Source organism: Pseudopipra pipra, chromosome 15, assembly GCF_036250125.1.
Source record: "Pseudopipra pipra isolate bDixPip1 chromosome 15, bDixPip1.hap1, whole genome shotgun sequence".
NCBI classification, from domain to species: Eukaryota; Metazoa; Chordata; class Aves; order Passeriformes; family Pipridae; genus Pseudopipra; species Pseudopipra pipra.
In genome coordinates this window covers 4140779-4429136 of record NC_087563.1, presented here as the reverse complement: position 1 = coordinate 4429136, position 288358 = coordinate 4140779, and the positions used below count along the sequence as shown (strand labels likewise).

The 288358-nt window shown below is 40.0% G+C and overlaps 4 protein-coding genes across 18 annotated transcripts; 3 read left to right on the top strand and 1 right to left on the bottom strand.

The window, feature by feature from the left end:
- The first annotated feature begins 52304 nt into the window (after positions 1-52304).
- Positions 52305-73009, top strand: SPDL1 (spindle apparatus coiled-coil protein 1). 14 transcript variants are annotated; one of them, XM_064671577.1, is made up of 14 exons: positions 52312-52382; positions 52925-53038; positions 54182-54229; positions 55899-56082; positions 58125-58301; positions 58613-58807; positions 59076-59225; positions 59829-59927; positions 60712-60822; positions 63292-63432; positions 64890-64999; positions 65607-65794; positions 66940-67285; positions 67391-67507. In XM_064671577.1, the coding sequence occupies exons 4-14, from the start codon at positions 55924-55926 to the stop codon at positions 67488-67490; spliced, it is 1776 nt and encodes a 591-aa protein (XP_064527647.1). In that variant the 5' UTR covers positions 52312-52382; positions 52925-53038; positions 54182-54229; positions 55899-55923; the 3' UTR covers positions 67491-67507. The 14 variants fall into 14 exon arrangements, with proteins under 14 accessions (XP_064527642.1, XP_064527635.1, XP_064527641.1 ...); XM_064671576.1 differs by lacking the exon at positions 67391-67507 and adding an exon at positions 72183-73009 and having other exon boundaries at positions 52314-52382; XM_064671572.1 differs by having other exon boundaries at positions 52305-52373; positions 52925-53017; positions 66940-67507.
- Positions 73010-76856: 3847 nt separating this feature from the next.
- On the top strand, positions 76857-241109 carry DOCK2 (dedicator of cytokinesis 2). The gene is made up of 52 exons (XM_064671560.1): positions 76857-77095; positions 84592-84675; positions 87424-87464; positions 89590-89645; positions 89794-89890; positions 90992-91140; positions 93081-93216; positions 95382-95536; positions 96154-96235; positions 96719-96854; positions 97518-97593; positions 98553-98629; positions 98998-99123; positions 99978-100102; positions 102654-102752; positions 104154-104226; positions 104304-104407; positions 106610-106793; positions 106889-106986; positions 108295-108384; positions 108631-108731; positions 111246-111380; positions 115183-115291; positions 121397-121467; positions 122097-122203; positions 136450-136598; positions 142712-142804; positions 179817-179915; positions 181004-181098; positions 197046-197124; positions 201411-201511; positions 201610-201668; positions 203817-203965; positions 209661-209746; positions 214565-214721; positions 215815-215855; positions 217208-217298; positions 218365-218484; positions 220159-220248; positions 221472-221576; positions 222950-223091; positions 224784-224865; positions 227089-227173; positions 228687-228773; positions 229079-229255; positions 229772-229855; positions 232294-232431; positions 233437-233564; positions 235195-235375; positions 237092-237212; positions 238197-238339; positions 240326-241109. The coding sequence occupies exons 1-52, from the start codon at positions 77059-77061 to the stop codon at positions 240398-240400; spliced, it is 5505 nt and encodes a 1834-aa protein (XP_064527630.1). The 5' UTR covers positions 76857-77058; the 3' UTR covers positions 240401-241109.
- INSYN2B (inhibitory synaptic factor family member 2B) lies at positions 148665-178821 on the bottom strand. Of its 2 annotated transcripts, XM_064671562.1 has the most exons (5): positions 178721-178811; positions 178521-178598; positions 157096-159267; positions 153932-154006; positions 148665-150533 (listed from the first exon to the last, which is right to left on the bottom strand). In XM_064671562.1, exons 3-5 carry the CDS (start codon positions 158460-158462, stop codon positions 150347-150349), a joined length of 1629 nt encoding a protein of 542 aa, XP_064527632.1. In that variant the 5' UTR covers positions 158463-159267; positions 178521-178598; positions 178721-178811; the 3' UTR covers positions 148665-150346. The 2 variants fall into 2 exon arrangements, with proteins under 2 accessions (XP_064527632.1, XP_064527633.1); XM_064671563.1 differs by having other exon boundaries at positions 150430-150528; positions 178521-178821.
- Positions 241110-252556: 11447 nt separating the features above from the next.
- Positions 252557-256198, top strand: FOXI1 (forkhead box I1). Its single transcript, XM_064671559.1, has 2 exons — positions 252557-253245; positions 254272-256198. Exons 1-2 carry the CDS (start codon positions 252672-252674, stop codon positions 254823-254825), a joined length of 1128 nt encoding a protein of 375 aa, XP_064527629.1. The 5' UTR covers positions 252557-252671; the 3' UTR covers positions 254826-256198.
- Positions 256199-288358: the final 32160 nt, after the last annotated feature.

The following is a 288358-nucleotide window of genomic DNA, read 5'->3' as shown; positions in this document are numbered from 1 at the left end:
TTGAAAGCAAAACTATGTTTCCTTTAACAAACCTGCAAATATCTGGAAACAAAAGAACAAATTTAGACAACAAAGCTTCTCTTTCTGGTGGCTGCTGTTAAAATGCACCTTGTCATGGGGAAATAAAGAATCACACTCAGGCTTGTAGGAACACCCAACCTCAGAATACATAGCCCAAGTGCATTTTGGGGTCAGAAGCTCCTAATTATGTTCCATAAAAGCAATTCTGAGTGACTAAGCCACACTTCTCTCACTTCAAACTAATGGAGTGTATAAAAGTACAGAACAGGAGGAAAGAAATGACAGAGGGAAATAAAGCCAGGAATAAAAATCTCCCAGCCCAGCAAAGGCTTTTCACAGCTGGCACTGCAAGGGATGACAGTCATTGGTTCACTAGTCCAAATTCAACTAATCCACTGATTCACAAGTGTTGTGATCCAGCTTCAAATCCTGCAGTACCAGGGGATACAAAGGGATACCAGGGATACCTTTCAAATCCTGTGCCAGGATCCTGCCCTTGAAACACCTTTCTGAGAACTCCAACAGGTAGTGCATCTGTCGTGTCTAACAGGCCTGATTTCAAACATATTTTAATTTTATGACATCATTCACTGTCACTTAAGAAATAAGAGAGAAATCCTGAAATTAAATAACTTCATGTGAACTACCTCAGGATTCCATCATCTAACTCCTTTTCTATCATCTTCTCTTCAAGAGGGGCTGAACCATTTTATGATTCACCCTCCACAATCCTCCTCACAAACAGAACACAAATGACCAAAAAAGGCTTATGCAATTAACCTTTTACTTCTCTACATTATTACTGAAAAAATTGTCACTGAATGCCAAAATACCAATTCAACCTACAATGACTCTAAAACCTGACTTAATAGACAGGATGATTCCCAACCTTGAGGAATGCTTTAGAACTATATATATATATATATTATATGTACCTACACCATTAAAAGAAGTCTAAGGCTATTGTAGATTACTCTCTCATTAGGAATTCAAAAAAGTTACTTTATTGCACCTTTTCTTCAAAATTGCTTTTACTGGACCTTGTGCCTTTCTTTATTGTCTGTCACATATCATCATATGCCTTTAAGAACAAGGAAAAGCAAAATTACATCACAGATGGAATTCTTTCCCAAGATGTTGTGCAGAAAACATATTTGTCCTTTGCCAGAACATCACCCTCACAATTAAGGGCTGAGACAGGAAATTATCTTAGTAAAGGCCATGTTTCTGTTTCCACATATCTTCAAAAATAAAAATTGAGATTTTTGTCTAGTAAAATAAAAGGTAAGTTAGTAGAGCTCAGAATGTTAGAATTAGTAGCTGCTGGTTCCTTTAAATGCAATACATACACAGGAGAACACCACAAAATGAAGTGACTCAAACAAAAAACCCAAAATCAGATCTATGCAAAAGGACAATCATGGAATTAAGGCAGTTTGTATAGACTTACTGGACACTTGACCAAGATCATATTTCCAAGCCATAATTTTATAATAAAGAAACATTTCCCCCATTTCTTTTATGCTGAAGAGAAAAAAAATACTTTTTTAATCAGCTTTATGCAGATTGAGAGTAACTTCATATACTTGTGTGCTTTGGAGTGGGTTTTGTGTAAGCCAAGTAATCCAGTGATTTCTGGATTCACTCTACAGTCATCTGGTCTGCTGAAAATCAGAGACAAAACCTGGACTGAGGGTAATCTTGATACCATGGAATCATTTGAGCATTAAATGATTCTTATAAAAAAAACCCAAAAAACCAAACAAAACCAAACCCACAAAAACCAAACAACAACAACAAAATTGTTTATCTTATGCTGGTCAATCAACTCTTGAATTTTAAGTTTCAATACAACTGCCAAATGTCTGGCAACAGCCTTTTTCCCCCACAACCACTGTCAAGCTCAAATATTTACAGCTTCCAATCGTTATTTCCACTGCCATTGTTAATGTGATTTTTAATTCCTCTTCTCTCTCATTTCCCCTTGGCCAGTGGCAGTTTTGGTCCCACTTTGCAGGATCCCTGTCTCCCACCCCATCCCCAACTGCTTTGTGTTTCAGGGAACACAGCTCACCCCTGCCAAACAGCCAAACTGGGACACAACACAGCTCCAGGATTAGGGTTGTTTGTGCCACAACAGCTTTACCTTTATTCTGCACCAGGTGGTGAGTACAAAATACCAGCTGGTCCACTTGGGCTTGGTATTTAACTCTCTGAAGTAGATGGAACAGGAGACTGCAATCAATACAAGCATTAAACAGTTGAGGGTTTGAGGGAACAATAGTTAGCTTTTCTTCTGGGGAGAAAATCCAAAATGTATGACCACAGAAGGGAAGCAATAGAGTTATTCTATTACTAGATATTAAGATGAACTAAGAAAGTGGGAAGTTGCTGTTGGAAGCCTGGATTCCTGCTCACTCTTGACCAGTTTATGATGCAGATTTTTCCTTCATTTGATTACCACACAACAGCTTCTTGTGCCAAAACGTAAGTAGTAATTTCAGGAATTAGGATAGAATTTGTCTTTTGTAAACAGGCAACCTGGACCAGGTTCAAGTGCATCAAGTACAATTTTATCTGGTTGGTGGGAATTTTTCTAACAAGCTAATTACTGAAGTAGCATTTCTAGAACCCCAACCAGCCAGGAGACAGATTTAGCAAATGCCAAACAAAGGCTTGGGAGCTTCAGTTGGAAATTCAAACTGTTCACTTTTCCATTTCACACAAACGTAAGATTTTTTTTTTTTTTTTGACCCAGAATTTTGGATTTGAGATTCTGTCAATGTAATTAAGCAGAATAAACAGGCAGGGGGAAAGGCCAACTCGTAGAGCAGAAGACAGTGTTGGTTTGGGTTTGGTTTTTTGTAATCAGAACACAACCACAGCTGGAATATAGTGAACCATCTTGACTACAGTCATGATTGACATCACTGGTTACTCACACCTTAAGTCTACTCCTTAGGACATAAATAATTTCTGCCCAAGTGTAAAAGGCCAAGAACTCTGGCTGTTAATTTTCCATGTTATGGTATCGACTTCCATTATTAAAGCTCAATATTATCTCTAAGTTATCCCTCCCATGTCACTTTTCCAGTGTTCAGCTAACATCAGCTCCTAAAATATGTGCAAAATACATACTAATTTCAAAATCATGCTTTAGGCTAGACACATTCAAATTCCCCTCCAATCTGGTTGCTATTATGGCAGTGGCTTTCTCTAAAGAATGCTTTCAGGCAGCCAGCTTGAGCTGTTATGATCACAAGCTTTTCTGCAGAGCCTGGCATCAGATTTTAACACCAACACATTGTTGTGGTGTCAAATTTGCCATGTCCACATAAAGGCAAATGTCCATGTCCACATAAAGGAGAATGTGCCTTCTGCAGGCATGTGCCTTTTGAGACAGAACTCAAAATAAACAGCCAGGTTTCCCTTCTATCCATTCACCTTTATCTTCACTCACATTCCAAGGTCCTTCCTTCATTTTAGGACATTCCCAGCAATGCCAGAGCATCTCTGCCTGTCACTCACCAATTAGTTGCTCAATCTATCTCCTGTAGCTGGGTCCCCCAGTGCTGTCACTGCCAGCACCCCCCTCATAAGCTGTGTATTTAAAGCCATTGGCAAGGAAGAGATTCACCTCAGGTAGTCAGGGGCTCACATGCAGTTTTCCTGAGCTGATATTTATTTCCTGGCTGGAACAAGCTGGTCTTTAATTCTGGGTTGCTGCCAATGCATTCTTTCATCCTCTGCGTGTCTGTGATTTGATTGATTTTATAAAAAAGTGTTATTGAAGGCTGGACTGAGTGGGGGGAAAAAAGGCTTTTGAAAACTCAGATGAAAGGCATACAGTTTATACTATTTTAGAGAGATGTGTGATGATCATAATACCCTGGTCTACTTCATGCTTTTCATTAGAAAATATTGAATATCTCAAAAAAAACCCCAAACCAACCAAATATTGGTGTACCAAAGTTACACACAGAGAAACAGGTAGAATGGAATGCTCAGAGCAAAGGGCTTCTCATGCACATTCAACCCTCCACACAGGAACCAAAACTAAAATTTCTTTTTAAAAATCATGAAGTTACCACATGTTACCGCCCCAAATAGTATTCTTTCATATCTGAACATCATTTCCCTGAGCTACTCAGCATGGTGCAGTTGGGAGTTATTTCTATCTGACCTCCAGAACAGGCCCTAAGTGTCGTAACATCTGGCTCATGGTCACAGCTCTGCATTGTCACTGCAATGGAGAGGGGGAAGTTACTGAAAATAGTGACTCACAATAGAACCAAGAGCCACAGGGGATTTTCAACACCAAAAAGGGTTGTAGCTCTGAACTAATCTGCAGTTTTTTCAACAGCTTCATGTCAGGCACCCGGAGATGCTGATGGACTCCAAGAGACAAGCGAGGTTGAATTCAGTGTAATTAGAGTTGGAACTTTCAGCCCTGAAAGTACCTTCTCTGCCTTATTCTTGGCTGCTGCACAACTAAATACCAAGTAGTTCATTATTCTCTGACTGAAGGGGCTGTTTGCCAAGATAAACAAAGCCATGAAAAACTCAGAAACAGAGGAAAACTGAGCAATATATTCTGTACATACACAAATATTAAAGAGGAATCATCTAGACAGCAAGTGCAAGAGACATCGTGGCTAAACTCAGGACTCACAGTTGTCTTTTTACTGTTCTGACCATCATTTCCCAAAGAAAGGACCAGAATAATCCTCCCCTTCTATCTGGGAAACTGTTCAAAGATAATTTATAATCAATATTTGGGAACATTCTTCAATCATCTTATTAAGTGCCTCGAAAAACCTTCACAGGAAGAGAACTTTAATTGTGCAAAATAAACTTCTGAAATCGCTCATCCAAATTAAAATCCCTGTAATTCTAGTGCATATATTTTTGTCAACCCTAAATTTTTTGGGGTTATAATCAAGAGATAGATTTGTTCTTCCTGTTGAAGTTAATTACACCAAGGATCCTTTAAAATTTTCAAGTGCTCTGGCAATAACTCCAAGGAATCCCAAAGAATGTTTTTAAAGAGCAGCACAGTCACAAAATGCAGACTAAGAAAAATCTAACCATGATGAAATATGTTAAGCTGTGTACTTTGGGTATTACTTGTGTATACAGACACAGAAATACCCGGATTTTGTAGTAGGGCCTCCTGACCCATTCCATGGAATTATTGCCAAAACCTCTCTTAAGTGTTCTGGATCTGCTTAATGCAAATATTTTGGTTGTAATTATTGATTACTTGCCTTTTTGGTTTTTTGTTTGGTTGTTTGGGTTTTTTTTCAGATCTTGGAGACATTTTCCTTAAGCTTCTTCAGAATTAAGAACTCTAACATCTGTAAGCCTACTTTTATTCAGACTGCAAATACTTTCAAGAAAATTAGTTTTTAAAAGTTTTGGGGGGGAGTTGTAGCTTTTTGTGGGGGGTTTTTTTGGTGCTAGTTTTTTGCTTTATTTTTTAACTATTAAAGTTGTATTTTACTCTGTTAAAGTTCCATTATCTTTCATTACCAGCTCAGTGTTCATCTGTCAAATTAAATGCACTGCTACAAATTGCTGTTCAGATAATGAACACCTAAAGCTTTTCTTGAACAATATATTCAAAGTTCACTGCATCTAAATTACCTGCTTGGTGACTATGTCGACCTGGAAAATTTTAGGCTCAAACTCCTGAATCCCTGTGTGTGCCCATTATTTATTTTTACACTCCAAAAGAATAAATCTTGAACCATTACTCATCCTAAAGTGCTTTCCAAAATTGGATAACAATCATTTAATGGTGCTACTGAATTGCAGAGAAAACTATCACCCCATTAAATAAACCAACCAATAGAAGTCTGCAGAGTTATTTAAGCACCCATCTGGATTAGCTTTTGAAGCCTCCATGGTGAAAAATATAATGTAATTTTCATTGCCTTGTAGATATTTACCATTGTATTTATTCCCTATAAAAACCAAAGGCCTTAGACTCATTTTAAAATTAAAAGTAATGCATCACCTGTGAGAATAGAAATCAATATCTTAACTAAATCTTTCTGCACTCTCCACCAAGTTATTTTTGTTCAATATGATGAAGGGGGAAAAAAAGGCAGAAATATCAACTTGTTTCTGAATTAATGCACTCAGTGCCCTGATAATTTTCATCTCTTTTGTTATGTTCAGTACAGACTGTTTGTGGTCAGTGCTCACCACACTAATACCATATAAGAAACTGAAGATTCTTTTTCTTTAACCAAAATATTCAGGGAGCTATACAGACTGAAAGCACGTGGTATTTGGCTTTTAAAGGCTTATGGAAAGGCACGACAAGATACACACAGTGATGAACAACAACCACCCCCCATGGCAGAGATTTAATAATCCATCACAGGTTATCAACAGTGCTCCCTGAACTTTAGGAAAAGATAATTTTTCCAAGTCCCTTTCAGTTCGTGCCTCCAACAGCCTCCCCTCACCACCATGGAGGGCCCTCCCTGCTCCAGCTTGTTCCCTTTGGAGCATTTTGGTGAACACAAAGTCCAGGAATGAAGGCAGTGTTTGCAATGCTGTCAGCAGCAGTTCTCTGCCCACATTTGCTATTTCTTTACTCTTATGCCACAAACCTTTTTAAGACTCAGTTCACTATGGATGAGTCCCCATGCTGAATTTAGAAATCGCAGTGTTAGTCATCTCCCCCTCGGGTGGTGTCACCAATTTCAGTTGTCCTGACCCCTCCTGCAGCTCTCACTCCGAGCTGAGTGTGCTCTCCCATCCCACCTGTCCCAGAGCTGGGGCATCACTGGGGGCCTTGGCAGCTCCTCTACATCTGCACACACAGTGAGACAGCTCAGCCCCAGAGCTCTTCATCTGGGTGTCACCAATTCAGATTTTTTACAAATGCATTTTCTGGAGCAGGAAATGTCTCGGAATGAGCTGTAGCAGCTCAGTGTGCTGTGACACACAGGCAAAGTGCTTTCAGATGTGACTCGGTGTTCCCTGCCTCAAGGAAAGAGCAGGATCTGTGCTGCTGTGCATCCCATCCCCAGAGCTTCAGGCTGCTCTCACAGCAATGTCACAGCTCCAGGAGCACAAGCTGTCTGACTGATGTCTTCTTACATCACTCCAGCTTCTTCCTGAAGAGCACCACATGTTACAACAGCTCAGAGCTCCTACAGCCTTCCCTGATTTCATGTTCAGCGGACAACTGGAATAGGAAGACCTTTTATGCACTTCTTTAGTGCATAAATGCTGTCTAAACTAAACTAATGTGTCCTGATCAAAGCTGCACAACAGCCAGCTGCCTTTTCATTTCTCACCTGAGCAGCACAGCACTGAGGTAAGAGAATTAGGAAACAGAGATGCCCCACGGTGAGGAAGTGGAACAGCAGCACAAAGAATGACAAATTCAGTAAGCACACAGCAGGAGCTTTGCACACCAGTTCTCTGTTGCAACTACCATTGAAAGAAAATCCATTATACAAGGAGAGATCCTCAGAACAACATGATTCTTACAGGAGAATAACAAAAAACAGCTACTGAAAGGCTGAGCTTTAGTGCTAAATCCTGCCCCAAGGTAAAGTTAACTGAATATATTAATAAAGGCCACATCTGTAACAACAACCTGACCAAAAGCAAATCATGATAATGACAGTCTGAAAGAGAACATTTGTAGTGGCTAAACATTGCCATGAGTTAATTGCTTTTGGCAAAAAAACCCCCAAAAAAGTGTTATTATGGTGTTTTCTCTCAAAACACTCCATTCTAGCTAGATCAGATACATGCTAAGCATTCATTATTCCCACACATCTTTCAGCTGAGGATCTGTCTTCAGATATATTAACTTACCCCATAAGCAAATATTACCTGGAGAAGGAACTAGCTATTAGTAGACCTTCATTTAATGACCTTAAACTTGGCACAACAGGGGTTGGAAATTTCAAACAAACAAAAAAACCCAGCCCTTTTTCTTGTGATTATGGTGGTCCATTTACACTCCTGTCAAATTAAGACATATCTTCTTGTCTCTTGAACTGAAACAACTAATAAGAATTGAAAGAGTCCTTCTCTGCTGTGCTGACAGACAGGACTGTTTCACACCAGTTTTGGCCATTGGACCTGCTAAATCATTGTCATGCTCCAGGATTTGGCCAACAGCTGTTGGCTTCCTGGACTTCCTCACTTTTTCCCCTTCTCCATTTCAAATGTGAATTTGTGAATTTTTTATGGTCATAAGTGAACGTTTGGCATAATAAAAACATGATTTTTAACTTCTGGTAAAACTTAAATAAATACATGAAATCTTAAACAATAGTTACTGGCAACCCACAGATACCAGAAAGACAAGACTGGGAAACATTCCAGAAACACCCCCGTGAAGGAGACAGAAGACACACATTAGATGAAGGAGGTACACACATTTGCTCTAGAGAGGACAAACTTGTCAGAATATTTTGACTTCCCTTTTGAAGCCAGTTGTTCAGCCACCAAGGTATCCAACCTCACCCCCTGAACCAGCTACTTCAAAACCAGGCAGCCAGAAGAATGTTTAAATAGGAACTGTGTCTGTGTTGTCTTCAGTTTTGTTATTAAAAAGAGCTAAGGATGGGAAACATTGCTTATCTTGCACATGTCTTAGCTTTAAACTACTTCTGCACATCACACTAAATCAAAATAACTATCTGAGATTGTAAGCATTGTACACTTAAGAGGCAATCCAGAATTCTCACTTTGGAAAATATCCCACCAACCCCAAACCTCACATCTTTTTCATTTTTCTTTTTTAACATGTAATAGTCCTTGTGTTACTGAATAAAAAAAAAAATACTTGATCTTTTGTTAAAGATACTATTGAAGAATAATCTAAAGGTAAAATTGTGCTGCATGTTCCTTAAAAATATTTGTCTCTTCCTGCACTAAAAGATATACATATACTACAAGACATACTCAGTGTGCTTATCAAATTGAGGGCAAAATTATGATGTATTTTACACAATCTAAATATTTAATGGGATCACTCATGTTATTTATGGAGACTCTGCATATGGAATTACACCTACATGAATTCTGAAGTATAGCTTCAGGAGTCCACTTCAGTTTTAGAGTTTGAATAGAGTGAAATTTCAGCTTCAAATGAAAACCAGTTGGATCACTATAGACTGGAAAGTGCTTGTGAAGTCCATACTGCCCTGTCATGTTGCAGGACATGCTCCAACCTTAAACTTCCAATGTTTTAAGATTTAAATAGGTTCTAATTAATTACTAGGATATATAACTTGTCTTTTTTTTTATTTTTAGATATCTAGTAACACCTAAACAAGTGATGAGTGATGGATGTCCCCATCAAAAATGTTTATGCAGTAATCTGGGTATGAGAAATTATCCCAGAAGACTGTAGAGCAAAGTGACAGCAAGAGCTATTGCTTCAAGTGTGAGAATCGTCATTCAACTCCTACTAACACCATCAATTAGTGTCTCCAAGTATCTCATTGGAATAACAGAGCTCTAATCAAAGGAAGGAATGAAAGAAGCTCCAGAAATGCTGAGATGAAAATTCCTTTGCTTCCCCACCAGCAGTGCTGGAACAAACAGTGTAGAACTGCAGTGGGTGGTGACAGTGCCCAAAAGGTGCTGGTTGAAGGTGTTGATGTGTTCTGCATAACGTGAATATTGGGTTGTGTCTGTGCCTGACAACCTGCTTCGTAATGAAACCCCACTTGTGCAGTGTCTGCAACCTTTGCTTTGTAGCAAGAAATGAAATTCTACCCTTATCCCACAGAACCCAAACTTTCTGCTAATAAAACACACCCCTCCAACCCACTGAACAGGAGCTGACTGCTGACCCTCCACAGAGACCTCTGCACTTGTCACTTGGCTCAAACTATTCTGGTTTTGTGCTGAGCTGGGGCAGACTGAGGGACAGACTCCTCTTGCCTCACATCCCATATGACAGGTCTGACTTCATCAACTGATGGACTTCCCAGCTTTTTGTGATGTATCAGCTCATCGTGGAGCACAAGTTCCCTCCCTCTTGCTGTGGAATAAGACCATACACAGGCAATGGGAAAACATGAGTAGATAACGGAAGGTCACAGAAATTCAGAAACTGTAGGTGGCATGAAGTATTTATAGCTTCTCCAAACCCCTCTGTTATCCACTTTCCACTGATTGATAAAGTGGTTCCTTCAGTAACATCTTTTGGACAATAACTTAAACCCATCAGACCTGGACAGCTGAGCATCTCTTGCACTCCTATTTCTGTGTGTGCAATTGTTTAACTGCTGCATCATTTACATTCAATATAAGTGGCCACTATCCTCTTGCTTCCATACCCAGGAAATAACTGAGATACCTCACATGCTTTTCAGCTTCAGTGATAAGGAGAGAAGTTCTCAGATCCTCACATTCCTCTAATTACTGATGAATGTGTTATTCGTACATCCCGGGTAAAGACAGAAAAATAAAGTCATCTTGTTTCTTTCAAGCTCCTTTTCCTGAGGAAGGCCCAGGAAAGCCAGCTGGCACTCACAAACTCTCACTGGTTACTGCAAGACAAATGTTTACTTCCTTTATGGAGTGCTAAAGTAGCACATCAGTGACAGTTTAATACCAGGACCAAAAGCAATTTCCTGGAGAAATCAAAAAAAAAAGTAACCTTGATTAAAACAATCAAGACCCATTTTGGAGACACTGAGTTATCAGCTGAAACAAGAAAGACTAGAACTGAGACGAGAATTTATTTCTTTTCTTCGGTAGCATCCTGGATTTCACTGAACAGGAAAATAAAGTTTCTGTAAATTAGATGCTTGAGAAATTAACTGCTGTATTGCAGCTAAATAACACTCAGTGCTGATTCAGAGGTCAGTGTGGTTGGGTTTTTCTACCACTGGGAAGTAGATTGATTGCTCATAACATTCTAAGAGATTAGGACTTTTTTGCACTTCCTAACAGTCCTGAATAATCATCACCTAATGCTGTAAAGGTTTCTATTGCCCTATTGCTTCCCATAATTGTGAGCCTCATTTTGAGAACCTTCTTTTATCCAGCTCAGAGCTCATCAGCTGCTACTCCAATGGAAATGGGAAAAAAAACCCATAAAGACAAAAACCAAATAAGAAAAGAACAGTTTTTTTCAGTGTAAAACATTAACCAAGAATAGAGCCCTACTAAGGTATAACAGACTTAAATATGAGCTCTTAGAACTGATGCACAAACACCACAGTTCATTTTCCCCAACTCTGTAGCAGAAATGGAGTAAACCCCTCCACAAAAGTAGCTGTAAAACAGCACACTTTAAAATTTTATCGTCTTGGAATATATATAAAATCCAAGTCAATAAAGACAAAAGCACCCCAAAATATTATACCCTGAAAGGATTCACACTCATTATTTCTTCTGGGCTTTTTTTTTGACAGTTTAACAGTTTCTGAGAGACTTTGATCCCTTGCCAATTGATCCCCTTTCCCTGATCCATTCCAGTTTGCTGCAACCATTTCCTTGGTCTTCCAACCTCCCCTTTTCTTTACTTCCCTATCTTTTTAGTTTAAGGCTTGCTTTGGGACCATAGACATATATCCATGTCTATGCTGCTGTTCTTGCTCTATAGCAGAAGCAATTAGCCCCCTTTTCTGTAATAACTCTATTCTTTTGAGCATTTCACAAGTTTAAATGTGCTAATAAATGAAATGAAGATACCTGAAAATATTATTCCCTGCATTTGTACATGACACTGTAACAAACTCTTGCGATTTAGGATTTCTGCAGATTGATAAAAGCACAACAAAGTAACATTTTAGGGGGGTTGTTTGGCTGTTTTTTTAAACAAACAACTGAAGTTATGCCTAGAGAGCTCAAGACAGTAGAGATTATATTCAATTTTTTTTCCTCAGCTGATCTTAAGTTATTCATTTTCAGTTGACCCAGAAATCAATTCTCTTCTACTTAATAGGGATTCATCAAAATCAGGGACTCAAAGCTGACAGGATCATGTTTATGTTTACACTTGTAGACTATTTTAGATAATTAGAAAGTTAGAGGAGAAAATCCATCAGGGAGAGTTCAAGTCTTCAAAACATTTTTTTTTTTAATGGTGATTATAAATTACACACTTCCCAGACATGAGGAGGAGGTTCCCAATTGTGTTACTAACCACCAAAACTAGAGAGTAACACATGGTTGGCAGCAAATACAGCCAGTGACTGACACATTGTGAGGGTTGAGGGCACAGCAAAGTAACCCTGGAGGGACTAACAAGAAAAAAAAGCAACCTAAACTGAAAATCTTCCTCAAAGATAAGGAAATGCACATTCTTTCCAAAGGCATCTTAACAGGATCACAATTACAAGCACAATATTCTGACACCTTAATTGACAGGAACAGAGGAAAACTCACCTAAATCCTCAGACAACAACAAAAAAATAAAGAGCTGGAGGAATAACTGGGTGCAGGGGAACTTGCCAAGGGGCTGAAGAAGTGAACTTTGCTTACACTTGAGGGTGTAGTTAATTGTCAGCCAATAAATTGATTTCTAAACACTTCTTCCTGTGGCCTCGGGACATGAACTAAACCAGGCTGAAAATAATTTTAAGAGATCTAATTAACTCATTAGCTTGAAGTTAAAAGTCTTTTCCTCATCACAAACAGCTGCACGAGCCACAACAAAGCAAACGTGGATGTTTTCCTCCAGCTCCAGGAATTCTGGCGGTGGGAAAAGCTGGCAGGGAAGGAGCCTGGTAAAGTGAGAGCCACGGATGTGCTCTCCCAGTGTCACATTTTATGGGGACAATTCACCTCTCAGGGATTGCAGCTGAATTCCTCACTACTGGGGAACATTCACTCCCCCTCCTTTACTGAGGGAACATGGAATAGACCTTCAAAACCGTAAAACTTTATAAACTGCTATAAATGTGCTTTCCTGCCATGCCATTTAATCCTAAGAAAGACTATTTTTAGAGATGAGGAAGTTGTAAGTAGGGGAGAATATTAGGATTCAGTTTGGGCATCAGACTACAAATTACTAAGGCACAAAACACTCTTGAGAAACTTACCCTGTTTAGGAATTCCTGTGGGTTTTTCTCCTGGCTTAAGGGTTTTGACCTGGTGTAATTAAGCCAACAGCCCCTAAAACACACCTAGCTACCTTTTGCTCCACTAACACAAATTCTCTCTTTCTGAACTCCAAAGAGTTCCAATATTATTCAATGCAGTCATTACTTTTAGTTTCATTTGAACAATCACATAACCATTCAGCTGGCAAGATCTGGAATTAAGCAAAAGAACACTGGGGAGCAATACTGAAATTCAAAATTAACCAGATCTGGAAGAATATTGAGAAATGATGAATCCAGATTCCTGCAGACCATTCATCAGGAATTCAGTACGTGAGGGAACAAGAGTGGATTACAAACCCTGAGATAGTGCTCCTGAAGAGAACAGTAAAGGAACTAATATGCTGCTGGAATACAGTCACCCACCCAAACCTGAATATAGTCCAGTCAAGCTCCTGAGATAAATGAGAATCACTCCCAGAGAGGGCAGAGGCAGCAAAATATCACTTAGGTGAGACTCACTGAGGGGGAGTGTAGCCCAAGGGGAGACAAACTTCAATATACAAAAAAATAAATAAACAAAGAGATAAACAAGTGTTTATTTCAGGAAAGAACAGAAGAGTTGTTCTTTCCCTGGTGGATAATCAGCACTGGACCCGGAGTTACTTCCTGCCACTGCAGTGACAAATTCCTGACTAACGGTAAGAAAAATTTTCTGATATGGGTAGTGAAACACTGATTATTTCCAGTAGTTGCTTATCACTACAGAACAACGTTTAGGCACACAGGGAACACCTCTGGAATGGTTCAGAAAGAGAAAAATCAGGAAAAAGTGTCAAGTAGTGTCATTTTATTATTATTATTTTTAAGAACATGACACAACATCCTAACTTGCAGCTATTACATATGTACTCTTAGCACAACCTTCAGGGTTCTGGCTTTTGCATAGTTTTGTTTGTTCATTTTGATTGGTTTGGGTTTTCTTTTAAAACAGCACAGCATAAAGGCAGATTCATTTACCTTAACTAAGATTTTCTTTTTCTCCTAGATTATGTAACTAAAGGCAATTTGGAAGTTAAAGACCACAGCCTTAAAGACTTCATACTGATATCACTATGAATTTAGTAAAAATAAACTCATAATTATATTTACTTCAACTTAATTATATTTATTTTATATTTTATTTCAAATTATTATATTTATTTCATCTATTTAAAACACTGATCTGCCTCTCTTGATAATTCACTTTTATTCATTATCAATGTGATAACAAATATGCAATAATTCCTTCTTACTGTCTCTTTCCAAAAACCAAAGTATACTATCAAAAATGATAAAAGTGGGTCAGCATTTGAAGTGGCCATATATTTTTTTTCTATGACAATTTTATGTTTGCATTTAAAGTTCAGCCAACCCTACCTAAATTTCAGACACAGAAGATGGGAGCAGACCTCCCAAGTGGCCCTGTGTACATTTATGGCCAGCTGAAAAAGTGGAATAGAAGATGAACAAAATAAAGCCCCAAACCACAGCTGCCCCATGTAGTTTTTACCTATGGAATCTGTGTTATACAAACAGAATTTGTATTTTCCTGGCCCAGTTTCAAAGTAATTTTTCATCTTCGGAGGATAACAAAACCTTAGACAAGTAGTTGGTTCCTCCTGGGGTTTTGCTAAACGCTGAAATTATGGAAGATGAAAAACCATCTGTTGACCCTTCAGCAGAGCCTGGTTTTGCCATCAGAAATGGTTGGGTTTGGTTCTTCTGGAGGAGTGTTTTATGTTGTCCTGTGCCTCTGACAGAGCTCAGTGCACCACTCCCATCAGTTCTGATCACAGCAAAGTCTGACACACAGGTTGGACATGGAAGTCTTTGTTTTCAAGGCTCAGAACTCCAGGGAATATCTCCCCAAAGCTTTGGCACTGCCCAGGGACAAGATCTTTTTTGCATGAACAAAATGAGACAAGGAGGAAAACCTTTAGGTAATGACACAATGATTATGTATTTTTTTAAGCAGCCTAAACACTTCATTTAGCACTGCATTGGGCTTGACAGTGGGATTGCCAGCTCCTTACTCACATGGTGCCCCAAACCCCAAGATAAAGCATTTTGTTAATCTTCTGAAATGTCATCTGTGCTAGGTTTTATAATCCATTCTGCTACACTAATAACTAATTTGCCAAATGGCAATAATCTTCCCAATTTCCAGTGTTATATTTATATCTGTGTTGGAATGACACACTGTGTGTAAGGAGACAGACATACTACAGTTATTCTGACAGGGCAGAACAACATCATTAATACCAGCCTTCCAAATTTACTATGATTTTTTATCCTCGTGAGAATCAAATTGGAAAGTGATACTTCAAAAAAACCTGCCACTCTTCACAAAATCCTTTCAGCTTCTTCATAGTTTATACAGCTTAAATATTGAATAGGAAGCATGGATAATGCCACTGGAATAATCTAATTTAATTAACACATCTATTGAAAGTAAGATTCAAATTAATAGTTGTAATGAAGTATTTCAAATTAGTTTCTATTTCTCATAGCACACAGCACAAAGAAACCAAGAAGTTTTCTTCTCTGTTACTGTAACTCACTATATAAAATAGTTAGACCTGAAGGTGATTTCATAGAAACATCTTAACCTCAAATCCAGGCGAAAATTCTGACCTTCCAATTTATGTGGCAGCGTTGGTATCACACGAAATCAAGCAGGATGTTTAAATCTTCTCCTCTGTACCCAGTTTCAGAGTGGATCAGTGCACAACTGAGCATTCAATCTCTGCACAAGATGCTTAGAACTGGATCTAAAGTCATGTTCAAACCAGTCATCACCCCCTGTCAGCCCTGAGATCCATCAGCATTTAGCAAAGTCCTGCCCTATGGAATGGTTGGGAAGTCAAGGGGGTTTTTCCCCTTTGTTTTTCCTTTCCCAGATTTAAACTTCCTTTGCAGCTTCTGCTCAATAAAAACTTTTCAGTTGTAACGTTTTCACTCTGTTAAGTTCAGCCTTGAGTGCTTTTCATCTTCATGGGTCTATATTAAAGTAAATTTGACCCAACACTGCCCTGGCTGATCCAACTTGGCCTCAGTTGGGACCATTTAAGTTGGCCCTGGTTCAGTGTCTCCCAGTCATTCCAACTAAGTCCCATAAAAGCCTTTTTGCTTTTTATTTATCTTAAACTGACTGTAAGATTGAACAGTGCAAACATAGATGAACTGAACTATTTGCCTTAAGGATAATTTAAAAGAGAGAGATGAAGAATCAGTTAATAATGCTTTTTCTGTTGCACAACGTCAGATTAAATGGTCTGTCCCTTTCTACTTCAATAAAGCCAATGATCTAAAATAATGCTACACCACCAATATGCAGTGGAGGACTAAACTGGCTTTTCAAAATATTGCTCACATATTTACAAAAGCCATAAAAGCTCATAATTCTCACTGTTCTCTATTTTTTGTTACATTTCATCCATTAAGTCACTGAGTCTTCATTCCACAGCATAACAGAGTTGATGTCATTCACATACAGCCATTTAATAAAATAAATTTGGTCCCTGCATGGCCAGTGTGCCTCTCACACAAGACAGTCACACCTCACACAGCTGAGTTGTCAGACACTCTGTTTGTACAGTTTTCTTGAAAGCTCCTGAGTATTTAACTTTCTGTATAGGAAATTCTAGGATCATAAAGTTAATTAGAAATGCAACTCCCTCTGAACACCTTTATACCTTTGCTGATCTGTTTAAATAGTCCCAGAACCCCAAATTTATTTAGAGATTTATTTAGAAATTTCAATCCAAACGGAGCCAAATATTTCAATGTAAATCCAGCCCTCTACTGAGTTTAGCTTATATTTGAAGCCAACCAAAAGCTGTGTAGCCACAGTTAATACAACACTGAGCCCAGTTCACGAGTCCAAACCCCAAGCAGAAATTATTTGAATCCAGCAGTGTCCCACCACAGCTACACATCCTCCTTCTACACCCCAGAGATGACACATGTCTGCTCAGAAAGCAAGCCAAGGGATACACTCACATCCATCTTCAAAGCACTCTCTGGGTTTTGGCTCATCCTCTGAAAGCATCTCATCCATTTACCATACAATTCACATCCCATGTCATTCAAATTGTAGTTAGGTACCCATGTTAGAGGAAAATTCTGTGAAATATCCAAGCATAAGTTGCTTCTGCCAGATGAAGACCATGAAATATAGAAGTGTATAAAACCCTCACTTAACTACTCAAATAGTTAAAAAAATTAGTGAATTATCTATCAACCTTTAGGGACAGAGATCCAATCCTACAAAACTAGGAAGCCAAACTTAAGATATATGGTCAACTTTTAGAACTGAAAACAGCATCAAAAGATCTCCAAATCCAGCAGCACTTGTACTGAGCACGACTATATCCCCCCAGAACCAAGGGATGGAAAATGCAGGAAGGTAAGACACCTTACCATTCCATTTAGTAGGAAAGCAGCAGCAGATCCCTTGACAGCAGAGTGACTGTTTTTCCCCTTTCCAGTGGCAGCAGCTGATCTCCCCTCAGCCCTCAAATCAAAACCTGAAATATCTAAACTAGGAACCATCAGAGGTTCAGAGGATGCAGATTGCTTCCCACTACTGCTCCAGAGAATTCCAAAAGCCAAGACATATGGGGTTCCCGTTTGTTGTGTGGGTTTTTTTTCTGTGGGGGTTTTCTTGTTTTGCTGTTGTTTGTTGGGATTTTTTAAGCTGAACAGCTTATTTTGACAGACCAGGTGCTGTTTCTGTTAAACCATTCCCATTACCTGTGGAGTTATCAAGATTTAGAGCCATTTAAGAAACTCTTTTACAAAATTACAGTCAGGAGACACTCTGGTTGAATTTTCAGTGATCACTCAAACTTGGAAAGCCCTATATAATAGTTTCTATTTCAGATATTTCCCTCGTACAAAATGAGGGTGGCATTCAGACTCGTTTACAAGCCTGTTGCATAACAGCCTAACACTTCAAACAAATAACATTTTCAGTTGAAATAAGCTGCTCTTCAGAAGCTGAACAAATTCCTCCAAGTTCCTGAGTTACCTGAGAAACAAAACCCAGCAAATAACCGTTTTTATGTAATAAAACAGAACAAATGGAGAATGCGGGGAAAAGAATTCTGTCTTCCGTTCCCGAACGACGGTCTACGGGTATCCTTAAGGGAATTCTGTTCATGTCAGTTCTAAAAAAGCATCACTGAGTCGCTCTCTGCAAACCTGCCTCGATGTTTTAAAGCTCGGAGCTGTGAGCGGAGCAGCCTCAGCCGCACCGGGTGTCACCACGAGGTGGCCTCAGCTCAGCGCTAACCAGCCCCGCTCAGTCCCTGCCCGATAAACCGCAATTTCTGAGCCCCCAAAGCAACACTTTCGACTGCTCTTGACCTCCTGGTCGTCTCCTTAACCTTCTTGTCGTTCTCTGTAGCATTTGAGCCACACTTTACGTGCCTCTGTATTTACCTGCATCTTGAAGAGTAAAGGAAAAATAAACTCTAAGCTCAACATCCAGATCCACAGTCCCCTTTAGCTTAGTTTCTAATAGTACTGATGCTAACTTAAATCAATTAAAACTTCTGTTCAGTTCGTTCTTATGCTCCAAGATGGGTCAAACTTGTCATTTCACCATTTTTTTATGTGTGATGTGAAAGTACCTTTGTTGAGCCCTCAAATCTGCACAGACACAGTTCTTTCACCACTTGTAAGGAATCACAGCACATACAGAGTTCAGTGAAAGCTGGGATCTTCCCAGCTTCCAGAAATCCAAGGGCTTTGATGTTTCAACACCAGCCCATCTCCCCAGTGTTCTGGGCAGGTGAGAACCTGGTTGCATCTCCCGTGACTGTTTCAAAAACACTTCAGAGGAAACAACCAGAGAGAAAGTTCAGCTTTCAATCCCATCACCCAGCTCCTGGGAGCTGTTCCTGCTGGAAGTTCTGTGTTTGTTTTAGAATCTGCTCAAGTTCATTTTTCAGCTTTTGATAGGAAGCCTACCTACCTCTCTCATACTGTGTATTTTTCTTTCTGACATTTTTGCTATTTTATTAACTGTTATGCATTAAAGTGACAGACTGCAAGAAAACAAATGGACATGAAGATGAAGCCCAGCCAAAATTCTGGAACACTGGCTGGTTTGTTGAAGGTGATGAAGGAAGAGAGGATTGCAAATGACTCTTCAGCAGAGGAGCAGAGCCAGAGCTCTGTGCTGAAGTCCAAGGGCACTGCCCAGAGCCATCAGCAGCACTCTCCTTGGAGGATCCCTTGAGCAGATTCTTCTGCTAAATGGGAGTTGCCAACAGTGCAATCATCATTCCAGGGCATGTGGCAGACAGCTCCTAAATGCTTCCTTCACAATTGATCAGTACATTCCAGTCAGTGAGGGAGAAAATCCATTTCAGAAAAAAAAAATAAATCTGAGGACTAGATGGGGATAATTTGCCCATAGAATTCTTTTATCTTTTATAAAAAATTATCTTTTATATTTTACCCAGTTGCTTGAATTCAGCAGCTGAAGAGATTCAGTTTCTCATTCCTTCCAATATGAAAACTAAGCTTAATAACAGTTCATAAATTGTACTGTTAGTTATACAAGAGAACTTCCTGTGATAACATTTTTAGGCTCCAAACCACATCAACTAAACCTTAAAAAGCTTCTGGATCAACACCATTTTTCACAGAAATAAAATACCCGTATTTGTTTTAGGCATGAAGACATATTGCAAGAACTAAAAAGAAAGATCTGTCGTTAAATGTTGTGTGGAAGCCTAAAAGCACAGGGACACACAGAGCTGGTGTCTCAGCTGGGAGGAGGGAAGGGCAGGGACATCTGTCAGCACACCTGGCAAGAAGATAAGTTATGAAAGAGCTCTCCCTGTCCCTCCCATAAACACACTTCAGTTCTGTGAATACAGCAGGAGTCAATAAAGCTCCCTTTTACTTGCAGTTAACATCAGAAATTAACTGCATTATAATTCTGTGCATCAGTTCGTTTTCAAACAATGAAAAAGGTGCTTCTGTGCATTGTAATGCAAAGCTCTCCCCCCTCGGGGGCACCAGGGGGACACTCAGAGCCTCCTGAGTGCACAGGATAAGTCATGGAAATGTTTTGATTCCTCTGAAGTTTCTCAACGTGAACCACAATATTCAGCTACTATAAACAGCAGGAAAGGCTGATAATTAAGTGTCCAGAACTCACAGCACTGTGGCCAACTGAATCCATGACTATTTTTGGAGTTAACAGGCATTTATTTCATCAAGAGTGTTCCAAGAATCACTGAAGGAATTTCTGACTTCCGAGAGCAAGGTTTCACAGCTGAACTTTGCAGTGTTAAATAGTTACCTATACAGCTGTAAATTAACTGCTGAAAGTGCAGTGATCCACTAATGCTGGGAAGTGCACTGTCCCTGAGACTTGGTATGAATTATCTATAAACTCCTTACTAAGAATGGGAGAGGGGAAAGACATTAAATTCAGTAAGTTCCATGGAGTTACTACTCTTTAGGGTTTTTTTCTGTCTATTTGACTTAACTCTTCCAAACTTCTTCAGCCTAAACTCCAATTCCAACAATTAAAAGCTCCATCTTTGCTGTTGTTAAAAAGCTTTACTACAACATCAGAACACTCCTCTCCTGTGACATTCCCTGATCAACAAGCTGTAAATAACTATCCCAAGGAGAATTTGAGCAGTTTATTCCTCTACTTGCAGTTCCTAGAAACAGAAAAGACCCTGGAAAAAGGTCTGGAGGATAAAAGTAACTTGAGGGGTGGTGTTAAGGGGAATAAAGGATGATCCTGTGTTACAATCCATTTTATGAGGTATAAACTTAGTGTCTGCATACATTTTTATTCACTTTGACCTTTCAGCTGAAGGAATGTGCCCTCCTTCCCAAAACCACTGAGAAGAAAACACATTTGACAATGCAACATATTTCCATTCCAACTCTCTGAGAGCTACACCCAACCTCTGAATTCAATGTACAAAATACAAAGAAAATCACCACTATTGTAATTCTATTTATCTGAAAATAACTCAGCTTCTTATGGAAAGTGATAAGCACTGATAACTGAAAAAGAGTCATAAAACCTCCCTAGAAAGCACTGAAGAATTTTTTGCATCACTGCATTTGTTTTTGCATCACTGTTTTCCATCAGCTCATATTCCCATCTGCAGCATCTATCCCTGTGGAACTGATGTTTGCAGGAAAAAAGTCTCTGTCAGGACTTGCACAGAGGTTTAACACATACAAATTTATCTTGGTAATGGCAAAACGAGGGGCACAGAAGAGGAGAAAACTTTAAGTACATTTAAGAAAATTTTGATGTCTGCTAAACTAACTCAAGGGAGAGCTGTTGTATAGTTTGCAGGGACTAGAACTGCACAAGAAAAAACAAGGAATACTTGAAAAATCCACATTATTTGTGCAGTTCTGACTCAGAATCAGAGCTGGTGTACTTCCCATCCCACATGAACTGCTAAAGGAGGGCTAATGGAAATCAAGTGTAAAAGCACATGATGTGAGTCTTGTCCTGCACAGGGCTGGGAGATGGACTGGATGATCCCTGTGGGTCCCTTCCAGCTCTGGATATTCTGTGATTCTATGATTAATTAAGAAATGTAATATTTTCCTACTATAATATGTACATCCCTCAATTGCAGAGCAGCAGACACACACACAGCTTCCTATGTTCTAAGAGCAGTGTCTATCTTGTATTTTTATATTGGTGCAAACTAAGTGACAGAATTAGCCACAAAGGGCTCTAGAATAGATGATAAAAATATCATCTATTAGTTCTGTGAGGATAAATGATTTTCACTGCTCCTTTCCCACACATTATGTGATGTTCACCCTCTGTTCCCACCACTGCTAAAAGGATTTTTACCCCTTCTCAGACCATACATTTTAACACCTTGAGATATGTATAGACTTGCTATTTATTCTATCTATCTATCTTAAATGCTTAATAGAGGTTAAAAAGGTGTGGGTTTAAAAAGAAAATCTCATGGTAAGATCAGTCAACAGCCAACTACAGGTAAAAAGCAACTACCAGAGCCAGTATGGTGATTTCAATTACCCAGTTACTGTCTGTGACATCATCTGTCTAGATTTCCTTATGCTTAATACTTACAAAAAACCAGGTACTTCAGTCTTCAAAACAGTTATTTTAAGTCTGCCTGTCAAGCCTAAGGTACAAAGTTCATAGCTCTTGCTTTCCACAGTTGAAAACTACATTTGAAGATGTAGAAGTAGAGCTCAGTATCAAGAACTTGCAATACAGCAGCTTTAAAAATAAGAAGTAGGGAAGAGCTCTGTTTAACCTGCATTTAATTTGGTGACTGCAGAAATTCGAACTGGGTCTTTCATATCCCCAAACCTCACATCTCCCTCTTCCACCAGTTTCATCAGAAACTGAAAATTCCTGTGAAATTAGGAAGTCGACACCCATCAGGCTGAAGATTCCAGTGATGGGAATATCCATCCAACCACGGCTGGTAAATGTTCCTGCTCAGTTGTTGACTGTTTTTAAATCAACTGCTATAAAAGCCCCACTGCAGCCATGAGTCATACATGGATTAAAGCGAATGAAAACAGGTGGATTATTAATTTCTCTCACTATCTTCACTGAATAAGTCTCTGGATTGCTGTGTGCCAGCAGTCTCAGCCGTTCCTGGGAATGCCCACCTCCTCTGGAAGCACAGCCAGCCTGTTGCATCTTGCAGTGGAACTGACTCAGCTCTCTCCTACTGCACTGGAGTCAGTTACAGGAGTGGTAAATCAAATACATTTCTGTTTGCTTTTCATTAGTTTTCAGAGATTTGCATTAATTAAGTTACTGATTATCAGAATGAACAAGACTCCTAAGGCTAAGATTTTATATGAGTCATCTCACTTTCAACCTAGCGAGCCAAAAACTGCAGTGCCTACATATTGTTCCAACTAGGGAGATAATGGGGTCTGGCATCTCTGATGCCACCCTTTTCTTTATAGTTACATCACACTATTGTATTTCCCTCAACACAGCAGAAATCAAAAAGGGCAATCTTTGTTTATAGTTCCAAACCACTTCTAATAAAATCCTGAACCAGAAAGCTGCTTTACTTTTATTTCTGGCAGTGAGAAGTGGTGGGAGGGTGGGGATGGAATGTCACACCGAAAAGCTTTGCTCAAGGTACATTTACAGGTTGCTTGATCCATCCTTGGGGCCCTTTTCTGCAGAGGCTCTTCCTGTTGATCTCCCATCTCTTGTGTGGGTATAATACCTCCCAGAAGGCATGGCTGCCTCCCTCCCATTCCTGGAGGGCTCTACATCTTGCAGTTACAGCCTCCTAACTGAACCATTTGAATTCAGTTTATTCAGAGAGAGAGAGAGAGAGGCACCTTAACAGCTTTTGGTATGTTATATGTGAGTGTGCATAAAACCAGGCAGGGTCACAGTTTCCCCCTTCTGTAGCAAATAACAGCTCAAGTGGGGGATTTGGTACATAAAAGAGAGACTGGCTGTGGCACTGAGTGCCATGGTCTAGTAGGCAAGGTGGTGTTAGCTCAAAGGTTGGCCTTGATGATCTCAGAGATCTTTTCCAACCTAGTTGATTCTGTGTTTCTGTGATTTAAACAGGACTTTTTGCAAGGAATTACAACACCAGGAACTTCATCCATGTATGTTGCACAGACACTATGGAAAGCAAAGCAAGAATTTGACCAGTCTTTCCCTGGTAAGCTGTGGCTCTCAGAGAAGAAACCCAAGGAGCCATGCACATAATTAGCCCAACAGCCCGTTTCATTTCCCAGACATTTAATTCCCTTAGAAGCAACATAGGTGAGAACACCTTAAACATTCCTCTCAAGCATAAATGAGTGGTGGCTGAAATGCTGTCTTTGTAACAGAGGTGTAGGACCAAAGGTGAATCTCTCCTCCACTCCCCCAGCACTGCTGGCCCTAAGAGAAACAGGATCAATTCTGTAAATACCTCAAATCAACAAGGTGAAAAAACCCTACTAGACACCTACAAGCAGTTAGGAAAGAGAGGAGTGAGGCTCTCAGGGTGATGGTCATGGAGCAGTCACGTGCTATTTATCATCTGTCCAAAGAGGCTGACATGCTACATGTGGTGGAACACAAGCTAAAGAACTGCTTAAAGCATTTCAGAAATATAAATCAGTCATGTTACATCATTGGACAAGCAGCATAAAGAGAAAAGCCAGGCTTCTGACATTTTTTGGTCTTCACACTTGCAAATAGTACTCTCCCTTCTAAGATTCAATTTATATTTTTCTTTTAAATCACTTGGTGTTCAAATTAGAAAAGTTCTTGTCGCTGGAGATACACATCCTATACAACACAACAGGGTGAATTTCAGGATATTCATTTGGCAAACTAAAATTGTCTCTGGCATCAAGTGACAGCATTGTATCTTTCTGAGGAGAAAAAAAGATCATCATGGGGAAATTGCTTATGTTTCTTTTGATTTGCTTTGCAGTGTTCTCGTGATTGCTTTCAATAACACAAGACAGGAGTTCTGCTCCCCCATGGAACGGGGAACTGTAAAGAAAAAAGCAAATTCCAGTGTTGAACACATCCCAAAGCACTGTCACCACTGCATGACCAAGTCCTGTGATGGCCTAGATGGGCTGGAGACAGAGTGCACTGCTCCATTAAAACCCAGCAGCTGCCAAGTTATGTCAAGTTGTGTCACACACACATCAGAAAAATGGGGATAACCACTACCCCCAACTGCTTCATTAAGTGTAAGATTAATTTCAGTGCTCAAATTACAAAGTGATTCTGATGTGACACCATTGTGCTTCTCATTGTAATTTTTTATACTGATTTCTTTTCATTTGCCTTAATTGTGTATCTTCAGACTAAACTAGTTTCATATTTAAGTTTCAATCCCAACCACAAAGGCCAGTAATTTTCCCTAAAAGATCTGATTCTCATTCTTTTAATCTCAGCAACTCCAGATCAAAATTCAAACAGCCCCAAACAGAAGGGTAAGTTAAAGGAAGACAAAAATAGATGTTATTTATTAACTACGAGAATATTTCACCAGATTTCAGTACAAGTCAACTACTGGAATATTGAGCTCATCTAATGCAATGCTATCATCTGCATTTTATGACCATTTTTTACAATCAGATTTGTCAATCCTTATCAAAAATCAATTTACTCTAAAGTATGTTTCCCAGCACTACACAAGAGAGCATACCCAGAGAACTCAGAATGGAAGAGCTATATTTACCACAGGATAACTATTTACCATTGGTTCACTAATAGAATTTTCTTTCTAGTTCTTGACAGGATTAATCCAGTAAACAAGGAGATAGTTTCAAAGATCAACAGGTTTGTCTGCCCTACAATTATTGGTAGCACAAAGATCTGTAGCACAAAGTGTGGGTTATTTCTGTGGGTTTCACATGGTTTATATCAATGGGTAGTGCATTAGAAGCATTTCAAGGAATAGAATTGGTGTCTCAATTCACTTACAGCTCAAAGCACAGACTCAGAACAGGAGTTCACCTGCTCAGCTGCCCCAAGACCTTAACACTTAGTTCATTATAACCCCAGATGAGTGATGGCCAGAGGCATTGCTTCCTCCTCCAGCTGTGCCAGAAGGCTCCAGAGTTCTGGAGAGAATTGTCCCTGTACTGGAAATCATGAAGCACAAAGCAGGCAATCCCTGAGCCTGGCTGCTGCTGCTGCTCAGGGGGTGATCAGCTCACTGCTGACCTCCTGCCCCGAGATTTCTGCAGGCTGGGTAGTTGTTCTGGTGACCCAGAGCCTGATGTGCCCCGAGACATTTCCCTCTCCAAAAGATATTTCTCTTCACATGACCAGGCACTCCTACAAGACACACAAGTCTCCAGAAGCCACGTACTTAACGTGCCCCAAGGCTGCTTTATAAGCACACTGGTGTGATATGAAGCAGCAAACCACAACAGATGTCCTCCAAATATTCCACAAAGCAAAAGGCTGCCTTGTGGCTGGACAAGACAGGACAATTCTTATCACAGCCCCAGTGGGATCTCTGAAGCTGCCACTGCAATGTGAGCAACTTGTGCATGAAAGCCTTTCAAGAAAGCAAACTGGCAAGAGGAACAGTCACCTCATCACTTGGATTTCATATCTTCTGTTTTATTTTAAGGGTTACTAGTAAGGGCTTTCATGTATCTGGGGAACTTCATTTTGTTTAGCTTTCCAGTCTTCATGTTTGTTTAATAGATACTATTTGTAAACTTACAGTGTTTCTATGTCCAAAGTCTATTTGTGTTTGTTTCTTCAGCATTTTTCCTCCCTCCTGTGTTTATTTCTGTACTGACACATCAAGGGAGGGCTTACTTTTGGCACACGCTCTTGCCAAAACAAATTGTTTTATGTACAATTTCCTTTCATCAGAACTTCAATGTATTAACAACTTAGGATATTGCATATAAGTCCCTATCAGGATTTAAAAAAAAAACCTGATGGGAAGAAGAACAGGACACATGTTGTGGCAGGAAAGATTAAAGGAAAACATTTCTCTGAATTAAAGTCCTCTTAGCACTGCAGCTGAAACTACGCCCTAAGTGTTGTTTTGTCATTAGACAAGTTCAACCCTTGATTAAATCATGTTTACAAGTAATTTGGGATCAATCTTCCTCTCCTGTAAACCATCAACAAGAAGTCAAAGTCAGAGCACTTTCTCTTTTTGGTGGGGGAGGAAAACAGTGAGGGGGCAGGTGGGTAAAAAAAAGTTACTAAAACAGTAGAACTGAAGTAAATAGCTATTAACTGTCTCAAGTTTGCCTATGAAGTGGGAAGTAAAACACATGGCAGTTGAAGGTATATTGGATAACATTAATCCAAGTCAAACCCCTCCAAGGTCCCCATTAAACTTGTACATCAACATGTATGATTTTCCAGATACAGATTCACAGATGCTGACTTGAACAAAGTGAGCAAAGCACTCCACACTCATGACTGAGATTAATGCAGTACATTAAGTAATCTCTACTGTCCCATTTAGTTGGTATTTGGCAAAAACCTTTGATAAAGGGTAACTGTCAAACCCATTTTCCTGCAGATCCTGATCTGAGATACTCCATGGTTTGTTTAAAATTCTGTTCATTCTCAGTAAGTTCCATGTAGTAAAGGTGACAGGCTTTGTTGTCACCTAGCTTAATTTGGGAGATGTATCTTTTAATTAGCAATGCCACGTCAAATGAGCTGACTCAGGAGGAAATTGCTGCTGTCACACAAGGATAACATATATCCAAGCAGGCAGGCACTGTCCTCAAAGCTACTTGCCTACATGTTCCATAATTCCAAAGGCATTCCCTGTGAACAATTAGCCAGTGCATATCAAACAGCTCTGGAGAAGCAGGAAGGCTGTGTGTGACCAGTTCACTTTGCAGCACAAGTAGCTTGTAAATTATTGACACTTTTAAAACCATCCCTGTTTATATCACCAGGCACTGTCCTTCAAGGACAAGGGATTTTGGAAGAGAAATCACAGCACCTCACTCACATCATAACCTCAGCATTCCATAGCTGTGTGACCAGGACATGCCCTTCATTGCCACAGATCCAGACTTTCCAGAGTAGCACAAAGGAAGGGGATCAGGGAAGAAAGGACACGACACATAGACAGCAAGGCTGACATACAGGCTGCTTAAATCCTACTGAAAGTCTCATTTTCCTTTTGGTAAACAATAAATTCATGGATTATCATTTTCAGGAGTTAGTGGTGATGGGAGCTCTGTTTCCCCCCTTCACATTCCTATTAGAACTTGACCAGTGTGGAAGTTGGTTTCAGGGTTTTATTATTGGACTTAAAACCAAACAAAAACCCACCAAACCAAGTGGGTCACAGCAATGAGACCTTGGAAGGAAAGAAATACTAATGTAAAGAAAGAGGGGTCAGTGATACAAGACCCTGGTGTTGAGATGGCTGAAGTTACCTGACATCTAAGATGAAAAAAACCAAATCCAACACTTTTACTCTCTGCTTCTTCAGAGGAATATTTGCCCTGATCATTCAAGTGTGTACTGGACTATTTACCTGGATATCAAAGGTTCTGGTGGTATCCCACCCCCATCCTTCTCTAAACCTAAACTAATTCCTATTAATTTACCAAGTTCAACTGAACATTGCTAGGTATTGATTACGTTTCAATAAGTCAACTTCCCTTTTATTTATGAAACAAAAGGCTTGTTGTGAACAAACAATTGAAAGACTGATTCTTGTTATAAAGTAATTGCATTGTGGCACATGCAGTGTTTTTGATACTGTGTGTTAGGTATGTCCATCTGGAACAAAAATTGAAGAACTGATGATAAAATTTTAGTACAGCTCTAAAATAATCTACTTGTTATGATACTAATAAAATTCATGATCTTGGCATTTTTATCCTCATTTTTCCCCATCCTACTGTTTCTTTTCTACCTTTCCAGGCCCTGTACTGCCTCTTACAACCTGTTTTAAGTCACTGCCCTGCCCATGGCATTCGTTTTGTGTATGGTCAAGGCTTCAGTCTCATGAAACACAACCAGTACCTACCCACCCTGATGAAAGGATCATTCCACAGACACAAAAGCAAATGGCTTTGGACCCCCCACTAACATTAAAGGAAACATGAAGGAAGGAAAATTCAGGAGTTGGCAGACCTAATTACATTTTCACAAGATGGATAAGATCTTAAAAATTCATGAACATTGGAACACTTCTGTATTATGTGTTTGAGACCTCAGTCACACTTGTTATGATTAAAGAGTCTGTGAAAGAAAACAAAACAATAAAAAAAAAAAAGACAAAACCCACTCAGCCCCCAAGATCAGGAGACATCTCTGCCAGTCAGGGCATCTGGCATGGAAAAAACAATTTTCATCTTGCCCTGATTTTGATTGAGCAAGATAAAGCTTCAAAAGCAGAAGCACTTCTATCTACCAGGTCTGGTCTTAAAAGTTTAGATGCACAAGACCCTGTTGTCTTCAGATTGGCTTTTGCCAACTACACAAGAATTGTTCCAGTCCTGTGGGACTTGAACACATTAAAAAATGATCAGAAAGCAAGGATATGCTCTGAAAAACAGACAATCAGAACTTGAGACTTTTGACATTTCTGGCAACAGTTACAGGTGCTCTAACTTTTGATTTGGAGAACTGGCCAATAAAGCTTGATAAATACAAGAGCAGCACAATATCCAAGTTACTGGTTAGTATGTCATTTTCCTTGAAAAGAGGCACAGTTGTGAAGGTTATCATGGAAGCACAGAATGTGGGGCAAGCATTGGGATGTTTGGTGGTGCAGCACCACAGGTTACTTCAGCAATATGAAGGCAATATAAGTTTTCCTTTAAAATATGGCTACTCCTTTGATATTCCATGCAAATACACCAGATGAACAGGGAGAAGCAAGACAGGGGCTAGTGATGGTGCCTTCACATTTTCCTGCTCAAACCCCTTCTCCATGACCACACACTTGTAGATGAACCAGCTACAGATACATTTTTACTTGGTTCAGGATGTGCTAAACTGCTTGATCAGGTTAATTTTGCAATGGCAGCTTTTCAGTAACTCAGCAGCACTCTGAGTATTGCTCCCAAAACCTGTAAGAGGCAGTTTTTGCTGGAGGACAGTATCATGACTTCACTGCTGGAAGAAAAGCTTTCATTGTTCAGGTTACTGGCAGAATTTCATAGAGCAGAAGGCAGAAGATAAGCTCTCAGCAGAATTGTCATTCAGGCACACATCCATATCTCTACCTGTCTTTGTCTCAGAAATTGCAGTTTGTCTGTGATTCACCTTTCAGCTCCCACAGTTTGGAGAGCTTGAAAAGAATTCACCCCATTAAGGACTCAAATAATTGAAAGTTCTTATGTGAAAAGACTTCAAGCCTTTAAGATGAATACCAGATCTGTGTCAGACTCAAAAGATACTGGAAAATAATGTAGTGAACTGGTAAGAATAGACAGATGGTTCTCTTGGGTAAAAATCAGGGTTGTTGTATCCTTAGCAAACATGTTTAATGATTCTAGAATGAAGATTCACATGAGCTGGTACACATGGCACAGGAACAGCTATGCACAAGAGCAGCTTATGGCATCACCACTGTAGCAGCATCAGGGCCAGCCTGGGTAATAATCTTCTGATTTAGGTATATTTGCTCTAGTCCAGGAAACTAAGTTGATCCTGAGCCACCAAGAGACCATCACAGAAAGCAGAGTCAACAGAACAACTCTGGGAGATTTAGGATGAACTCCATGTCAGTTGCTATAAAGGATCAAGGATTTATTTTGAACTCAGAATTTTTAATTCAGCAATAAAGAAAAAAAAAATCAGCACTTGAAAATTTTCTTCCAGTAACACTAAGGTCTGACACAGACACCCTGAACCATTTACTATTTTATCATGTTAACATTGTTGCCCTGTTCAAGTGAAATAAAGGGCCAGCACCAGCACTTATGCCAAAATATATGCTCCCAAAAGCCTTGGTATGTACAAAGAGATAACAAACTTACCCCTGTTATGCTTCTATTGGGAACTTTTCTTCTACTGCAGTGGCTGCTGACAACCACACACGGGCAGGGTTTGTGTGTGTCTGAGGTGAAGTCAGGACCATTCCAGCCTGTTGGTGCCCTGAGGGCCCTGAGTAGTTCTCAATGAACTTTAACTATTTATTGAAATACAGAGTCTCAGTAGAAAAATCAGGCTTTAGAAAAGGTTTGCTCCTCTACCAGTAACAGCCAAACTTCCAAAAGTAATGTGAAGCTTAGTATTTAGTAACATTCTAATTGAATTGTCACTACAAAAATATCATTCCAATCCAAACATCAGAATTTGACAGCAAGAAGGTCTAGATTTCAAGTTTTTCAGGCTATGAAACATGAGTGAAGTCCCCACCTTGAAGTGTGGGAAAGTTGATGAAAAATACATGATTCTGAATGAACTAATTTCCTTAATGGTAATAAGTTAGATTTAATAACCAGTACATCATCAGAAAGCAAAATATCAAGACAAAACAAAACATACTACAAAAAAAGTCCTTTTTCTCTGTTTATAATTCTTAGATTCCTTTTCCATCTGCACAGACAACTGCTTGAATCCCAGCCCCTGCCTCAGCATATGCAGGTGATCTGTGCTGGGAGCCTGCCCTTTGCTCTTTCCTTCTTATCCTTTCTCTCCCTTAGATGTTCATATCCCTTCCTTCCCCCACTCATCTCCTGGATCAACCTAGGACAGGCTGCTTTTCTCCTTAGGGCTTCAGCCATCAGGTTCTTCTCCCAAGTGCTTACCAGCTCCTGAAAGAAAATCCGAGTGTGTTCTGCACATTTTCAGTTTACTTCTGTCGCTGCAATAGGTCCTTGGGGACTGCAGGAGTCCCTCAAGCTGGATGTCAGTGTGCACAGATACAGAAGCACAACTGGCACTCACAGTTTAATGCCTAAGAGTATCATTTTGGCTTTTATGTAGGCCCTTCTTTGCATTTGTCTAGAAGAAACACTCTAAGCAACTCTAGTACCTAAAGAAATTCAACACAAGTGCAGGACTTCCTTTCCCATTGCTTACTTAACCCATTGTGACAGAACACTCCAAATCCTCAGTATCTACAATATGGATTTAATACAAACACAGCCAGTTTTGTAGCTCCAAGCAGCATCACCCCTGCAGAGCCCATCACATGCCTTGAAATCTAAAACCAGACACAGTGAACCAAGGCATAAAACCCTCATAACATGTTTCAAGCCCGATAATTCCTATAAACACATGCTGCAGCAATGATGTCACTACTCCAGCTGGCCAAAACAAATATAAATGTATCCTTTAGAAGGCACCAGATGACACTGTAAAGTTCAAGTAACCCTTAATTCCATACAGGAGAAAGTCACAAATGTACAACAACAGAATTTACTTAGTGGTTTCCATCTCTCAAGTCAAGGTGCTTTGTTTAGGTAAGTTCATGTGGCATTTTGTTTCTTGACCATGGTCATTCAGAAGCCTATTTTGCCCTGGGTTTGGCATTGCTGGTAACAAACTTGTCCTCAAGAGCATGTGCTGTATAGAACAGCCCTCAAATCCTTCTGAAGACAGGATGCATAAATTTTTTCCCCCCCTTTTGCTGCAGGATCTCACTGCAGCAGGTCAAACAGACAAGTTCCATGACAGCAGTGCCTTTCCACTGTAAAAATCAGTGTACAGTGATTGCCATTTAATCACCAACGTTGGAACTCCACAGCTCACAGCCCACAGGAGGGCAATTAAAGGAAAAGGAATCTTTACGTTTCCTTTTGAGACTATTCCCAGACACAGAGTTAGGAAGTTGTAACAAAGCCTAGAAGGGATTATTTATGGGTCAGTACCACAAATGGCAAACTGCTTGATGTGTTTCTGTTAAGGTTAAACTTTACCACAACTCTTCCCCTCCAGCTTTATCACAGATATTCTTCCACCAAACAACTGCAATTTGCCTTTTTCATTGCAAAAAACATCTATAGAAGTGATTGAAAAATCTTTCTTGTCCTTTAGAGACATTTCAAACACTGCATGAGGTTCTATGTGCCCCTCGATTAAGTGTATAATGCTTAATAATCCCTTGTACAACTGTATCCATATGATTAGATTTCAGCAATATAAATTTGTGCAGGTATTTCCATTACCTTCCAAGAGTTTTGGTGGCCAATTTGGTGAGCAAATATACCCAAAACAGGTTAAATCCCTAACATGAAAAGCTAAAATTATTCCCTTCGGGGAATAGGTGTGTCAAAAATTCCCCCAAATCATTAAACAAGAACCATAGCAGAACTGTCTGAATGCTGGATTTGTTTTCAAAGATATTTTTCAACTGGCAGGAGGAGCTACCACAACCTGCTCAGTGGAATAATGGCACATTGCAAGGGCATCAGTGCTAACAGAGTCAAACAACATGTTTAAGTCCTGCTGTTGTTTAAACAGGGCAGATAGAAAGTTGTTCAATGCTGTCAGGACTCCAATGCTTTCATCCATATACAGTAACAAACATTCAGTAAAGCAATTTTTACCTCAGAGACCTTGAAATTTAGAACATTGAGGTTGTCTGTTCTGAATTTAGGGATGTGTCTGCTCTTCACGTGCCACTTAAGTGGCAACTATCCATCCTCTCTACTCCTGTAAATCTTAATTACAGGAGCTTCCTGCTTCCCTGGGGAAACTTAGATGAAGTTTTCATAAAAAGAGTATTTTGCAGCACAAGTTTTTCCAGGCCCAGGAGAAGTTTTATCCCTAAGTTGACAGATACAATTATCAACCCCAATCAGCAACCTCAGAGCCTAAACATTGATAGTCAAAGTGGACTTAGAAAAATAAAAATCAAGCCTTTTAGGGCAAAGCAAGTGGAATTTGATCAGTAAATAACTTTAAATGGGGTGTGAATAAAGTAACTCAACTGATTCAGGACTAAGTTTTTGCTTGTTTGCTTCCATCCACTAAACCCAAGTTCTTCTCAGCCCGAGGATATAACTAAAGTCTTGTTACAAAGTTATGCTTCACTTGCTAAGATTAACTCTGTATACCCAAACAATAAATGATTAGTTACATAGCATTCAGGAAGATTAATCAGATACATAACTAATTAGTTACAAGCAGAACTTTTATCTCCACAGGTGGTTTAAGCTACTTGCTGCCTGACTGTGGCACACAGTTTATGTTCCAAATAACAGAGTGCTTTCCCCTGTTAGTGGATACAAGAAAAAAAAAAAAAAATCAACCTAAGTTACACCAGCCCCATTGTGATAATACATTTTTAGCAAATGCAAAGAAAAATAATATTACATTTCAAGTCAAAGTGTCTTCAGCACAAATATGTCTTGGAGAAGCATCATTTCTCAATGGTGCCTCTTACCAGAGGGCAAAATACGGTTTTACTTTTCACTGGAAACAAGTTGCAATCCATATTCTCTAGGAAAGATCTATGAATCAGTGAAACTCTTATCTACCACTATTTGACAATAGCTATGAGGCAGATTACTAAAGCAACATTTTCCAGATGAAACCATCCTCTAATTAGAAATAAAGTACTTTTTTCTTCCTTTTTCAGAAGAGACTGCTGTGAAGCAAGACAATAGAAATGGCACCATCTGCTAATAATCCAATTAGAGAATTTCAAAGCAACAGCTAAAATAAAAAAAATAAAATCTAGCTGTTAGTGATTTATTTTTCTAAACATATTTCTCAATTACACCACATGCTTTCTGATTTCATTCTGTTTGGAAACTACAGCAGTTCATGGGATCAAGGAGAAATCATATCATGGGTAATGCAAAACAGGAGCTTTTCCCAGTTGTACATTTGTCTCCACTTGTGACAGAACACACCTATGACTTGACCACTTTCTCATATTCCCCCGTGATACACAATAGTCAAACATGTCTCAGACATCACTTTTAGCAGAATATTCTCTAGAATGACCTTGGATGCACCTTCTCTTCCCACTTGGTTTGTGGTCAGAGTTATCATCAGATATACCAAGGCAATGGTAACTTGCCTACTGTGGCTAAATGCTCTGAAAAACTCTATTTAGGAGCAACTGCTGCTTATCATTCAAAATTACTTGACCAGAGATGGCAACTTGGTTCTTGGCCTCTTCTTGAAAAATAGAAAAAAACCAAACAAAAGCAAAAACAAACAAACAACCCAACCATCACCAAAATTTGAATTTGTCTTCAGAAGATACTGACAGCTTTGGGAAAAACTGTTTTATCCTACCTACAGTGCACACACAAGATGAACTACTTGCTCATGGCCTCACCACAAGCATATGGATGAAGAACACAGGGAATTAAATGTATATCTGGATGCATCAATACCTGATACCACAGCAACTCTGCTGTATGAACACACATGGCCACACATGACGTGGAGCACAGAGAACCACAGCAGCTAAAGGTGCCTAAGAGGTAGAAAGAACCCATCTTGACAAGAATTTTGCTCTTTATCTTTTCACATCTCTGTCACAGAATGTTTAAAGTCCCTGTCACAGATCTATGGAAGCTTGTTCTGACTTCTGTAAACCAGCTGAAAATTCCATGTGAACTCCAATCATCAGTTTCTGCCCTTCAGCATATCCACTTTATTGCTGAAGGCAGACAAGTTCTTCCAAGCTATGAAGTTTTGAATCCAAAGGTGATTTTATGGCAAAAAGACATCTGTTAAAATGGTGGTTTTTCTGGAACACCTCAACAGCTACATGTTCACCTGTGGCCAACAGCTGCTGAAGTGTAAATCACATGCTCACCACAATTGCAGTTATCTTTAGTATTTTCCCTTCTCACTTCCCTTTCTCCAGATTAGCCTCCAGACAAAAGCACAACATCTTAACAGAAGTCTGAGCTAACAAGCTTACCATGGTTTTATTAGGCTTTCAGGAGAAGCAAACTGCCAGCTAAACATTGTACAGAGAGTCAATACTTCATGTGCAGCAGCTCTTGGGGGAACACTGAGGGCTGCACAGGGGTTACTGCTGCACAAAAAACCCAATCTGTGAGGACAACAGAGGAACCTGACAGCATTTGCTGCTCCCACCCCAGGAACAAACTCACTTGTGTTGTTCTGTAAAGAAAACTTTTGGGCTTTGTAAAACTTAGAAAGCTGAAATGAAGCCTTTGAGGGCTGATGAATCCCCCAGTTCTGCCCACTCTGCAGAGTCCATGGACAACACTGATTTCTTCTTCACCCACCTCTAGTACTTCTGCAGGTGGAGGACAAATTTTGTCATTAGATGAAAGAAAGTTTATAATTTAACCACAGGGGATCTTTCTTTTGTTTATTTTTAAACTTCAGGTTCCTCCCTCATGCTTTCAGCCGTGCCTGTCAAACCAGAGGTTCTCTAACTCCATATCCTCTGTCCAACAGGAGCCAACAACAAATGCCTTGAGTGTGCCCAGTGACACCATTGGTTCATGTCATTGAACCAGTGCAGATCTTCCCACCCCATCTTTAAATTGGTTCCTTTGCAGCAGCAGCAGCCCAGAGCTCAGTGCAGGCTCCTCTGCTGTGCAGCAGCAGGCAAGAGAAGGTGCAAATCAACCTGAGTCTCACCTTCTTGCCTGACAGTGTCACTTCACTAACACACAACAAAAGTATTCTGCAATTACATCCAAATATTCCTGAGTTGCTAAGTGATAAACATCTATTCAGTCAAAGTCTCAAGCAACATGTTCACCTAATGAGCAACCTGACCATGTGTGACTCCTTATTTCTTTCCTACTCAGATGCTCTGGGCAGGAGGTTAATACACAGCTTCTTGCTCCCACCTCTTGCTGGAGAAAATCAAGGCTTGTCTAGATGAGACACTACTGAATCTAACTCTACTGAGATAGTATCAAGACTTGAAGCAAAATGACTTGGACTGCTTTTTCATGTACTTCTGGATGCCCCTGTGAACTTGTTCCAAGTACCATTATCAGAATTCTTAGAGTCTAAGTTGCTTTACTTAAGGAAAGGAAGGACTTAATTTCTTTTTTTTTTTAATCCTCTGAATATATAAGTATTAAACTGTGCCCTGTTAAGGGCTGTGAAGGGTTAATACATCAGATGTCAAATTTCAAAGTAATAGAAAGCAAAACTTGGGCTCAAATGTTTTTGCAAGTACCTGTTATTGTATTAAACTTGTCATTGCCAGTATCCCTGAGACTGAGTGCTTTGATTCTTTCCCAGGGAAAGTATGGGCAACATTTCCAATGGCTCCTATGATTGATCTGTTGAGATTAATGAATTGAGAGAACTCATGTACATGCCATGACATGCGTTCATTTACAACAAATTTATAGCCTTTAATTACTTCATAGCAAACTTTGAAGTGTCTATTTTTATATTCAGGACAGATACTAAGTGTTAAAATTGCCTTTAAGCAGGGCTGTATAGATTGAGTTACTATTGTTAGCCTTTTACCACCTGTATTCATTGTTCCTGTAGCCTTCTCTTAAAAGAAAACAAAAACCACCCCCCTCCTTGGGGTAATTTATTTGCCTTGACATCACCCCTACCTACACTATAGTAAATAACCCACCTATCACCTCCATGAAGCACCTGGGACTTTTTATTTACCTTCCAAGGCTTTGATAGATTTCTTCACACAAAAATAGGAATCTGCCAGTCTTTGCCTTGTCTTAAACAGTGACATGGTCCAACACAACCACCCTGAGACTGGGATCTGCCTTTATCTATTGGCAATGGGGAGAGGAACAATGTCAGGGGCTCTCACAGTGAGCTGGGACTTCTAGAAGGGCAAGTGAGGTGCTGAAGGCAACGAGTGAATAAGTTAAGAGTTAAATGAGTTGTATTCAGTGAAGTCCTCTTTTCCAAATGTCAGCTGGATACCTCAATAGCATTACAACAGGCAAGAGGAAAGACATCTTAAAGTTCTGTTAAAAAGTTCTGAATCAGAGCCCACAAAACAGTTACTGGACTTGACTTTCTATAACCAACAGGCAGAAAGGCTCTCCAGAGAAACAACTTATGCAATTTATGAACTGTGAACTCATGGCATAAACATTTGTGTAAACCAGTCTCTGAAGGAGCCCCTTGTTTTTAGGTGTTTGTCTCTTCAGGTTCCCTCTCTAGTGATTCTCCTGCTTCTTTTGACAAAGGGGATGTGAACAACCACATTCTCTGCACATCCCACAGAGGCAAAGGGATGCAGCTGGAGAAATATGTGGAATGTTTATTAGGGAAATACTGTGCTCCTATTTATTTTTGAGAAAATATTAAAAAAATATGAAACAGCACCTATATGGGATGGTTCCCTAATTCCCATCAATTCTTTATGACCTTAACACTTTAAATGTTGTGGGTTTAATGCCTGTGTGTCCAGGCATTGTCTGCAAGTCAGTTAAATGCATCTGGACAGCGAGGGAAGGGCCAGGCTGGTGTGCACCCCAAGGCCAAGGGAGACAGGGGCCCCTCTAAACTCTATCCCAAGATAGGAGGTCAAAATGAAATTCCAGGAGCAAGAAATATGTCCATGACATGCCACCAAGATCACATTTGATGGACAGCTATCATTTCTGTTTATAACACTCAGTTCAAAGGGAAGGATATCTTTCTGAGCAGTTTCATTTCAGTTTTATTCACCTCATTTGCTGAGAAAATGAAATGGTGCCACAGCACAAGGTTTTAATGTGATCCATATATTCAGCACATGGTAAGTAAATAGGCATTTTGTGAAATGTTATCACATAATGCTCACTTCAGGCTTGGACTTTTCCACAACTACATTATAAAAGTAAGAAGCACAGCACACACAAATTTCTGACAAAGATATACTTCAACTGGAATAAAGAATGATAAAAAGGTCAACAAACCAACCTCCTCAAAAACTGCAGGGCAAAGTCACTGGATATTTCATATGGTTTCTTCAGCCCTGTTTGCACATTTAATATTGAGAGGTAAGTTTTGTGGTTTTTTCCCCATTTGCAAATGTTTAATCAAAGAGAAAAATCAAATTTCACAAGAGTTTTATTTCAATATAGTTACTAAAGCCAGATCACTTTCTGTAGAATAAGCAATCCCAGGCTGCAGAGAGCTGAGCTGCTGCTTCAGTTGGTAACTATTTCCATGTTGGCTGGGAAACACTTCCCATTGTGAAAATCACTGTCTGAAAGCATCACTGGTACTGAGTGAACCCTTCGACCAGACTGAGGCACAAAACCTGGATTTTGTTCAGAAGCCTCAATTTTACAGCACTTGAAAAGTCAGAGTTTCATTTCCCATCTTTAGTGCTTACATTCAACAACCTACTGTACTGAAAACTTGTCAGACCATCAGGATAAACTCATCCTCAATACTTTTGGTACTTGTAGAAATACAAACACCACATACAATTCCACAGACATTTTCAGCACACACTTCCCTTTGTAACCACAGGGAACCTTTGGGAACACAAAATGCTTGAGGAAAAAAAAAAACCCCACACACAACAAGCTACTAAAAATATTAATTAACTACCAGGTTTGTTAATACAGGCTTTGTACTCAGTGTAAGCACAATATTTCCCAGCTTGGTGTTAAAGTTAATCCACACCTATACATGCATTCTGCTCATTCCAAGTCATATCCCAAATGCCTACAAAATAAAGTATATCTTATTATTCCAAATAGCTGCCTGTTAAGACCTGTATTAAAGCAACAGAAGTTTCTGCACCTAAAAAAACTTGTATATAAGTTACCATTCATAACTTGCTACAAGTTCTCCTCTCATTCATTCTCCACTATAAACTAATTGCTGATAATCTGAGTGCCTTTCACTCAAAAGTCTGATATATTAAGTATCTTTCAGGTCCCTCTGCTCAGCAGTTTATCCCCAAGGAAAACAAAACCATGTTTTAATGAAGCTAAAATCCACCAGCTACTAAGAGCTGCTTTCCTTGTACTTTCTAAACTTGCTTCACTCACCTGTAAGTCCAGAAGCAAGATGACTACATGCAAAGACAGAGGAGGAGGCAGCTCTAAGAGATAATGCAAGTTCTATGCTGGATATTAGTTGCACATAATGGGCTAAAAAAAGAGTTTAAAAAAAAAAAAGAGAAAACACTAAATTGTCTGGCAGCCAAGCTGTGCCAGGATGTGCCTCTGCTAAAGGCTGAGATCTTAGGGACCCCTTAGGAGAGGCAGGTGCTCAACATGTAACCCTTTCAAACACTTCCCTTGTTTGAAGATGCCAGCCAAAGAGATTAAACCCAATGTGCTCCAATTCATTTTAATTCATATTCTCTTGGAAGGAGTATTAATTAACATCCACTTCTGCCAGTTTTCTGCCGAAAAATTAAGCACATTTGATTCTATTCCCCTGGAGGAAGAGCAGGAATAAAGTAACTACCATTACAAAGGTGTATAAGGAATCAGCACAAGTGCTCTCAAATAAAATAGAACTTGTGGTAAACAACTGACTCAGTGGCTGAGTCTTCCTGCTCCGCCCATCACATTAAAAGTTTGCCTAAGGAAAAGCCTTAATTGGGCCTGGCTTTCTCAAAGCCAAAACAGTTTCTGCCAGAAATTAGAAAAAAAAAAATGTATATATGTAAAACAAATTTCAAAAAGTACCTTATATAAATTATCTAAGATCAGGAGAGCTGTAAATTTAAGGTAGGACCTAAGTACTACCTAAAAGTTAGGGAGTTCACGTTATTCTTCTAGTTGGTAGAATACTGTATTTGTGTAATATGAGAGGACCAAAGTTGGAATAAGACACCCAATAACATAGTGAAGGTTTTCCAAGGAAAGTGTAGACCCATCCTGTTCCCTCACTATAGGAAACAAAGCAATGCTTAGCAGAGCAATTGCTTAAATCTCATCACTATTTCCAGAGGCATGACTCTCATAATTCAAGCCAACACCAAGCACAGTAACTCTTAGTTCAGGCTTCTAATCCACTGAACTACAGCTAAAAAACTTGGCTAATTTCACATATACAATATAGAGTTCATAGCTTTTCTTTCATAAGAGTTTCACTCTTTGTGCTGAAAAATTTCTGAAATCAAGTTCAATTACACATTTCATTAATTGTCCAGCTAATCAGCAGCATTAGAAAACCTTGGAATTATAAGAACACACTGAACTGATAATAAGCACAAGACAAGTATTTCATTTTAGGATCCTATCTAGTGATATGGTTAAATTCAGCAAGCTCAAATTAGGCTGTCCATCTTCCAGGATTATGGCAATAGCAGGGACATACTGTTCAAAAACTAATGAAAGAGAGTCCAAAATCATAGATAACTCACTGGACTGAATTTCCCTGTTAGAAGTTTGAGTAAAAAGAACTTTTAAGAAGCATCTGTTTCTTCAGGCCTCAAATTTCTTGCATCAATATGGTTCAAATAGTAAATTGGAGCACCAGAGAAGAGATTCAGATAAGAAATGCATAGGGTTTCAAGAGAGCTTTTGCTCTCAAACACAGGGTTTCAAAGTCTTGTTGTCAAGGGCAGAAAAGCAGGGAATAGCACATACCTGGATAACAGATTGCAGTGCTCCAAAGTCACACTGCCTTGCTATTGAATTGCTTAAGTAAATGAACGTTGTCAACTGTAAGGACTCTATGCCTCAAGAATTGTGTTAAAATCTGCTAAATGTGTAAAAAAGCCAACCTCAGCACAAGACATTAGGTAATGAGTGTCTGCTGCAATTAATTACATGACTTGCACACTTCTCCCCCCCCCCAGAAGTGATGGGAGCTTTTTGAGGAGCAGCTCCCAGGTTGGGCAGTGGAAGGAGCCAAATGAATCATCTCTTCCTCTCAACCTGGCAATTGATGACTCTTTTTACATCTGGGTTTAATTAGTTTTTGCTTTCAAAGCTAGTGCACAGCATTCAACAGCACTGAAACCCAAAGCAGCAATGAAGACTCAAGTTCCCAAGTGCAGCAGCTGTACCTACCTGACACAAATATGTCTTTTCTAAATGTACTTTTCAGAAGCACATTTACATACCAATAAAATCATGACATCATTTAGGAGTAACCACTACTTTTTGCATAGTAGTAGCTTTTTGGAACAGCCTTACTGATAATTCTAGATTAAAACCAATTCTAGTATAAAACTTTTGACACAAAACTTTTCTCTTTACTTCAGAGAAAAATGCTTGAGGATGGAGTAAACCTCAAAAAAAAAAATCCAACACAGTTTCCATTCACAAGATATGGATACTAAATACCCAGCTTAATGTCTGTAAAGAGTAAAGCTTTACAGCTTTGATTTTGATAACCTTGCCTTTGACTTAATTATGCAACTAAAAGAAACAAATGCTTTACATCACTGAACAGACCTCAAGGCAACAGAAGGGCTTTACTTCCCATAAAAGTCAGCAGTACTATTTGTAAGATAGTGATAAAAAGTAGCAATTGTTTTACACAAGATGTGCTTTTTTCCTTTCCTCTCCCTCCTTTTTTTCATATGCTCTTCCAACTCCAAGACAGAGAGATCAGATTAGTCTGTGAAGACATTTTGGAACAAGCCAATGGCAGATAAACTATTGTCTGATTACACACCTAAACTGTGAACACAAAATACTTACATATCACAACTTACAAAATCTTTTGATTGCTGAAGCCCTCACTGAATTAATTTAAAACATCAGTAGAATATAAAAGTCAAAGGAAAAATCTTTAGTAAGTTTATATGGTATATAATTTTTTATTGTCAAAAATAACGACTTGCACCATATTCTGATTTAGTCTTGACTAAATGACTCGTGGGAAGTGACACAGCAGTGAAGGTATAGGTTAAAAAGGCACAATACAGAAAAACCCATGATCTTCACTATCAGTCATCCAACCAGAACACAGAAGCCAACACTGTATCAAGATAAAGGCGACCATGGTTAGTGGGAAATCATTGCACTGAGGAGTTACAGGCATGTTCTACTGATCCTGTGGAAGCAGCAAGGAGGCAGGGACAGGAAAGGGATGTGAGCAAGCCCTTCACTTGCAGCACAGGTTTATGTTGGCTCCAAGTGTTCACAAAGCCACCTTCACTTCCCCCACCTCAGTGACTACAACCTCAGCTGGAGGAAGAACACAAAGGCTTCAAATTCCATGAGAACAAGCAGCAATTTGGAAGAGAAGTCCCTGCCATTGCTGGGGAGACCCAGCTTTGGAGCTGTACAAGAGCACATCCCAAGCTAAGGCATGTTCTGAGAACATACACAAGACTCCAGGAGCTCCACAAAGGGGAAAGCACAACAAAGTGATGTGGGAGCTCCTGAAAAGCTCAACACAATTAAACTGATTCAAGAACAAATAGTGCCAGTTGTACTGACCCACCCTGCCATGTTTTCACAGCAGAGGCACAAGGAACAAACAAACACCACCTTTAACTTGAGGTCCAAACCATGCTGAACCTCAGTTATTTAGGGAAACACATCTGCTTCAGCATCTTGTATAAATAATACACTGTGCAGCAAAATAATGGCACATTTGATGCTTTTTAATGATTATATCTGTTTCAATAGCATTTGAAGTGTAATAATACTTCAGGTGGCATTTCTTTTTTATGACCTAACAGGCTTTTTTTTTTTTTACACATTTCTTTTTAAAAATAAACAAGATTTAACCTCATTTGCATCAGTTGCCTGTCTATGAAGAACTTCATTATGAGGCACTTCCCTCTGAAGTCACTGGAAACTGAGTAGCACAGAACTGCACAGGTAGAACAGTCCTTCCCCCATTCAACCTCAAATAATAAAATAAAGGGTAAAGGCAAAGCACAAACCTGCCACAAAAGCAGTTCATTTAAAGAGTTCCCAAAAATATAACAAACACCAAGATATTAAAAGAGACTACAACTGTAACCAAACAGTGCAAGCCTCTTGAAGAGAAGATATGCAAAAGTATATTAATTTCCTAAGCAATGTCCATACATTGGGCTTTTCAAATAATAATACCAGTTCTCTGCTATTCCACCAGCTGAAATGCCTCCTCTGGAGCCCTTGTAACCACATTGCCTTTTTCATAATCCCTTTTTATGTAAGGCCATGAGAAAAGTCTATGAGAAAAGTCAACACCAACCTTTATCACAGTACCAAAAAGTGATCTCTGCACTTGGAGAAAGACAGTGACATCCAGTGGTTCATTACTTAAGTCAGTGACATGCTTTAAAATTGCTATTTTCAGAAGTGTTTCCTAAGTCTTATTACTCATCTAAGTAAGATCATTTAAACCCAAGCCAGATCCCAGCTGCTCAAGTCAGCACACACAATTTAAAACAGATCCTGAGACATCACAAAGGCATTCTGTATGCCACAGGAAGAAAGGAGGATTACTGCAATCTTAAAATTGCTATTCTTTGATATAATCAGTGTGAAAAAATGTTAACAATTACAATAAAGAACATTCGACCTTAAATGCCTAACAGGAGTTAGCTATGCTCTCATTGCCATGATTAAAAATAAAGTTATTTAATGACCACATGCATAAGTGTTTCTCCTAATTTCTAGTTCAATTTTATATATGTATTTAGTACAGGAATAATATATGAATATACTAATTATTGCTAATGATGAAATAGCCAAAAGCTTTTCAAGGTGCTGCTTAGTTACACTTCAAAAGACAACTTCAGTGCTTGATTTGGACCATGTGAGAAAGGGGGTAATGCCTGTCACAGGACTTTTACCACATTTATAGGGTTTACCAAGACTATTAAAAAGTTTAACAAGTAGCTTCAGAATATATAAATACACTTTTTTTTTTGATTTGGTACTACTCAAGATAAAAATACAAGAAAAACAATAAGCAAATACTTCAACAGCAATAAAAACACAAGGAAATGAAATTGAAATCAACCTTTTGATAGAATTATTTCCCAGCTACTGAGTACACTCATTTTTAAAGTGTTTAGGAAAACTCAGGTAACCACAAAATTCTCACTTCATTTTTTTATTGCATTCATCTATGTTTTAACTACTTTTACCTTACTCTTCCTTAGCGAGGATCTTGCAAGTAGAAGTATTGCTTCCCTTCACACTGGGCTAATTAGCAGCAATTTGTCCTAAGACATTCTATAATGGGGCAGACCCAGTCCACAAAAATGGGCCCTGAGTGCTAAACAACCTAATTATTTTGCAGCTTTTCCTAATTCTGAGTTAATCCCTAGAAGGAAGCCTACATATTTTAAGAAAAAGAGTGTTTCAGTGCTCAGAACCACTTGCATTTGTCCTTTGAAAGCAGCATTTACAAGTCATGGCTGCTGAGATATTCTGTGGGAAGTTGCCCAAATTCACACTGGAGTTTTCTAGTAAATGTTGCCCAGGGTGAGACTTGGGCAAAAAAATATATCTGTAACTTGGTATTTTAGCAGGGTTGGTGCAGAGTCATAATGGTTTGCTCAAGAGGTACTTTTGAGCCTAAAAAGTTCAGGTGAATCCACCTAAATCTGAGTGGATCATCTGGGCTAAGTTTGGGTAAGGCAAGACTTTGCAAAGGCTGATTCACTGCTTCCCACTAAATGCTTTTTGCAGCACACCTTTCAAGGCAGTAGCATAACTTGTGGAAACAGAATAATTCTCTTACAAAAGACACTATAATCAAACACAAAGCAGTAAATACAGTTCCAGGCCACCTTCACTAAGGTATTTTGTGTGAATTTGCACTTGAAATTAAATGGTTTTATATTTTGAGATGCAGCATACATATTTAAAAATGAAACAGAAGTTAATTATGTTTAGAACTTTAGAATTAAAACCAGGCTCTGAGCTGTTGATCTGCCAGTAAAGCTATTAATTAGTATAATTACACAGCAAATGAAGCTGGGATTCTAAATGTCAGAATATTTTACCAAGCTAAGCAAATATAAAAAACAAAAGAACACATTCAAGTGATTACACCCTTCTGTTTCATCCTCCCAAATTACCCCATTTTACTCAATTGTGCTCATTTCATTACTTTTATTTCTCATACTGTTTTCAAAATTAACTTTAAGGAGGAAAAATTACACCAAGGAAAAACAATACGAACAACCACAAAAAGGTTGGGGTTTGTTTGGTTTATGAGCCTTTTCCAGAAGCTTTAGAAAATATATCTGCTTGTAACTCAACAAATCAAATCATTTGAACCTTGCTGTGGCTGATGATACCCTTGGAAACTGGCAGATAATCATGCAGCTGAAAATAAAATTAGTGCATAAAGGACTCAAAATCCCCTCAAAGCCAAACTTCCAGTCTGATATTTCTTTATAAAAGTAGATATCAGATACTGCAAGTTTAGTCAACTTCTAAACCGGTTCCTGCCTGATTCATGTGCTCCAATGTCATGTTCTACAGCTCTAAAGTCAGATAGTCCCAAACAGCATCAGTTAAGTTCCTTTAAGAATAAGGAATCATCCACTAGTTTTATCTAATAAAGTGTTTGACTTCACCTTTTAAGAGGGATGAAAGGGGACAGGGGTTGGCATGAAAGGTAAAATCACAAGTATTTGACAGAATAAAAAAATTGGTTAAAAGCAAATCCTAAAAATGGGAAGCTTGGAACTGAAACAAAGCTAAATCACTACAGCTCAATACTTTACACTTTCTTATTACCAACTGGGATAAATATACTCAAGTAAGCTTAAAAAGAAAAAAAAAGCTTCAAAATCCCAATCCCAACGGAGTGCTCTCCAATTACAACTCAATCAGTGGAGACATGATTCATTAGGTTTTATGTATTTCCATGTAACTGTTAAAAGTTATTTATGTCTCATATTTTATAACAGCAGTTTTATGCATAATATGGCATCACATTTATAGCTTAATTCAGAGCCCTTACAGACAACCTTAGATTGAACATTTCATGACACAGTCTTTGAGTAAAAGCTAGCCTTAAAAGTAAAATGCACTTCTTGAGCCAAACATTGCCATATTGAAATACAATTCTTATAAATAACTTACCTTACTTGATTTTTGTTTTTCTTTCTTGGTTGTTACAAGTGCTAGAGATAGATAAGAACTAACAAACAAAAACAACAGCAAAAAAAAAAAAACAAAAAAACAAAACACCCTAGGTTTTCATACTGACCTACTCAACACACCAAAACTACTGTACCTTTGGGGGAAGCCAAGATCTTTTATAGCAGGCCTGAAATGAGATCCAGGTGAAAGCTAAATTGATTTTGATGGTGGAAAAGCTAATGATCTCCAGCTGGCAGAGCTGATTAAACTTTTTACTCCACCTGACTAGAAATAGAAAGCAACAGTGCTCAAATTATCATCCAGAACGTAGCTGATGACCTGTATGAAATTAAATTTAATTAAAATTAAAGACAATTACTTTGTCCAACTGTTTATTGCATAAAAAAACCGGCGGTCACGAAATATAATTGGAAAGAAACCTTTTATAAAAATGAAGCTATACTAATTAATTCAATATCATTTTCTCATTGATATTTAATAGCTGTTATTTGTTTGATTCCCAGGAAGGGAATTCCCCCCCGGCAGGAGCTGGAATTCCGGGAATGGCCGGCAGATGGTGCTGGAGACCCGCGCGCACCGAGCCCGGCCCGGGAATTCCCAAGGAATAAAAACGTGGATTGCGAAAATTTCGCGGCAGAGGGAACCCCAGATATGTAACTACCGTGTTAGAAGGGAGATGACCGAGTTCGGGGAGCTCTGCTGCCGGTGAGTATATAAAAACTCCACATAAGTCACAATAATTTATGTGTTTCAAGAGTAGTGAACTGGTTGGGTTAATTAATGGTTGTACAAATAGAAGCGTTAATGATGGTGTGTGTGTGTCTATTTTTACGTCATAAAATGTGGGTTTTAATTGCTCAGCGTTGTTACCAAAATCCTTTCCTACTCAAGAGGAGAGTAGAATTTAAATACTTAATTAACTCTATATATCAGTGCAATAAATTGAACGGAAACTTGTGTCAAGTAAGGAAACTCATAATGCAGGGAAAAAAGCTGGGGGGGATCTGACCCCCCACCAAATTGCAGAGTGGTAATAATGGATATCAGCATTTATACTGGGGGGGAAGTTCAAGTGACTTATCAAAGTACTGCTTAAAGAAAGAAAAGTTAAAAGGAATTAGAGTTCCTGTACGCTCCAGGTTCTATTACATGTTGATTTGGTAACCTTGCCCTGGGATTGACTGATCCCTTGAGTTACCAAGTATAAACAGACAACAAATCAACCCCTTGAATTTATTATCATGAAACTTGTACTGTTATTTTGTTGGTTTTTAGCAAAAATCTTGCAGTTGTGACTTTAACCCTGGATGTTTGAAAAAAAAGGTGAAAGATGCATCCAGTTTCACACCATAGTTAAAAAAATAAAAAAAGAAAATCAGGAATGAAGGAAAATACAGCCTACAAGATGCTAATTGAGTCTTAATGCAAATTTCCACCGTAACTTGTCTCTGAATTTATGTCCTGAAGAAAGTATATTTTCATAACTGGAACCCTGGCTTATATAAATCCAGGAAAGTCATTGTGAGGCTCCTGCCCCGTTCAAGCAAACCGTAAAAAAACCGTAACAAATCTAAATAAAAGTCATGGAAAGCTTTCATGAGGGAGTTGCAAACCTGAGAGTCTGTATTTGAAAGAGACTCTCACACCTACTTGACAGCTCTTTTCAAGTACTCCTGTGCAGTCACAAAGGCTATTTAAGGTTAGATTGGTAAGAAAAATACAGAGCAAAGACGTGTTTTGCTAAGATGACTGAAATAGTGAGATGAAGTGATTTGGATGAGGTCAGTCTCTAATAGTTTAGAGAGGATTACAAACAGTTACTGGCCCTCAATCTGTTGCTGTAATTACTGAGCTACTTGAGTTCTTGGCAGAACAACTCAGGTATTGGTGTTACTGCTCTTGGAATTCACAGTAATAAACTGAAACTTATAGTCCTCTGGATTCTATTTAATGGGAGGTGAAAGTGTCCCATCTCAAAAGTGCAGAACAGTTTCATATTTACCAAAAATCTGGACAGAGTTAAACCTGGGCTTTTACGAAGCTGTGCTAGCAAATAAAGTAATATGGCTTTAAATTGTGCAATGTTAAGTGTTCTTAAATCATGAAGAGCAAGAACACGCAAATAATAACAAACAAACAGAACACAACTTAATGTTCCACTAAGTTTTTATTATAATGACCCCTGGGTCTGTTGGGCCAGAGTGACAGCTCCTAATCAGCCCTTCTCAACAGGCTGCTGCTACTCACTGGGTTGTAATTAGCAGGGAAAGACCAAGAGAGCTTCTGTAACTCATTTGTTTTTATTTAGATAAAGACAACAAGCCTCCTCCTCGGGGGGGAAAACTAGCCCCTACACATTTACTTGCTGCAATTACTCCCTTACTTATGTGGAATTCTGGCTTGCTGGAATAGATAAGACTCACAAAACACGGATTTCCATTTGACACAGGGTTAGCAGTGCACAGATTTAATTCAGTTTGGTGATATAAAATGTCAGTAAACAAAAGTATACAAACTACACACTTTGTGCTTCAGTAACTAGTGGATTTGTAGAATCTCTATAGGGCAATGGTTGTTATTGAGGTCATAAGCAGGAGAAAAGTTTCTAAGAGCAAGGGACTAAATACAACCTAAGCTGAAAAGAAACACGAAAAGCGACTGTCTTTTCATAGATAAATGGGACAAAAGTATTTGTTTCCATAAATCCATAATTACCACAAACAATGGACATAATGACCTTGTCATTCTATGCTTTTCTACAACCTCCTAGAGTGAAATCAAGCTTCAAAGCCAAGGCATCCTGGGATATATTAGAATTAGACACTGTAACACCAGGGAATGATCCTGTAGCATTCTGACACTTGACAAGTTGCTACCGGCTTGTTAAAAACCAGCACATGGATTTTACAAGTTGTAGACGTGGTCTGTAGAACAGTGTCCCAGTGACAGCCAATTCAGCAAGGGGAAGAGAACAGGTGTGAAAATAATGGCATGTTTTAAATAACGAATTAATTACTTTGCATCTAAGCTCCTAACTCTGTTTTAAGGCATAAACGGAAATTCTTAGCTGAGGAAAATGTTATGGAGTTTGCTAAAATATTTCATGTCAGCTGTCATATGTGACTGTGGAACCAGAGGGGGAAGCAGCAGCTATTTTAAGTCTTTTAAAATTTAGCATGCTATGAGGGTGGAGTAATCATGTTAATACTTAGCATTTACAATGTATTTTATTTTTTTCCAAGATGTACTCACTAACTGTCATGAGAATTACATGGATTTGTTAATTAAGTCGCTGTTATCCTTATTTTAAAACAAGGGGGTTTAGCTGGGGGTATTTGGAGTGGTTAATCACACAGTGAATGCAGCAGAATCGGGATTAGAACAGGATTGTCTCGTTTCCTGTCCCTGTTTTAATCAACTTGGTATTCTTGCCTGTCTAGATCATTCTGTATTTAATTTTTAATCCCATTCCTATTGACAAAAGCCAGACTCATATTTTGATAGAATAGTAGGAGCAGTATCATTTTGGTAGTAGTAGTAGTAGTAGTGTTTTATTAGCTCCCTCTGTCAAATTTTATACTATGTGCTTATTTTCCAAGCCCCTTTTTTTCTTAAGACATCTATTTCTGTCCCAGTTGCTCCAAATAGGATTGTTATCCTTGCATCTACTTACAGCCTGTTGCTTGAATTTAATCTAGCATTACTTGAAGCATGTTTCTTTAAAGGCAGAATTTGGTATCAGAGGTTTCTGTGCAGTGGCTTTTGTTAGGGATGTCACATCAAATAGAATAATAAGTACAAAATACATGAATCTTGCAGAACAGATTAAAAATTTAACCACTGTTTAAAAGGTAAAAATTACTAAGGTTTTCTTTTGGGGCAGAATAAAATGGTACATAGACACCTGACCCTGGACTTTCCAATAACCATCAGGAGTCTATGGTGAAACTCCTGCTGATTAATTTTGCTCTTCTTGCTGGATATCACTCAGATCTTCACTGGCTTAGGAAATCTATGAATACTGTACAATTTAACACTATGAAATCCCTCCCTGGGACTCCCCCCTGGTGCAGGAAGTGAAGATGAGTAGAAACCAGAGCAAGCTAGGGAAACAAATAACAAGTTAGAAGGTTAGTTGACAGCATGAAGTTGTGTCAGGGCAGGTTTAGGTTGGATCTCAGGAAAAGGTTCTTCCCCCAGAGGGTGGTTGGGCACTGACCAGGCTCCCCAGGGCAGTGGGCACGGCCCCAAGGCTGGCAGAGCTCAGGGAATGTTTGGACAACATTCTCAGGGACAGGGTGGGATTGTTGGGGTGTCCTGGGCAGGGTCAGGAGTTGGACTGGATGATCCTGATGGGTCCTTTCCAGCTCAGCATACTCTATGATTCCATGCTACAAGCACTCAAACTTGCTGTGTAGCTTGGACATTAAAGCTCCACAGAACCCAAGGGAAGGTTTGGCTCAACGAGGAGGTGGTGACATTTCCCAGGGGCAGGCAGCCTCGGCAGCCCTGCAGAGGGACGGGATTTCCTTCATGAGGGAAGCAGGCAGTGGGATAGACCAGACACTTGCAGCATTCTACTGCCAGCCCCATATCTCTCCTGTAGAACACTGCCTGGAGGAGCTGATTGCCCCTGGACTTTGCAGGTTTCCCAGATGACACAGAGCACTCTGTACATTTGGACTCTCATCGCTTACTCCCCGTGTTTCCTTTGAGCGAGGTGGCATTGTCCGTGACTCTGGAAGCCAAGCATGTCCTTCACACCTCCCTGGGTATGGCTGCAGTGCTGGAGTTGAGCTTTATTACAACATTCCCTCTTTGGAAAATCTCCCATGGGCTCTGTGCAAACATTCTTCCCCACCAGGGAAGGCTTAACACAGTGAATGTTGTTTAACGAGTACAAGAGCAGCCAGACTACGATGGCAACCTTGGCCACCCTCCTTTACCATTGCTTCCAACCCTTGCACCCCAGACTTCATACAAATAGAAGGTTGCTGTTGAAGAAAATATGAACACGGTGCTGTGCTAAAGAATCATACCAGGGGTATTTAACAGCTCAGAGCACAGGGAACAAGTGGATCAGGCTCTCTGTAGTTGGCAGGATGGGTTGCTCACTATTGCTCCTGATATTGTATTGAGCCCCTCAAGATTTGAATCAGACTTTGCATTTTTTTTTTTTAATTGGTAATCAGTAGCTGTAGATGGACAGTTACAATGAAGCCATTGCATTGTGATTGTTTTATGCTTGGCTAATCTTTTAAGGAAAAGGGCGGACAATCCCACGATTAGGGGCTGTCTGGAGAGAGCCCCCAGCAGTGAAGTCAGCAGGACTGAGCAGTAAGCAGGGGAAAGGAATTCCGGCAGTGGGAGATCAGGAGCATCCACCCACTGACCACCTACTCAGAACAGACCTGACTGAAACAAAGAGAACTGCACCTGTGGGCTAAGACATGACAGATGTAACTAGCAAATATGGGCTTGGGTACTCATGAAATGGAATTCGTAATCAAGGAATGCTGATGCCTCTGTTGAAGCGCGGAAATAGTGTAAAGATTTGCTGATCGTTGAGCCGGCCTTTGCATTGCACAGACTAGAACAACACATAGAAACCCCTTGGCTTGGTGTGTGAATCGGCGCTGCGAGCTCGCGTTCGGGACAACGCTCCGGCACTTAACAACAAAAAACAAGGCGGCCAAGGCCCTGCGAAAGCACCGACACGGTCCCTCCAGGGACAACTCTGCGCTTCCCCGGCACGAAACCCCTCACACAAACGGCCCTCCCGGGTCTCGCCCGCGCATGCGCGGGCCGGGGCGGTGCTGGGCGGGGCCAGCTCTCGCGAGACTTGGCTGAGGGGCGGGGGCGCGGAGGCGATTTGAACGGTGGGAGCGGCGCCGGTGAACAGTCAGGGCGGTGAGGGGGGAGCGGGCAGGAGGGGGGTTTGCCTTCTCCCTCTGGCGCTGCCTCGATCGTGCTGCCGGTGCCCACCCCTGTCCCTTGGGGCGGGGAAGGTGGTTTGCTGCCCTGCGGCCCCCGGTGGAGCGGGGGGAGCCTACCCTCGGTGTCCGTTTGGACATTACCGGGTGAGGGCGGGCGAGCGGGTGGGGAGGGGAATGGGTGCGGAACGAGAGAGCAGAGGTGACATGGCATTAATTACACAAAGTGCTCCCAGAGCCAGCTCCTGGCCTGCCCGGGGCTTTGTGGTGACTGAAAGATGAGGCTGTAGTGTGTTATTTCTGCGTTTTATAGCTGTATACGTATGTGTAAATAGATATAGATACAGATTTATAGCATGTGATATGGCATATAATATATACATATCTAGCACGTCCTATAGGATATAATATATCTATAGTATATAATATAGGATATAATACATCTGTGGTATATAATATGGGATGTAGTATATCAATGGTATATAATGTAGTGTATAATATGCTATATTCTGTGTGCAGATAGTCTCTGTAGTACTCACTAGCCCAAGAAGGTGTTTTTTTGTGGAAGGTGATTAGCCCCGAAAATATTCCAGCTTGAGTGTGTGAGGTGTGGTAGGTGAAGGACGGGCTTGTGTGAGTAACAATGGAATTGTCGGGGGAACAGCTGGGATGAGGGAGAGAAACCACCCTGCTAATTATGTCAGAAAACTCAGAAATTTTCTCAGAAAACTGTGCAGGTGCTCCTGGAAGGATCAGAGCACAGGCAGCTGTTCCACGTGGCCCTTGGGAATAGCAGATCAACCAGAACTGTTAGAGAGGGGGAGAAGAGAGTCTGCCTGCCAGAAAACTGCCTTTTTATCTCCTACCTTATTGTTTTTATTAATGAGTGCCTGAATGGTTGAATAATCGAGGTGTGCAGCCCTCAGCCCAGAGTCTGTCATAAAATGTGTTAATTAGCCAAAAGTGAGGAACTCTCTTGTAACTCTTAGAAGTTGCTCTCCATTTATTCTGCCCTTATTTCGCCTCCTGCCTGCTCACCTTGCTACCTATTTAAATACTCTTAAAACGTTTTCAGGGCAATTTACTTAGCCTCGTGTACAATATTAAATTGCAGGCAGTTATTTCCTATACAACAATACAGCTTTATGAACAAAACTACTTGGAATTAGATTACCTGCATCTGGAATTGACAATGGAATGTTGAGAGTGTCTGTGCTCCAAAAGGCACACTTGCTTTTTTCCCTAATAGTAAGCAAAGAACGTGTGAGTAGGAAAGCTATTTCTCTTTTCCTCCATACTTCAACTATAAAATAAAATAAAAAAAATAAGATTTTTTTTATATATATATTACGCAGTAATTTATTTATTAAGAGCTCAAAGGTCTGCTATGTGAAACTGGAGGGGAAATGCAAAAGAGACTGAAGAATTAGGATGGAGTGAGACAAAAATCCCTGAACAACCCTTAAAAATTCCATGTGTTCCAGAAGTAGGTGACCAGGGTGTAGCCTGTTTACTTGCCCCACAGGCCAGTTGCAGAGCATCCCTCCTTTGGCAGCACTGCCTGGTCTGGCTGCTTCTAAACTGTCTGCCAGCTGCCTAAGTGAGATTTGAATAAGATTTGCATTTATATGGGGGTTTAGGTTGTGATCTGCATGTTCATGAGGCAGCCCCAGGGTCAGGCATGTTCTGCCCAGGGGCTGCTCTGAAGGACTGTGCTGGGGTGGCAGTTCAGACTCAGCTGCACTGGACAACTGTTGCTTTTATTTTCTTTTAAAGGTGGAGTGCAAGAATAAAGTCAAGAAAGGCTACAATGGACTTCTGAAGGTGAGTTAAACATGTTATTCATTTAATTTAGTAAGGTAAGAGCAGTCAAATAGCTGTGTTGCCTCTATGCTGCTGTCTGATCAGAAGATAAAGCTATTTTAAAAATTCTGTTTCTGTAAGTGAGCAAGAATTCATTAATTCTCTTTAATGGAAATAGATGCCAGGAGTGGTTGCCTATGCACTTGTATTGCTACATCCTGCCTTAAACATTTAATTTTTAAATTGTACACGGTCTATCTGTCCTTGCAGGAGCATAATACTGTTGATTCTTAGTTACAGTTTTGCAACAAGTGTGCAAAACTAGGATTTCAGGCATTGCAGTGGTTAGATGTGAAAAAGTGAAATTTCAGAGCATGGCTGGATAAAGTCTCTTGGTGTGTGTTAAACCTGGATAGCAACAAGAAGGGAGAAGAAAATGCAAAACCCAGAATTTAATAGCTTCTATCTGGTGTCTCAGACTATGCCTCCACTATTTTTTTCTTTTAGTGGGAGGTGGGTAACTCCACAAGGAGTTTTCCATGTTGAATAAAAATTAGCTAAAAAAAAAAAAAGCGAAGAATAATAAATGTGCCAATAAGAAATGGCACCAAATAAATTGCTTATGGGAAAACGAAGAGTTAGATCTCCAATAAAGAATTTAATCCTCAATTTATATAACAGTTATGAACCCTGGCTTTGAAAAAACAACTGCAGATTTTTTTTTTTGTGTGTTTATCTATCATTGGTACCTCCTGCTTTCTGAGCAAACTCTTGGCATATGTTGTTCAGAAGCCCAAGTTGCTTAGCATTTTCTCTCTTAATAGGATTTTTTGACAGCATGCTGATTTAGTAGATTTGAGAGCAAGCAGTCACACAAACTTATGGTGTTAATTTGACTTGAATTTTATTTTTTTAAAATATTTGGTTCGTTGGATTTACTTTGACTCACTTTTTGCAAAATTCACCTTGTGTCTTTTATGCTCTGCAGTGACAAATGGATGAACTTTGTGAAACATGTGCCAGGGAGATGGTTATTAACAAAGAGGTTGCCAGCAGTGAAATTTTAAAGTAATGAACAGTTATGAAAGACTCCATCAAGCACTTAAATAAATGCTGTGTTAAAATTCCAGACATTTTAACAGGGTTTCTATTTTTGCCTCTTCCCTTGAACTGCTTTCATCTGGGTCTATATCCCACCTAATGTTATTAGGAGTAAACTGGCCTGCTAATACAGCTGCCCACGTGAATCTTAAGTGTTATTTGTGTACACAAGTCATCCTATACTTGGTGGGGCTTGATTTGTCATACAAAGAAAATATTGCCAGCCATGTGCATAAGTGTTTTTATAAGATTAATCCCTGGCCCACTCTTGTCCTTGGCAAGAGAGCTGTGTACCAGATTAATTCTGGCTCTGGGGGGTGAGGAAACCAGGTATGCAGGAGTGCTTTTGCTGCATGCTGTTAGTTAAGATGTAATAAAGAGTAAGACATCAACCAAATTCATGAAGAAATAGCTATTATTTTACTGTTCATAGGTCTGTTTGTTTGTGAGCTGTCTTGGTTTTGGTTGTTTGTTTTTTTTTTTGTCTTAATGCAAAAAATATATCCTTGTATCCTGGTGAAGAAAGGAAATCCAGTAACTTACTGGAACTTTTACTGCAAAGTATTTTTTAACAATTTTGTCTTTGCAGCGTTGAAGTGACAGAAGGAAGGAAAATGGAGGCAGACACCATTTTAAGTCTTAAACAGCAACTCAAGGAGGCAGAGAATGAGAGAAGAAAGGCAGCAGAATATGGTTTGCATTTGCTGGAGTCCCAAAGTGAAGTCCAAAATCAGCTGGATCAAACACGCCGTGAACTGACTGAGAAAACTGAGGTGATGACTGTTCAAAACTCAACTTTCTTTTATTTTAACTGTTTTCTGCAGGCACAGGTGTTTGAAATGCCTTTTGGAGTCTCCATTAATTTTAATAAACCTCCAAGAACTTGTACAGAGGGCTTTTTTTTCCTCTGCTTTAAGACATTGAGCATAATTGTATCTAACTGGGACAGGGTTTCGTAGCTAATTATGCATCAAGTGTTCTGTACCATGTAGGACTAATTGCCTTTAATGTAAAATGAATGCTAAATGCTACAGTGATTTTGTTTCAGAGCATGTGTTTTGCCTCTGTTCAGCAATTCATTCGTATGTGCTCTCCCTATAAGCTTTACATCATTTAAAGCTGTGAGAAGAATGTGAGCAGCAAGACTGTAAAATTGATTTCTTCTGTAGTAAAGCTTTCACATTTTTCACATACCCAGGGGTCCTGAACTTATTAGGACATTTCTTTGCAGCTCAGAAAAAAAGAGTAGTACAGTGCTGAAATACAGAGGTATTATTTAGTTGACTAGTTTTCTTCTTACTAATTGTTCAAGAAAATCACAATCAGGAAAAATCTCTTCCACTTTTCATAAAGACTTTAATTTTCAAGTTTGTTTTCGGCCAGCCCATGTTTCATATAGACCATTTGTCTTCATTTAGCCTCTTTCTGGGTGTGCATCCATCCCTTCTCTTGGGGTAGAGACAAAATGTGTGTAATTTTTGGTTTCTCTGTGTTTTTTCATAGCAGCTGGATGGTTGTAGCTATTCTGAAAGAGCAGGATTGCTTATTTTGGTTAGTTTACCATTGGGAAGCTTTGTGTGAGAGGCAGCTGAAAGCACAAGTGATAAGGAAGGCAGGGCAGGATCATCCTTTCCTGCTGACAACCCTGTGCTGCCAGGCTGCACCCCCAGGTTGTAATCCTGTGTCAGAAGCTGGAGCCAAGAGCTTGTGTGAACCAGCTCAATTAGCAACTCAGATTGCAAGGGCAGAGGGAAGGAGTTGGGTGCTTTCACTCAGTAGAATAACATCTTGTGTGGGAACTGTGGTTATCCAACAGATTCTTTGGAGTCTCTGGCTCTCCTCTTTGGAATCTGAGAGCCAAAGCAGTTCCTGTGCACACAAATTCTTTCAGAACTTTTGTTCAGAAACATCTCTGTTCTCTCCTGTACAAGAGTGCAGACATAATCTGCTTGAATTTTATCATTCTGGGCTGTGCCCAGAAGTGCACTCCCAAATCTGTCCTGTGCAGTGCCTTTATCTTTGAGTTAAAGCTCTTCTCCTGTTGTATTTGAGAGCTAAGCCTGTCCTTGATAAGCTGTGTCTGGGCCACAGAGGTCAGTCTGATACCTGACAGCTTTTAGTTTTGCTCTGTTCCTTTTTTTTTAATTCTGGTTTGTGTTTTAAGAGTTAATTTATTTTGAAAAGAAAGAAAATATCCTGCATCTTTAGACTGGTTTGGCTTTGTTATTACCATTTCTGCTTTCAACACTCTCCTCTTTTTATTTTTTTCCTTCTCCTTAATTGCTGGCTGAATTGAAGAGTAAAATGAAGCTGCCTTTTATAATTAACAAACATGCAATCAGGCTGTTTAAAAAATCATTCTTCAGTCTGGAAGGGTTGATGGGATTTATTCCAAAACAGCAGACAATTTAACTGTCTTTTAAAACCATTGCACTCAGCTGTTCTGCAGTGGGGGAGACACTTGATGGGCTGTAACAACTTTTAACATAATTGGGTTCCATGGTGGTAGGAAAATGCCTGTAAACTCTTGCTAAATTTCTTTGTGACACCTGCAGAAAAGATGCCCACACATTTCATGTTGTGTGCAAAGAAATAAACAGTTCTATGAAGAAGAGAATCTTGCACAATAATAAATCATAATTTTAGAGCAATTGTTCCTTTTTTTTTTTTTAAACGTGGGTATTCCCTAATTAGAACTCCAACAAAAGATTGAATGAGCTACAAATATCTTGGGTTTGAGTCTGTACTTTTCCATAAATGCTTAGGGATCAATGTACTATTATGTTTAGATTTATTAATGTGCTATTTCCTTCAGAAATTTGAACAAGAGAAATACACTCTTCAGAGAGAAATTGAACTCAAGAATCGGATGTTGGAAAGTTTGCATTTTGAGTGTGATTCCCTCAAGCAGCAGCAGAACATGCAACTGGAAACACAGAAGGAACAGCTGGCCAGAGCCTTTGGGCAAGAAATCAATGACCTTAAAAACAAGGTTTGACAACTAATATGTAGCTAAAAGGTTGTTAGTAGCCTTTTAGATACTCTAAATTTAACTTATAATTGCGTTCTTAACTAGTAAAATAAATAATAAGTAGTTACAACGTGTAGGAGTTTGGTTGATTTTTAACAAAGATCTGCACTGTTACTTGTTAATTAGAGGATATTTCACATTTAATTATCTTTAAGGGTTTATTCTTAAGTTGTGTTTCTAAGACATTTTCTGTAATTGCAATAGTCAGAAGTATTGTGCTTTTCAAGAATTTATTATAAAATGATACTGCTTGCTTGTCAACTGTTTTTAAGTTGGAGAACCTGAAAGCAGAACTTGATGAAACCCGACTCTCAGAGAAACAACTGAGACACAAAGTGGAGCATCAGAAGGAAATAATTGCTGCCAAATCAGAGGAACTGCACATGATGTCTGAGCGTGTCCACGAGACCATGTCCTCAGAAATGCTCAACCTGCAGATCGAGCTCACTGAACTAGAAAGTGTGAAGGTGTGTGAGTAGCACTGAACCATTAGGACTGTAGGCTAATTGAAGAGCAGATTTTGCACTTATTTCATTATAAGATGTGTTGTGTGGATTGATTTATATTCAGACAACGTGCACAGCAAAAAAATAACAGCTAGACTTTAATACCTTCTCTTCTTCAATATAATGTTTTGTCTTAAAAGTAATTACTACTGACAACTGTCTGGCTCACTTGGGCTTGCTTTTCTTCCAGTTGTTTTAAATACTATTTATTTCATACTTTTTTGTTTAGGCCAATGTTGAAGAGAAGCTGAATGAGCTTCAGTACAGCAAAGAACAACTAGAACTCATGAACAGTAACTTACAGAACCAGCTGGAGCGCCTGCACGCAGAAAAGGAAGAGAGGGAAAAAGAAGTTGTTTCTTACTGTAATGCATTAGAGGTATTCTCTTAATTTTATAGGACTTTGGCAGATAAGCCCCAAATAGCACAAGTTGTGGTGCCAGCTTTTTGGTGAAATTGGAGTTTTGAGGAGTTCTGAGGAGGGAGAGGAAAGAGAAGGATGTTGGGTGATGGTGTTTGGTGTTGCCTGTTGGTAAATGCTCTGTCTTGGGGTTTTTTGGGGCAGGCTGTGTAAGGAGAGCTGCCCAGCCCTGTTCTGCCTCTCAGTGACCTTCCCACAGCTCACTGCCACAATTCTTGTTTTGATTTCAAGTTCCTGGGAAAACTTGTGTTGGAGGGTAGAGGCTTTGTGACTAACACAGCAAGGCCTGTGGTCTCCATACCACTAATCCAGTCAACAAACAGCAAACCCTCAAAGGTTTTTAGTTGTGTTCCTGTCATGAAGAACAGTGGAATATTAAGCCTTTTAGTGAAATGAAATTATCTTGTCTTAGTGACTAGAACTGTATGTACATTAAAGTACTGCAGTACAATACAATCTGTGCTAAAGCATAGGAAATTAGAGTTAAAACTATCTGATTAAATTCATGTATGCAGAGCATCAGATGCTTGAATGATTAATATCCTCTCTGCTTTAATCTAGAAAGCTCGTGAAGCCAATCAGGAGCTTCAGGTTCAGCTGGATCGTGCAGTGCAACAATCTTTGGACCCTACAAGTAAAGGCAATTCTCTCTTTGCTGAGGTACAATTACACCATAGATGCCTGAGAAGAAAATACTTAAGTTTGCTTTGTTATATTGTATTGAAAATATTAGAGTGTTTGTACCTGATCTGGCCAGCACATATCTCTGTTCCTCAGATATGACTTCAGTGTTGATCTGACATATGGAAAATCATTTTTATGCTCTCCAAAGTTAAGGAGTTACTAAAATGAATGAACTCACTTAAAGTTACCTGGCTATCAAGTCAAAAGTTGTGAGTGAGGGCTCATGACTGTTCTGTGTGCAGATCTTGACTCTAAGTAGTTTTGTTCAGCTGGTAAAGCCTTCTTTAATGTACAAGACAAGTATGTGAAATACTAAAAGATGCTGATAAAAACTGTCTTACAAACATGCTGAAAATGTCAGGATGTTTGAGCATTTGGGAGGGTTCTTGAATTGGTTTTGCAGTAAGAGTTGAGCTGCTCTTAAATGCATAGGGAGGTATTTTGGTGCATGGTTCATTTTCTTTTAAACTGTTCTGATGCCAGTGAACAAAACTATTCTGCAGCAACACTGAAGCATATGAAATGGTTCTTTATTTTGATATCAAAAGAACAAAAGAAAAATCTGTTGCACTTCAGCAGCTATAGCACTTCTATTACAGGGGGATTATCAATAGCCTGTATTTTCAAGTACTTTTGCTGCAAAAGCAGTATTTGCAGACTGAAGACTCATTGCTAGGCAACATGTCCATGTAAAACTCCTCAGCCAAGTGAGAACAAGTGTTATAACTTGCCAGTAATAACTGTTCACAATATTCTGTAGGTGGAGGACCGTAGGGCAGAAATGGAACGGCAGCTGATCAGTGTGAAAGTAAAATATCAGTCCCTCCAAAAACAGCATGCATTCACTAGAGAACAGTTGCAGAGAATGAAGGTATGACCATTACTGTAATACTGCAGGTGTCCTTGGGCACTGCTCCAGTGCACAGCCTGGGGGATTTGTTACCTTTAAAATATGGTACAGTGGTCTGGGGGGAGGGAAATGGGAATAAAACCAAGTGAGATGTTGTTGTGCTGTTTGACTTCTACTGTTCATCAGCATTTTTGTTTTGCTTCTACTGCTCCTGCTTTATCCTAGACCTCCACGTTGCACTGAAGGCACCACGTTTGCTTACTTTGGCAGTAGTTGTTTAATGGATAAAAGTAAAACTCAACTCCTGTCAGTCAAACTACCATTCAGTTTGTCTTGGTAATTGTTTTTTCTTGTCTAGTCCTTGTACTACATGAATCATATATTTGTGCACTGACTGTCATTGTCAGGAATGAATGTCAAGAGAAGGACAGGCTTTTACTCCCATCACACTGTGGGTTTTGGTTTCTGGTTTTTTTGCCCTCAGGGTTGCTTTCTTCTTTTTGCCCTCTCTTTTTCTCTGCTTTTCCCTATTTTTGGTGCAAGAATAAGTCATAACTTTTGCCATACCTCTTTCATTTAGACTACACTGTTATAGAATGGGAGCCTGTTGGTTAATGTTGAGAACTAGTTGGCAGAAGCTGACTTACAAGATAATGGCAGAGCTGCCAGCTGTTTTCATGTTGGTATTCTGATTTTTTTCCAATACTAAAGTGGATCCTTTCATTTTGATCAAGTACTTGATCATGAAGTTTGAGGAGAGTGCTTACAAATTGAGATTGATGATCATAAGTTGCACTGAAAGTACAGGTTTGTGTTCCCCAGCTGTTGTGGAGGAGGTTGAAAATAGTTGAAACAACATTCTTAAAGGAGAAGGCAAAAAACCTAAAAATACAGCAAAGATTTGAGTGAGCAAAGTCATTGGGTAGGATCAGTTTGTTCAGAAATTTTCTCCTTGTAATATGAGGGTAGGTCAGTCATAATGGTTCAGTGTGTAAGAAACATGCCTAATACTGAAGACTTCCACCAAAAATGGAGGCAAATTGGTATCCCTGTTCTACTGCTTAATGCTTTTATTTGGAATTTCGATTTGTACTCGTAACATTTCTTCTGATATCAGCACTGGAAATAAGTAGTTGGTTAGGACAGCTGTTCTGCTTAAGCTGCCATCCTAGATCCCTGTTAGCCTCCTCTCTGCACTGTGCTGCTGTGTGTTAAAGCTCAGGCTGTGCTTCTCTCCCCACTCACAACTGATTCCTGCAGTGGAGGTAGCTTGCTGCAGCTTTAGTTGTCAGAATGTCTCTGTGTGGTACTTGCTGGTGACTCCTGAAGATCTGAGTCCTGAACAGAAAGTCCACAGCACTCCTGTGAAAGTTCTACCACAGCCCAGAGTATCCCTTTGAGTTTCTTAATGTCCCTGTTCTTTGTTTTTATGTGGATCAACTGCAACTTGTAATTCTGATAGCAAGAAGCCTTTTGAGTCAAAGGGGGAAGATGAGGTGTCTGTGACTGGGAACCGTAAGATAATTTTAGTCAGCCAGTGTTGGGGAGGGGTAAAATTTTGCCTCCCTTATGTTCTGTAGAAGCTGTGAGATAATTTAATCTTTCTGGAGCTCCAGTTTGTGTACAGAACATCAAAACCCTGTAGCTGATACAGGAGATTGCATAGGGTAAATGCTCTCCTCTCCCTTTCTCCCTCAATCTGTAGTCTTAATTTTTTCCCTTGATCCTCTCCCTGTGATTTCTCCCAGTGTCCCAATAGTGTTACCTTATCCATACTGAATATATTGATAAAAATGCCTCAGTGTTCACCAACACCCTCTGAAGTCTTTAATGTCTTGTTTTTCATATTGTTTCCCCCGTTGTTTAAATGTCTGATGTATCCCTTGTAACTCAATGTGTTAAGACCCTTGTAAACATGACATTAATATATTAACACCGTCAGAAAACTTTGCTTGAAAAGATGTGTTCCACTGGAGGAGAGAGAAAAAGCTGAAATTTTTGGGTTAATATTGCAGAAGGCAAACATGGTGGTGTTATACCTCAGAATCAGAAGTGGGGGGGAAAAGGGATTGAAATTTGTGGGTTTTCTCAAGTGAGAAGTTTTCAAGATTCATTTTAGCTTTGATAAATAAGCCTGGGCTGCAGTTGGGTTCTAGCTGACTGGGTGTTTATGGTTTGGATGTGGAATGTTGTGTGTCCTTGACAGTGCATTTACAGGTTCTTTAGTCAGTACTGAGGAGGGTGTGACACTCAGGACTGAGCTGTTCAGGGAGTTTTCAGCTCTCCTGAGGACTTTCAGTGTCAGTCTATGGTGATAATTGCTAAGATTGTTATGAAGGCTGAGTTTAAACATCCAGTGCACTTCTGTATTCAGGATTAGAATTACAAGGCTTGAGTACCTGAACAGTTCTGGGCAAGAGGCTGAGACTTTCAGTCACTAATCCCAGTACTTGTTGTAAAGATTTATTTTTTTTTCCCCTTTTTTTCCAGCTGCAAATGGCTACACTGCTGCAGATGAAAGGCTCTCAGGCAGAATTTGATCAGCTGGAACGTTTACAGGCCATGTTAGAGCAAAAGAATGGGGAAATAGAAGATCTGCTGATGAAAGTGAGGCAGCTGGAAAAATTTAAGGTATGTGGTTTGTAACTAAGTAGAAAATCTTAAATGGAAGCTAAAACATGAGAACAAGAATTACGAAAACTGGTTTGAAAAGGGATCTCAAAGCTACTCATACCTTTATTTGACCCCAACTGTGTTTTACAGTTGGGGAATATATACTCCTCAAGTTCAGAGAAGCAGAAAATTCAAGACAGGGGTTGAAGAAACAATTTTTTGTGGGTTCCTGTGTGTAGCACCTTAATATCTTAGTTACTTGTAGCATTCAAATCCTATTACTTGGTCAAAGTTCACTGAGCTGTGACATCTGATTTTTCTCATGGAAGGTGTAGCCATTTCACACTTTTACTGTTTGTACTTAGGCTTTGGCATTTTTTGGTGTCTCAGCTCTATTGAATTTCCTGGATATTTATTTTTTAACGTGTCTTAACTTTACAGTTGAACCCTGCTCTTCTCTAACCAAGCTGAATTATTTAATCATCCTTGTAAAGCAATTTTTTTCAGTCCTCTTATACAACTTGGTACTATCTTGCCAGTATTATGACAAGTGAGAAGTACTTGAGGACCCTGGGTCACTAGTGTAATGTTACTGATGTTTATGTGTTTACAGAGAGCAGCCTCTTTTAATTCTTGCACTTCTGGACTCGTTTGGCCCTTTCTTATCACAGCTTTGGAGTGTAAACTGGGGTGTATTAGCTTGTGCAGTAGGATTATGCTTTCCAGGATAGCCTCCTCTCTTCTGTATTTAACCCAAGTGGTGTAAAGCCAAGCTTAACCCATTTTAGTAAGCAATTGAGGAAGCCTGATTGTTTTACCAGTTTTCTCATTTATGAGCTTTATTTCTGTCTCTAGGCCATAAATAAGTGGTGTCAGGAAACCAAATACTTGATTCCAATAACCAACCCAAAGTATCTGCAGTCAGTGACTGACTGGGAGGTCTGTAGGACACACTATTTAGTCTGGTTGCTGCTGCTTCAGAAAAAAACCACACAACAAAAACCCCAGTGGCACATGTTACTGCATTTATGGCATCTTTATTATCAACTAACTCCCCCATCTGAAATATGTAATTGATTTTGAGATTAACTGTTGATTAGCATGGCTTGTATTCCTTTGGGGTCCAGCTGCTGAAGCCTGGAAATAAATGGTGGAAAAAACCCCCATGTGTGTTAACTAAATATCCTGTTTCAAGTATAAAGCAAGTTCTGCAGTGCTATTTGAAAGCCTTCTGCAGTTGAGATAACTTGCTTTTTTATTTTTTTTCAGTGAATGGGAGAGAACTGTCAGTTTTAGTGCTATTTGACATTTGTAACAAATGAGGAGGTACTCAGAGCAACTGAGTTATCTTCTGTGTTTAAATCCCTGTATGCTGAGGCTTCCATAGAAATGCATGGAAGATGTCACTTAAGGACCAAGCTAGTGTGCTTCTGAAAGGTCACTGCTTGACAACCTGACACTTCTTTATTTATCAGACTTTATATGAGAATATGGAAGAATCCAAACCTGGGAGTAGCAAAAAAGGAGGCGACTCTGAGGATGAGTACTATGCAGATTTACTGAAAATTAAACTCGACAACTCCAAGTAAGTACTTACAGTCTGAGCCCCAGAAGTTGGTTGTAGCAGGGTTATCTTGTAGGTACTTGGTTTTTTTCTCCCTTTTTTGTTACTGTTTGTATGCACTGACTGTAAATACAGACATGCTCCTTGCTGTATTTTCTAATTCATTATAGGAATGAGAGTTCTCTGTTTGGAGTTCAATTTACTGTTTTAAAAGAGAGCAGCAGAACTGTTGTATCTTGTTGCTTTCTTCCACGCTCCTAGATACAGGACAATTCAGAACTTTAATAATTTAAAACTTCATCTGTATGAGATTCTTAGTCTATAGGCCATATATATTTATTTCCCTTATCAAAGGAAACAGATAATAACACTTAAAATGGTTTATTGGACTATATAGTTGTGTTCTTTGACTAGTGAATTCCATATTCATTAATTAGCAAGTTCATAGTGTTTGGCCTCTGACTGTTTTTAAGCCCTCAGATCCAAGTGTATAAATACAAATTTGCCATGAAGTTGCTGTGTACTGAGTTGACTTTACACCTGCTGCCTTACTTAAAAAAAAAACAAAACAAAAAAACCAAAAACAAAGCAAACCAAGTCTGACTTTATAATTTCCCTCCCACCCCAGCAAGGAAACTGAAACATTGAAAAATGAACTCTCCTTGCAAAAAATGAAAGCTCTATATGAGAGCCAAAGGGTCCTGGAATTTGAAAGGAAACTCTTTACCAGTGAGAGGCAGTTGCAGACGTGTCAGAGTGAGAATATGAGCTTGAGAGTTATGCTGGATGAGCTGAAAATGAAATATGAACCTGAAGGTAAATACAACTTTTCCACTTGGGGGGGAAAAAGTAAATAGCTGATCTTCTGCACCTTCACAAATGGGATGACATCAAACAGGAAGACATTGCTTTAGTTCCAGATGTAGAGTAAACTTTAAATGGCTGCCTTTTTGATAATAACCAGGTCCAAAACCTGCTGAACTGAAAGAGAAAAGCCCTGCTTTGCTCAAGGACCTCCCTTCAATGTGTCCTAACAGTGACTTCAGAAGACTAAAGAGTGCAGATGAGTGTTCAGGGGCTTTATGGAGCAGAGCTGGACAACCACAGTCAAGTGGGTGGGAACAGATGCTCAGGAGGTGCTTTTCATAACAGTAGCAGCATCTTTGTGTTGATGAGAAGCCTCAGTTTTCTGAATGCAGCTGGCAGGAGCTTTGTGATAAACTGCAAAGCATTTAGAGGAGAAACTGTTCAGTAGCTCAAGTTACTATGGTTTAAATTTTGACAGCAGAGGCCCTCCTGAAAACAGCTGATAGCTGAGTGTGTGCAAAATAAGGGAGCTGGAGACTGTGGAGGAAGATGATTCTATTTAAGCTGAAAAAGGGCAGGTTTAGATCAGATGTTAGGAAGAAATTCTTCCCTGTGAGGGTGGGGAGGCCCTGGCACAGGTTGCCCGGAGAACCTGTGGCTGCCCCATCCCTGGAAGTGTCCAAGGCCAGGCTGGATGGGGCTTGGAGCAACCTGGGCTAGTGGAAGGTGTCCCTGCCCATGGCAGGGGGTGGAACCAGATGAGCTTTAAGGTCCCTCCCAGACCAAACCACTTTGGGATTCTATGCATGGAGTGAGTTGGTTTTGTACTTTTCCATACCCAAAGGATTTGACTTTGAAATCCTGGTTGTGAAAGCTTACCTTAGCAGCCTGTAGTTCAGAGGATCTAATTAAAGGTCTTGGTGAAAAGGTAGAGTGGATGATGTCTCTTTTTTTTTTTTTTTCAAGCTGGCTTCTGTTGGGCTTATTAGACTATATGAAGGGACATTCTTTAAGGGATCTAAGTTGTCTATTAAAAATTATTGCATGATCTTTAGTCATGTGAAATGTTTTTTTAGTTCTATTATGAACATGTTGGTGGACAGATTAACTCCAGCTTTGCTTCTGTACAAAAAGTATATTCCTTTTTTCCTTAGAATTACCTAGAGGCTCTAAAGTTAAAAAGAAGAGGGAGAGGATTCCAGTGGACACTACTTGTGAATACTTGGACAGCAAAAGTACTCCAGTAAGAGAAGGTGCTCTCACTCAATTGCCAAGTAAGGAAGGAAAAAAGATAACTGCCAAGTACTTGGAGCAGAGTGGTGCTTCTCCACTGAGACAGGCTTTCCCAGCATCCCCGTTCCACACAGCTCTGCAAGCAAAGAGGAACACAGTGGAACCTGAAAGGGAGAAGAAGAGAGTGAAATTTCAGGAAGACAACCACGAGGCCTTTTCTTCCAACAGCAGAAGTGGAAATAATTCCTTGACTTCAGCTGCCCTCAGGTCAGTGTCAGCTTCTGTCTCTGCTCAAGGCAATCAGCACAGACCTGCATCTCTTTTCTTTCGCTGCATGAACTTTGCTATCCAGTTCTTTATCTATTTCCTCAGTGTTGCATGCCGGGTCATTCCTCAGCTCCAGCTGCCTACATTGAACCTCTCAATACCTTTTAGGAGGACTAAAGTGGTGACTAATAAAAAAGACTCTTGAAACTGTAACTAAAATAACCTTGCCATTACTTGAAGACAGGTAGCTTGACAGCTCGCTTGGTTTGCTCCAACCTCAGAGACTTCTTGTTTTCTTGGTCTCTTCCAAACTGCCACACACCTGTTACACCTCAAGGTAACAAAGGCAATAGGTATCATGCTTCAGTTTGATACCTAATTTCAGCCCTCATCAACTTGCAGATTTAGCTAAAAGCCTAAAAATTATTTAAAGTCATTCTTAACCTGAGTGCTGTTAACAAAACTGGCATCGTACAAGATCACAGAGAATTAATCAGCTGTTTGTGTTGTCAGACAAATGACTTGCATAATCTGGATGCATGATAGCTGGAAAGACAACTGCCAAATTAACATCACATTATTGCCCTGAACTGAGAATTTTAAGTTACTTTTTGCTAGATGGTAAAGTAACTGAGAACAGTCATTATCTCCAACTTTTTTATCTTGGTTAAAGGACTGCTGATTTCTATTTTCTATTTTTCCAGTGAATGCTTTTTGTATTCTGTTCATAATCTTTGTAAACACGTTGGTTTGGGGGGAGAAAAAAGTCTGGGCTTGCCTAGATGCTTTGAGCTTACAAGTTGCTGATATCTGCTAGAAGAAATAACTTAGTGAGTCTAAAATGACAGCAGCTCTGAAGATGGAGGAAGGCCTAACCCATGGAAACCTGCACAGTGTAGCCAGAGCTAATGGCATTCAGAAGTAATTGGATTGATCCTTTGACTCTTAGATCAATTAGTCAAGGTTGCATGGGTGTGATTATCAGACTTAAAGTAGCCAAAGGTTGCAGTCTTCAGAAACAGCCTGGAAAAAATATGGCAGGAGCAGCTGTTTGAGCAGCTGTGTCAAAATGTGCAGGGACTGTTAGTGAGGAGGGAAGATCAGGGAGGTCAGATGTGGGTGGTGAAAGTGGAGAGGAAAGATGGGATAACTGAGTGATAGTGGTGTGTTTTGACACGTGCAGGAACAGGTAGCGTGGAACCTGGTAGGAAACATTTCACTTATTTCCTCACATTCCTTTTGGAAAGGAAGGTAGAGTGTCTGCCAACAGGAAGTTGTTGGAAACAGTTTATGTGAAGTGAAGGGCTGAACTTACTAGAGAGGGGGTGATTATTTGAATAATCATGGAGAGGGTTTGAGTGGAAATTATTTATGAAGTTGATGTTTGAAAGCAGAGTGCATAGAAAAAATGGAAGAGGAAGATGAAGCCATAGCTCAGGGGGAGGTTTCTAATCTTGCACCTCTTGCTGTTGGTTCAAATAAGGAACAAGACATAAATCAATAACTTTTAAAAAATAAAAACCACCAACACAATTAAAAAACTGCCACAAAACTCCATATTAGCTGTTTTCAATGATGGTATGAGCCTGGTAAGGGCAAATCTGTACAGGAAGTTCTGTTTGTTTCTGATGGTGTTAATGAACTACTAAATCCCCAAATCATGATGCTGTTAATATGACATGGAGGGTTTACTTAACCCTGATCTGCTATGATTTATTATGAAATAGGAAGTCATGATCAAGTCTCAGTATTTGAGAAGTTGGATTTCTAAAGACTAAAGGAGTCTCTGGACTGTTCTGAAATGGATATGGCCAAACCCTAGGCACAAAATCTATTGGCAGCTTGAGTGTGGACCTGAAAATGGAGACTTTGGGGGAAAAATAATGGTGGATGGTAAAAATAATGCTAAATAATTGTCAGCGTTTGAACTTGTGTTAAATAAAATATGATGCTCCAGCTGAAAAGGCTGTCGTGGCCTCTGGGGCTTGGTTTTGTGACTGGAATAGTTTCTGTGCAGTAATTAGTTTAGCTCTGTCATTATTGGTGCATGAAATGTGGCACTGAAAAGAGCCACTGTAACTGGGAAAGGACTGCAAACCTCATTTCTGGAAAGTGGGGTTTGGGAAGCTTTGTCACCTTGGCTCAGGAGGTGGTGAAGTGGTCAGGAGTGATCTGTGTGTACTTGTGTGGGTGACAAACTCCCTCCTTTGAAGACACTTTCTTGCTAAGGTCATTTGGCATGGTACAGGTACATCACTTCAGCCTGTCAGCACATGGATCTGCACATGTCTGTGTCCTTACAGAATCTAAAGGACACATTGGAGGAACTTATTAGGTGATGGGGCTGATTTGGTTGTGGTGTGAGAGTGTTGAGACTAAAGATTTAAATATTCAAGTGATTATTATTAATTATCAGTTGCTGCTGAAATTCAGGCACTGCAAAGGCTGTGTGCAGTGGTATCTTTTGTTGGGCCACCTGGTCAATAAAAAGATACATTTCTGTATCGAAATGCTTTTCTTCCCTTCTGAAACTGAAACAGCAAATTCCAGCCCTTGCTGCACAACTTAGTTTGCATTTAGATTTGAAGTTGTTTGCTTTAGTTTGATCTGAAGAAGAGCTTGTGTGCCTGAGAGCCTATTTGCTCCCTTAAATTATTTAGTTGGATTACATACACCAAATCTACTTCACATGCCTGCAGCCATTTGGCCCAGCAGGAGATCTGGATACTAATAATCTCTTTGGGGTTTTAGGCAAGCAGAGCTTCACCTGATGAGACAGTTCATCTGCCTTAAATGGGTAGAGCTCCAGTTATAACTCAGTTTTGGAGTCTGCCCAGTCACAGCTTGATAGAATCATGTCATAGCTTGGTCTTTTTAAAGGTGGAGGTGTTTAACTGGTGCCTGTTCTTCCTGATCCATCCATTTCCCTGTGCTGACACTTGGGGATCCATTGTGGTGCTCTAAGGGATGGGCTGAGAGCTGTGGTGGGTCCCACACTCCCACCCAGCTGCTTTCACTCCCTCTCTTCCACAGGTCTAAGGAGAACATTAGATGGAAAAAGCTTGTGGGGAGAGATAAAGATGACAGGGATCCACTGATCCTGGGCAAACCAGACTTGGGGAACATTAATTTACCAATTAAAAGCGGTGGGACAATGAGAGAGAAAGAAAACTGCCTCCCCCCTGTGGCCCAGCCCTTCCTCCCTGACTCAGCTTCATTCTTGGCTTCCATCTCCTCCTCACAAGAGACACAGAGTGAATTTGGTTGCCAGAGTTACATCATACACTGACAGAATTGCCTAATGCTGTTAGAGGGCAGTATTTTGTATAAATCCTGTGGTGCTGCTTTGGAACGTAACCTAAGTGAATTTGGTTTTATTTGGCCTTTTGGTTTGTTTGAATCCTCTCTGTATTTTTTTAGGCAATCCTGGGTGGCAATTTTGGCTGTTAGAGTAGTGGTTTTGGTGCCCTTGGGCAGAGGTTGTTATAAAGCAGAGGAGTGGAGGGACAAAGGAAGGGAATCTGCCACAGGACCAGATGGACAGAACTGCCCATCCCTAATTCCTGCTCTCTGGGAGGCAAAGACTGCCCTGCAGGTGAAGTGCAAACCACAGAATCATTACTGGGAATTACACAGGGAAAAAAAATGTGTGTTCTGTCTTGCTGCTACTTTTGACTAATTTCAAATGTGAGGCAGCCTGGGGGAAGGTGACCACAAACAGAAGGTTGTCAGCCATGAGAATGACCTGGTGGAGCAAACACTGACCCAGGGCAGGGGCACAGCAAAGCCTATTTCTCATTAGTGTGAGACAGTGCTTGTAGGGAATAATATTGCTTGCAATGCATAATAGTTTGATTTTAGTTGGAATCTGTAGCTAAATTTCCCCAAACTGTTTTGTTACAGCTCCTTTCACAGTCCTCATGTTGAGCTGCAGGTCTGTCTTGCAAATAAATCTCTAACAACTGGGTAGCAGCTCTTTTTGTTTGGAAAGCCTTCATTGAAATCAGCTATCAGGGGCTGGGGTTGCTCTTGAGAGCACTAGAAACCCACGAGGTCACCAGAGAATTGCTTTAATGTATGTGGTGATGAGGGAGCATAGGTTTGTGTTGGTATATAAAGCCATGTTTAATTTGGAACTTCATTTTTTGTGGTTATTTTCACAACAAAAATTATGTGGAACAGTCTGTGGGTGATTTGGTTGGATAAAATACTGTTATTTATCAATTGTTCTATTGGCATGTTTGCATGTTAATTAAGTTAAAAATCAGATTTAGACATCTGAATACAATGTTTTGATTTCAGAATTACTTGTCTCTTTACCAGCATTGAGGCAGTTGTGCCCCCATTTACATTCACAGCAACATTAAAACATGTCAGTGGGCAAATGATGCAATTTAGAGCCTGAAAATAAATTTTCCTGCAGCAACTAAGATATTCAGGCATTAAAATAAAGGCAACAGTAGTACAGAACTAGGTGGAAACTAGTAGAGTGCTCTAAGGGTAGTCTTTTTGGTGGTGTAGAAGAAGGAAACTTGACTTCAGCATATTTGTATTATGTTGCTGGGACTTGGAGGGGATTTGATCTCCTTTGTGCATGGCACAGTCACTGGTGTTTTTGAAGGCTGATCCCAACCAGAAAACACACTCAGGAACCTTTTTTACCCAACATTTCAGCAGATGAGGTGTGTGGGGGAGGCTTTAAGTGATGAAATGTGATTAGGACTGATATAAAAATGCTCTGTTTCAGTCTCATTTTCTCCTTAAGCCCTGCTTGCTCTGTCTTTGCCTATGGATGGTCTTCCATGCCAGTTGGCTTCTCAATTCTGCCTAAAACTCTTACTTTTGTCCTATTTTATATAAACTAAATGTGTATTTAGAATGGTTGCTTTGCCTGTAGGTTAACAGCTGAATCCAGATCTGAATCTACAGAAGAAGATAAGAAAGAAAATAAAATCACGACGGAGAAGAAAACAAAAAAGACAAAATATACAACCTTGTATGTACCTTCCAAGAAAACCCCTGAAACACAGTGTGCTCAGCAATAAAACTTACACTTCTGGAAGGTACCTGGACAATTTGGAGTCCTGCTTCAGCAGGAAATACTGAGTAAGCTTGTCACACCTCAATGTGCAGGTTCCTGACTTAGGTATTGATCTGCCTTGTGTTCTGAAGAGTATGAGGGGGTTAATGAGAGCTGCACTTTGATAACTTCCCAGAGGGCACTGCTGGAGTTCCCTTCACTGGGACCTCAAGTGTTGCCTTGTCTTGGCTCTTGGTGAAGTCCCTAAATGTGCTGTTGTGGAGGAGAAGCACTTGCTGCCCTGGTTTTACTGTATGGCAGGACAGGGGAACCCTGAGCAAGACAGACTGGACAGTGTTGTTGATGGAGGACTTGGCTAAGTCAGGTTCTCCTGAATTTCTTCCACTTCCTGGATTCAGAATTCTTAATGTTTTTTTTTCCTAATGATGTTCCTTTTCAACTTTCAGGCTGACCTGATGGCAAAGGGAAACAAGGTTTTTATGTGTTTTGTTGGTCAGTATTCACTTGAAACTCTGACTTCTTGTATTTGTACTAATAATTAAAATAAAGGTTTATTTCTCTTTCTTTATAAAATGTAGTCTGTATTGCATTTGAAAAGAAACATGTATCTACTTTCTAAATGAAAGGCAAGGTCTTTTGTAGAAATTGTTTAAAAAAAATCAATAAATGCTAAGAAAGTATAATGCAGGTGCTGTGTGTTGTCATGCTTTTAGGACACCATTTTGTAACATTCTGAAGGTCCTGCAAAATAATTCTGAGCAGAACTTTTAAGCTTATTCCATTGATTTATTTTTTTTTTTTTGCATTTATATGGAAATTTGAGTAATTCCTTTGAGTCATACTGCAGTTTAAGCTCCCTCTGGTGAATGGATTAGCCACTGTCTAGGTAAAAGGTTCTTATATAAGATGAAAGTTATGTAGGACTTCTTTTAAATCCATCAGGGAGAAACAATTCACTGGGGCACAATGTTGCCAACCCACTGGCTTGGTCACAGTTGTGCCAGGTCAGAAGTGATGCCCTGGGGTTGTGTGAGCTGTGACTGTGCACAGGGGTGGCTTTAGCTCATCACTCACCTCACCCAAAACTGAACTGTAAAACTGAGTCACAGCCAAGTGACTAAAGAGGGGGGGAAAGTCACTTAAATGACCACTTATGGCTTCTCCCTTTCCAGTGTGGAACTAACTCATCATCAGACCATTGCTACACAGGGAGGTTCAGGCACAGCCTGGTGGCTGCTGCTGATCAAAATAATCAGAAATCCATGTGTCATACAAGTTAATTGTATCACCATTAATCTAAGGAATTTGCATCCAAATTCTTCAGTTGGTTATTGAGTCTCCATAAGAGAATATCTTCCTGTTATCTCCTGATATTCCATGAGATTACTGGAAGCAAATGTATATCCATGAAATAGTTCTTACTCTTCTTGATTTGACTGCACATGTGAACTTAAATGCTGCTGTGTTGAAGAAATCCTGCTTTTCCTGCTACAAAATGTTAGAAGAAAACTTTTTTTTTTTAATGCAAATGGTGAAAGTTACCTTTGTTTATTGTCACTGTAACACAAATAGCATAAAACATAATACTGCATGTACAACTGCAGTACATGATTGTTCTACTTAAGGGAAAACCTCAGGTAAGCTGACATTAGATGATGTGCTTTAAATGGGAGTACTGAGCTGTAGATTGTCTAGTAAGACAGTTAATTATATGTTAAGTTATGTTAATTGTATGTTGAGTTACAGTTAATTATATTTTGAGCTACTTGGCAAATATGGCATTACTAATTTTTTTTTCTAAATAGAAATAACTTGTTAATTAATGCTGCAAAGTCCCAATCAGTGATATCCCAGTTCTCTCTTACCCTCAGGAACTGCTTCACCTCCACTGCTGGAGTTTCCTTGGAGTGTGTGAGTTTTTCATCTTATGCAATATTTGTGTGCATCTCTTGCACAACTACAGCAGGTGGGGGAACATGTCTGGCATTCAGGCTTTGGTTTGGCCATGATATACTTAAGGTATTGTGTCTGAGAGTCCTTTGTGCATTGTCTTTTTTGGTTCTGTTGTGTCACAGCAGTTGCTTTTTTTGCAGCTGCTCACAGATCTTGGCTTGGAGTAGAATTCAGAGGCAGTTAAATGCAACTTCTGTGTTCTGCTCAAGTTCTCCTGTATGATGGAAATTAGCACAGCTAAAATTGGCTAATTATAAAGTCAGCATCTTAAAAGATCTGGTTTTCTGGAACCAAGAGCAATGTTAAAGGAAGCAAGAATTGTCTCCCTTCTTCTGCCTGCTCCCCAGCCCCCAAAAGGGAAGTTCTACCTGTGAACTCCCTGGACAGAGAGTTTCATCTTTTGGGGAAGCCAGGAATTTTCTGCTTTCCTTAAAAGACTTTCTGTCTGAAAAAAAAGACTTAAGGAAAAAATGATGAGGTATGTGAAGGTGATGAATGTGTCCAGTGTTTTCTGTGGAATATTAATGTGGAATGGTAACTACATAAATAAACCAACTTGGAACAAAAGCCCCCACTGACAGAGGGTGTAACAATTATCCACCTTAATTCTCTAGAGCAATGTTGGGATTTGTCCTCTGGTGTAAGAACAGGATTTTAGGGTTACTGTGCGTGCTTTGCTCTGGGTGCACTTTCCTCTTGCAGCTAGAAAAGGATTTTGTTCCTCAGTCCGTTTCTTAGGAGCTACAGCTCGGATTTTTCCAACACAGTCAGACAGGGTTGTCTGAGCCAGTGGAGATGAAGCAGCAGCAGGTTCTGGTCGAGGAGTTGCAAAAGCATCATGGTGAAAGTTTCAGGGGAGGAAGTCAGAGCAGATGTGTGCAATGCTGAGCTGGGCCTGGGGAAGGGGTGGCACGTGGGAAGCAGCGATGCCTGAGGGAGTCTGGGTCCTCAAATGAGGGAGTTTTGGGTCCTCAAATTGGCATCTGTGGGGAGCTGGGATGGTGTGAGGGGGGATGTGAGCTCTGCACAGAGCCCAGGCCTTGAGCATGTGCTGAGCTCTGCACAGTCACAGCCAGGCAGCAGCAAAGTGTTACCAACTTGAAGGTGAAATTCCTGTATTTTAGATAATTTATTTTCAAAAGATACTGGCATCAAGTAGGTTTGGTAGACCTACATGAGGAAGCATGTTTGCAAGTAAGTGCTAGAAAGGATTTCCTCAGCACTGTTGTGTTACAGGTAAACACCGTAAGGAAGAGAGATGTAGAACAAGAAAATAATACCACATCATCCTTTAGGCCAAATAGGAAATGGGAAGAGGGGATTTGCTGCAGCAGGGATTGGGAGGAGTAAGGATGATAGTTCTCACTGGTTAGGAAGCTATTGCTCAAACCCCATAATGTAAACTAAAAGATGAAATGGTTCAGCTTCAATATATTTTTTGACAGAAGAACAAGATAAAATGGATGTTCCACGGATGGGAAAGATTTAGAACCCATAGATGGAGCTTGTTGTCTGTAAATGGAGATAATTGGTGTTGCTCAGAATTTAACCCACTTTAGTTAATGTAACATGAATTTCAATGTTATTTTAGGGGAGAGGAACAAGCTAAACCCTTTTGCTAAGCTAGTATGTAGACATGGTGAAGATTAGGGCAATTCAAGCAAATCTGGTGAAGTTTAAAGTGATTTTCCTCCAGAAATATGTATCAGAATTCCATATGCAATGAGATAGACTGGCAGTCTGTGCTCCACATGATTGCTAGTTAAAACCAAGAAATAGAATGTCTTGTGTTATCCAAAATATCCCGAGGAATGTAGCGTGGCAGTGTTAAACAGTTTGGATAAACAGTGATTGCTAAGTTGCAATGTAATATCCAGAGGACAGGATTGTCACATGAATTTGTTGTAGTAAGCAGGAGATCAAACAAACAAACAGTAAATCTTCGCAAGCATTTTATTTGGGGTTTTTTTAAGTCCAAACTGTAAGTAAGGAAGATGAGTGAAGGTGACATACTTGCCTTCAATTAAGTATATTGTCCTTAATCCACATTACAAACAACTTGGATTGTTTGTAATGTCCTTATGCCAGTTAGCTCACGTAGCAGCAGTAAATGTACCATAAATTGCTTTTTCCAGTTTTGTCTGGACAATAAGTCTTTAAGAAAGTGCTGCTTTGTTTAGAAACTAAAGAGAAAGTCTTCAACATTTTTTCCTGCAAACATAAAATGACAGAAATAACAAGCAATGGGTGCGGTTTGAAATGTGGCTTTGTCTTCGCGCTGTTTCTCTCAGGAGAGGCAGACTTGCAAAAAAAGACAAATCCTTGTTCCAGGACAGGTTAGAAGAGAGCAGTTTTTAAGATGTTTGACCTGTGAAGTCAAACCTTTCGAGTGTGGTGTTGGTGAGGTGTTGGGAGCTGAAGGGAGCCGTGGTCAGAGGTGTCACTGCAGCCGGGCTCGCACGCGTTCCCAGTTTGGGGCTGGTGCCACCGAGCACTGCAGTGGGTTTGCTCCTTTGCTGATGTGTTACCACCAGTATCGAGCAACAGTAACACCCAGTTTGGGATTCCCCTCCCCCATGACACGGGGGACGATGTCTTGAGTTGAGAAAAGAGGAAGGAAGCTCCGAACAGCAGCAAATCTCGCAGCTGCCTCCGCCCGCTCCTCGGGGCCGGCGCTGGGAACGCGGCTCCTTCCAGGCCTGGCTTGGTCACCCACCCTCAAGGCTGCAGCCTATCAACCTTGGGTTCCTTGCTTTGGAGCCTCAGGGATTCATGTGTGATGGCAAGATGGCACAGGACGGAGAAGACTGGCGTGGGTATGTAGCTGAGCTGCCATTTGGGTTGTGTCTCTGCCTCCTGAGCAGGATGTGGGCAGGTGTTTTCCCTGCTGCGATGGATTAACACTTTCCACCTCACCTTGGGGGCTTCGTTGAAGTGATCCATTTTGTACAAAGCTTTAATCCTTCAACCAGAATGGTGAACAGTACACGAGTGTCAGCTTTCTCAAGTAATGCAGCTCTTCCCACCTCGGTATTTTAGAAACAGTCGTGTGTTGTTCAATGCCCAGCAGCCAGAAATTATGGAGAACAAATGTAGGGGAAGGGGAATCCTGCAGTTGCTTCTGCAAGATTGTCACTTGTGGTTAGTGTTACAGAAAAAAATCTGTATTTCAGCTGGTAAGTGGTATTTTTTGGAAGAGAAGTCATCTTCTTAATCTGAAGGATGTTAACTTGTATAAAGGACTGAATTGCTGTTTAAAAAAAAAGCCTTAAAATTAGGAATCAAAGCTAAAGCACTTGAAAGATGCATACTAGTACTCTGTTATTAACCTTCTAAATTCTTCTAAAAGACATTTTTTATTTGCAGTAGGCCATGGTGTTTTGTGATGTGCCTTAAAAACAAAAAAAATCCACCCAAATGGCTTCATGAAATAAAGTAAATCGTCAAAGCATTAATAAGAGGAAAAGAACGTTTTCTTGTTCAACTTCCATGTGCAGCAGTAGCAGAATTGTGAAATGGAAGCAGCCTCTTGTGGTGGCAGTTTATATTACAAAATAGAGGGTGTGTAAATATTTTCTGTTTCAGTTTTATAAATAGTAGAAAATATTTAATTTTTGCACTTGTAGTAGTCTCTGAGGTATTTGGAAAGTGCAGAGAAGGTCACTGGGAAGAGCTGACACTGGATCCTGGTGGTTTTTCTTTTGCCCTGTTCTTGCTCTCCTGCTGCTCTCACCCATGAGCACACAGTGATTTTAATGGCAAAGAGAATCTGAAAGCCTCTGTCCTACTGTGTGGTAACAGTGGGAACTTGTTCCTTCTCTGCTCACCCTGAGTAAGTCCATTTCCTGAGTTCACCAAGGTTTTTGTGTAACATCGGATTATAAGACACTTTATACTTGTATGTAAAAAATCCCAGTTGCAGCAGTGCTGTGGTTTAGTCTGTCACAAAGCTGAATGGGCAAAATGGGAACAATAATCAAATGGACTTCCCAGCAAAATTAGAACACTAGTTATTAAAGTATTCATACATGTAACTTTCTGGTAGGTTGTCCTCAGTAGGAACATTCTGCCTCTGCTTTTGTACAATTGCTTGAAGTTGATAGATGAGTACAAATTCAATAATCTATACTTGTACCCAGGAGTTCCTTTTCTTAGCCAAGCTGTTGGTTTGCAGTTTGTTTTATTTTCCTTTCTCTTGGAAATTAAATGCATTCTTTCATTATATAAGTTGGTGAGAAAAGTGGGAGAATCTTTCACCCAGAATAATTAAAATAACCAACCAAACAAACCCAAACAAGCATCTGCCACCACTGGTTGTTCTGTCCTATATCATAAATCAAGTAAACTTATGCACTTAGAAATTGGCAGAAAAATAGTCTAATTGCTAAACTTTACTAACTTTACTCCATGAGTTTCATTTGGCTAATGAGGCCTCAAATATGAGGTACTAACAACTAGATTCACAAATGAAGAGGTTTTTAAATTTATAGTCTGTTGTAGTCATGTCTCCTGTGTCTCAGGAAAATAAGAAATATGGGCAAACAGAGTTAACTGAGTCATAAAGTCTGTGGAAGGTGAAAAGCTTTTGGAATAATACACACTGGAAGCTTTTTGACCATATGGGGTTATCCTGTCTTAGGTGGTTTTGGAAATCTTTGGTTTTAAGCATCTGATTACAATTCTCATGTTGAATTTTCAAGCCCTTTGTTGGAAGTGAGTCTGATGCCCTCAGGTTCTGCTGATGGGCAGAGCTTCAGTTTGGAAGAGTTGGGCCCAATGTACTTTGGATGAGCAATGTTGTGCTGCAGGTGATTTTTGGAAAACCACACCATCCCATGGCCATGGTAGAACCCAGCCTGGGTGCCCACTTTTGGGTTTTACTTGATTAATTGGAGTGGTCCAGGTGGCAGATATTAAACTCTGTGCTTGGAAACCACAATCCTGATTTTCCACATGAAACTTGTTCTTAATCTTGAAGCACTCCCAGCTTAAATATGTGCTATTTCTGTGGACAAGACAAGATGGAATAGTCATGGTAAAAGGTTCCTGATGGAAAGTGTTTGCTCTGTGCTCAGACCTTAAGGGAAGTTACAAACTGGTGAAATATGATGTTAGAATGCTAAATTCAAGTGTCAGATTTACTCCTGTCCTGCTGAAGCTGAAAACGGATGTTTGTCAATTTGAAGCAAAAATTGTGGAGGGTAGTGGGTGACTTCTTTGTAAGTGTAGAAAAGCTCATGCTCAGCCTGGGAGTGAAGGGCTGTGGCTGTCTTGTCTGAATTCATTTGCTGAATGCCTCTGAAAATTGTTCAGATTTTAGAGATGTAAAATAGATTGAGCTATATGGGAGCAGAGCTTTGTTCAGGGCAGGTTGACTCCTCCATGAGATGTAACCCCTGAACCCACCAGGCTGTTCCAGCTGCTTGAGAAACAACAAATAGGTGAAGACAAAGCTGGGAAGGGAATCTTTCTATCCATGATCTTTCATTAAAATGAAAAATCACAATTAAATATCCTGTTCTTCATGAAGACTTTTAAGCAAAATGACAGTGCTACTGTTTTATATGAACAGGTAAAAATTCAGAGACAATATCTTTTTATAACTAGTTAGGCATGTTAGAACTTCCTGGTTCTTATAATCCATGCTGGCTTTATTGTGTTTAAGAAAGAAAATAAGTAGCTCAAGTCAGCTCAAACCTCCATCTGTCCCCGAGGTTGAGCATGTGAGGAAATCTGTGTTCAACTGTTGTCTGAGATAACAGTTTGTTGCCTGGGAACTGAAGAGTTCCCCTTGGATTTTCAATAAATGAAATCAGCCTCTCCCCCACCCTGAGGTTTGGTACCTGTGAAATATCCATCAGAACTGTGCTCATGTTCACATTTGCTCTGTGAGATCTAAGGGGGGGATTTTTAATTCAGAGCACTGGAACATAAATTTTATAGATATCTTTCCAGAAGTTAAGAAATCCTGTTGGGACTGCGTGATATTTTTCACATAAGGTTTGTCAGTGGCCTTGCTGAGTGATTTCACCCTGATTTCATGAGAAAAAAGTGGCAACTGAACATAAAGAATTGATCTTTTATGAATAGTTTACTACTCATAAAAGTGGAGCTTTAAAAAATATTTATTTAAAAAATAAAACAGAACAGGATTCTTGCTGAGGCTCTTAATTAGAAATTGTTTGAATATGCAAAACACTTCGTTAGTTATTACATCCAAATCATACCTAATAGTCCCCCTGTTACAGAAAAGTGAAATTAGGAGCTGGCTCAGCAATACTTCAGGAATTTTTATCAAATTCAGTTCAAGTGGAAGGTAGCCAAGGAAACCAACTGGAAACATGGATTTTTACTAAAAGATGAGTCTCAAAATGAAACAAGGTAGTGCTTGTATTTCTTATAAAGGGCAGAGCAGGGACTGCACATGAAGGGAAAACAGGCAGGAAAGACAGGTAAGATTATTAGGATAACAAATGGTTTTGGTGTTGCATGTCTGTGGGATTTTCCTTGCTTACCCTTCCCATCTTGCAGTAGCTTACAGGCTAATCATATAAATAGCCAGAACATGGGGGCTTAAAGCAAGTGAATATTGAAGAAATCTATCTTTTTGAGGGAGAAATTCTGTTACCTGGATCACTGTGATTTTTCTAGAGTGTTTTGTGTGTGAATGTTCCCAAACAAGGTACAAAGGATGATGATTTGTTGTTGTTGTTGTTGTTCTGCTTGTCTTTTTCTAAATTGAGGAGGACATAAAATTTCAATTACAAAATATTAACTATTGCTGAATTTATTTTTTTATAAGAACCTTAACAGTGTGACTGTTTTGATTTATTTTGTATCTTGGAATATTGAGTGAAGTGTTCTTTAGAGATTTTCATTGCTCTGCTCTGGAAAACGTGCCCAATCCCTGCGTGGTGTAATGAAACAGCTCCACAGCCCCACGTGTATTGAAGAGCATCCACATCTATATATGGGTGGGGGAATGTGTATATCATATCCAGCAGGTCTGCCTTTAAGAGATAAGCAGGAATTAAATGGAAATAGAAGTTTTCTTCAGCCCTCATCCTCACTTTTTGCCCCTGGGATGGACACTGGGAGATGTCTTTGCTCCAGCTCTGGGGGTGAGGGTGATGCACAATCACTGTCCTTACAGCAGGTCCTGTTTGGCTGGACAAGAAAGGAATTTTTGGACATTCTGCCATAGATGGGAATTGTTCCCTTCTTCCTGAGGTACAATTCTAAGCCCACTTGTGCTGGAGCAGAGGTCAATTTGGAGAGCTGTCCATGTCAGCAGCTTGACCTGGTACTTTTGCTCTTCAGCTCCTCTCCTCAGGGAGCTCAAGCCTGGAATCGAAGGGAGTTTTTCATTGGGCTGTTTGTTTGTTTGTTTTCTGTCATGTGTGTGCTATAAAATTACCACCTAGGTTGTGGTGAGCTCTAAAAAGACAGTTTTTATTTGCTCATTCGGGGGAAATTTACTGTGTTCTCAACAAAGTGTAAAGTCCCTCTTTAGGAGCACAGGAGTTCAGAGCATTCTCTGCCCCTTTCTGGGAGAGTCTGACAGTGCCTGTGTGCAGATTCCCTGCTCATGGGAACACCTTGCCCTGGTGCTGCCTGCTGGGGAGGGCATCTGCCAGCCAAAGCTCCCCCACTAATCTTATTGCCATGACATCAGCTGGTCCTGAGGTCAGTAATCACTGTTGGGATTTAGAATAAATGCTGGGGTCTTTGAACAACCTCCTGTGCCTTGGGGATCCTGACTCACAATGTATTTATGGTTGGGATAGAGGATGCCAGGGAGGGGAGAGGTAGGAAAGTTCTTCAGACAGATTTTATTTCTACTGCATGGAGAGTTTACTTTTAAAAAGCCAACAACCTGTGGTGGGTACCCCACCAAAAAGATCTTAATTCCCTGCTGGGTTTTCATATTTTTGAGGAGCAAAATGAGTTAAATCTGTGTTTGTACACCATGCACACACAACCCTGAGGATCTCCATGCACAACCTCTCCACAGAGGGTGGAGGAAAGGGAACCCTTCTCGTGGCTGGTGAACTCTGAGGGGATACTCCCAAATATAGGAGGGTCCCAGTTTGTAAGGGAAATGACATCACTTACAGCTGACAGAAAACATTACTGGATATAAGACTCAAATTTTCATGCACAGTTAATAATCAAAAATTAGCAGGTATGATAATTAAGCTGTAGATAGGATGTACAGACATAGCTGATGGTATTAAGTTGTCTGTTTAGAGTTTTTTGCAATGGTATGTGGAAGCTTATCACAGTTTCTTGTCACAAAATGCCTGGGTAGGTCTATAGCTTAAAACTTTGTAAAGAGATTTGTTAAACTCATCCTGCCAAACAATCCAAGCTCTACAGTAAAATCTCTCTTGTTAAGTTTCCACTTACTCATTTAGAAAAGTCTAAGCTGCTGCAGCCACTTCCTTTGTCAGTTTGTTGCTGCGCTTTTCAATATATTCGTGGCTGGTAAATGAAGCTTTTAAGGGAGCAAAACCAAAATGCAACACAAATATATGACTCAGTAATTTGAATCTACGTTTTGAGACAGCTACAGCTGAGTAGAGCAGTGAATATTTTGAAATCTAAAATGTGGTAGTCAGCAGTAACCTAAATTTGCATGAACATTTCAGGCAAAAAGTAAGAGCACACACATCCCCCACATCTCCCAAACACCTCGGTGGAAATGTCTTTAAATGTCATGGTAACTTAGCAGGGGTTTGGCCATCTTTCACTTCTTGAAAAGAAACCACTCAGAATGTAACTACCCATGTACTATACACACATCTACTATTTAATTTCAATTTTGTGTGCAGTTCTCTGAGCATCACTGAGGGAGTGTCTTCAAGATTCTCTTGAATAAATGGCTGAATCTGGAGAGCAGAGCCTCACTTCAAAGTTATTCTTTATTTTCCCCTCCCCTTGTGTTGAATTGTTCAAGCCCTGCTCTATCCACTCAGGAGGAGGAACAGCTGGGAACGTCTCTTCATGTTTAAAAAAAAAAAAAATTAAGAACCAGTAAGTCCAGTAAGCCTCTTACATCTGAGATTCCTTCTAATTTCTGTTCCAGAAATATAGCAAATATAAAAAACCCAGGAACCATAATTTATGGAATACATGTAAAGTGATGAGGATGAATCTATTCAGCTCTACACTCCTACCTTAGGCATTTTCCTGAAAGGCAATTTAATTGGAGCCTTTAAACACAATTTGAAGTAAAATGTTTAAATAAAATGTTTCCCCAGTGTACGTTTTGGCCTAGCAGAGATTTAATATCCTGCTTTAGAAACCTGGGTGGAGGGAGAAAAAGGAATGGGGGAACATACTGAAGGTGGGCTCTGCTTTATAAATCAGTGTTCCCCTGTCCAAAACCCTTCCAGTTTGACTGGACTGGGACACTGGCAGGAGCAGGGCAGAGCTCTGCTGACCAACACCTCTCCTGCCCCAAGCAGGTCGTGTTCAGTGCCAGTGTTCCTGTTCCTACCTGCACAACTTTGAGTTTCACCTGCATATTTTAATACTTTCCTGGTGTGATTTAACTCCAGTAACCACTTCTACTCTCTAATGCTGTTGTTCAAGTTTATAACCAAGCCCATGAAGAAAAAAAAAAATTACAGAGGCACATGGTAACCATAGCAGCCCACATCCTGTAGCCCTAGAACATCAGAACTGGTAAGGAGGCTTATTTTCTTGAATTCTCTCTGAAAGTGCTGTTTCTTAACCACATAGAGATAAGCTGCTGATTAGAACACTCTTAAAATCCACTGCTCCTGTGTTCTTTTCAGAGTCATACAGAGAATACAGAGAACTATGAAACAGTTTCATGTTAAATTGAAGCCTCTAAACCCAGGAAAGGGTTCAGGAAATTCAGCTTCTATAGGCAACTCTGTGCCCTTTCTCATCAGTGTAGCCATAAATTTCTGTAAACTCTGTGCTCAAATCCCTTGAGCCAGTAGACAAACAATTCTCCAGCACTGTGAATGTGTATTTATTCAAGACCTGCATCTTAAATCCTGTGCAGAGCAGGTGATGAAGAGCTTGTTCCCACATGCCTGCTGAGTTTTCTGTGGGGCTTGTTGATTATTTTTTGTTTGTTTTCACCACCTTTCCATTCTCACAAGCAAAGAGACAAAATAATGGTGACAAATGGATCTTCTTGATGGAATTATGGTTCTGCTTGTCTATCATAGTGTGCTTATCCCAGTATCAGAGTCTTAGTAACCATGTTTGGTTTTCAGTTTAATTGTAGTGTATGGCTGTATTGACATAGTATTTTCATCCTTTAATTTTTCAGCTATATACAATTTCAAAGGCACAGGAATACCTCAACTACCTCTTCAGATTGGTGATGTGGTCCATATCTTGGAGTCCTGTGAAGGTAAGCCACTTGCCTTCAACTATAGGTTCCTTCATGAATGACACAATCCTTTCACTTCACAGCAATTCCCTCTGTTACATCAGCAGTTGTCTAATACTCTTATTTTTAGTGGTGGTAGTGATCTATTTTGAGAAAGAACCTATTCTTTTTTGAAGAGCCAAAATTAGACATATTACAGTACATGTGGTTTTTTGGGAAGCCATTACCAAATGAGGAAGTCATCAAGGTGAACGTAGAGTTTGTGAAGTCTGTGCCAGCTTTGTAACATACCTGATGGAAGGGACATTAAGTTTTAATGGAGCACAGTTTTTGCCTCTAAACTAAATATTTGTTGCTAGGACACATTCAGCACCCTTGTTATATAAGAAGGAAATCTAGTATGTTAAAGAAATGAGGGTCTGCATGATAGAAACATTTCAGAGAACCATCCAACTTACAGAATATGCAAAGCAGCAAAAGTCCAAGTCAAGTCGTTCATGACAGACAGTCAATACCTTCACAATCTGACTGAATGCTCTCTAGGTGTGCCAGAGCTACTGAAGTTTTTATTAGCATACCTAACTCACAGCAGTTAGGTGTCTCTAAGTGTCATTGTAACAGTAATGATGTAGTGATGTTCTCGACCAGGTTAAAAAAAAGCAAGAAAAAAAATTACGAAGTGCTTAAAGCTTTGCAAAATGTATTGTGAAATTATCTTCTTCACCCTATTTCTGCTGATCCAGTGGGTCTGTTGTATCTTACCAGCTGCAGTTATGCTCAGGAGAAGGGTCAGCTGCTGCATTACACAGTCACAGACACAGCCTGGTGTTGAAAGGCACTTGGTACGTTGTGGTCACGGGGCTGCAAAGGCTCTGAAGCTGTTTGAGCCCAGCCCACTCCCCTGCAGAGAGCTCTGCATGGAAACAACAAAGAATTTGAGAGAGGAGCGTCTGAGAAACCACATTTCCAATACATTGGAGCACGTTTTTTCTTCTACTTGTAAAATTCAGTATCTCTAAGCAGCAGTGAAAACGCTGATGTCGCTCCTTAGACAGGCAGCAGATGAATCTCTCAAAGTCACCAGCAATGATCCACGGCCTCTCCTAAAAGATGCAAGGTCTGCAGAATTCTTTAAGCCTCCATTCTCAGCATTTTGGCTCTGGAAAAAACACGTGGGCAAAGCAGAAACCTCCTCAGCCCCGTGCTCCGTGTTAGTTGCAGAAACAGCACTGAAGGTTTCTGATCCCTGTGGTACATTTGTTGTCAGCCCAGAGGGTTGAGTGCTGATCTCATGGGGTTATTTTTTGTATAAAGTCTTTTCTGAATCCCCTGCCCTTGAGAACTCATCTTATGAAATATGTTTGCCAATGAAGAAGCGGAATCTTTCACGTTGTGTGAGTGAAGTTTATCTGTTATCAGATATCTTAAAAATATGCTGCCAGCTGCAGCTGGGGAGTAACCAACAGTGACAGGTTTTTTCCTGTGCTCATTTTATGTCCTATTTTAGTTGGTTTTGGGTGCAAAAAATATATGCACAGAACATACGTGTGCTGTCACAGCAAATGGGAGGAAATAGATTTTACACACCTGATTGCAAACTGAGGCTATGTGCAAATAATTCAGTTTTAGAAGGAAGATGGAATTTCGTTGTTGACAAAGACAGTGAGGGAAAGAATACCAGTGCAAAAAAACCTGAAAAAAAATATGTCCTGAGTCTTTTTTTGAGGTCAGTCGTCCTCCTGTGACTTTTAACATCATCTTTCTGACAGCACTGTTTGGGCTTTATTTTTTTTTATGTTTTGGTTGCATGGCTGAAATACCTGTGCTGTCTTAGAAATGGTGAGAGGGAAAAAGTGGTAGGGAAGAGATCATAACTGTTCATGAAATTATCATTAGAAAATGTATGCTTTTAGTCCTAAAATACTCTGCTTGGGATGAAAACATGTAGTATTTAACAGAGTTAAACAGTGTTGCTGTGGAGGTGATCTTGCATGGTGGGTGTGTGCACAGTGGTCACAACCTCTGCTGTAATTCAGGAAGGTTGAACTCTGCATTTTATGGTTTTTTGTAGAAGTTTATTGTGACTTAACCGTGGAATAGATGGAATAAAATCTGATTTGGTGTTTTAGTTGCCACTACTGCAATACAGCACCCCTGCCTTCCAGGAGGGGTTTCTGGTTATGAATGGAGCACAAACCAAATAACAGTCCTGCACTATCTTGAGGTTCTAACTTGAACTGTACACCAGGAAACTGCTTATTCAAGCTGAGTCTAAAAGCTGTAATTCCTCATGGCAGAAAGGTGGCTTAAGTCTTATTACATACAAGGAAAATGGATATGTAACAACCCTGTGCTGTACTGAGTTAATCCTCCACCCAGAACACAATCAGAGGAGCTTCATGGGCTGTCCATTCCCATGGGCCATCTTGGCTGAGGTAGATATCTAAGTGTCTGTGATAAATATTACACTGCAAAACAACTCATCCTACCTTTTTAATGTGAGTGTGGGGATGTGAAATTCAGTGTGAGATTATCTGTGCTTACTATGCAAGACTTGAAAGTCGACCATATAATCATATTTGCCAAAATTCCAGTCATGCTTAATGTGCTTTCTGGTGTTCACTTTAATCTGTGTATGCATGAAGTAACCTTTAATTTTTACAAACATTATGCTAGATATTTCTCACATGAAATAAACCCCATGACTTTATTGTGTGTGTTTTAATGCTTGGTTTTGTTGTCATACCAAGTGACCTTTCTTCCTTTTAGATTGGTACAAGGGTTACCTGGTGAGATACAAAGGAGCAGAGGTAAGATCACACTGTTCGTCCCTATGGGACTATTTTTAACAAGTTTAAAACCCCTGAAGTGGGTTTTTTATTCTCTCTTAGTAGATTGTCCTATCCTGATCTCTCAAGTCAGCTCTGTCCACTCTCTCTCCTTTCAAGATGAATAAAATGATCAACATTCATCCTGCACATTTGGTAAATAGAAGTGAGGACTGGGAGAAAAGCAGATCAATGAAGAAGAAATTACTGTGTCTTCAGGTTAACAGACACCATTTGAATTAAATTTTGAGTAAATTTACTGCTAGATGTGTTTGTTTCTGTACTTTTTCTGAGGATTCTTTAGGCTACTTACAATATAAACAACTTGCATGAGGCTTAAATTCCTAAATATCTCTCCTGTACAAAAATCATATTAATTAAAAAAACCTCAGTATTCTCATACTTAAAGATAGAAAGGCACAGATGAATAGCTTTTACCCTGAGTATAATGACTGCTGAGTTAACTACCAAGAAAGTTATTTCTTAGTTTTAAATGAATTTTTCTAGAAGAAAAACATTTTTTTTAGTAGCTTGCTCTTAACACAAGGTTTTTTTAGGGAGCAGCAATGCAAAGGCATTTGAAGTTAGAGACTCGTGCCTGTATTACAGCAAAACAGTTTACTGCAAGTTGCTTCTCTGTATCTTGGAAAAAGGATGTACAAAACCTTCACAGCCTCTTTAAAAGGGATATCTGGGGAGCAGAGGGACAGAGAATATGCCAACCAAAAAAAAAACAGAGTAGTGTGAAGTTCTCAAATTGTCCATTATTTTTTTTCTGTTTTGTATTCAGTGGCCTGTAGGTATTAGAAATGACTTCAATTAACTTAGAGAAACTCATTTGTGTCTGTTTACAAACTATATGTGATAGCTGAAAGATTTCCTTTCCTTTTGGAAGCATTAGGTGCTTGAGTTGTTGTTTCATTTCGTTGCTCAGTGACTCCTCATCCTCCAAGACAGAGGAATGAGGGATTGTTTGTGGGAATTATGAACAATGTCCAGACTTCCCCCTGTTGTTTCTCCCATTCCATGAGCTCCAGCACACCTGCACAGGATGTTTGCTTCCCTTTCTAGCTCACCCCAGAGAAGGCAAGAGCAGGGTAGTGATAAAGGAGATTACCACAAGTTCTTGACCCAGCACAATATTTCAATGTATTTCAGTATTTCAGACCAAGGTAGTGACTATCACCTGGTTTTCTGCCACACTTGAGGGTGGACATGACAGAGTGACAAACCAGCCTCCCCAATACCACACCTGTGTCTTCATTCCTCCTTTGATGTTCCTTTTGAATCAAAACACTGTTGCCATTTATTCTACATAATATTTTTATTTTAATTGATTAAAATGTAATCTAAAAACTAAAAAGGGAAAATATTTACCAGAACCAATCACTTCCTTTTAACTAATTGCTAATATTGCTAAAGGGCTTCAAGATCAATTCTTTAAGAAGTGTTATTAATTTAATGTACCAAGATATCACTAAATTTAGTATTAGTGTGACCTTCTTCTATTACTTGGCTTCTTCACGGAATCTTTTGAACTTAAATCTTAATGAAAAAATGTGGAATTGATAAGACATGATTGTGTTTTGATTAAGATCCAGTGCTTAAAATAAAAAGGCTATAGAAGTTGAAATCCAACTCAGAGAAAGGCTTTGTAAAGTAGCACATATGTTATTGAATTATTGTGGGACTTGAAGTACCACAAGTCAACTGTTGATCAGAGAAGAATCCAAGAAGAACCTGGCTTAACTACCAAGAAGGGATTTGCAGATTCATGTGACAAAATGTTTCTTTAATGAATTTAAATTGTGTGGTGTTGACTTGTATTTAATTGTGCTGTTTCCTGGGGGAAGAGTGTGGAAGGTGGTGTTTCTTATAGATGAAGTTAATCCTATGCACTTTGTATTTGCAGAGAAGGACATGACAAAACTTCTATTATTTGTCTGTCAAACAGGAATGCATTTATTTGAATAAAAAACATTTTTTGAATAAAAAACTAGATAGCCAAGAGTTAATTGGGGTATTACCATTTATGTGATTTTTATGTTCCTAGTCATGGCTGTTACTTAAATGTTCTTGGACTTATTTTTTTTTTTTCCTTCAACAGGGAATATTTCCTAAATCCTTCATCCACATCAAGGAAGCGACTGTTGAAAAGAAAAGGTATTGAATTTATCTGTTGTATCACATTAAGGGTCTTGCCTGCTAGAGACTGAGTTTTAAGGCATTTATAAAGCCCAACCACAGTAATTATAATGCACACCCTTGAAACACAGACTCTCTTTGTGTTATGGTTTCTTCTCTTTCCTAGACACACAGAAAACATAATACCTGCTGAAATTCCTCTAGTTCAAGAAGTTACCACTACTCTCTGGGAATGGGGAAGCATCTGGAAGCAGCTCTATGTGGTAGGACACTTTACACCCCGTTCATGGCCTGAGAGTCAGTCCTATTTATGCATAGTGTCCAAATCTGTGTGTTTTCCTTGATGCAGGACAGGGTCTGGGTGGGTTTAAGGAATTGCTTCCTCACTGCTTAGATAATCACCATTTTCTTCAGTGGCTTGAAATGTCTTTAAATGGCTTTAAATCTGGTCCAACCATCCACCTGGCAGTGGTGGTGCTGGGTTCAGGGTTGGACTGGGTGGTCTTGGAGGTCCCTTCCAAACTTGATGATCCTGTGATCCTGTGAATGGAAAGGCTGAGGGGTGTTGTAACTTCATGGCAGTTGTGTCAACTTTGAGTATCCTGGGCATGATAAATTTTTCATAATTTTGATTTGTAGAGGTGAAAAGTTTCCAGGTAGGAGTATAAAGCACAACCAAGATGCACTTGAAAAAGATTTGTGATGTTCTTGGAATGCTACAACAAAGGTTGTTCAAGGGTTACTGGGAGCATGTAGCTATTAACAATTGGCAGTTTCAGGAATTGTGCTGACTGATCCAGGATCCCAGCCATTGGATTTTCCTTTTTTTTTCTGTTGAATCAAGGAAAGCTTGAATATGGTGTAGTTTTCTGAAACATGTCACTTGTGAAATGTGTCACTTCTTGTTAAAGTCAACAATGAAAACCCTTCTTGTTTCAGTGAACGACACTAAAACTGCTTTAGTGACTTCTGTGTGTTCTCTCATTTTTCTCTTAAATGTCTTAATACCACAATCAAATGTTGTTGTCCCCAAAATGATCTTATCAGTCTCTCATACAGAAGTAAATTGCTTCTGTGATGTTTTCCCTTGATGAGACTTTTCAAGAATCTTAAAACAGCACAATTAAATAAAACAAAAATGACAGCATCCCCATACAAACTGCTTAAATTTCATGTCATTTCTTTATGGCCACATGGGAGATTCTGTCCTTAACAGCTTGTGGGATGAGAAGAGGAAGGAAGCCGGGCTCTTTACCTGCTTCCTGCAATAATTTAGCATTAAATATGGGACATACTTAATTTTCAAGACCAATGTTGCACTTCAACTTGAAGCCTGAAACTTCTTTTTTTCTCTTCTGTCTCAGACAAACAAGAAGGAGAGGTTCCAGCAGGTGCAGTCCATGATGTTTGACCTGATGGAGTGGCGCTCACAGCTCCTGTCCGGGACTTTGCCCAAAGATGAGCTCAAAGAACTCAAACAGAAAGTCACTTCCAAAATTGATTATGGTAACAGGTAAGTGGCCTAGGCTGCTTCTGGAAAACCTGATTTATTTTAAAGCCCATCATCGAAGAGATGATGACAAAGTTTTCATGTTTTGTAACTCAAAAATCTGATTCATGTTGAATCTTCCTTTTCAAACCTCTCCCTCTTACTCCTGGCATGATAGTGGATACTGTGGTAAGGTTTCTCATAATAAAGTGCCTTTTCAAAGTATTAATTTATTTGTTAATTATAAATATATGAGCTTGTTGATTGCTAAGATTTGATGTCAGATAACTGGCCTTTATATACACGTAACATCAGTGTGCTCAGGACTGAAAACTTGTCCACCCTTTACAAACACAGTCTATTTTTGCAGTGTTATGTGACCCTCAAAAGTGGTGCTGACAGATCATGGTAAGTCTGCAAACACACACATCCACACCCAATCCACTGGGGAATTTCCAGGCAGAATTCTGGTTCTGATAATAGAAGTGAAACTACCAGGGACAGAATAGTTATTTGACAAAACATCTTGTCTCCTTCTTGCTAATGAAAGGTCACCACAACACAACATATTTTTTGACAAAAAAAGTGCTGCTGGTGGTGTTCCACCATCTGATAAAGGAAGAGAGTTAGAACTTGATAAACAAATCTTTGTAGTATTGGTTTTACAGGCAATGGGATCTGCTTATAAACTCTACTTAGCTATTTTAAGTGACTGTGGTGGTTGTGGCCTGAAGGCCTCCGTGCAGCTGAAAGTCTTCTTTTAGCTTCTAAAAGCTTCCAAAGTACCTGTGGCTACACATAAGCAATGACCACAAGATGTTATGAAACTCTGAACTTGTTCACTGTGATTTGGATGCAAATTTCTGATTGATTTTATTCACACAGACTGTGGGATATCCTGTGTCCTATTACACTGGCTGGAGCTGAATGGTCACTCCAAGACAGGGTTTGCTTGGAAAAACTCCAGTCAAAGCTTTGATTAAGACAACTGATTAACACTTATTTGCCTTCAGATTTTTTTCCACACTCTTCTTTCCACGTTATGAGACTGTGAACTGCTTCCTTTGGAACAGTAGGGGTCAAGGGGGTGTTTAAAATTGAGATTGCACAGAGGAATAGTGAAAGCTGGCTAGTGTTTGTAAACACCTGGAAGGGGGGGTTTGGGCTGTGTTGTGTGAAGGAAATTTGCCAAACTGTGGAGAAGGAATAAAGGGCAACAACAATCCTCTCTGAGGGAGAGGAGATTGAACACCAAATCAGGTTGTGGATTATCACGTAATGTGGTGCAGATATTTTATATTCTGACACAGAATGCTTCAAACAGCAGAAGGGCAGCCAGAATACTCCAAAAATTGGGAAAAGTACAGTACAGCACAAAGAAGGCCAATTTTAGAGGGGGACAGAGGATTGAGAACCTAGACAGGGATGAAAGGCTGTCTCTTGACATGAAGATACAGTGGACAAGATATGTAGGATCTATGGAGGTAAGACTTGAGGTTTTAGTGTTGAAGGGAAGAAAAAGAGTGGAGAGAATAAAGACATTATTTGTATGAGAACAAGGCAGAACAGAGCACAGCAGTGAGTTAAGTAACAGGGCTGGGAGGGTGAGAGAGCAACATAAAAGCAGAAGGTAACAGGAAAATTCTGCACGTCTTAATTACAAATGTTGTACATTAAAAAGCAAAGTGATGAGGACTGTTAAAGTCACTGAACAGGGTGAACCTATTTTATGTTTTAATGCTTTACCTTTTAATGCTTTGGTGACATTATTATAAGTTTCTAAATACTGTACAACAGCTTGAAAACAAAATCATCTGGTTTAGTTAAATTTTTCTTCGGGGAAATACAGTTGCATTTATTTAGACTTTATTACTTTAAAACTTCAAGTCTCTCCTTGTGTGTTACATTTCTAAGCTTTCTTTATAGAGAGAGAAATTACCCAACCATTATTTGTATTTTCACAGAATCCTTGAGCTCGACCTAATAGTTAGAGATGAAGATGGGAATATCTTGGATCCAGACAAAACCAGTGTCATCAGCCTATTTCATGCCCATGAAGAGGCCACTAATAAAATCACTGAGCGAATCAAGGAGGAAATGGTAGGAATGAGTGGGAAACTTAATGCTTCCTTTCCTAAAATCCAACCCAAAAACTAGTCTGAGGGCTGAAGGATGTAACCTTCTGCCATAAAAGGTGGAAACTTTTGCCTCTGACTTTAGGAGTAGATTCATATTCCTGTGGTGTGAACACAGCTAAGCCTCAGATTGATTTAGTTGTGTTTGTGCACTGGATTTGGGCTGTAGGTTGGGCTGAAAGCCTCTGTCTGGAGCTGGTTCTAAATCCATTCTTGGATTTCTGTATGGAAGTACATCTCCTCTTTCCATTTGTGGAGCTGAGAAGTCCTGTGGACTACTCAGTGGGCTGAATTGCACCGTGAGTAGTTACACACTTGGAGTTCAGCTGCACACTGTGAGTAACCACAGCTGGTTTTACGAGGTCTTGTGACAGCACTAGTTGGTTGCTAGTGTTGCTGCCTGCTAGTTAGTCTGATGAAGCTGAATTTAAGCTCACTGAAGAGGCACTGAGGTGAACTCAGCATAATCTTGTGGACACCAGAAGTTCGTGTGCCAGAGCAAAGCTGACAAGTGCATAAATTTCATCTTCTAAATTGCAAAGCAGGTGACTACACTCCCTGGACCTTTTTTCTACATTAAATCTCTTCAGGGATTTTTCAGCCTCTTTGGTTCTTTTCTCCATTTATGAGAAAGTAAACTGTAAAAAAGCAATAAAACACTTGAGAGAAAACAGTTGGGTTGTCATGACACTTCAAGAACGCCCGTGACAAACCACTGCAAAAAAACTTTTTGGGTTGTTCTCAACAGTGTCACTAAACAAATGTTGCTCCCCACACATCAAAATGTAATTAACATATATAAGGAACTATAAGGAAAATATAAGGACAATATAAGGAAAATTAAGCTTGGGGATCTGCAATAGACTGTGGTGACTTGCTTTAAAAATAGAGGCAAACAATGGGTTTAGGCCATCAAGTGTTAAGTAGCTGCTTCTTGGGGTATAGGTAGAATTCAGGAGCCTATTTTCGAGTCAGTGAACCTGCTCAGCTGTGTCTTGGTCTCAGCATGTAATTTGTCTCCTCTTCAAAGAGACTTATTTCATTTTGCTGGTGCTTCCAGCACACCGAAGGCCCATCATGATGTGGATTGCAGACCTTCTGCTATATCTTGCTGTGTCCAAAATCAATTCTTTCAGACTTACAGGCTTGCCTCTGTACTGACATCTTTAAAAGTGGTGAAATTGTTTCCCCCTTTATGTAATTGCCTGGTGGCTGAAGAACTGAACTTACGGGGGAGTCATAGAACATCTCAAGGTGGAAAAATCATAAGGAACATCAAGTCCAACTCCCTGCTCTCTCCTAAAGGGTTGTAAGTTGCTGCAGCATAGCAAAAACACTGTTAAGCATTTTAGGCACAGTACTTTACCAAAATTTGAGAAATGGACTTAAGAGTAGTTCCACTGAAAGCAGCCTGGGGGAGGTAAGGTTTTGAATATATTCATATACAAGAGTGAAACTTAATCTGGCTCTTTTCTCTTCAGTGAAAGTAAATTTAAGATTCTCAAAATAGGAATGTTCCTGGAGGTGAAGGAAGAAGGGAAGAAAAACAGTTTAGCTATTGTATTGCCTGGAAAAAAACAATAAAATAAACCCTGTTCCATTTCTGAAAGGAGAGCCCTGCTGGGAAATAAGTTTACAATCCCATACAAAGGAAGATCTTACCAAGTCCTCTAAGTGATTTAAGGCATCTCTGTCATTAACTTTGTCATTATTTGCACATGGGGTGCCCCCCTGGTCTGGGTTCAGTGTTTTCCAGAACCAAGTCTGAGCTTTTTATCTCCCTGTGAGCAGGGAGGGCTCAGAGAAGGAAGGTGGGATCTTCAATATCTCTGTCATTTCTTCACTTCTGACCTGGTGACTCTCCAGCTTCCTTGCAGAAGGGGATGTTAACCCCTGCTGAAGCCTGGTGAGGGGTCAGAACCCTATTTACTCATCGTGTCTGCCTTATTAAGCAAAGCTTTGAGAGCAACGCAAAGGGCAATTCTTATTTGCTGGAAACAAGCATTTTAATCCAAACTTCCTGCGATTTTTCGAGATTCACTTTTTATGATGTGTAGCAGTTAAACTGCTTGTAGTATCCCACCATTTTAATTCATGGCTCCAGCTAATGATTCTCCTCCTTCTGAGTAGTCCAAGGATCAGCCAGACTATGCATCGTACTCCCGAATGTCTTCATCCCCCACCCACAGCCTCTATGTGTTTGTGAGGAACTTTGTCTGCCGGATTGGAGAGGATGCAGAACTCTTTATGTCACTCTATGACCCACAGAAATCAACAATTATCAGGTAAACTTTCCTCTTTTCACTGGAGAAGAGCAGCAAAAGCAGCCAGCCCAGAGGAAGTAAAATAATCACCACTGTGCTAATAATGCAGGGAATATAGAAATAAAAGGGATAAAACCAAAAGCAAAGTGAGGTGTGGACAAAACTAGTTGCTGGCTCTACTCAAGGATTCTGGGTTTCCAAATATTTTGATCCTGGATTGAACATTGCAGAAGTTTGGAGAAGCCTGAGCCTGTTGCAAATTTAAGAGATTATTCTTGATGGGGAATATTGTGGTGCCTGGAGTCAAGTGCTGAAAGAGGAAGAGTGGAAAAAAAAGAGAGAAAATTATAAATTCCAAGACAGATTATGTTTCTGTTGAGTATTTCCACCAAACAGACTATGATAATGGTGATGTTTTCTAAAAAAAAAAAAAAAAAAAAAGTGTCAATTTGTGTTATGTTCAAGTTATTTTTTCCAAGCTTAGTGATGATATTTGTACAGTGTTTTTCTTGTCTTTTTAGTCTGGTATTAGATTTAAACCATCACCCCAGAGTGCCTGTTATGCAGCTTTTGTTCTGTACCGTGTAAGGGAGGAATTTTTAAATCACATGACAATGAGATATTTCTCTTCCAAACAGTGAGAATTACTTGGTGAGGTGGGGGAGCCGAGGCTTTCCAAAGGAGATTGATATGCTCAACAACCTGAAAGTGGTGTTCACAGTAAGTGTTTTCCAGTTTACTTCATATTGGCAAATCCAACTGTCTCTTCTCTGTGGTCACTGCCAGAACTCCTGCAGAATGGACAAGGGGAAGAAGGAAACAAGAGACAATCTTGGAAACAGAGCAAGACTCTGAATGCTTTAATGTGCCAGTTCTTCAGTGGCCTTTCTTCAAAAGAATTTTTTGCCTCTTAGATTTGCTGATGACTTGATATTTTTTATCTGCTGTGTCTCTTGATTGCTACTATTTTCTGTATTTATCTTACCTTATATTTTCTTCAAATTTTATCCTTTCAAATTCATCCTTTGCGCTCAGAGTGTTTTGTTCGTTGGAGGTGTTTTTGTTTGGTTTGGTTTTGTTAGTTGTTGTTTTTTTTTCCCTGTTGATTTCTAAGACTCAGTTTCTTACTGGAGGTCCTGTTTCAATGTCACAGCTTGGTTTTTCCTCAAGTAATACTTCAATTCTTTTCTGTTTGTACCTTAGGATCTCGGAAATAAAGACTTGAGCAGAGACAGAATTTATTTAGTGTGTCAAATAGTCCGAGTTGGGAAGATGGATCTGAGGGACAGTAATTCCAAGAAATACACCCAAGGGCTCCGGAGGCCTTTTGGGGTGGCAGGTACCTGATGTCTCCTGTGCTGGAGCTCAAGCAGGACCCAAGGGATATTTGCCAGCCCTGGAATGTGGAATCTCTACCAAGATACCTCAGAACACAAACCAGCTCTATCAGCTACCTTCTGGGTTTTTTTTAAGTCCATAAAGACTTAAAAACTACGTTTTAGTTCAAGTCAGAAATGTGCTTTTGGATTTAATGTTGCTATTTTTATTGATTAGTTATTTATTATTAATTATATGATAATGCAGTTATTAAGTATGTAATTAAGTACACAATGATACAAGTAATTGTTATTAATTTTTAATTATATTATTATTAATTTCCTGGCTATATAACTTCCTGCTAAGTGCAAATGAAAGCACAGTGCCAGAGTTTAATGATAGAATTCCTTGCAAATGAAATCAAGCCCATGATTATGTCCCCAAAGCATCACCAATGCACTCATACCTGTATTCCAAAACTAGTCTGAATTCTCCCTTTTCTCAAGGTTTGTAGTGTGGACTTGGCACTAAATGCTCTGCCCCACAAATCTGCCCCTGTTGGGCTGCACTGCTTGCTAGTGAAAATCCATATTTCTCAAGAGGAACAAGAGCATCGTTCATAGATAAAAAGAGCCATTTTGCAGTGCTATCATATATTTTAATGATTTTTCTTTTCTTCCTCTAGTCATGGATATCACAGATATCATAAAAGGGAAAGCTGAGAGTGATGAAGAAAAGCAGCACTTCATCCCCTTTCACCCGTAAGACACTCCTAGATCTCTCTTTGATAAGCACAAGAATATTTATCTGTCTCTTTAGCTGCAACAACCTGAAATGGTTGAAGAATAAGTTTTCCTTTTAATAATTTTATGCTGTAACAATGTTCATTATTTAAGTATGACTTGAAAAGGCATTTAGGACTTGACAGGGATTCCACAGCATGTTAAATAAATGTATAATTCTATGAATGTGCTCCTTCAGACAGCTGGTACCACATCCTATTTCACAAACCCAAGCCAAATAGTTACCCCTGCTCCACAGTAACCTTTACAAGCAAGGGTAGCTACTAATTTATGAGCTTGGTTCTGTGTTGAATTTGAGAAAAATCTGAGAAAAAAATGGGTTTCCTTCAAAAAGTAATAGAATTGTCACACATTATTTTCGAAAGAAATGCCAGACCAGCTGCCTAAAACTGTGATGCTCACAGATCCAATGCAGAGATTCCAGTGTTTACTGGGGAGATCTTTGTGCATCCCACCTAGCACTGCTGCCCTGTGCTGTGGAGGATAAATTTAATTCTGAAAGACCCAGCTATGACACACTGGTTTATTATTTCTCTTGTTTGCAAATTGATCCAACATGTTTGTTGGGTGAGAATTTCTTTCTAAGCTCAGAAGCAGCTGATAAAAATTCCAAGTTCGTTTCTCTAGCCGTTTATCAGGGAGAGTAAAGGGGGCTGGAGGGGCAGGTTGGTGAGGATGTTCCCATGGTCACTCTGGCCCCAAATGCCATCCTTAGCTGGTCACTGGATCTTTTTCATTTCTGTGTGCACAGAACTGAAAGGGAGTGGGCTGGAACTTGAGGGAGAGAGAATGAAATTATAGAACATATCACAAGAGGGTCCAGTCCAGCAAAGAAGACTGAGGCTGTTTGTCATTTATGTTCTGGTCTGATCTATTTAGCACTTAATTCCTAACAGACATTGTTGTTTCTCCTGCAGGGTGGTGGCAGAGAATGATTTTTTACACAGCCTCCTAAGCAAAATCACCGCTTCAAAAGGAGACAGTGGGGGACAAGGTAAAGTGCATTTCTGTTATTTTCTTCTAAATAACAAGGTGCTTTTGTGACACTTCATTTTATATTGTTTACCTTTTAAACAAAATTGGTTTATGTTAGAGCTGTAGCACCACCATGGTGGTGGGTCAGCTTTGAAGCTGGAAGTGAAGAATCATTGAGTTTGTTGCAGAATCTTGGAGGCTGATTAAACCAGTAGAGGCACTTTTGGATTGCAGGGCTTTTACTTTCATCTACAGGAAGTGAGGAAAGTGAATTCTTATCCTTGCTTTCCTAAGTGGAAGAGGCAATCATTTGAAGACAGGTTATTTTTTTCCCTACCAGAAATGCAATCTTTCCCCCCCCCCCTTTATTTTTTTTGCTCTTAACAGGTGTCTGGGTGACTGTGAAAATGCTGGTTGGAGATGTGATTCAGACTAGAAAGGACTACCCACACCTGGTGGACAGAACCACTGTTGTTGCTAGAAAGCTGGGATTCCCTGAAATCATCATGCCAGGTAGGAGGTGCTTTGTTCTGGAATAGGGAGGGACTTTTTCCTCTCATTCCCTCTTTTAATGAGCAGCAGCTGCAGCCTTGCTTAGTTCTGTAAGGGGTAACTCAGAGGCTCTTTAGAATTCACTCTAATATTGTTCCAATATTAGAGGCTTATATAAAACAGTGAAATCCTTGGAAAATATTTGCTGGCACTGAAACAGAAAAAATAAAATCAAGACAGTGAGGGATAATCCTGTCTCCTTGTACATTGTTTTCATGTCCTGCCAGTAGATTATGGTGGGTGTCACTTCAATTTTTAATTACCTTTGTTTTTATTGTAACTTATCGCTGTCCTTTGCTAAGAATAAACATACGAGTTTACAATATCTTTATTTTTTTTATTTATGACAAGATATCTTCCAATTGAAATCCCTCTCTCTGCAGTGCTTCTTTTTTTGAAAAACAAACAAACAAACAACTTAAGCCTTTCCCTCCTAACCTAAGTAAAATTTCGATACTTTTTAAAGTCATAGGAATTCGTTGACAGGAGAAAATTAAACCTCGAAGCTCCCTCTAGAAAGAGAGCTGTGAATTTGGGGAAAATTCCTCCTGGATCATCCTGCACCTCACCAGCAGGTGTCGGGGCAGGACGAGAATTGCTTCGAGTCCCTCGGAGAGCTCCTTATTGTTGCGTTCGTCATCACGTCGTAGTTTCTCTTTAGCTAAGAATGAAAACTGAAAAATTATGTTCAGATGGAAAATAATATATTTTTATCTGTTTCACTGCAAAAAAAGGAGATACTTGTGTGAAGTTCAGTTGACCCTTTGCTCTCACAGCATTTTAATTGATTTTTAACCTTTTGATTTGTTTTTTAGGAGATATAAGAAATGACATATATATTACACTGCTGTATGGAGATTTTGATAAATACAATAAGACAACTCAGAGGAATGTGGAAGTGATCATGTGTGTTTGTGATGAAGAAGGAAAAGTGTTGCCAGTAAGTCTTCTATTTTTTTTTCTGTATGAAAAACACACAGAAACATGAGTTGTGTTTTTGAAGTAAGACTTAACTAACTTATACATTTTTAGAAAATACCATTATTCAAAGACTTGCTAATCCCTAACTTGTGTCAGCTTATGACATCTTGTGACAGACAAGTTTTATGATGTTTAAAGTGATCTATCTATTGAAGCCCTATAAATGTCTTCCATAAAACTGTAACAAGGAATAACATTGAATGACCTATTTAAACTGTGCCAAGGAACAAATGCTGATTCTGACAATTACTGCATTCTTACTCTGGGGTTTTTCTTGTGGGAATTCCCAGAGGAATTCAACTTGCACATTAAAATGTCAGAAGTACCATTTCTGCTAATAACAAACCCTTGATTCATGCCAGGATTTGTGACATTGTCCCTTGAATTAAGTACATGGCAAAGAATGAATTAAGTGGCGACAATCAGACATGCAACATAAATGTTTACAGTGTCTTTTTGCTTGTCTATTCCTATTTTGAAGATCTTTTCTTTTCCTTGGGGGTTTATCACCAGTTTGGTATTCAGGGGGATTTTTGACCTTTCCTTTTCTGAGCTTTGTGTTGTTGTGATCATGAGGATGAAATCATACTGACACTGCCTGAGACAAAATAAAGATGGAGTAACTCACCGTGGTTCACAACTTGCAGAAATGTTTTTATGACCTAAAATGTAACTTTAAAGCTTGAGTGAAGAGAATCCTAAACCCACATACCTGTACCTATGGCAGCACCCAACCACGACTTGCATGCACACAAATTATTCTGTATTCTGTCTAATCACAGTTAATGTGCTTAAAATACATAGACACCAAAGTATTCCTTAAAGAATTAAAGCTATTACAATGCATTAAATCTTGCATTCCAATATTCTGTATGTTCAGTTCTGCAAACAGTAGGAGCAAGTGGATTTGTCACATTGTGTATGAGCTGAAACACCACACCAGCTTTCTGTGGGTAAAGTGCCTTAGATGTGTTCAAGCAACATGTTGAGGAGTCAGTTGAAATGCTGTTGATTGCAAGTAATAAAACAAGTAATTGGTTTTCCCTTTTAGCATCTAAAAGACCCCCAGCCAATAATTGATATTAATTTCAATGTTTCCCATTATCCAGATATATGTTCACTACGCAGGAAACTGGCTCTGTTTAGGTATCAAAACAGTTTCAGTTGCAGAACCAGCCCTGGTTTTACTGTTGTACAAGTAACTTTTGTTCCAAGTGAATGTCACAGGATACATTCATACAAGTGGGTGCATAAACCTTGAAGGATCTCTGCTCAGGCAGATGAGACCCAGCTTTCTGCTGTTAAATCACTGTGACCAGAGTGTACAAATCATCCCCAGGCAGCAGCATCACACCCTTCTGCTCCCAGGGCACCCTGGGGTTTGAAGCAGGTTTCTGACAGTGCTTCCTTCATGCACTTCAGGTTCATGTCTGGTGCCTGGTGAGGTGTCAGGGATCTTGCTGCTCCAGTGATCAGCATTACAGGTCAGCCAGACCAGGCAGATGCAGGTCAAGTGTCTTCACAGAGTCACTAAAAAATCCTAAATTCCTTGGTTGCCACAGCTTTTGAACTTGACCAAACCTTTAACTTGCATCTTGGTTCTGATAGTCTTTAGGTAGTGGGAAAATTTGAAGTGTTTGATATCTGTGCCCATACAATGTTCAGTTTGGAAGGCAGCTCTGGTGGCAGCCAAGCCCTTCTGAGATTCTGCTGGAATAGAGCATTTTAAAGTAAATGGAGTAAAAAAGAGAATAATGAAGCTAGATTTATTTCTTTTCCCTTTGTGTGTTTCTTATACTAATTGAGGTGATGTCTTGGTTACTTAAATTCATCAGTTGGAGAAATCAAATCTGTTGCATGTTCCTCACACCGCTCTTAGAGTCTGCTGTAAAACGCGATTACACTGGCCCTGCCCACAGATCGGGGCAAATGTTTATTTTCATTGTGTTCACAGGCTTGGAAAACGCTGTATCTTCACATCAACGCTTCCCCTCTGTTGGTGTGCTGTCATTGCTATTTAATTTTAAATGAGGCCACGTCTAAATTCAAACCGGCTGGGAGGGCAGGATGCTGAGCCTGGGGCTGAGCTTGAGCTGAGCTGAGCCTGGGGCTGAGCCTGAGCTGGGCTGAGCCTGGGGCTGAGCCTGAGCTGGGCTGAGCCTGGGGCTGGGATGAGCCTGAGCCTGGGGCTGGGATGAGCCTGAGCCTGGGGCTGGGATGAGCCTGAGCCTGGGGCTGGGATGAGCCTGAGCCTGGGGCTGGGATGAGCCTGAGCCTGGGGCTGGGATGAGCCTGAGCCTGGGGCTGGGATGAGCCTGAGCCTGGGCTGAGCTGAGCCTGAGCTGGGCGCGGTCGCTGCGTTGAAGCCGCATCCCGGAGCCGCTTGGGGATTCCCGGGTCGGGACTGCCGAGGGAGGCTCTTTTCGGCGATTCTTTGGTTTTGCTCAAGTCACAAAAATCCCCACAAATTAACGAGGCACTAAGCGCTGTTTTCCCCCTCCTTCTGTCAGAACGCCGTGTGTCTGGGCGCGGGGGACAAGCCCGTGAGCGAGTACAGATCAGTGGTTTACTATCAGGTCAAACAGCCGCGCTGGATGGAGACCCTGAAGGTACCGCTTGGATGCTTCTCACTCCTTTCACTTCAGAGTATCTCACGCAGAAAGGTTGCACAGCATCAGCTTTTTCTAAAGAACATCTTGGCCCTGATACAGCTGAAGGAGGGAGCCTTAGTCATACATCAGTTATTAGAGATACACAATCACCCAGCCTTGAAATTTGGCCTAGAAAATGATGTTGGGATGAGATCAGCTCAGATAACCTCGTGTCCCAGCAGCCCTCGTCAAAAGTGGAATATTGCACTTGTTTCATCGTGGTGAAACAACAGAGATTAGCAGCTTCAATTAAAAAAACAAACAAACAAATGGGGCCAACCCAAAAAGAAGTGTCCCACCCACCCCCTCTCATGATTTTAGAGAGAAAAAAACTGCCTTGGTTTTCTTTAGAGGAACACTTAATAATTATCTAATCAAGCTTTAATGTCTGCGGCTGGAAAATGCCCAAAAGCTGCCAGAAATGGTTCTTATAAAACATGTATGAGGCTTCCTAGCAAGCATAATTTTTTTTAAGACAAAATAGCCATGTATGACAAGTCTGCAATTATTACCTAAAGGTGTGTTGCTGTGATTGTGCAGCAGAGGGAGGGAATGGAAGTGTAATTTCCAACAGAAGCTAATTTGTTGTTTTGAAAATATTGACTCATTCTGTTTATTGCTTACTTTACTTGTTCCTTTTGAAAATTATTCTGTAATTCAGACTTGTGCACAGAAGCAATAACAGTAGATCCTGTTGAAAAGTGTAGTTAACACGGAGGAGTGTTATGTAGTCAGATTTGTAAAGGGAAGTTGTGAATGGACACAAAGGAGTGCAAGTCTTGAAAGTTTAGAACTATAAACCTGATAACATGAAAATTCTTGCTTTTTCTTATGTTGTTGGCCTTTTTTGTTGTGTGTTTGCCCCAAAGGTTAGGTATTAAGAATAAAGCACCTGAGAGTTGCTGTGATTTTACTCAAGGCTTTGATGCTAAATTTAATCACAAAAATATAGTCTATTTATTTTCATAGAATTTTCATACCTTTTTCACTTGCTTATTAAACCAGTTGTCAGTTTTTGTATGAGAAATGTGAAAGTTGCATAGTGCAGCTGGATAATTCTTTGGTTAAGGGGGTGAGTAAGACTTGCAGTGGGGTTATTTTCTAGCACACAAGCACCTGTGTGCATCAACTGTGTTCTGTGCTTCATTTCTTTGGTTTTAGGCTTTGAGCAAAGTCTGACAGATCGTTCCTTCTCAGCCACCACTTCTGTTACTCAATAGTTTCAAGTGGCCTGTGAAAGGAGTTAGGAAAGCAGCAGAAGTGGTGCTTGTTTATTCTAAAATAGGAGCTCATCACACCTGAAACCACCTTCCACCTCCACCCCCCCAACTCTCCTCTTGTTTTCTGGTTTTGCCACAGGTAGCAGTGCCCATTGAGGACATGCAGAGGATTCACCTGCGCTTCATGTTCAGGCACAGGTCGACTCAGGAGTGTGAGTAGGGAATTCTTACTGTGGGGAATTTTAATTCATTGGGGAGTAGCCAACTGAAAGTCTTTTTTGCTTTGCAGCCAAAGATAAAGGAGAAAAGAATTTTGCAATGGCTTACATAAGGCTGATGAAGGAGGATGGAACAACTCTGCAGGATGGCATCCATGATTTGTTAGTCCTAAAGGTATTGCCTTGATTTTCTTCCTTTTTTCCCTCACAGCACACTTTTTTTCCACTGTTCTCTTTGACTGCTTTGTATCTTTACTTAGTGATAGACTGATTTTATTATTCTATCAAAGATAATATGCTTTTCATCTGGAAAAAATGCTGTAACTTGTCCCACGTTCAGTAAATGTTGCTCTGAGTTTCAGTTAGAAATTGTTTAAGAGCAATTAGAGGTGTTTGCTCTTAGGAATTTTTCACTGATATTTTTGGTTTTGGCCATCTGCAATATAGAGAAAGTTAAACTGAAGCTCAGCAGCTGGGTGGGTACCAATACTCTTGCTGAAGGGAGGGAATTGTTTGGTTTCTTTAAAATCTTTGTCACATGAATAATCTGAGAATGCAATCTTAGGGAATTGGTTGTTTGGAACTGCTCTGTGTAGGGGATACAGAAGTAAAAGCTTCAGGAGTTTGATTTTGGATGTGAAGAATAGTTTTGGCTGGCCCTGATAGGACACAAGCAGCATCTTTGGCTTTGTGAACTGAAGCAAGGGAACAGATGTTTCAAGACCTTGGTTTGGGTTCCCCCCCACCTTGGAGAATGGTGTTTAGCAGGAACTAAGAGCCAGAAATCACTCCCAACACAAAAGAAACTTCTCAGGGCTCTTCTCAGTCAACTAGGTTGCTGTGATATCAATAGCAAGTGAGATGCATCCAACTAAATCAAGTTGCTTAGGTAATCCAAAAAAAAGATTGATGGCAGTGTGTAGTTATCTATCTTCTCTTCATTGAAAATTGATAAATAGTGAGACTGGAAGGAAAATAACCATCACATATGACAGTGTGGGTAATGTTGGTTATGAAATTCCACCTAATTCGTTTCTGCATCAGCCCAGTAATTTTTTCTTAAGTGACAGCATGGATGAGAAATGCTAAGCAGGGTTGACCTAATTTATGGTTGTGAAAAATAGACAGATTTTCTGACATATGTTTGCCTATTCTAGTATTAAAAGCAGTAATTGTAAGCTGTAAGTGTTTAAAGCAGTCATACATCTGGCCTCTCAAAACAAGTAATTTGAAAACTGCCAATTTTAAACAGTGTACTGTATTTTTAATGCCTTCAGGCATTGGATCTTTTTGATAGACTTTCGAATCAAAATTTCAAGTCTTTTCCCCATTGTCTGTCTAAATTGTCTCAAAAAGAGGAGGTCAGGAGTTTCTTTTGGTTCCAGAAACTCTGAGAGTACTTATTTGGCAAGCTTGATACAATCAGACATGTTAGTAATGTTTTCTGGTTTGCTGCATAAGGATTTTGCCTCTTGTCTAAGTCTCTTATAATCAATTTTTAACTTTACCTCTTGTTTGATAGGAAGTAGGAGCTGTACATCTGTGGTCACTGAATCAGATAAATACCCCAAGGCTTTAAAACATCTTTCTGGATTTTTGGTTTTGTAACTCCTTGTTTGTGCACAGCTGTAGACTAAAGGGCTGCAGTGGAGTCATATCTGTCATGGGGTTGTAGCTTTATGTGACACCTCAAACTAATCAGGGAGATTTTCTGAAGTAGTTTTGTTAAAGAAAAACTCCATTCTGTAAACAGTGAGGAGCGTGATTTTTATTGCCTTTGCCTAAAATTACTTTCTTGTCTGGGGAATAATAAGTTGAGGCACAGAAAATATGTGAGGGTTGTGGCACAAAACTTGATGAAACAGAGGAGGGAAAAATACCTGTTGACTCTCTGGTTTTGTACTGTTCATTCTACTGAAAACCATAAATACTGTGATACTTGTCACTTAGTTACTGCAGTGTATTGTCTGATTTAAAATTCAACCTTACCATGCCTTTATCTTTTATATTAAAGGTCCAGTCCTCAAGGTGATGCTCAATAGTCTATTGTGTTCCATAGGTATTGACATTTTAAGGAAAGATTGGCTCTTGTTTTTACTCTGTCAGTGATGTCACCCCTCACAGTCCCTTAGTGCACCTTAAAACACAGACCTGCATAATTTCAGTGAAGTATTTTCCCTGCATGCTCGTTTCTGCCTTTCTTTCTGACTAACACTGACTCCTGTAGGAGCCACACCGGGACCTGAGGATGCTTTAGTGCATTGGCTGAAGTCCATGGAAACAGAGATTTTTGGTTACTTCTCTAGAAAACACAACATAAGCCTACTTTTAAATCCAGTGGCTTGTAGTATGTGATGGCTGGTATGTTGTTTTTCAGGGGGACAGTAAGAAGATGGAGGATGCTGGTGCTTATTTGACATTGCCTTCTACACGTCAGCACGTGGAGAACAAAGGAGCAACCTTAGTCAGGAGCTCGAGCATCGTGGGGGGGCTCTCTGTGAGCTCCAGAGATGCATTTTACATTTCAACTCTGGTTTGCTCCACCAAGCTGACTCAGAATGGTGGGTATCTTCTGAGCAGGCAGTTTAGAAAGAAGACACTTGCAGCAGTTGATGATAATTTTAAAGTGAGTGCCTGTCCCTCTGTGTTCCATCAGTGGGCTTGCTGGGTCTCCTGAAGTGGCGGATGAAGCCAGAGCTGCTCCAGGAGAACCTGGAGAAGCTGAAGATCGTGGATGGAGAGGAAGTGGTGAAGGTACATCTCTAAGTAGTTATTCCAATAACAGTTGTTCTCCCTGTCCCTCCATACCGTGGCAGAGCACGTGGTAAATAGTTCCAAAACGAAAATGAAACTGGAGGCTCAGTCACAGCAAACACTGGAACTGAAAAAGCCTGCTGGTTGTACTTTGTTTTTTGATTGTCATGCAGTTCAATGCCTTTGTCAAGGATGGTTTGCAAAGGACATGAGCAAAGCTCTGCATTAGAGGGAGCAAAAAGCAAACAGCTGGACAGGATTGTTCACTGCTATCCAGCTTTATTCCTACTTGTTGCTCTCACATATCTCTGGTATTGTCTATGGGCTGTGAGGATTTGCAAGATTATTACCAAAACTTGCCTGCTTTCACTGGTAATTAATTCATTAGGATTCTTTTCTCCTCTCTATTGTTTTATGTTGCTGGAAATTTTGTACCTGAATGGAAAATTCAATACCAGGAATATTATTTTGAGCATTGTTGCTTTAGACAGATACACGTATGTCACAGGTCAACTTTTGAGCATGTGCAGAAAACTTTATAAATGAACTTGATAGGAGATGAAGGCAGTAATGGTAAAAATATTTTCTATAGTCTCTGTTCAGCTGGTTGTTTTTGTCTGTCTGAAACATCACAAACAATTCCTGCTTTCTTTGTAGTTCTTACTATTTATTTATGTGTTGATATTAAAACCAAGATGTGCTATGTACCCAATGAAGCACTTTATTAATTTAATGAGTATAATGTGAAAAAAAAATTGTTAATATTTTGGAAAATGGAAGACACTATTACATTTGTATCTTTAAATATAAGCATGAAATGTCTCTGGAGAAGAGGAAGGAGAACTTTAAAAAAAAAAAAGGGTGGATTTTTTTTAACCACTGTGTCCCAAGTCACTGGGATACTTTCCTTTGATTTAAAGCAGGCTTTGAATCAGACCACAGAAGTATGAAGAGTTTTTTTTAATCATCATGTATATGTGAAAATAGCAACTACTAATCTGTGTCACTAAGGAAGTAGGAATGCAGTTTTAGAGAGTTATGTCATTTATATAATATTTTTAGCTTTTCCATAAGCTTTGAGCTAAGCATGTATTATTGATTGCTCATGTGTCTGAGGATGTAGGTTCTTAAAATTAAAGAAACTAGAGCCTAAATCCTTACAAGTGTTTTTTACTGAATTAAAGTGATATTTCAGTGAAGGTATTAAAATTCTAATTTGAGAGAAACCAAGTCTGCCCTCTGAAAAATGACTTGTGAGGTTTTCAAGTTGAATTGGTCACCAGTTTGTCCTTTCATGTTGTTCTGTAGTTTCTCCAAGACACCCTGGATGCCCTGTTTAACATCATGATGGAACATTCCCACAGTAATGAGTATGACATCCTTGTCTTTGATGCACTGGTAAGAGTCAGCACCAAGGATTTCATTTGTCAAAGCAAAGAACCCGATAAGTTTGAAGGAGCAATCGAGTTGCTCATTTCGGGGAATTAATCTTTAAATCGCTGCAGAGCAGATGGAATATTACTAATTGACTGAAAACCAAGTTTCTTTAAAAACCCTTAAACAGTGAATTATCAGAAATATTTCAGAGGGCTAACATTTAAATTTGAAATGTGACTGTGGCTAATTCTGTCCATGTCTGTTTAGATCTACATCATTGGGCTCATTGCAGACCGTAAATTCCAACACTTTAACACTGTTTTGGAAGCCTATATCCAACAGCATTTTAGTGCAACACTGGCATACAAGTAAGTTTGTTTTCTCTTTTTCCTAAACCTTTACCATCACATTAAAGAAAGTAAATCCTGTTTGTGACTTATCTGGTGTAATGAATGGTGACTGCTGTTTGGATGTTGCTGTTTGCTTACCTGGAAACAAGCCTGCCTCTGAGACACGTGTGATTATAACTGGAATTAATGAACAAATAGCAAATGATTCGGGGTTAAATGAGTCTTTGGCATTTGTTGGTTAAATGATTCTTTGGCTTTGAATTCTGTGGGCTGGATTTTGCTGTGTCTGAGCACTTCACCTGTATCCTGTCAAGTTTATCAAAAGATACTTTGCTGTAAAGCCTCTCCCTTTATATCCGTGGCCTTGAGCTGAAAAGCCTGAAGTGAGGACTTGAGGATGTTCTTAACCCATTTACAGAGGTTTCCACGTGTTTTTTTACATCAAGCAAACTCAAGGGGGAAAAAAAACTCTTTGGGAACTGTCAAGTCTTCCTATGCATTGGAGTGTGATGTTGCACCAGGAGGGTTTCAGTGCAGTGAAGTGGAATTCTGGTATTTGTTATGTGTTCTGCTGTGAAATGGAGTTTTAGCATTTGTTACATAGTGGGCAGGTAGACACACTTGTGGTGGAGTTTTTTATTTATATTTTTTATAAGTTTTGGAACTGCCAGACAATGCCCAGAGAGGAAGACATGGATTCACGAAACAGGGTAAAAATTGTGGAGACATATTATCCAGTAAATTTAATCCTGGATTCCTACTTTATTTAGAAAAGGTTTTAGCAGATGATTGTAGGATTAAGTGGCTGAATTATGAAGGAAGGGAACATCTTCAGTGCTTGATCTTGGGGAAGTGCTCTAACAGGGTGAATGTGAATTTTATAATCTACCTGAAGCCTTGTTCTGGCAGCTTAATGGGGTGTCAGATTGAAGCAGAACTGTAATTTGGGATATGAATAGTACATGGAAGACTTGAGCTGAAGGTTTGGAATAGTTTGGAATATCTTCTAGTGTCCTGTGCCAAATTTGCATGTTCTAACTCAACAGCAAATGCCACACAAATCATGCACTGGGCTGGGAGTTTGCTGGAGTTGAAAGGCAGCAGTGCCCAACCAGCCCTTTCTCACCTTCCAGGGAAGTTCATGTTGCATTATTGGGCTCAGAGAGCTCAGGTGCAAACTACATGTCCTTCTTCAATCCTCTCCCACTCCATATGTAATTAGCACATGTAATTTAATGTGTAAATTAATGCCATGGTGAAGGAAGAGCAGGATGGGTACAGAACCTCTCAGAACAGCCTTATTTGCATCAGATATTTCTAAGCCTTGCCTGGCTGAGAGATTCTGATGATTTAATCAAGGGGGTAGAGGCAAAATAATGATGGTTATGATTGTTCCCCACTTCATGAGTTTTCTTGGCATTATTGATCCCAAGCACATCATGGAAGATTCACTCTGTTTCAAGCATCATTTATTAAATAAACAAGTAGCTGAAAGTGGCCTAATTCCTAGTTAGGAAGGAAATACTCTGTCCCAGACATATTATAACCATGTTATGATATGGTCTGTTGGCCAAACTGTTGGAATTATGTATTTATTCCGCTCCTATTTAGTCATCCCTTTGTCCTGGCTTTTCTGGAGTTCTGGGAGGACTAAACACTGACCATTGAGGCACCTGGAGTGGGCTGCCCTTAAATCCAATTTGGAGAAATTTTGTTACAGCTCAGAGAAGATATAAAGAAGAGGAAATGGAACCACACAATGAATATAATGCCCAGAAGGCTGAGAGGCTGCAAACACAGTATTTTAGTCCTGAAATGTGAGTTAGGCTGGGGATATGTATTAGTTACACAGAGAGAGAGGGAGTTTGGTTTTGTTTGTTTAGGGTAGGGGACAGTAAGCTTCCATTTTTGTACTGAAACCTTCCCCCGTCACCCAAATCTTAATTCTTATGACTGCATTAAGGTCAGGATTACATCATTAATATTGGTTTAAAAATTTAAGATGGTTCTAGAACTATAAATGAAGAGACTGAGTTTCAGATGAACTTCTGCACTTTTGTAGCAAGTTGTGCTTTGAGCACAAAGTTGCTTTTGGATACAAAGTAAGAAGTGTTTAAATAAAATAAATAAGCAAATATTACTGTGTGCTAGAATATTGTAATATTTCCTTGCAGTTAGTTCAGAGCATGGAGAGGTGTTTAATCACTGCTTGGTGTAGGGAGGCAGAAGTAGTATTTTGTGTTACCTTCTGCATGTTTATTACAAACTTCTATAAAAATGTTGTCAGGATTATGTAAAGTTATGCTGCTGTTTGGAGATTTCACATTTCTTTCTTGCTTGTGCAGTTAAGAATTTGCTCCTCATTTGTTTATACTGCCAGAATTTGTGCAATATGAATGCAAAAATACTTGCAGTGCTGTTTGCTGTGTGTGCTTGACTGAGCAGGAACATTTACTTAGAGTGGGCAAACAAGTTAAAGAAGTTAATTTAAAAAGAAAAAAAGATTATTTAAAAAATGTTTTTTAACTTCAGGAAATTAATGACTGTTCTGAAGACATACCTGGATACTTCCAGCAGAGGGGAGCAATGTGAACCTATCCTAAGAACTCTGAAAGCACTGGAATATGTTTTCAAGTTCATTGTTAGATCAAGGACATTATTTTCACAGTAAGTACCCAGGCTACTGCCATTTAACAAGCCGTCTAATATCAGGAATAGAAGGAGACCCGAGGAACAGAAAAGGCTGATTTTTAGAGCAGAACTGTATTTATTTTTACAAAGAAAACATAAAACTGGCAGCTGGCCTAAGACACAGGCATCGCTGAGATATTTTTTGGAGGGGGAACGTTCACAAATGTGCTTTCTGATGCTCAGTGTAAATTCCAGAGTTGCATTTAGTAGTAGCAGCAGGTTTCAGAGGGTGATTTTTCTTTGTGTCAGGTGGCTTGGCCTAAGACCAGTGGACGGCCAAACGTTGCAACAGATGGCTGGAGGCTGGAGGCTCGTCCTTGAGAACACCGTGTTCAGCAGCTCACAGGGGGCACAGAACAGTCATTTCTTGGAACTGAATTTGGAGTTTCAGATCTCCAGTTAAGGAATTTTTAGGGAAGACTCCTCAGCCAAACAGAGGAGGTGTAGCATTTACAAGTGGTGTTCAGGTTGAGAGGAAAAGGAGGATGGGAGAATGAAGGAGGGGAAAACTGGAAGGAGAAAAACCACACCTGGGTAACCGTGTCCCCATAACTCACCTGGACCTTGAGGACTCACCACACACCACAGACACATTTCCTCCCTTCTGCTTCACGGTTTTCCATTTATCCTTAGCTGGTTTTCCCCTAATGTTCTTTCTGATGTCCCTTTGCCACGTGGTTTAAGGAATGCAGTGGCAGAAGATAAAACAGTGGCAAACTCAGGTCTGTAGGCAGAGCAAAGTGACTGGATATTCTGTTTGGGGTTGGCATCCAACAGAACAGAAAGGTGTTCTATTCTTTTGCTCAGTAGGAGCTCTAACGTAATTTTTCTCTGTTATTCCACCACTCATTTCTTTAAAAAATCCATGTAGGTTTACAGTTTTTTAATACTACGCCTATTTGATGAATTATTAATTTTTGGTTGAAGTGAGAGTAGATTCAGAAGGTAATTGCTGCTGGTAGATAGTCTCTTAGAAATGTCCTTGCCTCTAGGAATTTACTATTTATAGGTGGGCACAGGTGAACACTGTGAAGCTCTATAAGGAAGGAGATGGTGCTCATGGGAACAGAACGTCGTTGGTAGTTCAAAAACTTTATTTTATATTTTTATAAGAGGTGTCATGGCAAAAGAGGACATTTTAGAGTCATGGGGAAGGGGATTATGGAAAATTTCCTGTATGGCTGAAGGTCAGAAGGCAGTGGTTTGGTTCAGAGAGAGCTTTAATCTCCATTTTGATCTCCAGTGTACATTGGCTAATGTGTCATAAATTAGGTGATTGCAGCATGTTGCATATTCAGGTGATTAGCTACACATATCTGCTCCTACTGAACTAGAGTCTGAAACTCCAGATTCACTGGACAATTATTATTTTGGGCAGTAACAGCTCTTCCAAAAACAACCAGTGACCAGAACCCCCTGGCACTGGATATCCAGCTACAGCTGCTGGCATCCAACTTTTTCCACTTGATTTCCTGGTCCTGGAAAAGAAGAAAATACCTAAAAATATGGATTAATATATTTTCTTCCCATGAGAAAACTTAGGATTTACGATTAAAGTACTTCACTTCCAAGGGTTGACATTAACCTTCTTGGAAACATTTTGAATGAAGATATTTTGGAGATATTTTGAATTAAAAGAGCTGAGACAGATCTTTAGATCATTCTCTCTTGATTTGATGGGCTGCTTAAAAAACTGAGATGCCTTTTTGAAAGGTAAGAGACATTACAAGTTAGAAGTTGTGTAGGAAAGACATAAATTAATGACATGTAACATTAGACATAAAATAGGAGACTCTTTATCTTGTTGTCAGGCAGATACACTGAAATAACCAAGTTCTACTTAAATTTTCATTTGTTGGATGCTGTTTAAACTGTAGAGATATAAGGAAAGCAACATTCTTTTGCCTGCACTCAGCAAGGTTTGCACAACACAGACTCTGAAAACATCAAGTGTTTGTTTTCCTCCTTTCTTTGACCCAAGGTTGTTTGTGGTGGTAAAATTCATGTACACCAGTGAAGTTGTTTCCAAGCAAATGATTAGTTATCGTTTAAAATTTGCTTTCAGAACAAGTGTCTTTAATTGGTTTATATCTGCTGTTCCCTGTGTTGTGTAGAAATTGTTCAGTTTGAACACAAAATAACAACCCTGAATTTTTTTAAAAGCCTCTAAAGCATGACACCTCCCAGATCTGAGCTTCTAAACCATAGTAAATTTAAATTTAATTGCAATTTAACAAAGAACATTGCGTCTAAATAGAAGCTAGGTGATTAGTCAGGAAATAAAATCATCATTCTACTTATAGTAAATTTAAAAAGTATGTTTAATAGATGATGTGTGACACTTCTACCTCCCTCCTTGTCCCTCAGGTTTAGTCAAGGAAACTTTAAATTTCCACTTGCATGAAAAAATGTGTTCAAGAAACTTCATTTACTTTTGTGGCAACAAAAAAATAGTCAATAAAAGTACCTTTGTAGTCAATAAAAGCTGTATCAATACATTAGCCAAGTAATTGAATAAACATTTAGACAGAGACAGTCACATTGTTACAACTTAAATGTGCTTTGTTCCCATTGAAAGATAATTTTAAATAATGGCCATATAGCACAGTCTCCACTATGGGAGGAAAAAAAGAAATAATGTGACCAAAACCTAAGCTCCTAAAATACCACCTGATAATAAATGAGATGATTTTCTATAGAAGTATACTTGTACTAAGACTTATTTGTTTCAAGATGCCTTTCAAATGTAATTTTTCTGGCATTTTTACTCAGCTTTCACACCTCAGCAGGACCATCCCTCAAGCAGAGTATACTGTATATATGTATTTATTGGTTTTTCCTCTCCATACAACATTTTAGATGCTGGGGGTTTAGCAGCTTTGACTTTCACTTGTTGTAGCCAAAAGCTCTCAATTTGCCTTTAGTTCTCTTCAATTTGTGTTTCCCATTGGAAAGAAAAGCACGTGACCCTGGAATACAGGACTTTAAAGAGATTTTTCTCTGCTGATGGAGCAAACAGAGCAGTGAGGGCACAGCATTTAGTTCACAGTGTTCTCCTCCCATTTCAGGATTCTCTTGTTGCCTTGGTTTTTTTTTTCTTACCTTGTTTTTCTTTATCTCTGAAGGCTGTTTCACACAACTAATTCCACATGTCCTCAGTGTTTTTACTCTTTATTCAGGCAGTGTTTAGTATTAATAACCAGTATGAACAACACAGGAGAAATAATCTGAGAGATTCCAACTTTAGGACAGGGAGTGAAGAAATAGTGAAGTGATCTCAATTTAAATGCACTTTTAAACTTTTAAGTGTCAAATAGAAACTTTTTTTTCCCCAAAAAAACCAGACTGGTTAGTGGGACCAGTAAAAATAGCTCTTTGAAAAAATGGCAATAGCAGCAGAAGACAGAAATAGTGATAATGTGTGAAGAATATTCTGGAGTAGCTCAGTTGTAGCGGGGGAAGAAATAAATTTATTTTTTTTTTATTTTGCATATAAGTCACTTTGAAAGGGAAATGAGTTTTAGAAGCTCAGATCTGGGAGGTGTCATGCATTAGAGGCTTTTAAAACAATTCAGGGTTGTTATGTTGTGTTCAAACTGAACAATCTCTACACAATACAGGAATAACAGTCATAACCCACTGGGGAAATATCTGTACACCAAATCCTAACAAATCTGTACACTAACTCCTGAAATATATATTTAATGTCCAATTTGTTACATTTAGGATGATGAAACTCTGTGATTCTGAAAGGGTAACCTGCTGCATCTCTCAACAGGTTATATGAAGGCAAAGAACAGACAGAATTTGAAGAATCCATGAGGAGACTCTTTGAATCCATCAACAACCTGATGAAAAGCCAACATAAAACTGCCATTTTGTTGCAGGTTGGTGTGTGCTTGGAAACCAGTTGGGTTTGGTTTTCTGTAAGGTTTTTATTTGTGGCCTTTTTATTTTTGTTCTTTTCAAATTGAGGAAAAGAAGCTCCTAGGAAATTTATCCACTATGTCTCTTTTGTAATTCCCCTCTATTGGAAAACCAAGTTGTCTAACAAAATTTGGAGCCTGGTCTGAAAAGGTCAGGGAAAAATACTTTTATAGAAATTTTATTAGTGCAGTGAGTGGAAGAACCAAAACACAGGTGCTGGGATCTGTCAAGGAATCTAATGATTTGAAGCCTCCAGTGGCTTCAAATGTTTAATTTGAATGTTTAATTCTTAAGTTTCTTCAAATAGTACTGAACAGGGATTCCACCATTTTTAGCTTGGAAAGTAAACTTTGTCGTATCAGCCTTTTGGATTTAGGTTATTTAAACAACTGAAAATAGGATCAGGGCTTCCCATTTACATCAATCTTAGTTATTCTGACACTTTGGAATCTGACTTTTGAAAGAAAACTGGAAAAGGAGCTATTAACATCATTAATATCAAATAATTTCTATGTATTTCTCTATTAAAATAGAGAACTGTCAAGGCTCTCCATAGAGTAAAAAGCAGATTTACTGGGCAGCTGGAATGTTGATGCTTCATACATTCTTTATTATTGTTGGGCTTGAATTTTCCTCTGGTTTTGTGTTTTGATTCCTTTTGATATGACTGAGACTAGAAGTGGAAGCCAGTGGAAAAGCCTTGAATAAAACCTCAGGTGACTGATCTTGAGATTTGTATTATCTGACACTGCATGGAGTGTTAATGTGCAACTGCAAAAGAGTCAAAAAAGTAAATACTGCTCTAATTGTATAATGCCATGATTACAGCAATATTTTAAAGGCATTTGAAAATCAATCAAATGCACTCCGTTATTATTTGATAATTCTGTAGAGGCCTTCCTGGGAGTACATGTGAACACTGCATGGAAGTGTTAGGGAGAAGAAAAAAAATCATCTCTGGAGGAATACTGAAAGAGATTTTATAATAATGTTTGCTCTTATGGTACTTGTGCTATCACTGTGTTCATTGTGAATTGGATTTGGGATGATGCTCTTTGGGAGAGCCTGGATCTCCAGGTGGGTGTGAGGGATTGTCCCTCTGTGTTTCCTCTAATGAGCAGGGGAGTTTCTTGCTGAGTGACAAGAAATTATTGTAGGAAACAGTCTGCAAGTGTGGGTGCTGCTTCTGGAATGGCTGGTGGGGGTGGTTTGGAACAGGTGCTATTGTAATGCCAGTGCAGGATGGCATTAAGGAATCCTGATTGTGCTTACCCTCATTTCCATATTTGTCTATGTAATGCTATTCTGAATATTACACCTGTTTAGCAAAGCTATATCTTTGCTGATGCCTGTAAGAAACAGCAGAGCCTTGAAAATTCAACTGAGCATCTCTTAGAAGGACTAAAGAAAAGAAATCTGTGCTGATTTAAAGAGCATGTAAGTGTGGCTCAGAGGTAGACTGGCTATTGAACAGCTGTGCTCTGCTCAACGCCAGACTGAAAATTAAGATATTCTTTTCCTAATGAGTGCTGGCACTTGTGAAAAATGGGTGCTATTTATTCATAACCATGAAGCACTACTGGGTTTTTAGGTATCTAAATCTGTATCATGTACCATAAGTTTTCTTTTTAGCAGGAACATTTTATGGCAGGTGTGAAATACTGTTTATACTGATTATATCCTAACTTTGCTGTTGTTCCCACTCCTGCTGACTCATACAACTGTGTCTCTGGAAGAAGCCTGCAAAGAGATTGCTTTGCACACAGTAAATAAAACCTGCTGCATTAATGTTATAAAATCCATACAGGAGAGGCATAGAATGAGACATGTCCCACTGTAGTTTAGTGCTGGCTGCTGAAAATAAGTTTATTGGGGAACAAATATGAAATAAGGGTCCCTTTCACTTCACTGGGCGTGTCAGCCACAGCTCTCACAACAGACAGTGTGTGTTCCTGGAGTGTGTGTGTGTTTGGAGGAGAATTCCATGATGACACTCCAGACTCCTGCTCTGGCAGGTGGATCCAGGCCAGAAAAACAGAGATAATATCTGGTGAGGTGGAAGAGAAGGGAGTAGAAAGAAATTCATAAATCTGCTTCTGTGCCTAAATGCAACAGTGATTTCCCTTGGGGAATTGGAGGTGACAGTGATAGATGCTGTAGCAGTGCAGATTTAACTGAGCAGAGTGAGGGACAGGCAGTTATTCAGTGATGCCACAGACACACGGGGCTGCAGAGGTGTCACACTCCACGCACCCAGAGAGGAAGGTTCAAAGAGTCTGCTGGAAAAACAGAGGAATAATCAGCATATCAGAACAGCCTTAGATCTGTCACAGTTGGAATTATCATTGATATGAATTAAAGTGGAACACAGATGGGTAGGACCAACTGAATGTGTTCAAGTAGATTGTGGTCTGAAGATAATCAGAGAAGAACGTTTTAGGAGCCCTGAAGAAAGCTAAAGTAATTGGGTTTCTCAGGATGTTGAAACTTAGCATGAACTAGTTTGCAGAACCTTGGAATGTCAATTTTTAACTCTTATTTCATCTGTGTTTGTCAAAAAACTTTTAAGGTTTAATTTTAGAAGATTTAAAGAATTATTTTGAAACTGAAATGTCTTGGTCTCTGCTAATTTATTTTTTTTTTAGTCATGGAACACAGTATTTTAGTCAGTAGTAATTTCCCAGTCGCTCTTACTGATAGAATCGTACTCAGACTTGTGTTGAATATTAATTCACTCAGGAGAAGATTGTTTATAAAATTACATCCTATATGGAACAGCCTAGTCAGTGCCAGGAGCACTTTATTGTTTCAATTTAACTTTATCTACTGAGCGATATCTTACTTCCTAATCTGTTAAATGCTGTATAAGGTTACAAAAAGTTAAAAATCTAATTTTTCAGTCCCTTGTTCTAAAACTGGCTGAAGTGAATAAAGGCTTTGACTTATTGTAGTGCCCAAGCTTTGAGAAGGGTAAATCTCTAGTTCTGTTTCTCAGTACTGTTAATGTAAGCTTGGAACAGCTGAAGGCTGAATTGTTCATTTGTTCTTGGTAAACTGGAAATCCATGTTAGTCTAAAAGAGATCAGGAGTATTATAAATCCACCAGTACAAGTATCAGTGTGCATGTGAGGGGTAAGGATTCCTCCTTTTAAGAGTTTTTTACAGATTTTTCTTGCAATTATTTAAAATAATCATTTCCAAACTTACACTGCCTTTCTGGCAGTAGCAACTCATAGATACTGGACTTTAACCTTCCTTTAATTTATTTTGGCAGGGATGATGTTACAGCTCTGCTGTGTTTATGTTGCTTCTCTGTAGCCACTGCTGATGGATTTTTGTAGTTTTTAGGGATACATTTTCATAAAGTCTGTACTTCTGAGGGATAGACTCCTTGAAATCTGGAAATCTGACAATAAATTTCCAGCTCCTGCAAACAGTTTGGTGAAGGGAGGACCTGGGGGTGAGAGGGAGTAGGGGCTTGTCAGTACCTCATTTCCCTTCCCACAGCACTCAGGGGGAAAACCCCAACATTTCCAGCACGTGTATTTTGTGCCTGTGCAAATCACCTCATATTTCTGGGGATTAAAACTGGATGCATGATTTTTAAATTTCAGATTAAGTGTTTTCAGAAGGTTTCACTGTCGACTCCTGGCTTGCAGTATGTGTGTGTGCCCTTTCAGTGACCAGCCTGTGCTCTCAACCTTAATTTACAAATCAAGCCCCGGCTTCTTTTCCAACTGTTCTGTTCCCCGACTGCCACAGCACATTTGACCTCCAGATGGTCCAGTCTGTTGCAAATGTCAGCTCTGCCCAGCCTGCTCCCAGGCACTGATTTTAGAAAGCACAACTCCCAATGCTCTGTGTGATCTCAGAAACATTACGTGACACGTTCTCAAGGTTATTGTAAGGCAGGGAGAAGAAATTGTGTGTGGCATTGAAAAGAATGAAGATCATGTAATATGAAGGTGCTGCCTTTCTCCTCTCGTTCTTCCCACACAGTTTTGACCCACCCATGTTGCTGCAGCAGATTCTAAGAACTTTAATCTGTGCTTCTCTGTACAGCTTTTATGAGAGAATAAAGCTGGAAAGGTACTGACAGTGATGCTTTGTTTGTTGTGTACAATGGGGCTGGCACAGTAACTTGTTAAAGTTGCCTTGATAGCAAGTAAAATTAGATTAAAAACAGAGCACCAATGATTTCTTTGAATGCACTTTTCATCTCAGGGGTATTCGAATTTCATGAATATGTATAATGTAACGCTGCAAAAGAGGGCAGCTAAAAATAAGCTTGGGCAGGAGTAAAGGTTAAAATAAATTTAACAGTACATTGTATATGTAAGAAATAATTTTCTGCAGTGCTGTGGGTTTATCTGTATCCCGCTCAAAAAAACTAATCTCTTAAGGTCTGAAGAATAGAGAACATCTTGTACTGCTGACTAGGAGGGTTTTATGACTTCATTAAGGGCAGTGCTCACTTGTGTCCACAGTGCATCATTTGAAGCAATTATTGCAAATGAAACTTGGGAGTCTGAAATAGTGCAGGGATATACTTGTTATTGTACTTCAGCTTGTGCTGTGGGTCTGCAGAGGAGTGGGAGCTGTGTCCTTCCCGTTTCCATCCTCAAACAAGTGTAGAACAGGGAATATGAGAGAGGCAGAGCACAACAGATCAAGTGTCTGGAGTACTGCTTGGAGTATTCTGTGGCCACTGGTGGCCCTGTCCTTTATCAAATATCTTTCACAGTAACTGTGAATTACTGTAAAATGAAATTCAGATGCTGCTGCTGTGCAGTGTCTTCATAAAGTATTTGTGTCTTGAAGAGTGAGGAACAGCACGTTGCTGAAATAAGAAGTGGAGCCAGGATAAGTTTCTAGCCCAACGCAGTTGTGTATTTTAAACAGCCCCGGGGTTTCACAGTCTTGTTTAAAAACAAACACAACCAACCCCAAAAAAAAAAAAAAAAAACCAAAAAAACAAAAACACCCAAACGTTTCCCCCCCCCCCCCCCCCCATTCTGCTTCAAGGAACTAATAATGGCAAAGATCAGCAGAAGATACAATCTCTTTGTTGAAGTGGCAACGGCTTTTAAACGCTCCTTTGACCTTTCCCGGTTTGTGTTTGAGATCTGAAGAGGGATGACTTTATCTGAAGGTATCTTAAGCCAGCATTGAGCCACTTTGAAATCCTGTGTACACCCTTGCTGCAGACTAAATTCTTTCTTTTTGAATCAAGTCCTTAAAAGTTCTTTTGATTTTTTTTTTAATTGGTTATTACAGTAGAAGCTCATATAAATAAAATGATATCTTTGTGGTGCCTGAAAGGTCTAAATGAGAGCCAAAGGAAGCTGTGTTCTGATTGTCTTTATCCTAACCTCCCTTCCCTGAGTAAAGAGACTAACTTTTTGACAGGAAGCTTGCTGTGTAGAGGTACAGAGAAGTATTGAACCTGGATAGGCTTCTATCAGATTGATAATAAAAGACTTCACATCACTGGACCTTATTTTTCAGTGAAATGTTAGTAGTAATTTACACCCTAAAACTGCACAACGAAGTACTGCAAGTTGGGCTTTATGGATATTAACCATAAAGATTTGGAGCCTGAAAGTTGCCTCTTCTAGGAAGTGTAGATTTGGGGTGGGTAGGTGACTGTTCCTGACTTCTGCCTCCTGCATGGCACATTCTGGGGTGGAACTGATAAAAAGTATGATCAAAGAGCTGCTTGAGCAGTGCTTGCTTTACATATATGCATCATAATGACACTTTTTTAGTAGCCTGCAAAGAGAATATTATTTACAAAGACAGTCTTAACCCTTCCACTGCTCTGCAAAGAGAGTATGATCTACTTAGTATATTGTATTTAAGTTCCTCTGCATGTCCTCAGCATAAGGGCCATTTTGTTGACTCTGGGACGAAAATCATGTTCAAATGTGATGTAAAATTTCAGCCTGAGGAAAGAAGTCCAAATTTATGAGTTTGTTTCGTGTGCATTTGTTTGTGTGCTCTGTATTGTTTATGTGCATGTAAACATCTATTGCCATGATCTGTACATCCATCCATCCCTCCAGGTGGCTGCCTTGAAGTACATCCCCTCGGTTCTTCACGATGTTGAAATGGTCTTTGATGCCAAGTTGCTGAGGTGAGCAGCTTTTGAACCCTTCCCAGATGTCAGCAGTGAATCCTCATGGGTCAATTTATGTCAGCAAAGATCAATTATGTCACTAGTCAAGAGAGTGGTACAACTCTGGGCACACATTTTTAACAGTGAATTGTCACCTGACTTAAATAATGCCAGAGTTCATTATGGTGCCCCAATATTTACACAGTAACTTGGTGAATAAAACAAGCAAGTGGAACAATCTATTTTTTATTTTTCTCTTCTCCCCCCTACTCCCTACAGCAGACTCTATTCCAAAAAAACAAATCTGACTTTAGCAGTTTGAAAAAGGATCTTTATTTGTCAGACCAAGATAAATTACCTCCACCACGCAAAAAAATGGAAAGTAATAAAGTAAAGGGAAAGTAGTAAACATCTGTAATCATGGCCAAAATCTATTTCATCCTGGTCTTGTTTCTCTTGAAAGTTTTCTTTGTAACCGGATATTGGTCCCTTGTCAATATTTGTGATATACAAGTAAACGTAAGTATTAAAAAGTGATAAATGTTTAGAAACACACGGCCTTTTGCTCTGTCTCTCTGTCTTTGTTAACACATGATGAATTTGAATTCCTCTGTATGATGTTTGTGGCACTTTTCCTTTGCATGCAGCCAGCTCCTGTATGAATTTTACACTTGCATTCCACCGGTGAAGCTCCAGAAGCAGAAGGTGCAGTCCATGAAGGAAATAGTCCGCAGCAACCTCTTTAAAAAACGAGGTAAATATAAAATACCTTCGAGGCTTCAAATAAATAGGTGTGAAAATGATGGGTGCCTTGTGTTTTGTGCAGTTCACCTTTTGGAATGGAGTGAAATGAGTGCAGAGGGAGTGGGAATGGCAGGAGTGTGAGCTCTGGAGTGGATCCATCCCTTCCCACGGGATGGCTCTTGAGCACAGTGTGGTTGCCAGCCTGGAGCAAGGGGCAGGTGGGGCTCACAGGAACTCTGAGTGTGGTTTTCCTGTGATGTAGTGCTTAGGTGGGTGAGTTGTACATCCTTTGAACCCATTTGAATTTCTATAATGAAATAGGGAAATGAAGTGGGACTGTGTGAACGCAGCTGTTATATAAAGCCTGGGAAGAGGACAAAAAATCTCCTTGTGCTGGGGTATATTCAGCTGCAATGCAGCACTTCCAGTCACAGGGATTATGATATTTCTTAACCTTTATCAGAACTTAGTGTCTTTCTCCACTCTCAGGGGTGTTAATGGTACTGAAAAGTCTTTATCAGCCTTGTGCTTAGTTTTCCTTCATATTATCACAGAAAGGGAATTTTTGCTGAAGGAATTCTGTAGAGAAGCCAGGTTTTCCATGGTTGACTCCATCTCCAGTGTCAAGTGTTCTGTCTCCTCTCTCATGGACCAGCTGACTTGTTTCTCCCTCAGCATCTCCTGGCTGTGCAGAAACCTTCAGGACCTGAAAGGCACAGGACAATCAGATGAATATTGGTGTCTGTTCTGCCAGAGATGAATGTTGGTGTCTGTTCTGTCAGAGTTTCAGTTTCTGACAATTCACAGATAACATTCCAGGAACTTGACTGTACAACAGTGGGTAGCAAATAGTCCTGACTACTAGTAGATTGAGAGGGGATTGCTTTGCTCATCTCATTGTGCTGCCAGAAGAGTGATGCAGTTCTAACTGGCCAGGACAGATAAAAACTGCACTTTATTTTTAGGCCTGTGTTGCACTCTACTGAGACTGAAATCTGTATTTTAAACTTTAACTACAATTAGCTGTATCTGCTGTGTTTTGAGACCAGTATAGATTTCTTGGAATAAAAATATCGAGAAAATAATGTAATTGGTTTAATTATTTAGATTCAATTGTTATTATTTTGAGCTGTGTTTATGTTAATAGTTTCATGGTCATCAGCTGTGATTTTTTTAAACTATAGGTAAGATTCACAGTTGCTTCAATTGGTGAAACTTAAGTAGCTACAGCTGAGCTATCTCCAGACATTGATCCAAGCTATTAAAAGCAGATCCAACTAATTAATTTGCAAACACTCCTAATTCTATATTCACAGTTTTCTCTGGTAGTTGGCTGTATTTCAGTTTTACAAGCAGATTCTGATAAATCACTGCATTACCAGTTGCTTTTACTGCTGCTGCTTCTAAGATCAGAAGTGCCAGTCATCATTTTATCTCTGGTGCTTGTGGTAGCATTTAGACCAGAAGGAGAAAGATTCTCTCACAAAACTGATAAACTCTTGGGTTAAAATAATGCACTCTCTTGAACTCTTGAGCTTACAGAATTCAGTCAGTCACCCTGACTGTTGGTAATACTGAGAAATTAAGTGTAAGCTATAAACCTTTTCTTTTTTTTTGGTTCAGTAATTTTTCTTGTAAGAAACTTGTCTCACTGGAGTCCAATTGTTGCTGGTTCATGGATCAGGAGGGTTGGTCAGGACAGCACATCCCATGCTTGTATAATGAGGAATAAAGCCCTAATGAAGATTCAGAAGGAAAATAGTTGAACTTGCAAGAACTTGTATGCTCCACAGTTCTGTTCACTTGTGTCTTCCTCCTTTTTTCCCTCTCCCTGTATGGTCCAGAAGATGAAAGAATGGGGGTTTGGATTCCCCAAAAGCTTCCATTATGGTCTGCCTGGTGTGGTGCTTGTTTCATGTGTTTAACAAGCCTTTCCTTTAGCTGTGGTCTGTTACTGCAAACTACTCTGTAAAGCTTTTACTGCCTGCAGATAAATAATAATAATAGATTGCTGGCTGCTTGTAAATGCAGCTTGTCTGATGTCTTGAAATATATAGCTGCTGTCTCGTGGAAAATGCCTGCCTCAGAATACATTGTGAATTCTAAAAAGGGTACATGGGGTTTGTTTCTGCATTTTTTTAGGGAATAATGAATAAGAAATTTTGCTAAGAGGAGTTTTGAATTCTGGGGACCTTTTATAAAACCAATAAATGGTGGGTTTTGCATACTGCTGACCAGATAATTAATACATTTTAATTTTCCCCAGACAGGTAGTTAGTGGGTTCATTTAAGTCTTGAATTTGTAGATTAAAAAATTGTATTGTCCAAAACCTCTCTGCTATTTTTTGCTCACATCAGACACTTGACAGCAAACCCAAGCAGCTGAGAGCATGAAGGCAGCATTTCCTACCCAACCCATGTGCCAGCCCAGCTGCTTCCCTCTGTATCCTGGATATCTGAGTAGTCACTGATCCAAACTAGCACTAATAATGGACAGTTAAAGTGTATCCATTTGATAATATGGAGAGATCAGCAGCTTGTTCATATGCTCGTGATGATTCCATTTCCAAGATCTACCCTAAAATGTTTTTAAATGTAATACTTGGTATATAATTATATAATAGTACTTAGATGTTCTTTTTGGAGGAGCCTGGGGAAATGGATTTTTTTCCCCAATGTGTTAGTTTAAAACAAGAGAAGTCCTCTGAAGCAGTTGTCCAAAACAGAGTCCAAGTCATTTTAAAATAAAGCTAAAACTTGCCCAGTTTGTTTTAGCTTTGTTGTGACATATTGTTTTAACAATATCACGGCTGATGTCATGGTACTGCTAACCAGAGAGTATTCTTGCTAACTAGAAAATATTCAGGTAAAGATTTCATCCTTCAGTATTTTGATGAAGTGACAGAATAAAACAGCTCCTTTTTGGCATCTTAGGGTTTAGAATTGCTGTTATTTAGAGTTTAAAGTGCTTGAAGCTGACAATTTCCTTTTTCACCATCTTCAGTGTAACCAAGACAGGGTAAAAGAGACTCTTGCAAATATGTTTTCCTTTTTCTGAGACCATCCCATGAAATTGTCCTACCTCTAACACAGCTGAAAATGTTACTATTGCCTTCGTGGTGTTACCCAAGTATCTGTTGGGCCATTTAATAATGGAGTTTCTCTTTTTGGTAAGGAGTTTTATGCCTTTCCTTTCAGCCAACCTGCACCTACATTGCCAATGGCAGAAAATCATCCTTGTAATAATTGCAGGGTGGGTTTTACCTAACTAATATTGTTTGATTATCTGCATTCGTGTTTTGTTTTCAGCCCTTGGGTTGTAATTCCCTGAAAGGAAAAGTCCACAACATTTTGAAGTGCAGGCACTGGAGAATGTGAAAAGACTCAATTAAGTAATTTAATATTACAGTGGTATGAAAATGTCCCTGTCCTGTGCTATTGTAATACTGTGCACAGTAAACAGCAAACAAATCTTTTTTTTTTTTTGTGTTGCTGTGGTTTAAAATAGAAAATTCCAAAGATGCTTTTTTTTTTTGCTCTGCATTTAATACATTTGATTTTAAAATTAATTGAGTAAAGAACCAACTGTGTGTAGGGTGTAGATGGGGCCTGATTCATTACTGCACTCAATGAGCTGGAAGGTGATTTACAGGAGTGAAAGCACATGTAGTCTATCACAGAACAGGATCCAGAGTGATAATTAAGGTGAGATTGCCAACAGTATCATTAGCTAAAGTTCACATTTATCTGGAACAGGTAGTATTTTTTTCTGCCATGAATATGGAATATATTTAACTACATTGCTAATTACAGTCAAGTCTATTAATTTGTGCCTGTTTCAGATTATCCATTTTTCCTCTAGATTTTAGTATTTAGTGTCTTTCAATGTAGTTCATTACAGTTCCAGTTCAATTAATTCACATCCATTCCCAGTGGTATTGTCTTTATAATTCCATTGGATTCCACACACTGGCATTTCTGTTCTTTGACCCGTTGACATTCACAGACTCGTGAAAACATGCAAAGGTCTTTTAAAAAATATCATTTAAAAAAAAAAAAAACCAGTGAAATTTGTCTTTATTAAATAAGTTACACACGAACCCGAAGTTGGAAACCTTGAGGGCAAACTGAATTTATTGGTGTGCATTCCCAGGCATTCCCAGGTTTTCACTGCAGGCTCATGGCATGGAGTGATTTCCTCCGACGGGCTCCAGGGTCCTGCTGCTGTGATTGATCTCCAAAGGCCCCACAGCACTCTGAGAAGCCTTTAAATTACATTGCCAGGCTTTTTGTGGAGGCATTGATTTCTTGTTCCTGCTCTGTAACTGTAGCACAGTTCAGAGAGGTTCTGGTGGTTCAGGTGTTTGAGTGGCTGAGTGGAGGATGATGGATGTTTTGCTGCTTGGGCGCTTTCCCCGTAACATTTAGGAACGTTCTAACAGGATGTGTGAGCACATGAGGAGATTTTTGTGCTGTTTTGTCTCAAGACTATCACGTCCTTTTTGATCAGAGGACAAGAAATCTTAATTTTTGACACTTTTCTTTTAAATCACTCGACATTTTTTTGTTTCAAAATCCCAGAGGGCAAGAAACAGTTTTCTTGTCCTGTACGAGCACCCCTAATGGGATCTGAGAGTCTCATTCATTATGTAAGAAACTGCCTCCTGTCATGAATCTTTCCCTTTGTATAGTGGGATCTAATGGATTATTCTCTCCCTCTTCTGAAAAAGTTTGTTAGAACTGCTTAATTTCTATGTAAAATACTTTGAGGCATCACTGCTGTTGGGTTTGTTGGTTTGTTTGTTTGTTTTTATGAAGCCTATTGCCAAGATTCCCTCGCCTCTCTCCATTTTTGAGAGATCAACAAATTAAGACATAGCTATTTACAAATCACATGGAGTTTTTATTGTGCTTAGTGTTGCTGATTTCATAGCATTTGGAGGTAAATGCTCATTCTAAGCTGGCCACTGAATATTCACTGACATTATGCTGAAATTTTTAAATGAGTTAGCTTGGGAGAATTGTTTTTTATGGGTGTGAAATGAATATAAAATGCTCTGACACACGATAAATATGTGTATTATTGATACTGCTGCTTTTGACTTGGAGTTCCCTCGTGGTCCCTTCCTGCTGAGGGGTTTGTGCTGTAGCAGAGCACTGAGAGAGCTGCTCAGAGAACATTAAGTGGGTCACACAGATGGTCACGGGCAGGGCTGGGAACAGAGTTCCCATGTCTTGGCTGAAGATGCAGGTCCTGTCTCGGTGTGGCTGTGGCACAGCCATGGCATGTTCAGCATATGCCAACCACTTGCTGGCTCTGGGAGAACAGCAGCAGCAGACATATGTCAGCACCAGGGGTTAAACTGCCACGTGCCACAAGAAATGCTGAGACTACAGGGTTTTATTTTCATCCCTGTACTCTTGTTTAAACAAGATAGGTGCTTGCACACACCTGATTCCCCTGCAGTCATGTACATTACTGAGTGCTACCTGTGAAATACTTTAATTTCACTACCTAAAAATTATTGGGAGTTTGTGTTTGTGATAAACAAAGTCTCGAGTTTCTATAAATTTTTGAATAATAGTTTATTGTATGGAAAAAGCAAGCAGCTGGCTGGGTGACAGAAATGGGGACCAGTTTCCCAAATCTACACGCCTACTACAAGGGACATTTAGTATTTATCTTAGCTACTTCATGCATATTAATTATATCATATACATATACATTCTACAGGTTTTTGGTAAGTATTTAATATATGGGTTTTGTTACAGCTAAAGCTAAAAGGGTTATCTCCACAACAGGTCATAATTCATGAATTCTTGGATGAACAGGCACCTAAAGATTTAAAGTTCTACCATATTTTGTTCTTAGGATAGTAAGGAGGTTTTAGGCCTCTTGGCCTTGTAAGGGTCTGTTTTATTTCTTTATGGGGGTGTAATTAAGTTTTACAGTCCGTTTGTTTTATTTTGATGTAATCACCCATTTGTTTCACGAATGACAATTATTTATTTATCACATGTTGCTGACCTGCTGTGTTGTTCTTACCTTCAGGACTGTTAAGAAAAAAGCTTAAAAAAAAAAAAGAAATCTAAGGAGCCCTAATTTCTGGTTAAACATCTTTCAGTTTAATTATTCTGGACAGAATTGAATTATAGATATTGATTTTAACTATTATAATCTTAGAGTTTATTACTATAAGTTCTTAAGCCAAAGTTTTTTTTGTGTCAGGTTTTTTTTTCTGTGATTTTTCTTTCTCCACTGTTTTGAACACAGCTTCTCAACACTGTAGAGTGTTTGAGCATAGGAGATTTTAATGCATGTTATTGTTAATGACTCCTCTGTTTTTAGCTCCCAGGGAAAAAATTGAAATTACCCACTGTTCATAAATTCTTTTAAATTCCTTTAAAATAGTTCTCCATAAACCCACATTTTTTTCCTCTGGATTCAGTCTTGATTTTTGTATTTAGCTTTTTTATTTGTTGGCTTTTTTCCCCAAGGGTACGTTACCTTTAAACCATCACTTCAAATCCTGTATTCATTTTTTTGCCAGTTTTATTCCTGCAATATTTTGATATGGATAGGGTTGGCATAAGCACATCTCTGGGTATTTATCTGCATACATTTGTGATGAACATATGTAGATTAAAGCCATTACTTTTATTTATGGAGGAGGAAGTGACATGCTCGTATTGCTACTGGCAACTTTTTATTAAACTTGACCCATTAGGGCATTTTTTTAGTTACATTTTTAAGAAATCTTGTGGTATGGAGGGAAATCTAAATCAAAGCAGGTGAACTGGTTTTAACAACAAACTTCTAAAAGTACGTGTAAAACTCAGCTTACAAATACTTCAAGTAGAAAAGAGAGAACAAAGACATATTACAGCAGTTGATAGGACACACATTGTGTGTGAATTAACTGAAATGGGGAAGCTTGCAAGTTGGAATTCATCAATATTCATAGAAACATGGAATAGCCTGGCTTGGAAAGGACCTTAAAGATCTGAGTGTGCCAGGGAGGATGTGCTGACAAGCCTGTGCTCCAGGCTGGCAGCTGCAAGGACTGCGAGCTGCAAAAGGCCCTGAATGCTGAAAAGGCTGTTCTGGCTCCAGCAGTGGCAGGGTTGGAAGTTCTGGCTGCCTTGGAATCCCTGGCAGCTCTCAGCTCCCAGGAGGAGTGGAGGAACTTGGAGATAAACCCACCTGGCAGCCTCAAGGTGTTCCCAAGGCTGTGCCTGGTTGCAGGGAGGTGCTGTGAGTGTTCATGCTGGATCTGTGTCCTGCCTCAGCTGCTGAGCCATGAACAGCCAGCAAGGGGGCTGTGCTTCTCCTTCCTCTATGTTAAAAGTAACTTCCAGGAGGCCAAAAAGATCTGCATCTGACAGTGCTGTCAGACTCTGCAAGTGACCTGGGGTACCTTCCCTTTCTGAGGCTCTGATCTAAACTGTGAAATTGGAATTTAGATTTAGCAACGCATTAAAAATATTTTAAATTCATCAATTTTGGGCTCCCAGCAAACAGAGAAATGGCAAATAAGGAAGAGGGAAGACTTGTGATAGAAAGATCACTGCAGTTGTGAACAGATGTCCTTTGTGAAGAACCTCAGTGCTTTAATTGAGCACTGACTACCATCAGAAGTCTCTCCTCATTGAAAGAATGTTGTTCACTGGCTTTATTCTAAGGCTTTGTTCTAAATCTGTGCTCAGATGACACCTATGTCCTTCTTAAACTGGCATGCCAGTTTTTAAGTGGGCATAAAGCCATCCTAACAGATGGATATGACTACAGGCAAGCCAGGGAATCAAGAGCAGTGTTTCCTAAGGGAGACAAAAGTGGTGTTAAATCTTTATTACCATTTTGGCTGCACACACGAAGCAGTCAGGAATGAAGCCCGTCTGTGGTTTTTGCTGAAGGAGACCCAAATGTCTTTTTAATGACATTATTGCATTAATGACTTAAGAGTGTGATTCTCACTTACCTGGTACATAAGAAATCATTAGATATCTCCTGAAGGAGAATCAGGTGAATAGAGGGGTTAAAAAACCCCAACCAAACCCAAAATAAAAAAACCATATAAATGCTAAATCTTAGAGAATGAATCTACCTGTCCTTATTGAGGAAGGTGCTGCCAGGGAATTTATCCCAGAAGTGTGTTGGAATTTGAGGTTGATAAATATTTATAATACTATCTCTTATGACAGACCTTGATGAAGGAAATGCAAGGTGCTCAAACTGTATGCTGATGTTTTAGGTGCTCAAATAAAGTTTGGAGCATCTAGAAATAAAAAAGCCAGTCAGAACAGTTGGGTTTTTTCATGCTTTTGAACATTAAGGAAGAATAAATGTTGTTGGCAATGTTCTCCCATCATTTATCCAGCAGTAAAGGAAGCAGCTAATACTTAAATATGCATCTGACCCCCTCCATGTCTCTCCCTCATCTGGCTTGAGCTTTCCTGGGGCGTGGGAGGAGATGTGGAGATGAGAATTGCTTAATCATAGACTTATTGAATTGTTTAGGTTGGAAAAGACCCTTAAGATTGAGTCCAGCTGTAAACCTAACACTGCAAATTCTGCCACTGAGTGCCACATCTGCATGTCTTTTAAATGCCTCTGGGAATGGTTATTCCACCACTGCCCTGGGCAGCCTGAAAACCCCTGAGACAGCTTCTGCTTGTCTTATTGATTGCTGCTTGAGAGGAGGGAGCAACACCCACCTCTCTACAGCCTGGCAGGGAGTTGAAGTGGGTGAGAAGGTCCCCTCTGAGCCTCCTTTTGTCCAGGCTGAGCCCCCTCAGCTGCTCCCCATCACACTTGTGCTCCAGCCCCTTCCCCAGCTCCGTTCCCTTCTCCAGCCACACTCCAGCCCCTCAGTGTCCTTTTTCTAGTGAGGGGCCCAGAACTGGTCCCAGCAGCACTGGAGGTACCTCACTCAGCAGTGCCAGCACGGGGGGACAGTCACTGCCCTGCTCCTGCTGCCACACGGTTCCTGACCCCAGCCAGGGGCCCTTTGCCTCCTTGCCCACCTGGCCCATGTCCAGCTGCTGTCACCAGCACTCCCAAGGCCTTTTTGTGCCTGGCAGTTTTCCAGACCCTGCCCCAAGCCTGGAGCTCAGGACCTGGCACTTCACCTTAATGAGCCTCAGCCCATCAATCCAGCCTGTGCAGTCCCCTCTGCAGAGCCTTCCTGCCCTCAGGCATGTCAGCATTCCTGCCCAATTTAGTGTTGCCTGCAGACTTGCTGAGGGTGCATTCAGTGAGGAGTCCAGATCATCAAATACTGCAACATAAAATTTTACTTTGACTTCCGTGATTTTCCTGTGTTTCTCTTTTTCCAATTCAGTGTATTGCTGATGGCCAAATAAGCACTTTGCTCGTTCTGCTTGCTTAACTCGTGCAATGACACCTTAGTATTGTAATCTGGAATTTATGTACTGATTCAACATTTTTTTGTCCCAGTATGATAGAAGGCTTTCATATTTTGTATAATGTGCTATTGAGATAGTTTTAGCTGAAGTTTCAAAGGTGCAAAGGCATGACTACAGATTTATGTTTGCTCTAGTCCACCTACAGGCTCAGGCTGAGACCAGAGCTTAATACTGGTGTGTATATGTTTATATTCATACTATAAATACTGCTATAAATATATATATACATAATATAGATACTGCTATAAATACTGGTCTTTTTCAGTTGCTTTGATTCTATATGTTCTTCAGAACCTCTTGGAATTATTGCATCCTCACATGGGGTGACTTTAACTGGTAGGGATCTTAATAAAACCTAGTTAATTTTTGTGTTCTATTTATGAGGTGTCCTAGAAGTACATTACAAAATTAAGTAATTCTCCTGTGTTAACTAACAAGCTGAGTTTATCTAGCAGCCAGTCACAAGATAGAGTCATATAACCTTGTTTTTAACCAAACAATTTAACATTAAAAAAAGCAAAATTTGTTTACTAAAATATGTTGATCTTTATCATATTAATATCAATGGCAGGTTAACAAGCTGAGGCTAGTTAAACAACCTCTGAATTTCCATGTAGCTTGATACTTCAACATTGTTCACATCTGAAAATGCACTGTAAATAATTGACCAGCTGCATATGTTAAGTCCTTTTAATAGATTCTGTATGTATCCAATATGGATCAAATTTTAATTTGTATTGCCACGTACAACTGGGAGTACTGAAGTTTGCAGAGCAATTAGCTCTTAAAACTGGAGGAAATCAATTGTACCTTCTGCCTCAGCTGTTCTCTCAGCACAGTGGGAAAATTTGGTCTGTGCAAGAAGGCCAGCTTTCCTCATGTTTAAGAAGTGTGGGATGGCTTTATACAGAAGACAAATTATATCAAAGACTTAATTCTTTCACCAAGATGTGTGTTTGGGGGGGTCAATAAGTTATAGACAACAGCAGGCATTTGGTATTTTGTATTTTGGTAGCAAGTTTTAAGTGGCCTCTGAACCCTGGTATGGAGCAGTTTTAAATTCAGTGAAGTTTTCTCCCACTCCTCTTTAAGGTGTGTCCAGCACAACTTGTAACTCGTGGTCTCTTCTCTGCTCCCTGATTATTGATCAAATGAGTATCACTGGCATGTGAAGTCAGGTGGAATTTAGTGATTAATATACCGAGAATACCTACCTCAAAAACCTCATTTTTTATTTTCCATATGAGTATAAGTTTAAAATGGACTGTAGCTAAAATACAGGATTTCTCTTGATCAATGACTTTGCTCAGTCTACTCTCTTCCTTTGCCTTTGAAATAAAGCTCGTTAAGTAGAGGGCTTTATTATCCAATTGCTTCCTGTAACTTTAAAAGCTATCCAAAGGGAATTTTTATATTTGCTAGCTGTCAGAGAGTTCAAAGGGACATCTTAACAGCTTGAAAATTGAGCTGGATATTATTTTGGAGGAGTGAGAGCAGTAAGTATGTTTATCCTGGCAGATGTGAAACTGGTTAAGTGCATATAACATTCCATCCTCTTTGTGAGAGGTGAAGAGCGGCTGAGATGTCACATAATTTGATGTGACTTTGAACTTTGCTGTTAGCACAGCACACCCTACTGATGTTTTTTTTGAAGTGGAAATGTGTTCAAGGGCACTGTTTTTAAGAATGGTAGCCATGGGAAAAGAGTTGCCAGCTGAATTTCTGACATGCTCTTGGTTTGGGATCTGTATTCCCACACATCACTGCAGATTAGTTAAAGGTTGAGTGTGTTGGATTCTTCATGTTGGGTTTATGTGTACCTGTTACTGTGTCTGCTGCAGATTGTTGGAGTAATAGTTTTGCAGCCTTATAAAAAGTGTAGTTTATTCGCAGCAGGTTTAGAGCAGAGAATCTGTGACAGAAAATGTTGCCATGTGTAGACACAGGTATAACTGCAGACAGGTTTGTTTGGTTGGTGCACTGAATCCACAGTGCTACAGGAAAGGTGGGGCTTTAGGCTGTGATAAATCATTCCTTCAGCATATCTTGCACACAGTCAGGGAATCTGGAAAGGAACACAGAGATGGGGGTGTCAGAGAAGAGAAATCGTGTTTTTTCATACAGGTGTATTTTCATCCAGGTTTAATACATGGGAAACAGTTTTTATGCCTCTCTAGTGATGCTGTGCAAGTGCTATAGATTAAGATGATAAGAAGCAGGTTTATCCTATCTGTCTTTAGAGTAATGAATTTGATATCATCTCTTCTGATACAGCAAACCTTGATGTTGGATCCTATGGATAAAAAAATGACAAGCCCTAAAAATGTTCTGATTTACATATACAGGCTTATATAGAGAGAGGTATCTTTGTTCCCAGCATTCTGACAGTCACTATTCATTATCCAGAGATTCAAAATCTCACAGTCTCCTTTAAATTTCTAGCTGTGTCATGGTACTTGCTATGAGTAGCTGGTCACTATGTTCTGCTTGTTCAACCTGGGCAGACCAGGTTGCTCCAGATGGGTCTTGAAAACCTCTCAAATATAGAGATTGTGCAACCTGAATGTCCTTTTAAGAAAGAGGTTTTTCTTTACATCCAGCCTGAACTGCTTGTTTGGATTGTGAGTCCATCTTTTTCTTCCATCCAACTTTAAAATGTGTTAAATGTGGGCCATCTTTCAGTAACAGACTGACACACTTATGGTCTTTCTTGTAACAACCATGAAATGGAATTTGCTTAGCACATGTTATATCCAAAATATATCTTACTGTATCTTAAGTGGTTTTGGAGTGGCCGGAATCTTGATGAATGAATCCTGAAGTGATCATACTAGGAACTGTTTCCCCCCCTGAATAACCCTTGACTGTGAAGGACAATTTCCACAGACTGCAGTGAAAATAGAATTAAAGTTTGTTTCTCGCTTTTTCAAAAGCAGGGAGGTAATTATCTAATGTACAACTTGTACTTATTTGTTGACTGAATATGCAAACCCTTTGTTAAAAGAAGTGCTATCACATTTCAGCAAGTTTTTAAGGTATTGTATCTAACTTTTAACATTGTTACTGATGTTTCTTTGGTTTAGTTTTTGCTCAACGAACTAATAGCACTGCAATTATTGCCTTTACAATTAGTTGTTAGAAGTGGTTCACATGAGCAAATCAAGAAAGAATCAGAGGGGTATCTGTGGGCTGCATTAAGTGCAGGAAGTGTCTGTGTGCAGGAATAGTCACATAAAGGAACTGTAAGCTGTGTGAAATTCATTTTTATGCTGCTCTTCAAGCAGGTCTTGTGTTGATATGTGTTCTTTAGCTGCTGCTTTACAAGTGAGTTTGTAATTTAGTCATTGAATAAGATTTCTCTTGTAGCTTGGAATAATGCTGTAGAAATCATTACCAAGAGTACAGATAATTTCTGAGGCGAGGAATGATGCTGCTCCTTAGCTGTGATTAAAAGCTCCTGGTTCCTGTGGCTTGGAGCTGTTACTTGAAATAAGAATAATCTGCAAGGACAGCTTCTGTTGCTTCATCTGCAAAATTCAGACATTTATAATCTACTTTCCATTCTTTTCCTTTCTTTCTTACCCTCCTCTCTTCCTGTACCAGCACCCTTATTTTGGGGGGATCCTGAGCCCCTGGCTTGTTTTAAATCACATTGGATACAGTTTCACCACCTCTCACACTGCCCTTGTTTATCAACTATCACTGTATGTCCAGGTAGAGGTGCTCTAAATTATTCTTTAAAAAAAGATTTGCAGTAATTAAGAGGCTTTCTGGTTTTGTCCTATTATTTTTTTCAGAAACTGTGACGTGTGGTATTGACACAAAATAGTATCCAATTGGTGATGTAATTATTTTCCCTGAGACAGACAGACAAGAATTTTTAGCACTAAGGAATTGGTCGAGGAGAAATCCATAAGACCTTCAGCTCCCTGCCTGTGATGGGAATGCTTCTGGAGTTCTAACCAAATATTATTCTGAGGTGGAGCCTTTGAAGCCATATTTAGCTCTGTTTTATACCCAGGTTGTTTTTTCATGAATATAACAAGTCTTTGAAGCATCTACTCAACATTATTCACACTGTTGTGCTGTACTCTCTGTAATTCTATAGCACTGTACAACAAGTTAATACTTAAATCACTCAGTGACATGTATCAATGAAATTAGAACAGAAATCTGCTGTATTTTGATTCCTAGACAGACATTGCCTTCATTAAAGGTATTCCTGTAAGTGTCTCTATCTTTAAAAGTCAATGTATATGTGAGATTGGAATGTAACTCAATATTTGTCAGCTTCCTTAAATTTAAATAAGAATGAATGTATGCACAGCTTTTGCTCTCACAGGCCTGGTGGGCCTTTCATTAGAGTCTTTTCCTTGTCTGCATTCTTTTATGTGCCTTTAGAAGGTGTGTTTCAAAATGATGGACACACAACAGTTCTGTTGCTGTTTGTGACTTGTTTTCAGAAAGAATAATTAGTGTTTTTCTTACATTAAAATCCTGTCACTACTTAGGCACAGTTTATTTGCAGGTGCTTTGGGTATAAGTGAATAATTTGCCCCCAAGTGTTCGAGATAAGCTGAACAGCCTTCAGAATTTAACTGAAACAAAGTACCTTTATCAGGAAGTTGTGGGTTTGATATATGAGACATACTGTTGACTTAGGAAAATATCACTCAAATTTAGGAGTATTCCTGAGACACAGCTGGAAAATCCACAATTGGAAGGGACTGTAGTTGTTAAAGCATATTGAGTTTTGCTGTTTGGAGGAGGGTTTGCTTGCAAGTAATATTTGGTTTACATTTGTTCTTAAGGTAATTTGCTTTCTTTCAGAATGCAGGGACATTCTGCTCCCTGTGATTACAAAAGAGCTGAAGGAATTACTGGAACAGAAGGATGATCAGCAGCTCCAGGTCCAAGAGAAGAAGCACTGTGTTGAATTACTCAACAGCATCCTGGAGGTTCTGAGCTGCCAGGACCCTGTGAGTATTGATGGGGATGGAGATGGCCCAAGTCTGTAGTAAGCCTGAGCTGATTAGGTGGTAAATTATTGATGATGATTAATCTCATTTAAATTTTTAATACGAGTCAGTGGCAAATTGAACTTTCCTCCTATTTTTCATAAACTTAAAATTAAAGGGCAGTTGAGGTTTGAAAGGTGAAGTACTGAAATCTGAGAAACCCGATGGAGTTGAAGATGTCCCTGCTCATCACAGAGGGCAAACTATTTGATGGTTCTGAGATTATTCTAATTATTCAGAATAAACTTCAAATTTCATCGTGTTTCTTTTAGAAAAAACCCTTGTTTCTGAAACAAAGGCTTTTCCCTGTATAGATGTTGTAGGTGTGGTTTCAACTTCCAACACTGTCTGGGTAAAACAGATTATTTTTTGCTATATTACACTTGGAGTCTGTAGTTTCTTTCTCAGGCTCCCGAAATTTTGGGACACTGCAGAAATTGTGATCTGGGTTGTTACTTTTTTCTCATTTCAGAGAATATTGAGTTGATTTTTCAGTCCCTCACTTTTTAATGAGCAGCAGGTTATTCAAAGAAGTTTCTCAATAATCTGAGGAATTTATTCTGAGAAAACCTAACAATTAATTACATTAAGAAAGTTGTAATTTCTCCTGTGAATACCTGCTGATTTTTTCTCAACTATACTTTTCTGATACATGTGTTCAAAATTTGCAGACTCTGGATAGAGTCAAGTTGTCATTTTAGAAGTTTTTCACTGTGGATTCTTGGGTCATTTCCTAGTAATGAAATCATTGCAGCCATTTTCTTACTTTCATCTGTTTGCAAAGGGGGATCTTTCCATTTTTATCATGAGCTATTTTCCTCATTGTTTTAGATGTAAGCACTTCAGAAGGGATCAATACAAGATGGTACTGAAGAGGCATTAAAGAACATTTGAATATATAAAGAACATTTGAATTTGCAGTGGAGTTCTTCAGAGAAATGCTGGAAACAGGATAGGGCAAAAATTGAAGTTATCAGCTCATAAGCCTGTAATGTAAAGCAACAGGTTTTGTTACTGTATCCTTCAAAAGGCAAAACACAGCCACGAAGCAAGATGGTGTAATACTTTCTACATATGTACCACATAAATTAAGTTTATTTTCAGACTTGAGAGTTGCTGTCTACAATAACATGTCAAAGGTTCATGAGGGCCTACTGACAGTATGGGTTTGTAGCTCATGTTGGTGTGAGTGAGAATATTGGGCAGAACAGCAGAGGAATGGCTGAGAAGTTAAAACACATGCATTTAAAAAAAAACCAAATACATCGACATTTGTTCAAATAGTTCAATAGTTTCTTTTAAAGAAGGTAAACTGGAGGTTCCCTGTGAGATGTTTGGGTGGCAGTTACCAGCTCTTTGTGTTTGCAGTAAATACTGATGGATTTCTGATTCAAGGAGAAAAGTCCCTTGGATGGATTCTAAATCCAGCAGTGGTACCAGGATATCCAAAACCCTCTGCAGGCATCACATTCCTGAGTATCAGAAACATCACAGAATAGCTGGGACATCAACAAAAGAACCAGATGCTTCTGTTGCAAAAAGAGCATACCCTGTCATGCCTTCTGGCAGTACAACTGCTGATCAGAGACAATATGGATTTTAGAATATATTGAAGCACGTCTTCATATGTCAGAGTGGGTTTTGTAACTACAACAGCGAAGGTGTGACTCTCACCAGCAGGTTTTTTCCCCCTCCTCGACAGAGAATCTCTGGGTCATGGTCTCATTTTTTAGCTAAATGCTGATCCTCCTTCAGTACTAAAAATCTGCTTTGGAGAGGACATATCTGAAGGAGGAAAAAAAGAGCAAAAGAAGGGAACACCTTCACTACATCACGCAGTCATTTGTCCCTGAGAGCCAGGGCAGATTTCTCTGGAGTGTAACTTTCCAGCTGGAGGGAGAAATCTTGTTTCAAGGCTATACTTTGTGACCTGTAGGCAAATGGAAAAGGTTCATTTTATGGTCAGGTTATTGTTTAGGCAGTGTCCTTCAGAATGCCTTTTTTTCAGTGTGATCTAGATAGAGAGAATTGCTTTGGCAATTAACCAGATTTTTTCATATGGGATTGCACTTCAACCTTGAGATGAAGGCAATTTTCTATTCAACAGCTCATTTCCTGTAGCTCTCAACCTCTTTCTAGGAAAATGAGTGATTTGACCTGCTGGGGGAGGAAACTTCAGGCTTTAGCAGCAGAATCACTTTACAATATTGATAACAGCAACATCTTGTCTTTATTTCTTCTGCTATTTCAATCTCAGTAGGGAAATCTGATTTTGGATCAGCATTTAAAACTTTTTGTCTACTTAACTTTGATACTTTTGGGTTTGATATATTTGGTGAAAGTCACCAGAAATAGAGTGTTCACAAAGGACAGGGAAGAAGCAGCAATAGTTGTTTTGTGTTCCATGTGATCAAAATCTATACTCTGAGGTGATCTTTGAAGCTCTCACAGACTTTTTGAAGAGTGCATTTCCTTTATCAAAGAAAAAGAGATTTTTTTCATGTTACCAGCTCTGCTCTGCTGTTTTGCCTCACATCCTCTGGCAAGTGGGAACCTGTGAACCATCAGACTCTTGTGTTCAAACACTGTTTTCCTCAGCTGCTGCCTGGCTGCTGGTTCTGCAGGTAGCAAGGATGTTGTTAAAAACATTGCTTTATGTTAAGGACTTTATTTACATGAATAGACAGTCATTGTTGGGCATCTCAGTGAGATATTACATTTGATTTTAAATTTCCTCTACAGCAAACAACTTTTGGATATAGATGGCATTGTTTTGACTGAATCGTGTCTGAAATTAACTTTGTAGCTTGAGATTGTGCTTCAAGCACCTGTAAAATACAGTTAAATCAGAACTGCAATTAAGTCAGGGTGAAATCAGTGGCTTTTTGTTTCTGTTTTAGTTAAAACCTGTTCCCTTTTCCCTCTTTACAACTTTGACATGTACAATCTGACAGTCCTTCAAAAGGTGACTTTGCCTCTAATCTGACATACCTCCTATGGCTTAATACTTACTGTATCAGAACAAGTTCTTATTTATAGTGCTTACACAATGAAGTGGAATGGTAAATGCTTTCTCTTGGAATCTAAAGCAAAATCTTGGTTGAGACTGTAAGTGCAAGAGAGATGAAGAACCTTCTCCTGTTCTGTGCACCGAGTCAGTAACTGGCAGCAATTGCATTTTAAGCTGTTTAGCAAACAAGCAAACAAGCCTGGAAGCCTTTTAGAATTGTACAGAATTTTTTAAAGCATTTGCCCAACTTATGGCAGATCTTAAAACTTTAGCAAAAGAGAATTTCAAAGGAATGTAGTCAGGGAAAACCTGCATGTTCTTTTAGGGCCAGTTACCTTAAGATCTTCTGCAAACACTTTTCAGTCAGATCGATGCATGATTATGAATTATGATTTCAAAAAATCATTATCCTTTTACATGTGCCTTTATTTGTACATATGTCAGAGAGGGAATATGAAGTCATAGAAGTGGGTGCACCAGGGAGTGAACACACTGTCTGTATAGAGTTACAGAGTCTGGTCTGTATGGAGTTATTTTCCTCTGTGGCAGCCCACACAGTGCTGTGTTTTAGACTTGTGACCAAAACAGCGTTGATGATGGAGCAATTAAAGTTTTAATTACTGCTGAGCAGTGCCAAGGCTTTCTCTGTTTCTCCCTCTGCCCCATGTAGGGAGGAGGGTAGAGCTGGGCAAGAGTTTGGGAGAGGACACAGCTGGGAGAGCTGAAATGAATGCACTGAAGAGGTGTCTCAAGTACAGGTTGTATAATATTGCAGTTCCAAAGGAGCCGTTCAGGTACTCCTTGTGTGCCCCATCCAAACAAAAGAGCATTCCATCGGGATCTGAAGTGCCTGCTTGACTCTGAGACAATGCAATTGCTCTTGCTTTTGTCCCAGCCCTGTTAGAATCTTAAACAGAAGATAAAAGCTAAACCAAACAATAGCTGTTACCCTGCACACGTATTTTTTATGAAGAGTGAAATTTGATTTGGTTTGGATTTTCTATTAACTGATCTCTGTGTGCCACCCACCCCAACAATGAGCTCTGGGAGAACACTCCTCACTGCTGACACGTGTGAGCTCTGATGGTTCCCTGCCTTGGTCACCCAGCAAATCCTTTTCACCAGGGAAGACAAGCACATATTTTTGAAGGCCATACTTCATTAAATGGAATAGCACAATTCCTGTTTTCCAAGGGAGCATTTGTATATGGTACAAGTTGTTAATTAACTTCTGCAGAAAAAATTATGTTTCTTCAAATGAGCTGAAGCCAATTGATGGTGGGTTTCCCCATGTCATCCTCCTGAAGAGAAACATGATCTAAGAAAGCAGATGTTGCAGTGGGTTGTTAGACTTTGCTCTGAAGCTAGAAACTGGAAGATAAAAGCTGAAATCCTCTGTATAGACAACGTGTGAAAACACTTTTTGTTAATTTAGGAATGTCAGTATTGAATGCCTAATTGTTTCTTAGATTTTCAAGAAGAAAGGGAGTCTCAGTTTCATAAAGGAACCATTTTAATTCATTTGCTAATGTTTCTCTGAAAATTCAAAGGTCTAGCAGAAAATAACCTTTCCATGCTTGAGCATATCTAATAGTCTTGCAGGAGAGGTGTGTTCTGTGCTGTGTGTGAACTCAGAGTAGAGCTCCTCTTTAATAATGGAGTCACGGCTAAATGTTCAAACCCATTATGTGATGGCCTGAACTGTTACTAATAATGGTGTAGCACATACTGAAATGTGCAAGTGAAGTTAAATTATATGGCCCCTCATCTCTGAATTAAAAAAAAAAAAGGAAACTAATGAATGAATTAATTCCCTGTGCAAAGCACTGCGACAGAGTTTATAAGTTTTGTCTGTTGATATATATATATATTAATTATAGTGGTAAATAGTATTGTAAGAACAACAACAACAGATGTGTCTGCTGTGCAGCCACTATCAGGTGTAGTCTTTTTATAAATCTGGGACTGTACCAGAGAAACTGAAACTTTAAGGAAGAAAACACCAATCACAAATTATTCTGCGAATACTTTGTTAATTTATAGAATATAATGACTTCTGAAATGCTGTGACAGCAGAGAAATCATTTAAGCTTTTGTGTGTTACAGTCAGAGGACACAACAGGACTAAATGTAATAGTAAATAAACTGCCAGATGTGAGGAAGGTCCCTGTTGCAAAGTGTTAACCCTGATCCAGGTTAATCAGAACAGGAGAGAAAACATTGGATGTCTCAGAGGAAAAAGAGTCAGAAGCAGTTTCTCCTGGGGTGTTATTGGACCTCAGACACCTAAACCATTAAGAACTCCCCCTGGCTTCTGTGACTGTGGTGTTCTTTCCAAACTGTACCTGACATTAAATAGGTGCCTTGTTGGTACAAGCTAATTAGCTTTTTCTGTTAGAAATTTGTTTAGACTTTTTCTTTCTTTGTTGCAATCTGGTTTCCCCAGCTGTCTAGTGATCAGAGTAAGGGCAGTAAAACTGGTGAAGGTAAGGTTATTCCCATTTGCTCAGTGTTTTGAAATAAATAATCAAAAGTCCTTCAGGCAACAAGAGCAGTACTTGGGCAGTGGGGCTGAAGAGCTGACCCTGATCAGCTCCTGCCCTCCCAGAGCTGCAGAGTTAAATGAAGATGACTTTATTCTTTAAAACTACACCCTTTATGACTGCAAGAATATTCCTGAGCTCCTGACTGCCCTGAGGGCACTGACACTTTGCTTTAATTAACTGTTACCAGGGTGTTGCTGTTGAGTTACAGACTATTCACTTACCGGGGGAACACGAGTCCCCTGAGGGAGGGATGGGAAGTGACTGTTGGGAACAAAAAGCAGTCGTGGGGTGGATGAGGCTGAAATTGGACTGTGCCCCTTGGAATGAGAATTCCACTGAAATGGCTGCAACTAAGGAGCAGTGTGAGCAAGGAGAATTAGTGCTGCTCTTGCAATAGGGTTGTTATGTCAGACAACTTGAACTGTCAACATGGAAATATTTGCTTTCTTCTTACTTTTGCAAGAGAGGTGGTTTTAATACCAAAACTCTGTTTTTTTTTTTTTTTTTTTCATTTACAGGCTTCAACTTATCACCATATTCAAGAAATAATGGTGCAGTTGTTACGCACAGTGAACAGAACTGTTATTACAATGGGGCGAGATCCCTTAATTGTGAGTAATATTTTACTGTGTTTCCAATGCTTTGAATCTCATTTTATAGTTATCCTGAAAAAAAAAAGTAAATATAGCATTTTTGGAGTCCTTGTTTCTGAACTTTTTTTTTTTAATTTCAACGAAAAGGTCTCAAGTTTTGCTCTTTTTTCACTCAGCTGTGCCACTGTAGTGTCTTTTGAAGTGTAGTTGTGAGATTTCTATGTTCTTTAAAAGAACAACTGATAAACCTGAAGTTAATTGATATTTGCAAAAAGAAGAATGTCTTACAAACCTGCATAAAGGGCACACTTGAATACATTGAGAACAGTGTTTCCACTAACGCAAAGTGGACTTGTCTGAGTAAAACTTAAAAAAAAACCCAAACCAAAACAAACCATAAAGCTGTTCAAAATAATTTATATAAATAATTGGCAGATGGAAAAATCCCTGGAGATGTGCTGGCACAGAGCACACATCTGAGACTTTTTGGGGGACATTCCATGGTTTAAGAGTTACATTCAGGGACAGATCCTTCAATTTATTTTGATTTAAATGCACATCTCCTGAGCACTCCTCTAGATTTAGACTATTTGTGGGAAGGCAAGAGAGCTGTTTCCATCAGGAATTCTGGAGCTTGCCCTTCAGACTGTGCTGATGGGAAGATGTATATTAATGGTTTGTCTTCAAGAATTTACATTATTCTGCAAAATCCATGAGCATCATTGACTTGATTGCTTTGGCCACGAGGTACATTGCATGTCTTTTGAACTGGACTGTGTTTCCCTGGTTATTTCTGTTGGAAAACCAAAATACCAGTTTTAGGTCGTTGCCAGCCAGAGCCTGAGTCTCCTAACGATTAGTCTCCTAGTAACTGAGTTCTTCAAAGGAAATATTTGCCAGTGGTTGCTTCAGACTCCCTGCTGGTCCATCTGCAGGTCGCAGAATTGTGGCAGCTGTTTGTCAGGGCTTGGTCTGTTGTTGTTTGGGTGGAACCCTCGGACATTTGGGCATTTATCCACGGTCACAGCAGCAAATGGTTTGGACTGAAGACCAGTGAACCCTTCAGTTCCCTCCAGCGTTTGCAAAGGTTTTCTGTATCACAAGGAAGTGTCATGGATGATTTAATCAATCTATTAAGGAGGATTTCTGGGTCCCATAAACACCATGGGAAGAAGCAAAGCAGAGCTGAAGTGATCCTGCATAAAAGATCCTTCTCATTAGGAAACCATTAGGAAACAAGCTGCTTGCAGTACATTGAAATGGCTTGGAAAATCTGTTTCTTTTTTTTTTTTGCCCTCTCATCTACTGTAACTTCTTCAGCTGTTTTAACCTCAAAAGAACAAATTCAATGTGACTTTTGAAATGCAGTTTTCTGAATGCTAATTATGCTCACAAGCATCTATGCATGTGTGTTTATTGGGCATTTTAAAGGTTTTTCACAGCAGAATTCCAATAAACTACTGAGTTTCCTACAGCTGAGGCAACATCTCTCGACAGAGAAGCCTTTCACATGTGAAGAAATTGTTTGTAATGAACAAAATAGTCTTTTGCATTCGGAAAGAACTGGCAAAATAAGTTTTTCTTTCATGCTCTGTGTCCTGGCTTTAGTTCTCTGGGTTAATTTTCAGGTTTGCTTTAAAACATCTATAGAGGGTCAAACTTGCTGAAAGCCTGAATGGTTAATTTTTTTAAAATGAAGCAGATAGTCAGGAATTATGTCCTGCAGAATGTTTAGATGAACTCAAGTTGCTGAATGTATCATGAACTTGGCAGGTGCAGGTGGGACATGTGGAATAGCTACAGTCAGAATATGTAGCTGATGTTATACAGGTATGAGAGATCTCAAATGGGAACAAATCTGTTACTTCCAGGAGAACACAAGGTTACTCTTTAGATTCTTAAATCTGTCACTACCTTTGTGAATATTGCAAGTATTTTTATTATCTTCTGCAGTGTGATTTTCCAGAATTTGAAAACAGTGTGGAAAGCAATGCTAATATTATGTTATACTGATAAAAACAATGGTGACAATATACAAGACCTGTAATTCCTTGCACGTTTAAATACCTTGCACTGGATAGATTACTGGATTTTATTCACCTGAGGTTGCTTTTACTTTTTGTCAGGGGTAAGCAGGTTAATTTTCATATTCAGGTGTCCTTTTCACAATCTTCTCTCTTGTTGGCAGAGAAGGCATTAAAAGGATTTTGGGTTCCAGTTGCCTTGATCTCTTCTTGCTGCCAGTGCCAGTTGGAGGCAAAGGGAAGGTGCTGCCTGTGCTGTGTTCGTGTAATTACTGGGAAGAGTTGGGCTCAGAAGTAAATAATCCCTTCAGGAGAAGGTGGTGGTGGTGGAAAAGTAATTTGGCTCTTTGCAGCTGCTGCAGAGAAGACTTACTTAAGTGCCACTATTGCCTTCATTGTGCTGCTTTAGAATTTGAAGGTTTTAGCAGCTGCTTGGTTGTTTTCACACTTAAAAATCCGTAAAACCTTGACTGTTTCTATCTGTAGAAGTGCTTCTAAACTTGTGAAAAGGGATGAGTTTGCTGTCTGAATATGGCTATTCAAACTTTATCTTGAATATCTTACGAAATTTAGACTTTTAGTTGAAGGTCATTGTGATGCAGTGAAGTCCTGCAGGAGTTATGGAAGTAAAACATAAAAGCATGGGGAGAACACAATACTTGTTTTCAGTCTTGGCTTGATTAGGTAAACAGAAATATCATAAATCTTTTAGTACTTCTAAACTTCATTCTTCTCACAGTTTCAGTTTAGCACGATGAAATAAGTGTAGCCACGCCACACAGAGAGGTTTTTAAACAGTATTTATATACACTGTTGTGCACATGGAGACTTTGCCAAAAAGAAAACAGTGTACTCTGTTAAGCAAAGCTACTCTAGAGCTTTCTCTGTGGGGAAATAATGACCAGGGGAACTCTTTGGAGAGCTGCTGTGGCTGGAGAATCCCATATATTCAAATATACTCATGGCCTAGCTAAAAGCTACAGATGTTTTGTTCAGTATTTCAATTTAAATCCTTGCTCTACCTGGAAAAGCTGCAGAATGATTCCATAAGTGCCTGCTAGTTTTCCATTCATTTTTCTTTTTCCAAAGAACAGCTGTTCACCTCCTTTGTAACCTAAAGCTTTTTTATTATTAATTGACTCCTGAAACCTAATAAAACATCTCATTTTATTGCAAAAGATAACACCACATTAAAGGGCCTAAATATATACAAAACATTCATTAGAGAATAAATTTCCCTAGAAAGATGGTTTGTATCTAAGCTGGCAGGACTACTAAGTATTGTGGCTTTTTCAAAAGAGCTGTAGTGCAAAAAACTGTCAGAAGCCCTACATGAACTGCTGTGATATGACAGAGAAATCAGTATTTTATCCACACATTCTTAATTTTTAAAGAAAGTTAGGTTGACTCCGTAAAACAACACTTCCAAACACAGTAATTTTGGAATATACCATGTTCTGTGCAATGTTTTATAAATAGCATATTTTAGTTGTCATTTAAATACATATTTTACAGAAGGCCCACAATATGTTTTAGTCAAATGCTGTCAGGTAGCTGTGGTTTGTTTCTCATTGACTTATGGGGTTTTTTGGGGGTATTTCTAGATTTTTGCTTAATAATGTGTTTGTATTCCTGAAATTTCTTTCCTATTCTAGGAGTTGGTTTTAGGGATTACACTGTCATTTTGTAAATCACAGAAGTTTTTCGTAGCCAGTACTATTATCTTCCAACATCTCCCAGTTTCTATTGCTTTTCCAGTCTTGACATCATAAATTGAATAACGTGTCCCTGGTAATTTTTTATTTCTTATGAGAATTGATAATTAATTCCTAAACTATTTTAAAAATATTGAACAATAAGAGAAAAAACAATTCTTACCCATTACATTTTTATACAGCCAAGATTCTCCAATTAAGTGTTACAAAGCTCTTAAATTTTAGTTATTTTGTTGCCAGGATATACAAATTTTGATGTTAAATCTAAACAAACCAGTAACCAAGCATTACCTTTGTGCTGATGGATCTTGGCTGATGCATCCATGACACCCCCCCACTGTTACCTTTTAGTGTGACAAATAGTCTTTTGTTCCAATGTTCCCTTTTAAAGTTTTATGGAGAAAGCCTTTTGTGTGTGACAGACTGGGGATAATAACTCCTGGCATTTAGTAGGTGGGGTTTGATTGTGAAAATATGATGCTTTTTCTTTGGTAGGGATAATTTACTTCTGCAGCACTTTTGCTTTATTTTCAGTGAAATTATTGTGGGATTCCACGAAATGCCTATTAGTTTTCAATTAATTTTTCTTCTTCCAAAGAACAGCTGTTTGCTTCCTTTGTAATTTAAATGTTCTTTATTATTAATTGACTCCTGAAACCTCATAAAAACATCTCATGGTAATCAGAGCCTCAAGAAAAGGAATGGGGGAGCTCTGTCTGTGTTTTAGATAACCCCTGAGTTTAGATCTGATATATATTTCAGAATTTTACTCTGACTGCTCCTGCTGACAAAAAAAAAAAAAAAAATCTCCCTTGTTATTCTGAAATCTTGAAATAGAGAAGTCCAGGACAACCTTCCTGAAGGAGAGTGCTTTAGCAGCACTGGAATTTCGTGTTCCCTCCCAAGGAAAACAGATGTCTTGGAGGGGGTGAGTTTGAGCTGAAGGCAGAGAGACAAATGACTGTTCTCCCGTGGCAGCAGCGGGAGCTGAGGGGCCAATCCCTGAATCCCTGCAGTGCTTCCCTCCTGCTGGGGGTGCAGATGCCACAAAGGGAATTTCATATCCCTGGGGGGCTAATCCAGACTTTCCTGAGGGAGAGGGAACTGAAAAACAATCGATTTGAGAATCTGGAAGACAGGAGCTAATTTTGACTGAGAGATTAAGGATTAAAAATCGCCCGCAGTTCTGAAGTCCATCAGACATCAAATTATAAATCCTGTGAGCATTTATATCAGTGTACTTCAGTTTTTCAGGAGCATTGATGCCTGTTCAGGCTGTAAGAAAGACTCAGAGCCTTATATGCAGCTCCCTTTGGTGGCACTTTCTTAAACCAGAGCGAATCTCCCTGTTCCTGCAGAGTTTTCCTGACCCCAGGACTTGGTTGGTGCTCTGTGGTGAACCAGAGTGCTGGGCTTTCTTTAAATCGAATCTTCTGGATCCTTTGAAGATACAGTGAAGGCATCACATGCATTATGTGTGCAAACCCAGAGTCAAATAGCTTAAAAGGAGGATTTTTTGTGCTTATTAACCAAAACAAAGACAAAAAGATTGCATTAATGTAATAAATTATTAAAAATCAGTTCACTGCAGAAAAAAACTTCTGGTTTTACTACTGTTGCACCTGTTGGTACTGCTTATTATTATACCTTTACCACAGAGAATATTAGTCTTAAAATGCTGTTTTAATACACAAGAATAACTTAGACACTAATAAATCCTTCATTATATCAGTTATAGAGTACTTGAGTGTACTGTTTTAATACACAAGAATAACTTAGACACTAATAAATCCTTCATTATATCACTTATAGAGTACTTGAGTGTAATATAGTGATGTGTTCTGATGCAATAATTTAATTCTTAGCTTTGTTGTACCCACAACCTATTATTGAAGAGCTTTTCTGTCTCACTAAATCCATTTTTTTGCTGGTAAAAATTAATTTCCTTCTGAAAAGCCTCTACAATAATGATATTTTTGTGTCTGTCATTTATGTACTCACTGAACTTAACATGGAATTGTTTTTTAGAAGTGTCAGTCCCCTCAAATTTTGATAAATTAAACCGTGACATATTGCATACTTTCTTCTAAAAGACTAGTTCTATTAAAAAAAAAAAAAAATTAGTTCTTCCAGGCAAAATTCTTCTGTGCAAAATTGGTTTTAATGTGTTTTTCAAATGTGTAATTAACCCTAAGTATTCAAGGAACAGAGAAGTGTACAAAAAATGTACAGACATTTTAAATTAACATTGCACAATTAATACAGTATGACTTAGAAAAATAGGATGCAGGGGTTAATCTATGGAATACCCTGAACCAGGGTCACTAAGAAAAGGTCTGCAGTACATTCCACTAAACTTGCTTTGGGAAACCTTTTCCCCTTTGCCCCCCATATGAAAGGTGACCACGTTCTCATGAGTAAAATAATAGTATAATCAGCCCTAAATTAGGTTCCATTGGCATTCCCTGTGCTGGCTGGTAAATCCATTGTTTTTGGAGGAAAGAAGTCACTGTACTGACACTTGCTAAAATCTTTTCAGCATGTGTAATTGTTTGTGTAACACGGATAAGTTCATTAAATATTCTTTTTATGTCCAATTCTGTGTCATGTATCGACTTACACCTTAAGGCCAAAAAAACCCACAGCTTGGGATATTTTAGTATAGTGATACAGTCTTAAAAGGGCAGACTGGGCAGGTGCTTTAGTAAGACAGGAGCCAAAATAGTCATTCCTCTTTATCCAGCAATTGTGTGATGACATCTGAGGGATTGTGTCCAGTTTTAGGCTTCCAGGTGGAGGAAAGACATCAAATTACTGGAGGCAGAGAGCCAAGCTGCCTGTGGGCTGCAGCAGGAGCATGGGAAGAGAGGCAGTGAAAATTGGGTTTGTTCAGTCTGTAAGAGGTGAAGATTTAGGAGAGAGGTCTCATTATCCATCTTGTTCTCCATCCTGTTCTTCCTGAAGGTGCTTTTGGACAGAGCGAGGTGTGACGGGCTCCAGGGTCACACTGGATGTTGGGAATAAAAACTGGAGCAGCCCCTCCCAAGGACTTTGGGATTCTTGTCTTTGCAGAGACTCAAAACTCAAATTCACTTAACCTGACCTTGCCTGAGTAGGGGGTTAAACCAGAGTTTACCACGATCTTCTCTTGTTTTATGATTCCGAAGTTCTTTCCAGAGAAATCTCTTGAGTGGCTGAAACTTCTGAATGGGGGCTTTTATAATGAACAAATAAAAGGGCAGAGCAAAACTTAAACCAAAATTCCTTTTTTGTTGTTGTTCAATATTAGAGGAATGACAGCAAGAAAAATATTTCAGTGGGGACGTAAAATAATGATGATTATCTCCTTTGAGGAGAGACTTTTATGAGCAGCATAGGTTTCCCTGAATTTGTTCTTGATGGTTTGTTCAAAGATCAATGAAGCTCTTCTCTTTTAGTCCAAGTTTTTTATAAAGAGGAAATGAAGGCTGTGTGACATGCTTACCTTCATCTACCATGTTGTTTTTTTTTTTAAAGTAGAGATTTGAACCTTGCTATTTTTGGAAAGTTGAAAAAAAAGGTCTTTAGAAAGCATATGAAAGTGTCCTTGGAAAAAAAATGAGAGAGCTTCCTTTTGAAAGAAACAATTTCTCTTTTGAAAATAGTATCTTCATGCACCTTTATTCAGTGAGATGATTTAACTAAATTCAATTATTTTGATTTTTCAGATACCCTAATTAAACATTCTTTACCTTTGTGGTTTTGTAATAGCACATTTCAGGCCTGTGCTCCCGAGCTCCTTCTGTTCTGATGTCTTGAAATATAAAAGGAGGCAAAGGAAGTCAAATCCACCAGAAGCATTTTCTTTTCATCTTTTTTGTTTTCCTCCTTAACTCCTTTTTCTCTGCAGCTGGAGGATCAGGTGGTGGCTTCTGAGGTGAAGCTGAAGCTGGATCTTGCTCTGCATTATCCAGTGTTTTCAAAATCTGGTGAAATCTTCCTTCTTGTTGTCTGAAGTCATATTCTACACTATGGAAAAATGAAGAGATTTAAGCTAGTAAGTGAGAAATTCCCTCTTTAAAAAACACCTGGAAAGGATGTTTATCTCACCAGAATAACTTGGCATTATTCAATAACTAAACATGATGAAAACACAAGGGTGTTTTGGTTTCTGCTTTGACAATAAATTCATTTACTGATTTTTTTTTTAAGGGAAACCTTTTACTTTATGTGACTTAACAACTCCAGCATTTTGCCCGAAACAATGGGAGAAAAATGGAGAAAAAATGAAAATGTACCAGAATGACCTTTCAATGTGTTTTATTCAAAGGTCAGGTTCTGATACCATAGTCTAACAGTCACATGCTTGGAATTAATTAAAACCTCTCACATACTTGACTCTGTTAAATGTGAATGTCCCCCACTAGGAGACAGGCTAGGAGCAAAAATCTATGAAAGTGAGCCAATATGTAAGTCTTTGAGCTAAGTGGTGTTAGTTAACAGGAAAGTAGAACTCATTTTCTCCACTGAAACCCCTAATTATTATTAATGTCAAATGAGAGCCAGGATGTTAATTAGATAACAGCAGATGAGTGCATAGAAATCAATGTAAGGTTAAAAGAGTCAGCGTGGACAGTGATTAAGCAGGACTGTATTTTCTTTATTTCAATCATCTTTTCTGGCCAGGAGAGTGGGTCATATCAGCTGTGTCTGCTGGGGAGGTTTTGGGAGGCAGGGGGAGAGTAGAAAGGTGGTATTTTTCATAATCCAAGCACAATCTCAGGATTTTTTGGGATGTTCCTTCAGGCCCTGAATTGATTTTGGCACTGATTAGAAGAAACCTGTACAGTTAGTAAATATGTGTATTTTAAACACTATTTTTGTGAGTATTTTTATGTATATAGAAATCCATAAAAATTGTTAAATAATACTTTAAGCTTAACTAGAAGCTTGTTTGCTTATAATTCATGTGTTTGGGGGTTTTTAATGAAATAATACAACTCAGCTGGTAAAAAGAAAGCAGTAGGATTATTCTGATTTAGAAAAGCTGGAGAAGGATCTCTGAACAAGAAGCAAGACATAATAAATAGAAAAGAGGTAGAAGAAAGTGATATAAAATCGGTGTCCCTGGCATTTTATCAGCTTATTGCTAAAGCTGCAACTTAATACATTTCAGTAGTCAAGAATACTAAATGTTGGGTTTCTGGCACGTGTAAAGGTGGCATCTGCTCCTAGTCCTATTTTCTGCCTTTCTTCAGAGTTTTTAATTTCATGTTGGAGAGATCATCTCCAGAGGCAAGAGGTCAATTCAGTCTTCATTTAATACTGTCTGTGAGATGCCCAGATAACTGGTTTTGTTTGCTGCTTGCATTTGTTTATTATTAACAAACATTTGCGTTACATGATCTAGATTGAAAATCCCAAGTCTGGAATCCCTGCTGGGGAGTTAATAAAGCCAAATATACCCTCTCTGTTAGGCAGAAAAGCTCTTTATTACTTTCCTGATCGGTGTAATCCACACTGGGATTTATATGAGATTAGTGCATTGTTTGACTCAGGGTCTGCTTAAACTGTGTGTGATAAAGATGGTTCAGTGACAGCAACCCCACATCCTGCATCACTGATGAGCTGGATTCTTTAGGAGCAGGAAAACTGGGAGCAAGATAAGACATTTGATTCTATAATTAATGAAAACAGTGATGCTGTGTTAGGGGAAAAATACTTGCACGGACCTTTAGGCTACATAAAATATAAAAAAATTACATGGGTTTGTCTAGAGCAAACACTGATAATTTCTTTTAGAATATTGTCTAAATTCAAATGTTAGTCACTCAGAATACTTTTTTCATAACCTCATCTTGTGGAACATTTCTGTAAAGTGAAAACTGTTGTTCCCCTGCTGTCTCCTGTTTCTCTCTCAAAACTAGAAACTTTTTAGAAAACCAGTGTTCTGTACATGTTCTACTGATCATTGCCCTGCAAAGCCTTCAGGCACCATTATCATCACAAACTACCCAGGAAATCAGAAAGGCACATCAGTGTTTTCTTATTTCCTCTGCCCCTTTCTTTGGATAATTGTGCCACTTGTTCAGGACCTTCCCTGCACTGAAACTTAAAACCACGAGATAACCATCATGGTTTATTCTTCAGCCTGTGGTGAAGGGTAGTTTGTACAGAATTTCTAGAGAGTGACCTTTTCATGTCTAGTCCAACCAAACACAACAGAGACTGTTTGGTCAGAGATGATGACCAAGCAAAGGAAATCTGCTTTGTCTTGGATCTTCCTTTTTATACAGATGCAGTCAATGCTCTTGGGTAAGTCACGTTCCTTCCATGGTACCCCGTGGGCTATGAAGAAGATGAACAGCTTTGTCTCAGAGGAGTTGTGGTGTTTAATTTGTGATATCTTGGTTACTTTGGGATTTCACTGCCAGAGGTTTAGGACATCAGTACCTGGCTGAGTTGTGTGTTGAACAACAGATTCCATTGCTATGTTCAGTTTATTAAATTCTTTAGCAAATGTGGCTCATGTAGAAGATGTGGTGTGAAAAACATTTCCATGTGGGTATTTTCTGTTCCTTGTATCCTTCAAAAAAATTAAAGCTATATTGCTTGCAAACTGGCAAAGATAACAGTCTGCCATGTTCTTTGAAATAAAGGAAAAGGTTTCAACCTAAAAGAGAAAATCTCTTACCATTTGTTTTTGTAAATATAGCCAAGTAACCCAAGATTTGGGTTCTCTGCCTCATAACTGAGGCTGCAGAGATGAGATAGTGTTTATAAATTAGAGGAAGCCTTATAAAATCCCTTGCTGAGTGGACAAACCACATGCAGAGTACAGCCAAGACTTTGTACCTGCTGGTTTGGGGTGGATGGTTGGGGAGCTGGAGGCTCTTACAGTCTGTTTTTACAGACACAGTGTTTGAAACATGTACAGCTTCCAGGACACAGTGCTGCAATGTTTTCTTAGTCAAATTGCACTCTCTTAAATTAATAACAGATAGCTACAGGAGTGAAAAGTGTGGGAGTTTAATTTTTGTGAACTGTAGCTGTAGCTCACTGGCACTTGGAGAGCTGAGTGTTTATCTTTTTCAAGATCTTAAAGGTGTTACAGAAATCCCAGCTTTAAAAATGCAACAAACAGAGGAATTTCATCCTCAGAAATGGCATCAGAGGTTTTGAAAGCATAAGTAAGAACGCTGTGAAACCTTAGTGGGGAGTTTCTATTTGAATTCTCAGCCAACACCAATATCAATTGTCTTCTGCTTGGGAAACAAAAAGAAATACCTCATACACACCACTTGGTGTGTTCTGTTAAAAACTGGATTAGTCACAGCTGAGGCATTTTATAGCTGTGAGCAAAACATTGGGTTGTTCAACTGGAGGGATATCCAGCCCCTGCAGACCTGTGGGAAGGAGGGAAGTACCTGTAGATGATGCAGGCTGTGTTCTGGCAGGTGCTGCAGTTGTTCAGGTCTTGGCCAGTGTGGTAGAAGTTACGCCTGTAAGAGACAGCAGCTCGTGTAAAGTGTATTTATAGATACAGCAACAGGTCTCTGAACCTTTTATGAACAAAAGTTCACCACTTCCATCATCCTTACTAAAAATTCTGGTGTCAAATTCTAAGTTAGGAGGTTGCTTTAAAAAACACAAACCCTGCGATTCTTGTCTTGCATCTTTCCCACCTCACACTGTTTTGGGCTGGTTTAGGATTCTGGTTGTTGGTTCTTGCATGAATATTTGTTATGAAAACACTTAGACGTGCAACTGTTTCTTACAAACCCACTTTAAAGTGTTTAAAAATTCATGGGTTTGGTGAATCAGTCTGATCTTTACCCTTATGCTTTCCAGTCTTTCCTCTTCTTGTGTTTCCTTACTTGAGTATGACCAAGTCAGATTTCTGCTGCTCATAGCATATAAATTTGGAGTGTTGAGAACAAAAGAAAAGGGATTTTTATACATAACACCAACCAGAGCTGAATTATTTTTATCAAACTGTTTTTTATCAACTGTTAGAAACAGTTTGAAGTTGGTGGTTCATTTAGTCTGAAGGATGAGTAACTCACATTTAACAAGTTTTGTTTGGATTAGGGGAGAACAGTTGGTACCAAAATAAGTTCCTGATTGTTTTGGAATTAAAGTGGAAGTTCTCCATGTGCATCTATACATCTATACAACTTTGAATGTTCACTGTCACTGCTGGATGATTCTGGCAAGATGAATTGAAGCTTCTCGTTGAATCTCAGTGTCAAACTTCAAGGTATTTCACAAAATTTTTCTTTTCAACCCTGTGATAACTTAACAGAAATGGATTATAAATATTGCTGGATAATCTGACTGTGCTTCCCTGCAAATTAAGCTTTGCTATGGTCAGATTTTCAAATGGAAACATGGATTTGTAATTAGAACTTGTGCAGTCTCTCATCCAGAACTCTATGTAGGGGAGAAGGTGTGGGGGTTCTTTCCTGTCATTCTTTAGGAAGAACACTCCAGGGGGTAGTTGGATGAAGAATACAATAGACAAGTGATTACTTAAGCTGGACACAGACTTGGGTCCCTGCCTCAAATCTTGCCTCTTACCTGAACTTTTGGGTTCTGGGGTGCTAGAAATGTTTTTTGCATTTTTGCTCTCAGTATTTGATTTTGTCTGTTGTGTTATTAGAAAGTTGTTGGTAGGAAATCATATGGAACAAGCTTCAGAGAGAGGATAGCTGGAGCTGAGCTGTATGGGAAAAAAATTTATATGGAATAACAATTTATGTGGGCCCAGTGGCAGCTAATAGAAGGGTTTTCACTTTAACAGCCAGATGGACATTAGTGGTTAATGTTTCCAGATAAAAAAGGTAATCTGTATGGAGTAAAATCACATGCTAACTGGATTTCTATTATTTTAAATTTTTTAGTGAGTGTAAATTCATATTTGGAGTGTGAGTTGGAAAGTTATTCATCACAAATAGAAGAAGTTAACTTTAATTACCAACTAAAATACTTTGTAAAGGAAAGAATTCTTCAAAATGGATTTTTCTTTGTTTTTCTGCAAAAGCTGCAAGAAAGTTGGGGCATATAAAATTGTGGCTTCGCTTAGTTCCATCCTGACAGTTCTGCACAGCCACAAAAACCTGTTCTGCCCAAATGGGAACAAATGCAAAGGCCCAATGCTGGGTCCTGTGAACAAGGCAGGGTTGTACTCTGTGCTATTTCTATGCAACTTGAACCCAAAACCCTCAGTGCAACCCTCCTGTGATGCTTGCACAGTTGGTGGAAATGTGGAATATTATCTGATTTATTCATTAATTTTAATCAGTAAATACTATTGATACACATGCTCTGATTTTAAAATTGAGGGTGCTGTTTGATGCACAAAGCAGTTGTGCAAAAGTGATTATTCTAGATGCCTAAGCTGCCTGTGCTGAGGATAAAATTACTCATGATAACATAGACTTCATGTTGTTTTATCTTTAAAAAATAAATTAAAATGGAACCTTTATTATCTTAATACTTTGACAGATTTATCTGTGAGTTTTTCAAAGATAAGTTATTTGATGGATATATTACATTATAACCAGACAGAACTGTCAAGTTGCATTTACTGTAAGTGGGAGATGCTGTTAATGGTGTGGAAAGCCTGATTAGGATACTCTGAAACCTGGTTTGAGTACAGAAATATTTAAAATTCTGTTTTAACCTATGAAGGTGTCCATTCTTTAGGCATTAGTTGGATTTATAGTATTACTATTATTTATAATGCCTAAATAAGTGCATAAATGCTGCTGGCAGCCTTAGCTAGTGACATAAATACGGGTCACTCATTCTTATTGAGCTGCAGAAAACAGAGTTCTGAAATCTGAGATTCTGAAGTGAGTTCTTCCCAAGAGTCTTTACTCCCTCTGTGTCATTAGTTCTAATCCTTTTTAAGCACCTCCCTCTGCTTCCCCTGAAATCTTCCTGACTCCCTGAAGCTCTCCAAGTTCACTTGGCACTGTGGCTTCCCCCATTCCCAAGGCATCCCCTTGAAGCAGCTCTGCTGTTGGTGGTGTCATGAAACACAACCAGCAGCGTGGCCCCAAATATCAGCAGGTGCTGTTCTCTAGCCACTATTCCTTCTGCTTGTTTTTGGAGGCAGGAATGATTTCTAGTAATGATTTACAGAGCAGGAGAGTGGCTTTTGTGATATCAACTGTGTCAGCTCTGGGGCTGCTTGGGCACCACGTGTGTGTCTGACTTTGCCACGGGCTGTACTGCTGGAGTACATTGGACTCTTGGGTTTGGATGTTCTCCTGCATTCAGATTTTAGTCAGCTGGAGACTGATAATTTTCAGGTGTCAGGGGCTTCATATCAAACACCATCAGTCTAAATGAAAAAGGGAGTTGTTAAGCTGTGTCTCACTAAAATTAATAAAGGCAGTGGCAGCTAAAACCAAACTATGAAGAGACTTTCTTCTGTTGAGGCCCAATTACCACAAAAAGGGTGTAAGATGCCTTTTCTGCAAACTCATCTTTAATCATCAGAAGAGGTATATTTTTCAGGAGCAAAGGTTAAAAGAATGCTAACATCTACTAATGAATTACTAATATTAAAAATGCACCATACCCTTCACTCAGCGCTCTGGATTTTTCCAGGTCTTGGATTACATTCAAAAGGACTTTAATCTTCTCCTGGTTGGACTGCAAGGATTCCTCCACAGACTGCAGCCTGCCTTGGAGGGCACAGAGTTCGCCATGTGCCAAGTGAATTTGATTTATTTCACTAATCTCTTGGTTGGTTTGCGGTTTGATTTCGTTCCTTGGCGGAAAAGACTTTGTGTGGAATCCTTCTGAACAGCTGTTGCACTGGGCAGCATCTGACTGGGTGGAATTCTCCTCGACTCCAGGCTCCCATGACGGAGCAGGTTTTGGGATGTCACTGCTGGTCGCTGTGTGATCACCTGGTAACGTCACCCGGCTGGGATCTGGTTTGTGCTCTCCTGCCTGGTGACAGTCTCTGAGGGAACAAGGAGATGAGCTGTGATTTGATGGAGGTGACAATGGAGCTGTTTCCTTGCTGCTGGCATCTCTGCTGGCTACAGGCAGCTCAGAATCGCTTTTCCCCACTTCCCAAGCAGCAGAATGGGGATCCCATTCCCTGCAGTTGGCAGAGTTGCCTAGGCAAGGCTCTGCTCTCTCAGGCTCAGAGGACAGTGTGCTGTTCTCATTGCTTTCAGTGCCGTGGGTGACAGCAGAGGAGTGCAGGGAATGACTTGGATCCGTGTCTGGTGCATCCATGGACACATTTCTGTCCTGTGGAAAGCTCACGTGTATGTATTCAGGCACCTGTGTGGACGCAGTTGTCTTCTCTGACGCTGAGGAATCATCTGAGTAGACGGGCCCGTTGCTTTGTGCTTTTGGTGCTCTTTGACTTACCTGCCCGTCCCCCTCACCATTCCTGCACCCGTCCTCCCCGTGGTTGGTTATCCTCAGGTAACAGAGGTCTGCAGACATGATGTCCTGCTCACAGAGGCTGCCATTGACCTGCATGGGGTGGGCAGGCTCCGTCGGCATCTCTGTCAGTGATTTACTTCCCGTCAGCTTCTTCTTCTTAAAAACCGGGAAGTGTTTCCTGAGGCTGGGGGATGTTTGGATGGCGATATTCCGAAGCCCCTTCTGAGCCCTTGTTGGAAAAGTTGGAGAGCGGGTTAGCAGAAAATCGTGCTCCCTAAATATCTCTGGTTTTCCAGTCGGGAAAGGCGCGTCTCGGGCAGGATGAGCCTCCAGCTCTGCCTTGGTGCTCACTCCATCCTCCTTGAACCGGACCTGCTGGGATTTGGTCCTGCGGTGCTGGGGGGGCCTCAGGAAGTCCGCAGAGTCCAGGCTGTTCCTTTTCAGGAGCACTGGGCGCATTTTCATGTTCTGCTGGGCCATTGAATCACAGTTTAGAGTCTGTAAGTAACGTGTTTCCTTGCGACCCATTTCATTTGTCATTTGACCCGTACCTGAAGGTCGTTCCCAGGATACAAATTAACACTTTAATCCTGGAGCTGATCATTCTGCTCTTTGTTATCCCTTTGTTATCTCTTTGTTTCACCGACGTGCTCTCCTTAGGGATCTTCGTTTGAATTTAATTGCTGATTAGACCAAACCCTCAGATAAAGAAATTAAATAGAAAATTTACAGAAAGATTTCTTGCAGCCAGGGAACGCAGAAATCCTGCTGTCTGAAGCTAACATGATCTTTGTATTACAAAGCTGCAACAGGCTGTTACACTTGTGGTTAACTAATTTAAAGGTAAGGTCGAGTCTATGGCTTTCCTGGTGGCTCTTGTTTGACAACAGCTCTCCATCAGTGAGGCAGCTTTTTTTATGATGGACCAGTCAGATCTGTTTTATTTGCATGTTGTCTAAACAAGAAGCATAATAACTTTTGGGGGCATTTTCATTTCTGATGCATAGATTTACTGCTGGAATATATCCCTTTATACCAAACTGAAGTGCTTTCTTTAGAGAGAGTTTTTCTTCTTCAGCCATCTTTTTGATGTTCCAGTTGAAACTGATCTTCCCAAACAGTTAAACAAAACGTAACCACTTCTGACCAGGGGAAAATCCAGCATCCAGTGGGATTCAGTGGGAGAAGTTATTGATGTGTAACTACTGCAGTTCTTGCAAATACAAGGCCAGTCATATCCAAGGGGCTGGTTCAGTTGTGTCAGTTCAGTTCTGTGAATACTTTGGCATCAGAAGAGAGGTCCAGACCACATAACCAGCAAATGCAGAACAACAGAAAATGGTTCCTGAAAATTAAAAGACAACAGCTGTAGCTGAACAAACTGGCAAACAGGGTAATTTTTTTCTGCTGTCTCCCAACAACTTTTCATCTGCAGTGGTTCTGTAACTTTGGCAGTGAGATACTTGTATAGAAACTGAAAAATGTTTTATAATTTTGAGGTACATAAAGTTTTTTTTCATATGCAATACAATGCACAAAAAATAGTTATATATTTTTATCCAACGGATATAAAATATCACAGACCTGAATCTGACCCCAGACACAGATCTTAAAACTTAGATTTGGAAATGGCCATTTAATCCTGTTATGGATGAGAAATCAAACACATACATGTACAAATATGCTCAGTTTGTGTGCAGGAGACTGGGCTGGAAAGCTCTGGTTTGCCACATTTGGCCAGGGCTCATCATGGAAAAACAAACGTTGAACATTTTGAATGGCCACTAAATCTTCCATTTCTGAAAATCAGTCAGGACAGTAATATAGTCACAGTAACTCTGTATTACATGTGTGATAGACATCCTCACAAACGTGAATTTTCTATCCCCAGTCATTCTAGAAGAGTCTGAGCCCTGGTTCAGGATGTGCAATGAGTAGTGCTGGACCAGTAGCAGATTTTAAGTGCTCAGTTTCAGAACTCACACGTGGGATGTACCTGAATATCAAATATTTTTCCTGTATTTTTAATAAGTTAAACAATATCTTTATCTGGTTGCCAGAACAGAATAGGGATAAAAGGAGAAATTTATGCAAAATATGGGAAATATTCTATGAGATTTTTAATAATCCAACAGAGTTCGGTTCTAGGATTACAGTGATTTTCAAGGTTGGGGCTAAATTCCTAACACAGTGCTAATTTACCATTAACTCTGTTCTCTGCTAATTCACTGGTCATTTCATTAGCCTTAGCACTTCCATTAGCTCAGAACCTTTTATTTAAGGTTTTAAGCATTAAACAGACTTTACCATATTTAATTTAGGAGAACTGATGAGATGGGTGCAGTGGGAAAGATCTTGTTACAGGATATAGCAAACTGTTCTGTAGCATCATGTAACATTTAGGCACTGTAATATAATTTAAGCAAAGTAGTAATGTGATATTATTCTATTATAAAGTTTTAGAAGAAAATGAGTGTTGGATTATTTCTCCACGGAGAGAAATGTCACATTAAATATTGAGGGAATAAATATGTACATTAACACCAAATTTTACTTTGATGATATGCAAGAATTAAGTACTGAACTCACTGTAGTGTTTGTGCACTGGAAATAAGTATCACAATAAACAAGTCCAACAGTTTCTGCAAATGACATTCCACTGCCAAGTTCTGAATTCTCGTATCATCCACTAATTACTGGAGACTTTTTACAGTTTTGTTTGAGAATTTATCCAAATATTGCAGTAGCATTCTCCACTTCCCACCACAGCTGCTGTGCTCCAGGCAGATGGACTACTTTGAAACTTATACTTGCCCAATTAAATTCAGAAAGAAGCTTTAGAAAGCTAATCCTTTGTGTTTTAAATACAAGTAAAAAGCCCTTAAGGGTTTTATGAGAGCTCTCTCCTTTGGCTGTAGAGGCATGTGAGTGAGATTCCTGCATTCTTAATTTGCAAATTGCTGTTTTAACTCTGTTGGTTTTTAGCTTCCTTGGCATCCGATAGTCTGGAGTTCAGACAAATCATAATGAAAGTTTCGATGCTGTTATTTATATTAAATCAAGCTGAAGTAGAAAATACATGGGTAGGAATGCTCAAATATTTGGATTGAAAACCCAGACTGGTGAATTTCAATGAGTTATAGGTGTCTGTGCTTGAGTTAACAAATCGGTGTAACATTGCCAGTTACTCAGTTTAAATAACATTTTCCCTTGCCCAGGAAGTAATTCCTCACTCTTTTCTGGCACAGCAATTCCCAGGCCTTGTTTTGCTCGTTATTTCCTGCAGAGAGAAAGTATGAAAAATTCTGAGGTTCCATTTTATAGAAACGCTTTCAATATGTTAATTTAACTTCAGTCACTTATAACAAAAAGCATAAGTGAGTTTTAAATTTATGTCTTGTGATAATAGTAACAGTTTGGGGAGTAGGAATTTCCTTTTCTTTAATGTGTGCTTTTCCACATTTTGGGGATGTCAATCTGACTGATACTGCTGCATTTTTGACTTTTAGACTTGGCTGATACTGTTAAAGCAAATCTTGCCTTTTCAAGTCTCTCCCTGCTTTGTGCACACATCTCTTAATGGTGGCAGTTACTCTTCAGTGGAAACTTAGCTTTGCTCCAGAGTACCTGTAATTAATGAATTGCCTGGAAAAGTGCAAATCCTGCCCCTTCAAACAACAATGGAACTAGTTTTCCAACCTTAGGATTGTGGGTTTGAGTTCCTAGAAATGCACACACAGCTCAGTTAGGCTGCCAGGCAGGAGAAATTTGACAACAACAGGTATAATCTTACTTTTCTTTATAATTATTCTCCCATCTTTCCTGCCTCTGCCTTCCTGGTTTCTTCAAGAGAGTCAAACACATTTCTTGGTTCATATTTCAGTCTAATGACTGAAGCTGTGGGTAGAGGATAGAGCAGCTGGTAAGGATAAATGGACATTTTGGGGAATTGCATGAAGAGGAAAACCATGCAGCAAAGAACAGTGGGGATTTTGGAAGAGTGCAGATGTGTGAGAGTGGCAGTTGTGGGTGTTTTCTGCAGTTTGTGGAAAAAGTTAAATATTTGATGTGGTTTTCAAACTCATTCACCTGCAGTCGGTCCCCTTCATTTTCTATTTGACTGGTTTGCTCAAGAAATAAGTGTTTTTCCTTATAGTGAGTGTGACATATTTGTAGTATTCTGGAGTTCCTTTATGCATGTTTTAGGGCAAATACTTCTTGGAAAAAAAAAATGCTTGAGCAGATTCTCTTCATTAAATGTCAGTAGGTAAAAGCATTTTGTGAGGACTTTCAACAGGAAGATGATTAGTGTAATTTTCCTTCTACTTCTGAGCTTCTGCACTTTGAATTTCCCAAGTCCCTCTCTGGCAGAGGGTTGGAACAAGGTGATCTTTAAGGTCTCTCCCAACCCAAACTTTTTTGATTCTATGAGAGCTGACAGAGCTGTAATAACTGTAAGATAACATATTCAGACTCAGCAGTTTTCTGTCATATCTGATTTGTGTCTCATCCTGTATAATATAGATTTTCTGTGATGTGCAGCTAGATGGACATTTTCAGTTTAGAGAGCCAGCTTGGTGTATTTAATTATGGTTTCCTAGGTGGGAGAATCATGATCCTCAGTTTCTAAGGAATTTATTTGACTGTCACTTCCCATTCACGTTCCAAATCTTTCCAGTATTCCTAAAATATTTTGGGGACAAGAGGCTGCCCGTGTTGGGGCCCTTGTGATCTGTGTGCTCGAGCTCTCAGTCCACGGGCAGGTTCACCCCTGCTTTTCACAAAGAAAAATTGGTGTCTGAAATGTAACTTTTTTAGTTAACAAGTCTGAATTAAGGCTCTGAGTACATTGGTTTGGATTTGCTTTACTTCCAGTTCATTTTCTGTCTCCACCAGCAACTTCAGCAGTAGCTGTTGGCCAAGTTGATTAATTTGGCCATATCTCTTCTTTTTATAAAACTCATGTTGGTTTTATTCCTCAAAATAGTGAGAGATGTTGAGGATAAGTTTAGATACTTTTCTGAAATCCCTGGAGACTGCAGTGAAACACAAATCACCTGCTAGCATGAAGGGCTAGAGATGGATTTGAAACCATTAGAGCAGGATGATGCTGAAAATTCTCTCTTTTTTCCCTTTTCCTTCCTTCTTGCCAAGGGAAATGAATGGAAATGTGCTGAAAGTTGCTGGTGAGCTGCAAGGAGGAATATTTTCAGATGAAAATGCATGACAGATGCAGAGCCTATAAAGTAAAATCAGTCCCCCAGAAGTGCAAATGTGCAGCTTATTGTGATACACAGGGAAGAGCTGGCAGGGAACAGGAAAGATGAACCTGCTGAGAGAGGTTTTTAAGTGGCCTCTGTGTCCAGGGACCGGTCGTTGATCACAAGGAGCCTTATTGCTTTGGGTCCCACAGAATAAAGCACATTTTATGAAGGTAAATGTGTTTATTATAAGAGATGGAATAATTGGTGTAGCACAGTTTTGTGTCTGGAGTTTTCTCCAGTGCAATATTCTTCCATCACTTGCTCTAATTGGGCACACACAGAATTCCTGGTTCTGATGCTGCTCAGGGCCACAGAGGAGTTCTCTGCATGTTCCTCTCTGTGCTCAGATCTTCCCCACAACACTAGTTTGGTTAGGGCTGAGGGAGCTTTGCTTGAGTTTACCTGAGGAACAAGGACTGAAGAAAAAGGCATGAACTTTTTTACAAATCCTGCTTTGTGAGCCACCTCCAGGTGGGATCCAGGTGACTGGGGAAGAGATACACAGGTAGGGAATACAGGGTAGGATGTGGAACCTTCTGTCCTCAAAAAGGGAACATTTCAGTGATGGCAGAGATTATAGGGGTTTAACTCTGGTTAATTTTATAGCAAGATTTGAAAATTACTGCAGGCTGGTGAGGCTGGGTAGAGAAGATGCTGTGATATTTACTGCAGCAGAAAAATGGACTTAGCTAAGCAAGTTTTAGGAGCAAAATTGAGTGTGGTTTGCCTCTAATTTGACTGAGATGATGCAATGCCATTCTGGAGGAAGTGCTGAAGATGCACTGAAAGATAAAGCCATGATGACCTCACTTCTCAATACAACTTTCAGAACTATGATACTCAAAATTCATTTATTCTACTCTAATAAAAAATAAAAGTTCTTTTCCTTTGAAAAGACGACACATTCCATTGGCTGTTCCAGGAAGAAAGGCTTCATGGATTAGAAAACATTGTTATCTCAGTATTTCTTCTGGAGCAGGAACTGGAAATCGTTCATGCAAGGTTTAGTGTCAGGAGGCAAGACACAACTCTTTATTCACTTAAGAGGAAAGTATTTCAGTCACACATTTATATATAGTGCACAAGCTGCATTTTTTTTTTTCAGTGTTAGTTTGCAAAGACAAGTGTACTTAAAACTGAGAAATTTCTCTTGAAGAACTGCTCGAATGCCTCCAGGGAGATGGAAGTTATCCAACGTGACAGGTTGGGGAGCTGGAAAGTGTCCAAAGAGCTGGTTCATATCACAAAATTTCAGTGCTCTTTCTTAGCAGTTTGAAAAAATACTGCTAAGTACTTGATGTTTGTGCCACAGTGTGCACACGTCTTACACCTTGGCTTACTCTGGGTTTATATTTAGGCTTTATAAAATGCTAAAAGATATATATGTGATGCAGTTCTATAGGTAGCCTGTGCCTGGACAGGTTTACACATCTGGGTGGGTATGACAGAGGCCTCAGGTGGATTAGTTCATAAAATTGACCTTTTGAACTTCCTCCTGGGTTTTCAATTATAACTATGCCCGGTAGAACAGCCAAACTTAATATTTTTTCTGAGCAGCAAACTTCAAAGCTACATTTGTGTGGGTCCTGGGTGACAGCTTGCCACTGCCCACCCCCCTTCTCCTGATGAGACACTGCTATAGGAAAAAACACTTAAAACCAGAACAAAACACTTGCTGAAGACTGTGATTCCTACACTTGAGTTGTTTTCATCATTACAATACTCATTTACTCCTAAAACCCGACTTTTCATTGTACTTGCTGCAGCCCCTTTTTTCTGCTTTGTTTTCTTTTTTTTTTCTAATCAGTTTATCACTTCAGAGCAAGAAGGACATGGCAAAGCAGAGTCCCAGGGTGCTGAGCAGCGTGCTGTGCTGCAGCTGTGTGCACTGCCCTGCAAGCACTGCCTTTGCAGTTATCATTCTCTAGAACTTCTTTTTTTTTCCTTTTTTTTGCCACTTCAGTACGTGGGAGTATTCAGTAAATGTAAGGAGTCAACTGTTACTCTCACTTGTATCACAAGGCTGGATATATTGGGAGACAGTGAGAGAGGAAACCACGCCAGGATCTTGCTGAAATCCCTTCTCTTCTGGGTTTCCTACAGAAATATTGAACCTGTGTGGAAGGATTGGGCCAGCTCTCATCAGGGTGACAGGGCTGGAATTTCACATTTCAAATCTGCATCTTGAGGCTTTTTTTACCCGTGTTCCTTCAGGCCAGTGTTTCATCCTCCTGAGCTGTGCTTTGTGTGCTCAGCTGAACGTCCCTCGCTGTCCCTCTTCCCAGTTTGGAAAAACATTTACGGTGTGGGGGGATTGAGTTACTGCAGCTCGGGCTGGGTTACCACAAACTGGCTGACAGTAAGTGCTGGAGAGCCTGGAATTATGTTTATTGGCTTTGGCAGGGTGGATGCAGAGAGTGACACTTCCCACCAGCTCCCAACTTCTGGTGGGAGCAGCTGCAGGTGGAGGGAGGAAGGAGGCTGGGATATAACGAGCTGGGCACTGAGGAAATCTGTGCTCAGTTGTGTCCAGGGCTGCTTTGCAGCATCACAGGGAGCTTTTCCTCAGGCTTTGGGATTTTGCAGTGTAGTCTGCTAAGTCAGTAATGCACTGGCATGTCTGCTCTTGGAATGTTTGCAAAATGAAGCAGTGGTACAGTTGGCAATAAGATTGGTAGTGCAGGTTTTGTGTGAGTTCTGTGTTATTTTATCCTCAGCCTGTCAGGAGACAGAATTATCCGTTCTGGAGAGGGGCTGGTGAGGAGTAGAGGGGGAGAGAAACCTCTGCTTATTAAAACTTCCTGCCGTAAGTGATTTTATATCAAAATATACCAGCTTGGTGATGCTGGAGAGTTCATTGACAGGTATTTTGGGGGATTATAATTAAATAGGTGAGAATTACACAATCAGGAAGTCTTTTGGTGTGTTTGTTCCCTTCCTTTGACTTTGCAGTTGAAAATTTTAGTTTTATTTCATATTGTCCATAGTGAAGGAATTAAGGAAACTCAAAGTTCGGATTTATAAGACTTACAACTATTTGGTAAAAACACAACCCTCAGCATCATGATTGTCTATTTCATGTTGCTTCATGTTGCAAATAAATCATGGGAAGGGACAACACAGGTGTATTTAGCTGTGCTTGTGTCTGCAATACTTCTCTTTAAATCCATGAGAGCAGCTGCAGGTTTAGTCTCTTTTATGAGCATTATGAAAGTCATTTTTTTTCAGTCATGTTTTCAGTCTGGCTCACCAACTTATCCATAATTCTCTGTGACTTTATTCTGTCATTTTATACACCACTTCTGTCCTGTATATTTTAATGCTCTGCAGTTTAATGCTGTTTGTGAGGTGCACAGATTATTATCATGCAGAGCAGGTGCCTTTAAAAATGAATTGTAGCATCGTTACTGACTGCCTACTACCTTTTCTAAGGGGGAGAAGAATTGCTTTTGAAAAGCTGTGCTGTTTGTGAGGAGAGGATGTGGAAGGAGCCCACTTCAGTTAATTATTTATAGCCTGAAAAATAATGTAGCCTTACAATTGCTCTCCAAACTTTGCACCACTCCCCACGCTGGGAGCCCCAGGCATCAAAAGAAAGCTCCTCTGCAGCTCATGCTTTGACAGAGATACCCTGTCTCAGTTACAGCATTATTATTGTGTGGAGCATTATTAGATTATTAATATATTTATGGCTCGATACTGGGTTTTTCTTCAGAGCAATAGAATGAAAAATCAGTCAAATCTTGCCCCACTGGGGTAAGACAAACCACTGGCTAATTTGTTCTTCGCACTTTCTAAGTTATAAAATTATTATCCTATGCCGCATTATTTTACATTATTAATATTTTTATCCTTTTTTTTGGTGGTTACTGCTGGCTTGGGACAGGCTATGAAAGTTAAAATTGTCTCAGTACTGACAGACACTGAGGAATGTAGGAATAGAGAGTGTTCAAAAAATGCCAAACTTCTTTCTTGGTGTTTAGAAAGAAAATACATGTTTCTTCTTTATCCAAATCTTGTTTATTTTTTCATGAAGTAAGTTGGACACAGTCTGAGTTACACAGGGACTGAACTCCTGTCTGAAACCCAAATGCCCCTGATGTCTGAAGGGCTTAGGGTGACATGGTAAAAACCCCAAAACAAGAAGGGTGACTTTACAGTTGTTCTGTCAGCCTTGTAACTAATTGGTTTGGTATATTCAGCTCTTACTCTTGATAATATTCCCTATTTCTTAATATAAAAAAAAATAATGTGAATAATTTCTTGAATACATAAATGCTTAGTGTAAGGAAGTGGAGACTCAGCAGTCAGGGATTATTATTGGAGATGTCACAACACTCCCAAGTTAAGGGCTGGGATTCAGTGGCTGGGGGTCTTTGGCACATCACTGCACATGGAAACAGAGGATGGAATTCTGTGCAACTCCATCCTAGGGGATAAAAAAATGCACGTGGTGAGATAATAAATTTAATATCATATTTAAAAGTAATTCATTACAGTGGCAGAAAAAGTGAGATGGTGATACTCTGATATGTGTTGAGAATGAGGAGAGAATCATCTTATAACATATTAAAGTATCATATAAATAAACATATCTCCTGCTGGGTGCATTTAGAGTCAGATGGATCTTGTGCCCAGTCTGTCCTGAAGTGTGTCCAAACAGCAAAGGTTTAAAAAACCATAAATCACAGGAGTGTAAACATTTCACTGTCCTCCTAGGAAAGGTGATGTTTAACCTGGTGGAGTTTCTGAGATGACCCCACAGAGGGTGGGAGGTGACCCTTTAATGATCTTTAATGCTGGAGTCACCAGAGGCAAGATGAACATCTGTGGGCACACCAAGGGCTCTGAACCTTGCTGAACAAATGAACAACACAAACACATGTCCCAGTGATGGCAAGGGCAAAACAAAAGCCTGCTTGTTCCTTTGCCTTTTCTTGTATTTCTTAATGCCTGCATCTCATACCTGATTTTATATCTCATACCTGATTTTATATCTCATACCTGATTTTATATCTCATACCTGATTTTATAGCTCGTATAAATTCAAATTTTATTTTTAGCTTACCAAGTTATGTTTAGAGAGTCAGAGAAGTTAGTAATTGGGAGATGTGTCTGATAAATCTGCAGTGTCCTGAGCTGTGTAGCACTTGCTTGTCACTCAGTGTTGGGGTATTTGTTCTTCAGTCTTTACTCAGCTTGGCAGTTTGGAGAAGCCCAGGAGTTATATATGGGAGCTGCAATAAGCCTGACTGAAAAACTGCATGGAAACAAGTATCTTCAAGATAATTTGGTATTCTGAAATTGTTTTCCCACAAGGAGACAGGAAGATAAAACATATGCAGCATTCTCTACAAATTAATAGAAACTTTAGTTCCTCGTCCGTTGTGAAATATGTGAAATCCTCAGAAAGTAATATTTAAGTTCATCACAAAAGCAGATACATATTCCCTTAAAATCACTTTCCCTGTGCTTTCTGATCCTCTTCTAAGCACAATAATGCAGAATGGCCTGAGTAATTAAGCCTTTTATGTGATTTTTATCATCTCTAGCGAGTTGGAGAAGAGAAGAGCAATCTCTAAAGTAGTTGCATAATTTGAATATGGTCTGCCCTGCTCCAGTGTCTCAGGAACAAAGATGACCTTTCTTCTTTTTTGTATCCCTGGAGTGTTCTCCTGGGGCCTGTTAGTGTAATATCAGCAATTTTATAGAAGTTCCTTCCCTCCTTCATTATGCCATATGAGCAGTGTGTTGCCCCAGTGGCTGTGCAATGAGGTTATTTTCAGAAGATTGCACTGTTTTTTATTTTAAAGAATAATTTCGTTGTAAGAGGTCTCCTTGGGAGTAGCTCCAGGTTTAATTTGGGTAAGCAGCAGTGTGGTTTAAGGAAAAAACTGAACCGTGGTCTCGTGTCATTTAGAAGGCAGATAAAACATGGAGCAGGAAGGTGTGGTTGGTGTCTCGTTCCAGACACGACTGGAAGTGCATTTCCCCAATGTTTTCCAGACAAAGTTAAACAAGAAAACAAACGAGTACCTTGCCACAAAGCTGAGCAGGCCAGGCAACCACCCATCTGTTAGAGAAGCTTGGGTTAGGATTATCAGTGTGTTAACAATATAAAATTAGGTGTGTTTTCAGTTTTTATTTGTTTTATTTGGTTTTGGTTTTGTTTTTTTTTTTTCATCCAATCAAATTAAAAAAAACCCCAACAACACACTTTAAAATATTGGCAGAACCCACAGAAATGTTGCTGGGTGTAATCTGTCAAGATTGCTTTGTTATTCCCCTAAATTCACAAAAAGACTCATGAGGCAGGAATATAAGGCTGCCTGAGGGCGTGTGTATCCTTGTGTAACAGGAGTTGACCTAGTTCAGTGGGAACATCCTTTCCCTTTTTTTAAAAAAAAAGATAAATTTCAGACATTGATAGAGACGTTTGTGTTCCTGGTATTACCTGTTTTGGGAATACCTTCCAGAAAACCACAGTGATTTCTGCTGCAATAATTAAGATTTCTGCTAGCAGACTAACAAGGCTTATTTCATGCCCTTTGCATGTCCCCAGGACATCCCCACATTGTTTCCTCCTCTAGCCTGAAATGCTGATGTGCCCAAACCTTTGCCAGGGGCTCACTCCTGGTGAAGGACTGGAGCCAGCAGGGGAGAAATGCGTTTGAAGAGGGGTTATATTTGGCTTTTCCCAGCTGCTGGCAGTGCCCAGGGTAACCCACTCTGCCCACTGTCCAGGCCCTGCACAGTTCTTTTCTTCAGCTGCTTTGCCACCAAAAAACCTCCTCCCTACACACTGCTTTGAAATCCTGAAGAGTGTCTTCTAGACTATAACAGAGTACAAGTTCTTTTTTTTTTCTCTCCTCCAAAATCCTGGTGAACACATTCTTGGCTTCCTGTTTTCATACCTGAATGCTCTGTTCTTCCAGAGCATCTGTGCCTTGAGCTCTGCAACCTGCTAAGGCCGACCTAATGTCCTGGAACCCTGGAATTGCAGCACTGCCATTTAGATTTTATTATAATCTGGAAGGAATAAGGAACTACTGTTCCTGTATTTCAATTTTCCTCCTTCTCTCTTGCCTTCTTCATTTGGCATCAACATATGTGCAGTGTTATTTCATCTCTTGTTTGACTGTAAACTTTTTTGTTTTTTTTCAATAAGGGATTCAGAACCATTTGCAAAAAACCACTTAAATATTTTAATGTTTGTTGTGTTTAACAAGCTTTGAGGTCAAGATGTTGTACCAAGGAGAGATTAAATAAAAGACACTGTTAACTTATGTGACTACAGTGCCATTTTAAAAAACAAGATAAATGGCCTTGATGTAGTAGTAAATGCTCTTTTTGCAACATCTTTTCTAAATATAAGGAATTCTATGGGAAAGACATCTTTATTTTAGGAAAGATATTTAAGAAAAAAATAGTCTACATTACTGGATTCCTGGCACTATGCTCTGCAGTCCAGGAAGTCCTGGTTTAAGATAAAAAAAATATCTTTGTAGCATCCTTTAAAATAAAAACTGAGCAGGACTAGTTCCTTTTTTTTTTTTCTTCTTAATAAACATGCCTTGAAAACTGATAATGATCCAAATGGGAAATTTGATTCTAGTCCCTCCAGCTTTCCAGAGTCTTGTCTTAATATTGTAATGTTGCAGCCAATGCTTTGGAGAGTCTTTGACCAGGAACCACAAAAATAAATTGTGAGATCCAGGTTTAGGAAGCTGAAATGCAACATTCAGCTTAATGGGTTTATGCTGAATTATATGGGAAAAGAATTTTATTATGTCACCAAGATCTAATTATAAATATATGTTAAAATATATTAAAAATTCTTTTGAATATGTGATGATAACAGCATCTACCAAATGCTTGTTCAGTCCTTCAGTTCTATAGAATTAAAAAGGCAAAAAAATTACTTTCTTCATAAACAGGTATTACTTCAGAGGAGGGGTATAATAAAGATGATTCTACCAACCATGATCTAATAAGTTTTTATGAAGAGCTTCAGTAGCATAGCTCCGAAACTGCTATTAAATGCAATATTATTAATATGGAAAATATAGTTGAGGTGTAGGTCGTGATAGTTCTAATCATAACCTCCATGTGTTGTTACATATATACTGATGCTCCCACACATTCTGTATTGCACTGACTAATCATAAAAATAAGAGGCTTATAAGTTTAGGAAACTCATACACTAAATATCAGAGACATAACAAATTATGTTTTCTGTGTATGCCCTTTCTCTGGCCCTCTGACTCATAAGTCTGCTCATATATGGGTGTGATCCTGATTTTGTTTGTTTTCTGCTGGGAATGCACTTCACTAGCATGTGTTTACACTCATTATTTTGTTTGCTCTGCTCAGGAGAAGGTGTTAGCACCCTGGTTTGTTAGCAAGGCAATCTGTTTGGATCAAATCCTGGGTTAGTGATTAGGAAAAATAAATCTCCGCAAATAGCCCTGAATATATTTTGGCAGTGAAACAACACAAAGTGTCTCTTTGGCATATAGTTGTCATCCTCTGAAGGAGTTCAGATGGTCAGGTGACATGGCACTGCATCATATTTTCGTGACTGTGTTTGCAAAACTGCTGGAAACTGTTTGAAACCCAGTTTGTGTTTGGGAAGACGTGTTGGGATGATAACTAATTATTCTGAGGAGGATTGATGTTTGGGGTTTTCCTAGGGGAGGTGAGTTGAATTTTGGAATAAGGACATCATTTGCTGTCAGGAGGGTTTAATGCCAGGGTAGCAAAGGTGTCACCTGTGAGAAATGGGATGGGTTTTTTGCAGTTTTTAGGGTTTGGAGGCTCCTGGATTGCAATCATGGAGCAACCAAGGGGCAGTCACACTTCTGATGGAGCACAAGTCAGGGCACTCTGGAATTCCATGTGCATTTCTCTTCTCTGGCAAAACTGCTGTCCCAGCTCCAGGGAGCTGCCCCACAGAGTCCAATTTAGCAGCACCCCAAGCAGGTACAGCTTTAAAACTGTTGAGCACATACAAATGAAGCCAGTTCCCCAAACACTGCAGTCAAAAGCAGTAATTTATTTAAAAATTAATTCCAAGTCTTTGGTAAGTGTAGCATTTGCATTAAGAAAAACAAGGTCCTGTTCAAAATCTCGCTGTTTTCTTTATTAACCTGAGCTGTGACTGTTACTTGTTTTCTCTCCTGTGCTTCTACCAGAGTGTTTTGTGTGTATATATGGTGATATATGTATCCTTAACTGTGTATTTAGGAGGTTGTTCATCTCCTCTACTAATGACCTTACTTTTCACAGGCTTTTGACTGGTTTCTCTATTTCTCATTTAAAAGAAAAAAAAAAAGGAAGAAAAACCAAGCACTAAAATAATCCCTGATTTAGGTACTCAAAGAAATGTCACCTCCCATCTTCATTCCAGTTTTCTTGTAAGTACAGAATAAATCCAGCTCTCATTGGGCTGGTGCACAGAGTTATTAAAGGAGCATTTCTTCTGCCAGAGCCCAGGATAATGTGTCAGTATGACAGAATCTCCCTAAAAGAGTTTAGCATATGCACAAATTACTGGTGCAGACAAGGGTATTTGGGAAGTTTCTCTCTGTGTTATTATAATTTCAAGATTATTTGTTTCTGTTACATTAAAAATGAGACTGAATCAACTGGGACATCTTACTTAAGTGGCTCCTTAAAGAGATCCACACCTAAGGAGGAGGCACATTTGGTAGTGGTTTGTGGAATATTCACTAGCAGGACATTCTGTAATTATTGGATTTTTATCCCTTCATGTTTATACATGTATTTCCATGGAGTATTCTTTCACTGAGTATTCCCTATGCTTTCCACTAAACAACTTACCCAAGATTCAATATGAAAAGCTCACTGGTTTTGAAAGATTTTTTTTTGGTATGAAGTTTGTTTTTTAGCCCCTTACCCCACTAGCCAGACTCCAAGATTTTTATCAAGCCTAAGAGTGGAGCCCACTGTTACACAGGAGCTAAAAGCCCAGTATAAACCCCTATTGGATATAATTTAAATACGAAAAATAATTCAGATACAAAATAAAGCTGTTCTGGCAGTTTCTACTTGCTATTAATCAATCCTAAACAAACACAGTGGGCAGATTTGTTAGTGTAATGGATGTGAGTTGTTTGAAAATGATTTTTATTGGGCCTTATTTTCTTTGTAAGATCAATTTAAAAGTAAGAGGAATGTTATGACTTTCAGCAGTTTTAAGCAGAACTATTGTGATAAAGCTTCGTTTTAAGCCATTCACAAATACATTATATCAGTCTCATCTCTGATCACGTAGTTGAAATTTAATTTAATTTTTCTGTCTTCAGTGAGTGCTGCTGAAAAAAGAGCAAAATCAAATAGAGTGGCTCAGTTCTGGGAATACAGGAGGTGGCTCTGTTTAGTTTTAAGGAAGTGAATCATCACCCAAGACATTCATCTTCACAATTCGTGTAAATTTAAAATATATGGCTTAGAAATAAAAGATGTTTACTGCACTTCCATGAGTTTAAATTGCCCAGTTCTGCACTTTTTGACCCGGTGCTGGTGTCCCTTGCAGCTGATGTGTTTTGCTCTGCAGTCTGGGTTATTTCCTGCTCTTAAATCTTGTCCCTCCAGGCAGGGAACTCCTTCCTCCCAGCCTCTCCATCCCTTCCTGCAAGTTCCCACGTTGGTTTCCAGTCCTTCTAAATACAAGAGATTGGTCAATCTTTGCTACAGTAAATAAACCATGGATAGCACTTTTGATGTTATTATTTGCCTGTATTTTATGTGTGTAGTTCCATTGTTTCCATGGAATACTGACTGCATTATCTCCAGCACGGGAATGAGTGCACTGGGACACTTGGCAGGACAAGTCACTTGAGTGTCCCTCTCAAGTTAAGTGGCATCAGAGCAATGGAATAGCACTTTGAACAAGGAATTGTGGAAACAAGCAGCCTGACAGCACCAGGATCCTTGGATTTCCCAGTGGATATCTCATGTACCAGGGCAGGAAGCTCCTCCTGGCCTGTGGGACCCGTCTGGAAAGTAGCTCAAGTAATTATGGGGAAGCAATTAGTGGATTGCAGAGGAGGAGGGAAGAAGCTGCACAGATCCCTGAAGGCCAGGATGGAAGATTTCATCTGATCCAGCAGAGCTGAGCTCAGGAGTGTGACAGCAGTGGGTAAGAGAGGAGGTAAAACAGCTCATTTTTTGGTAACTGTGCTCAGGACAAGCCAGTTCAGCTTCCAAGCAATAATTGCTCATGCCAGGTGATTGCCTCCTGACCTCATTCTGAATAATGCTATCCATCATTTATTGGTACATGCACCTCGAAGATGAACACCAAGTTAATATTATGGGAGAAGCAGTAAATTACAGAACTGTGTTTGAACACAGACCTGAGCACAAGGTAAACCAATTACAGAGTGTTCATCCCAGCCAGAGAAAGGAGTAGAAGTTCTGGAGTGGATTTATGGCACAAACCCAACCAAACAACAAAACTCAGCAGCAGCAAAAGCAGTACAGAGAATGAAAAACAGATTTTTTTTTTTTTGAATATTGCTGGGAAATGAGTGTGAAGTTAAAAATACACCAAAAATAGATGGTAAAGGGTATATTCTAAGAAAACCAAGATCCTTTTATGCCATACTCATAACTGTTATTTTACTGCTTTTATCTACATGTAGAAAAGTATTAAATGAGATAATATTGAAGTTGTCTTGCTTGTCTAACTTGTAACATGTCTTGAAATCCTACAGAGCAGCTGCTGTTACTATCTCATTGTGTAACCAAATTGTTCTGCATTATTCTACCTCGTAGGCTGCTGGTTTTATAGTTGTACATCCTTTTAGCTAAATCATATGAATGTAAAGAAAATGGTAGAACCAGCTAAAACAGCCCAGCAGGTTTTCAGTCAGGAATCCAAAGCTGTCAGGGAGGTGTGGACTGAGCTCCCATTCACTCAGCTGTGGAACACAAGGAGACAGAACCGATGAACTATGGGAGTGTATGAACGGAAAATTAAAAACTCAGACCTGCTAAGAGGAGCTGAATGTTACTTTAAATGAATCTTCGGTGAGGTGTGTTCATTGGCAAGCTCCAGGTCTGGAGGGATGAGGAGCTGTTTCCCACTTCACACGTGAGGAACACCCGAGGCTGTTGCACAGCAGCCTGTCCAATGTCTGTGGATTTGTGCCTTTGCAGAAACAGGACATTTTAGGCCAGCTCAGGCATTGGCAGAGACATCTATTTCTGGAGAGGCAACAGAACTACTACATTAACAATTCCCTTCATACTCTGCTTTTTTTTTCCTGTCAGACCTGCATTGTTTAGTGTTTGCATATGATCAAGATGTTTGTTTCAACCTCCACATGTGCCAGAGTTCTCCAGGTTTAATGGGGTTTTCTGAGCAACTGTGGCTTCAAGCTGCTGTGGTTCTTGGTGGCATCACTGAGCATCTGCCATGCTTTTTTTGCAATTGTGTTGCTCTTTAGACCTTGACACTAAACAGATGTGATGACTCAATGATTCTGTGAAGACAGGATTTTTTGAGACCTTCCCAATAATGTGTTTGTGGTCCAGCATAAATATTGATGATTTTTAACATTAGATTGAAATAGTTGATTGCTTAGTTTTTCTTTAATTCCGTTCAAGATTATATATTTATCACTTTTTGTCCAGAAATATTTTTGAACTTGTTTCTGAACAAAAAAACCAAAGCAAAAAAGAGAAAACCATTTGGCCCGTGGAAATTCTTGATCATGCTTTTCATGTGTATAATTTTTCCAATTTCTGCCACTAACATGTGATGAATTTTGAAACTTCTGGCTTAACCTGAAAGGGAGTTCAGGATGAAATCTAATCTACGTAGTATAATTGCTGCAAACACCTCAAAAACATTGGATTGCCTGGGTAAGTTCCTTTGCCCACTACAGAAAACTGTGCTTTAATTAATATAGACCATCATTAGTGAGTGTAGATTATGAGGTGCTATGCAAAGAGTCCTTGAACCTTACAGCAGTTGTGAGAGCAAAATGAACATTTGAAAAAAAAATCCAATATTCTGCTCAAGAGGGAATATAAAAATAATTACATCATCTCAGCCTTCAAGTCTCTGGGTTATTAGGAATTATTCATGGTTTTGTTTTGGCTGCTCTTTAATGCTGTACATGTATTTACACTTGGGCTCTGCGTTGGTAAAGTGGGTTAATGTCACTTAAGTGCCCTCATGAAATAAAAATCCTCCTAAGTCCTTCCAGAACTTCCAGCACGAGAATTGCCCAACCTGCAGCCCCTGAAACGCTTCTGTTATATTAGAATAAAAATGCAGCTTCATTCCACGTTATTCCTGTTGTTTTTCCCGTGCATTTGCCTCATCCTTGTCCTCTATTTGAAGTTACTACGGCAACCTGTCACCATATGCCTTTCCAGAGTGTGCTTTAGTTGCTAGGTGTTGAAGTTTGGCATCTTACTCACATCCCCCTGATGTGCCTCAGCTGTTTATTTTCCTGAAAATGTTGCACCCACGGCTGATCTGCACTTTTACAGCAGTGGAGGAGTTTCCACCTTCTTCCTGCTTGACCTGAGGGAGCCCTGTTTGAGTTACAGGATCAATCTGTGATTCCTTTTGCTGTGCTTCCTATACACTCCACCAAAATAGAATTTCATTTGCCTTACCCACCACTTTTCAGTGTTTATACTAAAGGCAGCATTTTAGTTCATTTAAATATTATCTTTTTTTAAGAGGATAGAGAGTTTCAATGTCTCGTGACCTGTTTTCCCCTCTCATTTTCACTTGACTACCTATTTACTCCTGCCTGAAGTTCATACTGTTGATTTCCTTATTTCTTTACAGATTTTTGAAAGGCTGTCAGAGAACTATCTATTATTTATAAAATAGAATTCAGCGCTGTTTCTGTTATGGGTTCTTTTGTATTTAAACAGAAATGAATGTTTTCAAGTTGAAAAACATATTTTATTAGATCTCTTCATAGCAGTGCTGACTTGCTTCCCTTTGCATTGTCTCAGCAGTCAAGTGTTTATTTTGATACATTTATTTTTTATACGTTTGACCTAGTTCTAATCAACGTTTTCTGCTGTAATCCACAGGATAAATCCTAACAAGCCAAAGCACAGCTGAAATGACTTGTTAGGATTCCACCTGAACTTCACCTTCTCTGTTACACAATTCAATCCCTATGTACAATGTTTGACTTCATAAGTTTTTAAATCATAAGCGTTAGTTTGTGGTGTGACTCTGAATTTCTTCTGCCTGTCCAGTGAACATGCAGCTGATCCCAGTGTGAGAGCTGGTTCTTGGGCAGAACTTGCTGTATTTACAAGCAGTTCATGCTCTTTGCACGTTCCACTGAGAGGCACTTAAAGCACAGAGGAGAATTTCGGTGAACACCCAGAGATATTTGCAGCTCTGATCACAGCTGCGAAGAACCCTCTGTTACCCTTAAGTTCTGCCAGTGAGAATGGCAATGCTGGGAGGGAGGGAGGAGGGGAGAGGGCACTTCAGAGATCCGAGGCTGCCTCTGAGAAGCGAATCTTTCTTGCTGGTGTTCGGGGATTAGGAGGGAGGGGCAAGCTTTTAACCTATAAAGATGCTAGCAGCTGATTTCTGATAGTTGAGATTGCTGGCGAGAAAAATGCCTCAAGATCAAACTGTATTGGTGTATTTTCCTGCCTTACAGTTATGTGTAAATGATGGAAGAAGTTTTCGTAGCAAATCATCTTTACTGTCACTTTTTTTTATGTATCATTCAGCCCCACTGAGGTGAATTTGACAGCTCGGGTGCAATCACAGCAATAGGTGTCTCTGCTTATTTTCAAGGCATGCTATAATCTGATAATTTTTTAATCACCATACCCAGTCACTAAGAACAGGCATTCGTGCTGTACCATAATCACACATATAGACACATTTTTGGAAGTTGGTTTTGACAAAGGAAATAACCTTCTTAAAGTCTGGGTGCCTTTAAGCAACACAATACATCCAGTCACTGCTCGTGAAGAAATGCTACTTATTTCTAGCAGTGATTTTTTAACCTGAGTCTAGAAAGGCATTCAGTGGTGAATGCTTAACTACTAAAAATACAAGCTGCTTTTCATGGCAATTCTCTAACTTCTGCTGGTATATCTTTTTTAAAAATCAAGGCACGAGAAGAAAACCCCCACGCAATTTCAGCACTGAATCCCTTGCAATTCATTATTCCTCTCAGCTATGCATTGAACATCACAGAAGAGATTTGTCTGCTCCAGAACTGTAAAAGTGAACTACTACTGCGGGAAATCCAGCATTTCTTTTTAGAAGAGCATCAGTACCCGAGAACACACGATTTCTTACCTGAAAACCTCTTGGGCTACCTGCAGAAAATGTGTCTTCTTAGCCTTAAAAAAGTAGGCAAGGCTCTCACTGGCATTCCTGTTACTCCAAAAGAAGGTATATTAGGTCCTTTAGGTTGTAATTTTCACCGGTTGTATGCAAGAAGTGTGCTGGGTCTGCTCACGTAGGAATAAATAAATAAAAAAACGGGCAGCACGAACCGAACAGCAGCTCACGGAGGGAAGAACAAGACCTCTAGTGGTCACAGCCTGGAGCTGAGGAAGGAACGATTCCCTCCTCTGGAGCGGGGACAAAATGGTTGGGTGCGACAGCGCAGCCGAGCCCTGGTAACGTGTCCCTGATGTAACAGAGGGATAAAGGGAATTAGAGTCAAACAGAGACTCTGAGCAGCACCAGGGGGAACCAAATTCTGCTCAGAGGGGCTGCTGAGCCCCTGGGATGGGTTCTGACCCACTGTGGTGAAAAGATTCAAGAGAATCTAGAACAATATTTTACACGCTCAACTTCATGGTCTCGTTAAAACAAAGTCAAAGCTTTTAAATCAGGGTCACTTTTAAAACTTCAGCAAGTTAAAAGGCATCCATGAGGTTTCTTCACTGTCTGAAAGGAAAATTTCGAATCGTTGCTGTTATTGTTGGGAGATAAATGTCTTTGTGGCTTTCAGGAAGTCACATGAAAACACAGGATTACAAATCACGTTATGGATTGAAGCATTTTGACTTCAGGACTTGGGAACAATAAAATGTTTCCTCTTGAGGAAGTTTGAAAGAAGTTCTGAGTTATGAAGTATTCTATGGAAGTTTGAGAGTTCTGTAATAGCTGCTTAAACACCTGCAGAATGTAAAAAATGGCATTTCTTGCACTATTTCTTCCTGTCAATATCGTGTGCTTTTAGAATGATTAGAAAATGTTGATGCTAACATATTTTCTTCCTATGAATTCCTAAGGGAACACTCCTAGACAACTTCATGTGCTTTTTAGCAGTCTTAAGGTAATATTGAGTTGTACTTTATTATATATAAAGTTGTACTTTTTCATATATAAAGTTATATCTTATTATATATAAAGTTTTCTTGTCACAATGTGTGTTTCCATGTGGCAGGGCAGCTTTTGAATGATCTTTTTCGAGTTCTTAGCATATTTCTTTCATTTGGGCTTGCAAAAGCTTAAATGTTATTTATTTTTGCACACATAAATGGATTTATCAGGCGTTTTGAGTACTCCAGCTTCAGAAAGAGTACAGTCCCACACCATAAGTGATCCACCTGTGTTGATTTGTGTCTGGTTTCCTTTCAGAGTCATTTTGTGGCCTGCATGACAGCCATCCTAAACCAGATGAGTGACCAGCATTATTCAGTGTACATTGAAACTTTTCAGACAAGCTCAGAACTAGTGGTGAGTGCTAATTTTAAGTGTTTCATTTCCTGTGAAAAAGCAGTGGTATTTTTGTGGAGCATCTTGTTTGATTTTTCCTAGTGTGAATTCTGTTTCTGCACATTTTCTGTCTCTGTGTCGTTGTGTTCCCTCCCTCTTCTAATGGTGACATTGGACAACTTTGTAAATGTTGGAAGGACACAAATGTCTCCTGTTGACTCTGGCACTGAGATGGTGATGTAATGATCAAGAATAATTAATGGGATCTTTGTGTTAAACTGGTCTGTGGAGGGAAAAACCCAAACCAACAAAAAATCCCAACAAAATCAATCCTCAACTACTTGAACCCTCCCTCCCACTTCACTCATTTCCACTTTTCATTTTCACTGTTGTATCTACTCCTGCTCCAGATAATGTTGTAAGATAAATGCAGTAAATTCCCTATTCTTGTAGTGCATCTTTTTATGTCAGTTGTTTACAGCATAATTTATTGATACTTGGGGTACATTCTAGTTTGTGCCAGGGGTCACTATGTTCTGGAAGGTTTCCATAGTCTTATGTCTGTCTTTTTACACTCCTGACATAACTCTGAAGTAAGTCAGGGTATTGGCAAAGGTTTTGATTGCACCATCAGTGCACTCATGGACAGTTTGTCCATGGAGGCACTACTTGCACTTGTCAAGAACTGACCACTTTCCCCTCTTTCTTGAAGTCAGAGTGGTGCCATAAATGGAATGTTGAATGTGAACTAAATGGACTAAATAAAAAAATCTAATATTTTTCAAATCTATCTATTCTTTATGCCTAGTGAGACTGTTTTCTTAATTCATTTAAAAAAAAAAATCAACAATTTTACTCCAAACTTTTGATTGTTTACTACAGCTTCTTCTTCAATTCATCTCTGCCTTTATTTTCTTAAGATCCCAAGGTAATGGGGCTTTCATCTTTCATTTGGAGACATTTCACTTCTGAGACTCCTGTAAGACTGCAGTTCCAATCTTGGCCTTCCTGAGCTCACCAGGAATTCTTCTCTTGGCTTCACTGGGAGCAAAGTGGAGCAGAAACTGTGTGTTCCACAGCCACAGACTGACAACATTTTGTCGTTCTAGGACTTCTTGATGGAAACATTCATAATGTTCAAAGATCTCATTGGGAAGAACGTTTACCCTTCGGACTGGATGGCCATGAGCATGGTGCAGAACAGGTAAAATGGGGATGGAGGGGCAGAGCTCACTCTCCACTTTTGCTTTTGCAAAGTGAATCACTTCATGTCTTACAGAAAGCCTTGCAGTGCAGTCTGAGACTGTTCTGTCACTCCAGCTTGGGGGATGCCAAGAAGTTCATCTAAAATAATGTGCTGATCATCCATTAGATAGCTTGTTTTCTCTGCTTTAAGTCTACTTACAAGGGAAAGGAAAAAAAAGTTGTATTTCACAGTCAAGTGGAAGTACATAGTTGGTCTTAACGTTGACAGTCAACAGAAGCCAAGCTGTCAAAGGTCAGGTGAGTCTTACATGTAAAATTGCACAGGATGAGAATGTCCCCACTAATATGTCAGCAAATTCATTGGGGTGCCAAAAATATCAAATATCTGGACCATTATGGGTTGCTAAAAGATCTGATGATAAAGACCAAATCTTTGGGTGCCACACACTATTTGCAGGAGGAGGTTGATGGTGTTTGCTGGAGCTCACATCCCTGAGGGAATGTATTGCTGTACTAGGGATAATTTGGGGTTTCATCATGATTGGTTACTCCAAACTCAGGTATATTCCCTCTGCAGATGCAATGGCACTGAAACAGGAGTTCTCTGCTCCATGAGAGCTTGCTGTTATTAAGCAATCTAGAATATACTCTAGAATTCACTGAAGGATTATCTTGTGGACATAAACTGTGCAGGTTGTACACCTTCACCCACAGCTGTAATCTGGTTTGGTGGCATCATAAATGATGGTGGGATATTCAAATTATTGTGTGATCTCTGTTCAGCCACAGGACTGCTCTTGTCTTGCTGTTCAGATTGCAGGCAGCACAACCAAAGTTTCATGTCATGTAGATTTTGCCACCACACGAGCTTATTTCCATTTTCATATCGTGTGATAGTGGAGAGGAAAGAAAAGTGACCTTTCTGCACCTCCATCATTGATAATGGTTTTGGACAGATGGCTTGGGACAGCTTTTCACAGATGGATTCCTTCAGAGCAGCTTTAAATATTACTTGTTTGAAGAGGGAGGAAATGTTCTTCCTTGAGGTGTGAGTTTTCTTGCTGATTATGGGCATCAGTTAGAAATAAATGTTTTGGCAACGAGGGAAGGTGAGTAGATAAGGTACAGGATGGACTGTGAGAGAGTTTATCTCATAATAATTGTTCCTGGACCTTCTGAGGTACTGACTTTATTCTTTTTGTATCTCTAGTCTGTAACAGTGCAAAGAAAATGATATTTGGACTGAAAATCCAAAACAAACCCCGTGGCTGCTCTAAGCAAAGTTAGTTCAGTTTGTTTATTTGGGGAAGTGGCAGGTGAGGAAAATTTTCCTCAATATTTAAACACGTAGAAGTTTTTACAATCATCTATGTATGTAGGAGAAATGATATAAAAAATAACCACGAGCATGGGACCAACTTCCCTTGTGAGATTTTATTTTTATTTGCTTGATTTCCTCCTCTTCATACTGCATGGAAATCCTGGCTAAAAATCTCACTGAAAGGAATCTGGACTTGGGGAGGAAATCACTTCATTTACATTTCTTAATTTATTTGGTTGTTACCTTTGCAGCTGAACTTCTTCTTCTCAAAGAAACACTCTGAGTTAGATGATGGATTAGATTATGAAGTGAATACACTTTTTTTTTTTTGAGCAAGACTCAAAAAGACTCAACAAGACTTCTGTTGACAGTTGCCTGCACTATCATTGTTTTAGTTTTGTAGAAATGGTGGTAACACTGGGTTTTCTGGAAGTCCCAGAGAGACTGGTCTAAGGATTAAGTCTCAAAGGTACATAGGTTTTGAATCACTTAGAAGTGCACGTGTGCTGTTTGTTTGCAATGCCCCAGGTCTGCAATTTTACTCTCCCAGTTTTATGATGTAAAAAAGGAGAGGACAGAGGATACTTAAGGAAGTTGATAATCTCCTGGGAGGCCTCAGGGATCCAAGCCTCGTTTCATGACCACACTGAAGCTCATGCAGAGGGATCACTGACCCCTCCTCTGGGCTGGGCAGGGGCAGATCTGCTGGTGGATGTGTTCATTTATAAATCACAGGGGGATGTTTTCATTCATAAATTACAGGAGTTCCATCCCACTTATTCTGTCCAAGCCAGTCTTTGGCCTACAAGGTAAAATCCAACTCAGTGCACATTCTTATGTTGCTGCTGCTGAGATTTGCAATTATTTTTAATGTAGCAAGGATTACTCTGAAAAAGTATCAGTTTAGTCCTAAACCACCTGGCACATGGAAGCACATCAAAACTTTCACATGTAAAACTGTTTCTCTGGTCTAGAAAATGCTGTTGACATCTGCAGTAGCCACAAGTATAGGATTATTTTATTCTATAGGGGTGGGAAGTGTCTGTTCATGTTCAAAGAATATGTCTTTGGGGCTTGTGGCTTCATTTGGTGGTTCCTTTATTGCCTCAGGTGCTGACAGTAAAAATCCCTTTGTGGGACTGTAGGTGTCCTAATGACTCTGAACTGTGTGGGACAGGTTGGTCCAGGCAGGTTTTGTTGCTCTAAGCCTCATCCCATGTAAAGAAAAAAATCAGCATTAAAAAAAAAAATATTTAGATCCTATTTAACAGCTCTTCTGTAAACACCTAAAATGACTTGGCACTGTTTATACTCCTTGATTATGTTGCTGTTCTCAAAAATGCATGAGGAAATGAGTTATTGATCTTGCTTTCATATCTTAATTTTATGTTATATCAACAACTGGGGGAGGAGGAGTTTTATCAGTCTTTATAGGAATTTTGGTTTGGTTTTTTCTTCGTTCAGGTGTTTTTTTGAGGGAACGAATGTTCTGTGAAATAAATTGAAGACTAATTTAGATTTCTAGATTTGTCTTGTTAACATTCGTTACTCCAAACCAGAGAAGTAGCAGAGAAAAAGTCACAAGGGATCCAACTTGGCTCTCTTATAATAACACCGAGAGAAGAAAAGAAAATTAAAACCCCCCCAAGAAACCAAACACAGTAAGTGCCAGCACAGCACAGGTTTTGCATCCTTAATTCCCCTGTTGTGAGCAGGAGGCTCCATGCAGACCTTTTTACACGCTGGGGGAGGTGTTTTACCTCGAGTCTCCACTGTCTGATTTTGCCAAAAGCTTCTTCAGGGCTGTGGGCACATCTCCTGACTCACCTGGCCAGGGGCAGGATGAGCTCTCTGGGCACTCAGCAAAGCCTGGGAGCCTCCCCTGCAGCATCTCCTGTGTTTTGGGGCTTGCAAGGACAGTGGGCACCGGGGGAGTTTTGCTGTAGGATTTACTGCAGCACAGAGATGTGAAATTCATACATTTATGGAGAGGCAGAGGAAAGGGAAGAGCAAAACCAGCACTGCAGGTTTGGTCCTGTTTGTCGAGCAGGTCACTGTCAAATGGAACTAAAGACAGGCAGGAATGACATCAGGGATATTTCAACTAAAATTTGGGGTTCTGGCATAGATAAGGGGCAAAGAGTGAGAGAATGACTTCTTACAGTGTCCAGAGGAAGGGAGAATGGACACATTCATGTCCAGGAGGAACTGAGGTGGGTGAGATGAAAGAAGCTTAATTGACTGAACTTACTTAGACAAGCTTTGCCTCTATCAGGATAGAACCATTTCACTCTAATTACTTTAAATCACTATTCTAAATAACAGGCTGTTTGCTTTTAGAGCATGCTCTGATTCCCAAAGCCCATTTGGATGAGGCAGAGGCTGTGTGTACTAGTCCCACTGGACAGACAGTGTTCAATGTGCAACAGAGAATGAAAAAAAGGGAATAAAATACCTTTTTTTTCCTGGTTTGGGTTTTTTTTTCTCTTCCAATAACAGCAAGATGGAAAGAACATTTTTTTGTGCCATGCTAGGTGGGGCAGAACACTTTGGGAAACAGCAATATCATCATTGAGGTCATGAGGAGATAAAGTCAGAGTTATTTTTGTGATCCTCCATGGTAGATTTAATTAACTTTTGTTCTAATTAAGGTTGCTTACTGCACACTTCTTACTAGTTGCTACTGCTTGTATATGCACTTTATTCCACTCATGACACTTAGATATTGGTTATTAACTTATTTAAAGCAGTAATTCCTGGGAACATGGCATTTGTGGGGGAAATGCTTTGCTGGCTTAGGTAACACCATGTAGTCTGTTTATCCTTCAGCTGTTTATAACAATTTTAATTTAGAGTTATATAATCCCTCCCAGGAAATTCACGTGTCTTACTGTCAACATGAAGTGCATGGGGAGTCAGATTTGCTGAGTAAAAGAAGAGTTAGTGGGGTGAGCAAATAAAGGGAAAGTATTCAAATCCCTTTCTTCTCTGGAATTTGAAAGGGAAATTGCTTACACAGAGTCTGAAGGTATTTGATCTTATCATAATTAGTACCTGATATCAGTTTGGTCTGTGTCCAGTCTGAAGTGGTCTTGGTAAGCACTTTGATTGTGTGTCAATTTGAGTTGGTTTTTTGAGCCTTGTCCACATTATATTTAGGCACTTAAAAATGAAAGGAAACAGTGTTTCACCAGTTCATTTCAAGGTCGGCTCCTACTTGCTGAAAAGCTCCTGTGAGATAACACTGTAGGGTATTTTCTAACATCAGGAGTTTGGCTTTTTCTAAAATATGTTTTCATTACCTGTGTATCTGAGTGTTCTCAGACATCTGTCAGAGTCAAGTCTTCCCCGGCGCTTTTTAAGTCTTAACTTGAAAGCTTTAGCACTGCGGGTATTTGGCAAAAGAGCTGGGATTGTTGTCAATTTTCTTTCACTATATTTACTAAAAATAGCTTCTTACTTGCTGATTAAATGCTTTGTAACACCCTCAAAACCCGGTTCTCCTGTTGGAGCATCATTAATAATTCAGCAAAAGCCCACTGTGGTTTCTAAGCAGTGTCCCCTGCACCCCCAGGTACCTCAGCAGTGCTCACACTGGGGGTTCTCTTGGTACCCTGGGCCTGCCCAGGCAGCAAAGTGAGGCAAAATAAGTTCCTCTTTGCCTAGCAAGGGACTGCAGGGATTTCTGTTCAAGAAAAGGACAGTAGGGATTGATTGCAGGCCTGGGGTTTGGGTTGTTTTGGGGTTTTTTTTTCATAGCTCATCTGTGAATGACCCTGCGAAACGTGATTTCTGAAATACGTGGTTTCCACGCTCTGCATATTCTGAACACAACCTTGGAAGAGAAACATTTCCCTGGAAGGGTTAAATACCAAATTGGACATGGCTTGGAGCAACCTGGTCCAGTGGAAGGTGTCCCTGCCCATGGCAGGGGGTGGAATGAGATGAACTTTAAGGTCCCTCCCAACCCAAACCATTCTGTGATTCGATGATTTCAAGTTGTAAGAGAGAAAAACCTCAAAATAATTAAAGTATTAGAACTGCTTCTCACTGTTTATCTCTAGGTAGAAATGAAAAATTGTCATATTTCCAAGAAAGAAACCCCAACACAACCCCCAACTGAGTAGTTTGGGTTAGTTTTACTCTTTTTTTTTCAAAGATGTGTTGGGAATGAAAATTCATTTATGTAACCAAGGTTGGGTGATGGTGTTACAGTTTATTCTGCACAAATAAGGCCGAATTTTGAAGGCTGATCTGCTGCATACAAGTAACTCTTTTCTTTGATCTCATTTTCCTCTGCAACTTTTGACTGACTTAAACATCCTTGACAGGAATGCAGTTGTTTTTATAAGGGCTTGAATTTTCAGGTGGGCAGAACACATTTACACACAGGCTTAGGGCATATTGCAGAACTCTGCAAATTTAATGTAGGAAAAAATATTTTAAACAGCAAGTATAAATGTCTAATGAAAACATTCCTTTATGCACACTTGCCCAAAAGGGTATGTGAAGTATTTTAACAAATTCAAACAGTTTTTACTGTTTAGTCACTGCTTTAACTGTGTTTAGTAGTAGGATGGAGTGAAAGTTTAGTAATAGGTTGTGTCCTTGAACAGTTTGGTTTTGCTATGAGACTAAAGATGTTCTTGCTGAAATGCACTTTCCCCGTTAACATAAATTCTCTTCCAGAGGGAAATTTATTTCTTTATTTTCCATGCTGGGGTATTTGGTATCTGGTGCCTCAGTGTTCTTAAATTTATATCATCTTTCCATTACATCCAGGTTACTGTTTCCTCAGTGCTCTCAGATTTCTATCTCCTTCCATTTAACTCTGGATTATTCGATTTGCTCAGTGTTCTTAACTTTCTATCTCCTTTCCATTAAATCCAAATTACTCTGTTTCCTCAGTGTTGTCAAATTGGTACCTCTGCTCCATCACATCCAGGCTACTCTGTTTCCTCATTGCCTTTTTCAGTCTCTGCAACAATCAGTGCTTGCAATGGGGCAAAGGGCAGAAGGTTGGTCCTGGAAGAACGGAATGAGGCAGATGAGGAGAAGAGGCAGTTGTTTCACTGTGGGCTGTAAATTTACTCCCTTGGAGAATTGCACTTCCAGCTGTGTCTGGTGTGTGGGAGTGAGCAAATGCTTTGCTGTGAGCCCCAGGCCTGGCAGAGAGCAGCCCTTCATAGAATCATAGAATCACAGAATCAGCTGGGGTGGAAGGGACCTCTGAGATCATCAAGTCCAACCCTTGATCCAACCCTGCTGTGGTTCCCAGCCCACGGCACTGATGCCACATCCAGTCTTATCTTAGAAACCTCCAGGGATGGAGAATCCACCACTTCCCTGGGCAGCCCATTCCAATGTCTGATCGCCCTCTCTGTAAAGAAATTCTTTCTAATATCCAACCTAAACCTCCCCTGGCACAGCTTAAGACTGAGCCCTCTTGTCTTACTGAGAGTTGCCTGGGAAAAGAGACCAACCTCCCCCTGGTTCCCCCCTCCTGTCAGGGAGTTGCAGAGAGTGAGGAGGTCTGCCCTGAGCCTCCTCTTCTCCAGGCTGAGCCCCCCCAGCTCTCTCAGCCTCTCCTCACAGCACTTGTGCTCCAGTCCTTTCCCCAGCCTTGTTGCTCTTCTCTGGACCTGCTCCAGCACCTCAATATCCTTCCACCTGCAGCTGCCTGACTCTGACTCTGCCCATGGAGCTCTGCTTTTCCAGCCCGTGCATCTTTTTAGCACCAACCACTACAAGATGCTTATTCTGCACCAGCTCTGCGTGGTGCCCGTTGTTATCCATGTTGTGGAATTATCTGCTTCCCAAGAATCCAAACACTTTAATTATGCAGTGGCTGCAGCAGATAATCCTCCCAGCAAGAGAGGCAGTTGCACATCATGGTGGTGGTACACAGTGGATGCCTGTTAGGTTCTGACTGCAGTCATTTATTTAGGCTTTTATCTAAAATGCAGAGGGAAAACCTGCTGTGAGATATCCCATTCCCACTCCCACTGCAGAGTAGCTCATTTTTCCTGCTATCAACTGCTGGGATGCTCCTGCTCCTTGGCTACGAGGTTTCTGAGCTAAAAGAAAAGTCTCCAGTGGAGAGAGCAACTCAACACAAACCAAAACCATCTTGGTAATCTGATGTTCTCAAAAAGTTAGTAAAAGAAACTGTTACTTTCCCAGCTACAACTTTGACCTTCATACAAAAGCCCTTCAGGTTCTTTGCTATGTGGCTGCTATAAAATACTTTTTCTATGCTTTCAAGTATTTTAATTTTAGCAAAACATATGGGTGTTAAGACAATGAGGAGTATTTTCCCTTCTGTAGAACATATGTACAAATTAGTAAAAGAAAAAGATGAAGAGTTACCCACACAAACTGTTCTATGTCACCACAGAAAAGACTGAAAATTCAGTATTCCTCATTTTCATCAAATGTTGTAAATGCAATTGAGAATTTTTCTGTGTTCCCCCTTTCTGATTTACTTTGACCAGCCCATCATATCATATGAGATTTTCAGGAAATCAAATATATGCAAATTTCTCATATTTAGCATTATTTTGAGTGGTTATTTTCATGTTTTTAAACAGCAGCATCACAAAATAACCCTGCTGGTGGTGTATTATGGACTTGCTGCATAATGTTTTCTTTTAAAAGGCATAATCTGCTGATTCAATGCAACTTCCTCTGTATTGAAGGGAAGTATTCTGTATTAGGCTGGGAAGTGGTGAGCTCACACGAGCAGTGATTAGACAAGAGGCAGATTCGTAGGTACCTGTAATTACAGATTATTTTCTTAGCTTCAGAAAAAGCCAGGCTTTCCTAAAAGTAAAGAAACTATGTATTCTAGAGAAAAGGTCTCACTCACTAAATATTTTCAACATGAATATCTGAAAAAATCAGAAGCACCTGGATTGTGTTGAACCATAAAGCAGATTTCGTGAAGGGGTTTCAAGCACAGAAAGCTCATGGAACAGGGGAAAGGAAAAGCAAAGCCCAAATTGCATTTTACTTTTAAAGTTTTATGGTGAGATTATGAACAAAATACAGAGCAACTGGGGGAGGGAGGAGAGAAGAAAAAAGAAAAGAAAGGAAAAATAAGAGGTTGGTTATCCACACTAATTTCGTGTAATTCTCCAATTTTAATCCTTTGATTTGTCAATAGTCCCTAGAAATACCCATGAAAATGTTTACCAAAGTATCACCCCTGCACCATTCTTAGATGTAGAGAAATGGACACTAAATGATATGGAAATGATACACAAACATGATATAAATGGTGAATTACTGCTGGCAGGTGAGAAACAAAAGTCAGTGGAAGAATGGGGAAGTAATTTCACAATATCAATTCAAACCTCCTTCAAAAATGAAGCCATGGGATTTTATTAGTGTGTGGCATCCTGATATAACCACATTAAATCATTACATCCATCTTTTAAGAACTTGGTTTCAGCTTTGTGTCTTATTCCCAGATTTGATCTGGCACTGAAGACAGCACGTGATTTTAATTTTTTCTTTAATTCAGAATGTGTCTACTACGCAAAAAATTGGCTGTGATGCATAAAAAACAAAGGAGACTGAAGTGAGAGGAACCTCACAACATAAGAAAAATTACTGAGAGTACCTTTCAGGCTCAGTTACTTAGAGCTCAAATGAGCTTTTTTATGTATATTTTCAAGCTATGAAGTCCCTTGAACTCCACAAAACATCACATTTTCAGGAGTTTGAGATAAATATGTATCTAATATGCAGTTCTGACAATGCATTTTGATTCCTAAATGAGAGCTAGGAAGTCTTTAAAGTCTTTAAAGCATGGTTGAGGTAGATGCTGAAGGAAAAGCTATATACAGAGCTTTTGGCCAAGTCAAGAGATCTCACAGGGAGACTTCACTTGTGTGGCACAGAGAGTTTGCACATTCCTGTCTTTCCTAGGATTTCATTGGTGCTGCTGTCAAATTAACTCTGACACATTATGGAGTGCAGTATTTTGGATGCTTGGCACAGTGCTCAGGGTAAATTTTCAAAGCATGCTAATAAGGAAAATGAATTGTGCATAAACAATTTATAATTGAGACAAGAGTGGAGGGAGAGCAGACATTTGGAAGCAGTTATTTCCTGACCACGTTAGATTACACTCTGGGTGTACATTGGAAAAGAATGTGGGAAAATGACAATCACTTTATCATTAGAATTCAACATGGATGGTACAAAAAATTATTCCTCAGCCTGTAGTGAAGCTGAGGTGACACCAGGGAGAAATATGATTAAATTATACTGCTTTCTTTGCACCACTGGCCATATTTTTCCAGTTACCATGGAAGTGGTATTGCTTTCTAAGTGTTGCCATTATTGTGCTCTTAATAACTAGGTTTCATGTAGCCACAAGGTTTTTAAATATTGTTTCCATCTTGCATTGTCCTTCCTTTCTAAATCAATGATTGCTTGCAGTGTGATTAGGAGATAATTTCTGCTGTTGCTTTGTAAAGATTTTATTATTATCTTTTGTCCTCCTTTCTGAGACTTTCTCCTGCTGCTCTCTGTTGGTACTGAGATAGTACCTGTGAGTTTTTAATCTCTTCTGTCACACTGATTGATTGCTTGTCTGATCCCTCTTTTGTGAATTTTTCATCTTCCATCATTAGTTCAGAGTTGCTGATCAGGGTTTCAGTCCTGGACAATGATCAGCATTGGGGATTGGGTCTGACCCACTTTTGAATCTTCTCTTTATGTAACGTGCCTTCCTCTGCCTTGGCACACAAGAAGGAAGAGAAAAGGTGACAGAAGCCTACAAGAGAATAATTTGACTTCAGCTGCTTTTCCCTTGTGTTTGTTTTATGTGAAAATACCCATCAGGTATGTTCTGCACAGAGTTTTTTGAGGACACTACTAATAAATCAACATAAATTACATGGGAGTATTATTTTGGCTCTGCTATTCCTGCTCCAGATTTCCTAGAATTGGCATAGTGACCAAACAATGTCTATCAAAACTCAGAGAAGATCTTCAAAAATAATAGTCAGTACATCTCCTAGGCTTTGAAAGAACTTCCCTCATACTCCTCATCTGCTCAAGGAGAGGATTCCCTGATGAAAGTGCTGATTGATCAGCTTTGGGGATTGCAAAAAACCCCTGCCAAACTGAAGTTAATGTAACTCCTTCTGCCTTGAATTTGTGGACCAAACTGTGTGAAGGAAAAGCACTTGGGGTTTGTGGGAAGGAGTTCTGAGTTGTAAAAATTGTCTGCCTTCATTGGTTATCCGAAAAAAAAACCCCACAAACCAACATATATGCCAACATTTCAATGATTTCTTTCAGTAAGAGGTTTCACAACACAGGTAATACGTTCTTTTAAACCTTATCTCTGTTTTTGTGTGTCTGATTATCCAGTAGAAGTTTGTACTTGATTCATTTTTTTCCACCTGCCATTACATCAGTGCAGTCACTGCTTTAGCAGCCACAGCAAACATGAGGTTGAGTTGATGCTCATAAATACCTGAGTGAATTAATTCAACCTTCACTTCAGTATCTGGGTTACTCACCTCAAAGCTTGTAGCAGTGAACTCCCAAATCTTACTCATGTGAACCTGAAAAGACTTTGAAAAGCATCTCACTGGTGTTGGGCCACTGCTTTAAAAAGAATTCATGTCTAAAAGTCTGAGGAAAGGCCTATTTTCCCCATGATTTTGGGAAGGTTTCTGATTCTGTATCTGATTTATGCACCTTTTCCAAAACAATTTTGTGGCCCCAGAAGTGTTCTGTGTTTGGAACAAGGTGCAAGAACAGGCCAGATCTGGCAAAGCAACCTAAGAACATTCCATGTGAATTTAAGGTTTTGGTTGGTTGGGTTTTGGGGGGGTTTGTTTGTGTTTTGGGGTTTTTTACTGTAATCACCTCTTGTTTTATGCTGCAAGGAGCTGATGCACCAATTCTAACTAGTTTGCTAAAAATAACTTGAAGTTCCAGATCTGCAGTTTAGGTTTATCTCCTATTTACACTTCAAAAGCAAGGACAATGTGCAGACCTATTTTACTGTTAAACAGAGAGTCATCATCTTCCAAGGAATATCCTTGAAATCCTACTTTGATCCACGTGTTGTTTGTGGATACAGAATTCTTCCCTTGCTCCATCTCTGTTTTATTTTATTTGAAGGAGAATCAATTAAGAAATCCTTATTTTGAGGTGACTTATGAATTATTTTTTTGTCTCTCATAAATTATTTCTGTCTGTTACTTGTGGTACCTTTCTAGCCCTGCTTAGAACAGACACCTAAGTGTTGGAAACTAAGTACAGTTGCACAGGATTCTATTAACTGGCCTTTCTTTCAGGCCAGAATTTGTAAAAAATATCTCAGAAAGCACAATAAAGTAAAGTAGAAGCAGCAGGAAAATCAAAAAGATAAAGTTGATCCATGGCAATTCTCTGGTTGTCTTAAGCCAAACCCCTGTCTTTTTATACTCATATTTAGTCCAGAGATTTTGGGCTTTGAAGATCATCCATGAACCTTCAGGCTCAAGAGTTTGGTGTGAACTGTACATTAGAAGCATCAATCTCCATAAAGTCAGGATATATCATGGGAGTTATTGAGGGTGAAGGAATTTCAACACTTTCAGATCACAATTATTTAAGCTGATGAGAAATTAATTTCATATTTAGTGTAGAAAAATTATCATGATTAAATACCCAGAAGGACCTATTTGTAGTCCTGTATGATGATTAAAATTAAAGGAAAACATGAACATTAAATGGAAAAAATCATGGAATGATATTTTCTGTGTGAGAAATGAAGATCCTGTGCTTTGGTCAGTCCAGTTCAGTATAATCTTGCAGCAATCCCTGAGCTGAGAGGAAAGGTAAACTCCAATGTTCTGTCACACAAACAAGGGAAATTCAGTTATTTTATACTGGGATGAGATAATCCCTTTCAGTAGTTTGTCTCAATCACTTCTCCTGCAGTCAGACAGGACAAACTGTGCTCTTCTGAGCTGCTCTGGGACACTCCTACCATCTCTTTTCTACCTCTATCTTCTCCATTTTGTCACTTATAGTTGATAACTGATGTTATGAATAACCATAACCAGTCAATGATTCAATTCTTTAAATAGGAATATGATGTCAATAATAATTAACATTATATTTTCCCTTGTTTTCATGAAAATCTCCAACTGTTTTATAAATACCTGTTCAGTTTTATACTTGTGGCCACTTAATTAATGCCCCTTTTTGGTGATAGGGGAGACTGAGGCACACAGGAATGAAATCACTGGGGCAGGACAAATGGCATTGGCAGGAGCCAGGAATAGAATTCAAATCTACTGCCTAAGTGACTTCCAATGACAGGAATAGATACACCCTTTAGGCAAAATACAGATGCATGAAAATGTTTGGAATTTGACAGCCTGGAAATATTGCATGCTCCTGAAAATATGTCATTCCGGTCTGTCAGACAAAAATATCTGTGAGAGGGAAAGGGATATTTACAGAAGGTAGCTTACATATAATTATATTGCATAGAAACCTGTAAATATTTTTAATATTATCAGGAATTTTTACTGGGCATTAAATACCTCAGTATCTCTCAGGTGTCCTTGAGGCTTTTTGTGTGTGGTTAACATTAAACCACAAGCTCTTCACAAAAACTTTAAGGTAAGACCCACAGGAATATGTTCATAATATAAAATAGATGTGCACTAATAAATTCATGAGTGTGTAAGCTATGATATTATGATAAGTTACTGTGTCTTTCATGATACTTCCATGCTAAGAGTAAAGTATTTAAAAGTGGGAGATTTTTTTAATGCACCATCCCAGAGTCTCCCAAATGGGATATTTAGGTGACATGTTTCATGAGAAGTGTTGGAATAGTGAAAACACACAGAATTTGGGAAGTAAAAAAAACCCTCAGAAATGGAGGACCCTCCTCCTACTCCAAGCAAAGACTTTGTGAGTGAAGAGAAATGCTCCTCTCTGAGCAGCTGGAGCTGAAGAACTTGTAAATTAAAGGATCCAGAGCAATGCAGTGCTACAAGAAAGACACACCCCTAAAAAAGCCTTGCCCTAAAACTGCTGTTGGGAAGAGTGATGAGGATGATGACACAGAGTAACACGTGGCTGTCTGTGATTCTGCCTCGCCCTGTGGTTTTTTGGGCTGCCTAAAGCAGACCACTCTTTTTAGAATCCCCTTTTTCTGCAACATCTTAAGCTGTTTGTGTCCAGCATCAGGCAGCTTTGAGGAGATAAATGTACCCATGTGAGTGGAGCATTAGGAAAGAATGTGTTTATTTTCTTGTGGGCAGTGGGGGACAGTTTGCAGCAGAAATCACATTTTCCACAATAAGACCTGATCACGTAAAAGGTGGAAGAGCAGGTTCAATAGTCTGGGAAAGAGCAGGGGGTGCACAGGGCAGTTCTGTGAGTGCACAGAGGTTGTTTAGCAGAGCTGTCACAGCCTGCAAGGGCAGCATTGAGCAAAATCAGATTTCTTGAGCTTGAGGTAATTTGGTGACACGGCTTTTCACAGATCAGCCCCTTAATTCCGCTGGCAGGATTAGCTGAGCTAGTGTGAGTTGAGATCAGTGTGCCCTGGACCACTGAGAGGAAGCTCAGCTGGATGTGTGGGATGATGCAGTGCAGTGACACAGCACCCTTGGAGCTCTGGAACCTCCCAGTGCCAGCCCCTGTGTGTCCCTCTGGCCACATGAAAAAAAGGACTTGGCAGGATGTGACACCATGTATGAATTCCTTTATTTCCTTGATCACATCAGCAATACAGAGGAGTGTTAGGTGGATGAAAAGAAAACCTTTAAGTTCTTGCAAGGAGTTTTTTCCTCCTGGAGAACCTCATCCATAACAAGGGGTTTCACTGTGGTCAGTCTGATGGTCTAATGAAGCAGGGAGCTCCTCTGGGTGATTGCTCAGTGAGATTTCCTGGCACAAACCTGCCAAAAGCTGAACTTTTGCTTTACCTCCCTCATTAAGAAACTGAGTTATGCCTTCAGATTATTTTTTTGTGTGTGTGGTGAGACCAAAATTCCTTTCCCTGCCTGTTCTGTTTCTGTAGTGGCTCAGAGGCTGCTGTCTAGGGACGAGCATAACAACAGAGCTGGGAGGGAATAACATGTTTGCTGTGTTCTGCCAGCCCCCAGTGACCCAACAGCATTCCATCATCCTCCCTTCAGTTTTGTCTTTGATGTGTTTAATCACTTTTAAGCCAGTATAAAATTTGGGCATTCACAGCATCCTGTAGCAATGAGTTGCAGAGTTGAGCAAGATGAGCATAAGCCTTGGTTTTGCTGATTTTGAATGCACATTCTAATTGTGTTCAGTGCCCTCTGATGCTCCTCTGGGAAAGCTGGGAATGCTCAGTCTCTCATCTCCACAGCACTTTCGATTTTATAGATCCTGCCACCTCCCTCCTCAGTCACCAAGTGTCCCCTGACTAAGGAAACCCATTAAATGGGCTGGATCATTTCTGTGCCACATTTATTTGCTTGGTTTCTTCTCTCTTCTTCCTTTTTGTATCTGTTTATCTTTTTGAGGTGAGGCACCACAAAGAATCTGACCCAAGGATGCAGCATTCCTTTGACAATAACACAGGGATATCCTGCAGTCTCTTAATCTTTTTCTAAGAGTTCTAATTATAGAATTATTGTTTTCTCTGGTGTTACTTGTGGGTTTCTGGACCTGGCTGTTATTAGATCTTTTTCCAGATTGAGAATGGCTAGTTGACAGCCAGTCACTGTATTTGAACACTTAGGATTGTTTTTTCCTTGTCTTCACCTTTCAGATCGCATCTGTTTGCCCCCACAAGGTTTGCTATAGAAATATTTCTGCTTAATAGTTTTAAAAAATGCACTCTGCTATGATGCAGAGGCAAATGGATCACTTTCAGTCAATTTACAATTTTGAAAACAACTGAATTATTAAAATAAACTTTATAAATATTTAGAGATACAATTGATTTTTGTTTTACAAATGTCCTGTGGGGAGTCAGACAAAGAAATTAGCTTTAGAAGCATGGCTCGATCATGCTGTATTAATCAAGAGCTTAAATAGGTGCTAGAGGGGTAATGATCATGCTCTTCCTCTTGGAGGAAATAACTGTCTGAGATTTGGATGTGTTTTTATAATCAGCCTGAGGAGGAAGGTGGGCAGAGGTGTCGTCCTGCCCTCACCACCTGTGAGAAAGCTGAAAAGCTGCCCTTTATGTCTTTAAATTGGGGAAAATGCAGTGGCAGCTCCTAACTAATCATGTGAGCACAGGAACTCTTTGAGCTGTCAAACCCACGGGGAGGAGGCAACGACACCCTTGTAAATGATTTGGTTTTGTCAGCAGAGAACAATGTGTTTGAAAGAATTGCTCTGTTGTCTCAGGAATGCAGTGTGGTGTGAAGCAGAGGGAAGAAATTCTATTGTCTGACTTCTGCAACAGAGGTAGAGAAACTTTGTGACAACTGTGTGTGTCATTTTTTCTGTGTGGGTGACAGGCTATAAATCCCGTGCCACGGCACAGAGTGGCACCATGTGGGAACTTGGTGCTAAATGTGCTTCCACCACCAACCCCTGTGTTTGGAATCGACCCCCAGGGGTTACACTCATTTATCTGTATCGTTGCTTTGCTTTTCCAGGGTGTTCTTGAGAGCCATCAACAAATTTGCGGAGACGATGAACCAGAAATTTTTGGAGAATATGAATTTTGAAGTCCAAGTAAGTATTGAGGGTCCTTAGCTGGGTCCAGGTATGTGCAGGTCTGCAGAGCCCTGTCTGGTCCTGTGCATCAGCACCAGGTGGGCTCTTGGTTTGAGTGGGGCAGGATTAGGCCACCTTTGGTAGGACATGAGAATCATGTTTTGATTATTTATGATCAGGCACCCAAACAGAATATTTTGTTCTGTGATTCTGTCAGGACTGGCAAGCAGAAAACTCATTTTTTGTCTTAGCCAGCCATGTGCACTCAGAAAGTCAGTCTTGGATACAGTGCATGGAGCCTTTACAATGTCAGTATATAGGACACAAAAAGCTTAGCTTTGTTTGACTCCTGGAGTATTTAGCACCTAGATTTCATTTTTAACTTGTAGTCTTCCCTGAAAAGTCTACCTTTATTTCTTTATTTTTATTAGTTTCCTCTGAAATAATTTTTAATTAACGTTCAGGCTTTTTTAAGTTGTTCAGAATCATTCCTTGTAACTTAAACATTGGGTCATGCATTTCACCACGTTTGGTTTCCTTTAGATAAAAATGTCTGTAGTTTTCCCATTCGTGAAGTTGTTATTAAAATGTAAATACAGTTTTTGATTCAGGATTTGTCACTATAGAAATAGATAGAGAATACACTGACACAAGGTATAGTTTGAAAAGTGATTCTGTTGCACTCTTACTATAAAGTTCAAGGCTTTGCCTTCTTGATTTCTTGGGGTTCGTATTTTACAGTTAATCTCACAACTTGCAATCTGTTTTAGGTGATTCCCTTGTGCTGCACATGATTGTTCAGGCTCATTGTACTACAAACTGTTTGGGGTTGGTCTCTTGGTCCTCAACACAAAACCCCTTGGTCACAAATAGCTACAGAGCAGCCACACGAGGGGTTACACAGGAAGGGTTTAAAAGACAATAGTAAAAAGAAAGGTAAAACATTCAGTTCATACTGTTACACTGTTCCCAAGTATGAAATGTAGAGCTTTTTCCTCACTTATTTCATTAAAAAATTCATTCTTTTCAAAATGGGTGACTTTGCAAATATATATATATATGTATGTATAATGTTAATTAAGATTTTTTAATCATAGGGAAAGATGTTTCTCCTGACAAACTTAACACTTATTTTTAGTAAATACCCCTGTTGGAAACCCTCAGATCCTTGATGTAATCTCTCCTGGGCTCTATCAGTTTATTAACAGCTGATTTATAAGCTATGATTTCTGTAGCCCTCGATCACTTTTCCCTGAACAATGGGTTGGTAATTTTTACCAGCAGATATCAGAGGTCTGAAGGACATCACAGTGTGCAGGCTGCCAAAACCACACAGCCTTTAAAGAACATGTGTCTGTCAAAGTTTTATTAAGCTGTGCTCTGCCTCTCTCAAATGGGAGAGCAGCAGTTTAATGTGCAGCTTTTATTCCAGCTCCTTCCCGGGGCAGTTCCGTGTGTTCCAAAGTGTTATCAAACAACCAGGGGTGCTGTAGTTCAACACTGCACCTTGCAGTTCAAGGGGATGCATTAATGCTCTTTTATTCATGACTTGTCAAATAGCTGGAGGCTCTGAGCAAGCTAAACATTAGAGTAAATAAGGAGAGCCTTGTAAAGAATTGTAGTACCCTCATAGTCTTCACAGGAGACTTAAAATCACAATTCTTCTGGGAATAAAAGCTCTACAAACCTTCCAACAGTTCCCTAAGTATACCTCTTTAAAAAGCTGCTACTGGACTAAAGAGGGTCTGAATAGTGCAAAGCATATTGGCTTATTTTCTTAACTACGAATTAAAATTTGATTTCCCACTCTCTATTTTTTTATATTAGTATATCTTAGCTGTAAGCAAACACAAGCAGTGGCTAACTCAAAAGGCTCACAAAAATAGTAAAAATAAGTAGCTGTTTCTTCTAAATTATTTAGTTTTAAGTCACAACTAAATGTATTCCTGTATATGAGAGAGATCATTCCTGAAGTGAAGGCCTCACATATTGAGGATGCCATATATCCTAGAAATCAGTTTAATATCCTAGAAATCATTTTATCATTTCTTATGCTGTTCAGAGGTTCCAAAAGGTCGTTTCTGGCTAACCTTGCTCAATAGCTCTGCTAACTACACGTGCTTTGCAATTCTGCACACTTGCAGAAAGTTTATAATGTCATTTTTCTCCAGAATCAAACCAATGAACCCAGTATCCAGCTGAAATGTGTTATGGCTGCTGGTCTCCAGGGGCTGAGCTTGCTTTCACTATAATATTTCAAGAAAAAAACCCCAAAACTGTCATCTTGTCTGTTTTTAGGATATGCTTGAGTTTCTTTCGCATCTACAGCGATTTGTCAGAAATTCAAAAGGCTTACAAAGAATTCATGTTTCTCCTAATTACCAAAAAAAAAAAAAAACCCTGGGCAAAGGTATCTGTAGGGCAATGGCTACAGGGTGGCCTTAATGTCTTGGTTTCAGAGGTGTGTGAAGGAGGAGGCAGCAGCATTTATTGAGGGATGATTTTTCAGGATAATTACCAAACCTCCTCTTTGTAAGATCCCTGGAAATTTCTTACTAAATCAACTCCACATTTTCCAATTGAGCCACGTGTCCAAAACACCTTGGAATGTTAGTGTGGGCTTAAGGGAGAACAAAATGGGTCTCATAAGGATACTTTTTTACATTTTTAAAATCTGTTTCTCTCTGGTTTTACCTCTGAGAGACTATTTGGCCTCACCGAGTTCAGTTCTGGTACTTCAAAGCTTGCAAGTCCTTAATTTGGACATGCTATTGAAATACAAAGGATCCTTTTTTTTTCAGCCATTTTGGGGTACTCTGAGGACAAAAGGAAATATATTTTATAAATCAGGTTACTGAGTTTATAGTGTGTGTCTCTGACAAAGGTGGCACTGTACTCGGAGCTATTAAGTGAATAAATAGACCAGTGTCTTTAGTAATAAGGCTTCATTTTTCTCTCTATAATCTAGAATGATTTGAGAAATTTTCCATTTTATTATTATTGATGATGATGATGAAATATAAATTATAATTGACACATGCCAAGTGAGTGCCCTGCACCTCAAAAAACACAGCTTCTCAGGGGCTGAAAACTCCACACTGGTCAAAATTATAATTTGAAATATTTGGTAAGAGAGTAAAGGAGACCTTTCAGGGCATAAATAACATTTATCCTGATGCAAAAGGCCCTGAATGAGGATGGTATTGAGTTGGTGTGTTTGCAGCAGGGCCAGCTTTGAAATGATCAGCTCTGCTCAGGAGAGCTTTGGTTGGACCTCAGAGGGAAGAATAAAATACACATTATAGACAATAATTCCTTTAGGAAATGTTTGTGGTTCCATGTGTGGTTTTGTGTGTCAGTCTCTGTTTTTCCTGGTTATTTGCACACTGGAGTTTTCCAGGCTATAAAGGACAGAGGTCACTCCTGTTTTTGATGGAACATCATATTTCCAGTGTGGGTTCCCAACCAGGGTTGTGTTACACCATACAAAATGAAGAGCTCTGTTACAAGTTCTGTTGCAATCCTTTAAACTACCACTAAATATATTTACCATTGCCTTTCTATCTCTCTATAATACCTACCATTATTTGTCTGAAGCTGTTGCTGACTGCTTAGAAGCTTTTCAAAATAGTATTTCCTTCCTTAAATTCATGTTTCCTAGTGAAGTTTCTCTTTTCCCATTCCATCTTTAGCGTGTGAGAAATACTTTGATTGTCTGGAGAACAAGTAATTTGCTTTGAGGAACAAAGTGAGAGAAGGAAGTGAGAGAGGGTTTCACCTTCTCCAAGCACATGACATCAGTAGTCATTTAGGGATGTATTTTGTCCTTCTTTCATGTAGAGAGCTCTTCACAAATCATATTGGAATTTCATGCAAATGCTGGTTGAATTAGAATCCAAAGAGGAGCCAGTGGATGCTTTTTGAAGTGGTGCTCAAATGCAGTGTAATTGCAGTGGTGCCTTTAGCTCCAAGTTAAGATTCACCAGTGTTAATGTGTCTCCCCAGTCCTGCCTTGGTTCAGGGTTTAATGTTGTTGGCTAATGAATCTCCTGTGGATCTTTTTTTAGCAATATTTATTCAGCTACTCTGTTATGAAAAGCAAATGTGTAGTAGTGGTTATTAAAATTCATCTTTCTTGCTTTTCTGCTAATTGCATAATACTAATGATGTGCATCTTTGCACAATATAGAAATCTCATATTGCTTGCATACTTTGGTTTCATAAATTATCCTGCATTATGCATCATTTAATATTATTCCTGCTTTCCTCAAAATTATTATAATTTCCTTATATTCAATTTACAGCTGTGGAACAACTACTTTCATTTGGCTGTGGCTTTTATTACCCAAGATTCACTGCAACTGGAAAACTTCTCCCATGCAAAATACAACAAAATCCAGAACAAGTAAGCAAAAATGTGTATTTAATTTATATCTTTAATTTTGTAGTAAAATGATAAGAAAGGTAATGATAAAAGTACCTTTTGTATTTCTTTTTTCCTAGATATGGAGATATGAGGCGTTTAATTGGCTTTGCCATCCGTGACATGTGGTACAAACTTGGTGAGTACTTGGACCACTGAATCTGTGTCAGATTTCTTGATTTATTGAAAAATATCCGACACGAAGTGCTTTTGTAAATATTTCTGCTGTTTGAAGTTAACATATGTTTTCACTCCTGTGATTAAGCTTGGAACTGTCATGAGAGACCATTTGACTACTGCCAGTTTTTTATCTCTCAGAGAACAACCTTCTCTCAGATTTCAAACGTGGCTGAAATCAGACTTCAGAAACCTTATTTTGCGGAAATTGAGAGTGGATAGATTTTCCCTGGGAAGGTTCCTGCTCAGCCTGAACCCACAGTTCCAGAATTTAGGGGACTCAGACTTGGAACCTGTTTAGATTAAAATTCCAAAGTGTTTTTATGTTTCCTATCCAGCCACATTCTGCTGCTCCTCCTTTGAGAGTTTCTCATTAACTCCTTTGGGATCGTTTCTTATTAACTGAACTTCTGTAGAATATTTGTTTTATCCTGGAAAACTTTTGTGTGGCAATTGTGTGGAAAATCAATGTGGCACTCACGAGAGAGGAACATCAGACTCAGAATACTCAGTTATGGAACAAGTCTTGTCACAATTGTTTATGAGAATATATTTATCTCCCGAGAAGCTTCAGGCAGTATTGACATTCTTGCACAGGTTATTGAATTTGCTGCTGCTCTGCTCCACACCAGAGCAGAGTTTCAAGAACATCTTGGACCTGGCTGAGGTTTTTTTGCAGATTTGGGTGTTTGTTGGCAGCTGATCCGACAGCTGTGCTACAAGAGAATTCCGTGGGGTTTTAGGAGTCGATGACTGCAGGTGGCAAATGGGGGTCAGGAGCATAACAGGTACAACTTCAAGGACTGTTCAGGCATTGTCTGAAGGAAATATTCAGATACCAGCGTGGGGTAGGACATTTCTTCCTGCTGGATGAATAACAAGAAATGGTGTTGATGGCTGATGTGGTCAGTTTAAATGGCACCTTGCTCCATGTACACAGTACCAAAGAAAGGGATGACAAGGAAGCAGCTGTGGGACAAGAGGACAAATGCTGAGTGGTCTGGGCAAGCATATGGAGGGTGAGCCCACCCTGCTAGGGAGCACTGGCAGAGGCCCTGGAGCGTGGAGCCAGAAGGGAAGAACAGTTATAGTTTAGTAGAAAGTAAATCTCTTAGTTTTGCTTAATAGGAAAAGCCTTCTTGAAGCCAGGAGAAAATGAGTTTGTTGTTCTTTGAAGTGCCCTGGGATGAGTCAGGCTGTGAGTCTGGCTCAGGAGAGGTGGGAAGAGCCTCATCTCTGAGTGCTGGAGGGATCTGTCACCTGTAGCCAAAGGAGAAAGGACACTCAAGAATCAAGAGCCCAACCCCAAACCGACCCCAAACAAATGTGGGGGCTGGTCCTGCTTACATGTGGGAGTGGTCAGACCTTCTGAGCCTGGTCAACCTCAATTAGTTTCTGTAAAAGCCACAGAAAAAGCTGGACCAGCCCAACCTGTACACTACTGAACTGTGGAGCACAAAGGAAAACTGGGAGAGTTCTGCCATGGAATTGCTAAGAACTAATGGCTTGTGCTTTTTAAAATCTCACAGTTCCAAGCTGGCCTAACAGCAGGTGATTGTCATCTGGTTTCAGAAATAGAAATACACTTGAATTGACAAGTTTCCAGGCAATCTTGTGGCTGATCACTTCTATTTACTGCAATTTTGATGCATTGCTTGGTTTGGTTTATTGGTTGCGATGTCTGATGTTATTCAGAAGTGAAAGCAAGTAATAGTTTTCTCCTTCATAAGCCAGAAAGGTTACAGAGCGTGCCATTACTGTGTGGATCTCTCCTGCTGATAGAATTTGGGGAGTTCTCAGGTTTATTTATTACTTTCTACTCTAAATATTTATAAGGAGATGTCGAAAGCTGAAAAACTGTTCACTGAAAAATGTCAGCTCAGCTGGTGTACATGCCCAATCCTGGCACTGAATTCTGCCCCTTTGGAAGGAGACAGTGTCCATTCACACCCTCCCAGCCTTTGAGAAGGAGCAGACAGGAGTGACTGAGCTGTAAGACTTCACCAACACAAGTGGCTTAAACAGTGCTTTAAATGATTGCATGTCCTACATGTATTTCCTAAAAGTATTTCTTTCCACCTCAAATATCCAATTTGTGGTTTTGCTTCAGGCCAGAACAAAATCTGCTTTATTCCTGGGATGGTTGGGCCCATCTTGGAAATGACTCTTATTCCAGAAGTCGAACTCCGAAAGGCCACAATCCCGATTTTCTTTGACATGATGCTGTGTGAATATCAGAGGACAGCAGAATTCAAGAAGGTAATTAAAAACACTCTGTGTGAAAAGGCATTAAAATATCATGTGTTCAGTATTTCTGGTTAAATGTGTGTCATGTGGGCTTTTCTGCTCCCAGAAAGTCAAATCCTGAGTATTAAGAACCAAAGGAATGGCTTTGTGCAGCAAGTGTGGGCTCTCCAGAGTGATTTACTTGGACTCAAGTATAACTTTTGTTGCAATGACAGCAATAAGACACTGCAATAGGGGCCCAGAGAGGTTGCAGGATCTTAATCCAAATTTTCAGAGTTTTACTGAAAAAGCTTCTGAGCAACAAGACTTATATTTGTTAAGTAGGAGGTAGAATTAAATTACCTCTGGGGATCCTCTATAATCTAAATTTTTCCTTATGCCCCTTCCTTGTGAGATATTGATAAGCCAAAATGTTCAGTATTTAGTACAGCATATGTCACAGAAGCAGCAATGAATAATTAATTCCATATTATCACATTTCCCAGGGAACTCTAATTTTTCTAAGTATTTATTGTGAGAAAAATAACCACTGTGAAGAACTGACACTCCTGAAGTGTTCTCTGCAGTCATTTTGAAAAGAAAAAAGAATGTTTAAATCACAAGTATGAAATATTTCTGATTGATGGAATAGAAATAGGGATGGTGGGAGAGGGCACTTGGAATTTTAATCTAAATCTCCTGTCACTGCTTGCTGTGCCTACCTGGGCAATGAGTACCCATTGGTTTCTTCCCTATCTGACATTTCCATTCTCATCAGGCTCTTTGGCCATGGACTCACCTTATTCTGTGTTTGCAGAGTAAATTTTCCCAGTACATGTTCCACTGAATATTCAGGCTTTGTAGTTATGCAAATAATCAACTCAAACCAGCCTGTGTAAGGGTAAGTGACAAACAAAAAGGCATCATTTCAGACACATGTAAATATAAATATCTCGTGTACCCAGCTATGTTTAATACTTTAAATCATTCGGGGCATTTCTGTGTCAGCCGAGTGTGGAACAAATGAGCAGATGGAATTTCCATTTTGGTCCGTGTTCCACAGTGCAAAGCTTTTGGTTCAAAGCCAAGATTAAAAACCACTTTGCCTCTGTGCATCTGTTCCCTCCGTGTCCTGGTAGCCCTGTATTTGCTGTCTTAAAAATGTTTTCCTGCTCGTGGCTTATACCTCATCCCCCGGGAGAGACCCAGGGATCTGTGCGGAGCAGAAATCCCGGGAACTCATCAGTCAAACTGCCCCATTAACAGGAGCAGCAGCTTGGGAGCCTGGGAGGTGCCAGACATCTCAGTGACCCTTAAATCACCTCTCAGGCCAATAGAAATAAGTTTCAGGTGGTATTTTATTATTCAGTGCCAAGGAACAAGGACATTTTACTGCAGTTTGAGAGCAAAGAGATAGTTTTTATCATTAACTATTTCATAATCTCATTAGCTTCTAATGTTCTGCTTTAGGAATTGCAAATCATTTACTGGCAAGGAATGGTGAGTTTTATTCTCTCCTTTCCCATGGATGAGATAATTAAGATAAATAAACTTGATTCTGTAAGTTTAGCCCTTCTGGTAAGTTTTTAAAAACATATATTTTAAAGGAAAAGCACGCTAAGATTTATGGTTTAAAATTCTTGTTATCTTCATTAAAATGAGCAAATAATTAATATGAATGGATGATTATTGGATGCACAAACACACAAACTCTAGCTTTTGCTAGTGCACAATTTGTATATGCAAATTGACATTTAGAGCACAAAGGATATTTTTTCAAAGCTTTAGTGTAAAATTTTGAGAATGACAACATGTCATTTGCAGAGTGCCTGTGGCACTCAGGAGCCCAGAATGACATTCAGTTAAAACACAATTTTGCAGAACTTTAAAAATAAATAATTTATTTCTAATCTAATCTTCTCTAATGAGAGAGAGGGGGAAAAAAATTTCACAAACAGAAACATCTTTATGAGCTGAGCCTCTACCAGCACTGGAACCAGAGCTTGTCTGGTGCCTCCCACATGATTTAATAACCTTTCCCAAAATGACTGTTTCTGTTAATGTTTCATGGGCCTGTACTGGGCCAGCACCAGGACAGGGCTCTATTTTTTGGGGGGGCACACGGAGAAAAGCAAAATTCCACCTGTGGTTATCTCAGGAATGACATGTTATACAAATACATTTAACAGGTCAGAATCCACACGTAGGTGTTTGACACAGTCAGACATTTTCTTTCAATCCCTTCTTCTGCTTTGCACATGTAGCTTCCATTCACTCCAAGCAGTGTTATGTAAGTATGTAATTTTAACTTTAATTGAAGATGTAGGGAGGGAGTCATTATTACCTACTAATTTTAGCCATCAAGGCTCTGTCTGTCATGAGCTCAGAGAGTGAGGAATCTTGGAAAGGCAGTTTATCCAAGTTATTTTCTGTGTCTGTGGATAGAATTAGTCCTGCAAATATATCCCTTTCTTCTTCATTGTTCACGTGTTGGACACGTGGTGCTAAAGGAGTCCCATCCTTCAAATGTTGGTGACCCACCTTTCCCAGAAGGATCAGGGTGTGCATTTTATTAAGGCTTCAGAAAGCAAAACACATGTCATCAAGCAACCTCGTGCTCTTTGTTCTAAATGCAATCTGAGGCCAAGAGCTTTAAAATGATTGCTTTAAAAAAACAAACAAACAAACAAACAAGCAAAAAAAAATCAAACTTTAAAAAAAAATTAGCTCTTTGCAGAGTAAATGAAAATATCATTGAAATAAACAAGGATTTGAGTTAAGTTACAGATTTAACTTGGCTTAGGAGAGATTAATTCACCCGTGTTTATATTTTTGTTCAAATAAGTCGCTCTGTTTGTGTTCGGGTTTTTCAGTTGAGGATGTCTCGTGGGTTCTGCCAGTTGCTGGAGCCATCTGGGGAAGTTTTGTGTGTTTGCTTTCCTTCCTGACTGCTGTGGGACTGTCAGGAAACAGTGCTGGCTGGGGGGGTGTTCTGGGACTCACAGATTTGTTGGAGGACAGATGCTCATTCCTAGTGCTCCTGGTGCAGTGCCCTGTCCCTCTGAGCTCTGAGCTCTCACAAAGTCACTAAACAAGTATTTTACCTCAGCAAAGCCCCCCTGGTGCCTGTGGCTTATCATTGCTGTAAATAGCTTTATTTCTGGCTCCCAGTTCTTGAAACTTTGTTATGCAGAAAGATTTCAGCAGGACGTGAGATCATCTCAGCAGCAAATTTGTGTGGCCTGGTGGCTTCCATGTGGAAAACATGGACTTGCTCTTGATTTGGTATTGAGGTGTGCTCAGAGCTCTGCAGATTCCTTGGATCTATTAGACAGACAAGCAGGTGGGTTTAAAGCTCAGTTGGTGCCAATGACACTTAGGCACACTCTGTTTAAGTTAGAGGAGTGTTTAATTCCAGGGCTTAATTTTGGCAGAGAAACACTAAAAACTCCATTCTATATTTCTGCCAGCTTTTTTCACTTGTTTTGATCCAAGCAACTGATTCTTTTTTTTTGCAGCTTGTTGAGAAACTGCAGGAAAGATGCTTAGGAAGAGTTTTTTTGTTCAGATCCAGCAAAGTAAAATTATTGCCTCTTCGAGAAGTAATCAATTCTCTACCTGCTGAATAAGTACTAGGAAGGATTTAAGAGCTGGACAGTTTTTAACTGGTGCTTGACTTGCACTAAATTCACAGATTTCTGTCTTACTGCAGTAAATCCACAGGCTTCAGGTCTAGAAAATGGATGGATTGGGTGGTTTTGTTTAATATTTCCTTGTCCTGAAATTGCCATGCACTTATGTTAACCCACGTTATTAATACATATATAAACACTAATACACATACTGCTCACACATAGGAATTAATTCAGAGCCCTTTAAACCTCTTTTTCTGTCTGCACGAGACAGAATAATTTTATTTTTCCTGTTAAGCTATTTTTCAATGATAGCTCTTTATTCTCTAGTATTAGTACAGTATGTACTGTTCCACAGGCAATCTTCAATTTGTATTCTAATTACAGAGACAGAACTAAAACTGGAGCAGCAAAACCAAGAGTTGAAAACCAAACCAAAAATCCTTTTTGGGCTCTACAGAAAAAATAAGGCCCTCTCTTATTTGACCCTTCTATAAGAAATAATTAAGAAATAGTGCTAATGTACAAGTCCTTCTACTCAAATCAGAAAATGGGCTTGATGTTACTACTGAACAATTTATAGTTTTCTCTGAGAACATTATGGGAAGTGGTTCTTAAATGGACACTGAGATCTGAAGTCATGAGGTCTCTCAAGGAGCAGTGGGGAGTTCAGTGCACCACATTCACTGCTGATTTCTGCTCCAATCCTGGGTTGCTCAGTGCTGCTGTTGATGTTCCTCGTGTACATACTCTGCAAGTCTTCAAATTCACCCTCAGCAACGACCTTTTCTATGGAGGCATCTCACTGGGTGATAAATAGCAAAGTATTTTCTCAATTTTCCCCTTCATCGAAGGTTTGAACCGTTCCATGTCCATCTAGAACAGCACCACTCACGTTTTCAGGAGCAGTTCTTTCCTCCTCACCCACCTGAAGCTGTGCTGTCCCTGCTGCTGGGCTGGAGAAGGGGCCTGTCTGTGCCATGGTGTGGTGTGTGCACAACTGGGATCCAGGCTCCCGTGTCACACTGCCCCCCTGGATGTGTTTAACTCCCTCTCTTTGAGGCTCATCTGTCTGGGGCTGCGTTACCATCACAAGAACAATTTTATTTCCACGCGTTCAGTGCCGCGGTTTTGCTTTTGTTGTTTCGACTCGGTTTGAGGAATAGGAAGTGGTGGAAGTTGCTCCTTCCTCCCTGCCCCTTCCAGAGAAGAGAGGAATGTGTGTGCTCTGCCAACTCCTCTGCACCCAAATTTTGGTCTCTGTGTGAGGAGTGTCAAAGTCTGGCTGCTCAAGACAGTGTTTCAAAGCTCCTTGGAAGGAGCGACCCCCACTTTGGTGCTCTGTAAAAGAGCAGTTTGCAGCATCAGGGTGGACAGTAGGTCTGGGTTGGATGCTGGAGAACAATGGGGAATGTTTGCCCTTTGTTCTTGAAAAATGCTGAGTAATTTTTCTGGGTGGAGAGTTTTAATCATGACCTGCCTGAAGGAAGTGCACGTAGCAACATGTTCTCAGTTAGAATGTCATGTTTCCTTACAACTGAAGGAGTTGTCCTTTCCACAACACAACTGGAGACATGTGTGACCTGTTTGGTGTTCTAAGGGGAAGGACAGTTTTCATCTGTGTAGCCCTGGGCTGAACCTTCTGCTGAGGATATATTAAAGTAAGGTAAAAAATCGTGCATTGCAGTTATCTGAAAGTACCTTACATAAAATACTACAGTCATTCTTTCAACTGTGAAAGGTTCCCAGTTCTCTGACAGGATGATCTGCATCCCAGTCTGCCAAAGCTCTCAATTACACAGAAATTCTCCAGGGAGAAACAGAATTATTCATGTAGGACAACTGTGTGAAATTTTGTGTGAAAGAAGAACGTGCTGTCATTTTTACAGAGCTGTTAATAATTAGATAATTAGATGTAAAGCAACAGAGCTTTATTTCACTGTAGGTCTCCACTAATGCTTTCTCTGTGCCTCCCAATGTGTTCATGTGTACAAATATATGACATAATCCTACAGAGGTACATTTTCCATGCCACGTTGAAATGTGTTTGACCTCTGGATAGCTGCTGAGAGTTTTGATTTTTCTTTCTTTGTTAGTTTGAGAATGAAATCATTCTGAAGTTGGATCATGAGGTGGAAGGAGGACGAGGGGATGAACACTACATGCAGTTGTTTGAGACCATGTAAGTAGTGCATAAGAATAAATGCCTTAAGAATATGATTTTATCTTATTATTCCCAGTTACCAGGTTGATAACCTCACTTAAAGTAGAATCTCAGCAACTTTTTTTTCATCAAGGGGCTGGAAACAGTGGTTTGAATTGTAGTTTTGCTCATCAAAATGATTTTTCTAGTTGCTTTTCATTATTTTGTGCTTTAGCTAATTTATGAAGAAATTATACCTGACCTGCATTTCTATATACAGCTTTCAAGCATAGTCAAATATTCTCCCCACTATTAGTCTTTCCACACTTTTCTTTATAGCCTATTGTCCCAGTTTCAGCCAGGGTAGAGCTAATTTCTTCGTTTTTATTTACACTACTAAGGCATTTTAAAATGCTTTACTTTCTTTTCTCAGTGTCTAGATTGGACTCCAAGAGATTATTGTCTGAATTTAAATAACATGACTACCCTAGAAGGAGAATATTAAGAAGTGCTAAGGTCTAATCAAAGTATTTCTTTATTTCTGATAATCCTAAAGATTATATCACATGGCACCTCCTGCTCTTCTTGGCCATCCACATTCAGCTTTACTCCCTGACTGAATAGCCACGTTTTCACTGATGGCAAGTTGAGTGTGATGTCTTGGGCAGTGCTGGAGTCTTTGTACAGCCCTCTGAGAGTTTGTCCCTGGCTTTGTGTGTTTTAGTTTGTCACAGCCCTCACCAGATGAACCGTGAAAGGTTGGTTACACCACAGTCGAAAAAAGTCCACTTTCAGGGAAAGCTTTTTTTTTAAAAAATACTGAATTATACAATCAAATAATATTATGTATATATTATCTTATTTATATAATGCGTGATTATGTTCTAATTAAAAAAAGACATCATTTAAATCAACTATAAATGTTTGCTATTTTAGTTTAATTTCTGTCCTATGAGGAGGCAGATAAAATGTAGAAAGGCAGACTTAAAACCATAAAAGCACTAACACTTTCTAGGCAATGTAAACCTATTCCTTGAAAGCACTTCATGGGCAAGGACAGACGAAGTTTTAAATACACCCTTTTCACTTCCTAACGTGCAATGACTGTGTTAACAGAGAGCAATAAACTGATTTTTCGGTTCTGAATGTTTGCTATTTTGGCTTCAAGCCTTGGGTGGTGAGGCAGAGGTGTCCAGAGTGGCTCTTGGTGTGACCCAAAAATGCTGCTGCAGAGCCTGAGCAGAGCTGCCCAACAGGGGACTCAGCTGGCACAGGGGACACTTATTGCAGTGCTAAACTTTCTTTGCTGCTAGTTATGTGTTTTTTTCCAAATATCCATACCAAATCTCCCTTGCCTCAGTTTAGGCCAATTATTTCTTGGGATGTAAAGAATCATTTATTCTGTTTCTTTTTTTTCCAGCAGCTTTTAAACAAATTTTAAAGTTGCTGCCTTGTTTCCTTCTGGTTTCTCCTTTAGGGTAGACAACCCCAATATTTCAGTTTATCCTATGGAATTTTTCTGGACATTCCTACAATGTCCCCATCTGTTTTAAAAGATTACATTTCCTTAAAGCTGGAGAGAGTAATCAAACTGAGATTTTATCAATGCAAACAGCAAAGGTTCCCTCAGACCTTGTGTGTGAGACTCTGAAGTTCCCTCTTTCTGAGCTGTGTGACACCCTTTGCCTGCCTTGTTCTAACACTTTTCTGGAGAAGTGGCACCTCTCCAGCTAATCCCCATCTTTCAGTGGTGCAGTCAAATAATGTCATCAAACATACTCCAGAGCATTTGATCTCTGCCTTCCCAAGGCACCCTCCTTGCTCTGACAGACCTATTTTCCCCCTCGTACTGTCCCACTTTCTACGAAGCTTCAAGTTCAATGTTTCCATGTGTCTAAAGATGCCACTTCATCTTGTCTCCAGATAATATTATTTGTTCCATCCTTGAAGCTGTTGAATGACACCTATAGAGGGACTGGTGAAGCAGAGGTTGGTGACCTACCAGTGGTAGAATCTCCTCTTCCCTCTCTTCCTTCTTCCCTCCCCATCCTTCCTCTCCCCTCCCTTAGTTCGATTTGGTTTAAACCTTCCCTCCTTCACACCTTTTAAAGCAGGGATTTCAAGCCTCTGTCCCCTTCTGGATGGGGACCCAGTTAAACTGGGCTCCACGTTTATTCATTTGTTCCTATTTCCATCAGCTGATTTCCCAGAACTGCATTCCTGCACGGTTCCAGTGCCCCCTGGATGCAGGCATGGAGCAGCAGTCAGTGACTGTGGTGTGCTGGTGGTCACCTCTGCAACCAACACTCACCCACACTTGTGGGTTGTTGGGAAATTGCTGATTCCCAACAAACTAAATAGGTTCAGCAGAAGTTTAATTAAGCATTTGTCCCTGGTTCTGACTGTCAGTGTGCCCCAGGAGGGGTTCTGAGCTGTGCTGGTGAGTGCTGTCCTAGACAACACCAGGGAGGAGAATCTGGGATAATCTGGGGTAGGTGAGAGGCTGTTTGCAGTGGGCAGAGGACACTGGGCTGCCCTGTTTGGGGAAATGCAGGAGAATGTAGCTCTGTGGTGCCAGGCCACTTGTCCTCAAGCTCAGAAAATGAATCCTGGCATGTTTTAGTTACTAATATAGGCACAACAGAAAACAACATTTGGCAGCTCTCCAGTTCCCCCATCATTGCAGTGGCCCACGTTATTCAGTTGTTTTCTTGATCTTTATTTAAAATATTTTTTATTTTAAATCTTTTATTTTTTTTTCAAGCTCTGTTCAAAAAATCAAAGGTTTCTTTCTCCTTCCTGGGGGGAGAAATTCTTGAAGTTTTATGGTCCTTTTTATTGAGATTACTGTACAAAGCTGAGCAATACATTTTTTAAATCTTCCCTCAAGAGACAGGTGTTCCTCTCTCCTGTTCTTTTTGTAGTTCTCCTTTATGTGCACTCCAGCTCACCTTTCTTTGGTGACTGGAGTTATGTGTTATGTCCTGGGTGAGAATCAGCAATAGCTTGTGGGTTATGTGGGTTATGTTTTTCTACTTGTACTGGAAAGAAATGTGATGTCTGGGTGACTCGTGCTCATTGTGCACTCAGGGAATGTTCAGAGGTCTGCCTTGCTTGCTGTCCCTCCAAGGGAACCTGTGGCAAAAATTCCTAACAGTTACTTGAATGGTGACTGTGCTTTCCTCTGTTAGTGTCTCACCCTGTTTCTGATCTCACATATGTAAAACACCATTTTTCCTGTATAATATTCCTACGTGGTTCTGAGGCTTTCCTACTTTCTTTCCCACAAATATAATTTAACACACTCCAACCTTTCTGTCAGTTGTCAGCTCTTCAATATTTATTATTTACCTTCAATTTGCAGTGTATTTAATGTTATAAGGCCTATTTCAGTTACTTATTTAAATATTTCTGCTGTTGTTTCTGACTAATCAGACAACAATAATTAAAGTGTTTGGGTTTTATGTGTCAGCCTCTGTCCAACACATCTTGTACAACATAAATATTCTTTCAGACACCCGTGTACACCCTCCCTCTCTCTCAGCAAAGTAACTCCACTGGAGTTGTACAATCCAAGGAGTAAACTTTAGGGGCTTTGCTTAAGTTGGAACTTGGAACCTGGCTCCATTCTGGGCTAGAGTTTCCAGGATTTCTTTGCAACTGAACTTAATATAAATATGTATTTCCTGAAGAAGGTTTAAAGAATTATGAGGAGTAAAAAAAAATTTCTGCAATTAATTAAAACATCACACTTTGTAATTTTCTTAATAGTGTACTTAAAGATTACTAATAAGTTAATTTTTTACCTGGGTGTCTTGAAAACAGTGATGTTTGATATTCAGTTGATATCAGTTGAATATCATAATTGATAATTAAACACTAAGAGGTCAGAACCTTCCCAGCTACCAATATAAAGCAGGGCTGCCTTGGGGAAAATGAACTGCATCTCTGCCAGATCCAATGCATGCATCTATAATATATATGTGAAAATATATGTATATATGTGTGTATATAAATATATGTGTATAAAATGCAGTTTGTCAGAGAGAATCCCACTGGAAAACCAGGATGTTAAGCAGAGGAAACAAGCTCTCAAGCAAAGAAAGAAAATAATCCTTAGTGAGATGCTGGTAATTGCTTCATGATGTTCAAATAGTTAAACAAAGCTCCGACAATAAAGTGAAATATCTACTCTTAAACCACTTCAGCACTTTGTAGAAACAGTATATGCTAATGTCCTGTTAATGTAAATTCAATCTGATGATGCCATTCTATAAAACCCATTTTCCTCTATTTTTATCAAAAGTGATTGAGCTGCTCTTTTCAGTCTGGAGAAAGTTGATTGTTTGGTTTTCCTTATTTCTCAAGGGCAGGTTACTCTGGTGAGGCCTTGTTAGTGAATGACTTTTTTGACCTAAAATTGTAATTTTTGTTAGTTTGAAATTTCCACTCACGTGTAACAGCACAAAAAGAAGGAAAAGGTTGCATTTTATGTTGAGGAGAGGAAGGTGCAGTGTTTAAATATTTTGCAATATTGTTTGTTGCAATAGTGTGGCGTTTCAGGGACTGGAGTTTGTGGTAACACCGATGCAGGTTGCTCTGTCCTGGAGTTGTGGGCATACCCTTGAATTCAACGTCACTTTCAGACAGGAAAAATAAATGTTTCTCTTTTTTATATTTGATTTATATGCCACTTGTCATGTGGGTATCTAAATTACCGACTCACAAAGGGAATTTCCAGTGCATTCTGCAGTTGATTTAACCCCACCTCAGTCTTTGCCTTCAGGTCCACACAGTTTTTCGGCTGACAGGCCACTGATTTTCACGGAATTGTCCCAACATTTTTTGCATTTGCAGCCTTAAAGACTGTGCCCAGGAGCACCCTGCCATTTCTGACTTGGTGGAAAGGTTTGTCAGCCTCGTTAAAGGCCTCCTGGAGAAGCTGCTGGACTACAGGACCGTGATGAACGACGAGAGCAAGGACAACCGCATGAGCTGCACCGTCAACTTGCTGGTACGTTCCCTCCTGGCATCCTCATGTGAGGAGAGGGGAAGCCTCACAATCCATTTACTAAAGGTGAAGGGAAATCTTCCTGGCGACAGCAGTGGGTGACAACGCTCAGTAGTGATATAAATTCTGAAGCAAGAGGTTTTTATATCTATTTGCATGGATGCATCCGTGAATCTGACAGCAACATCCCCTCACTTCTTTGGTTTTGCCCCTGTGTTCTGTGGGTGAATCAGGAATTTTACTGCTCACATGCCTGTACCTTTTGATAGGCTTAACATGCCAGTGGGCTTTGCCAGGTTGAAGCTGGGCTTGAGGAACTAACCCACTTGCAGCTTCAGCAACTCAACAGCTTTTAAACGTGGGGAAGAAACGTCAGGGCACTCACAGTGAGGTGCTGAGAACATTTGAGTCTCTGTTCTGGTCCTGTGGTTTTTTTTCCATTCCTCTTTTGTAATGAGAATATGTCAGACAGAGACTCCTCCCCCAGGGAACTCCTCAAAGCTGAGGAGGGACCTCCATCACCTTCAAAGTGTTGCTCTCACATACTCTCTGTTCCTCAGTAATCACTGCTCAATGTGGTATAAATTCCTGCAACAATTCTAGTCATACATTTTGCACAGCCTTAGCAACTTGTACACCTGCAAACACGTTATGGTGACAAAATAATGGGCTTTATTCCTGGAATTGGCCCCTTTTAGAGGTATTGTACAACCATGTTGTGCATTTACAGTGCTACATGTCTGCTTCAATACATAGCAGCTTTTCTGGCCATCAGGTTCTGCCAGAGCATGTGGTTTGTTATGTTAATGCTTTTGGATAAGTATATTTTCTTCTTCTACAGCAAAACTTTCACTAATGATTTTGCTAAAGAACTAGAAGTATACCTATGTATATATAACACATGCATATAACTAATTAAAATATTAATTGATGTAGTAGTTCCAGTTTTAAACTGCACATAGTCTGTAAATAATCTATTTCTTAGGCTCTGCAATGAGCAAGAAAAGCAAACTCTCAGCATATACATCTATATCTGTATTTTTCTTTTGTTTTATTAAAATATATTAGGAGATAACTTAAATTTTTGTGTCCCTAGAATTTCTACAAGGACATCAACCGTGAGGAGATGTACATCAGGTATGACAGCTGTTCTGTTAGATCTCTTTTGGAGCGGGCAACAATATTTTCTCGTGAATTCTGATTTTATTGCTGTGCTTGAATTTGTGTGCTTAATATTAGTTTACCATCCACAGTGACTCTGTGGTAGCCCTGGCCTCATTTGTATTCTCACTGCACTGTTTGTTTAGCCTCCAGCAATCTGGAATCTATGATGTGTATTCAGCAGCAGTGTTTTTTTCTAACTTCTAGTTGATCAAATCACTCAACATTCGTTGTTTATTGTTTAAAATTAAAGAAATGCAGCTAGATTTGAGGTTTGAGGGAGGGTGTATCTTACATTTAGAATGGCAGAGAAGGCATTCAAGTTTCATGGAGTAACTCAGTCTCTTCCAATATGCAACACTCCACCCAGCAGGGTTACTGAGGAGGCATTTTCTGGGAGAGCTAAAGCTACACTGGCAATTCTTTCAGATGTGAAATGGCCTCTTACTGTCTCCAAGAGTTTTGAATGTGAGCTGCAGCAGTTCTTGTTGTTTCAAAGCTCCTTATTTCCTGCCTCTCCTTCTGCAAAATGTGCAGAACAAAGCCCAGCATCCCAAAAATGAGGTGACTCAGAGCTAAACCCGGAGCTGTGAGCTGGAGTGACCGGGGGAACAGCTCTCCCTCTGTGGGTCTGCTGAGGGGGAAACATTTTCTGCTGGGATGCCAACTGGGAATGGGAATACCTTGAACTGCTACAATAAGGTGTTGGAGCTCCTGTGTCCCAAAACACAGAGGATGGGATGCACTTTTCCATTCTGGCTCCTGGAGATGTGCAGCCTGAGTCCCGTGATGGGCAGTGGTTGTGCTGGAAATGCCATCCTAGGGATCAAGGAGAACATTGGTAATGTTTAGCTTAGAACAACTCTCCTTCCTCTACCACTTTCCAAGCTGTACAGGGACTGGCTCTGCCTTTCTGGGCTGGTATTTTCCATTTTCTCCTTTACCCTGTGTTATCTGTTGTGGTTTCAGCTCTATATGTGGGAAGTGCTACAGAGAAAGGCAACTGTCTTAACAGTCCAGGAATAGTGGACTCAGAGCTGTCTTAGACCTCGAGTCTGATAGTTCTTCCTCTTCAAGGTGGAGCTGACAGCAGTTCACAGAAGGAGGGTGACTCTTTCTCCTCCCTTTGTGCCCAAAGTTTGTGTACAGAAGAACACAGAAAAGTCTGAACAAATGCACAGAGCTTTAACCACCCTCAGTGTCCTTGAAGTCTCTTTGGGGAGTGACTGTGGGACATCTGTGGAGTTTCCTCTTATCTAGAACATTTTGGCACTCAATATTCCAGTCAGGCCAATACCCAGCCTAATTCTTGCTCTCTCCTCCCTCAGGTATTTGTATAAATTGCGAGATCTTCATTTAGATTGTGAGAATTACACAGAAGCAGCATATACCCTTCTGCTCCACACGTGGCTCTTGAAGGTTAGATCTTCTAAATTCAATATATAATTAAGCTTTCACAGTTTTCAAATTTATATATTAAAGTGACTGTCTTAATCTCAGACTTACTGCACGTTAGTTATTTTCAATAGGGGTATTCAAGTTTCTACTTAAAAACACTGCAGTAGGTCATACAAAATTAATATTAATTATTGAAATATTTTCAATAGGTTGTTAAGAGCTATGTATTTCTAGAGCTAAATGTTGTAGCAAGAAGAGTTTTTCTTTATAGTGAGAACATTTAGTGGTGTTCATTTTGCTCATTTCTTACTAACCTAAACATGACAGTTATGACAATTAAACATAGTTTATTCCAGCTGTCACAGGGGGACATCTAACTTTTAATTTTAAAGAATATGGGTCAGACTATCAAGTCATCTTGGCTTTCTTTTGTAGCTGGTAATTGCCTTTCACTACAACTAATGTTTGTTCTCATTGTAGCTGACATTATGAATAGAAATGGTCAGTAAGATGCATTCCCATTACAAGTGGAATTTCCATTTGGAATTTCTATTCCAAATTTAAATGTTCTTCAGCAAAAATCCGAGATTTCTTAGTGAAATTTTTTTTTTAGTGCAGAACCACATAAACTTGCCTTTCCACAGTGCTATTTTGCTTGAACTTCATTTTAATTTTTTCTGGTCATAGAAATACATGAGGTATATTGTATGTCTTGTTGTAAACAAAGATATTAGTATGAGAAATATTTTAATGCAAAAAATCAAAACCAAGTCAGTGAAGATGACACCACTGAAAGAGAATTAATTAATCTTCTCACACAGATTTTTATCTTAAGTATTTTTTTGGGGGGGAGATGGTGGTGGTGAAGGAACACAGGTTTTAAAATGTTCTGTTTAGGGACATGAAATACAGCACTTGGCTGAAGAGGTAGTGAATACATTCCGAGTGTCTTTCCCAGTTTCTCTGTGGATGGATAAAAAAGGCTTGGGAAGAAAACACTTAGAAGAGCCCAGGGAACCAGACCTGGTGGGAGGTTGACAGGCTGAACTCCAAAATCATGGGGTTTTTGCTGTGTTCTTGTTCCCAGTGGTCAGATGAACAGTGTGCACCCCAAGTCATGTCAACAGAGTTCCAGTGCTCGCAGACCTATCGACACTTGAAAGAGAATTTATATGAAAAGATCATAGAGTACTTTGACAAAGGAAAGGTAGGTCTGCAGAGTTCCTCCCCTGCCAGATCTCTCTTTGCTGTGCTGCTCTGGATAGTGCTGTTGGATGATTGTGCCCTGTATGAAGTGTTTGTGTAGAAAAGCTTCTTTGAAATGTGGGTCAAGCAAAAACTGTGTCCTGAAGGCTTATTCCCAGAGAATATCTGCTCCCATAGGAACACGTTCTTTCAATAACCACATTCACAAAGGAAGAGGGCTAATGTTTCAACACATTGTCACAAGCATGTTTGCCAGGCACTAATAAAACACAATGAAAAATGTTGAATGTACTTGCCTTTACCAGGAAAAGAATATGGACTACCCAGATTCCAGTTCTAGACCATTCAGTCCTTATCTCCAAGAAAGCCAGACAGTTCAAAGTGGACATATTTGTTTCAGAGAAAACTAAGGGTTGTATTCCAAATCTAAAATGTAGTAGTTTGATGTTCAGTACCTTGGTTTAGTTCAACTTTAAAAAAACCCTAACTGTTAATAAAATTACCTGTCAGTACAAGTACAGTAGAGCTGAGATTTTTGGAAATAAAACAAAGAAAGAAAGCAGGGAAAAATTCTGCAGTGCTGGATAACTAATCTCATGATCCAATAAGACCTTTAAGTCCTTATGTCTTGTTCAGCTGTAGCCAAAGGTACGAAGAGAAGAGGGAAGGCAATTCATTAGTGCTTCTTGAGAAGAAGCCCTTCCTATAATTCAAAAGGTAGAAGTTTTCGGTGCTTCAGGGTTTTGTGTTGGTATCTAAAGAAATTACAGTGTAGCAGTGCCCACCCACCGTGCCAGGAAAACCAAATCCTCATGATTTCTGGTCTACAGCACCCAGCATTCAGACTCTGCTCAGGTGCATCAGGGGAGGTTTGCAGCAGCTGGACCCACGGGCCAGGTTCAGAAATACCTGACCTGGGAGCACGTGGCACCCTTTGGAGACAGGCCTGATGTGTGTGACCCCCAATGGCCTCAAACCCCCAGAGAGTCGTGCTCACAAACCCCTTTGTCTCCTTTATTATGGGTAGGTGAGAAGCCTGACAGAACTTGAGAAATATCCTCAAGAGAGGGAGTTTGTAGCTGCTTCAAGACCACTTTTGTGCTGCTTGTATGAAGTGCCCACATCAGAGGAGAAAAGCTGTCCTGGTCTTTCCAGTGCAGCTCCTCACGGTCCTTGTCAGAGGCAGCCCTTAAATTGTGTGGAAAGAAAGAAGCTGCTGCTCTGGGCAAGTGGCAATTTAAGCCTTAGATTTTAGCTTACTGGGAGAGCTGTCGTATGCAAGGTACCTACAGCTGTGGATGCTGCAGGATGTTTTATAAAATGGTGCTTTAAGGAGTGGCAGGTGTCAGTCCCCTCAGCTCCGTGCTTGGGGTGTGTTCTGGGTGTTATCACCCCAGTGATTTACTCTTCTTAATGTATCTGATTCTTATGCTAAGAATAAAGTAGGTTTACTTATGCCTTCCTGTAATGAATCATAAAACACTTTTATTTTTTCACATTAATCTGCTTTCCTGAAGTTTATGATTGCCTCGAGTCCTCCACTCTAAATGTGCAGTTAATAAATGACTGCACTTTAAAGGGAGCGTAATCAATAAAAGTGTAGTTAAACTGTGATGCATTAAAAACTTGTTTGTTGGGGCTGGATTTACATTTTGAATGTGTGGTTGCATTGCAGATGTGGGAAGAAGCCATATCTTTATGCAAGGAGCTTGCAGAGCAATATGAAAAGGAAGTTTTTGACTATGAACTTCTAAGCCAAAACCTGGTAAGATTGTATACAGGTCTTCAAATTAATTCAATCACAGAAATTAATACTTTTGAGCTATCAAATGACAGAGCTCCCTATGAGCTTGTTGTCTACAACAGATTTTTAATCCATTTGTTGAAGAGTTGCTGTTTCACTGTAACAGTCCAGTGGTAAAAGAGAGAACAGCAAAGACCTGTTGATTAAAGTTGCATGGAAATCTGTTTATTGAGGCATTTTGAAATTTCTGTAGATTAAATAAGCACTTAGGGCAATTCAAAGGCCACGTTTAAAAGAAATAAAGCAAGGTTTGGAGGCCTCTATACTACTTTAAGATAGAAAAAGCATCTAGATGAAATTTTTCCCCTAAATTTTCCTTTAAATTTTAACAACTTGAATCTTGGCAAACCTGAAGAATTCTATCCTAATCAGGAGTGGGGAAGTATCACAGCACAAGGAATTAGAACTAGGTCCAAAGGCTAGAAGTAAGATTTTGAAGGAAGAGAAAATGTTCAGTTATTTGTTTTCATTAAAATTGAATTAATCTAAAAAGAATCCTGTCCCCCACATACCTTCTTTTCCCTGCTCCCCATATTCCATGCTTGCATGATTTTTAACAAATGTTTAGGGCTCATACAATAAATATCCCTGAATCTTCCACAAAGAAACCGTGGGAATCAAACCACGATGTTCCTGAGCAGGACTGTTTAAAAAGAAATCTTCCCTTGCTCCCAACAAATTCTGCTTTTGTCATAAAATAAAAGGCATTGGTTTTGTTAGTCCCATTTAAGTTGCAGTGCTGCATTCTCATAAACACAACACCTAAATGGTATTTTATGGCAGAAATAGTTGTAAGCCCTTTCCATGGTGTGTGCCCTTCATGTGAGGCTTGGACAAGAATTTGAGTTGAGCCAAACCTCAGGAAAAATTTGGGACCAGGGCTTTTTCCAAAGGTATTGTTTCAGTAGTGTTACCAGTGGCCAAGTATGACTTTGGTGTTTGCTTTTCTCTTCTCACACTACTAAATTAAGGATAAGCCTGAGATCAAATATTAAAGTTGAAGCCATACACATTTATCTACCTGTTATATTTGCATTTAAATGTAAACAATATTTAATGTCCCTCAGCAGTGTCCTGTGTGTGCTGATTATGGCTGTAGCTTATCAACTCATATTGCTGTAGAGGTTAAAAATGAATAGATAAAGCCCCCAAAAACAAGTAATTACAGTTTGTTTTGCTTTCAGATCCAGCAAGCAAAGTTCTATGAAAACATCATGAAAATTCTGAGACCCAAGCCAGACTATTTTGCTGTTGGGTATTATGGCCAAGGATTCCCCACATTCCTACGGGTAAACTTGTTCAAATTCCTAATTTTTTTGCCCCATTTTCATATGCTTCTAAACATACAAGTGCACTCTACTAATGCAAGTGAGTCTCTGGAGATATTTTCCCTGGATTTCCTGTTGCTTGGATGCAGGACTGCAGATAAAATCTGAATTGCTACTTGTAAGAATATGCATGAAATGTTTTGAGATGCTTTCATGTTGCTCCTTTCTTAGTTTGATAGTGGAAACTAAAGATATATAATGTGGTGAAGGAGTTAGAGGAGAGCTAAATGCAGCAATATGATGTAATTTCTCATGGGCACATATTTTTCAGATGAGTCTCCACACAGGGTGTTGATAAGTAGTAGAATGTCATTAACTTGTGTTCAAATTAAATCCAAAATTCTGTTTCAGTCATGGCTGGTATTTTTAGAGCTCCTCACCATGCACTGGCAGGAGTTTCAGCTTTATGTTGCCTCTCAGCTGCAATGGAAATACCTGTGGCATTCTGGCTCCCTCACTATCCAATTCTGGTTCATGAGCTGGCAGGACAAGAAGTGTGTGTAGCATTTGAAATGTGAACACACCATGAATTTGTTCAGTGTGATATTCATGTTTCTTCTTTTGTTTTCCTGTTTTCCTCGTGATAACTAGTGCTAACACTGCTTTTTTGACCTCTAACATGCACTGAGCTGACATGTTCATACCAACTGTCTTGTGTTGCTCTAAGTTTTTTCCTGAATGGCAACAGCTTGTTTCTATCCTAGGACAATTTGAAGCCAGTTTGAACTGGCTTTATTCAACATATGCTGAATCTACTGTATTTTCCTTACTTTTCTCTATTTTTGACTACCATGAGAGAAATCAGGACTCCAAAAGGTCTGTTTTTTCAAGAAACCTGTCATGCACAACTGGAATTTATTTAGTTTTTTAAAAGGTCGTAGCTTTGTTTAAATCACAGTAGTGCATGAGCTCAGAGCATAAAACTAACCTGAATATTTGATGTTTTCTTGTTAAAAAAGTGATTCTTACATAGAACAATGAATGGGGTAGCTTTCTTCACACTTGAAAAGCAACAAGAGATCCTGATTTCCCACGTTTAAAACCCAAAGCTGCCTTGGAAACATTGGAAAAAACAGTGAAATATATTAGTATTACACCAGTGTTACTGTTTTCTGAATGATAAAACTTTGAGACCAGGGTCTCTGGAGAGTCAGTGCTGCATTCCAGCACCCGGTCAAAGTGGTGTTTGGCTTTCTGGTTGATTCATATTCAGAAAACAGCAACGCTCATTCCAAAATCTGGAGAGCATTGTGCGTTTGTGCTGATAACCACGGATCTCTAACTTCTGCCTCAGCATCCCAGAGCCCGAGAAATGAGCTCTTTGTGCCTTGCAGAACAAAGTGTTCATCTATCGTGGGAAGGAGTACGAGAGGAGGGAGGATTTCCAGGCGCAGCTGATGAGCCAGTTCCCCAGTGCAGAGGAGATGAACACCACGGCAGCTCCCGGGGAGGAGGTGAAAAACTCTCCTGGGCAATGTATCCTTGAAAACAGGAGGAAGGGGGGCTGGAGAAACCTTGGGTTTTGCAGAAATTTGTCTGTGTGAAACAACAATTTCCTAAAAAGAGTGGAAGTTTATTAATGTTGCAGCTCTGTTTGCAGTTTTACTTATATGTCCTTCATGTCTTTTGTGGCTTGTTCCTGAGATGTCAGCCCTTGTTTTCCTCACAGTCCTAAGGAGTCTGTCTCTTTCATTCATCAGAAAACCATTTAGGTTGGAAAAAACCCTAAAGATTGACTCCAGCCATAAACCTTGTTCACCACTAAACCATGTCCCCAAGTGCCACGTCTACAAGTCTTTTAAATCCCTCCAGGGGTGGTGACTCAACCACTGCCCTGGGCGGCTGTGCCAGGGCTTGACAACCCTTTCAGGGAAGAAAATTCACTGAAGTTCATATATGGTTTACCTTTCGTTTTCTTCAAATGGCAAAACCAGTGACACACACTTGAACAGACCAAGTTTAAAAACAGCAACTTCTCTCTCCTCTCTCATCTGACATTCTTAGCTGTTGTCCCTTTGATATGAAATTCATGTCTTCCTTGAACATTGCCCTGACTGGAACCACACTTGGGGACCACCTGTGCTTCTTGGCAGCATAAATATGCTTTAAGTCACTCTTAGAAATTTTCCTGGAAAAATTAACTCCTAAACATTGTTAACCAACTTTTAGGATGCCCTAAATTATTCTTGTTTACAAGAACTCTGATCATGTTTGGTTTTTTTCCTAATTTAAATCATTACTGACTGAGCAGATATGAGATCACCTCATTGTCTCAGACATTTGTTTTCACATGTTGATTTTCCTTTATTAATTTCCAAGGTAATGTTGTAACACTTCACATGTTCTTTTGAATCTATTTTGGTGGAACCTTCTGGAACAGAAAGGGAATATTGATTTTTTTCAACACTGTTGGGACTGAAGTGGGAGTATTACAGGCTTATCTAAAACAGTACATTAAGCTTGAAAGCCAAGCTCTCCTAAGATTGTCTTGTGTCTTAACTAATTGGTTGTTTTTGGGATCACATGTTTCAGTCTTTAAGGTAGAATTCGCTCCTCTAATTGCAACTAACAGCAGATACACACTGGTTCCGCACTTAAGAAAAAGCTACAGAATCTACCCAGAGGGCACGAGTCAAATATACTGAAATATGTAAGAATGAGATGTATTTGCTTACAAACACAGCAGTCAGGTTTAAAAAATAGCACTTCCATAGGAAAAGGAAATCTCAAGTAAAAGGGCTGTTCCATTGCAGATTTCAAAGATGAGATGTTAACCATCCCGACTTTATGCAAGCCTAGAGCTAAACAGTGAAGCTGTTAACATCACATGTCGTTGATGTTATTTTTGTAAGTTGGCTGAGCTTTAAAATTTAATGAATGAGTCAGTGTGAAAAATTCTGCTGCAGATATTCAAGCTCAGTAAATAATAAAAATATGCAGTTCAAAGTTAATATTAATACATATTCACTGGTTACTACTGACAGGTTTTTCCTTTTTTGGCCAAGGAAACTCCACAAATGAAACCCTGAACACTGCAGATTTTTCATCAGGAAATGTCTTTTATTATTATTATTATTATTATTATTATTATTATTATTATTTTTATTTCCCCTGCAGCCTGCAGTGTTTCAACTGTTAATAACATGTCCTTAACTTCCACAATTTCAGATATCCAGTGTTTTACAGTGCAGCCAGTCCTGGAGGAGCAGCCCAGATTCAAAAATAAGGCAGTACCTGATCAAATTATAAAGTAAGTGGATTTCTGTAATAGATGTATAATGAGAATTAGACCATATTCCTAAACTGACAACCATTATTTTGCCAATGAATCTTAGAGTTTTTATTGCCTTAATTTGCTGAGTTATGTATTCATAGAATCATTTATGTGGGAAAGGACTTTTAGAGGCCATTTAGTCCAACTCCCCTGCAACGAGCAGGGACATCTTCAGCTAGACCAGGTTGCTCTGTCCAGCCTGTCCTAGGTATATTCCCAAGGAATTCCATGAAAGAGCATCTACCCACCTACCACTGAAGAAATAACTTCTGGTTCCAGGGCAGGGAGGTGGAATCTGTGCTTTGGGAGGAAGTTATTGAGTTTTCAACACATCTTCTTAGACAAGTGATGGAGAGAGGGGTCTTAGAGGTCCCTGGCAATGAGAGTGGTTGAGTTGAAGGCTCTTGGACAGCAGAATCTTGTTATGGCTTGTCTTGCCAAGTGCAAAATGCACAGTGGCAAAGTGCTTTCCACTGGCACTGTGGTCAAGCTTTTGTAAAGGAATAAAGGGAATGAATTGTCCAAAGTATTCTGAGAACAGAGGGGCTAACAGCTGGATCCAAAGCAGTTGTCACCTTTGCCTGCAGCCTTCTCTGGAGAATCTTTACTGAAGTTGCAGCTGACTCAGAGTGGAAAAACAAGAATCCCCTCCTCCCGTGCACATACGTAAAACAGATACAAGCACAGGTCTTGTGCTACAGGATTTAAAAACAAACAAACAAACAAACAAACATCCCCCTCCCCCCCCAAAAAAAACCAACACAAAAAAACCCACAACAAACTGTGGTCCCAATTTCAACTTGATGCAATTTTAAATCAGCAACTGAAAGGCAGATTCCAAATGTGGTCCTGTTCGACTGGATTTCAGAGTGGTGGCAGCCCCACTTGGAACTGGTGACAGTTTTATGTGGTGAAATGCTCCACATAAAGTAGAATCTCTGCTCAGATGGGAGATTTCGTAATGGTTTGTCTCAGCTGCAGAATTCAAGCAAACTGCTGATCCCATCTGCTCTTGGGGATTTACTTTTACGAGTGTACTTTATTGGCCATTTCATTGTTAGTTACATTAGTTGATGGCAGTGCATTTATTCTATCAAAGAGCTTCAAAATATCTGTCCTTTCAGATGGAACTGTATGAAGTGACCTGACTCAGTGTGGCAGCATTTTCCAGTTTCTTTCTTTACTGATGGAGATAATCTGAGCTCTTTGGATCACAAATCATGGGTTCCTCTGAACTAGCACACCATGGTTTGCTTAGCTCAGCTGTTTGGGGCTTCTCTATTTGTTTGCTTCTCTGGGCCTCCAAAACATGGCTCATTTTTATTACAAGAGATTACTAAGATTTATTTTTTTTTCTCTGCAAAATTAGCTTTTACTTAAAATGGCTTTAAATTTAATTCATCTTTAAAAAAATAAAAACAAAGCCCAAAGGGAGAGATTTTTCTGTGGACAACAAAATACTCCGTTAAAACTCTGCAGTCCCTGTTCTTTCAAATTAGCCAGTGTTAAAAGCCAAGTGGTTACAAGTTTAGTGAAAATATGTGCTCACAATGATGGAGAAAAATCATTAGCTGAATAGAATAGATTATAACAGGACTTTGCAAGACATTCTTTGTGTTGGTGTCCCCCTCTACAATATAAATTTTCTTATCTATCACAAAAAAATTGTCATTAATGGCTTCATTTGTTTATTTTATTGAATAAATATTGTTCTGCATTGTGAGCAGGGACATGATTAAACTGATTTGTTGTGTTGTGGATGAAAAAACACTTGTGCTCCAGTCCAGGTGAGAATATCTGCACTGTTCAGTCAGTTATCTTGAACAAAATTATGCTCCCTGATAAGCCAGCAAGCAGGGCCTGTGCCACAGCAAGAGTTCAGGAGAGGAAAAAAATCTCTTCTAGTCCTTCTTCTGTAGGTTTGAACATTAATCTGGAAGTTCTGGAGGGTTTTTTACCCAGAAAATACACCCAGTCACAAGCTGAAGCTTAATAATTGTAAAATACTGTGTGTTGACCGTGATTTATAGATAAAGTAGTTTCCTCCTGAGTTTTCAGTGAAGTACTTTTTTTCAGAGCAGTAAATTTGCTTTTAATTAAAAATTCAACTGACTCAAAATGAAATATTTCACTGCAATAACAAAATCCATTAATTTCCAGGTTCTGTATTTTACAAAAGTGTTTTTTTAAACCTTCCAGTTTTTACAAGTCCAACAACGTGCAGCGGTTCCACTATTCAAGGCCAGTCAGAAAAGGATCTGTTGACCCTGAAAATGAATTTGCTGTAAGTAAATTAATGACAAGGTGATGGATGTAGTTCTGGTAACTGTGAGTTTTGATCCTAGATCCTTCTTTAGGCCCAGATTACTCATTATAGACGTCCTGAATTCAGGATTCTGGTTCATAAAAACAAATGCAAGGCTTTTTATTTCAGCATAACTCCTGTGTACTTAACGATACACCACTTTTTCAGTTGCAGGTAAACGTTATGTACTTAAGCACATTCAACACGTTTGTGTTAAGCAGGAACATTTTCTGGTACAGATTTTCATTATGACACGAGGTGACATGTAAATAAACATCAAATGCTTTGCTGCTTTTAGTTTACAACACTTTTATCAGCTGCCAGCTTGGTGCTGAGGTGCTTGTTGTCTGCTTTCATCAGTCCTGGGAGATCCTGACAGACAGAGAACTGCCTGTGTCATTTTTCCTGCCCTGACTAATAGTGCAATGCTGAGGAATAGTCTTCCCTGTTCAAACATTCTGAGGAATCTACAGCATCATAAATTACTTTTCAGTGTTGTGCATAAATATAGGAAGTGTCTATATTTTCGTTTTACAGGTGTCTGATATTTTACAGTTTGTTCTCAAAAGCCATCCAGCCTCTATGGCTAAAGCTGTGCTCGTGTCATCTAATGGGAAAAGCCATTCCTTTCCAAAATGTACAATATCAGTTCTGTGTGTGCTGATTAGCAGTGTCGAAATTTCCATATAAAGGAGCTTCTTACCTGCTGTTAAATTAGGGTTTCAGATGCAAATACTACCTTGGCACTCCAGAATTGCTCTGTGTTATCAAGACTCTTGATGCACCTTGGCTTCCTTTGCAAACTAGAGAGTTTTGAGCCCATTTATGAATATACCTTGAAATGGTTTCACAAAAATTACATCATTGATGTTTTCATTGCTGATGACAACAGACCACATGCAGGTGGAAACTGGGATATTTGGAGGATGACTTTACTGCATTTGTCGTGTTTCTCAGTCTTGGCAGCTTAGCTGAGCTGATACTGTAAAATAAGGAGCAGTAAATGAACTAAACTATTTTAAAATACCAACAGCCTGTCTTGTTCAGAAAAGGAAAGTGAAAGGAACTAAAATAGTCAGAATGCTGGCAAGTTGTTATTGGGCTATTACTGCTTTTACTTGTAGAAATAATTGGGCTATTACTGCTTTTAATTGCAGAAATACCTTTTGAACGTGGAGGGAGGAAGTATAATCTGGGTAGAGGCAGGAGCAGGTCATTTAGTCCCAGTCAGTCCATCTGTAATGGCAAAAATAGCAATAGACACTAAAATATTCAAGGGTAATTTTCTTTTTTCCTCTGCTTTGTGCCTGAAGATGACCTAATCTGAAACCAGAACAATTATTCATGCAAGTTGCCGTGCTAGATTAATGTGGCAGTGTCTTTTTATGCAAAAATATGCGTGTGTTTTCCATCCACATTCATTTCACTCCGGCGTCTCAGAAGGCAGGAAAGATTGAAGTGTGATTTTTCTCCCGCTCTGTTTTCCTCACAGTCCATGTGGATCGAGAGGACTTCCTTTGTCACGGCTTACAAACTTCCTGGGATTCTGAGGTGGTTCGAAGTCGTCTCCACGACACTGGTGTGTACTAACATATATTAATTAACGTGCTAGGAGCCCATAAAACACCTATTGAATCCCCATGTACGAAATTCCTAGCAAAATTATCACATGAGGCTATTTTTTATTTATTTTTATCCAAACAAACCCGTTATTACTTAGGTTTTATCGTTCTGCTGACAGGATCAATATATCCTGTGTCCTAAGAGAATTGAGCGAGTCTGTGTTGGTTTGCTGAATTGTTGTTCGTATACCTGGAGTTTTATAAAACCAAAAAGCCCTTTTTATCTCTGTATGAGCCTTAGAAGCCTTTTGTTTCTTTGCAGGCTGTGATTAGTCCTTTAGAGAATGCTATTGAGACTATGTCCACGACAAATGAGAAAATTCTGATGATGATTAACCAGTACCAGAGCGATGAGAACCTTCCCATCAATCCACTTTCCATGCTGCTGAATGGAATTGTTGATCCAGCTGTTATGGGTGGCTTTGCTAAATATGAGAAGGTAAGAGCTTCTGAGTCGATGCACAGAACATATTCAGATACATCATTTCATAATTCTCCCACATCCCCTGTTTATAGTGGCAGTGCAATATGGATGGGGAATATGAAAGCCACAATTAATCAATCAATCCATCAGTCAAGAGATCCTCTTATCCTCATTTCCTGGTCACCTCTGGCTTTGAGTGCAAACCAGAGTAACTGAAGCCCAGTATTAGTTGATGTAAATCATGATACCCCAAACCTGTGCCTTTTTAGTTTCACTGCAAGCCTAATAAAAGAAACAGTAATTGGGTTTCATAATAAGAGTCTCAAACTCAGAAATGTTGGATAAAGACTGAAAACACTTTAACAGAGGAGCACCTCATCTCCCAGCTGGCAGAGTGAGGAATTATCAGCAGCAGCATCTGGCTGAAGAGCATGGCTGTGTCTCTCTTATTTGATGGCCAATACTATGATCATTTCTTTACCTGTCAAAATGATGGACTGAATTATTTTTTTTGGTTTTGTTTTGTCTAAGGCTTTCTTTACAGAAGAATATGCCAGAGATCATCCAGAGGATCAAGAAAAGCTGAATAGACTCAAAGACCTGATTGCTTGGCAGGTAACTTCTCACTGACAGCAGCCACTGAGGCTTCATCAGCTAGTCCTTTGTTCCCCTCCTTTCTAGCAGGAGAACATAGCATTTATATCCATTTTCACTTTTATTTTTTCCCTGTTTCCCAAAGCAGGGAGGGGCAGAAGAAAGAGAAAATTCTTGTTACAAACTTCCTGCCTGGTTCTGGGTGAACATTAGGCCAGAAAGGTACTTTGTAGAACACATCATGTGGAATGGTTTATCAAAAGCCACACATAGAGAGGGCTACATTTATGGCTAAAAGGGCCAGGATTTCAAACTCAGGTTGTATTCCTGGAGACAAAATGGAGAGCATGACAAAAGTCACAACAATGTCATGAATTGCTGGGAAAACAAGCATTGGCAAATGTCAGAACCTCTCCTGGGAAACAACTCTTTTCTAGAACTGAGTATCTCTTGTTGTTTGTGGCAGAGTTTTTTGCATCAGAAACCTTAATGGAGTGTTAGCTGTTCTCAGGAACTACTTTCATGCTCAGTGACTCTCCAGGATTGTTGCTACGTGTCTTTTGTGTGACAAATAGCAAGGAAGACCATTAGTAAATATTTTTAAGCTGCATCTCCAGAGCAGAGCTGAATATTCTGCCCATGTAGCAGCACTGAGGTTATTTGGGTTTACTGTTTATTATTTTATAGGTAGTGTAGACGTGGTAAGACAAACCAGCCCTTTTGTCCTCAATGCCCCCATGGGAGGTGGTAGCAGAAAAACCTCTATTTTTGCAGAGATTCAAGGGAAAAGGGCTCTTTTCATTGACCTGCATCATCTTTGTTATGATAATGGAGCAGAGCAATACATAACCTCAGAAATTATCAATTCTATTTCCATTATCTAATCCAAAATAGAAATCATTGCTACCAATATATGGCAAAATGAATGACTGTGAGAGAACAGGTTTATATTTTGGCCCAGAGGTAGTTTGTTAAGAAACCACAAACTGCTGAGTCCTGTGAAATAAAGATGATTTACATGAGAAAGAACTGTTTGCTGTATAAATGAATGGGCCTAGGGGGATGTTAAGAAGTAGGGAGGGTTCATCTGGAATTTTACTCTCAGAAATGAACAGCTCAAGATATTTCTAAGCTCCCTGACCTAGTCAAAGATGTCCCTGCTCCTTGCAGGAGGTTGGACCAGATGACCTTTCAAGGACACTTCCAACCCAAACTGTTCAGTGATTCCATGGTTCTGCTTCATAGATGAGAAACAGCAAAAATTAACCATTTATTCCTCTCTCAGCTTTGAAGTGAACCTTCCAAATAGCTCTAATGGGTTTGTTTTGCACTATTTTCTGAAGGTTTTTGAAGTTTCCTCCTGTTTCACTGTGATTCCTCACAGCTTAAACTTATTAGTTTAAGTTTCCAACCTTCACAGCTTTCTCCTGGGTCCTTGCCCACTGAAGGCTCTGTGTGCTGCTGCTTTCTGACCACAGAAGTACTCAGTGGATTAGTGCTGTAGATTGACTGTAACACCAGCTGGCATTAGGAAATTAAGTGGTAATTTCTATCTATCCCTGTAAACCCCTCTGAAGGGGACAAACAGATCTCTCTGTAATAGATGGGCTTTAGTACCATGTTTTTGGAAGTTATATTGAAGTTGAACTTCCATAAAATACAATCAGGTGGATGGATGGACCAATGTATACAATGTTCATAGTATTTGTGGGGTCAGAACACAAAAAGGAACCATGAAATCCGGGTGGATTTTACAAAAAAAGCCCAAACATTGATGCAAAAGAACTAAAAGTTAATAGTAAAGCAGTTAGCAAAGGTCAGTGGCAGAAGGGTAGCTAAAAGTATTTTGCACACATCTCACAAGTTGTCATCTTCAAAGGCTGAAAGGTAACAAAACTTTACCAAGTTTCTCTTTTAGAATATGCTTATTATTAATAAAACAGCATGTCAAAGTCTGCTCTCCTGTATCTTTGAAGATGAGGTTTGGGTTGATTTTAACTGGATATAACCACACATTACCACCATGGCAAAGGTGATGGTAGCAAGATAATAGCCAAGGAAAAGGGGTTAGAAAGTTTATTAATTTTTTTAATTTGCTAAGCAAGCCATTGCTTCTGACAAAGGAGAATGATTTTTTTAAGAAATTCCAGTGTATTTAATCTCCCATGAGATTAACATCAAAACACCACAGAGGAGAGGAAACAGTCACTATGAGGCAGCCAAGATTTTTCATAGATTTACTGAACAAACCCATTTTTCATGGGCCCTTTCCATCTTGTAGTCGTTGCTCCAAACTGAGCTCAACAGACAAATCCATGTGCCAGTCACAGGAGGAGTTTTGCAGCTGACTTAGCAGGGACTTCAAGTGGAGCCAGGGAGGTTGTTGGACCCACTTGAACAGTCTCACTTTTATTCTTCTTTTTTTTTTTTCCCTTTTTTTTTTTTTTTTTTCTCTTAAGATACCTTTCCTTGGGGCTGGAATTAAAATCCATGAAAGAAGAGTTTCTGACAAGCTTCGTCCTTTCCATGACCGGATGGAGGAATGTTTCAAGCATTTAAAAGCCAAAGTGGAAAAACAATATGGAACCAGAGAACTGGTACTGCTCTCCTTTTAACCTCCACCTCAATTTCTCTTTATTTAATACACATCTTGTTCTAAAAAATATATATTTTCTTTTTCTTGTGGGCTGAAGGCAGCAGGAGCTGAGTTTTGCAGTCCAAGATTTGATTCAATTCTCTGGCACATCAAATGTTCCTCACTCTGGAAGATTTGGAGTATTTTATTATGAGTATTAAAATTGCAAGTCTTTTCAGCCTTATTAAGGAAGTAAAAGCAAATTCTCATGTCTGTTCTCTTGGTAACTTTTCTTAGTGGTTTAGGGCTTTGATCTGCAATTGATGTCTCCCTGTGCCAGCCACTTCCAGCTGTGTTGTGAAGTAAAACCTGTCATGGGTATAATACTATAAATATTAGTTGAGACCAAACTGAAATATCTGAGAATTGAAGGATAACTTCTGAGCACAAACTCCCCAGACAAATCTTGAATAAAATAGTCTATCTGAGCTTGTGCAGCCCAGCAGGAACCATGTTGCCTGGGTTTTGTGATTAAACACCGGTTTCTTTGGAATTTATTTTATATTGTTGCTTTCAGCATTGATAATTTTATAACAGGATTTAATTCTTCTGTTATGGGGAGGGGGAGGGAAAGTAGAAAGTTTCTAACCTAAATATTGCGCTTGTTGTACACCTGTATGATGAAAAATCTCTATATTTATCTCAGTCTGTTTTTTATTTTCCCTCCCGTGCCCCATCCTTGCAATAATTCACAGTTAGCAATATTCCCTCATGCTTGAACCCTTCAGCACTTAAAAGCAAACAAACAAACAAACAAAACTCTATTTGAAATTTTGCAGAGAATGTAGTCTGTGAATCGAGTCTGGGAGGTCTGAAGAGTAAACCACAGTAATTCATGGCAGGAAATAACTTCTCTCATGCCAAGCATTAAAACATATGTAGGATTTCCAAGACCTGCTGCAAAGGGATGGAAGGAGGTTCACACAAAGTTCTTTGATTCAATGTGTGTCTCTTTTCCATCCTGCAGCCGGATTTTGATGACAAGAGAGTGGGAAGGCCGAGGTCAATGCTGAGATCCTACCGTCAGTTATCCATCATTTCACTGTCCTCCATGAATTCTGAGTGCAGCACTCCCAAGAAACCTGCTTCAGAAAGGTTGGTTATGAATGCAATGCTATTTTTTTTTTCAGTCCTGCCTTGTAAGTTTTATGGGATTAAACAAAAAGATTTTTTTAAAAGACGACCAGCAGTCTTTTCAGACTATGCCATAATTATTTAACTGTAGCTCTCACTTCTTCCAAGCTTAAAGCTAAAAGTCTTTCAACCTTAATACACAAAATATACTCAACACTCACTGAAGAAAAAAAAAGTGGCGATTCTTTTTCAGAAAACAAGTATTTTAAAAATTACTTTTCAAAAATTTACAAGGATCTGGGTTTTTATTGCAAGTTTCTCTTTATGCAGCTTTTAACTTAATTGCCATCCTTTTGCTTGTAAAATGTGAAGGGAAGGAGAACAACCTTTACAAACTTGGACTTTTAGTAAAGCCTGTAGTGATGTAAAAGGCTCTGCCTAATATGCTTTAACTGCAGCACTGGGAAACAGAGATTTTAAGTCTGAAAGAACAGTTATAGAGTATTGATCAGCTTTTTCATCCACAGTTTTGTTCACTTTATAAATTATTTTCTGAGCACACAGAACTTCCCAAACAAGGTACATATAAAACTGATCTTGTTGAGCAGTGTTTGATTATGATTTTTTTTTTTTTAAACATCTGATCTCCCTTTTTGAGTAATTCACTTCTTAAAAGTCCAGTGGTTTATGAGCCTAACATAGAAGTGTTTTTTCTTAAGACATCCCTCTGTTCTTACATGTTTGACCAGTTTGTTTTTTAACATTTTTTCCACCCTGAGATGCCCAGGCTGCTCTTCCAGCCCTTCATCCTCCCCTCCAGAAGGGTGGAGCTGCCAAACATGATTTGTGTGCTGCAAACATGCTCTGCCAGCCCTGTGCCTGTGACAAAAGACACCTCCCACAGCACCAGACAAGTCCATTTAAGCAACTGCATCGTGCACCTATTTTGATTTGTTATGGTGCCAATTTGTTTCTAGGAAGCACAGGCCAACAAATTCACCACACTACCTGATTTGTCAATTTTTACGTTGTAAAATAAGTTCAGTCCCGTGTTTAAAAGGCTAATTACATCAACAGAGAAGGGAGGAAAACCAGCACCAATTTCACGGGTTTTTTAATGAGGAATAGCTCAATTTTTAAACTTTTAAAAATTAGAGGAAGAGAGGAGGGAGTTGGTTTTTAACCACTGAGTATGTGCATTCTTAGCCAATATGGTGACATAAATAGGAGGATGCATTTAAAACATGGCAATAAATAGCAATACTCTGTTCCACTTTGGTCCTTTTCAAACCAAAATAGCATGTCTTGCTTTCAGCACCATCATCACCACACATCAACTTGCCATGTGAGCTCTAGCTCTGCTTGGTTTAGTTCTTAAGCTAATGCACAAATCTTTAAGAGGGGATTTGAGCTAGTTTTAATATTTTACATTCTTTGCAACATTTTAAGATGATGTCTCGCTGCCTGAAGGCATCTTATTTGTATCTACAGTTGCCAGCTGAAGCACATCCTAGACTTTTTGCCAGGCTGCACAGAAAGTCGAAGGAGAGGATGACCTGCATTTATATTTCATGGGGAAATGACATCAGAGCAGCAGTGGCTTTTAAAATATCACTCCCCAACTTGAGCTTTTTTTCTTTTGCTCCTGCAGCTTTGATCTGGAAGCATTGCTACCAAAGCAAGGGAAAGCAGAATCAGAGGAGACCGCTCCACCAATTAATCCTCATCCTGAAGTCAAGATGAGAAAGTCCAAAAAAAGAACAAAAAGAAGCAGTGTGGTGTTTGCTGATGAGAAGACAGCACCTGATCTCTCTATCTCTGACATGAAATGTGTATGTTACTGACTTAGAGTATCATTTTATAATCCATTAAAAAAAAAAAAAAAGAGGATATTACTCCTTTGCTTAGGAAGAGTAAAATATATCCCACAGAACTGCAGCTGCCTGGGGAGATGTGCAGGATGCAGAGCTGATCTGCCCTGCCCTGAGTGGAACCTGTAAGGGGGGGGAAATCAGAACATCCCTGCTGGCTGATGGTGACAGATAACACAGCTCTGAAGCTGCCAGTTCCGAGGTTTGGTTAGTTTAAAGCTGTGCTGGGAGGGTTAAAGTGGCTCTCCTGTGGAGAGGCAATTGGCTGTGCTGACATCTCAGGGCAGCTCTCACAGTCTCACTATTTGGGAAGTGATGAGCCCTGGACAGTTTGTACCCTGTGAGGGAACAGGCAGCTGTTCAGAAACTGCAAGATTGCAAACACTGCTCCTTAAATGTGCCAACCTGGAGTGTGGAAGCACTGGCATCTCTCCATACATCATCTCAGTGCTTTTATTGCACTGCTGGATCATTAGGAGGACTTAAATAACACTGTGCCTTTATATATATATATGTCTATATATATGTATATGTCTATATATATGTTTATATATATATGTATATATATGTATGTATATATATATAAGTATGTATATATATATGTATATGTATATATATATGTATATATATGTATCTGTATATGTATATATATATGTATATGTGTGTATATATATGTATATGTCTATATATATGTATATGTATATATATGTATATGTATGTATATATATATGTATATGTGTGTATATATATGTATATGTATATATATAAAGAGAGAGAGAGCTTAATTCTCAGGAGAATTTTCTTTTAGTATAGAAATAAATGAGCAAATAAGTATTGTATAAAATAAATAAATGATGAATCAAATAAACAGGGCTTGTGGACCAAGTCCTGTCACAATTTAAACGTCAGACAGTAACAGGTTGTTGAATTAAATGGAGGGAGCATAAATAGTTTGATCAAAAATTTTTTGAAAGGGGAAATGAAGTGAGTAGGAAGCTAGGATTCTTTGGGGAAACAAGGAGGTACTTCTGGAAGATTATGGTTGTCTCACACTAAATGTCCTCATGCAAAGCACAGTCATGCTCTGAGAAGCATTGATATACAAATCCAAAATATATTAATATACAAACCCAAAACACATTGGTATACAAAACCAAAATACATTGATACACAAACCCAAGATATATTGATATGCAAACCCAAGATATATTGATATACAAACCCAAGATATATTGATATACAAACCCAAGATATATTGATATACAAAACCAAGCAACACCTTTGGCTTTTGATTCAATTAGATACCACAGACACTGAACTGTGTGGATTTCATGGAATATTGAGTTACAGGAGCTTCTTTTGCTCACAGCAGCCGAGCTGGAAATGTTAATGCAATGGGGAAAACTGTTTTCAGAACTTCATTTATCTTTGCAGATCACACTCAGAGCTGTCTGATGGTATTATGGCAAAAATAGGGTAAGAATACCATCCTACAGTTCCAGATTACTTCTGTAGCTTTTTTAGAATAATTCTTTTTTATGTAGAATGAGAAGTATTTATCTGGGTATAAATTACCTGCAAAATTATTGCATGTTTTTAGCTAGTACATAGTATTATACCTGGGCCTAACTCTCAGTTCATCATTAATGTCTCATTTTATTTTATTTTATTAAACAGCTGTCAAGGAAATACGAGTTCATGAGTGACACCAACCTCTCAGAACACGTGGTGGCCCCTCAGAAAACGTCTGTCCTCAAGCAGATGAGCACTGTCAGTCGTTCTATGCCAACAATCCCAGGTGAGCTGCTCTCCCTGGGGGGAGAGTTCTGCAATTCTTCATCTGGTGTGGAGAAAGGAGCAATCCAGGGTTTGCCAAGCAGGGCAGGCAGCTCCCCCCACGTGCCTCTGGCACAAGGAGGACAGTGAAAGTGGGTGCTGTGTGTGGGGCTGGGCTGCTACAGCTACACTGGGCTGCCCATGCAGTGGGAAAATTCCACAAGTGGCGCTTCTGGAGCTCTGAATTTCCTTCCTTGTGTAGTGTGGACATTCCTCCTGCCTGAAAGAGTAGAGGGTTATTCATGTTCCCTGACTGGCAAGGTCTCATGTGCAGAAACAAGGGCTCACAGCCTAGGACAGTGTGTGGAACAGGAAGGAACACTCAGTGCTTTGTTTTGGCAGATGAACATCCCCAAAGGTTGCCCCATAGTAGGGTTTCTACTTCTGCTTTTGGAGTTGGAGAAGAATCCCATAAATCTCCCTGACAGCAGGAGGAAGGGGACACAAGAGAACATAACTGCCCACTGGAGAGATGGATGAGGGATGAAAGAAAAGGGGAAAGTGTGACTGAAGGTGGAGCTCATCTCTTGGCCAGGGTGCAGAGAAAACAGGCCCTGTATCCTTTACCCCCCTTCTTCCACAGCACATCCCATTCCTCAGCCTGCACTTCATCTCTCCCTCTCACTGTCCCTCTCTTTCCAGATGTCTGAAACAGAGCTTTAGCACAACACAACATGCCCACTTCTTTGTCACTTATTTACCTATTTTTAATTCTTTGACCAGATTGGTTTTTGGGTTTTTTTCCACTATTCAGTTTCAATCTAATGAAGTTTAGTGTTTCCCCATTACTAATTTTTTATTCTGAGGATATAGTTAGACTAAAAATGCCTCTTTTTTTTTTTTTTTTTTTTTTAGTGAATGCATTATTTTCAGTTCTGCTTTGTCTTGCACTCTGACTCTCCTTGTTTGGTTTTGTTTTGTGCACCCAACATGTTTCTGTTCCAAGGACTAACTCTGTCCATCAGCACAGTGGCACCCGATGAAACTATTCCCTCACACAGGCTGAGCCAGCCAGTGTTCCCTTCCACCTCAGAGGCTGACAAGAAAACCTTCAAAAAGAAGAAAGTGAACCAGTTATTCAAAACAATGGTAGGTCCTGTGTGTTTAAGGAAAAACAACAACAACAAAAAAGTGATCAGAAATTCTCTGCTATGAAAATTAAGTGTTTTTACAATAAGGTAGGATCGTCAGTCAAACTTTGCTTCTTTGTTTTTATTGTTGGCGTCAGAGAGGGGGGTGGGAGCTCAAAGTGGAAGGCAAAGTGGCTGTGGCAGAGCTTCCAGGGGTAGGGATGCAGGGATTTAGGGATGCAGGGATTTAGGGATGCAGGGATTTAGGGATACAGGGATGCAGGAATGCAGGGATGCAGGAATGCAGAGATTTAGGGATGCAGGGGTTTAGGGATGCAGGGATTTAGGGATGCAGGAATTTAGGGATGCAGGGATGCAGGGACTTAGGGATGCAGGGATTTAGGGATGCAGGAATGCAGAGATTTAGGGATGCAGGGGTTTAGGGATGCAGGGATTTAGGGATGCAGGGATGCGCATCCCTGTGCAGTTCCGCTCTGCACCGCGAGAGGGCGCGCGCGGCCCGCGATCCCGGCGGTGCCGGCACAGGCGGGAAGCGGCGATTCCCGGGGGGATTCCCGGGGGGTTCCCGGGGGGGTTCCCGGGGGGATTCCCGGGGGGATGTGTCGGCCCGGGCACGGGGCGATGGCACCGCGGGGAGCTCAGCACAGCACAGACCTGCTCCTGTGAGCCGGTTCCTGAGCTCAGAGGTGCTGCTTTGAAAGCAGGGACTGGCTCGCCGGAGTCCCCGGGGCTGCTCAGGACAGGGAACTTTCCTTTAAAGTGGGGGGGACCTTTGGCTGGTTTCTGTGCAAGTGTCACAAAATTAAAACTATTGAATTTAACGTTGTGTTTGACAGCCAAAAGGGAAAAAAAATGTATATTCAGTGCAGATGTTAAGATTCAGAATTTGAAAGTTTTCCTGTTTTTTCAGGTAGGGAGGGTGACTTTTCACAGAATCACAGAATGTCCTGAGCTGGAAGGGACCCACAAGGATCACCCAGTCCAACTCCTGGCCCTGCACAGGGCACCCAACAATCCCACCCTGCCCCTGAGAGCATTGCCCAAACCCTCCTGGAGCTCTGGCAGCCTTGGGGCTGTGACACTGCCCTGGGGAGCCTGGGCAGGGCCCAACCACCCTCTGGGGGAAGAACCTTTTCCTGAGATCCAACCCAAACCTCCCCTGACACAGCTCCAGCCATTCCCTGGGGTCCTGTAACACAGAGATCAGTACCTGCCCCTCCTCTTCCCTCCATGAGGATGTTGAAGCCCCCAGTCAGGTCTCCCCTCAGCCTCCTCTTCTCCAGGCTGAACTGACCTCACCCACTCCTCATACAGCTTCCATTTAATTTAATTTTCTGGGACACTTGTAGTATTTTATACATCAATTCTGCTGATCTTTGAAAACAAACCATTTTTTAATTTTTTTTTTTTCCTCTAGGGAATAGGTTTCATTTTCATCCATTACTTTCTGCAGTCTTTAAAAAAAAAAATAAATAAATTGATAATGCCTTCAGGGACCATAGAGCAATATTTGGGAAAACCTGCATTTAAATGTGTTCTTAATCATATTTTTCTGGTAGGAACAAGAATAACCCATTAATTTGAAGTCTATAGTATTTCACTTACACTCAATTTATCACTTGCTCTTTTCAGACTCAGGAGTTACAGCTTTGCAGCATGATCTCATCCACTCACTTTTAAACCTAAATAGCACATAAAACAAGGAGGACAGAATGTCCTTTCTTACATGATGGAGAAAGGACTAACTAAAGCTAAAAATTCATTTATGAGGTGCTTCATAGCATGCTTGGAATCATGTGGACAGGTTTAAACACAGGTTTAAGGTTTTGCAGAATAGGGAAATTATTTAAAACATCCAGGATTTGGTCAATGCCTTTTTTTTTTTTTTTAAGCTACAACTTAAAGCCACAAGCTGGTAATTAATATGTGCATTACTACATCAATACACTTTAACTCATGGCAATCTGCTTGTGTTCCTTTGCAGCGCATTTCCAGAGTTCTGGAAGATGGAAAGCAGTCTGTGGAGCACCATTTCAAGCCTTCACCTACAGATCTGTGATTCATTGCCTTACAAGGCCACTGCTCAGCTGAAAATATCTATACAGACATATATTCTATTTTAGAGCACCATCTACTCCAAAGAAAGGCACCAGTGGCTGATGGAGAACATGAACAGCACTCACGGGCTCTGACACTTGTGCTACAGATACAGGAATAACCTTTGAAGAAAATACTGCAGGATGTGTCCACTGGGATGTGGGACAGGAGGTTGTTGAGCCTCTGGTTATCCAGGTCAGAGGGACTGGTGTGTTCCCCGAGGACAAACCCTGTTCGTGGGCAGTGAGATGTGCTGAAAGGCCAACTGCAAATGCTCCCTGGGGGATGTGAGGCAGGTCCTGCCCTTCCCAAAGAGCAGGGGTGCCCTGGTTTTCTGTAGCTTGTACAGACACACCCCAGCTCTCTTTACACTCTCTGGCAGTGTAGTCAAGGCAACAAATGGCTCGGCACAAAACAGCCACTGACAATTTACTGCGTGGCTGTGTCTGGGTTTCCAGCCCCCGGATCCCTCTGCTGCTCCCAGCACACTGCCCTGTATCCTCCATCTTCCCCAAGGCTGTGGCACCATATGCCTGAGTTATTTTCAGAACAGCAGCTCTACTGTTTGAAAACGTGCAAGAGTTTATTTACACGTGTACAAATCGACGATACATCCAGCAGCACGATGAACAAAAGCTGCATTTTCTGCTGTTCAATAAAATGTTGAAAGTGGTTTTATTTGCCTTGAACCTTTCTCCCTGAAATCTCTAGGTATCATCCTGTGAAAGGTAATGGTTTCTTGCTGACATGGAATTCTGGGAGTGCAAGTTCTCTGCTTTTAAATTGATTTTCTGCGTCTTCCCAACTCCTGAGGTGGAGTTGGAAGATGATGCTTCGGTGGTGTGAAGCTCCACAGCACTGCAGGTCAGCATCTTATTACCTGTCAGTTCTTTCTACAGGCAGGTAAGTTATCCAAATAGAGGGGTTTCTAAAAGATTAATAATTTATTTCCTTCACTCATCCCTTTATGTTTCAGACACCTACACTGGTGTCTATAAAGCAAATAAAATATGACCATGTATAGAGTTGTGGATGGGGGAGACTGGCCTTGCTGCCATTTATATGGATACAGGAAAGGCAAAGAGGTTGAAGTTATTCCTTGCTGAGAGTTTGAACCAATGGAAAGACATCTGAAGTTTGTTCCAAGCCTAAGTATTTCTATCAACACTTAGTTTCAGAGTGAATAATTAACTTTATGAATTTAGATTCTCTTTGCAAGTTGTCAGAGTGAAGCTGTTGACAGGAGTAGTGATTGTTTTCTGTGAGAGGTTTGAAATATTCCCCACTGGAATGAACACTGCACCAAGAAATACTTTTCACCAGAACAACCATAGGCAGCAAAATGGGTCCAGTTTTAACACCAGCCACAGAGTTTGGCAAGAATACTGACAGACTTTGTGTTTCATTTGCTTTTCACAGTGACTTGACACTCCTGCTGAGGAGGCACAGAGGAAGAACAAGGTTTTCCAGGGAAAACCCCTCTGTTTAATAAAGAAGGTTGTCTGTGAGTTGGAGAAAGTGAGAGGTTGAGGTGTGTGTGTTTAACATCTGAGAGGAGAGAGGGTACCAAAGCTGGCCTTCAGTATTATTTGCAGGTACCTGGAAGATATCACACACACAAAAAAAGCATTTTAAAAAAAAAGAGCTGGTTCTGTTGAGAACGAGTAAGAAAAGGATGATTTAGCAACTGTTTATTCTTTGTCAGAATACCTGTCAAAGGTTAACCTTTGCATTGTATCTTGCAGCTTTGTTTGCAGGTGAGTGGAAAAATAAGAGTTTTACCTCAAGCTGTTATTATGAATTGTTACTGAAGTAGTGTGACTCAAAATAAAAAAGTGTGAAAAGTGGGAGTGAGGTGAGAGCCCAGAAACCAACACCAGGAAGGCAGGAGCACGGTGTCCAAAGGAAGTTTGGTGTGGAGTGTTAAGCCAGTGGTTCATGATTTATGCTTGTGTTTTGCTCAGGTTTAATACCTGATGGAGGGTCTAGATTTGCACTTAATTTACTAAATATCAGCAAAAATTGTATTAGTTGTCCCACACCACAGCACAAGTTTCAAGCCTGAAATCCTGAAAATCAACCAGGAAAACCAAACTCAGGAAACCAAAATTAATTAAAAATAGCTGTCAGGAACAGTTTCCAAAAGTGTGGATGCTGACATTTAGTCCAAATAAACAACACAGCATGAAGGACAGTCGATGCCCTGGGATAATAAACTGCCAGTATGGCAATCTGGTAAAGTTTGGTTAAAAATATGATTTCTGTCACAAGCTCAACAGGCCTTTAGCTCATGTGTGCAGAGGAAGGTCTGCTCAGGTGGCACAGAACATTTCACATTCTTTAAGGTGAAGCACAGAGGGCAGGAATTGACTCCAGGATGCTGTTGAAGGGAAATACTGAAGTAGGGGTGGCTTCAGTTGTGATCTGTACAGCTCTGCCACCTCTCACTGTGCAAGCCAGAAAAAACCAACAATGTTCTCATGTGCTTTCTGTGTCACTTATTTCCCTTCTCTCCCATGTTTCCAATAGGCTGGACAGTGACAGTCTGGATTTCTGTTGTGTGGCACAGAGTAATAATTGGGTCGTGTGAGTAATTAATGATGAGTTTGCAGGGGGTGGGAAAGCTGCTTTGCAGCTGAGGTGGGATGTGCTGACCTGCAGGGAGCTGAAACACCACAAGATGCATTTAAGCTGCACACTGGACATTCAGTTTAGGCAGATGTGTGAGGTTTGGACAGACTCAGGTACCTGGGAATCTCTCATGGAGTGCAGCACCACATCAGAGATGCTGGTGCAGGTCCAGGAGAGCTGCTGTGTCAGTGCAGCACAAGGTCTGCTCACAGACAGCAAATGTTGGCATTACCCACATCAGGATACTCAGGAGTGTCCTTATCTGCCCTGGGTATCCAGCCTGCCCTTGTCTGTGCCATGTAGTGATACTGAGTCCTCATTATGGAATTATGACTTAACTGTTCATTTTGGCAGGGAATTTAATTCCCTTAAAATTTCTGTAAAAATTAGCTGGTGTGAGCTATAGGAAGGTGTTCAGAGTCTGAGTCAATAAGGATCAAGTTTCTGAGGAGGAAGGAGAGTTTTATTAAAGATTTTACAGACCTCAGGAACACACTGTTCCTGGACTGGCAATTCATGTGTGATAGACTTGTGAACCTGCTCAGGTACTGCTCGACATTGAACTTTTATCTGTGTCACACACACCTGTAATCTTCTTTATTAGACAACAGAAATTGTGAGTGAGTAGAATTATGGTTTGGGTTGGAAAAGACCCTAAAGATCACCTAGTCCCAAAGCACAGTGGGGGTTTTTGGTGCCACAGTGGTTATTCTGTGAGGAGTCCATAGACACATTAGACACCATTGGATTTCTGTTTTCATTTTCCTTGTTGGCATTATTTGGTCTGGCTTTTGGGTTTTTCTCTAGTTCCCAAATTTGTTTCATCAAGTTCCTGCCCTTTCTTTAAGGACTCACTAAACTAGATTCTGTCTCTCTCTCTTGGGACACCACAGTCTACAGCAGAGAGAGAGAGGACTGGCTTTGTTCATAATTTCAGAAGTGCAGAATTGTAAATTAAGAATTTTCTGGTCTGTTTCTGGTTGATAGAAGGAAGCTGTAATGGAATAACAGTGGAAAGTTTCACTCAGTCTGGAGGACATGAAGTATGCAGCGAGTCAAAGAGGATGTTTTAGCATTTAGAGGATGTTCTGCTGAGCGTCCTAAGGCAGCAGCCCTTTTACTGTAAGAACTACTTGAAAGGCAGGTAATCACCTGAGCTGGCAAAAAGCAATAAACCCGTGCCAAGCACTTGTCAAGAGCTCTTAGAAAAGCTGGGGATTGGATGGACAGGTCGATGCTTTTGTGTCATGTTAATGAAGTTACTGGATTTTCAAGGACAAAATGCAGTCAGAGACTCTTTAACTGTTTGATATTCATGGCTTTGGTGGTGTTTGCTCCACCACACAGTGGAGCAGACTCTTTTATTCACGATCAGTTCAGGTACGTGGAAATGAAACACTTGGAAAGATGGCAAACTGCTGAGACACTGAGGTGGCCTTTGATTGATTTGACTTAATCAGTTTGAATGTGAAGTGTCTCAGCAGCTCCACAGCAGGTAAATCACAGTCCAGTCCATGCCCAGGGCCATGATGAGACCTCACATCGATTGCACTAACGAGTATGGATTTCTGCTTTGGCCAGGGCTAAATCCATAAGTATTTTGTTGTTCTTACAATTGTATAGACTCTGAATCAAAGCTGCTGACTAGGTAGGAGCATTTTTGGAATAATGATACAGCTTAAATCACTAAAAGCTCCTCGAGCTCAAAGGTAGGGCTGTTTCACCCCGATCATGGGATGAGGGCACTTTGAAGCAAGAAGAGCTGCTAAACATGTTTTTCAATTAGAAAGGCAGGAATGAGAAAGCAGGTTTGTTTGTTATTAAATCTGGTTTATGTTTAAGTCAGCTGAGGTCCAGGAGTTGTGTCTAAAGCCATCCAACCACACAATTCTCTATGTTAACTTCCTCTTCTGTTTTCAAGGATTTTAGCTTAACTATCAGGAAAATACCAAAAGAACCAATTTTTTTCATGTTGTTTTAGTACAAATCTATTTAACAGATGGAACATTTATCCCAGAGACTGGCTCAGTTTATGCCAACATCAGTGGGAATTGTTCACTTAGGGCATTTTGTTTAAAACAAAAGCACAAGTTAATTCTCCAGAGTGTGGGAAGAGAAAAGGAATAACTTAACCAAACACAGGACCTTTCTCATTTAGAAATCAAGAGAATTCAGGCAATTTAAAGCCAAATTTTTAAAACCCTTTCTGAGGAGGGAGGAAAAACAGTTTAAGGATCATTTCCCTCAATAATTTTTGGATGTGGATTTGTCCATCATTTTAGATACATCTTTCTTTTTTCCCCCGAGGAATATGGAAGCCTCCATGGAAAAAAGCTTGCAGCCATCTCCTATCCTGGATGCCTGGAGTAGTCACTAGCATAGAAATTACTTATATTTCCCTCCCAGAACTGAGTTCCTACTTGCTTTCAGGCATTCGAGGTCCTTTTGAGGGGGAACATTGAGCAACGTTCCAGGGGCTGCCCTCAGTCGTAAGGACTTCAGCACTGGCACTATTTACTGCTGGGGGGTGAGGAGAGGAGTTGTCCTTTATTGGCTCGGGGTGTGATTTCTGTTCTGATCTGCCACCGGGCTGCAGTGTGTGCTAAAGATTAACACCGTAAACGAATAATTGCTCTGCAAACAAACCCCGGGTGGGCCACGGATTTCATAAACTTTAAAATGTTAGGTAAATTTAATCGTGGTTTTAAAGTGAGGACAGTTGGTTCTGATTGGGTTTTGGATAGAATTATCCTTTTTGGACATAGCTCTGTGTCTTCCAGGATAGCAGAGAGCTGCTCTGTGCCATGAGGGATCTTTCCTGGGATCCACTGTGAGTGTCTGTGCTGTAAATGTCTGTGTTAAGGATTTGTCATGTGTATCAGTGCATTCTGCAGCTCCAGATGCCCCATTATATGTGAGTATTCAGCCTGCATTGAACACCAGGTTCACATGAGAGCAGTGAATGATCTCTGATTCTTAGTTAACACAAAATGGGCCTTCCCAGCACTTGAATTATTTCAGCTCATGGTAAGTGGCTGCTGGGAGTGTTACCACGGATTTAAATGGTGATGGGGAGAAGGAAACAGTCATTTAAGATATCTGTGCCCTGGGTTGGCAGCCAAAAAAACAGGCTTATCTAGGTGAGCTAGTAGGAATCTTATAACTAGAAAATGTCTTGAACACACTCCATGTTTGATATATATTTGAGAGAAGAATTTCTTCAGAATGTTTGGTTGTATGGTTTTTATAGATAAGAAAACAGCCCTGGATAGAATAGCTTTAGATGCAGCTCTTTTAGCCTGGAATATTGTATTTTATTTTAAGCTGTAGCACGTTATAGTTGGATACCTGGATTGTAGAAATACTGAGGAATGGGAAGTCTTTCCTTCAGTTGCTTTGACACAGTCAATAGTGGACAATGCATTAACCTGTAAAATCTTTCTTAACAACTGCATTTAGACCTCTTTCACAAGACAGGAAAACAGGACTATTGGAGATCAGGACTGGGAAATAAGAAAAGTAAAGGAAACCAATCTAAAAAAACCAACACAAATCTCTAAATGTACCAGAATTCCCACACAGATTTCCAAAGCAAACGAAGGATTCTAATACGGAACATTTAAAATGTTTACGTGTCCCACGGGTTATTTTCACAGATCCCAGAGCTACAGCCCAGACCCAGGTGATATTGCCCCGGGGACACCTGGACCACACCAGGACAGATGTGACTGTTCCCCAGGACAGATGTGACTGTTCCCCAGGGCAGGGCTAAATGCACACATTTCCCCAGATCGTCACGAGGGGGCGATGACCAGTCGCGATACTTCGCCCATATCGTGGAACTCCAGCGAGCGATCTCCCTGCCTGGACACCGGGAAAAGCAAAGCGGAGCTGCTGGAAGTGCGAGGATTCACAGCTCTGTAAATCAGCCTCTCCGCGGGTCAGGTTATCTTGGTTTAGTGCAGTTAAACCCTGGTTACTTTAAAACAACCCGAAGTTTATGTACGGCTGGGTGTGCCCAGAGAGGAGTTCCCTGCGCTGACTTGCACCAATTCACTCCCCTGTTTTAGTTGCTGATTAATTTTCCCCCAGTGTTTGTGCTGTAAGAGTACAAAAGGCTGTGGAACACCGAACAAAACCCCTTTTTCTTTTTCCCTTAGAAAAGGAAGTCACGTTTTCTGACAAATCATTGGCTCTAAAATGGCTTTTCAATTTCAGATTTCCATTCGAATTGTGGAGTGGGAGGAGCTGATTTATCCATCCCAGCAAACACCTTGATGCTGAAATGTGACTGAAGCAGAAATAATAGCACGTTACTACTTTTTCTTTCTATAAATCATTGAAATGCATTGAAATAAATTAATTTCATTGAAATGCACAAGAATTTAAACCTTGAAGGGTTTTGGAAAGGTGTATAGACTAATTGCCTTGGTAAAGACATGGATGCTCACACAACAGTTTATTTGATTTTAGCACCGTTGATTTCTAGTATAAACAAACATTTAGTGTTTAGTGTAGAAGAAAAAGCAGATAATCCAAAAGAGGGAAGCATTTGGGAAGCTGCAACAGCAGTGAGGCTGTCAAAGTATGATTGATTAAGTATCTATATCCGTATTAATTTCCTATAATTGAGAGGGACACCTTGGCTTCTGCCATGAGAAGGATTTGTTACAGACTGTCTGATTCAACCTGAGCTGTCCCTCTCTTCCAGAGCTGAGCATGTCTGTGTCCCCAAGTGCAGCAGGAAGCCAAAGAGAAGCTGGAAATTCCTTGCCTGCCTGTGACTGTCACGACTAATACATAACTCAGGGGACACCTGATCCCCTCTCCCACATTTATTATGTGTTGGCAAGATGGTGGAAGGCCTCAGTTGAGGCAGGAGTTATGACTATTTTTATTGTCACAGTTCTCATGGTCAGAAAGCAGCCACGAGCCCTTACAAGGTTTTACAGTCTTCTAAAAACTCAGTTATTAAGTTGCTTTAAAAATCCACAGTGATTTTGTTCTGGAGGACTTGAAAAGTCTAAGGGCATTTTGGCATTGCAGCATTTATGGCACAGCTCCAAATGATACTGCCTTTTCCATTAATTTAATGATCAACCTACATTTCTAGAAATAAATCTCTGCTCCCTTGTTTTGTAATACTGTATTTTACATTTCTTATGCTTTTTGTAACGTCCTTGAGATGACATTGCTTTGCCTGCTACACCTTGTTTCTTCTGATGGTGTGGTTTAATTTGCAGGTGCTGGACAGCTGGTTATTGGAATAAGACAAGAAGACTTCTACAACTAATCTGCTTAAAAACTGAGGACATAGATTATGTGAAAATGTCCCATTGATGGACAGGGAGCTGCTTCTGAATTCAGGGTTTGACACAAGGTGGGTTGCTTGCTATACTGACTTGTATGTGAACTCTTTCAAAAACACTTTTCCCCTCTTCTTTGTGACCACATGAATAGTTTGTATGAACTTTTCTTCAGCAAGGTGTTAAACTGTGCTAATACCCCAGGACTGGGGCTATACAAAATGTTGTCACTACAACTTAAACTTCATCTTCAGTAGGAAGAGAACTCTGCACCACGGGATTATCTGGCAATAAGTTTCATGATCTGAATCAAGTGTAAACACTCAATTTAATTTCTGATTAACCAGCTGAAGTACAGGATGCAGGGTTCTTGATGTTGCCCATGTGAGGGACAAGTGATGTGGGGTGAGTTATAAGATTTGCCAGGATAAATCTTCAACCAAAAAAATCTTGAACTTGCTTAAGCCACCAGAGTGGGTTTGTGCTCTGCTGTACTTTGCATCCTGCAGGAAATGCTGCTTTATTGGTCTGAGTTCTCTAAAATACTGTGAAACAGCATGATGGCCTGAAGGTCCTTGTAGGACTAGCAGGGATCATGCTTTATTTTGCTTTTTCATTTTGGGAAATCCAATTAAGAAAGTAGTTTGGTGTATCTCAGCCAAAACACTGCAGGATGTTCCCTGTATTATTCTCTGTTTTCTGACCATGTGTGGTGTTGCTTCCCACTGTGCTGGGGGGTACACACCTCTCACTGCATTTCAGAAACACTGCATGTAAAGGTTTTTTGGTGTATAAGTGAAAATGCTGAGGAATCCTAGTTGAAATTAAATAAATGTGAACCTTTCATAACCCAAAATTTCAGATAATTACCTTTTCCCTTCTAAAAAGGCACTCACTGTGAAGAAATATTACTTTTGGCTGTAGTAGAGGGGTATATAGGAGCTGACCTTAAAAACCTATGAAAGCACTGGTTCTGCAGGGGCTCATCCTCAACCTTGCAGGTTTTGGAGCTTCACTTAAGAAACTGAGAGGAGCAAATATTTGAATAACTCAAGAGTTGTCGACAGTCTTTGGTTTACCAACAGTCTCTGGCTGATCAGACTTGCAGCTGGGGCAGACATGAACCCAGGGCTGTGCAGGAGTGAGCTGGAGCAAGGAGAAATGCTAAAAACATGATGGCATCCTGCACAGTCAGGCCAGACCCCACTGGACCCAGTGCATTTGGAAGTAACCATAATTAAAGTATGTCTCCAGCATAATTTTATTTGCAGAATTTTTCAGCCCTAAAAGTGATCTGTTAGCTCAGCTTGGTCAGCACGTTGCCTTTTCCCAGCCTCTTCCTATGGAAGCCTCACCATTTTTCCTTTCTCCACTTCTGGGATTGCTGCCTTCTTCCAGCCCTGCCAAGGAGAGGAGTCTCTGTGGTGAGGACCCCATAGCAGTGTTCAGTTAACTCCAGTTCTGACCAGCCCATCACAGCTTGAGCAGGGTTTATTCCCTCCTTGCTGCCTTCCAGCCTCCAGAGGAGCATCTGCCCCCCAAGTGCTGCCCAGGAGCGTGTTCTGCAGCCACCCTGCAGCACCAAGGTGTGCCCAGAGCACTCACAAAGTGCTTTTTTCCTGGCACTGTTTATGCTCTGCTCTGAGGAAATCAGGCCCAGCCAGTTGGAAGGCAAGTGTTGCTGGATCGTGTCTCTGCTGGAAGCTGTGCCAGGGAGGGATCAGACCTTTGCACTCCCTTTCCCAGCTCGGAGGCAGAAGCCCACAGGTGTCTTTGCACTTCCTTGCTGTGAAAGCAGCACTTGCCATTCTTCCCCTCAGCCCTTGCTTTGCTTAGCTGTGTGTGACACTGCTCAGGGGTCACCCAGGGAGGGCTGGCAGGGCTGTGCATCCTCGGCGTGCTCAGCTGACCCTGCTCAGGTGCACTGCACCAAAACTTCCTAAAGATTCATTTGCAGGGGATATTTTACAACCTTCATCAGCCTCTGGCTGCAGAAGTAATGCTTTTCCCATTTATAAGGGGCAGCCTGGGATATTTTCAAAGCCTGTGTTCCCTCAGCACCCACTTCAGTGCATTTTACCTGTGACTGTGCACGCAGAGCACCTCAGGGAATAAGTATTTAGATGTCACTCATCCGAGTCCATGATGCAGTCAGCTGAATTTTTACTTCTTGGAATAAATTTACAAGTTTTTCTTGTTTTCAAGGGTTTCTTTGGCAAAAATGTAATTTGCTGAGCAGTGAAAAATTCATTATGTTTACTTTTCTCACTATATTCTGGGTCTTAGTTCATTGTAAAAGTGTTTATACTCATGTGAACATTTCTTAAACCTTTTTTCTGTGGACTCTTCTGTAAATGGGGGGGATTATTAGCAATAATTGTAATAATATTTGCAACAAAATTTGCAGGACTACACATATAATTCTAAAATATAGCCATATGTTAGGAAGTTAATTAGGAAGCTGTAGGCAATGTTGTTCTAACAGCTTTTTGCATGATTGTAACTCAGATTCCCACGGAGAAAAAAATTATTTCAGAGAGGTTCCTTGAGGAAGAAGGTACTCAAATTATTAGCTCCTGAAAAATGAATATTTTTTTCTTTTTTTTTGGTTTTTTTTAAGTCACCTTTAGCACAGCAGTTGTCACTTAGAAAATAAGCCAGTCCCAGTGTGTTCCACTTAACTGTTGTCTGCTTAATGTGTGTCTCTGCACCAACTCTGAGCTCTCAGTCATTCAAATTAAAGTAGCAACTTGTTTGTTGTAGCACAAATGATTTTCTGTGCAGGGAAGGCATGTATTTTTAAAACAACAGCTGTAGAGCTGCATTTGAGAGCTGGCAAATTGGCCAGTTTTGTCACTGTACTCAATATTTCAGTAGTATTTCCAGTGGAATTTTTTTTCATACCTTTTGAAGCAACAACACTATGGACCTGACTGCTGAATCATTACTGTTTAGGGAAGGGGGAACTTGGTGCTGCTGCTGCAGCACAAAAGAGTAAGATGAGTGTGTGAACAAAGGAAGAACATCTTTGGTGCAGCCAGGAATTCAAACCCAGGGGTCAAAACTTGTGTTTCTGCAGAAATTACAGGACAAGAGCCACCTGAAAGGCCCTGTCACACCAGGACCTCCTGTAATGGTACGGTGTTAAGGGTGAGTCAAGTTCCAAATGCATGGATGTGCCTTAATCACAGAAAAAATGTGCAAATATAACTGCAAATAGGTTTAACTCCGTGCAGTGAAGAGCTGTCCCCTGAGACAGGGGGTGGTGACACTGCAGCTCTGCCTTTTCCTCCTTCCAACATTCAAGGTGCCACACGAGGCACTAAGTGCTTTTCCAAGTCAGAAAAGGGGACAGAATTTTTTTCCTGCTCACCTAATTTAAGGAATCAACTTTTGCCTGTACAGCTACAAATGAAGTTACTGGAACTTAGCTGAGAGGAGCCAAACACTGCCACCCCTTTCCTGTTTGGAAATTGTGCTAAGAGGTTTTATGAGCTCTCTGCACCAATCCTGCAGCAGAGAGGAAGCAGCACAGAATGATTTCCCATCTCAGTTCACCAATTTAAGCTTTACAGAAAGGTTTGATGATTAAGCCGAATTTTTTTTTTCTCAGAAGATTAATCCTTACTTTAGGGAGTTAATTCCCTTTCTATCAGTAAGATTACTCACGTGAGTAACCAGCTACAGAGTTTGCCTGTAGTACTGTGATTGCCTAGGGGGAAGTACAAGCAACTCTGCAATTAAAGTTACAAAAGGAAAAGGTCTGACCTTTTCTTTTTTCTTTTCTCTTTTCTTTTCTCTTTTCTTTTCTCTTTTTTTTTTAAAGCATATATATCCCTACTGTTTCATTGACTAGTGACAATGGCTTTTGCATTCTGAGCTGTTAGTAACAGCAGCACAAAATGGCTTTTTTTAATTAAAAAAAAAATACTAAATGTTAAAGCTTTGCTGTGAGAGGTAGGAAGAGGAGGATCTCTGATGAGTTTTAACTTCAGGGCACCTTTGGCTTTCTTTATGTGTATGACATTAGTGGAAAATTCCTTCATTCAGGTGAGAAGATAACCAGTTGTAACTTTCCCATTTGGTTGATGTGACATCAGTGACTGCCCGGGACTGCCAGCATTCCAAAAAGGATATCGTCCTCATCTGCAGCCACTCAGGGCTGTGGGGTGGAGCCTGCAGCGCTGGCTGAAACATTTACAGGTGCATAAGTAGCTAGGGCAGGGCGCAGGTGATGCACCTGTCCGGGAAAGAGCACTAGCACAGGTGTGTCACAACCTCCTGCCGGGCTGGAGCATGAGCTTCTTCGACCCACAGCCCCACTCCCCACCACGCTGCAGCCCACAGTTCCCAAATATTGGCCAGGAGCCTCCAGAGATGAACATCTACTACGAGAACTTCTTCCACCCGCAGAACGTCCCCAGTCCCCAGAGGCCGAGCACCTTCGAGACGACGGATTACGGCGCCACTCCCAACCCCTACCTGTGGCTGAACGGCCCCTCCATGACCCCCCCGCCGTACCTGCCGGGATCCAACGCCAGCCCCTTCATCCCGCAGTCCTACGGCGTGCAGAGGCAGCTCCTGCCCAACATGCACGGCCTGGGGGGCACGGACCTCGGCTGGCTGCCTCTGCCGTCCCAAGAGGAGCTCATGAAGTTGGTCAGACCACCCTACTCCTACTCTGCCCTCATCGCCATGGCGATCCACGGGGCTCCTGACAAGAGGCTGACTCTGAGCCAGATCTACCAGTACGTGGCTGACAACTTCCCCTTCTACAACAAGAGCAAGGCTGGCTGGCAGAACTCCATCCGGCACAACCTGTCCCTCAACGACTGCTTCAAGAAGGTGCCTCGAGATGAAGATGATCCAGGTACAGCTCTCTCCCCTCTTCTCTCTCCCCTCTAATTAAACTTGATCGATTTAAAAATGCCCAATTGTAAAAGAGACTGTGATGACCCACCCTTAAGAGTGTAAGGAAGCACTTAATAACAGCCTGGATTGAGGACAAACACAGAGTAGCACTTCAGTTTGCAGAGGTCTGAGCTAGAAGGCAGCTGTGTGTAATTCAGGTGTGAATTAGTGTTGCTGTGACATCTCTGAGGGGAAGGGAATTCTGTCCTGCTCTGGGTCTTCCTGAGCCAGATCAATGGAGCATTCCAAGTGGGCAAGGCACATTCAGGACCTGTTTGGTGTAATGCATGACTTCAGTCAAACTTAACCGGGATTTGATGGAAAGGGGATAAGGCAAATTCAGATTTGTCAAAGAAATCCAATAGCTTTAGGGAGTCAATATTGATTTTCCAGAGGAGAACAGGCTACTTTCATTTTGTTTGTTGCAAATAGTGCTTTCCTTGGAATCACACCTCTGCCATGTCCAACCCCTTGGCTGATATGCCGTCAGATACTCCATTATTTATTGTTTTCTGTCAGTAGCTGCTAAGAACCATTGGGAGCATTTAAAACACGTTCAATTATGCTGCAACAGAGGGCCAAAAATCTGGTTTTATGTTTTTTAGAAAGCTATCCTCCCCCACTGAATCTGGAGGAACAGCCCAGTATGGGATTTGATTACTCTCTGCCATAAATTCAGAAGACCAACTGTATACTGAAAACATCCTTCCCTCACCAAGAAAACAAAACATTAAAGCCCTCCTAGTGGCTCCACTTGTAGTCTTACATGTGGGCTAAAGAATACAGCCCAAGACTTTATTTTATTTTTTTTTTCAGAATTCGACAGGCTTCTGGTTTTCAATGACTAAAAAATATATATGTTTTGCTCATACAATTGTTCAGTTTCTGTGAAAGGGGAGAAACACTGTAAAGCCCTAGATGATTGCTGTTTTCTGTTTGTGTGCATATTTTTATACTAAAAATGCACTTTCATTCTCTTTGACAGGAAAAGGGAACTACTGGACTCTGGACCCAAACTGTGAAAAGATGTTTGACAACGGGAACTTTCGCAGGAAGAGGAAGAGGAAGTCTGACATCGAGGCGACCGCTGCCGCGCTTGGAGCTGAGAAATCAGAGGAGAGCACCCTGACTGGCAGCCCCAAAGCTGCAGAGCACCAGGATATCTTGGAAAACTCACCCCCTGGGACTGACAACTCCCCCGAGAAGGAGTCTCCCCCTCCCTCGTCCAGCAGCCCGTGCCTGGGTAACTTCCTCTCCAGCATGACGGCCTACGTGAGCAGCTCCAGCTCGGGGGGCCGCTCGGGGCCCCTGGGACTCACCTCTGAACCCATTGACAAAATGGGACAGAACATGGCAGGCTTTAATTCCTACTCCCCCCTCTCCGGTATCCCCAGCCACGGGGTGGGAGAGTGGTCCAATTCCATGCCTTCCCCTCACCTTGGCCACAGCAACTCTGTGCTCAACCAGTTTAACACCCACTTTTACAGCAGTATCAGCACCAACAACACACTGTATTCCAGGGAAGGGACAGAGGTTTAAATGAAGGATTCTAAGATGCTAAAGTATAGTTATTTATGAGAGGAGGTGACCCGTGGGCAGGTGATTAGCATTAGCCTGTTGTCTCTAGGACCCTCTGCACCCTTCCTTCTGACAGCCACAAGCTTGTTGCACTCACTGAAATCACAAACACTCCACATTTGGCAGCTCCACGTGAAAAATCAGGGATCATAACAGCGAGAACAGTGAAAAGTTCTCCTCAGACACTGTGCTGCTGCCAACCAGGGTCCTCTACAGATGTCCTTGAGAAGTTCCAGTTTGCCTTAGGCAGGAAGCTCTTTCTGGCACGGCACTGACACTGCTCTGCTTTTTAAAGTGCTCACAGAGATGTGGTTGTGTCTTTGAATATCCTCTGTTGCAGGTACAGGCTGCCTGCACTAGACATGCTTAGCAAGCTCTTACTTGGTCAAAGCTGTGAAGGATCCAGAGTAAAAACTGCTGTCTAGTGAGTAACAACCAACACTTGAATGGTGAGGGCTGTCTTTGGTTGTCTCTCACACTAGTGCAGGCACTGCCAAAAGTCTGACCCCCTTCCAGCCCCAGGGGGGATGTGGCTGTGAAGGAAAGCAACATCAGCATGGACACAACAGGAATACTGAAGCTGAAGGGAAACATAACAAAATACAGTGGAATTGTCTTCTGCTGGTGCAGATCTTAGTGCTTTCAATTCTAATTACAGGGTCAATTTTTTTTCCTTACACATGCAAATCTATTCACATAAGGGAAACAGGATTCGTCCTGAGTATCTCTCTCTCTCTACATATATATATATTTAATACATGTGTTTTCTAAGAGGAAACCACATTTACTCTATCTCAATATTTCACATTAATCATTTCTGCTGAGTAAAGAAATGGAATACTGGGATGGGGGGGAGGGCAGAAGAAAAAGGAGGTAAGAAGTTTAACTGCCTCTGGGTTTCAATTCCAAAGGCTGGATCTTTCCAAGTATCAATTGCAGATGTTGTAAAAAGTCTCTGTACTGTATTTTTTTGTCATTTTGTAAAAGTCTGTACTATTTGTGCTCATGTAAATATTAGAAATAATGCTTATTTTTCCTACACTCTACTGTAGCCATAAAAAATTTTTAAAATATATATGAAGTTTTTCTAAACCAAGACTTGACTGAAATTCCACATTTGTGTAGAGTAATATCTGTAACTGGATAACCTGCAGCATACATGGACATTGAGTTTAACTGTTCACATCTGGGCACTGACCAGACTTTTGGAGTGATAGAAAACATTAATACATTGTAATAGATACCATTTTACCTTGATTTTTTTTAACGCTACAAGGGTATAGTTTTGTTACAGGCCACCCCAGAAACATTTTTAATAAAGCATTTGTATAGAAGAGTGTGTACTTGTGTGTGTGTACTGTACTACTTACATCTTTAAAAGTCTCCTTAATAGTTTGATTGAGCAATTTGTGTGAGGAAGAGCACTTTAACAGCCACAGAAGGTCACAGAATCACTTAAAATTTCAGAAACCAGACCAAATTTTTGCATGTGAATTAGCCAATATGACTGCAATCTTTTCTGTGTTCTTATTCATTATTTGATTTTTTTTTTTTATGCTTAAAGTTTTTCACTATCGTGTTTGCTCTGACTATTCATAGTTTTGGACCCACTATAATAAGTTCTCACTTGGCAGTTGAAGCCTACCTGCACTGCTGATATTTTTGCTTAAGAAAAAAAGAAAATGACTTTCTGGTGGTGTCCTTGTGCCATCACTAAGTGTCTCTGAAGAGCTGAGGTCTGAGCTGTAGCTCCTGCCCTCGGAATTTTACAACCCCTTTGCAGAACCCCAGCCTGGCAGGTGGGCTGTAATGTGTCCTGCAGCTCAGCAGGGGCAGCATTTGTTAGAGAGAGACTTGCTCGTGTTACAGTGAGAAATGTGTTCAGTCACTGAGCTTGTGCCCTGGATTCAGCAGACATACAACAAATTGCCCAGAAATATATTTCCTGTGGAGTATATGCTTCACAAAACTGAAAGGGACTGTTTTCTTTAGTGCTGAAGTGGAAAATGCTCTATCATGGACCTACAGAGCAAAAGTGTGGGGAGAAATAAGATGGGAAATACAGTAAGAAGAATGATGTTGCTAAATCAGCACAGAGTAAAAAGCAACCCCTTTGTCACTCAGCATTTTGCTTGGCTCCCCTAGTTGCCAGTCCCAAAAAATAACAGGACTCCACACAGCTGTGCAAAAGGACAAGAGTTTGTGTCTCGTTGCTTCCCAGATGCTGTCAACCAAATACCACTTTTGGCTTATGCACAATGAGGAATTGCTGCCAAAATACCAGTTCTCCACAGACAAAAGTAAGTTTTCCAGGGGGTTCCCTGAGCACCAGTCAGTTGCTTCCCCTGCAACCATTCCCCTGGTTGGCACATCAGCTGCTGTTCAAGAAAGATGATGGCATGAGATGTAATTCTGTTTGTCCTCAAAACAGAATTACATTGTAATGAAACAAGTGAGGAGCACTCTTCTTCATCTGGATTTTTTGTTTTGCAGGGAGAATTGGCTTTGATAACCAGATGTGTCAATACTTTCCTGGAGCTACTGCACGACAGGAAAACTTAACAACTATTCTTACCTGAGCAGCAGCACTGCTCTGTCAAAGGTAATGCTTTTAGTTATGTATTTTACCAATATGATCAAGGTTTGGGGTTAGGATGGCTTTTTGTTTGTTGGTTTGTTTTAAGTTGATTTTTGGTTTTAAGTATGCTATTCAAGATGCCAGTAAAGTAGGACCAGTAACTAAAATACATTTAAAACATCACTGATATTTACAGACCTATAGTCTGTTTTACAGACGTATTTAGTGACTGGTGCTGCTTGAAAAGAGAATTTGGGCTCCAAGAACTCTGAATAGTTTTGTCTGTAAAGATCCTGGATTGATTATTTCATCCCTTAGAGTGTGTTCTGTGTTGAGATGCAGCTGCCTTCACACACCACTGTGGACACTGTGCTTCATGACTCTGCAATTATTTGTTCCTGGTTTAAATGTTAACTCTTACAGGCTGCTCCCATCTTACCCCAAACACAGCCAGCCCTGAAGTGGCCAGAATAGGTTACTACTTGCTTTCCTTCTATCATAGTAAATCTGCAAATATTAGAAGCTTCCACTTGCAGGCAAGTGTGTCTTGATTAATGATAAATGAGTAATGAGTTCCTACATTACATCTGAGGTATATTGCTGCTGAATCCCTGGGGCAGCTTTACTGTCACTGATCTCATTAGAAACACATTCCCTGGGTTCCTATTCCACAGGTTCCTGGTTCTGTGTCCTAGGCCTGCAGCTGTGGAGTCTGGGACTCTCCAACCTTGGCTCGAGTTCCAGGGAGAGGAGAAATCTGGGGCTTCACAGCAGAGCCCTGGGCAGACAGAGAGCCCTTGTATCACAGCCTCGGGGTTGTTCCAGCTGATCATGGGATTAGTTGCAAACCTGGAGTCCTGCAATAGTAGGATCTGCTTTAGCTGAGACCATGGAGATTTCTGGGTCCTTTGTGCCCCAGCAGTCCAGTTAAAACCCCATCTCCAACTCCACAGATTTGAGCCACAAGGCTTAAGGGTTTGTGTTTAACTGCAAAATTCCAAATGCCTGCCCTTCCAGATGATAAACTGATGGGAGCTTAAGTGTTACAATTTGTTCAAAGATGACACCAAGAGGTGTGGTAGAGGTGTCTGTGAAGGAAAGTCACATTTCAGCCCTCACAGTATTTACTTCTCCCATAAATAGCAATGGGGACTTTGCCAGATTCATTCTGAATTACAATGCACTAACCTTTCTCTCATAATGGGACACATTATGAAATTCTTCACTGTTTAGCAGTGTCAATAGTTTCTTTGTTGCTTCATGTGAAAGCATTCCCAGGGAAGGAAAATAATTACCTTCTTCCCACTTGGTTTGCCAGTTCCTAACTCTGCCAGTTTATGGAACTTTGCAGCCATCCTTACAACTGCTTCTGATGGAGCTTGGAAAGAGCTGCCCTGGACCTATGGGATTTTTTTGCCCAAGCACCCACACCTCAGGATCTGTGAAGTGTGAGCCCAGAGCCTGCTGGACACTTCTTGGAACCTCTGGATTTCCCTGCTGTAAGTGCTGACAGCTGCCAGAGCCTGTACTGCTGCAGTCCTGGAGGGATTGCTCTTCAGTACATCTCAGATGATACTTGGCACGGCCTGGAAACCTCAGGGCTGTCACCACCTGGACAGAAAGACACTTAAATTTTCTAGCTGTAAGGCAATAAGGACTTTGATCTACCCAAACAACCCCTCCTGAGTGCACTTGCCCAATATCCTGCCTGCTGACATTCTGGGCAAATTAATTTTCAGAATACCTCCCGAAAATGAATTTTTGCATGCCTTGTGTTGGCTGAATTGCAATGCAAATTGTGCTTTACCTCAGCTTGGGTTTGATTCTTTTTTAATACTAAAAGCTTTCCTCTGCAAATGTCTTTGCAGTGAAGTGTTTTTAGCTTTGTGCAGCATATAATATTCATTGCTCTATTGCTAACATTCTAGAAGGGAGGTGGCAATTTAAGCCAATTCTAGAAGTAGCTAATCCTAATTTCTCACCTGCTTTCTCACTTTAATCATTTTCTATTTAAGGTAATTGGTAAAAAACTATTTATTTTTCCTTTGACAAAGATTCCTGAAAACAAATCTTCTCTTATTAAGAGCTCTTGCAAAGTTTCAAGAACTCCAGCTCCCCCCTATTTAATCTGAAACTGTAGACTCAGCTTCTTGCCTGTAAAACAACACTGACTGATGTGTCTCACCCTGCAAAGTGCCAACATGGGGGCACCAGAACCCTCTCAGTGCTCCTTGGCTTCAGAAGGCCTCTGCAAGGACACACTGGTTTGCTGGACTGGGGCCTAATTGATTAATTATGGATTGATTATCCTGATTTTTCTTTTACAAAGGTCTTCATATAACCGGACAACCCTCTAAAGTGCTTCCCCACTCACTGAAATCTTTCTCTGCTCAGAGAGAAAATTGCTGTCTTTTGTCAGAAACGACCATCAGATGAGCAAAAACTGAACCTATTGTATGGTAAGTCCTTACCAAAATCCAGGGTAGAATATGGCATGTGGAAATCCCACACTTGATTTTTTCATTTGTAGTAGCAGAAACAGCATGAATGGGGAGCTGAAGAATCTTTACAGGTCTCTAAAGCACTTGTAGGGTGTGGGTGTGTGCAGCAGAACATGTTCATAATCCCATTTTACATCAATAAAGATCTTATTTTCAACTTCTTTTGCTCTTCCTTTTTCTGTTCTTCCTCCAGCAATTTTGCAGCCACACATTTTTGAGTTTACAGTTTTATGTCTCCCGTTGACATCAGGTATCTCTATTTTTAGCATGCCCACGAATCAAGCAGGCCATCTAACTGCTTGGGTTTGAATTTCTAGCAAAAAAAAATGTCAAGACAGGGTTGATCTGATCTTTTATCCCTTTTTTCATCTGTTACCATCACTGGAAAAATCAAGAGAACAGCTGAATATCATAAACCTGAATCAAATCTTAAGATTAGGCTTATGAATAATTATAAACATGCCACAATCCTTATATTCTTTCTGAAATGATTCGTGTCTGTCCTCCACCTGTCCCTCTAATTGTTCTCATTCCCTTACAGTTGGTTTTTTAGTCTCAGGTTTAGCACAGGGTATGGGAGAGTTCCTGGCCTGCTCCTCTGAAGTCAAAGCAGCAAAGCAGTTGCTGGTACTGGGGCTCTCAGGGTTTATATTCTGCACAATTATAACTCTTCTGTCAGGAGAGATATACCCATGGACACTTTTAACCCCATGGAATTGCATCTCTGACAACCACAGCAAAGGAGGAATTACAGTTACACATTCCTTCTCTGGGTCAAAAGGATCAGCGTGAGCAGACAGTGACGCAATACTGAATTGCTAGAAAACCATATAACTAAGTACCCAATAACTTTGATATCAGTTAGAAGGTTTTGATCCATGTAATTGGGTTATTTATATTGTCCTTGCCATATCTTAATTTCCCTAACAGTGTTGTAGCTCCCTGGCTGGGTCTCAAATTTAAGTTTAGGAGCTGTGCTTATTAACTTTATGTGCTTAAAACTGCTCTCAGCTTCTCAAACATCCATTTCATACAAGGTGCAAGTAGTTCAGTGGCAGATGAAATGGGGAACGTGAATGATTTAAATGTTATTGTGAGCATGTAGGATTGTCATAATAAATTGAAACAAATCAGGCCTGCAGGGAGTAGGGCAGCATGTTCACACAAAAAGAATCAAAATCATGAGGGGAAGTACAGAAGGTGTTGGAAAATCAGCTCCCTCAGCTCCCACACTCCCAGAACCACAGGCCAGGGAACTCTGTGCACACCTTTTGCTCACAGGAAAATAGACAGTCCATGCAGTGCATAAGCTGAGTGCATTTTAAATAGAAATGGTTGCCAAAACAAATAGTGGAGGCTGCTGCACAGTTTCTTAATGTAGAAGTGGTCCTTCACTTCTGCTAAACGTTTCAGAGGCAATCTAAATGCAGCACCCAAACCCTGGGATGACAGAAGCTTTCTGTACTTGCCTTTTTAAATTCATTAAAAGGTACTTTCCCTCTGTGGCAAAACCTGCCAGCAGTGTTCCTCACATTAGATATGCTTTGGTCAGGGAACTGCCCTGAACTGTTTCTGCTCCTCTCCTTCTGTCCTCTGCAGCCAAAGGTCTGTCCTGCTGCCTCCTCTGTACCCATGATGAGTTCCAGTTATGAGTTCTCTTCTGTTCCTCTGGCAGATTGCAGAAGGTGAGTCAGGTAAGGAGACAGCAAACAGGGCTCAGCATGGAGAGCTGTCAGGAGCTCTGGTGGAACTACAAGACACATCAGCAGAGTTTTTCCCATGTTTAAAACTGTGTGCAGGTGACCTATGACAGCTGGACTAGTGGCACACTTTATTCCTGCAAAGCCACCGAGTGCAGGAGCAATGTGTCCGTGTTGTAATGCTGAGAACTTCAGAGTAGCTAATCCTGCACTGCCCAGGGCCTGAACTGATGGATGTTCCAGGCAGCACATGGAAAATTGAGTTGTGTCATCGGGGAAACCTTTTTATACTTTATACATTGTCCATACAGGTTCATCTGGGACTCAGAATTTCCCTGGAGTCAGGATGGAGGTTGGTTGGACTGTAGCATAATGAGAGATACAAAGATGCTGAGTTTATTTCTTTTTGTTGCCTTTCAGAGATGTCAGTTTGGGAGGTGAAGCCTCAGTAACTCAGAGCAGCAGGGTTATTCTCATGTTCCTCACAGCTCAGCAGCTCTTTGATGCTGTTGTTTGTACAGTGTGTTCTGACATGAGCAGATTATTGTTTGCTGGTTCTTGACAGGAGTTTTGTGTATGCAAACCTGCATGCAAATCAGGTGTAATTTATTATGCTTCTCTCCAATGAGAGTGGAGGGCAAAAACCCACTGTTTAACTTCAGCAATGCATTTTCCTATGAATAGGGCAGCTATTAAATGATTTATGGTAAGAATGCTAAGAATGCAACAAGTTCAGAGAAGGTAGAGGGATATGTTTTTTTCATTGTGGACTGGGAGCCTGATTGTTTAATGCTGATAATGCCACCATCTAACTCAACCTAAACTTCGTGCCCACAAGACAGAGTTGTATTTTACTGTATCACAAGTGGGCAGATCTCTAATTACAGGTCTTACTGTTATTAAAAAAACCAAACCAGTTGAACAGAACTTTTGTATGGAAGAAGAAAGGATGAGGGGTTTGATATTTATTCAGTCTCACTGTTGCTTTGTGGGGATCAGTGTGGCTTCAGCAATGAGGGCATTCCAAGATCCTTCCTACCTGAGGCCTGGCACAACTGTGAACAGCCCTATTTAGCTCAGGTCTGAGGAATTCTGGGAAAAGTGTTCCTTGGTCAGACTTAGGATGTCTTTGGGATCCTCAGATTCTTTAACCCTTAAACTTGCATGATGATTTCCCTTCTGCAGTGAAGCAGATAACATTTTCACAAGGCTGAAAATGTTTTCAGGTTGGGGTTTTTTTTTGTTTGATTGATTTGGTCTGGGGGTTTTGTATGATATAACACAAATATTTGTGTATGATATTACACAAAATTCTACCAGATGGGTTAAAATTAATATTAATAAGCTGGCCTTGTCATATATCTTTGAGTTAAATTGGGTAGACATACTTTAATAAGTGAAAAAATGAGCATTATTTTTCATTTAACATTATTGGGTTCACTCCTATGCAATCTCTCAGGTTGACAATGCAAACATGCATGTTAAAGGACATACAGGGCTCTTCATATGGACTGAATTCCACTTAGATGGTGAACAAACACACATCCTGCATGCAAATGCAAGCATTGAAAACTACTGGGTTTTGGGATGCTACATGATCCTTACTAATTTCTATCAAATATGTCATCCCTCTCCCTCTCTATAACAGGAAATCTTTAGAAAAACATTTATCTGGCACTTTTCTTGTCACCTACAGAAAACTTGCTGGGTTGTTACAGGGTTAGTCTTGTGTGTTCTAAAATCACAGGTTCTCAGAACTTAGATAATTTTTTCTCCTTTGGCACCATAATAAACATCAAACAGAGTTACAGCTCAAAAAGCTCTTATTTACCAGGACTATTTTAATATTTATGTCACCTTACATATGGCCTTGTTAGTAAACAGGTGATGTTCACTTCTTGTTTGGTCTAAGCATGTTATTGTTTTCCTGGTATACCATGTGTAACCTTCAATATCTTTAAACCACTTTGGCATAAAACAGATGCAGCCAAAGAACTTGCAATCTTCTCCCCTCAGGCAAGGATAAGACAATATAAGTCACCTGCAGGTTTGCTTGCAACGTGCAATTTCTGGTTTTCATATAGAGTGTCACTTAAAGCAAATACTGTAAATTCAATCAATTTTGGATATTAGCATAAAGCAAACATTGTAACTTTGTGCAATTTTTGAAAATAGCATTTATGCAAATAAATATGCAAAGAGGCCTGGTCTTTTATCCCCTGCCAAGTCAATAAGGTAGTTCTGAAAGACTGAAAGTCCCCATAATGTTGCCAATCAGGACTTTTTCTTCCTCCCTCTGTGGAAGTGTATTTAACATTCCTAGCCCTGCACAGAGGGGAAAAATAAGGTCATAGCTGGGGAAAAAAATGTGTTGATCATAACTGATAATATGAAAATGAAGCAGTCAAGCAGGCTGTGGACAGCACAGGTCAGGTCTACTTACACAAGAGCAAAGTTAGAAATGCAGTGATAGAAACATGAAAATTCTGGAACATGAGGGCAACAGAAGCCAGTTGTGGTCAGATTAATCCCTTAATACTGCTCTTGCTGCCAGGTGGGACAGGTTGGTGTCCTGTTGTGCCAAATAGTGGAGGAGTAAGACCAACAAACACCACAGAGAAAGGGCTGCCTAAACCCTGCAGTGTGGAAAGCAAACAAAAAGTCTGCAGAATTTTCCAAGTTTAGAGTTTTTTGACACAGTATCTCCTCTAAATTGTGAATTTCAGTGTCACAGTGGTTTCTGCACGACTTTGAGAGTTCTTTGGGTGGTGGGGTGTTATTATTCTTATCTCCATGATCTAACAGTAAAGCTGTCTGCTTTATTGCTACATTTTTACAATATTTTGATTATTCATCTGCCAACTAGTTTGGGTTTGCAGATTATATTTGTAAAGGAAATTTTCACCTGAAACTTATAAAAAATTTCGATATTAGATTTCAGTGGGCAGTTGTGTGGAGAAAACACACAGGTCTGAGTACTATGTGCAAAAAATTCTGCGAATCTGAATCATATCAGGTAAAACAAGTGCCAGTCTTTAAGTACTCCAGAAGTTCTGTGAAAATTGAGTTTTAAGCCCCAATATATTGCCCCCAAAATGTGCTTGTTGAACTCCATGTTTTCCCAGCAAGGAAAAAACAACAACCCGAACCAAAAAACAAGAGTGGTCTGTATTTTACCCTGTCTCTGTTGACTGCTGCACACATTCCTACAAAAAGCTGGAGGATTTAATGGCAGGAGCAGTATTTTATTCAGCAAGGGTGAAAGTGAACAAGCAGGGGCTGGAAAATAACTCAGGAAGTACTTAAACTAAAATTGCCACCAAGGCTTCTGTCACAAAGTTTCATCCATGGCCTCACATAATTCCGGACTAATTCTGTAGCTGAGCAAACTGCTCTATGGTACAATTTCATCTTACATTCCAAGGAAAAAAATATATGAAAATTCCAAACTGTTTCAAATCCTCAGAGTTTTAAAAAGAGGTGTGTGTTAGGGGAAGGGAGATGGGCTTTGTCACATAACTTTCAATGTGATAAGTCTTGCTCACTGTTTTTTCTCAAAGCTGATGATCAGAAAAGTCCAATTTACACTGAATCAGGGTTCACACCTGAGAGCAGAGCAGCTAAAACTCAAGATTCACCCTCTCCTCTGGGTGTTTGTGAGCTTTAACCAAATACTGCAGATGCACACTGGGGCTGAAAAGGAGACACAGGCACTTTGGACTTGACAGTTATTTTTACGAGAATGGGATAATTACATTGACAGAACAGAGAAAATGGGCCATGCACAAATTAACCACCAAAATTAACTGCACGTGTAATTAAATGCAAACATGGGAACAGCCCAGTTTTAAAGGTTGCTTATGAAACTGCATCAGAGTTGGTGCAAAGGGCCCAAATTTACTGCTTTTGCCAACTGCTGGTTGTTAACTCCCGGTGCAGCTGAAGCTGCATTTACAAATTAGAGGTAAACTTGTGAAGTCAAGTGAATGTGTCTGTTTGTACCACACACAAAGAAACACACTGACACCCACCCGGGTTGGCTGGAGCTTCTGCAGAGCTCTAGAGCCTGGGAATCTTTAATGTTCCACTAATTGTGTTTGTTGTAGGCTAAATTTAGCTGGAGCCTGTCTGCTCCTGCTGCAAGGATTCAAATGGCCCTCAGAGGTGTCTCCAGATGGAGTCCATTGTAGTGACTGCAGCCCCTGATCCAAGTCACCCTCTTTGATCAATAACATGCTTTGTTTACTTCCACAGTCAAAAAGAAATAAAATTCTCCTTCTTTTAAATTACTCCCTAAAAAATGCTCCTGAAAACCCGCTTTTCATCACAGAGTTCTTGGACTGCTTTTTCCAAAATTGCCCACACTTAGGACACGGGAGTAATTTGTCTGATACTGCAGAGAGTGACCTTGAAAACTCTGCCAGACATTTCAGGTGTTTTAGAAGTTTTTTATCCAGTTATTTAATTTTGAAACACTAAGAAAGCCACTATTCACATTTGAAATCTGTTGTCAGTCTGTGCTTCCCTCCCAGGAGAGAGCAGGCAGAAGGCACCATGAAACTCTCATAGACATTCCGGCCTTTTGCCCAGATACACAAATTTTTCCTTAATATCCCACAAAATTAATTGTATTTCTTTTTCTAGAGGTTCCTGCCTGGCTTGTACTGAAGGGGACTGAAGCAAGAGGAGGTCTGAACTTGGCAGTACAGCTCAGTTAAGGTAAAGAAATCCACAAAATTCCATTTGCCTGGTAAAACTGCAGTAAGAACAACTAAACTCTCACAGAAATTACATAATTACATGGATTGGCTTTACAAACTTGGTGTTCTGTCTGCTTTACACTCACATTTCAACAATGCTAATACATGACAGAGAATAACTCTATGTGTATTAAATACATCTGATATTTTCCTCTGTGTCCAGTGTACTTTTTGCTTCCAAAGGGAGGAAAATGGGTTATAAAATTGTCTTCATTAGGCTTCCCTGCAAAGCATCAGTCTTTGTTTGCATTTTGTTCATTTGAAAACTGAGGTTTGGAATGAATGGACGTATCTGAGGTGAGGCAGGGAGCTGACACAGTCTGCATGAGTGAAGTTTGTAAGTTAAGGTGAGAATAAGGGATTTTTCTTAGGCTAGGGTGTCTTTTAAAAGGCCCAGATCGGGCTTCTCTTATCTGTTCAAGAGATTTACTTGGGAAAGTCGTTATTTTTCTTCTGCTTAATGTCTAGAAAGATTCAAGGTCATCAGCAGCAAAAGACTGAGGTGTTACTGACATCAGTCTGAGCTGGGACCATTGCATAACATAAGGAACATAAAATTGGATATAGTAAAGAGCTTGGAGGAGCTAAATTTGGTTCTGAATTCCCCAGAAATACAAACAGAACAGTTCTGTGTCAGATTAACCCTTTATTGGCAGCAGAGGAATGTGGTACCTCAGGGTTTGTATGGCATCAATGGGAGCAGCAGGATCACAGCAGAATATTCTGCTGATAGGAAAGTGTTGTTTCTGCTTCACTCTTGGTTTGAGTCCACGTGTGTGTTGAGGAGAAATGAGCCTGCAATGTCCATTTTGAGGTGTGTAAATTTGACATGTAATGCTAACAGCCATTCTGAACAGTAAGAATTCCTTCTGGGAGAGGCAAGGACAAGCTGTGGTTTGAAGACTCAGTTTCAAAAGATATCACAAAACCCAGTTCACTAATGCTGTGGATTCTGCTTAATAGTGGGTATATGTTCACTTACCTAATACTGTTCTTCTGCAGAATTCAAATTCATTCATTCATTAATTAAGCCTTTTGACTTTCCTATGAACTATTTACTATCTAAACACTTTGCAAGACCGACAGTCTAAAAGAACAATTCTCAATGACTTTTCCACTTACAAGGGCTGTTCTAGAAATCTTGAGGAGATTTCAAAAGTGTCGTGCCCAGTTCTGACTGTGAGACCCTATCACCTCCCAGCACATCCCCTAAGGTCTGCATGTTTATTTCTGCCATTTATGAGTCTTTAAAATCCCTTCCCCTTTATTCTGGGCAGCAGTTTTACAGAGAGGACAAGGACACAGCATAGCTGGGTTATTATACTTGGTTTCAAACTCTATCACAGTGCAGCTCCCTATCCTGCAATCAAAGGTGGCAGTGGAAACATCTTCATCCCACCTTGCCCCAGCCCCCTCATTCTGTCTGTGATGATATCCTTGCTGCAGCCCCCTAAGGAAACAACAAACCCTCCTTGCCTTTCTGCAGAAAGGAGTTAACTCACATTTCCACTGAACAGCCTGCATTGTGATGGCTCTTTAAAAAGTTACAGTAGCAGACTTCCCATTACAAAACATGTATATATATTTTTAACCTCATTATACAGACTTTTAGATTCAGCAGGAGCTGTCTGCTCTTTAACTTTCTGCATCTGTCGTTATTTAGGTAAAAAACACTCTCAAAATGGACCAGAATTTGAAGAGCACTGATCTTTCTGCTGTTAGTTAATTGTGATTAGTGCTGGTAAACAAGTGTACCACAGTTTAACAGGTGAGCTTTACAAGAAATCAGTTTTAATTCAACATGTTTCACGCAGCAAATGTAAGACAAAAGCAAAAGAGCTGTGGAACAGCTAAACCCTGTTAGAGCACTGCTCACATGTTGATGATGCACATTTGTAAAGAGGCTTTCAGGGTGCTGAATTGGTGATATAAATGTAACTGCATTTGCAATTTTCCTGCCTCTGTGGCACATAGTTTGTGACTGAATTAATTATTACCTTGCAGTTTGTAACACTTCTGTAAGAGAAGAGTTTGTAAGTACTAGCAAGTGAAGACACTGTACATACAAATAAAATAAACCTTTATGCCACTGCAGACTTAAACAGCACATGAGACCTAAGAATCCAAGCACAGATCATGCATACTAATGGTCTTAAAATGCAGGAAATTACAGTGAAGCATGAAGAACTAAACAATTATGCACTATTAGCATCTTGAAAATCTCTATATAAATCTATAAAATTGTGTTGTGAAATAATTTACATCTGTTTAGATTATTTTCATCAGTTTAATATTGACTGAACCGCCTAAAACAGTCCTGAAGTTAATATTTTTTGTGTTCAGTTTTACATTTTGTTCCTTCTTGAAATGGATTCTTCAGAAGGCATATTTGAGTTGAAGTTATTGTGGGTATTAAAGCCTCTACTCATAATAGTGTGCAAAGAAGCACATGACACCCCCTTCCCATGTGTGCTGTTAATGGAATGTGTCAAAAGGGGTCTCGTGGTGTCCAAAGATACAAATTGAACTGAACTCATAAAATCCTGAGCAAATTGAGGCAAGGTGGAGCAGGATCCATGCAGCAATAGCTGCTCTCTGTGGTGATAAATTCTGACTCTCTAGAAAGAAAACCAATGGGGAAAAATATGTGTTAATAGTCATTTAGGTAGAGATATTTTCAGGAAAAAGACACGACCCAGTGATGTACAGAATAGAGAAAACCATAAATGATTGTTCTCATAAAACAGTCAGAAAAATGTTGTGTTCATTATACAGTATGGATATATATGATAAGGAATTAAATAGAAAATTATGGAAATAAATATATTATTTTAAGCATTGACATTTGCATCTTGTTGAAAAAACACCTAATATATTTTAACTGCTTATATAATATGTTAAAAAATACCCCCCTGTAATGTCAGTGCTATTGAAAAGCAAACCATAGACTTTCACTCTAATGTCATGCCTGGCTAGGTCACAGCTAAAAAAATTGGTACAAGAGAGATCAGAATCCAGCCCAAACCACAATTCTTGGGGGGCAAAGCCATAGATCTGTGTTTATAATATTTAGCAATAAAATTTACAGCCCTGTTATCTGCCAGCTATGCAAAACCAAACACTTGTCCAGGAGGAGTGTGCCACATGTTTATATATAAACAAATGGCCTAATCCTGCCTCGGGGCACTGTTGGAGCACGTGGAGCCCAGGGAGATAGCACTGGCTCAGGGAATGCAGCCAGGGCAGCAGGAGGGTGATTTGTCTCAACTACCCAGAGGTAACACAAGGTGAAGTGCCAGTCAAAGCTAAAGTTCATATGTGTGAGCAGACAGTTGATAAGCACAGATCAGAGCCTGGTGGACAAGCAAAGCTCAGAAAGCTGAGCTTGCCCAGAGCATCCACACGGGAATTTTGGAGGGCTCCATAACCCTTGCACAGCCAGTGCATCAGTACAGGATGACATTTGCTCTGGGTCGCTTCTGGGGAGGGAAAGCCACCTCAGTAATGCTGCTCTAATCCAGTGGATGCTCTCTCTGAGACACCCAAACAATATAAACAGGCACAGGTTTTTCTCTGTTTTTCTCATACTCCTCTGAAAAGTTGTTTCAGGTCATTCATTAAACGTGGAACATCATTTATATTCCACATAGTATCATCAAACTGCGTTTTTAAGCATAATAGATAATTCTTCTGGTTTTATTTTCCAGTCACATCCAGTGAGTTTGACAATGAAATTTAAATTAAATATTTACTGGCTGACAAGAAGTTTTTCTTTGGCTCATCTGGTACAGAGGAAACTCAGTCAAATGAATGTTCTAGAAACCAGTTTGTGAAAGCTTGAGAGACTCGGAGTCAGAGTTCGCCTTCTCTGGACAGGAGGCTGCCTCTGAGACGAATTTTGAGATTTGGTGTTGGTCAGGTGTCCATTCTGCCACCCAACAAGCTGTGAGGGGATGGGGTGACAGTGGAGAACTAGGAACTTGAATCCTTTCTGCAGAGTGGATTTGCTTTCTGTGCTGATCCAAGTGGCTATACCCAGGAGGAGGCAGCCAGGAGGCCGTTGAAAACTTCTGATTAAAAGCCAGATTTTTTATGAAAATTATCCCTTTGGTAGAAGTTATCAGACAGGCCAAGGTAACCTGGGCCTTAATCAAAACAGTAGTTCGTTGCATTGAGGTATTTCAATTATTATCACTGCTATAAAAAAAAATGAGTCATTTGAGTCGTTATCTCTCCGAGATACATTGTCCCCGCTCAACAAGGTACATTGGATTGCTGTAAAGCAAAAGATAATTTTATTCTGTGGCAAAGCTTAATGGCTTTTTTTGTTTGCTTTGGAGTGGGGGTTTTTTGGGGGTTTTTTGGTGGTGGTGGTGGCCTTTTGACCTTGCATCATTGACATCCTTCATGTAGCAACATAAAGGACACATCCTCTGTAGCACTGAAAGCTTTTTTTCCCAATAGTACCAGAAGAGAGCTTTACCCAAAAGTAGAGCTAAAAAGGAGAAAAACGGATCATGAATTGTACTTACAAACAAGTTTGCAAAGCTCACTGTCTAAGGCAGTGGTTCTATTTAAAATGGGGTCATCATATCAACTCCACATCATAAAATTAAGTCTGAAGTGAAAAGACAAAGTGCTTTTTTTATGGTGGTTTTGCTTTAAGGATTGTTTTTTCTGCCTTGGTCAGCATGGGTTTGTAGTGGACTGACTTCTTCAAGGCAAATCAAAACTGGCCCAATGTGTGTCCAAATTTCCAAAGTATTGATGACTCCTCTCTAATGAATTTTAGCCTAGTCAGTCTTTGGAACTTCCTTTCCTCCACCATCAGTTACAGGAGAGCACACAGGGACAAACCTAAAGGTAAAATCAATAAGAATTTTACTTAGAAAGTTTCTAAGTAGAATAGAATTCTAAGTAGAACAGAAATGACAGACATGTCAACAATTGCTAAACAGTTGGGGTTTTTCTAACACATTATTCAATTTAGGTAGGGCAGAAATAGCTCCATGACTGCAAATGTTTGAGTTTTGTGTGGGAGTGCTGAGAAAGACATTCATTGAAAATATAAATAAATGAGTATTTCAGGACAAGTAAAGTCTGACTTTAAAATGTTTGGACTAAACAACAGATGTTGAGGTTGCTGCAGACCAGGAATAACGAGAAAAATCACTGATTGGTGACTTCCCTCTGGTCCTTTGCACTGATATGCTTTAAACCCAAGTGTCTTGCTGGTTTTATTTAACTCTCCTTTCAAGTGTCTCCTTTAAGTCTCTCCTTTTTCTCTTTTCTAAAAATGACTTTGAGGGAAATATATCCAGGGAAGTTATTACAAATAAATGCCACCTTTAATCTTATTTTAGCCTTTCTTAAGGTTTTCTTCCTTCTGCCATGCATGGGAACGACTTATGGGAGCTCAAATGCTGACTTTCCCTCAGTAAACTGTTTGGATAATTTACAGGGAGTAGTAGAGTAAGGACAATAAGGTACTAAAATAGTAGTATTTCAACAATAGGTTCTCCATCCAGACCACCTGTAAGCTTGCAGTAAGTTGGCATCAAGTCTTCAGTAGAGAGTAGATGTGTTATGCTCTGTAATTTTAAAACAAAACAAAACATAAAATCAAAGGAATCAGGAATGACAGGGGAGAAAGTTAATTGTTGCAAATCAAATGGTGATGTGGTGGACTGGGATGGCAAGCAGAGGATACAGGACAATGTGGGCAGGAGGCCTCGTGGGGTGGAAGGGGGATCACATCCAGCACATGGGCCTGAAACACTGATCTTATAAAATGATGATAAATTGTGTTACTGATGTAGTTGAGAAATGAAACACTTGTTATTTTTGAGGAAAACCAGTCCCCAAAAATTCCAGTCAATCCTAACTGCTTTGCATAGGCACTGGAATTCCAAGAGTGTAGCTGCTTTTTCCTAGATCTGATCTGTATTTGTGCAAATAGTTATAACTATTTTCATCAGTCCTGTGACTCTCCTATGCACTGAAATCACTTCAAAATCAAAAATTTGTGGAAGATTTAACCTGAGTTACTTTTACAAACACACAAATAATATTTTTTTGTATTTTTAAATATCACTTCAAGTGCTGCCTACTTAGGAACTGAAATAGGTAGTTAAACATGTAAAATCTATTTAAGGATGTGTTCAATTGCGCTGAGCGTGTCATGTAATGAAAAGCAATCCTTTTATTATTGTTATTTTAATTATCTTCATTATCATTAATTTTAATCTCTCATTCATAGACACTGTACACTTAGTCATTGTCTGTTAGCAATTATAAACAGCAAGACCTTAGCTGCCTTTAAATTAAAATTGCTTCCTAGTTAGTGTTTATTGCACAGGAACAAAATGTTACATTTTATTATGTTCTCAACAGGACCTGCAAGGCTCAGCTGGAGATAGGCAATAAACACTGCAGCATTCTCATAAATCACAATTTTGCATATAATTACTGTAAGCACATAAAAGCAAAATTTCAGTTATTCCCCTGTTACCAGCCAGCTCTGGTCCAGGAATTGATTCAGCCTCCACCGCAGAGTCTCCACAACACCATTTGTTCCAGCAGCTCAGATTTCCCTCATTTCAATGCTGTGAACAATTCACACCATTTTACATGTTAAGTCTGCTTATATTTTTTTGCATCTGACATGTGGTAGAGAAAATCCAGTCCCTCCCTTATGGCCTAGATCACTCTTGCTGTCCTTCATGGCATCCTCCCTGGAAAACCTCTGTTTTCCATAAGATCCCTATATATATTTTTAATCAGTTTGTTGTCCAGTCAGTATTTCTACTACAGCAAAGTGGCCTTACAGCTGCTGAAGTTGTGCTGAAGAACGGGATGTAACAAAACTGGCAGGTGTTTATTTATGAATTGGGCAAATGTGTATTTATGAAATGGACAAGTGTGTGTTTATGAATTGGACAAGTGTGTGTTTATGAAATGGATGTGTGTTTATGAAAGGGACAAGTGTGTATTTATGAATGGGACAACTGTGTCAATGGCAGTAGAAAGACATTGATCTCCCTGAAAGAGGTTCTCTTGTTCAAAGCCTACCAATCCGGTCTTTGGTTATGTTTTGTGATCAAAAGCTTGGTCATTTTTTTCTCAGTAGAAAATATGAAAATCAAATACGAGAAACTAAAAAAGAGCTGCTTAGGTTGTACTAAGATGAATCAGTGAATTAATAAAAAACCTGACACACGTCATTGTAGGTTATGACAAGGAACTTTAAGGTGTAAGTCACAGCTAACCTGAATTTGTCAAGATAAAAAGTCATGCCAAACCAGTCTAACTGCCCTTTCCTCGGCAGGGCACCATCACCATCACAACAGCACAGCAGTGAGTGCCCAGAGAGGGCTGTGGGACCGCAGGGGCTGTGGGGACAGACTTCAAACCTTGGAGTTTGGAGGTGGAAATGAGGGCACACAGGTAAGGTCTCACCTGAAACACAGTCTTCAGGCGCTGTTCTTCAGAGGCTGGACTCTCAGAATAAGTCATCTGTGTCTCCTCACATATATATATATATATGTATATGTATATGTGTGTATATACAGAGATATACATATAGATACAGATTTATTTATTTATTTATTTATTTATTTATTTTTATATGTAAATAATAAGAGTAGCAAACACTTAGAATAGATTTTCAGGAAGGTTCTGGTATCTCCATCACTGCAGTTTCAAAGAAAAGTCAGACCAAGAGCTAACATATATGTATACAAGTGTGCTTGTGTGTGCATATACACAAATATATATATATAGATACATTTATACATACATACATCAAATAACAAGAGTAGCAAACACCTAGAACAGATTTGCAGGAAGGTTCTGGTATTTCTGTCACTGTAATTTTAAAGCAAAATCAGACCAAGACCTGAGATTGATAGATAGATAGATAGATAGATAGATAGATAGATAGATAGATAGATAGATAGATAGATATGTATATATATGTGTGTGTGTATACATACAAACACACACACACATATATATAGATATATATAGAGAGAGAGAGATTAACAACAGTAGCCAAAATCTAGAATAGATTTTCAGGAAGGTTCTGGTATCTCTGCCACTGTAATTTCAAAACAAAGTCAGACCAAGAGCTGACATTGATATATATACATATATGTGTGTATGTGTACAAACATAGCACAACAAGAGCAGCCAACACCTAGAACAGATTTGCAGGAGGGTTCTGGTGTCTCTGCCGCTGCAGTTTCAGAGCAAAGCCAGACCAAGAGCCGGCAGTGCCTGTCAGTCCCTGAGCCGGGGACGTTCCCTGCTGTGTGTCCCCCGCCCGGGGCCGGGGTGAGACCAGCGGGGGCACCGAGGCTGAGGGGCCGGCGGTGCCCCCAGAGCCGCCATCGGCCCGGCCGTGCCCTCAGCGCTTCCCCCCGAGCCCCCTCAGCGCTTCCCCCCGAGCCCCCTCAGCGCTTCCCCCCGAGCCCCCTCAGCGCTTCCCGCCTTCCCGGCCCGTCCCTGCCCGCGGGCTGAGGAGCCGCCCGGGACCCCCAGAGCCTCCCGGGACCCCCAGAGCCGCCCGTTCCCCGTTAGGAAGCAGGAGCGAAGGCAGTCCCTGCGTGTGCCGAGGTACAGAGCCAGCCCTGCCCCTCGCCGGGGTCCCGCTGCTCACACCCAGCCCACGGCCCGGTTATCGAACGTGGCACAGCGCTGGGCAGATTGTGCTGGGTACCCCCGAGCTGCCTCCGCCTTCCAGTGCGGGTATTCCCTGGCAGGTGTGGGAGTCTCCCTCCCCTGTCCTTGCTCCCCTCCCAAACCCTCCGTTGGGCTCGGGAAGCTGCCCCGAGGTGAATCCCAACCTCAGCCGAGCCTTCAGCGGTGCACCCACGCACCGGGCACTTCAGGCTGTAGACTTGTACCACTTTAACATTATCCCGTTCCTACAAAATTAATGAAACGTTTGAATTATTCACCGTTCGCTTTTACAGAGCAAGAGCGAGCGAAAGCGGGGGGGTCTTTGCTCCGGGGGAGTTTAGGGGGAGTCGAGCGATGCTTTTCAGGCGCAGGATTTTACATTCTTCTTAAACAAAAGTGCGTAGCTCTGCTTTTCAGAGCTCCAGGTTTGAATTCGGATTGAAAATCTTGTGATGGTACCAAATAGCTTCATAGCACGGACAGCTCTCAAAGCTGAGAAACCAGAAATTAAATTGAAATTCATAATCCAAACCCTTGTTATATGTGGAATCTCAGTGCCTATGTATATACATACATACATATACATATATATATATAAATCCTAACCCTTGTTGTATAGGAATCTCAGTGCTCTCAGTCTGCACAAGCCAGGTATTTTGAAAACTTGGTGACCCAAAACAAACAATTAACACACACACACAAAAACCCCCACCCAAACAAACAAAACTGAAACAAAACAAAAACACAAACAAAAAGCCCTCCCCCCAAAAAACCAAACAACCAACAAGAACAACAAAAATTCCTTGTATTTTGCAGTAGTGTTACTGAGGTAACAGATCAGCAGAGTTCTGTATTTGACAATACAGGAAAAAGAATCTTAAGCCATACTTCTCTCTCTTTTACTGTTTCAACATTAATCACTAGCAAGCAAAGAAGTCATTATCTCAGCTGTATGATTAAATCTTAATATATCTACTAAAAAGGCGTAACAGTACTCTAGACATGTCTCATTTTGATGCAAAAAAACGAATGCACATCTTCTGAAAAGCCGTGTTCCCACAATGGAAAGCAATTTGTTACACAGGAAGGATGCTGCCAGTGTCTCTGTAAGGGCAGTGCTGCAAACCTTTTTCTACTGTGATGATGAGCAGCAAGTTTCCTCTGTCTTAAACTGCCCTGACATATGGTATTTAACACAAATTAAGTGTTTCAGCCTCCTTTTTTGATGCCAGGGCCAGCCTGTGAGAGCCTCGAAGGATGATTCTCTGGATTAAAAAAAAAAAAAAAAGGCTTTAATTCCATTAAGCTTTTTGTAAAACTTTGCATTGCAAATTAGGACAAGATGTTGCAGACCTGAAAGCCTGCACTATTCCATTTCAAAAAGTGTTAAATGAGAGCATTTCAAACATTTGTGAAATGAGATGCTGTTTCTGAGCTCCAGGCTTAGTTATTTCACAGACTCCTTCTGTAAAGTCTTAGTTAAACAAGTTTGGAGAAGCCTTGAGAACTGGGCCTTCTGTGGCAATCCACAGGACTGGAGAAATCAAATATGACTGTATTTATCAACTTATTTCCCTTTTCAGAGAAATATATTTATATTCAGATAGCCATAAAATGTGTGTGTTGTGTTTATAAGCAATAATACAAGTCTCAATATAGGACTGTAGGACACAACTGCAGTATTTAATGAAGTGGTTAATGATGGTAATAGTTTAATCTCATTGGGGTGAGGATATGAGGGAAAGTGGAATGTGCATGTTCATTGGAAGTGACATGATACATTTTGCAGAATTATAATGGAGAGAATAAGACACTGCTGTCCAAAAGCACAGAGGTACACTGAAAGGCAGTGCAAGAAATCTGCTTGATCTTGTGGGGTTGCCTTGAGCTGGACTGCTTGAAGTTCCATCTGTCTGCGATGGAAGGGAGGAAAAACAGATGTATCTGAGCAAGCTGTGCTCGACTTCTGAGCTGTTTGGGTCTTTTGTATTGGGGGAAGTGGAGTTTTATGACATATATAATAAGTTTTTCCTTCTACCATTAACAATGGCTTAGATTTGCAGGGTTCCTGAAATATTTACATGTAGGTGTTGGGCCTACATTTGTTTCTCAGGGTGAATGCAGCAGTATTTTCACTGCTGGTAGCCAAAAGGGCTTTTTGATTTCCTGCCACTCCTGGGGTTCTAAACAGATTTCTTCATGAAGAAGTCTTTATGTGTGACAACTCATAGAGAACAAACCTGAGCTGCAGTTTTTATCTGTCTGTTCAGAAAAATGTAAAATTATAGAAAATATGTGCTTTTCAATTAGATGAAGATTGGGGGCTAATCTTGATGGTTTTTCCTCCTTTTTCAGCCACTAACATATCTTTCCTTGTCCCAAGTGAGCATAAATTTCAGCAATCTATTTCATCCACCATGTTTTAATCCTTTCTTCTCTTCTTCCTTTTCTCCTTTTCTCTTCCCTGTGATAAAGACAAGTACAGCCACACTCCAAAAGCAGCCCAGCAAGCAGAGAACAAGCTCTTGAGACTAAAACTTGAAAACTGGGGTTTATAAGCACTAAAAGAATAATGATACAGTCTTATGATTGTGATGGAATAATTATTGGGAAAGAGTGCAAAGGCAAAAAAAAAAAAAAGGTTGAAACATCACCTGGAGAGCACAAAGCTTTAATATTTTGGCTTTAAAAGGAGTTTCTATGTGTAAGACTTGAGATTTCCTATGGAATTCTTTCAGAACAACTATTTAGTTTTAATTAGCAGGGTGGTATCTTGGTTAATGGCATTCCTTGGATTCTTCAGTGGCTGTGAAATGCTGAGGCCTTATTAAGGAAGAACATAGAGAAAAAAGGAGCCAGAGGAGAGGAACACACTTTCCCAACTCCCCAAACTGAATGTTCCAAGGATGTGTGTTCATGGTTTTCAACTTGAAAATGTGCTGTTAGTGGAAAGAGCACAGAGAGTGTTTATGGGAATGCAGTGGGGCATTCAGGGGTGCAGCTGATCCCAGGGTGGGGCTGTGCTGCCACCAGCATCACTCTGAGCTTGGTCACAGCTCTGCAGCTCCTTGGGCTCACTCCTGCTGCTCTGGGAATGCTTGTTATGGCACTGGCTTGGCCACAACTGCTTCATGCTTCTGTGAATTTATCAAAAAATAAGTAGAAGTTCAGAAAAATAAGTAGAAGATACTTCTAAGCCAACATAAAAGTGCTGTGCTTGGAGATGCAACAGTGATTCAGCCCATACTTTCAACTAATTTAGCTGCTTAACAATTCTTGTGTAGCTACAGTCCTGGTTTGGAGAATGGAGGATATTCAGTGTGAAGCAGAGTCCTGGTAATGCAGGGTGTAAATACCTTGTCTGCTCTTTATACATGAAATACATGTAGAATATGTAATAAGCTACATGGAGTCAGGCTGGTGGCACATCCAGCTCAGTGTCCTGCCTCCAGCAGTGGCCAAGAGTGCTCAAGGGAAAAGCAGAAATTCAGCAGTGTCCTTAGAAATCCTAAAGGAGCCCACATTAAATATGCAAAATACTAAACCCCCTCTAATAGCCCTCCATAAATCTAAACTGACTCCGTGCTCAGCTGACTCCCAGTTACTGGTAATGCAAATATTGATAGAATTCAAAACTACTGGCATCTGGAATTAACAGATTCATCTGATTAAATGAATAATAAATCATCTCATGTTACTTCTAACAGTAACACATTCAGTATTTGCATGTGCTGTGAATGAGGGTTGTCAAAGACATGCAAACTAGAGGCTGAGAAATAAAGCTTCTAGATAAATAGAGATTTTGAAATATAAAAGGCTATATAGACTTGGTCTTTGCTGACACCCAAACTGCATTTACCCATTTTTCTGTTTAGTTCCCCCCCAAAAAAAGCTTTTAGGGAAAACCTTCTCAGACAGTTCATAGAGAACTTCCAGTATCACATTCCCTTACTCCTCAGAACAAAGTTGTATCACGCAAGAGATCTAATTCTTATGCTGTGTATACACTCAAAATACACACTGTAAACTGAATAAATAGCTCTATAAAAAGCTGCAAGAGGTCATGGATAGCACTCTGCTCTTAAAAGGGGCCATGTCTAATCTTCTTTTATTTTCACAGATAAATATTATATTCTGTGGTTTATAATTTTGAAACAGTTCAAAAGAATTTAGTCACAGTAAATTCCAATGAGAGAGAACAGCCTAAATGCTCAAAACCACCAATTCTACACAGTTACATTTTTGCCTCTGCAGTGCTATTTCTAGCAACTGTGTTGGAGGTCTCTGGAATGTGTTCATGTGGGAATCCAGTCCTAGAAACACAATTTTAAAATTAATTTTGGTACTTGAAAAATGCTGTGACTTCCTCTGAGGGAAAGTAGCATAAACAGAAAGTAAATATTAAAAGGAAAAATACAGCAACAAGTATCTGTATCTAAAGCCTTGTTTGGCTTGTTTATATCTTCCCACCTGCACATTTAAATCTAATAAACAGTCTGCCCTCCTAGTGTGAAGCTCATCTCCCCTATTTCCTCGCATACTTGCACTTCCAGAAGCATTTTGAAATTACCAAATTATTAAAACTCAACAGTGGGTTAATTAGGATTGTTACAAGAACATTATCTACAGGTACAAACCCAATTATTTCATTAAAAAGACTATTCTTTTATGCTCATAGCTAAATAAATCCTGCTTTATTCCTTATGCCTAAATCAAGCTAGTCCTGTGCTGTGGCTGCATTCTTCATTTTCTGAACTAAAGCTGGAACTAATTTGCCAAAGTGGGATTTTCAATACATTAAGCACTTCAAATCCATAGCAACGGGCGAAAAGAGAATACATTTTAAATTCTTTTTTGGGGACTTCAGCTGAAAAATAAAATAGTACATAACCTGTTGAAATAGTCTAAATCGCTGTAGACAAAATTCGAAACATACTTTTGGAGTAAAGATACTCTGAGTTCTGAACAGAATAAATTCATACATTCACTGCCACTTAAAAAATTAAAAGATTAAAAGATTAACCTTTCTTTGATATCAGGCTCCACTCTCATAAACAGATATTCTACAGTGCTCCTCAAGAGAAGGGTAGAACCAGTACAGAGGAAAAAGAACCAACAAAACAAACAAAAAAGCCCCAAACAGCAAAGTGCTCTGGCAAAGTGCTCTCGTTTCAGTGAAGGACTGTCAGACTGGAGGTGCTGGAGAGGGACTGGAAAGCATCAGCAGAACAATGGAGCAATTATTTGATTGGCACGGCCCTCTTTCAGCACTGTGAAATACTCTTATTATTACCTGAAAATCAGCTCTTTAAGAGCCCAAAACAAACCCAGGCCATTCAGGCTTTCACCGGGTTATTCCCTCGAGCCTGCTTGGGAAATCTTCCCGTTGGTGACACACTGACTGTTCAGTGATGTCTTCACCACCTCCACATCTCTGAGGTGTTTTGCTCTGAGCAGAGCTCCTGGTGTAGCAGATCTACTTCCCAAAAAACTCTAATTAACCCAGGAATTCTACTTCCTTGTGGTGTCCATCTCTCAGGAATGACTGTGTTTCAAACCCCTGTTTACAGTGTCTCATATATGATTTCAGGGGTTGTATACAACAGTTGTGATATCTATTTTCAGGAACTTATGCTTTAGGAATACTGTGCTTTCATCAGAAATTCTGCAAAATCAGTAACTTTATGTCCAAGTTGAAGGAGCACTGTCCAGGGAATGCTGAATACTTCAGCTCCAGGTGGAACATTATGATGGGAGAAGCCACCACAGCCATATCTAATTTGACTAAATAAAAGAACCCAAAGGAACTCCTGTGACATTTGGCTCACTGGTTGTGGCTGGAGGATGCAGGATGGGCACAAGTGCTTTCCTTCTGGAAGTGCCAGAGAGCTTTGCTCAAACCTTCCCCACAGCCTGGCTGTAAACACAGCACAGATACCTGAGAGAATTGTGCTTGGCTTAGGAGGGCTGATGCTTTGCTTTAAACTTTTGCCTTCTGTCTTGGAACATGGTTCAACCACAGAGATTTTACAGAATTATCTTTTTATGAGAAAGGCTTTAAAACATCCATGACATCAGCACTTCCCCGGTGAAGGTGGGTGTGGTGAAGCAGCCAGAGAGTGAGCACAGAGTAAATGCTGATTTAAAAAACATAATTTGAGCTCCTTTGGATTTTAGGGGGTTTGTTAGTTTGTAGATTCTATTTAAAGCTGCAGAAGCCAAGCTGAACCCAAGTTTACATAACAGCTAGGCTGGATTCCTGGGCTTCCTCAGCTCTCCTGACTGAAGTCTTTCTGGATTCTTCTCTTGTAATTTACTTTTCTTGCAGATTTTGAGAGCTAGAGTTCCCAATTAGCAAGATGAAAGAGCTCTTAAACATCGAGACATTGAACTTTCATACAGGTATGGTTTGCTATCATTCATCTGTCCAGTAGCACTTAAACTATTTTTTCCCTCACTGGGATTCATAATCCTGATTAAGCTGCTGAAAACTCTCCTCTCACATGTGATTTTTGCATTTGGACTGGTGCATTAATAGTCCATTAGGATTCAACATAGTCCTTTACTTGAAGATCTTAAACTTTCTTTTTCCCTAGACTCCTAATATCTGATTTTAACACTGAAACAGAGAGCTTGATGATTGCATCCTAAACCCCCAGGGATCAGTAAAACTTTTCATAGGGCCTCTCCCGATGCAGGACAGGGCATTATACATCATTTAACATTTCCCTGAGATTTAGCAGCAAAGGTCAAAATTTAATCCTAAATCTTCATTCTGATCAAATAGAATCTCCCTCCAATCCCTTTGCAGTTCTTGCCTGGTGCCTCAGGAGGGTAAGACCCAGAAGTTCATAATGAACATTTTTGTTCCGTCTCCTTGGAGTGGGGTTTGGCCTTTCAAGCCAAAGTTATCTCTCTGTATATTTTTGCAGGGTAATCTCACAGTCCAATGAGGCCTAGTTTTCCAACTGTCCATTCTGTGTGAGGTTTTGAAAGAGAATAAGCTGTGAAATCTTTACAAATGTCTTATCTAATAGAAGAGCAACCTTTATTAATAAATACGCAACTCAGTGTTAAACACTGGGCATAGCTTTTTTAGGTAGTAATATATTAATTTCAATACATTTTATGACACCTCAAGAGGCTTTTTGCTCCAACCCTTTTACCATGAAACAGCCCCACTTCAAAGAGGGGTCTCCTTGTGTTCAGTGGCATGTCCTGAACAAATAAGACAGATCCTATGGTTCAGAACACTACAGTGGAAAAAAGCTCTCTTGAAAGATGTGTGCTTTTTTTTTTTTGCAAATGCTTGATAAAAAAAAAATAACATTTTTATTTTGGTTTCTATGTCATGTGAGAACAAGTAAAACACAAAGAACACACTATTGTGTTTACACCAATCCTAATATGACATGTTTTATGCCACTATGCATCACATTAAAGTAAAACAACTGACTGCCATGAGAGTTACAGACTTTTTGAGAGGAAAGGGCTTAGGTGAGTTATGGGAAATAATTTTCCTGTTTCAGAAGTGGTGCTTATTATTTTATTCCTGCCTAAGTGAGAGGTGCTGTTTAATGGTTGCAAGCCCTGGTAGCTGAGAGATCCACTGAGGAAAACAAATACATTTGGTGCAAGTAGCAAATGCAGCCTTGTCCAGTGTTAAAAAATATGAACACAGTGCTTTGTGCTTTTCTCAGAGAGGGAGACAGAAAGGTGGAAAGATTTGGAAGTTTCAGTTGATAGTAAGGTTATAAGGAGAAGATGGAATTCTCTAAAGAGGGAAACAAGCAGGGATGGACTCTCCAAAGACACGGGGTGTGCAGTCAGAGCAGTCCTGAGAAGGGAGCTGCAGTCCTGTGCTGCCTGCTGAAGGCACCCACATTGTTCCTTGGATCACTAGCAGGCTGCACGACTTCCTTATCCATGAGACTGAGCACATCTTTGCGAGGGAATAAGCTGTGTGGATCCTCCAGCTTTCACCTGTGTGCAGAATTGCAACATGGCTCTGATATTTTGCCAGGCAGCAGCTTGTCTAAAACTGTTTGAAGGCTCCCTGTGTGTTTGCAGCCTCAGCTCTGGGTGGGCTTGGCTGCTCATTACATCACTCCTGGCAAATTCCGGGAGGTATAGTGTGGCTCTGCAGTCCTGGAGCAGGAGCAGAGAAATAGGCATCAGGAAGTTAAGTGGTCTCTTTTCTTGCTTAATTCATAAAGTTCTTGCTCAGATCCCTGTAGGAAAGGGAGAGAAGCAGGGAAGGAAGTATTTCTTTACTCACAGCTCAGTAAGCAGGACAAACTTTTCATTGGCTTGTCTAAACTTTAAGGGTGCAATAATAAGATTTTGTAGGGGATCAGGACATGTTTGGGAACCCAGAAGGGTCCAGGGGCTTGCAAATTAATTCAGAAAATTTGAATTTTGCTCCCTGACTCCGTAGTTGATTTTCTTTCAGCGAGTCACTTCACTCCTCTGTTTGCTCACATTAATGTGTTAGTGCTGGGCATTCTTCTTTCTGTTTGCTGAGTGTTCATCCCAACAGATCCCATGTATTTTTAAAGGATAGTTGATTCTGCCACAATACATAGAAAATAAATTAATAGATTCAGAATCAGGCCCAGCCTTTTGGCACCAAAGTATAAAATCAGATTGTTTGAACTTCTGCATGCACATTCTTAGGAATTAGGTTTCAGGATGAATTAATCTATTCATCTTTCACAGCCTTTAAGACACTGCTTACCTATGGAACTTCTCAGTATCCTCTGAGACTTGCAGGCTGCTGTTGATTAAGATGAAATGGGGGTTTTTTGTGAATGCAGCATATGTTTTTTTAGTGCATGTCAAGTATTGCTATGGTTAAGTGGAAATGAGGAACAGGCATTCTGCACCAGATTGTTATTTGCTGGGCAGTGATTTAACAAATGTTTGAACAGCTGTGCTGAGTAGACCCTGTTGGGATAAGTAGTGGAAATCATGAGAGCTGGTGTTTTGGTTGTCCACAGCGGAAAAGGAACAGTCAAATAATTGTCTGCTGGGGTAAAGGACTCTTACACAAATATAAGAGAGATTTAAGGTAATTTATGATAAAGTCTGTCAAACCCAGTTTTACATGTATGGTGAGTTTTATTAAAGATGCTCATTCCTGATCTTCTAGAAAAGGTGATAGAGCTTTGGCTACTCCAGCAGCCAGGACAGGGAAATTACCTTGGACAGTTGAGAATCTTTATATTGCTTAAAAAAACTCTTTCAGCTCCCAGAAATGAACAATCTGTGAACCATAATTCTAGGTGGACCAACAAAGTGACTGCCACAAAGATTGATCATTTGTAGAAGAAAACCAACACTTCTGTGCACAGCACCATTTGCCATGGAAAAGTTCTGCTCTGCACTGTCAGCTTCCAGAGAGCTTTTTAGTCACGTGGTAGGTGAAAGAAATATGGTGTAGATACAGTAATGAGTGGTATTAAATGAACAGCTGGCATTCCTGGCATACCACAAACTCACCAAAGAGGAAAAGAAAATAAGGGTAGGATACTTTAATGGCTTTTACTCCTAAAAATGGAAACCAGATATCCAGATCACAGAGACCCCACTTGAACTTTCTGCCTTCTGATAAGAACTAATTTGTAAGGACAGATTTGACAGTGGGCAGCCACTGTGACTGTGGGCAGCCAGCAAGAGTGGAGTCTGGGTTTTCAGCTTGTAGCAAAATGCAGCAAATAAAGACCCTGAATTTTAGCCTGGTGATGAAATTTTTTGAAAGTCTGAAGGCCAGTTTTGGTGCCAGAGTTGATCCTCTCTGAGTATCTGATTGCCAAGGTTTGCCAGAGAAGACTCAAAAGGTTTAGTGGTGGTAAGAATGGGGAATTGTTCTCAAGAAATGTGTGCTCTGGGAACCTGGGAGTCTTGGAAGTGTGTGGGGACAGGGGCAATGCAGTGACTCCACCCTATCCTCTGGTATGTTCTGCCCCACACCTCCCTTTTTCCCCTGCAGTGCATTGCCTGGGCCTCTGAGCAGGCCCTTGGGCTTTTTATGAAGAAGAAAGCACGTAGTGGAACATAAAAAGGACTTTCTTATATTAAGGAAAATGGCATCCTGGGGTGTGCTCATTGCCAGGCTGATCTTACAGGAAAGCAATCCTTTCCAGAAGCACAAGAGGGACTGAGATGCCCTTATTGCAAGGAATGCTAGGTAACAATAAAACATGCAATAAAGTTTATATTGCTGCTCCCATAAATTTGACATTATATTTTAATAAAACAGCACTGCTTTTATGAGTGCACACTGTGATATGAGCTACCAACCGAAAAGAAGAGTTGAACTGGACTTTATTTTCTCAGAAGGCTGAAATTTTGTGCCCTGATGGCTGCAGGTATTCCAGGGGGCTGGTAACTCCAAAGGGAGCCCCAGCAGTGGCTCTGGGTGTAGAGGTTTGTGCTGCAGCTCCAGTGGTGATATGCAGTGTGTCCTTGTGGTTATTCTGCTTCAGGGGGCAGCCCATCAGAACTTCATGCTTTGAATTAATTCTGTTTATCTTGGAAGCTGAGAGACATGAGCAAAGTACCCCCATACCTGTGGCCATCAGTGCATCTCAAGGTGGGCTTGAATACTGTCAGTGAGGAAGCTTGTGCTGCAAATCTCATATTAGTATCCCACTTGGCTAGTTAAAGAATGTCTATGCATGTTCTTTTGTTCCTCTTTTTAATAAGTAAATTCCAAACTGGAAACATAGTGAGATTTGACTTCATGGCTTTCACCATTTTCAATCTGTGTTAATGATTTCTGTAATTTTCTTTTAATGTTTCCAGTACAGTTTCCACAGAATCGTAGAATTTTGCCCTCCTCCAACCAAAACTAAAAGCAACCATCAAAGAAACATGCATTTAAATACATATATATGCACTTAATACAGCAGGAATTAAAATTCTGCTTGTGCTGCTGCAATGGCTTTACTGTGTCACCCACTGTGGGCTGAGCTGTCTCACCTTTTCTTTTTAATTAACACTTGATCTTTCTAATGAGGCCCAAATCTGTTCACCCAGACAATCAGTGGAGAAATCAGTAATATTCAGGTAAGTGGTGATGCTCATGTCTCGATGAACTTTAATGGTACCAATTTCAATAATGCTTTCACTGTTAGATAAAAGCTGGCCTGCAGATAATGAATCTGCCTTCAGGAGAAGCTAAGACATAATAGACTGAAAAAAGCATTTGTCTTAATTATGGTAATTATCCTAATTTAGGCTTTAAATAATAAGAGGCTGGCACTTTATATATTTAATATTTCAGTTAGCTACGAGCATTATGGAAAATGAGACATCTCAGAGATACAGATACACTGCAGCATTTCATGTAAGAAGTGGTAAAAGCTTTCTGGCAAAAGCAGCAGGATGAAGCAGTGAAATGCTGGGGAGATGGGCTGTTAGATCTCCCTCTGCCATGAACATACAGGGTGTAACCAGGGGATCAGAGTGCAGGTAAAGCACTGGAGCCCCTCGATTTAGAGCAGCTGAGGACCTGCCCCATCCATCCTCTGGACACTGTGTCTCCCACTGCCCCCACCTGCTGCACCCTCTGTCTCACTGCTGCCTATCCAGTGGTGGGAATCTGAGACTTCTTGTACTGAGTCCCCCTGGCAGGATTAGAGCAACCTCCAGGCTATTTCCTTTAAAATCAATCCATGAACAGAGCTTTCTTTGCAGTGAAATGTTGCCTTTATGAATTCAGAAAGAAGGAAATCATAATCCTCTGTGACTCCCTATACCCACATGTGCCTAAGGATCCTGAAAATTATTATTTTTTCTGCTCCATATGTAGCAATTCTATTTACCCAGCTAGTCCTGCATGCTTTCCAAAACCTTCTTCTCACACCAGGCAAAACAATCTTCACATTCACGTTTCTCTCCTGACAAAATATACTGAATGTTCAACTGTAACTTATAAACTTACTGGTTACCTGAGGGATTAAACAGAGAATATTCCATCTGGAAGGCTTTATTTCCTCAGTGAAAAGTCTTCTTCTGTAGTTATAAAATGGGCTTAAATGATGTGTGGCACCTAGGGACATGATTTAGTGGTGACCCACTGCACCACCACTCCAGTTGAATATCTCAGAATCATTAATTGATTTTATCCTCTCAGCATTCGTACACAACACAATCTAATTTTGCAAATGATGAACTAAGGAAGTGACTTAAATGAGCAAATTCCCAAAATAAACCTGAGTTCAAGGCAGCAAGTGGTCAGGTGCCCTGAGATCATGTTCCACCAAGAGGACATGTCCTGTGCTTGTGCCATTGGCACACACTCTTCCACTTGGGTCATCTCTTTAGGCACAACCTGCACTGCTTTGCAGTGTCTTGCCTGGAAATGTCTTTCCTATTGCTCTTTTCTGGAGACAAATTGGTTTGGGTTGGGCTCTTTTTCAGCAAGCTTTGAACCAGCGAGTTCCAACACTGAGCAGTGTAGCCTCACAGCAAACAGCTGGGAACTGCTTTAAACACACCCCTAACAGTGCCTGTGGTAATTTGGACTCTCCTGGACGAGCTGCAGTCCCCAGAACATGTAAGCCCTCACAAATAATTTTTAGAGAGGGAGCTGAGTCCACGGTGAATGAGGCTCAGATGCCTCAGATCCCTCAGCTGAGCTGGAGAGCAGTAAGGAAGGTTTGTGCAGTGGTTGAGCAGCTGCACAGCTTTGGTGGCAGCAGAGGATGTCATTAATTTAATTCTCTACCCCTGCTACAACCTTCAGCAAAACCAACGTTGCTTTGCATTTCTCTGCAGCAACTTCTGCCTGATTCCTGGCACATTCCTCCCCTGCAGTTCCCCTCAGAGGGCTCCTCCATCCCAGCCAGCTGCTATCTATCTTAGTCTCTAATCTGGGCTATAAAGCAGCCCAATTTTCCAGGCAGTGTTTACTGAAAACACAGGAGCGTGCCTGGCTCCCTCAGCCAGACCTCCTCCTTCCCTCCCTCTCCCTGGAAGGTCAGGCTGCAGGACTCTCCTGCTGCCTTCGGGAGAGCAGGGAGTGAAACCACCAGCCCGTGGACCATTAACCCTGACGGGTTTACAGTTGCTTCCTCGGGGGTTAAGGGAGTTCAGCACGCTCACGGCCAGTCAGAGGGGCTGACAGCAAAGCAAACAGTGACATGATTGAAATCTTCATTAGAGAGGGAACTGGAGAACCAGAGCAAAGATTTGGGACAGGAGAACACAGTGCAACATCAAGGCTTTCGGTGAGATCAGCAATTTTAAAACGAAATTGCTAAAGAAG

What these genes read in the sequence shown, in the direction of transcription:
- DOCK2 (XM_064671560.1), top strand. Translation starts at nt 77,059, where the DNA reads ATGGCAAGATGGCACAGGACGGAGAAGACTGGCGTGG. An exon ending in GCTGCACCGTCAACTTGCTG is followed by an intron (nt 214,722 to 215,814) that starts GTACGTTCCCTC and finishes TTGTGTCCCTAG; the next exon opens with AATTTCTACAAGGACATCAA. An exon ending in ACCCTGAAAATGAATTTGCT is followed by an intron (nt 227,174 to 228,686) that starts GTAAGTAAATTA and finishes TTTTCCTCACAG; the next exon opens with TCCATGTGGATCGAGAGGAC.
- FOXI1 (XM_064671559.1), top strand. Translation starts at nt 252,672, where the DNA reads ATGAGCTTCTTCGACCCACAGCCCCACTCCCCACCACGCTGCAGCCCA. An exon ending in TCGAGATGAAGATGATCCAG is followed by an intron (nt 253,246 to 254,271) that starts GTACAGCTCTCT and finishes TCTCTTTGACAG; the next exon opens with GAAAAGGGAACTACTGGACT.
- SPDL1 (XM_064671572.1), top strand. Translation starts at nt 55,924, where the DNA reads ATGGAGGCAGACACCATTTTAAGTCTTAAACAGCAACTCAAGGAGGCA. An exon ending in AACAGTTGCAGAGAATGAAG is followed by an intron (nt 60,823 to 63,291) that starts GTATGACCATTA and finishes CTTTTTTTCCAG; the next exon opens with CTGCAAATGGCTACACTGCT. An exon ending in AATGAAATATGAACCTGAAG is followed by an intron (nt 65,795 to 66,939) that starts GTAAATACAACT and finishes TTTTTTCCTTAG; the next exon opens with AATTACCTAGAGGCTCTAAA.
- INSYN2B (XM_064671562.1), bottom strand. Translation starts at nt 158,462, where the DNA reads ATGACAAATGAAATGGGTCGCAAGGAAACACGTTACTTACAGACTCTA. An exon ending in TCCAGAGCGCTGAGTGAAGG is followed by an intron (nt 154,007 to 157,095) that starts GTATGGTGCATT and finishes TGTCTCTTACAG; the next exon opens with GCGTAACTTCTACCACACTG. An exon ending in ACAGCCTGCATCATCTACAG is followed by an intron (nt 150,534 to 153,931) that starts GTACTTCCCTCC and finishes ATTTTTCCATAG; the next exon opens with TGTAGAATATGACTTCAGAC.